At 36.3% G+C, this 205169-nt stretch overlaps 1 protein-coding gene across 1 annotated transcript; it reads right to left on the bottom strand.

Annotated features, from left to right (window-relative positions):
- Positions 1 to 3777: 3777 nt before the first annotated feature.
- On the bottom strand, positions 3778 to 153222 carry LOC100878354 (uncharacterized). Its single transcript, XM_076540015.1, has 4 exons — positions 151800 to 153222; positions 101795 to 101861; positions 32059 to 32137; positions 3778 to 10050 (listed from the first exon to the last, which is right to left on the bottom strand). The coding sequence occupies exon 4, from the start codon at positions 9902 to 9904 to the stop codon at positions 7832 to 7834; it is 2073 nt and encodes a 690-aa protein (XP_076396130.1). The 5' UTR covers positions 9905 to 10050; positions 32059 to 32137; positions 101795 to 101861; positions 151800 to 153222; the 3' UTR covers positions 3778 to 7831.
- Between the last annotated feature and the right edge of the window lie 51947 nt (positions 153223 to 205169).

Here is a 205169-nt window from a genome sequence, read left to right as displayed (position 1 = left end):
TACCCTATGAAGTTTGGAATCTAGGGATTTTTCACGATTATTATCACACAAAGTTTGGAAACTAGGGAATTTTTCACAATTATTATCTCTCGTAGTTTGGACTTTAGGAACTTTCACTATCATTACCCCATGAAGTTTGAAATCTAGGGATTTTTCACGATTATTGCTCCAAGAAGTTTGGAATCTAGGGATTTTTCACTGTTACTATCTCACAAAATTTTGAATCTAGGGATTTTCACTATCGTTACCCCATAAAGTTTGAAATCCAGGACTATTTCGCTGTTATTATCTCACGAAGTTTTGAATCTACAAATTCTTTATGAATCATCAACCCGGAAGCTTTAAAACCTATGAATCTTTTAAGAATTTCTTGTGATTTTGCATCTAGGGACATTGAAATTTAATGTGGTCCGAACTAAATGGCTTCGAAACCTAGGAATCTCGATGCATAACGAACGTCGCTATAAGAACACCGCTATGCAGAAAGAATCTTCAAATCAAATCTAATATCTAGTGATATTTTTCCAAAGATCGAGGTTCCATGCAACGATACATTTCATAAATTTCCATTACCACATTTTATGTTTGCGCAAGCTGCCGGGCGGAGCGCAGATAAGGTACCAGTTTTCGATATCGGAAAAATCGAGTATCGACACGATTATCACGTTCGGCCGTATAACGCGAGGCGTCGGGATTCACGAGGCGAGCAACGATAAACGTCGCGACTAAAGATCCGAGCTAGACTTTCGACTTTCGAGGCAGAATTTATCGTCCGCCGCGGGACGTATCGTTTTTCTCGCGAACCCGGTGCGTAATGCATGCACGTAACGCAATATCGCAACCTGTAATTACCTGGACGCTGCTCGTAACAACCCGAGGCTCTCTCCGAAGCTCTGACCTCCGCGATGCAACACGCTCGTTTCGCCTTTTCGCCTGTGTACTTTTTCCACGTCGTGTTACGCGCTACGTGTCGGATACCGCGAGCGACTATCATTCGCGAATAAGACCCCGCGGTACCGTTGCTTCCGACGATGCCTTTCCTTTATCGACTCGGTGTATAATTGTTGCGGATTCTTTTTGCGACTTTCTTCTCCCAAAATTAACCAGCACGCTATATTGCAATGTTTATGCTGCTACATTGGAATTTTTTGATGATTAAATTTCTCCCAAAGATACTTTAACTTTGACAATTTACTTTTTTTTTAAATTTACAAAACATTTCCAAATGTTCCCAATATATGAAGTGTATTTTCATCTAAAGTCAACCTGCAGAAATGATTTTTTATATCTTTTAAAAATGTGTCAATTATTGGTACATGGTCAAGAATCATCAAGATCAAGATATTTTTACTCCAATTTTTTTTTATTGTGAAAATAATCCTTTTTTTCTAAAGAAAATCTAGAATAAGTTATTTTCATAATAAACCTTGAAATCAAAATTTTGAACGAGATATTGTTTTACAAATTTTAAATCGATTACTTGAAAATCAAGGATAAGTAGCAGAATGGAAATTAATAAACCTTGAAACAAAAATTTCGGACGAGACCTCAAATTTCGTGTAGAACGAAAATATATGAGAACTAAAAATAGATTATTTCTAGAACGAAAAATCCGCAAACCTTGGACTCACCTTCTCACTCATATTTTGTGTCCAACAAAAATACTCAAAAATGAAAGATAAGTTATTTGTAGAATGGAAATTTATAAACCTTGAAACACAAATTTCGAACGAGATTTTCTCGAAAATACTGAAAACACGAAAATACTAAATCAAGGATGAGTTATTTCGAGGATGAAAAATCCGTGAAACCTTGGAACAAAAATTGGAGAAGAGATTAAAATATTTGGAGCTACCAAAGGCTTGAAATATTAATGACTTAAATTAATAATAGTATTATAATTATGCTATTGTTTACATTATGCAAAATTAAAGAGAATAATACTCGAGACGTAATTTTAATTTAAATAATATTACTTTTGCTCTAATTTTCTAAATTATAATTTTTCTAAATTTTTATTTAATTCTACTCTCACAATATTTATCAAAATTAATGGTCAGTCATTCTCCTAATTTTTTAAATTATTAATCAATTCTAAAATTATATTTTGCCTATTAAATTTTATTTTATCTGTCTATCCATTAATTTCGCTTCTAATAAAAAATACTAAATAGAACTTAAGCGTGTTACGTTAAAATTAAACCAACTTCATAAGTTAAAATTAAACCAGCTTCATAAATTAAAATTAAACCAACTTCATAAATTAAAGTTAAACCAATTTCATAAGTTAAAATTAAATTTCGTTTCTCATTAGAAATCGCAGCTCCAAAATGAATCACGAATATCTCGGTAACGATTGTACACGAAGAGTGCTGGTAAGATCAGTGATAAACAAATTGACGATAAATAAAAAAGCGTGAAAAATAATATCTTCCTGATCACGTCTCGTTTCCCGATGGACTCGATTTACCCTCGTTCCGCAGAAAAAAGATTCTCACGTATCGCCATCTTATTCAACGGCGCGACGCTAATTGGAAATCAAAGTTTACGAGCAGGGGATAAAACACGGCATCAATGAAACCAGCCTTGTTCCTCTGCCGCCGATCTCCGGCGAAAAAAGAAGATAAAATACAGAAAATAAGCGTTTGGAGAATCGATAAGGATTTACAGGAAACAAAGAGTGCGCTACAATCGCGAGATTCACGCTCGACAACGAACACAACATTCTCATCTCTGAACACCGCGATCGATTAACCGCTGCTGATTGTTTCGATTGTTCGATAGTTTAACGATTCGACGCTTAAACGTCGTGAGAAATCTGTTGTGAGGTCATGAAGGCAGTTTTACGCTGGCAGTTTGATACCGGTGTTTGGATTTATTTATTTGTTAAATTAAATGGAGATTTGAGGAAGTTAAGAATTGAAGTTGGTTTACTTTGATTCTTGTGAAGAATATTTTAAAATTGAAATGTTAGTTCAGATTTGGAAAGATTTGAATTAATTTGAGTAGTTGAATGAATTTATTAATTTGATCTGAATTCGAGTACTCAAATTAATTGATTAATTAATTGATCATACAAAAATTAATTAATTAATTAATTTGAGCACTAAGATTGTCGATTATTAATTGCATTCAGGTCTGAAATTCCTATAATTTATATACTTCAGTTTCAAATTTGAATTTTATTAATTTTTCAATCATTCAAGTTAAGATTTAAATTAATAATATTGGATATTTCATAGTTATTTCCAACCTGTTTTCAATTCTTAATTCCTCTATAAAATTTACCATTACTGTATCTTTTATACTTTCTTGTATATGAAACTCCTTGAAATTAACACTTAAACACAGTTCAAATAAATAATTAAGCAATAAAGCTTTTAAGCTTGTAAATAATAAATAAAACCTTGAATCATTTAATTTTACACGGGCAATTAAATATTCAATTACATATTGAATTAAATATTGAGTTGAACGACCAATTAAACATTTAATTATATATTCAATTAAACATTCGGTTAAATGTTCAGTGAAACATTCCATTAAATGTTTGGTTGAAAGTTTAATTGATAATTTAGATAAATATTCAAAAAAACTTTTAATTAAATGTTTAATTAAATGTTGCATTAAATATTTGATTAAACATTCAATTAAACATTCAAACATTTCATTAAATATTGAATTAAATATTAAATCGCATATTAATCAAACATTTAATTAAACCTTAAATCAAACCTTTAATCAAACTTCAAATCAAACTTTTAATCAAACCTCAAATCAAAAATTTAATCAAGTCTCAAATCAAAAATTTAATCAGACAAATCAAATCTTGAATTAAACATTGAATCGAACCTTGAATCAAAAATTTAATTAAACAATCAATTAAAAATAGTTCTACCGATTTTAATAAAAGAACCCTTCCACATTTGCGTCTCCAACAAATAAAATCCAACTAAACAACACAATTAAACTAAATGATTTCGTGAATCTCACGAGTAGCGAATATTTGTTAAACAAATCCGAACGTAACAGTGGAACTAACATGAAAAAATTCTAGTTACAGCGATAGCTCGTTATACGATCAATGAACCCGGTCTGATGCGGCCATATAACGAGAGTACGCTACGTCCCTAGAACTTTCGCACGCGTTTTCATAAAATGGACGAAGGATATCTGTGTTTGTGGGTTCGTAAAACGATCAGGCTCTAAAAATGTTCGAAAGTTGAAATCGTTGAAATCGATTGTTTCGCTTTCACTCTCCTACGAATAACAGACGGCGGGACACGCCATTTAAAAAAAAAACAAAAACCACCACAATTGACAAAGAACGTGTCCACGCTCGTTGAGTATGTATCTAAATCACAGCTCGTGCTACAAATTACTTAAAAAACTCTTATATATCTCTCTCTCGATACTCTGTTGCTTACCGGTTCCTACGTTATCTACGCTAAGCTAAGTGTCTCTGTTTTCCATGTGTGTGTGTGTACGTGTGTGTATATCATATAAAATGAAACGAAGAAGAGAAAATGTGGAAGAAAACAGTTAAAGAACAATACTTTCTAATAAGATATCTTCAACGTTAATATCTCGTAACGGTATTAAATATCGATCCATCGATCGTAACTCGATGTGGCCCTTTCTCGTCGAACGACTTATGGAGTCGTCCTAGGAACAACAATTTCATCGAGTCGCTTTATGGCCACCCTCGATCTACGATTCGATTACCTCGTTCGAAATCGATTGCTCGCTCAACATCGACGAACAGTTCATTTATTATCCCTTGATAACACCATTGGTAACACTGTGCATACACGATCCGAGGATCGTTCATCAACTTGTTCGTTCTTATTTTCGATAAACATAACCGATGCTCGAACAAATTCTCCTAGCTTGTCTTTTATGGAACATGAAAATTATAGAACAAAATTTTTATACTATCTTCATTAAGTCACTTTTTATTTATTCGGCAATATTGTTCATGTTTTTAAGTAATAACATCATTTCCCTATTTTGCAGATGATATAATGGAAATTTTATTATAATAAGAATTAAGAAATTTTTACTGATTCAATTCAATGATTTTATGCCAAACTATGTCTTTCATTTTAAGATCTCATTTGAGAAATTTTTATGCAAATATTTTTGAAATTTGAGTCTGAATTTTAATATATTCTTCAAACTGTCTTCACAGTATGTGACATATGTGAACACACTGACCGCCATATTGAAGTAACTGAAAATTGCAAGAGGAAGTATTTTATTTGTCCACTTACGAAAGTGAACTTTTTTCAAAAATTTTCAGTTTGTTTACAAATTTTTAAACAGAATTTTTTTTTTTAAATTTATCTTCACATATGAGTGGCAACTAATGTGTTAATTTAAAATTTTGTTCTATAATAGTCTTCAAGTTTCACCAGACCTCCAACATAAATTTTTCGTCACAACCTTGATAAAATAAACGAAACGTTTCATCAGAATCGAGTAAGTCGATCAACATTCCTCGTAAGTCTGAAACATGCGTCTAAGAAACTCCTAGAAGCACAATAGCCTTGAACGATCGATTGATTCCGAACGGAAGACAATTAATTACAGGAATAGAAAAATAAAGGGCGATCTGTGTTCGCCTATTTTCACTTAACTTATCATCGTAAACCTATCAACGAGCGTTCACGAGCGTGGCAATATTAGCTTGACCTCCTTTTCCCGACGAACGTCACCAATCTGACAATGAGCTAGACAGCTACGGAAGTCACCGGAAGCTCGCTTCTTCCCGTGGATAAATTCACAACACGATTCTAAGGACGGCTTTCTGCGATTCTTACAGAATACTGTGACGATAAAAGCGTCACGGAAAGCGTTGGACGGAACGTGTGTTCGGTGAGCGTTTCGCGACTTTTCACGTGTCTTAAGTCTCGACGATGGGTGATTAGGGTGCTCGGAATGTTTGCGGGCACTGGACGACTTATTTACGTTTCTGGGATTTTTATTGTTTGGGTTAGAAATTTGGTGAGGTGGAATTTGGTAGGGTGGAAATTTGGTGAGATGGAAATTTGAGAATTTAGAAATTTGGGGAGGTGGAGTTGGAAATTTGGGAATTTGGGAATTTGGGAATTTGGGCAGATAGAGATTTGGTAATTTGGGAATTTAGTGATTTGGAAATTTCAGAATTTGGTAAAATGGAGATTTGGACATTTAGGGATTTGGTGAGATGGAAATTTGAGAATTTAGAAATTTGGGGAGGTGGAGTTGGAAATTTGCGAATTTTGGGAGATAGGGATTTGGTAATTTGGGAATTTAGTGAGGGAGAGATTTGGAAATTTCAGAATTTGGTAAAATGGAGATTTGGACATTTAGGGATTTGGTGAGATGGAAATTTGAAAATTTAGAAATTTGGGGAGGTGGAGTTGGAAATTTGGGAATTTGGGGAGATGGAGGTTTGGTAATTTGGGAATTTGGGCAGATAGGGATTTGGTAATTTGGGAATTTAGTGAGGGAGAGATTTGGAAATTTCAGAATTTGGTAAAATGGAGATTTGGACATTTAGGGATTTGGTGAGATGGAAATTTGAAAATTTAGAAATTTGGGGAGGTGGAGTTGGAAATTTGGGAATTTGGGGAGATGGAGGTTTGGTAATTTGGGAATTTGGGCAGATAGGGATTTGGTAATTTGGGAATTTAGTGAGGGAGAGATTTGGAAATTTCAGAATTTGGTAAAATGGAGATTTGGACATTTAGGGATTTGGTGAGATGGAAATTTGAGAATTTAGAAATTTGGGGAGGTGGAGTTGGAAATTTGGGAATTTGGGGAGATGGAGGTTTGGTAATTTGGGAATTTGGTGAGAGAGAGATTTGGAAATTTCAGAATTTGGTAAAATGGAGATTTGGACACTTAGGGATTTGGTGAGATGGAAATTTGAAAATTTAGAAATTTGGGGAGGTGGAGTTGGAAATTTGGGAATTTGGGGAGATGGAGGTTTGGTAATTTGGGAATTTGGTGAGGGAGAGATTTGGAAATTTCAGAATTTGGTAAAATGGAGATTTGGACACTTAGGAATTTGGTGAGATGGAGATTTGGAAACTTAGGAATTTGGTAAAATAGAGATTTGGACATTTAGGAATTTGATGAAATAGAGATTTGGACATTTAGGAATTAGATAAAATAGAGATTTGGAAATTTAGGAATTTGCTAACATAGAAATTTGATAAATCAGAAACTTGAAAATTTAGAAATATAGAAATACACTACATTTCCACATTTTCCAACTTCCAAATTCCAAATTTCCAACTTTCACAACTTCCACACCCAAATTTTCCAACCCTCATTACCACATCTTCCACCACTTCCCAAGTTCCAAATTCAGAACCTCGGTAACTTAATCCAGAATCCCAGAAATAAAAAACTTCAAATACAAAAACTATGTAATCTTGATCAAAGAACTCCGTCTACCAGTGCCCGCATATCGACGCGCGTGGCGCTTCCGAGCACGTCGCGTGCGACTCGAATAAATATCAGCGAACTCGTCAAAAGAACGGTCCGCGTTTAATACTCTCTCTAAAAAAGCAACGGGGTCGCGAGACGTTAAAAACGTAGTCCATAGGTCTCGCGGTCCCCGATTGGTCATGGTTCGCTGCCAAGGTGCATCGACCTTGGTGATCAACTGGGCAGTGGACGAATTTCACCGGCCATGAAACGAGAAGACGAGAAACATAGTCGAAGCAGAGTAAAGTGTAAAACGGACGGTGCACCTGCTGTTGACCATCGCTTCGTCAAGAAAGACGACAACGATCGGTCAAACCCGACGCTGATCAGGGTTAGTATGCTCCCCGAGCGACTAACTGGGCGGATTGCACGCGTTCCCCGCGGGATCGACGGACACCTGATGAGTCTGACTCCTGTTCGTGACGCTGGTCGAGGTGGTGGTTCCCGTTTCCGGCGACGGGCTGGGGTTCCCGCTGTTTCCGCTGTTGCTGGCGCTGTTTCCGCTCGCCTGTTGCTGCACGCTGGGCTTCTGGGTGACGTGGGTCTGGTAGTGCTTGGCGAGGTGCGCCTTCTGCCGGAAGCTCTTGCCGCACAGAGAACAGGCGAACGGTTTCTCGCCGGTGTGAGTTCTGATGTGGACGTTGACGCTGTACTTGTCCTTGAAGCCTTTGCTGCAGATGCTGCAGTAGTGCAACGACCGTTCCTTGCGTTGCACGCTGCCCGGAGAGCCGCCGGAAGTGCCCTGTTGTTGACCGCCGGTGGTTCCCCCGGTTTCCGAGCCGCTGCTGCCGTTGCTGGCCGCGTTGGAGCTGTTGCTGTTCCTGTTGGCCCGTCTGCAGTACTTCTTCGGCGCCTTCGTGGTCACCACTCTGGACGGCGCTATCTGGATCTGGTTGGTCGACTGCTGTTGCTCCACCTCGGGTCGAGCTGCCGTTTGCTGCTGCAGAACGTCCTGCTGGGCAGCCGTGACCACCGTAACGGTGCTCACTTGACCTAGGTCAGCCGGGAGAGTGATGGTCCCTAGACTACCGCTTGTCGGGTCCAGAGTGTACATCACCGTGGTGGTTGCCGACACGTTGCACACTGGTTCTAGACTGCAGTACGACTCCACCACCTCGTTGGCTATGCTCTTCAGCTTCTCGTAGTCGCCTGGACGGTAGGTCGTTTGATCCAACTGGGAGAGCAGCAGATCCTCGTCGGTACACGCGTGCATGGATTCGTCCTGCTGCTGCTGTTGTTGCTGCTGCTGCTGTTGCTGTTGTTGTTGCTGCTGCTGCTGTTCAGAGACTATTTGCAGACCAGCGTTGCTCGTCACCGGCATCGATATACTGGAGCCTTGAGTAGATGGTGACGACGAAGAGACCACCTGAGTAGGACCCGTGTACAGTTTACCCTGAAGAGCGCTTCTCAACAGACTCTCCGCCGAGTCGCCAGCACCGACCGCGACCGCTGCGGCCGCTGCCGCGGCAGCTTCCTGCAGGTTTTGATCAGACAATTTCCAGTCGTTGTTGTTGTCCCCGCTTCCGCAATTGCCGCCTGCGGAAGATCCCCGACCGCACAGCTCCTTGCTCTCGACGAAGCCACTGTCGTCCGTGGCGTACTGCGAGGAGGCGACGGAGAAGCGGTCCGGGTGAAACCTGTCGTTGACCGTTCGCGACACCTCGGTCACGCTCGTGGTTTGATCGTGGTCCTGCTCCGTGGAGGCGGGCTCCATGCTCAGGATGGCGTCCAGGTCCAAATTAGGTCGCAAAGACCAGGAGTCGCTGGACGTCGGCGCAGGACTCTTGCAGCAGTCCAGAGCGTCCATCGAGTTGGCCTCGTTGTTCAACACGGTCAACGTGTAGATCGCTCCGTCCGTGTTCTGTCTGTCGTTGGTGGAGCAACCTCGACCCACCGCTTGGTGATGCTCGTTGGTCGCCTGGTGAACCGTAACACTGTCGTTCCCGTGGTTCTGTGCGTTGGCCGACCAGCAGTACTTGTTCAGATCTTCCAGGAGTATGTTGCAGGTCTGCTCCTTGGTCTCGTCCGTGGCCCAGTAATCGCAGTCCGACTGGTCCATGGGTGTCTGCTCGTTGCTCTGCTGCACGTTGCAGGCGCCGTGGTGCGTCCTAACGTGGTGATGATGGTGGTGGTGACTGAGGGAGCCGGTGATCGTCGACACCGGCGGCAGGGCCGTCAAAGTGTTATTGTTCGTTTCTTTGATGAAAGGAGAACCGTGCAGCTCGCGGCTGCTCTCGTGTTCTTCGTGACTTTGCTGAAGGTATCCGATTGTTCTGCAGGTCGAACGATGGAGGAAACTCTCCTCGTCGGACACGCCGTCCGCTGACGCGCAGTGCGGAGGCGGAGACACCACGAAGTCGAAGAAGTCCGTCTTTGGCAGATCCTCGCCACCCCCTCCTGGGGCAAATGCCTCCGTTAGATCCATCGAATCTGAGTGCTTCGTCCTCGTGGTTGCTTCCTCTTCTCGAGCTGATTATCGGCTGGCGCTGGGCTTCGACGATGAGCGATCGGTTCAATGGCGGTCTATGGAGTGCCTCCTCACCCACCGCATCCTTGAATCCGGGGAATTACCTGCGCACACAAATTTACATTTATGGTTAATAATAATTTTTTACATTTATTGTTAGTAGTTTTGATGTTATATTATTTTATAACATATTGATGTTATATTATTTTTAATATTATTTTATTAACGTTATGATTGATTTATTTTGTAGCATTGATGGTGTACTTGTGACGTTTTGTCGTTTTGTACTATTCGTTCACTTTACAGGGGAAATTTTTGTCCTATAATAATTTTATCAAAGTATATTTAAGATTCAAAACAATCAGTTATACTCCAATAACAAACTGTAGTAAATTACAGTTCGTTACATTTATCATTTCCAACAGTGAATTACTATTCATTAGGACACGTCGAATGTAACATGGACGCTCGGAGCGTTAAAGCGTAACTGATATTTTAGAGGTAATTAAAGTTCCTTTAAATTACAGTAGTTAAGCTACCCTCTAGTTACCTCTCGCTTGCGCTACATAAAGTACTATGAAATTCTTGCGTGTTTACTAATTGAACTCCCACAAATTCTGAACGAAAGAATTTGTGTTTAAATTTAGCATCAAGAGACATAGAAAATTGTGATATAAAGTGAGATACAAAATGGATGGATTTTAATTGGAAAATGAAACGAGCACGATTCCTGACGTGGTAATTAACGAAACAGAAATGTTAGACGTTCGGTTAAAAACATAAGGACTCGAGGCGTGTAAAAATACATTACCTACGATCTTTCACGAACGAGTATTATTTATTGCTGCAATAGCAAACGGAAGATTGGTCTGCCGGTAACTCAGCAACTCGGCTAAATGTCAAGGATAGTTTGAATTATTCTTTTGCTTTTTGCGTCGTAGCGTAGCGAACATTTCTATAATACAATACCCCGCTACGATCGATGAATAATATTTCACGATATTTTATTTATAAACGCATCCATATTTAACTAGTCGATCGATCATCCATTCGTTCATCTATCATCGCGTACATCGATTCGTTTCTTACATTCATCGCTGTAATAATTTTCTAATAAACACTTTTATAAATAAACATAGCATAAATCTCGTTGAAAATTAGCACTAGCTCAAATGTTTGTTTCACCTTGATTTGGAATATAATTGTAAATTGCCTTATCGTACTATCAGGGAAACTAGTTCTTCTCGAGACAAGGTCGTAAATTGTGAACGTTCATCAAATTCTTCGATAGGAACTATTATATCATCATTTCAAAAATAATTTCACAAGTGAACTCGATTGACCCAGGTTTCCAAACAATTCTACCCTGTCCCAATACCCTATCGATTAGATCGACGTCCTCAAGCGATGAAAGGGCAGAAAATGACCGGCCATACCACCGTATTTTCCTAACGAATTTGCGCAATTCGCGATCTAGTTTCGCTGAAACACGGGGGAGAAACGATCGACCAAAGTTTGAGCAACTGGGGCCTAAGGCCCTGGTCGAATCGTGAAGTTCGACGATCTCGCGACGAGGAACAAGAAAGCTGACCGATCTCAGACCTCGGGGAAACCGGAGCCACCGAATCAATTATTGAGAATCGAGCAATGACACCTTTTCCACGAATACGGGTTTTTGTGCATCGTCGATCGACACCTGCTGTCGCTTTCTTCAAACGGGATCGGGAACTTTCTGTTTCTTTTTTCGGTGCGTCGTTGAAATGTGATGGAGGAAGGATTTTGAAATGTTTATTTTTGATGGTTTTATGAGGTTGATGATTTATGATTTGGATGGGGAGTTGGGGAGTGGGAGATTTGGGGAGCTGGGAATTTGGGAGTTTGGGAGAGGGGATTTGAGAGATTTGGGGATGTAGGAGACTTGGAGATATAGGGATTTGGGGATATAGGAATTTGGGGACATAAGAGATTTGGAGGCAAAAGGAATTTGGAGGTTTAGGGATTTTGGGAATTTGGAGACTTGGATTGTGGGAAATTTAGGGATTCTGGAATTTAGGAATTTAGGAATTCTGGAATTTAGGAATTCTGGAATTTAGGAATTCTGGAATTTAGGAATTCTGGAATTTAGGAATTCTGGAATTTAGGAATTCTGGAATTTGTGGATTTGGAAATTTAGAGATTTGGAGGTGTAAGAAATTGGAGATTTGAGTTCAGGAATTTAAGATTTTGGGGACTTGAGAAATTAGTAACTTGACAATTTGGATATTTGAAGATTTGGGAATTTGATGCTTCGAGAATTTGGCAATTTGTAGTTTTGAGAATTTGAAGATATGGAATCTTATTTTTACTTTTTGTAAAAACAGACTTTATAAGTTTTATAACCAGACACTATAAGAACAGTAAATTAGCAAATTTAAAAACTTGGAAGTATTAAAACCAGGTCTATAAAATTCCACATCTCTGACATCTACAAATCCAAAATTACTGTGCATTGATCCCCAGGCATTTTCGAATGCCTCTTCCTTAATCTACAATCCATTACTTTGAAGAAAATCAGTTCCGTAGAAAATGTCGGAAATAAATCACCGCATTCATCTGCATATCTAATAACATCCACATAGCTAATTACATCGATCTATCTGCGTACGTTTCTCGGTTTCATAAATTCACCTGACCGTTCCCGGATGGATGGATACCTCTGAAATAAAAATGGCGCTAGTGTAGCATGTTTCTGCTTATTATTAGCACATCAAGAGGACATTTCGAAGGAGCAGTTCTAATTGCATCGAAGCAAAGCAGGAATCCGCAACGAGTCGTGTAAGTATCTTAGAATGATCGTGCAATGCGATGATCATTACGCTGACGTTTCTCTAGTTCAGATTAATGAGGTAGGGACAATTTGCGTGTGTGTTGCGTGTGATAAATTGCCAGGAATATTAAAGACGCAACGCATTGTGACTAGTTTGTAATGCACAGAAACAATTCAAAATACAATATGTTCTTCTTACGCGTGTGATTTAAACGTTGTAATTTGTTCCAGTTCCAATTAAGTCTCGGCTCCATAACGTTCGGTTAATTACCTTCGAGGAAGGAATTTTAATGATGGTAGCGAGTTTGTAGCTGCAGAATGATTGTTCTTTTGATATGCGAATATTTGAGTTTTTGGGGATTTTTTAATTTTGGGGATTTAAGAGGATTTTAGGGATTACAGCAATTTGGGGAATTTGAGGGACTTGCGAAATCTGGGGAGTTTTGGGGGGTTTTGGGGATTTGAGAAATTTGGGGAATTTTTGGAGATTTGGGGAACTTGGAGAATTTGGGGAATTTTGGGGATTTGGAGAATTTGGGAATTTGGAGAATTTAGGGAATTTGGGGATTGGGGAATTTGGGGGATTCAGGGAATTTGGGGAATTTTAAGGATTTTGAGGATTTGGGGAATTTGGAGAATTTGGGGATTTGGAGAATTTGGGGATTTGGAGAATTTGGGGATTTGGAGAATTTAGGGAATTTGGGGGATTTAGGGAATTTGGGGAATTTTTAGGATTTTGAGGATTTGGGGAATTTTGGGGATTTGGAGAATTTGGGGAATTTGGGGAATTTGGGGATTTGGAGAATTTAGGGAATTTGGGGATTGAGGGATTTGGGGGATTTGGGGGATTTGGGAAATTTGGGGAATTTTGAGGATTTGGGGAACTTTAGGGATTTGGGGAATTTAAGAAATTTTGGGGATTTGAAGAGTTTGGAGAATTTGGTGAATTTTGGTGATTTGGGGATTTGGGGATTTGGGGAATTTAGGAGTTTTGAATTTGTAGATTTGGAAAATGCGGTAATTGGGGATTTGGGATATGAGGACTTGTCAGTTTAGTGAATTTAGGAATTTTAAAAATTGCAATATATTGATTTGAAAATTTAGGAATTTGGAGATTTAGAAATTGAAAAATGTCCTAATCAGATCCCTTTCAAACAGCTACATTAAATTAATTAAAAAGTCACTTGAAAATTCTGCAACTTAAAAGTTATCATGTCACCTAATAGCACAGAAATTTGTCTCCTTTAAAAAAAGTACATACCCGAAAAATCCATAACTTAACAATCCCTAAATTAAACAATTCCTCAATATAAAAACAAGAAAATTTAGAAATGACTGTTCTAAAAACAGTGAAGTCTTCATCACAAAGAACATTCCACCATAACCTATAGCCAAGCACGTTACATCGATTCATCCTCCACGAACAAAAAACTAGATCAACTGTTTCTTCTTCCAAACCGTTACTCAATTCTCCAATTACGCAAACCTCCTGTCGTGCGCGAGACATTAATCAAAAGCCTCCTAGGATTGTTTAACGCTCCGTGCTGTCAACGGGCAACGAATGACAAAGAGCCACGAAAGAAAATGTTGCAAATTTCGACAGATTCGATTGTCAGAGATAGAGAAATGATCGATGATGTCGTGTAGTGTGGAGCAAGTTCAAATTCAGTAGGGCGATGACTGAGAGAAAAAGAAACGTTTGGAGAAAGTAATCTCTTTTCGATATCCGGTTATCGATCTACTTTGTAGCCGATCGATTGTCGATCGAGTCTAATGCTTTCGTACGTGATCGTGGATAAAGATCTACTTTCGCCATCTACGGTAACCGGCTAATATTTGTTGTTACGATTTCCATAAAAATTGCATTAGAAGGAAAGTATCGAACTGATGTATGTATCTAGTATCTAGTTTCTTAACACCTTAATCGCGTTTCTAATTATCGCTATCGGAGTTTCGCTTTCGGTCATTTATATCTTAGGCGTATATCTAACGAATGCGATTAACGTGTGATTAAGTAGGTGCTCGTTGATCGATTAGTAGAAAGATGATTTCTGGGGAAAGATGCTTTTTGGGGTTTAAGGAGCTGAGGATTTGAGGACTTGGGGAATTTGGAGAATTTTGGGGACTCAGGGAATTTCGGGGATTTGGGGAATTTGGAGAATTTAGGGAATGTGGGGGATTCAGGGAATTTGCAGAATTTAGTGAATTTTGGGAATTCAGGGAATTAGGAGGATTTGGAGAATTAGGGAAATTTAGGGAATTTAGGGGTTTTGAGGGATTTGGACAATTTTCTGAATTTTGGGAATTTGGGGAATTAGGAGGATTTGGAGAATTTAGTGAATTTTGGGGATTCAGGGAATCAGGAAGATTTGGAGAATTAGGGGAATTTAGGGAATTTGGGGGTTTTGAGGGATTTGGACAATTTTCTGAATTTTGGGAATTTGGGGAATTAGGAGGATTTGGAGAGTTAGGGGAATTTAGAGGATTTAGAGGATTTGAGGAATTTGGAGAATTTGGAGAATTTTCTGAATTTTGGGAATTTGGAATATTTTGGGACTTTTGGGAATTTGGGGAATTTGAAAATTTGGGGAATTTAAAATTAAGTAAATTTGGGAGTTTGGGGATTTGGGAATTGGAGAATTTAAGAATTTTGAGATATTGGGGAATTCGGGGAATTCGAAATTGGGGAAATTAGAATTTCAGGGAATTTAGGAATTTGTTGATTGTGGGGGGAAATTTTTTGGAAATCTTGATATTTGAGAATTTGAAAATTTTGGAAATTGATACTTTGAAAATTTAACTACTTGAACATTTCCCCACTTCGCAAATGTTAAATTCGAAAATCTGCAAACTCATTAATTTAAAAATCTGAAAATCTACTAAATCAATAATTTAAAAATTAAAAAATTGATTATGTCAATAATTTGAAAGTTAGGAATCCTTCGAATTAATTTAATAATTCAAGCCTGTGAGAGTTTATCAATCTAAAATTCGAAAAAAATAAAACAATTATAAAAACTTGATTTATGTAAGGATATTCCCATGTATATCCCATAAGCACTATCGGATAGCTAAGCATCGAATGTCGAAGGTACAAATTACTTTAAAGTACGTGTAAATGCAGAAATGTGGCATTACCTGACAACCTGGCTCCTCTATTATTATACTGCGTTATTATTCTTTGCATAGTGTTATTACACGTTATTATTATTCTTCGTATTATTTACGAAGCAAGTCATTTTGTGAAATTATTATTTTCATCATAAAAGGGTCACTTAAATGTGCTTCGACATCGTTCACGTAACGATCGATATATCAACAAAATAAAGTTCACTTTCCCATTCAATAAACACTGGCAAATTGCTTGAAAACCATTACGACGTCATTGAAACTTTCTCTAGTATTTATTACGCTATAATTACTGTTTTAATTAATCTATGGTCAGAAAGTTCAACAAATATATGCTCTATAATTTATAATTCTATTCTAGTATTATTCTACAATCATTATTTATTGTAAAATTCAATTAAATTTTTAATTTCGGACCTACGGTTTCAAGCTGTATACATTTATTGACTTATTTCATACTTAATCTTGGAAATGTATTTTTAACTTCTTTGATGTGAACCCCAGCTCATTATTTTAATAAGTTTCGTGAGTCAAACTTCCTGACCATTTTCTTTCGACTTTTTAATTTTAAGAACCCATACAATTTTGTCAGATCAATCAACGACCTACCTAAACCATTAAAGAATCACAAAAAATAAAAATTCCTGCATCCTTAAACTATCAGCAGATCGTAAATGCAGGTCTTCAAAGCGCATATTTTAAACGCAGCGATATATCACCTTCCCCATCTACAGAAAAGGCAGGAAAGTGCGAAAAGCGACGATGCACGAAGATAGAATCCCAGTATCGTGTATCCGCGGACAATGGCGCATACCGCGCCGACGTGTCCCAGATTTTCCAACGTTTTCAGTCGGCTGGGGCCAGTGGAATAGGATCGGTGCAGAGCCGGGCATTAGGCCGAAGAGCAGGCAGGGCTTTCTCGCATGCTCTAGGCGTGGGAACGCACTGTGGCCGTGTATAAATTCACTATAGCCAGCCATCTACTCAGCTAGCCGATCAGCCACAAGACGAAGGCTAAATCTAGAAAGAAACGCTCGGATGCTGCGAGTACGAGGGAGACAGACATGTGGAGCGGATTTAACACACGGACGTTCGCGTGTGTGGTCGTACACACGAACGATCTACACAAGGATAATGTGTAGACAAGGATAATGTGTACGTGCACACAAGGAAGGCTGGTATGAGGCATAGGCAACAGCAGCCTTCTTGCGCAACTTCTTTTCCGCGAGCTACAACGCACTGTAGCGAATTAATGCAGCTTATATAGAGTGCAAACACAAGCCACGCTTGGTGTACGACGGCTAAATGCCAACCACGGTGTATAACAATTGATCGAGGGACGGTTGCAGCTAGCAATGTTACAGCCACCCGGATGTCCGAGGACGGAACGATCCACGTTGCGAAACCGAGTCCTGGAATGGAACGGCTTCGTGTACCAGATCTGATCCTCGACGGACTATGCTTTGTCACCTCCGTGTGCTCTGAAAGTCGACAGTCATTTTGTGGACTTTTTTTGATTGATCGCGCTGGGATTGGGAGGTTGCTTTTAGGCAGATGTGGGAGAGCGATGATGTAATTGGGCAGTTTGGTGGTACTGATGTTTATAGGGGAATTTGGGTGAAGTTTCATGTGGTGAGATTAATGAGAATTGAGGAGTTTGTTGTTGACGGAGAGAGGTGTTTTATTTACTGTGAGAAGTGGGACATTGGGAAATTGGGGAACTTGGGGAGGAAAATGGGAACTTGGAGATGTAGAAATTTAGGGATAATCTTGGAGACTTAGAAGTTTGGAAAAGTATTATGAATTATGTTAAGTATTTCCCCTGTCATGAAATTCTGAATTTTAGAAATTTCCTATTCCTAAATGATTAATTCTTCAAACTTCATAATCCTTAAATTCTTGGATTGCTGGATTCCTTGATTCTTACATTCCCAGATTCCTACATTTCTAGTCTCCTGCATTACTACATTCTTAGATTCCTACATTTCTAGATTTTTAAGTGTTTACATTTCTGGGTTTCTAGGTTTCTAGATTTCTAGATTTCTGGATTTATCGACATCTAGGCTTCTGGATTCTAGATTTTTATATTCCTAAATGTCAAAATTTAAAAATTTGCAATTATCTACACCACCGCATTCCTAATTTCTTAATTCTCGAAATTTAGGAAGTCTTCAAAATCTCTTAAATGGCAAATCCCAAATTTTTACAATTCGAAATTCACCACATTTCCAAATCCCTAAGATTCCTCAAATTCCATAATTTTCAAATCCCTCAAATTCCCCAAATTTTCCAAATTTTCCAAATTCCTCAAATTCCCAATTTCTCGAATACCCCAAATTCTCTTGATTTCCCAAATTCTCTGAATTCCACAGATTCCTCAAATACCCTAGATTCTCCACATTTTCCAAATTTCCCAAATTTCCCAAATTCTCTAAAATCCCTTAATTCCACATGTTCCAAATTTTCAAATTCCCAAATTCCAGAACTCCCGAATTCTGAAATTCTCAAATTCTCAAATTCTCAAATTCCCTAAATTCCCTAAATTCCCTAAATTCCTCTAATTCTCCAAATTCTCCAAATTTCCCAAATTTCCCAAATTCTCCGAAATCCCCTAATTCCTCATATTCCAAATTTTCAAATTCCCAAATTCCAGAACTCCCGAATTCTGAAATTCTGCAATTCCCTAAATTCCTCTAATTCTCCAAATTCTCCAAATTTCCCAAATTCTCCGAAATCCCCTAATTCCACATATTCCAAATTTTCAAATTCCCAAATTCCAGAACTCCCGAATTCTAAAATCCCCATATTCTCAAATTCCCCAAATTCTTCTAATTTTCCAAATTCTCCAAATTCTCCAAGTTCCCCAAAATCCCCACATCCTCCAAAATCCCCAAATTTCTCAAATTTCCCAAATTCCCAGAATTCCCAAATTTCCCAAATTCCAAAATTCCAATTTCTAAAATTCCGTCCAAACAACGCTCACGAAAAATTGAAACAATCAAACACCCCATAATCACCTGAACCCCTCATGCTCCCCACACCATAAACAAGCATGCGTGACACGAAAATAAACCCAAAAACAAGGATAAACGAGATGTCACTCATCCTCGAAGAGCGTTGATCGTCGATCGCGAAAGAGGCACGCCGAAAGTGTCGAAAAAAAGGAGGATCGTAATGGGGTCAGAGGCTGTATACGAATATCAAACCGGATATCAAGAGTAATTGCAAGGCAACGTTTTCGACAGGGATCCAGCGTGAAGAGATAATTCAGCGTGTCACGTATGTGGCGTCGATTTCGTTTGAAACGCCACGAAATCGCATTCACCAGGTGGACACACTCTCGAAACCTGCAAATTAGCGGGTTTCATCGTCCACAATGACGTGATCTCAATTTCGCGATCGATTCCCAGCTGATCAGACGTATACGGAAATTTCTTGACCAACTTCATTCGCAAAGGATTATTCTTTTCTCTTTTTAGGCTGGGATTAACTGTTCGCTTAAAATCAGATCACTCAGACTGAAATTCTTGACGGATCTCGACAGTTTAGCTTAAGGACTTTCTTTTCACGGTTTTATTGGTTTTTGTTTGGGAACGAAAGTTTTGGGTTTTTTGGTCGATTTTTGTGAATGCCAGGTTTCGCGATGGGGGATTCTGTAGTTCTTCTTTTTAGGATTTTTAATATTTTTAATATTAATATAATATTTTTAATATTAGGATTTTTAATATAAAATGTTTTAATAAAACTTTTAAATATTTTTGTAGTGTTCAATTATTTTCTGTGAATTTTTCAAGTATTTTTAATTTTAAATTGTTTTCTTCAAACTTTTAAACAATATTTTGAGGTTCAATTATTTTCTGTGAAGTTTTCATGCATTTTAAGTTTTCAATTATTTTCATCAAACTTTTAAACAATTTTCCAAGGTTCAATTATTTTCTGTGATGTTTTCATGCATTTTTAATGTTCAATTATTTTCATCAAACTTTCAAACAGTTTTGCAGTGTTCAATTATTTTCTGTGAAGTCTTAATGCATTTTAGGTTTTCAATTGTTTTCATCAAACTTTCAAACAATTTTGCAGAGTTCAATTATTTTCTGTAAAGTTTTCATGCATTTTAAGTTCTCAATTATTTTTATCAAATTTTCAAACAATTTTGCAAGGTTTAATTATTTTCTGTGAAGTTTTCATGCATTTTAAGTTTTCAATTATTTTCATCAAACTTTCAAACAGTTTTGCAGTGTTCAATTATTTTCTGTGAAGTCTTAATGCATTTTAGGTTTTCAATTGTTTTCACCAAACTTTCAAACAATTTTGCAAGGTTCAATTATTTTCTGTGATGTTTTCATGCATTTTTAATGTTCAATTATTTTCATCAAACTTTCAAACATTTTTAAAATTCAATGTCGAGATGTTCAAGTACAGAAGTTGTACATGTTCTAATTTATTAATGTTTAAATATAAAAGTTTGTCCACATTCTAACCTAAAAATGTTCACATACAAAAGATTGCAAATTTTGTCTTAAAAATATATTTAAATAAATTTACAAATTTAAGACATTTCAGCACCTAAACAATGACAAAGTATATTTTATCAAACTCCACATACGCACACTTGCAGCCACACATTAGAAGTCGAGAAAAAAATAAATGTACCGTGCCATTGTTTCTCGGCAGAAACGTCTCGTTTGTGAAACAGCAGTTCACGTTTTACTTCGCGCATGCACGAATCAGAAATTCGACGACGAACGAAATAATTGAAAGACTCGATTCAATCAGTAAGACTATTCATAGTTGGCTATAATAGATTGGAAAGGTATGAAGGTTAAGAAAGTGGGTTCCGCATGAACTATCAGCAATAAAGTGTATTCAACGAACGAACGTCTGCTTCTTTTGCGGAATGGATGGAATAGCTGGCAGTTTCGCGATAGTATCGTTGCTGGAAGGTGAGAAATAGATCTTGTGTAATAACGTTCGGAGCAGAGATAATGGGCTGCTCGTCGAACAGCACAATTAACCACGTTCAAGATTACGTTTCGTGGAAAAAAATCGTTTTAAAAGGCGATAGTTTCGCAAAACCGTTGGTACATCTGGATCGAACGGAAAGATTCGAGTGGCTACGAAAGCTTTTTATGTTGATGATGAGATTCGATTGAAAATTATAGGTAATTACGTTTATTCTGATTGTAGATTTATATGCATACTAGGTAGAGATGAAGAAACATAAAAAGAGAGAGATATGTAAAATATTTTGAGAGGAAATGATTAATTTAGAAGTTTTATAGAATATTTGATATTTTACATTATATAGAATTATTTGCTGGTACTTATAGACTGGTTTAACAGCAAAAAATTAATGAGTAATTAGGATAATTTGGAGATTTCAAAATTTGAGAATTTTTCTTAAATTCTTTCAAACTTTTGAACTTTCAAATTTGAGAATTTCCAAATATTTCAATTTTAAAGTACTACAATCCCTAAATCCTTAACTCCCCAATTTCATAATTCCCTGGATTGCCAATTCCCTAAATCCCGAATTCCCCAGAATGCAAATTCCCTAGATTCCCAATTCATTAGATTGCAAATTCCCTAAATCCCCATTTCCCTAGAATCCCAATTCCCTAAAATCCCAATTCCGAAGATTCCCAATTCCCTAGATTCCCAATTCCCCAAATCCCCAATTCCTTAGATTGCAAATTCTCTAAATTCCCAATTCCCTAGATTCCCAATTCCCTAAATCTCCAATTCCCCAAATCCCCGATTCCCTAAATCCCCGATTCCCTAAATCCCCAATTCCCTAAAATCCCAATTCCAAAGATTCCCAATTCCCTAAATCCCCAATTCCCTAGATTGCAAATTCTCAAAATTGCCAATTCCCTAAATCTCCAATTCCCCAAATCCCCAATTCCCTAGATTGCAAATTCTCTAAATTCCCAATTCCCTAGATTCCCAATTCCCTAAATCTCCAATTCCCCAAATCCCCGATTCCCTAAATACCCGATTCCCAAGATTCCCAATTCCCTAAATCCCCAATTCCTTAAATCCCCAATTCCTTAAATCCCCAATTCCCTGAATCCCCAATTCCCTAAATCCTCAGTTCCCTAGATTCCCAATTCCCTAAATTCCCTATTCTCTAATTCCACCATTCCCTAAATTCCCAATTCCCTAAATTCCCTTTTCTCTAATTCCACCATTCCCTAAATTCCCAATTCCCTAAATTCCCTATTCTCTAATTCCACCATTCCCTAAATTCCCAATTCCCTAAATTCCCTATTCTCTAATTCCACCATTCCCTAAATTCCCTATTCTCTAATTCCACCATTCCCTAAATTCCCTATTCTCTAATTCCACCATTCCCTAAATTCCCTATTCTCTAATTCCACCATTTCCTAGATTCCCAATTTCCTAAATCCTTAATTCCCCAGATTTTTAACTTACGAAGTTAAAAATTTGAAAAACTTGGAAATCTAAAAATCTAAAAATCTAAGGAACTTGAAAAATCTAAAAATCTTAGAAACTTGAAAAATCTCTAACCACATAATACCCTAGAGAGCAAATAAAATCCCCAATATAAAATACGTACAGATTCTATATATCTAAAATCCATAGTTTAGCGTTTTCAAACACGTTCTTCAGTTCCAACCTATTAAACCCTGAAAGTACTATTAAACCCTCTGTGATACGTTTCATCTGTTCATGTTTTGGTAAACGGTGCAATTTACTTCTTCGGGGCTGGGAAATCATCGATTTTTTACGACCACCTTCATACTCGGTAATAATATACCAGCTACGTGTTTCGCTTCTATAGCTTCATTGCGATTCGACATGATTTCTTCAACAGTCGATCTGTTGCTCGTATTTTCGACGACTTTTTGCCGATCGAACTTTGCGCTGTTTCTTTACATTGTTAATTGATCGATTCGAATACCCAGCAGTCGAGGCCGATGCCGCTTTCAAGGTTGCCTTCGAGAATCCTTGAGTAGAAATTTAGAACGAACATTTTCTTTCAGCTTCTTTTTAAACGGAGCACTTTTTAGCGAGTAGAAACCTGCTTCCTAGGTGATTCGGTGTTGCATTTTAGTTAAATTATTAACCGAAGCATTTTGTATACTATGTATAAGTTTTAATTAACTTTTTCGTTCCCTTATTTAGATCGTGGAAGTTCAGCTAATAAAGACGTTTATTAAGTTTTTCGTTCAGGGAATTTTATTTTGAATCATCAAGGTTCTTTAACTAATAAAGATGATTTAGATTTGTTCATATATTAAGTGCTTGAGTTTGAGGAGTCTGATGCACTCGTACTTTAGCTGTGATCAATTTTATTTGAATTTTTGATACACTTCAATTTGGAGTTTAAGTCAAGTCTTTTTACAATTTTCAATTTTATTTACAATTTTTGTACGATTAATACCATATTAACATAACAGACAAGGTGTGTTTTAATACTGGCTGTGATTAGGTAGTTCTAATGCACCTGACAAATAATTGATAAGGCAAGGGGTTAAAAGTATGCTGAACGTCTGATGAGAAGTATAAAAAATATTTACTAGTTTAATAAATTTGAAAGATGTTATATCTGTAAGTTTGACAAAGTTGAGAAATGTTATATCTGGAAGTTTGACAAATTTCAGAAATGATATATATATATACAAGTCTGATAAATTTGAAAGATGTTATACTTGTAAGTTTGACAAATTTCAGAAATGATATATATACAAGTCTGATCAATTTGAAAGATGTTATATCTGTAAGTTTGACAAATTTCAGAAATGATATATATACAAGTCTGATCAATTTGAGAGATGTTATATCTGTAAGTTTGACAAATTTCAGAAATGATATATACAAGTCTGATAAATTTGAGAGATATTATATCTGTAAGTTTGGCAAATTTCAGAAATTATATATATACAAGTCTGATAAATTCGAAAAATGTTATATCTGCAAGTTTGATAAATTTGAGAAATGCTATATCCAAAAGTTGTAAACTCCAAATTTTCATAATTTATGATTTGTCACTATAGGGACTGCATACAATTTCAAATTCTCACGCAAAAAATGATAAAAATCACCAAATTTGAATATCTACTAATTCATAATAGTTAAATATCTACTAACTGATAATAGTTGATCTACTAATTAACAATAACTGAATATCTAATTAATTCCGAAAAATCTACCCAAGTTCAAGGACCCTAAGTCTCTTACAAATAACCTAAGAACTAAACTAAAGTCCTGAACTTTGAGGAGTTTGATGAACTCGTACTTTAGCTCGAACTTTACTCGAATTTCTAGTACACTTCAATTTGAATACCTACTATCTGACAATAGTTGAATATCTACTAATTGACAACAACTAAATCTCCTAATTAATTCCAAAAAAATATACCCAAGTTCAAAGACCCTAAATCGCATCAAAATAACCTAAGAACTGAACTAAACCCATCTAAAGCCTCTTACATAAACCCAACACAAAATCACCGAAAACGAGCCTCGCAGCAAAAAGTTGAAGTGGACGAAGTTAAATAAATGACCACAGAAGGCATTGCCTGAGAAGCACTTTCTACGACGATCATCGATCATACACTCCATCAAATAAGGCAATATCAAACGTTTACGTGTTTTTCTCTTCGAAATAGATTCTCCGTTAAGTACAACAATCCTGCTATTATCCTGAATTGCTGCTGCTTCTCGGAAAACCTCGGACCTTCTCGCCGGTCCACTTCGGCGATGTACATAGATGCAATACGTAACAGTCGATTATTCTTTGAAGTCGATTAAACAGCAACTTTCTAAGCGGGAACAAAAGCATCTCGGTCCGTTTGCTTCTTTTATCATCGCGTTCAATCTCAATAAATACCGTTACCTTATAGATCTCGAAGCTACCGGAATGAAAAGCTTTTTCCACTATGTGGCTGAGTGTAGCGCTGGTTTCTCTTTCCCCGGCTCTTTTTATTCCGACGTTTATGGTGTTTATCGCTTCATTCTTGCGAGGTGATTTTCTGAAGGAAATTGTGCATCCGATGCCGCGGTAAAGAAATAGCGATCGATACTTTGATTTTCAGTGACTTCAACTTTGATGGCTGGTGGAGGGGAGTTTGAAGGAGTATGGGGATTTTAGGGATTTGGGGGTTGGATAGTTGGGAATTTTGGGGAGGTAGAGGTTGAAGTTTGGGAGTTTGGGAAATTTGGGGAATTTATGGAATTTGGAGAATTTGGAAAATTTGGAGAATTTGGGGGATTAGACAACTTTGAGGAATTTGGGGAATTTTTCGGGCATATTTGGGGATTTAGGGGAATTTGGTATTTTGGGGAATTGAGGAATTTGGGAAATTTTGGGGTTTTGGGGAATTTGGCGTTATGGGAAATTTGGGGACTTTGGGGAATTTGGAGTATTTCGGGAATTTAGGGAATTTTGGGGTTTTGGGAAATGTAGGGAATTTGGTGTTTTGGGAAATTTAGGGAATTTGGGGACTTTGGGGAATTTGGAGTATTTGGGGAAATTGGGAAATTTTGAAATTTTTTGGGATTTGGGGAAATTGGGAAATTTGTAAAATTTCAGGAATATGGAAAATTAGGGGAATTTTAGGTTCTAGTGAATTTGAGAATTTTGGAATTCGAGAAACCAAGAATTGAGAGATTCAGGGATTCAGAAATTCAGAAGTTCAAAAATTCAGAAATTCAGAAATTCAGAAATTCAGAAATTCAGAAATTCAGAAATTCAGAAATTCAGAAATTCAGAAATTCAGAAATTCAGAAATTCAGAAATTCAGAAATTCAGAAATTCAGAAATTCAGAAATTCAGAAATTCAGAAATTCAGAAATTCAGAAATTCAGAAATTCAGAAATTCAGAAATTCAGAAATTCAGAATTTCAGAAATTCAGAAATTCAGAAATTCAAGAATTCAAGAATTTAAGAATTTAAGAATTTAAGAATTCAAAAATTCAAAAATTCAAAAATTCAAAAATTCAGGAATTTAGAAATTCAAGAATTCAAAAATTCAGTAAGTCAGAAAGTAAGGATATCAGAAATTTGAAGATTTCAGATATTCAGGAATTCAGGAATTCAGGAATTCAGGAATTCAGAAATTCAATATTTCATAAACTCAAGAATTCAGAAGTTCAGGAATTGAAGTATTAAAAACTGAAAAAATTCAAGAAAATAGTAATTTGAAATCTTGATAACTGAAAGAATTTAAAGACCCCGAACAACTTCAAAATCCATAAACCCCTAAATCGTGAAATCCACCCAACAATTAAGAAATAAAATACCTTCGAATTAGAACGAAATTCGAGTACCGAGTCAACGAGTCTCACGACACTGATTCCGAACAAGATAGAAAGTGTAAAATTGAAAATGTTCTCCCCTGATCCATCGCCTCGAGATATTTGCCTTCTGACGTGCTTCGCAACTGCTCCGATGACGAACAAAAAAAAAGATTGCAATATTTTTCTTTTCCCTCCGCCGTTTCAGTCCTGCTCGTTTCGCAGCTCTCTCCATTATTTTCTCGGGCTGTTGGTGATCGTTCAAGGTATTCGGATTGCGTGAAAAAAAGTCTCACGGTATGTCCCGAGCGATCCTGAGGACGGATCTGACTTTGAAATCGCGACGCGTGTCAATGTCAACTCCGTCTAGCCGACAGTCAGTGTCAGTGACGCAACGATGCCTCTAAAGGCCAACCTGCTAATTACGTGTAAACCTTCTCCGGGAATGGTCGACGATTGTTGATAAACAACGGATGCATAATGCATTGTGCGAGATTTCTCCTCGAATCCGCCTAGTCTCTTCAACTAGGATGCAGCTTTGTTCACGCAACGAGTCTGGATTACGTTTCAAGTTCATTCTTTTGTCTGGAAAGTGGCGAACACTGTTTTTCTTTTTTCCTAACGTCTATGTTAAAGGTTGTATCATTTTTTCATGAATTTTGAAGGAGAGTATATTTTAGCAAAGTACCAAGTTTCCCCAGCGAATTAGAGAATACCAATAGAATAATGGCAAAAGTAAAAAGAACGCAAAAAGAGTTACGGAAATGTCCTGAACGCGTCGTTCCAGCGATATCTATCGTCGCGGAAGAGAAACATAGTCCGTCGTTTACAATTAGCGTTGTCGCGAAGAAACAATCGCGAAGGAAGAAAGCCGAGATCACAGAGGACGGATGAAAAAAGACAGTACGAGGACGAAAGACCGGTACACAATTAGTAATTATGGTCCACGGCCTGGAATTATAGTCCGTGAGGTGAAAGAATCGAAATACTCGAAAGAATCGAGAACAGGGGGCCGGTACACGATGTTGAATCAAGAACAAGGAAACTTCAATTTCAACTGTTGAATTTCGGTCAAGGTGATCGTGATCGATCCAAATTTTATCGCTGCCCGTCGGGCATCGTTCCTTCGCATTTTTATTTCTTGTTCGACAGCCGACACGCCGAAAATGCGCGCTGCTCTAATGGAATTAAGATCTGAATTCGATATCGCTGGTGAAGTACAAGGTCAATAATATATTTTGCTAACGCGATTTTATCGGGGATTTAGATATTTTTTGAGGCAGTTTGGAAGACATGGAGGTATTGGGTGATGATAGGTTTTGGGGAACTAGGGATTTATGGGGTATTTGCGGATTGGGGAATTTAGGGAATTTGGCAATTTGTGGGATTTGGGGAATTTGCGGAATTTAGAGAATTTAGGGAATTTAGGGAATTTAGGGAATTTAGGGAATTTAGGGAAGTTGGGGAATTTGAGAATTCAGGGGGATTTGGAGAATTTGTAAATTTTGGGAATTTTGGGAAATTTGGGAAATTTAGGGAAGTTGGGGAATTTGGGAATTCAGGGGGATTTGGAGAATTTGAAAATTTTAGGGAATTTAGGAAATTTGAGAGATTTAGGGAGTTTGAGGTTTTTGGGGGATTGGGGGAATTTGGGGAAATATGGGAAATTTAGAGAATTTGGGGAGTTTAAGGTATTTGGGGGATTAGAGGAATTTAGGGAATGTGGAGAATTTAGAGAATTTGGGAAATTTGGGGAATTGAGGTATTTGGAAAATTTGAGAAATTTTGAGGACTCGGGGAATTTGGGCAATTTGGAAAAATTGGGAAATTTTAGGAATTTGGGGAACTTGGAGAATTAGGGAATCAGGGAATTAGGAAAATGAGAATCTAGGGAATTATGAAATTGGAGAGTGGGGGATTTAGGAATTTTGTTATTTCAAAAATGGAATATTTGAACATTTGAACATTTGAACATTAAAGAAATTACAAATTTCAAAACTGAAAATCTTATAAAGGTCATTGCAAATCTAACCTAAAAATCCTGTGAAAAAAATTGAATTCGTCGCACACATCTGTTCCAAAAAAATGGTTTTAAAGAGCACTCATAAAATTTGGGAGAAAAATTCTGCTATAAATGAGCGAAATTAGCGACTGCCATAAATCTCACGCTCCATACCAACCAGTTTCATGAGTCAGTCATGGAACCAAGGAATTACAGTTCAAGGACCAAGAATAATAATCGCAAGGCGAGAGAACCGCGATTATTAACAGGCGATAAGAAGGCGCAACTTTCTTCATCCGTAACGAAGAACGGAATTTACATTGTTATTTTGACTAAAAACGTCTATATGAAAGAGTCGTTATTAAAATGGCCGCAATTAGGTTAACGCGCGGAAGAAAAGGCATTTAGATTTCACTTTAGACTTGAAATCTTCAATTAAAAATTAAACTAGAAATCACTGAATGTATAATTATATTATAATTTAATTGTAGGAATATTTAATAGAAACTTCAAAAAATAGTTAAATATTAATTTTGCTATAAAATGGAAAGTTAGGTGTTTTTTATTGAAATTTTATTTTTAATTGTAAAATGACGTGATGGAATATTGTGAGTTTAATTTTGACTTCAGAGAATGTTTAGTTTAATATGAATTTAGTGGTAAAAGTAAAATATTAAATTTTTAATTGAATTATTATTTTTAATTATAAAATGGTCGAATTAAATATTGCAGTTTAATTGTAGCATTAAGGGACGTTTAGCTAAATGTCAATTTAGCACCAAAAGTAAGAGATTACATTTTTAATTGAATCATTATTTTTAATTATAAAATGTTCGAACTAAATATCGCAGTTTAATTGTAACATCAAAGCTGTTAATTAACCAGCAATTTAGCACCCGGAGAATTAACCCGAGTCTCAACGGTATTTATCGAGCATACAGTTATAAGACAGTTACAACTAGTATTTACTTTAAAGTAAATTACTATTTTTCTGCGCGATGTTAAAATTTCTCACAGCATTTCGCTACAATAAATTCCCGCGACGGCTAATTCATCTTCCAGCAAAAATTTCTAAGTAATCTCACAATTTCTTCTGAAGCCGATTCCTTCAGAGGCGGTGTAACGAAAAAGACGTAACGTTCTGGCTTTCTCTGTCGCTGCACGTGTGTAATTAAAGGAGCACCGGTTGGCACAATTAAAAAAATGATAAAAATCCAGGTAATTAAGCGGCAGACCCCATAACCTACTTGCCGCTTAACAATTGCGCGGTCTACAGGGGTGACTTGTTTCGAAAATATCAATCTTTCTTTCATTTGCAAGTAGTCGAGTTCCGACTTAAACGCCGTTTATATTTGCCGCCAAATTGGATCGGTTTTACGGACAGGAAGAGCACTAACGAGAATCCAATTACTTCTCGAACGTGTTTTCTTCTTTTACAGCTAATAGAATGCTTGTTTTTACGTTTTTTCTTATTCTGTCCTGTTATACGTATTTAAATGGTATTTTCGTTATTTCGAATGCCACTTAATTCCTGGTTCTTCTGATTGGCGCTGCCGGGACTTATTATCGAATAATTAATGCGCTAATTGACAAGGCGAAAATGGACTTGGCTGTAAAAAATTAATTCTTCAACGTTCAATTTGCTTGATTGCTTCATTATCATTTTTAAACATTACTTTAAATGGTCAGCTTTAAACCTCACTTTAAGTGATCATTTTTAAACCTAACTTTATATGATCATCTTTAAACCTTACTTTAAGTGATCAATTTTAAACCTAACTTTAAATGATCATTTTCAAACTTCACTTTAAGTGGTCATATTCAAACCTTACTTATAGTGCTCATTTTCTAACCTTACTTTAAGTCATCATTTTCAAACCTCACTTTAAATCATCATTTTTAAACCTAACTTTAAATGGTCATTTTCAAACTTCATTTTAAATGGTCATTTTCAAACTTCACTTTAAATGGTCATATTCAAACCTTACTTATAGTGCTCATTTTCTAACCTTACTTTAAGTCATCATTTTCAAACGTCACTTTAAGTCATCATTTTTAAACCTAACTTTAAATAGTCATTTTCTAACCTTACTTTTGATGGGCATTTTGAAACGTCACTTTAAATGATCATCTTCAAACCTTACTTTAAGTGTTCATTTTCTAATTTTACTTTAAATGGTCATTTTCTAACCTCACTTTATGTGGTCATTTTCTAACCTCACTTTATGTGGTCATTTTCTAACCTCACTTTATGTGGTCAATTTCTAACCTCACTTTAAGTGATCATTTTCTAACCTCACTTTAAGTGATCATTTTTTAACCTTACATTAAATGGTCATTTTCTAACCTCACTTTCAGTGTTCATTTTCAAACTTAACTTTAGATGTTCAGTTCAAAAATTTATTTTAGATTTTCATATAGAGACTTGACTTAAAGACCACACTTTAAATGTTCATTTTCAAATTTCATTTTAGATGTTCAGTTAAAAACTTCATTTTGAGATGTTTGTATAAAGACTTGACTTAAAGACCACACTTTAAATGTTCATTTTCAAATCTCATTTTAGGTGTTCAGTTAAAAACTTCATTTTAGATGTTCATACAGAAACTTGTCTTAAAGCTCACACTTTAAATGTTCATTTTCAAACTTCATTTTAGGTGTTCAGTTAAAAACTTCACTTTAGATGTTCATATAGAAACTTGACTTGAAGACCACATTTGAAATGTTCATTTTAAAACCTTCAATCACGAAAAGCTTTGTATAAAGTGTTATACAATGAGTCGAAGAATGATTTCCATGATAATGTAAAGAAGTTGGACAAGGGACAATCGAATCGATGAAAGAGACAGCGCAAGGGTAATTGGCCGAGATCGAGGCTGTTGAATTTAAAGGGAGCAATTCGAGTGATTCAGGAGACTCGTAAAACGGGAACGATGTCATAAGAAAAATTCACGACGCGAATAAAAACGCATTGCCGACACGACGAGTTTGCTCGTTATTGGCCGCGAATAATACGCTTTCCCGTTTTACGACGCCGAAAATGCAACAACGATTGCACGGTCTTGTACGTAGTGTTTCTAACCATTTTGTAGTTTTATTGTTGTGTTTTTATTTTTGCGATTTTGTGGGTAAAAGAGGGGATTTTTGGTTGAGGGGTTTGGTGGATATAGCGGGGTTGTAAATTAATGGGGATTTTTGAAGGAATTATATGTTTTGGAGATTTTTTGGGGTGGTGAAATTTTGGAATTTTGGGGTCTTGGAGATTTGGAATTTTGCGGGGTTCAGATTTTGAAATTTTGGGAATTTGGAGTTTTGGAACTTTGACAAATTTGGGAATTTTAGAATTTGGAAATTTGACAAATTTGGGATTTGTAGAATTTGGAAATTTGTCAAGTTTGGGAATTTTAGAATTTGGAAATTTGACAAATTTGGGATTTGTAGAATTTGGAAATTTTAGAAGTTGGAAATTTGACAAATTTGGGATTTGTAGAATTTGGAAATTTGACAAATTTGGGATTTGTAGAGTTTGGAAATTTGTCAAGTTTGGGAATTTTAGAATTTGGAAATTTGTCAAGTTTGGGAATTTTAGAATTTGGAAATTTGACAAATTTGGGAATTTTAGAATTTGGAAATTTGACAAATTTGGGAATTTTAGAATTTGGAAATATGACAAATTTGGGAATTGTAGAATTTGCAAATTTGACATATTTGAGAATTTTTGAATTTGGAAATTTCGGCTTTAGGATCTTGAAAATTTGAAATTTTGCGACTTAAAAGTGATAAAATCATAGTACTCAAATTATCAGAAATGAATTATGTAACATCCCAAATTATTAATGTACACTGAATAATGTGACAACGACGTTATTATTAAATCTGAAAAATTATGTGCATTTTGAGAAGTTTACATACCTTTTAGCATGGAAGTTTGTGGATGACAGCAACGGTTCTATGAAATTAACATATTAGCAGCTTCCTTGCCATATGGAATCTGAAAACACACAAGATAAAACTGTTTTATTACAACTATTTTTATCGTATCTTATTCTAATCGTTTTAATAGTAGTAAAAAAATGACAGCAGAAAATAATACACTCTTGTATACTAGTTATTTGTATAATCACTATATCTTTATAACCACCATATTCTTAGAGACCCACCATATCTTGCCATATTACATAAATATCGATTATATAACGTTTATGAACATAATAAGATTATTCTATCTAATAACCAACGCTTCCTCTTCCTGTAACCGAAATACGAATGAAATTCTCATTATAAATCTCCTCATTTCTCTCCGTTTTACGAGCACGGATTAAATCGAACGCAAAACGATAAAAACCAATCACGGATCATTTGATATCGATAGATCAGAATTTAGTTCATGTTTCGTTAGGACAGGAACCATTGCACCTTGCCTATAAAATTTGCGTAGGAAAAAACATTAACAAGCGTCAGTTGCACGGCGTCGTTCCGTTTTATGTAATCGAAAATCGGCAGCCGATCGGCAGGAAACTGGGGAAAAAACATCGGCGAGCCAGTTTCTTCGTCTGTTTTGTTGGTTAAAAATCGGTTTCCACGCCGTTCGGTTTTACGGTTCAGTCGTCCCGATCGTTTCGGCCTCGATTACGATCGACGATTTTCGTCGAGTAACAGAAGAAAATGAGACGAAAAAGGAGGAGAAAAAACGGGGGACAAGAATTTGCGATTGAGAAACGAGCAACGAGAGACCCTCTCCAAATGACTGGCAAAGCTTAGGTAAGAGATGATACTTTGGTACATTTGATGTTTGGACAAGCAGGAAATTTAAATCAAGGGAGAGCTAATTTAAACCTCTAATAATTACTAATCTATTTGTCGTATTTATCTATAAAACTAATAATTAGTTTTTGATGTATTTACATTAGTTTTACAATATTGAAAAGTTAGAAGACAAGCACTGAAATAATAACTCTACACAATATATTTTAAGTACATATATTATTTAAATATTGTACTAATACGTATTGATTATTGATGATACTTATTGATTACAAGTAACTTACAAAGAAGTGACAAACTACTATAAAAAAATATTGATGTGTTATATAATATTTATTATAAATAAATTATTAGTAACTGTGCAAGTGTAAGACCTTCTTTAGCCGCCATACTTGCGCAGTGTCCTCGTGCGCACCCTGCACATGCGTAGTATGCACATGCGTACTATACACATGCGCATGTGCTCTGACAACTGACAACAAATTTTTGTAATATAAAATGTGAAACCTCAAACTGGCTATTTTAACTAGTTAGTCATTCTGCTGTTAGTAGTTACAATTTAAAAGCAAATATTCTTTAAATGTCTACGTAAACAGTATATAAAGTATAAAATAAAATATTTTAATAAAATGATTCCAAAAATAAAAAATAAATAAAAATTAATTATTCGTGCACTGTGTATCTATCCGTTGAGTTATGTCTCCGGTTTAAACTTCGCGGTATTTCGCAAATAAATGGCCGATCTACCGAGAATTTCGGAAGTGTTAGGGTCCCTATGAAACAGATGTTCGCGACGCGGAATCGTTGGAGGGAAACGGATTCTCGTCCCAGTTCCTGGCAGAGCACGCACGTAAACGCACTGAAACACTTCGCGATCGCCACGCTACACTTACGAAATCGGCAGAACTGTAAAGAGCAAGAAAAAGAACCAGGCTTTGGCCTGATATGATAGGTATGCGGGATGCGACCGTGACGGACACGTTACCTGCTCGTATGCAAATTACATTTGCCTGGTTACCATTCTTATTTTATAATGTACCGACCAAAACAAACGTTCCTGAATAACATTTTAAGCTTCTCGGAATCTGAGTTAAGCAAAGATTAATATTTCATCATGCAACGATGATTCAGAACAATGTGCACTTGATGCTGAAACATTCATTGGTCGTTATCATTGTCAGATCTCTATTTGTTACGATTCTTGAATCACTGTATCATTGTACTGTATTCTTATGTTTTTATACCTAAAATATTACATGACTTCTAAATTCCAATATCCCTAGATTCTAATATAGTTAGGTCTAAACGTTACTTTTCTATATCTTTATATTCTTATACCTAAAATATCTCTGGATTCTAATATTGGTAGGTCCAAATGTCACTAGAACTCCAGATCTCTATACGTCAATATAGTTGGGTTGTAACATTTCTAGATTCGACGATCTGAATATCCCTAGATGTCAAGGTCTGAATGACACTAGATTACAAGATCTGAACATCCCTAGGTGTTAAGGTCTGAATGTTACTACATTACAGGATCTGAATATTTCTTGACCACATTTTTAGCTGACAAGGATTGAATATCCCTAGATTCCATTATACTAATAAGGTTTAATCCCTAGTTGACTAGACACTTATATACTGACGTCCTCAGATCTCTATTTCTCTAGGGCTCTATATCTCCAGGTCCAAGAAACTAATATCACTGGATCCAAGATCCCAAGAATTCTAATATCCCTGGGGCTAAGATTTCAAGATTTCTAAACCTCCAAATCCCAAAAATCCCCACACTCTCATATTTCCAAACCTCTAAATTCCTATATTCCTAAATCACCAAATCTCAGAAATCCCCAAATTCTCATATTCCCAAACCTCCGAATTCCCGAAATCCCCAAATCCCTATATTCCTAAATCTCCAAATCCCAAGAATCCCCACACTTCCATGTTACCAAACCTTCAAATTCCTATATTTCTAAGTCTCCAAATTGCAAAAATCCCCAAATTCCAAAATTCCTATATTCCTAAATCTTGAAATCCCAAAAATCCCCAAATTTCCATATTCCCAAACCTCCAAATTCCAGAAATTCCCAAATCCCTATATTCCTAAGTCTCCAAATCCCAAAGATCCCCACACTCCCATATTCCCAAACCTCGAAATTCCTATATTCCTAAATCTCCAAATCCCAAAAATCCCCATACTCTCATATTCCCAAACCTTCAAACTCCAGAAATTCCCAAATCCCTATATTCCTAAATCTCCAAATCCCAAAGATCCCCATACTTCCATATTACCAAACCTTCAAACTCTAGAAATTCCCAAATCCCTATATTCCTAAATCTCCAAATCCCAAAAATCCCCAAAATCCATGAAATCATCAAACTAAATCTGCAGGTGTCCCAAACACGTTCAAGTATCACAAACTTCGAGGTCCCGCGTAAATCAAGCTTGAAGAACACTATGAAAAGACATTTCCAAGCGGTCCGCTTTTCTGAAATGTGTTACACAGAGGAGAACAACGCCGCGCCTTGTTCCCTTGTTCCACCAAATCGTTCCATATCTGGCTCTCTGGTTTCCTAACGGGACCGACACGCGCCGAGCCTCTCGCCTATTTCCGATGAATTTCGCGATACCATCCTCTGGAACCGCGTGCGAATGCATAATGCACCGCGTCAAACCACTCGGACAGATCTCGCTCGACGATAAATCAACAGCACCCGGCACCCGGTGTTCCAGCGATCAACCGTTGAGAAGCCGATTTTATTCCGACCCCTAGATGGAATTTTATTACCTCCTCTTTCTCTTCGATCTGAAACTTTCTTGCGTTGAGATTGTTGTGTAGAATCAGGGCGTGCATTCTTGGTTTGGTTATTCTCATCTGAGATTTCCTAATTTTAATAGTAGTGGACTATTGTTTTAGATGCATATATTGAGATGCTTGGGTACTTTTCAGGTTGTGGGTTCTGGTTTTGGTGATTTGTGTCGGGTTTGCTATGGTAATGGGCTGGATTGTTATAGGCGGAAGAAGGTTAGGTTAAATGTACCATGATGATGGATCATGTGTCGTGATTGGGAGTTAGGTCTACCGTAGATTCCAGTTTTGGTGATTTGTGTTAGGCTTAGTAGGGTAATAGTCTGGATTGTTATGGGCGAAAGAAGGTTAGGTTAAGTGTACCATGATGATGGAGTTAATTCTGTCGTGATTAGGGATTAAGTACTTAATATGTTAAGGCACGATATGTTAAGGATGACATATTAAGACTGATATGTTAAGGATGATATGTTAATGTACTGAGCAAACTGTTAGGTGTACCACAGCTAGGTCTATTATAGATAGTTCTACTATAGCCAAGAATGAAATGAGTATCTCTAATGCAGTCAATATGTCATAACTACCCATCAGAAGTTTCTACAAGTAGTATCAGATCCTTATATCCCAAGATCCACATATCTCAATAGACATATAGTTCGATATCCTTCGACTTACACTTACATTCCCATATCTCTACATCCTTATATTGTTACACCTCTATCACTCTATATTCTTATATCTTTAAACCCCTATATCTCTACATCTCTATATTTCTACACTCCCATATACCCACATCCCCATATCCCTACACCTTATATCCCTGCACCTGTATATCCCTACGTCCCCATATTCCCACATCCCCATATCCCTACACCCCTATATCTCTACATGTCCATATCTCTACGCGCTTATATCTCTACACCCCTATATCCCTAGACCCCTATATCTCTACACATCCATATCTCTACATATCCATATCGCCACGCCCCTATATCTCTACATATCCATATCTCCACGCCCCTATATCTCTACATATCCATATCTCCACGCCCCTATATCTCTATATATCCATATCTCCGCGCTCCTATATCTCTACATATCCACATATCCACGCTCCTATATCTCTACATATCCATATCTCCACGTCCCCATATCTCTACATATCCATATCGCCACGCCCTTATATCTCTACATATCCATATCTCCACGCTCCTATATCTCTACATATCCACATATCCACGCTCCTATATCTCTACATATCCATATCTCCACGCCCCCATATCTCTACATATCCATATCTCCACGCCCTTATATCTCTACATATCCATATCTCCACGCTCCTATATCTCTACATATCCACATATCCACGCTCCTATATCTCTACATATTCATATCTCCACGTCCCTATATCTCTACATATCCATATCTCGACGCCCCTATATCTCTATATATCCATATCTCCACGCCCCCATATCTCAACGCTCCTATATCTCTATATATCCATATCTCCACGCCCCTATATCTCTACATATCCATATCTCCACGCCCCCATATCTCTACATATCCATATCTCCACGTCCCTATATCTCTACATATCCATATCTCCACACCCCTATATCTCTACATATCCATATCTCCACGCCTCTATATCCCTACTCCCCTATATCCCTACATTCTTCATATTTCTCTGTAACCTCACATCCCCATATCCCTAACTCCTCACACCCCCACCGTTTCCTACACTACTAGATCTTACGCCAACAACTACCTACATTCTCGAAATCAACATATTTCCAAATTCCCGTCTCTCCACCTCTCACCGTTCCCATATCACGGGATTACAAAATGCAGGACACGGTCGGGGCGATCAATAACCCTGTATCAAGATTGACGCGCCTTAAAAGAAATAAAATGAAGGAAATACGCGCACAGAATTTTTGTCCCAAAACGATAAATGTTACTTAGCTAATCACGTTGTCGTTGAAGGTATTACCACAGGCAAATTTACGCCACAGACAGCCGTGAAATCCGAGAGGAGAAACACGAAATTTATCAACGCACGTTTTACATAGATATATACGTGTTAGCGCCCTGACGTGCTGCTTTGCATTCGATCCCGTTAAAAGACAAGCCGAACAGATCCTTTCGCTTCTGGACAAATTTAAATTCGACTCGGTGCGTATAAAGCTGAATCTATGGCGGCCAGATAGAAATCCTCACGAAGGATTTCCAGTCTCTAGAAAGCGGACTGCGCGCCTCGCGGGACAGATTTGCGAGGAATTCGAACCTCCTATTCAACCACGCCGCTCCTTTTACAATATTGCCTCTTAACACGTTCACCATCGCCACTTAACCCTATTACCAATTTCACTATTCACTATTTTTATTCGTTGCCCTCTATTCGTTATCTACCATTTTCGTGTTAGTTTGGTAGTTTTTATTGGGTAGATAGTTCAATTTTTATGAATAGACGACAGGTGTGTTATTTGTTTAATTTTAGGAGAAAGTCGGAGTATCCTTAGATTTCTATGCTTTCATATCAGTAGATTCGTAGATTCTTGTATCAGCTGATTTCTGTATTGGTAGATCTCTATGTTCCTAAATACTATGTTCTCAAATTTATTTATCCTGATTCTTGGACTAAGAGATAAACTAACACTGTATCTTTACATCTTTATATTTCACATATATAGATATCTATATATGTAGATATCTACATATGCAAGTAAGTGGATATCTAGACAGACATCTAGATTTACTCTCTATACCCTGATATTCCCAGATTTCTATTTTCTCTCAAATATTCTGGTCCAAATATCTTCAAACTCCTATGATGCCACATCCACTTATTCCACATATGAGTGTCAATGTTAGATACTCATATGTGAGATCCATATGTCTCTAGATGCTCATTCACAAGATAAGCTCTGGCAAGAGTGCTATTACATTTGTTAAAACATAAAGTGTAACTTTCCTTTATAATACATTTTTACGACCACAAAAAGAAACAACTTTAACTACAGCCAAATGCAATTGTGAGGTCCACAAAGATTTTCTATATCTTCTAAATTCCTATGTGACTAGACCTCCATATCCTGAGATCAATATACATATTCTCAAATTCATATATTCCTAGACACCATCTGACCCCCACAAAATGAGCTCCAAAAGAGATACCCAAAAATTGATTGATTGATTAATTTTATAAGAACCTCGACTGCTATAATCATTGGCTCAAGATACCCAAAGAAGCACTGCTACAATTGTTAAAACATGAAGCGTATCTTTCCCTCCATAATGCACTTCAAACACAATAATCAAAAATAAATAAAAAGTTCCTCCTAATTTCTCTAACAAAGCCTCGTGGTACACAGTATATTTCTCGAGCTTATAACTGCACGTGCGGCCAGGCCCACACGCGCGCACCGGCTGGTTGCATTTCATCCGCAACTATTTCCATATTCGTACGCGAGACTATTTTTCCTCTGGCTCTCTCTTTCTTTTTCAGTTGAGCCGGTACACGTTCGCGGTACACGGGAGGGAAAGATTACCGTGTCTGGTTGTAGGCGTTTCACTATGTCGACGCATCTGGGATCGGGGTCCTCTAACGGGACGCGATGCAAATTCTGCCAAAGCTCGGGGATAAAGTCCTGCAGCCGTGTTGTTCTCGTGTTCTCTTACGATCTCGTCCGCCGCGAGGGAGTGTTCCGTGAAAATCACCGATATTAAGGTGATCCGGGTAATTGATCCAGAAATTTGTATCGTACACGATCGTTAAGTGGCGCGGATATCGATACTTTTGCGGAAGTCCGATGCAGAAGATATTACACCTTTCGAACGTGGTTGCTTTCGATCTTCTATTAACAAGCGGAACGTGTGTACTTGGGAGATCGAAAGAAATTCTGGGCAACGCGTTTATTATCGTTTAACTGTTATGGTGTTAGGTGTAGTCTTTTAGAAAGCAGTAATGTTATATGGTCTTTAGAATCAAACTTTGATGTTGGTAAAAGTTTGTACAAGTGTTTAACGTGACTGGGATGGAGGAACATAAGGGAGTGGTGAGATCTAAAGATATGGAAGTGTAAGAATTTTAAAGGATACAAAAGAAAATAGTTCTCAAATATCAAGGTTTAACAATGATTTTCTGGGTCTGGAAGCTCTGACATTTTAAAGTTCAAATATTTTGAAGATATAAGTTCTTGAAATTACTTAGTCTTGAAATTCCACGTCTCGAAATTCCACGTCCCGACATTCCACGTCCTAAAATTACTACGTCCCGAAATTCCACGTCCCGAAATTACTACGTCCCGAAAATACTACGTTCCGAAATTCCACGTTCAGAAATTACTACGTCCCGAAATTCCACGCCCCAAAATTACTACGTCCCAAAATTACTACGCCTCGAAATTACTACGTCCCGAAATTCCACGTCTCAAAATTACTACGTCCCGAAATTCCACGCCTCAAAATTACTACGTCCCGAAAATACTACGTCCCAAAATTACTACGTCCCGAAATTCCACGCCCCAAAATTACTACGTCCCGAAATTCCACGTTCCGAAATTACTACGTCCCGAAATTCCACGTCTTAAAATTACTACGTCCCGAAATTCCACGTCCCAAAATTACTACGCCTCGAAATTACTACGTCCCGAAATTCCACGTCTCAAAATTACTACGTCCCGAAAATCCACGTTCCGAAATTCCACGTTTCAAAATTACTACGTCCCGAAATTCCACGTCTCAAAATTACTACGTCCCGAAAATCCACGCCCCAAAATTACTACGTCCCGAAATTCCACGCCCCCAAATTACTACGTCCCGAAATTCCACGCCTCCAAATTACTACGTCCCGAAAATCCACGTTCCGAAATTCCACGTTTCAAAATTACTACGTCCCGAAATTCCACGCCCCAAAATTACTACGTCCCGAAAATCTACGCCCCAAAATTACTACGTCCCGAAATTCCACGTCCTGAAATTACTACGTCCCGAAATTGCTACGTCCCGAAATTCCACGCCCCAAAATTACTACGTCCCGAAATTCCACGCCCCAAAATTACTACATCCCGAAAATGCACATCCTAAAATTCTGAAACCTCATAATCCCAAAGTCCTCCGATCCGAATGTCGCCAGACTTCCAAACTCCATGAATTCAACACTCTCAAACTTCAAACCCTCCATAACTCAAATCTTCTACCCTTAGAATTCTCCAAAGTCCCCAAATACCTCCTCTTTCCCCCAAAAGCAAAAAGTTCTCAAATGACGAGGTTTCCAACGCGTTTCTAATGAAAATGGGTGCAGCTCCAACGTCCAGATCGACGCGCAGTTAAACGCGTGGTCCGATTAGCGGTGTCTGAGCACGCATTTAGTTGTAGGTACAAAGTTCCACGATCCGTAGCATGATCGAGGAATAAATCGTTCAGAGGCACGACCACCTGAGCGAACGGTTGTAATGCTCGTGGAATCGTGAGCGTGCAATGACGTAGGATCATTTATCTGGAGGACACGGTTTGCTGGCATGCGCGGCGAGGGGATGCTCGATAAACTGCGTTATTTATTGCGCTCCTAAAGCGCAAAACACGGTGTTACTTTTTCCCTTTTTTTCGCCCGGGGAAAAACCGTTTTGTTGAGCGGCGATGATTAATGGGAAGCGGTGCGCGCGCGGTCACCGATCCGCGATCGGTTTCGGGAAACATTGTAGGTACGCTCTGTTACGCTAGCTTTCCTGACTTGTCTCGTGGTCGGTGTTCTTCCGGTTTGCTGGTGATTTGATGGACTTCGCAGTTGGTAAATGATGGATAAGCTAGGTGATCGTAGCAATGGATGATTCAGGTTACAGTTCTTTGGTGAAATGAAATTCGAAATTGGCGCCAAAATCTTGTTCCACGATTTTTGTTGGTCAATGAAATTTTATTCTATATTCTCTTTTTAATGTACATCATGATCATTGTACATAATTTGCTTGGTTGATTTATTCCTTTTCTGTGCAACATTGCAAGTTTTCTTGATAAGAAGCTATTAATGTAATCTTGATATTTTATTCAGACAAGTAAATGCAAAGCAAGGAAGACACTTTGAGAGTGACTACTGTATGACTTAATTATTCTACTGCATGTTTAATGGTTCAACTATTTTTATAGTTTAACATACCATTTTATTACCTGATCATTATGTTAGTTTATTAGTTTGTACAGTGCAGTATAAACACAGTGAATCCATTGGCAACCATATCCAATCGCAAGATTCTAGTTGCAGGTTTAATTACTTCGTGTTCGATAATTCGAAGGCTCTCGATTAATTTCCCGACGTCATCGCATTCGTTACGTTTACACCTTTGGGAATCTGCCATTAGCCCACACTTTCAAGCGTCGTTTGAATCTTCGCGAATGATGAAGCGAGAAATTCGAGATAGCGATCTCGCCAACGTGAATAGCGCTGGAAAGGTGCGGGTTTGTCGCGAGGAAACGCGCGTTTAATCGATGAACAAACGGCAATTACCAGCCGGGGATGATAGACAGGGAGATAAAGTGTCAGTCAATGCTTGAAAGGATAAAAGGCACGGATCTAAGCCGAGCAGAAATAGGTTGGATCGAAATCTATGAAAGCTCCTGATTCAGAGTCCTTGAGGTATTTGTAACGAAACGATGTAGTTTTGATCCTGTCAGTGATAATATACTTGATCGCTTGATTCAGCGGAAAAAATTGGATACATGATGAAATATGTTGTGCGCAGTGCTACAAATGAATTACAAATTTTTACTTGTATCAATTTTCTTTGTGTTATAGAGTTAGAATTTAGGGGAGACTTTGAGAATTTTTATGGTTAGGAATTTTGGTAATTTTCGGAATCTCAGAATTTTTAAATTTTAGGAGCTTAACACTTTGAGAATTTGGGGATTTTTGAACTTTGTAGTTTTTCACAATTTTAGGAATTTAGGCTTTGAAATTTTAGGACTTCAAGATTTTGGAATTTTAGAGCTTTCGAAATTTGGGAATTTTTGAACTTTGGAAAAGCTTGAGAATTTTTGAGAACTTTTGGATTTTGAGAAGTTTTTGGGATTTAAGACCACCAGGAATTTTGGAGCTTAAGGACTTCAGAAGATTGGAATTGTGAAATTTAGGGACTTACTGAAATTTGAAAATCTAGGAATAATTCTGAAATTTGAAAATCTAGTAATTTTCGAGCATAGGAATTTTCCAATCTTGAAAGATAATGTATTCCAAACGAATAGATCAAATAAAAATGACTTTTCGAGAGGAAAATACCGCGTGTGCCCACCTGTCGGGATTTGAACCCGTGCCCATCAAGATTCGTAGACAGACGCGTTACTCACTACACCAACCTCGCCCTCCATATTTCTTTCTCAACTTCTTTTATTCCACCTAAACGTCTCAATACCGCAATATTAAAATGTTATCGTACTTAATTGCCCATAATTCATACTCGATCTTGTTAAGAATTTTAGAAATCCAGTATTAGCTTTCACGATATACCATGAAAGCGATTATACGAAAAATTAATTACACTTGTGTCTGCTATTTAAGTAGATTTCTAAATGAAAATAAGATTCATAACGATACTCAAGGTACAAGGTTGGTACAAATGTATTCATCTGATGTGTTCCCGAGGTACGCTAAGTGGACAGCCCCGAAGGATATCGCCTCAATCTCGAAGCTAAATGAAGACAGGGTGTTGAACCAGTTCGATCGGAGGAATCGAGCGGAATTGTGTAACACGGGTGTACCGTTCCACGAGGATCAGCACGCATCAAAATACCATCGCGAGACGTAGGTGTACGGTTGTTCGTCTTCGAGGTGGCCTACCGCAAACACATTCAGTAGCCGAAGTATCTGTTGCAAACTACCGGTGCAGCTGCGAGTGGAGGCCTAGCTAAAGGCCTCTAGGCTGTGCTGCTATCCGATGGTACCGATATTTATACGTGTATCTAGGTGCTCGTGTACTTGCCAGTTGCTTCACGCGATACCGTGCTAGATTTACCAGCGCGTACGTACCCGCCTGTTTCACTCAGCCAGCAATAAATACTGGTTTACCTGAGCGTGTTTCGCTATACGTACAGGCTCATTCCAAATTAGCGTCGCAAATTTAGAGAGACGTGTCTGATCTAGGGTACTTGTCCCTTTTCTTTACGATCACTCTCTTATGCTCCTAGCGTTAGAACAACCTGATCGGTGCTCTTACAGTTTTTATCTTTGGTCTGGTCGTCTGATCTTGCTTCAGAATCATAGTACGACTTGAGAATCTTAACTACTGAATTTTTGATAGCATTTTAGTTAGATTAGGTTGTCCACATGTGTCGACATGTGGACACATATTGATATGACACATGCTAAATTTGGACACATGTGGATGGATGTTTAGGACATAGGAATTGTCTGTATGATATTTGATACTTTGTTAAACATGCTATTTGATATTTGTAGTTAGGTTAGGTTGTCCACATGTGAACACATATTGATATGACACATGCTAAATTTGGACACATGTGGATGGATGTTTAGGACATCTATAGGAATTGTCTGTACGATGTTTGACACTTTGTCAAATATGCTATTTGATATTTGTGTCTGATAAGCGTTTTATATATGTTGTAATGTAGAAATAAATAACATATGGACATATGTCTCTAAGTTCGTAGATGTCTACTGATTTCAGATAACATTTTAGAAAAATGTTAACAGAATGACTACTCTTAAGAAGATGACATCCTCCTTTTGAAACTTCGTGTGAATAACTATAAGATTTCAGTGTCTGTTCATAAAACGTCCCACCTGTTTGTACACAGTGTTTACATGCAACGAAATCAGAGCGATTCGGTAGAAATAAGACCCTAATGCACCGGATGGGTGCACGAGTTTCTCTCATTCGCGCTTCTGATTACCTCTGATTAGCCCACTTCGACACCTGTGAATCTCTTTTCATCGCGGCGCAAAAAACACGCGAAGATTACGATTCGACGGAAATGGTTCGAAAGCGGAGAACAGTTTCCGTGGCGAGTCAGAAACGTGGGACGCATCGCGTTAATCGATGGTAAAGCTCTTTCGTCGTGCCACTTCTACCACTCGATTAATCGGTATTCCAGCAATTTCTATGGAACGAGCCTCTGGAAAAGCTGTTATTAATACGAGCGCCGGGAATTCGCGTATTTCTAACGGATAACACCGGAGAAATGCCTCGAAAGGAACGTATTGAGCAATCATCGTGATCTGTATATGCGGTGTTCATATGTGGAGGAACTTGTATGTGATTATGTGGATGTCGATGTTTATCGGTAAAATGGATGTGGATATAGATTATGTGAATGTGGACGTGGATGTATATAGGCAATGTGGATGTGAACGTATATGGACAATGTGGATGTACATGTATGTAACCAATGTGGATGTACATGTACATAACCAACGTGGATGTACAAGTATATAACTAATGTGGATGTACATGTACATAACCAATGTGGATGTGGACACATGTAGACAATGTAGTTGTGGATGCATATATAGACGATGTGGATGTGGATGTATATGGACAATGTGGATGTACATGTATGTAATCAATGTGGATGTACATGTGTATAACCAACGTGGATGTACAAGTATATAACTAATGTGGACGTACATGTACATAACCAATGTGGATGTGGACACATGTAGACAATGTAGTTGTGGATGCATATATAGACGATGTGGATGTGGATGTATATGGACAATTTGGCTGCACATGTATATAACCAATGTGGATGTACATGTGCATAACCAATATGGATGTACATGTACATAACCAATGTGGATGTGGACGTATGTGGACAATGTAGTTGTAGATGCATATATACACAATGTAGACATACATGTACATAGACAAGGTGGGTGTGGATGTCTTATTGACAACATAGACGTGGATGTTTACAGGCAATGTTGACGTGGATGTGGATGTATATTAGCAATGTAGATATGGACATATGTAGACGTATATAGACAAGGTGGATGTGTATGTATATGGTCAATCTGGGTGTATATTAACAATGGGGATGTATATGGACAATGTTGATGTAGATGTGGATGTAGATGTGGATGAATATAGGCAACGTGGATGTAGATGTGGATGAGTATAGACAACGTGGATGTAAATGTGGATGAATGCAGACAACGGGGATGTAGACATGGATGAATATAGACAACGTGGATGTAGATGTGCATGAATATAGACACTGTGGATGTAGATGTAGATGAATATAGACAACGTGGATGTGTATGTACACATAGAAAGACGTAACAAATTGTTAATCTTATTAACACCATTCTCCAATATTCCTTCATCAACAATCTGAAAAATATATTCATACAGAAACAAATATGTGCCTCCATATTCTTTACTATATCAATGTGCATATCTGAACATATTCTTATCGCACCACGTGGTAACTCTGCATATTACACCAAATCCAATAATAAAATATTACAGAAACAGTGAAAGCTAGATATCCTATAAAAAACACAGACATAACCAGAAATGGAAAATTGCATCGCCACAAAGTTTCTTTATCTTAATGAAGACATTAAATAGACCGCCGCCGTATTTTAACAACGAACAAATTAATTCACTTTCTCGTTCGGCGATACTCTCCGAATTTGCTTGTTTCGCCCAATTAATTCCTGAATTAATTCGAGTTCCGATAATTGGACGAGAAAATGTAACATTGTGGTTATATTTAATTAACCTAATTCGCTCGGTGACGCATCTCAGACCCGCGTATCTCGGTTCGAACCACGAAAATTCAGATAAACCAAACGAATCGCGTTACGAAAATGAAATCATTCCCGTTTAACGTAAGTCGGTTACGAAACGAGGAAGTTACATCGACAATTATGTATCAGGAATCGTGGATTATAAATTCATTTTCGGATAATAGGCGCGGAACGCAATAGTTTTCAAACAAGTAATACGTGGAAGTTAACGGAACGTTAACGAGACGTGACTTTTAAGGCATTCCTGCAATCATTTTTTCCCGATGGTGTACGTAGTGTATACAATTTTGTTTCGGCAAATGGCCGCTGCAATTGCTTAATAGTCGTTTCCACCGCATGGAGAATTCGGTATGGATAAAAATTGCTTATTAGAAATTCTAATGTATCAGGAATGCGGTGATTTTCATAGTTGCCTAGCAGAATTTGCATTTTGGAGAAAATGTTCCGATCGATGAATTCAAGGGAGGTTAGTTCCTTTAAACTTGTCTCGGGAAAACTGCCTATCTATATATAATTATTAGTGGAACAAATTGGTTAATTATTATAATTACAACAGAAATGATTACTGCTTAATCGTGTGGGATACACACGTGTTTTTAAATGTATAGATCAAAGGTGACGCACTGTGACGCATTGTGACGCATGGTGAAGTAACTGTGGCGCATGGCGACGCACTGAGAGACGCACTGTGACACATTGTGAAGCAACTGTGACGCACTGTAACGCATTGTGAAGCAACTGTGACGCACTGTGACGCACTGTGACGCACTGTGACGCATTGTGAAGCAACTATGACGCATTGTGAAGCAACTGTGACGCATTGTGACGCATTGTGACGCATTGTGAAGCAACTGTGACGCACTTTGACGCACTTTAACGCACTTTAACGCACTGTGACGCACTGTGGAGCAACTGTGACGCACGATGACGCACTGTGACACACTGTAACGCACTGCGACGCACTGTGACGCATTGTGAAGCAACTATGACGCATTGTGACGCATTGTAAAGTAACCGTGACGCACTGTGACGCATTGTGAAGCAACCGTGACGCACTGTGACGCATTGTGAAGCAACTATGACGCATTGTGAAGCAACTGTGACGCATTGTGACGCATTGTGACGCATTGTGAAGCAACTGTGACGCACTTTGACGCACTTTAACGCACTTTAACGCACTGTGGAGCAACTGTGACGCACGATGACGCACTGTGACACACTGTAACGCACTGCGACGCACTGTGATGTACTGTGACGCACTGTGACGCACTGTGACACATGTGAAAATTACCATTAAATTTTGGTAAGACTTATTTATATAGTTAACAGAGACATAAGAGAAGTAAAATATTCCATACAAAAAAATTAAATAATTTTTTACAATAAGCTTAAAAAGACCATCTTCGTTAATTTATTCCTCCATCGGTTCGAGATTAACTGTGCAATATTTTGCGAGTTTACGGGGCAAAAACTACGTGGAGCACGCGTTCAATTAATTAAACGAAACGGTCAAGTTTTGAGAATGTCGTCGAACGTGAAAGCTGACTAAACCGAATCATGAAGCGTGCGGCTGCTGCACCGGCACGGTGATACTCGCTTAATGCATCTATTCGCGCAACAACCAGCGGTTTTTGCCTGCATACTTGCCAGCTACAAGATACGTACGTGTTCGATCCGATCCTAAGTGCACTCGCGGCACAAACCTACAAACGTATAAATCGTGCCGGCGGTAATCGTCCGTTTCGCTCGGCATCGGGATCGTAAATCAGACGTTTGCAAAATCTACATGACAAAAGCGAACGGAAACGATTAGGTAGCCGTTGGTGGAACTTTGATGCTGTTTGAACGCATTTTTTGGATTCTTTGATGTTTCGACATTGTTTTTTTTTTAGAGGTGCGATCGATTAAATTTGTATAGATGTTTTGAATAGAGGGAGAATATGGGGAGAGTGTGGGGGAGTATAGGGAGGTTTGATGGAGATTTTGGGGATGATATAGGGAATTTAGGGATTTGGGGTTTGAGGACTTTTGAGATGTGAAAATATAGGAAATTTGGGAATTTAGGGGTTTGAGGACCTTTGAGATATGAGAATATAGGAAATTTGTGATTTGGAGACTTGAGGACTTTTGAGATGTGAAAATATAGGAAGATGGAGGATTTGAATAATGAAATTAGGGAAATTTGGATGATTTACAAAATCTGGGAGATTTGAGATGTGTGGGATATTGTGAAAATTGAGGAAACTGTGGAAATTTGAGATACCTGAGAAATTTGGGAAATTTGGGAAATTTGAAGATTTGGAGATTTGGGAATATAAGGAGTTTAATGTATGTGAACTGTAATGTGCATCACGAATGTGACACGATATTTTCACAAAAGGTTAAATACACATTATACTATTAGTCTAAACTTGCACTAATATTGGCACTAATGTTAATTTGGCAAAATTCTATAATCATTCTTCAAAAGAACGTACTTATTTCCAATTGTCAAGTTAAACTTTCCATTTTATATATTAACTTGACGAATGAACTTACCGTTAATTCGTGTTACTTATATTTCAACAGTAACGAGATTTGTACGAGCACAACGTAGGTAATTAAATATATCAACTTATTGCCCTGAATACGATAAGATTGCAGCACCTTTCTCGCTGAATTAACGAAATAATTACACGGTGTTACGCAAACATATATCCGGCCAAAAATGAAGCTTTCTCAATTTTCAACGGGGCCCACTGATTGCCTGCAGCACAGAGTTCCTGCCTACTAATTACTAATTATTAGCAGTTAGACCCGCGTGCACTCGGCCTGTTTTTCCGGGACAACCTCTTGGAAATCATATTTCTCTCTAATCGTAGTTCGTGTCGGAGGCTGGACATGCCCCCGTAAGTGTCGCTTCTTATTACGCGTCTAACTCTCGCGAACACGTTCCACGCTTAATTAATTATAATTATGGCTTTTGCGCGTCTGCTGACCTCTTTTCTTTATATTTGCCGCGGGCTTCTCGTGCCGGAGAGGCTATTAGCTTTCGCTATGCATATAGACTTATAATTTATTTACTTTTCTATCATTTTTTTTATATATTTATTTTACATGTTTTTGGTTCTTCAAATTTTTAATTTGTCATATTTGTTAAAATATCGAATTTCAAGATTTCTGGATTTTCAAATTTCTACATTTCCTTAATTTCCAAAATTTCCAAGGTTTCCAAGTTTTAAGTACTTTTCAAATTTCACGGTTTTCTCCAATTTTCCAAATTTCTCAGATTTCCCAAATTTTCCGAATTTCTCAAGTTTCTCAAATATTTCAAATTTCCCCAATTCCTCAAATCTTCACATTCTCAAATTCCCAAACTCTTAAATTTCCAAATCCCCAAATGCCCGTATCTCCAAATTCCCAAACTCCTAAATCTCCAAATTCCCAAGTCTCCATATCACCAAATTCCAAACTCCAAAACCCTGAAATCCTAAAATCCCCAATTTCCCACATCCTCAAATTCCTAAATCCTAAACCCCAAAATTCTCCAACTCCTAGTCCCCCAAATCAATGAACCTTGAAATTCCAAAATCCCCAAATCCTTACATTTCCACACCTCCAAACTCTAAAAATCTCAAAAAGCCCCCGAAGAAAATGGTTTCCTCCTTGCCTCCTTGTACCTGCTAACCTGGTACAGTGACTGACATAAAGTACATGTATCCTTACAAATACGTTCGGTCCAAAATATCGAATCGTTTCTATCGAATCACCGGAAGCAGAAAAAGAAGCGCACGCAAGAGTGTGGTGAACCCTTCATAATTTCCCTTCAACGGACAATTTGTTCGCAGTTACATTTTCATCGGCGTACACCTCCTGACCGTTGCTTAATTTCGAAACTCGATCGCCCCGTTGCCGCCTTATTACCGTGTTTTTTTGTGCGTACCAGGAGAAAGAGGCGTTTCACCGAATAACGACAGCAAAAAATTGGCCAAAAGGTACAGCAAGAGCGAGGTCCGGCCAACGGTAGAGGACAATAAGAGGAGGAACGAAAAAAAGAAAAAACAGAGGCGAAAGAGGAAAGAGAGAAGCAAAGACGGCACGCAGGATGCATTTTAAAGTTGTCTCAACATCCGTTCAGTATCTTTCTCTCTTTCTCTATCTTCCACGGCTTGATCCACGTGTCTTTTAAGAGGGCACAGGAATTTCTGTTCTCTCTTCGGCATACGAAATCTCGCGGGTTCTACGTGAAAGAACGCTCGCTCTCACCCTATCGTCCTTTTTCTTTATGATTATCTCGACGTTTTTCGACTGCAACGTGACCGTGGCCGACATCCGCCATTTCGTTCACATGTGTGCGCACGATTGACTTCTCTAGGGAAAGTAATATTTGGAAAGAAGCAGGAGCAAACGTTTGTTCAGGAAGATTTCGTTGTTTGTACAATATGAACGTTGGACAAACACGTGTCTGGCAACTTCTGATTATACGGAGATGCAGCTTTATTCTTTTGTATTCATCGATTTTACAGGGAAGTATGTTCATCTTGAGTAGACTTCTAGCTGAACGTATAGTCTTGCACCATTTGCTTTCGATTTCTAAAGGATTTACAGAAAATTGTTAAAATGTTTTGGTTTTTGAAGTATAATAAATAATTATGTCAACTTTTAGCTGAACGTATAGTCTTGCACCATTTGCTTTTGATTTCAAAAGGATTTACAGAAAATTATTTAAATGTTGTGGTTGCTGAAGTATAATAAATAATTATGTCCGTTTAGCCAAACAGAGAATCTTCCACCATTTGCTTTCGATTTCAAGAGCATCTATCGAAAATTATTAAAATATGGTTGCTGAATAAGAACAGTGAATAATTATGGGATTGAAACAAGTACATTTTATTTACTTTTAATGATAATATATTCAAAACACGATACAGCAATGTGAATTACAGTCAGAAAAGTAAGAAATATAATTATAAGTACGAAAGATGAAAAATACAATATGGCGTCGTGTGTCGATGAGCGGGAAATTCAAACGTGTCAATATATCAGCAACAAAGAGTATAAATATAAATGCCCCTAAAAAATCTAAATACTGTCCTGAATATATCTGATCATTATATGCAATTTAATTTGTAATTTAATAATAAATTTGATAACAAATAAATTTAATAATAAATTCGATAACAAATAAATTTAATAATAAATTCGATAACAAATAAATTTAATAATAAATTCGATAACAAATAAATTTAATAATAAATTTAATAATAAATTACAAATTTGCTTAATCATAATAGGAAGCTATAATTAATTTGTATGATTGCGAAGAATAAAAAGCTTGTCAAAACCTGAATTTGAAAGAAAATGCATCATGATGGTAACCTAACCGTTCGATCAGAAATATCATACAAGACTGTAAGGTCAACCAAATGATTGTACCAGCATCGAAGAAAACGGAACCCTCATCCAACAGGCACGGCTCCCGTCATCAGATTTCGAGAAACACATTCCTCCTGCATCTGCGCTTCTCCGAGCGGCGCAAAGATCGGCATCGTGGTTCCTCGAGCGTGGTGCAGGAAAAAGCAACGGGGTTAATGTCGTAAATTCGTTATCTCGTCGCGTGGACGTTGTATTGCCAAGGGTTAACGGTATAACGAACCTATAGGGCGTTAAAAAAGTACGCAGTCTTCAACTTTCTCATGTTGCAAGGCTGTAGTATCAAACCACCAATTTGTGAACATTCAAAGTTTCATGCAAAGGTGCATTCCTACAATAATTCGGAGATTTATATTTTAGAGAGCTTGTGATTTTTTAATTGTAGAGGTTTCAGATTTGGAGAGCAGGGGATGGAGAGTAGAGAGTAGGTAGGTTGGGATCTAAAGATTAGAAACGTTGGAATTTGGGGATTTAGGGATTGGAGGATGTAGTTAGGGATTTGGAGATTAGGGATGGATAGAATTTGGGGATATAAGGATTTAAGAATGTAAGGATTTGGGGATGTGAGGATTTGGGGACGTAGCGATTTGGAAAATTTGGAATTTGGGGACGTAGCGATTTGGAAAATTTGGAATTTGGGGACGTAGCGATTTGGAAAATTTGGGATTTGAGGAATTTGAAATTTGGGGACGGAGGGATTTGGGGACGTAGTGATTTGGATAATTTGGGATTTCAAGGCGTAGAGATTTGGGGGCGTAGTAATTTGGAAAATTTGGGATTTCAAACTATAGTGATTTGGGGGCGTAGTAATTTGGAAAATTTGGGATTTCAAGCTACAGAGATTTGAGAGCATAGTAATTTGGAAAATTTGGGATTTTAAGCTGTAGATATTTGGGGGCGTAGTGATTTGGAAAATTTGAGATTTCAAGCTCTAGAGATTTGGGGGCGTAGTAATTTGGAAAATTTGGGATTTCAAGCTATAGTGATTTGGGGGCGTAGTAATTTGAAAAATTTGAGATTCCAAGCTATAGTGATTTGGGGGCGTAGTAATTTGGAAAATTTGGAATTTCAAGCTCCAGAGATTTGGGAGCGTAGTAATTTTGAAAATTTGGGATTTCAAGCTCTAGAGATTTGGGGACGTAGTAATTTGAAAAATTTGGGATTTCAAGCTATAGTGATTTGGGGACGTAGTAATTTGGAAAATTTGGGATGCCAAGTTCTAGAGATTTGGGGGCGTAGTAATTTGGAAAATTTGGGATTTCAAGGCATAGAGATTTGGGGACGTAGGGATTCTGAAAATTTAAGGATAGAGGAATCTAGGGATCGGGGCGTCTAGAGATCAGAGGATGCTGAAATCGGGGGATGTAGGAATCGGGAGATGCAGGAATCGGGAGATGTTGGAATTGGGGGATGTAAGAATCAGAGGATGTAGGAATCGGGGACTCTAGGAGCTTGGAGATCTAGGGACCTGGAGATCTAAGAACTTGGGGAAGTAGGAACTTGGAAAACCTAGAAATTGTGGGACCTGACAATTGAAGGGACTTGGAGATCTAGGAACTTGAGGAAGTAGGGACTTGGAGAACCTAGAAATTATGTTACCTGACAATTGAAGGGATTCGGAGATCTAGGAACTTGAGGAAGTAGGGACTTTGAGAACCTAGAAATTGTGGGATCCATAAATTGAAGGTCTAAACTTTGCAATCTAACATTTGGTAATCTGGGAATTCAGAAATCTACAATTTTGAGGATCTAGGAATTTATAGATTCAGAAATTCTATAATCTAGAAATTCTACAATCTAAGAATTCTGCAATCTAAAAATTCATAAATCTTAAAATTCCAAAACTTGAAATTATGCAAAGCTTCAATTATGAACCTCCATTCTTAAAATTTAAAAATTCTCAAATAACCACCCACGCACATAATACCATACACATATCAGATTTCCTGATTTATCGATCTTCTAAAGTGAACCATTCGACATAAAACTCACATCACAAACTCCTCGATTAAAACTTGCTTCACTGTTGCGAATTTCTATGTATACCGACAGAGCAAGTATCGCTTATTATAATGCCTGTACACGTACACGGTATCGATAAACGTTTCCGAAGGCCTTCGAGAGTTTTATTACACTTTATCTGGAATTTTTCTGACTCGACTATCGTTCGGATCGAGACAACGATAAGGGAGCCAGGGTTGACAGATAATTATTAATAAAAGTACACGGTTGTCGTTTGAATGTGCGCCTAATGGACACCTTGCAAATTATTTATTCCCGTAGCAAGCCGACCTTCGGATTTATTCTCGGTATCGAAAACCAACGCGTTGAATTAAATTACTAAGGAGGAATCGATTGAAATCAAGAAACAAACTTATGTTTCGAGAGTTGGGAGATATCGTAGGTTCTTTTGACAATGTTCCAGGATTTAATCATTTAAATTCTTTAGGAGAATTCTTTAGGATTTGAGAAATATTTGTTACCTCAGGAGTTTTGTATTATTTAAACGTGTTTGGATAGAAACTTTATTTATTAAAAATTTATTGCTAATTTATTTATTATTATAAATTTATTTTAAATAAATTTTTAGATAAGAAAGGTTACATTTGATAAGAAGGATAAATTTAAAATAAGACAATTTAACTTAAATTATTTAAAATAAGAATTTTATTAAAATTTTTAATAAATGGTATTGTAAATTCTGATGGTAAATATTATAGCACATTTGATAAATGCAATAAAATTTGCAAATTTGCTAGAAAAAATTATATATTATTTTATTGTGGATATTCATAAATTGTAGAACAAATATTTTCTATATTTATAAGATGAGTATACTAAACAGTATAATAAATTTCTTTAAATAAATGATATTCTGAAAACACACTATTATATAAAAATAAAAAAATATTTAATACTAGTGTTACGCGCGATGGGTAAAATATAAACTGTTTACAGTTATTTACGAAGGTTGTAAATCTTCGTCGACCCATGGCGTTTCCAAAACCTGTTACAGTCGTGGAATATTTCTAAAGTTAATATTATGAAGTAGAATTTTGTTGTAAAGTAGAGTTTATATAGTGGCTCAGAGTCCTCCACACTGGTGTGTCCAGGTCAATGAAGGATGTAGATCATCATCCCACTAGTTATACTGGTTGTTGTGTGTTGATGTAGTTGATAGTTACAAAGTTAATGTAAGACCGACTAAAGTAAGTATATTTCAACGAAGCTAATCTAAGACTGACTAGTTGCCTCTAAACAGCCAGAAAAGAAAGCACAGGAAGAAGTTCAGGACGTGAAGGCGTTGCCAAAAGGGACCAATCCAGACAGATTGTTATTTGTAAAAAACAGTGATTGGTGAGATGGTTCGACGAATGGGATTGTAAGATTTTAGCCTTCGTTCCAGGGTTGTAAATAACGTTTCGTTAATAAGGTGACCCAAACAGTTAAGTGATTTGGGTCCTTCAAAAGAACTAAATAGTGGGACACATTGCGAGACTGCTGAATGACCGAGTCAGGGTGCCTGGTCCGCCGAGTACGCAAGGATTTTCGTAAACACTGCACACAGCAAGGGTGCACAGTTTAGGACTATGGACATAAACTTCTTTAAGGAAAGATATATTGGCGTTATAAAGATGTGCTTTTCTGGCCTGTTAAAAGGTTATTGTCAATAGTTACGAATGTCAAGCTGTAGAGACATCCATGTGGTCTTGAAGATCCGTTTGAAATTGCAAGAGTAAAGGTTTGACAAAACACCCATAAATATTACGCTAATTATATTTCGAGTGCTTCGGAACATCCTCCCCCCGTTGAGAGGGTACCGATCAATAAAATAAAGTCTGGGTACTTAGCTTTGAACTGTAGAGTTTCGTGTGGTATCACCTACGATTATCTTGATGTTACCGGGTGTACTTGTCCTATTTGATTGGTAGAAAGTGACACTCGCTGGATTTCGTAAAAAGAATTGTTGTGGCATCTTGAACGTTGAACTCCTGAATGGAGCTGTCTGATCTTGTGTATCATGGCACCAAGAGACCATTGCAGTGATGGTGTATTTAGTTTTCTTAATGATGCTTTCTTTCATTTGATCAATGAATCCTGATGATTCACTTGATGATTTAATGCCCGCTTGCGTAGAACTCGTTAACGAATCGCCAATAACAAATTGTTTGAAATCAAAGAATGGTACATCACTGCGTCTGATGTGATATGCATGAATGATCGTGATTTCACAATGACCTTGTTCAACTAATTAACATGTTGTAATTTGTAATGTAAATAGTTTAGTTCTTGCGACACATTCGAAGTAGAATTTGGATTGTGTTTGTCATTTCATTGTGAATTTGTGATGAAAACAGTTTGAAGGAGAATTGGTAATTGAATCAGTTACATGCATTCGACGTGACTGATAGATCCTCAAAGAATATTAAAGTTGTAAACTTATATGAAAGGCAGTTTGAGGCACTGTTGTACTGAGCTTGTGTGGTTTACAGATTGTTTGAAATTGATCCGATCAACGAAAGTTGGTTTTTCGTCTCACTTCGTGTTCTAGTGTATTCTCGTGTTTTGATTGCGCATGTTGTTGTTGCGTTGAGTTCGCAAAGGTGAGTGTGCGTCACCAAAAGATAATTTAGTTATTGGCCATCATGATGGTTAGCAAGGTGATCAAACAGTTGAATGATTTGGATTTTCAAAGGAAGGAAGGAACGGGCGCTATGCATAGCTGTTTATTGTCTAGACCCAAGTGTCTATCTTAGAATTGTGATTAGCGGCAGGGTGTTGGTCTAACGTGGGCGTCACCTAAGGTTCCCAAACCTGTGACTGAGAGCTAGCCTGGTCTAGCCCCTTTACCAACACGAAAGATACTACCCTACGCTATCTGATTTTGCAAAAAACCTCCCTTCTAACATCTTATATCAAATCAATTCTCTGCTCGTGTCTATCTTATAATTGTGATTAGCAGCAGGGAGTTGGTCTAACGTGGGCGTCACCGTGTGACTGAGAGTTAGCCTGGTCTAACTCCTTTACCCATGATAGATACTTCCCTACGCTATCTGTCTTTGCAAAAACCTTCCTTCTAACATCTTGCACCAAATCAACTCTCTGCTCGTGTCTATGCTAGGACCGTGATTAGCAGCAAGGAGTTGGTCTAACGTGGACGTCACCCCTAAGGTTCCCAAACCTGTGACTGAGAGCTAGCCTGGTCTAGCCCCTTTACCCACGAAAGATACTTCCTTACGCTATCGGGAAAAACCTGCGGCTGTGGTGCACGTGGGCAGCTGTTATTTTGCTAAGACCCGCTGACTTGGGACCCTGTCCTTGAAGTACGCATACTTCGCGGACCGTGACACCACAGGAGGTACGTTTAGGTGACCCCGAAACAGAGAGTGATAAATTAAGAAAAGTCAGTTCTATGTTGTCTGTTTGGGTTTTCTCAAGAGTTGTATGAGAGGACGAAAGTGTCCGGAAATCATAAACTGGCTTTCTTACAAAAGCTAAACAAGACGTGATGGAAATCAAGGAGTTGGAAGGTAATGCACACAACTGCAATGCACAATGGGTGTCATATGAACAGATCTGGTTGTTATAGAAAACCAAGACTAAACGAGTTGCCTCAACACTGTCAGAAAGAAATAGAGGATGAGCCTTAATGTTTGAAGTGTTTTAATAACACAAATCTCTGGTGTTTTGGTATCTCTAAATTGAATACCATGTATTTGTATATTGTTTTCGTGTTACACAGAGTCTCCAATTCAAGAAGGTCGTAAATCTTCTGAATTGAAATATTTCATGAAATTTTGATCATGAACAATGATCCAAACTTAATCTGTAATATGGATTTCAATAATAACATTTTAATGGTGTTTCTGATGTTTTGTTCCATGAAGTTAAAGAAAAGTAAATTTCATGATAGAATAATGTAAAATTGATAAAAAATAGGACTCTGTGACCATGAGGATAGCCAAGGTTTCATCAGGTAGTATTTTAAACGAGGGTCGAAACCTGATGACTATAGTATGTCATTCATGACCGTCTTCTACACTTGATTTCAGCTGACGAAAGGTCGGCATTGAATTTTTATTGAATAAAATTTGTTTATGACCGTATGTATGCATACCTAAAGTCAGCGTTCTTTTCTCGAACATGAACAATTGTTCCACGTTTTTGGAAAAACTTATTGGATTTTCTTAAAAGAAAATCATAAATGAGTTTACAATCGATCTCATATTACTGACAATCTCTAATAGTTTGAGAAATAATTCAATGAATAAGTTTCGTTTTGAATTGAATTACGAATTTTAAATTATAATTTAAATGCAGAATTCATGGAGTCTGAAATGTAGAGGAAAGACGTAAGCATTTTTGCAGATGCTGAACTTGTAGTTCATTCTGTCACTTTTCAAATCGAAGTGTCATTACATTACAAATTAAAGTGAATTGAATTACACACGGGACGACATATTTTGTATGAGTTGGGGAACTGTCGAGCTCCCCCCGATGAACCGATTCAAATTAAATGTTTAGAAGTACGAATCTAGATCGATGTAGGAAGAGATTTCAGATACTTAACAATAGTGAGGATTGAATGATTGATACACTAAATCTGAATGATTAGATAAAACCTTAAACTGGTTAAGAAAGTTAACATGTGCTGATTTTCACTCAAGTCTGTTTGATAGTACATAATGATTGAATATGTTAACGTGATATACAATAACTTCGAAAATTCCAGCAGAATCAAAATTCTATTAGACTGAAATTATATGGAATGTAATCGAAATAGAACATTTATTTATAAGATGCTGAGATCCAGGATTTGAGAATTTTATTGCAACATTTGTCAAAGTGTAATTAAGAGTCAATGTTTAAAAACGAAAGAGCTGTTGATTTTGCTGAATAGATATTTTGAACAATCACAATAGATTTATCTGTTATTGCATAGATGATGAACACATTAATTTCCTATTCTCTTGAATTGTCAACATATCCTAACTATGTGACAATTGACAGAAATGCCTTTGTAATAAAATAGAAAAGCTAACAATGAAATTAGATCTCGTGTGAATTTAAATTTAATCTTCTTAGGATGACAACTGTAATGTCAGTGGTAGTTGATATGACAGAAATTCAATTACACAAATATTAGAGAATAAATTTCCAAACAATTTAGATATAAGAAGCACCTTATAATATTCATTGTTTATTAAAGAAGTGGCCTGAGCAAAATCCTTTCAATCGTAAATAGGGCAACCTCTTGCAAGAAAAGAAATAATATCAATGAGGTAAATTTTGAGATAAAGTTTTTAGTTTTAACACTTTGACGAAATTGGTGATAGATCATATTTGTGATAGAAACCTGTAATTTCAACCAATGATATTAAGATCCGCAGGTTAATTGATGGTCATTTGTCTGTACAACCAGACGTAAGAATTGTTTTTGAAGATTTTATTATATGCATTTCGTACGATCTTGAATAAATGTAGGAAGATGAATGGATAATAAGCCTGTTTTATCAGAGAATATGTGCAAACGTGTTTGCAATGGTTTTATGACCATTAGGGTAGGTATGCGAGAGACAGGTACTGCGGTAAAACAGTGGGTCGAAGGACCTGTCGGACACTCTTCCAGAGTAATAATGTAACCTTGGCTATGACGGTATAATAATTATTTTGAATTCTGAAACTATATATTTACTTAGATTCATGGAACAATTAAAGTTGATTTTTGTCGAGAAGATTGAATATTTAAATCAAGTAATTGTATGTGCATGAGAAAACATGATACATCATAATGATGTGACTTTTCGTAATCGTGAAAACTGGTCATGTGTCAATAGACCTGGCTCATGTTATTACTTCATTTGTGTCGCAAGCTGTTAATGTTAAATCCTTGTACTAAGAATTGTGTTTTGTTTATACTTGACGGATTTGACATGACTATCTGACGTCATGAAATCGTGTAACAAGAATATCAAAGAATTGGCGAAACGATTAAACGAGCCTACTTTAGAGAAGCGGAATTGTATATGGTTTGTCGACTTATCTTGTTGAAGCTTCTGGAATATCCTCAGATTGTCCGTTGTTTGACATGTTTTAGAGTTGATTAAACTTAATAATCCGTTTGACACGTATGGGAACACACCAGTGTGGTCACTCACTGTGATTTTTCAAACACTTATGATACACCTTGTAACACATAATCCTGTTTATTGCACTTGTAACTGAGTTTATGCACTGAGCAAGTTCGTAGAATCCGGCTCGAAGGACCAAATGTTACGCGCGATGGGTAAAATATAAACTGTTTACAGTTATTTACGAAGGTTGTAAATCTTCGTCGACCCATGGCGTTTCCAAAACCTGTTACAGTCGTGGAATATTTCTAAAGTTAATATTATGAAGTAGAATTTTGTTGTAAAGTAGAGTTTATATAGTGGCTCAGAGTCCTCCACACTGGTGTGTCCAGGTCAATGAAGGATGTAGATCATCATCCCACTAGTTATACTGGTTGTTGTGTGTTGATGTAGTTGATAGTTACAAAGTTAATGTAAGACCGACTAAAGTAAGTATATTTCAACGAAGCTAATCTAAGACTGACTAGTTGCCTCTAAACAGCCAGAAAAGAAAGCACAGGAAGAAGTTCAGGACGTGAAGGCGTTGCCAAAAGGGACCAATCCAGACAGATTGTTATTTGTAAAAAACAGTGATTGGTGAGATGGTTCGACGAATGGGATTGTAAGATTTTAGCCTTCGTTCCAGGGTTGTAAATAACGTTTCGTTAATAAGGTGACCCAAACAGTTAAGTGATTTGGGTCCTTCAAAAGAACTAAATAGTGGGACACATTGCGAGACTGCTGAATGACCGAGTCAGGGTGCCTGGTCCGCCGAGTACGCAAGGATTTTCGTAAACACTGCACACAGCAAGGGTGCACAGTTTAGGACTATGGACATAAACTTCTTTAAGGAAAGATATATTGGCGTTATAAAGATGTGCTTTTCTGGCCTGTTAAAAGGTTATTGTCAATAGTTACGAATGTCAAGCTGTAGAGACATCCATGTGGTCTTGAAGATCCGTTTGAAATTGCAAGAGTAAAGGTTTGACAAAACACCCATAAATATTACGCTAATTATATTTCGAGTGCTTCGGAACAACTAGCCTTCTCAAAATTTATTCAAAATTTACAAGACAAGATTAATCAAATTATCTTCAATTATCATAAAATATTAGATTGTTATGAGACGTAATTACATGTAATATAACATTGCATTTCAATTATAAACATTTTTTTACAAATTCCTATATTTTAATCTTGAGAAACTCTAAAGTCACAGTACTTATTAATTATTAATATATTCAATATATTCATGTTATATGCAAGAATTTATTAAGTGCACTACGATTATCATAAACTTGTTTCGTTTATGAGTTATATGGAATATATTTCTACAGTGTATTATTATTAAACATTATACCTAAAAGATATTTCTGTGGTGCTCTCAAATAAAGATTTTATTTTTAAATAACCGGACAGACTGCATTAATTTATGATATAATGTATGCTGTCAACAGTATCGCATTACGTATTCAGATTGACAAACCGATATGCAAGGTACTTCCGGTTTTCAGGGACAACTTACGTCGAAAATAAAAAAATTTATGTTAATGCTGCAGTGTAAGTTTTTGATTTCTTGCAGTCTAATTTTTCTTTTTTGTAAAATGTAGAAGAGATGTAGAAATGATAGTAGCGTTTCAAGTTTTTTTATTGGGAAAGTTTTAGAGTTGATTTGTACATTTTCGAGGTTAGAATTTTTTTAGTTTTTAGCTTTGGAATTTTTTTAAATTTTTTGCTTTGAAATTTTTCGTAGGTTCAGCTTTGGAAATTTTTCAAATTTTTCATATTTTCAGCTTTGGAATTTTTTCAAATTTTTCATATTTTAAGCTTTGGAATTTTTTCAAATTTTTCATATTTTCAGTTTTGGAAGTTTTACAGATTTTTAGCTTTGAAATTTTACATATTTTCAGCTTTGGATTTTTTTCAAATTTTTCATATTTTTAGTTTTGGAATTTTTGCAAATTTTCAGCTTTACAAATTTCCATATTTTCACTTCTAGAATTTTTCAAATTTTCAACTTTAAAATTATGTATATTTTCATCTGTAGAATTTCTCAGATTTTCAGCTTTAAAATTTGCCAAATATACATATTCACAAATTTGCTAATTCATAAATTTGCTAATTTACAAATTTACAGATTCACAGATTCACAGATTCACAGATTCACAGATTCTAAGATTCACAGATTCACAGATTCACAGATTCACAGATTCCCAGATTCCAAGATTCACAAATTCCCAAATTTACAAATATACAAAAATTCAAATACGAAAATTGCTTAACACCTAAATCTCCAAAATCACAAATCTTATCATCATCACCAAACAACTAAACTCCCATCCTACATCCTCCATCTTCCAAAAACCAAAGCCATCAAACCTAACCTCAATCCACAACAAACCTCAAAAAAGGCACCTAGCCCCTAAAAGCACCTATCCACTAAAAAACCAGAAACCTGTCGTCGAACCACATATTTCAAAACAAACACATTAAAACCTATCAATGAACGAAGTGTTAATCGCGTTTCGCGATCTCGATAGAAACCATAATTGCCCGATCTAACCGGGACACGGTGAAATTCATATTTTATCCGGTGGCACGTTAATTCACCGCTCGATTTACAGTGACTTAAATTGAAACGAGAATTCGCGGAAACGGCGATAGCTGTTCTCGATCGTGGAGAAACATTGCCGATTTATAGAGGTGTATTTCCCGACGTATAGAGATTTTCAACAATTACGTAGCGCGTGATACAACTACCTTACTTGCTTGCGTATCACGGTTCTTACATGTCCTCGCATTAGCCGTGACTACAATTATGCCGCTTCGTAACGGTATCTTCATTTTCTCGGATGTCTTTCGCGGTACATCCACCGCCTACTTTACATTCTTCGTTGTTTACAAAGAACATCGATATGTACTGTGTTGTAAAAGGTATACTGATCAATTACTAGGAAGAGCTTGTCAAATTGTTAATATCTGTTTGCAGAGAACATCGATGTGAGCATTGAATGGTGGATTGATATGTGGCGTTGTGGAGAGTGTTTTATACCGATCAATTACTGGGGAGATCTTGTCAAATTATTTATATCATGATTTAGAATGAAGAGTCACATATACATTGAGCATAGGAAGACACATTGATATGTAGTATTATAGAAAGTGTTCGTATACTGATCAATTATTAGGAAAATCTTGTCAAATTATTTATATCATGATTTACAATGAACAGCCACATATACATTCAGCATATGAAGACACATCTATATGTAGTGTTATAGTAAGTGTTCGTATATTTATCAATGATTGGGAAGATCTTATCAAATTGTTTATATCATGTTTTACAATGAAGAGTCACATATACTCTGAGCATATGAAGACACATCTATATGTAGTGTTATAGAAAGTGTTCGTATACTGATCAATTATTGGGAAGATCTTGTCAAATTATTTATATCATTGTTTACAATTAACAGTCACATATACACTGAGCATATGAAGATATATCTATATGTAGTGTTATAGAAAGTGTTCGTATACTGATCAATTACTGGGAAGATCATGTCAAATTATTTATATCATGATTTACAATGAACAGCCACATATACATTCAGCATATGAAGACACATCTATATGTAGTATTATAGAAAGAGTTCGTATACTGATCAATTACTGGGAAGATCATGTCAAATTATTTATATCATGATTTACAATGAACAGCCACATATACATTCAGCATATGAAGACACATCTATATGTAGTATTATAGAAAGAGTTCGTATACTGATCAATTACTGGGAAGATCATGTCAAATTATTTATATCATGATTTACAATGATGAGTCACATATACACTGAACATATGAAGACACATCTATATGTAGTGTTATATAAAGTGTTCATATACTGATCAATTACTGGGAAGATCTTGTAAAATTATTAATATCGTTGTTTATAGAAAACATTGATATATACGAATGTAAGGAGACACATCAATATGTGGGGTGTTGTAGAAAATATTTGTACAGTGGTCAATTACTAACAAGATTTTGAAAAATTGTTTATTATTGTTTATAAAGAACATCAATATATTACAGCAAGTGTAAAGAGTATTACATCATTTAATTTAAACAATTAAATTTGTCTTCCATCCTTGCAGCATTGATATAAAATTACCACATAATTCTGCATAAAAAATTACGAGATATCAGAAATATTATCTATTTACAAAAAACGACCTAATTATGCTTTTCATTATTTTCAAAGCAAACGAAGTTGTACATTTTCACATAGAAACCGCGTTTTTCTTATTTAACCGATTACGTCTGACGATAGGATGCATAGGTTGAATAGCAAGCATACCGAGAGAAAATTCGTTTTCACAATTGGCATCTGATGGTTCGGGGAGTAAAGCGGATTAATTCACAGGAATGCTTTAATGAGATTCGGGAGCAGCTGTAACCAGCCGATCTGCGGTCAGGCGAAAATTTCGTCGAACGGGTTTCCAGTCTGATAATATTTCTCGCGACCTGTTTCGGCATGAAATACTTTCCATGCCGTTGTGAACACTAAATAGATAGCCGAGGAAAATGCGAGACGGCCTCGTACGAGTGAACGCCCGTGGCCACCTACTGGAAAAGAATATAACGACTCCTTGCTTAGGGAATAATGGACACCTTCGTTGACAATGTTGCTCCTAGGAAACTCTGATTGTCGAATGCAGATCGTGATGGAAATCGGTCGAACTATGAGGGTTATAGAGCGGTTATACAGGGGACTATGCAGGAGGAAACTTTTAATTAATGATTGAACTGTGATATATAAATTATATTCAAATATTGCACTGCTCAAGTTTCACTTCAAGTCCAAATGTGTGTGTATAAAAGATGTTATTGCTAATCAAATAATTTTGTAAATGGAAATTAAGTTTAATTTTTTAATTCAAACTTGTCAAGTTAAAGTATCAGTGATCGTGGCCCTTAACGTTTTATTTTGAATCTTTTAATATTTTACTAATAAAAATTTAATTTGACTTTTCATCACTATTCAATTAATTTTTCTTATCATTAATTTAATCTAATTTAACTTTCCATTACTATCAACGTAATTACCACTAACTTAATTTTTTGTTACTAATTTAATTTATAGTTCATTCAATTTTCAATTCGTGTATAATCAACAAATAAATTTACCTTAAATAAAAAATAATTCCAATTATATTATCTTTAATTAATATTACTCTAACTTGTTAATAGAAGATCATATTAATTTTTTATAATAACAGATATTTATTTTAAACTTCAAATATCGAAAATTAATTTATATTTTGACACATTATATACACAAAGTATATATTCATAACGGTTCACCCATAACTGAAATAAGAAAAATACCGATCGAATTGTCAAAATAAACGAAACAAGAGGCACATTTTTATTCGAATAATCATCCTCGAGTGAAATTCAATAGAGAGTTTAAGTGGCTATTTTTTTACATACACATCTTGTTAAATTGAATGATTCATCAGAAACAGAAGATCTACTTATCCTGTTTGCCGTTGAAAATGCAAAAAACGATGTTCGAATAGCGGGCTAAATGTTTTAGTGGAACGAATAATAGCTTTCCTCGCCAGTCTTTTATTATGTTAATTAGTTACGCTATTAGTTATGCTATTAGGTATGGCGCGTATTGTATCCTCAGAAAATGGAGAAATAATAAACGTAACCTCTCGATGTGAAAAAGGTAAATAATTTCTGCGTTAATAATCCTTGAATCTTTTCTTTTGTTATCTTTTTAGCTAATACAATTATTTGCTAGATTATACATAAATGAAGTTTGATTAATTGGTTATCGTTTACTGTACATCGATGAAATTGTTATAAGAGTAGATGCAGTTTGAAATTTTGAAAATTTTTTAATACATTTTTCAGATGTTAATTGTTTAGTTTTATGGGTTTATAAATTCTTCAAATGTTGAGATCTCTATATTTTCAAATTCGTAAATTCCTAAATTTCTAAATGTCCAAATGTCTACATCTTCAAATCCTCAAGTCCCAAAATCTTCAAATTTCCAAAATCTTAAATTTTGATATCTTCAAACTTTCAAATCTCCAAATCTCCAAATACCAGAATCCCCAAATCACCAAATCTCCAAATACCAGAATCCCGAAATCACCAAATCTCCAAATACCAGAATCTCCAAATCACCAAATCCCAAATCTCCCAAATCTCCAAATACCAGAATCCCCAAATCACCAAATCCCAAATCTCCCAAATCCCAAATCTCCCAAATCCCAAATCTCCCAAATCCCAAATCTCCCAAATCCCAAATCTCCCAAATCCCAAATCTCCCAAATCCCAAATCTCCCAAATCCCAAATCTCCCAAATCCCAAATCTCCCAAATCCCAAATCTCCCAAATCCCAAATCTCCCAAATCCCAAATCTCCCAAATCCCAAATCTCCCAAATCCCAAATCTCCCAAATCCCAAATCTCCCAAATCCCAAATCTCCCAAATCCCAAATCTCCCAAATCCCAAATCTCCCAAATCCCAAATCTCCCAAATCCCAAATCTCCCAAATCCCAAATCTCCCAAATCCCAAATCTCCCAAATCCCAAATCTCCCAAATCCCAAATCTCCCAAATCCCAAATCTCCCAAATCCCAAATCTCCCAAATCCCAAATCTCCCAAATCCCCAAATCTCCCAAATCCCAAATCTCCCAAATCCCAAATCTTCAAATTCCCAAACCCTCAATTTTCCAAATTTCCAAATTCCCAAACCCTCAATTTTCCAAATCTCTAAATTCCCAAACCCTTAATTCCCCAAATCTCCAAATCCCCAAATCCCTAAATTCGCCCCAAACAAATTTCTATAATTCCAAATTTCACCAAGAACACAACACCATACTCCACAAACAACTCCTCCTCATTCTTCCCTTCAACATCAAAAACATTCAACACCCAAAAATTCGAGCGTCAAAGAACGAAACCGGCTACAAATTTCACGGGTGTTTGTTGTATACGTGTGTTGCATAAGCGTCCGGAAAATTTATAAATGGCAGGCAAGTGTACACATCAGAAACGAAACGTTACGCAACGAACGGTACACGGAGCTGTATAATATCGGTACAAGTACCGGTTTCGCAGACGCAAACTTCCACCAAAGTTCGCGCGGACCGTTATTTGTTTTCGATAATTCTAGACCGCTCGACCTCCGCCGGAGAGGGAACAGAAAAAAAGAAGGCGGATGGGTTATTAACCATATTCATAATTACTTTTTCATTAACCAGAACCCACACGCAGCCGAACGCTGGGCCCCGACACGCGATCCCGTTGCAGAAAGCGTCCCGTGCTTAACGATGGGCGTACGATACTCTCACTCTGTTACAAATTCCTATATTAATTTAATTACTCGTCATTTTCACGTGTCATGTAACGATTTTTAGTCGTGTAGTGCAATTTGGAATTTTTGGTCCTTTTGGAATTTTTAGTGTTTCTGAAATTCTACTTGGTTTTTTGTGTATTTTTATTTGATGTTTCTTTGCTGTCGGTTTTTTAAATTTTTTGGTTATCAAGTTTTTGCGGTTTTGAATTTTTTAACTTGCAGTTTTGGAACTATCGAATGTTTCAAATTTGTAAAATTTTTAATTATTTTTACGTGATCAAATTAAAAATTTTTTAACCTTAAATTTACAGACCTTTCAAATGTTATTTTTGTTTATAATCGTCGATTTTGAAGTTTAACATAACTTAAGTTTTTTAAATTCATAAATTTAAAAATCTCTCAAATTAAAGATTTACTTAATTCCTTAGAATTCAATATCTCTCGAATTAAATTTTTTATAAATCCCTAGATTTCGAAATCTCTCAAATTGAAAATTGTCTTAATTCCCCAGACTTGCAAACCTCTCAAATTGAATATATCATAAATCCCTAGATTTCCCAAACTGGTTTGAAAATTATTAAACTCGAAAAGTTTATAAACCTGAAAATGAAAGAATTACTAAATCAAAAAATTAAAAATCTCTGAACAGTCTAATCTCTAAATAATTAATAAACCTAAGAACGTACGAAATTAGTAACTCCTGAATTTTATTAATTCAGCATAAGTACAACTTAGATATCCATGTTACTATAATAGTGTGCGTAAGGATTACGCAAGGATTTCGCCTTCGGTTCATTAAACGAAGACGATCTACACTTCTACGCGAGTGCATCGGTTGCGAAAAACGTGTACCAAGAAGGCACAGAACGAGCCTTGCTCAGAAAATAAATTGAAATTGTGAAATAAATTTTCTTCATAGGATGTGCTGTTTTCCCAAGAAATAATTCCAGGCTTTGTCAAGTATTTTACGCCTTCATTATTATTTTACGACGCTCTATTAAAACTGTTATTTATGCCTGTACACTGTTATGCCGGTATAGTTTCTCACTGTTATCGTCAACATCTTGCTACCTTGAAATTTTATTAATAAGCTGGAATAAAATGAAATTATTTATGCCCGCACGGGATAACTGTATCGATACGCTTTTATTTTCGATCGTGAAAAGTATGTTTTCTATTCATAAACGTTTTTAATGACCCACTGCTTCAAAGATCATATTCTTGAATATTTAGTATAGTTATTTAAACTTTTTCTACATTTTTTAATTTTTATTTTTAGTCTCAATAATTGTTTTATATACAAGTTTTATATAAACCTTCTGATGACAATTAAATATTATTTTTGATTAATTTATTTTAATTCCAAAGCGCTATTTTTACTCGAGGATACATGTCTGTTAATATTAAATTTCCGCAATATTATTTGTAAAATTTAATCGCAATGCAACATAGAACAGCAATTAATTCTCAGGTTACAGTAATTACGTAAATATGCAAATTACTAAGGAAGTAGAACCAAGAACTTCAATGAAATCCGGTGAATTTAAGTATTACACTAAACATAAATAGCGATGATTATGGTTATAGAAAATGAGCACCGTTGCACGACGGACCCCAATATTCGAGCGTTAAATGATCCGACCTACTCGTTAACACGTTCATTTAATTTGAAACTAATTATGCGGCTACATAAGTTACGCAAATACAAAATATCCGGTAGAATTTCAACGCAAAACCTATTCGAGAACAATGCAGCTTTAGAAACGTTTTCTGAGCCTCGCGTTAAACGTATACAATTAAGGAATTCTAGGAGATCATCTTTCACTGGAAATTTTTCAACTTCGTTTTAGAAAACAACGGTATCGTGCGTGTCTGATTAATCATTATATCGACAATTAATCGCACGAAGTTGCTAATTTGTGAAAACTTTGAAATTAAGATTCACAACATTTTTAGCATACGTTTTCTTCTTTGTCGAAGAGTTTTAACTTTAGAAATTGCAATTTTATAGTATAGATTCGAAATTTGGAGGTTTAATTTTTATTTACAGAATTTAATTTTAAAAGTTTGAAGAATTGTAATTTCAATATTTTCAAAAATTAATGAAAATCCACAAAACCTTATTATATATCGTACGACTGCGCAGTACCTACTGCGCACAGCTACTGCGCACGTCTACTGCGCACGCGTAATGGCGGAAGCAATACACACGATATCTAAAATGTTTCTACAAAAAGCTGTTAATTAAACGCTAGTTATATAAGCAAATTTCGAGATAAAAAACAAACCGATAGACATAAATCGAACCATAAAAAAGCGTTTCTCTCATCGAGAAGTTTAGTTTAATTTGCAGTTGCAGAATTTATGACGATCAGCTTAACGCAAAACAGCGAAGAACTTTCGAAACGTTGCCGATCTCATAAATGCATGAATTCTAACGAATCTAACGAGATGCTTGTTAAATTCACGGAGAAACTAAAATGTTGCGATGAATATAGAGATCAACACGGAGAAGTGACATTAATGACTACGGTCGTAATTAACGGAGCAACTTTCCACGATGCACTTAATATTTCTGTTTTAATGTATTAAATGCGTTTCTTACCTGTTGCGTTATCGGTCTCTTTAAAAAGCGGCTGGTAATTAATGTGTTCGAATACAATTTTGCCGTATCTCGTCTACCGATCGATACCGCGGACTATGAGTACAAGTGGAATACATTGAAGCTTCCAAGTTATTACACGCCTATAATTTACAAAATCGAATACAATATGCGATTTGGCGGGTTAATTGCTTGTCAACGTTAAATTGTGAAAGCTGTTTCAAACAGCTGCAATTTTTGGGGAAAAAACTCAATTACCATCCGAGCTCGATTACGTTAAGGAAATTTTAATTATTATCTTCGTGACGGGAAACGGAAAGAGTGACACTTGCGGTATCTTAATTAATGGTTAACCGGATGTTATCGAATTTTGTGGTATGGGAAGGGAGATTGAGAGATTATTTGGGAGATTGGGACTTTGAGGATTTGGAAATTTGGGGTTCTGGGAGTATAGAAATTTTTGTGTTTGTATATTTGGGACTTTGAGAGTTTGAAAATTTGGGGTTTTTGAAATTTAGAAATTTTTGTATTCATGTGTTTGGGACTTTGAGAGTTTGGAAATTTGAGGACCTTGAAATTTAGATATTTGTACATTTGAGATATGGAAATTTGTCTGAGTGGAAAGGTCATTTGGATAATTTAGGGATTGGGGTGTTAAGTATTTGGAAACTTAGAAATTTAGAATCTTAGGAATTTAGTTATTCCAAGAACTGGGTATTCCACCACGTGAGAACTTAGAGTCCCAGATTTTGGAACATTTGACAGTATGAGAATGCATGAATTTGAAAGCGTAAAATTTAGTAATTTGACAATTTAGATATTTGGGAACTCGTGAATGTGGGAATCTAAGAATGCAAAAAATTACAAAAAATTAGAAAATAAAAAAATCTGTGATTAGTTTCCAAATTTCACCTAATCTATCCTATCGAATTTTTTCCCCAGCAAGTATCACTGAAAAATCACCTCACTGATTAAGTCCACAAGCAACCCCCATGTCAGTTAAGTAACCGACTACCGCACAAAGGACAGACAAAACAGAAAGACCGATTAGTCGATCACAAGCCATTGATTTGCATGAAAACAAACTTCCTGCAGTTGGTGCCAAGCTCTCGATCATAGGCACCTTATCGTGAACACATTTTCATCGTGTAAGCTCGATGTAAATCGGATCTACCGGTGGGTGTACATCGAGCCCCGTGGAACTGGAGGATATTACTAGTGGCCCGAGTCGCAAGGACGTCGGGCATTGCAGATTTATGGGATCTATCGGATCTGCTTGTATCGACGCTGTAGATCGACAACCAGATTCGACGTATATCGTTCGCGTTGGATTATGAACACAACGGGTTACGCGTACGTACTTACGTATCACTTGCATGTACGTGTACACGCGTACGTACATGTACATGCATGTGTGCGTCGCGGGAACACGAAACTCTTACATCATCGACGATAGTTCTATTCGTAATTATCGATCTATCGATACGCCACAGACTTTGCAGCTAATCTTGCAGGCTCTTGTTCCTTCGTGCAACTCTTTTGTGCTTGAACGTTCTCGTTGTTAGTGTGGGAAAATGATTTTTTTAATTGTTCAGGTATTCGCGTTGGAGATTATGAGATAATGGGAAGTGTGGGTACTTTTAAGGGTACTTTGGATTTAGAGATGATGATGATGTGAAGATGAAGGTGTAGAGGTATTTTAGGTCTAACTTTTAGGATAAGGCTGTCTTACATCGAAAGTTCGTTTTTCGTTTAGAAATATTTTTGATTTAGAGACATTTGAGATCTGCACATCAGATGTTGTAGTATTTGAGGTATACTTGTAACCTGTAATGAACATACTTGTAAGGAAGTATGTCCTTCCTGAACTATTTCAATATAGTTATATGTAGATGATGTATATAGTTTAAGATTCATGAATATTTGAGTTGAAGAATATTTGCAATATTTACAAAGAGTCTAGGAATCTACATATCTAAGAAGACATAACAAAGTTTCTTAAAACCTGCAGCAACTGTACACATGTTAAGTACAACCTCATCTCAGAACAGATTAAAACCCCTTCTAATATTTAACCTTCATTGAAACTGACCAAAGCCAATAAAATTAGAAAGTGATCAAAAACAGTTGCTAATTCATCATGCCAGCAAATACCCTTTATCAAAATTACATAAGATTGCAACCTTGCCAGTTACACAAATAAAGAAAACAAAGTTTTCTGTAAACAAAGAAACAAAAAGGTACAGCTTCATCATTGTACCGATAGTCGAAGATAAAACGGTACGTCAGCGATAAGGTACAGAAGCGAACATACACCAGCGATATGTTAATCAGTTAAGTAGATTGCAACAGAAAGTAAAGAAATAGGAGTCGACGTAGAACCAGTCGATCCTTTTGTCGATCGCGGCTAGGTCGAATCGAAGTCCGTGTCCGAAGTTGTCGTTCGATCCAGGGACGGCTGAAGGATTATTTTTAGAAGGGGCAAAAACCGAAACCCGCGAAGGATAGTCGGTACCGCTATGTGATTACTCAATCGTAGCCGGTGGCTGTTGCTGAAACCGCGCTGGCAAACCCGTTTCAAGGGCAGGGTCGCCGGAATAATGGCGGCGAACTAAAACGAAATTAACACTAGGTTTACGGGTCATGACGCATTTTGGATTTTTTAGGAAAATCGCAAAAATTGTTTGTAATTTTATTTTACTCTACTGATTTTTATTCATTGAGGTAAATATGTATTGAAGTCTCTTTCTTCAAACGCTTTGAAATATTGAAATTTGTTATGTGGTCTAAATGTTTGAAATACTGGTAGAAATTGTGAGTAGTTTTCGCAAGTACTTCGAACACGTTCTGAACAATATATGTGGAGCATTAACCAGACTGATTGAAACTTAACGAACGGAAATCGATTTTACGACTTTCTCGATTGAGCAATGCTCTTATTACCAGTTAAGCTAATATCAAATTGTTTCTTCTTGATCTCGAGATAATATCTGATTCGTTAAATAATTCGAATAATCTCACGGTTGTGTAACAGAAAATTGAGGATAATTTAATTGTGATGCGTCGTCCAAAAGAGTGATCTGCAAATCTCAAGATCCAAAACTACAGGAATCTTTAAATATCCCTGACTTTTAAACCAAGAGTTTTCGACTATCTTAAAATTAAAAATTTTAATTAAAAATTTAAAGAAGTATAAACTTCTTGTACTTCTTACAAAAGTACAAGAAAATTAAAAATTTTGAAAAAGTACAAGAAAATTAAAAATTTCGAAGAAGTACAAGAAAATTAAAAATTTCGAAGAAGTACAAGAAAATTAAAAATTTCGAAGAAGTACAAGAAAATTAATAACTTCGAAAAAGTACAAGAAAATTAAAAATGTCGAAAAAGTACAAGAAAATTAAAAATGCCGAAGAAGTACAAACTTAAAACAATAAAAATTTGAAACTGAAAGCGAAGAAAATTTCGAGCGCAGTGCAGGAAAATAACGTTAGAATGTGGAGCAGATTGATACGTGTAATCCGCATACATAATACACCGGACTATAATAATACGTAACGACGTATACTTGGTAACAAGAACGAAAAAATTCATATTCTTTTAATTAAAGAAAAAGTAAGAAAACGAGTTCAATAAACGCAAGTCGCTATCGTGACGGATATATACATATGTATCCACACCGAACACAGCGACGTTGCGAAACAGTTTCCCTTGCATTTATAATTTCGACACATATTCCCGGCATTTTCTGTCAATCAGTCGGGTTCTCGTTTTTTTCGTCCTACATGACTAATTAAAGAGGCCGTCGAATAAAAATGTTGAAATGCTAATTGACGAACGGTGTCGTATTAACGATCCTGAATTTATGAATAAGTATTATCGAAGTCAGGGTAAACTTCGTATCGATTCGATTTCATGGATCGACTTAACGAAGATCGGAGCTCGAAAAATCATATCACGTTCGATATGTGTTGATGAACGTTACGGAAAAACTTAATTACAATTCTAATATAATTCTTCGATTACGTATTTTTTTTTAGTTTCATAGAAGTTACTGGATAGGAAGTTTGATGTTATTTATGCAATTGCATTGAATTGCTAGTGGAATTCTGGTACTAGTGATATTGTATACTAAGGATATTCAGGGAAGGAGTTCTTAACTATTACTAGGAAAATCCTGAAGAATTTTAAATAAAAATACGAACGGTTTTTGTAAAAAAAACCTTTTTGTTTTTTCTAAAAAATTCGAAATGCGTCAAAATGACACGTCTCGTAAACCTAGTGTCAATATTTACAGTACAAAGAATCTAGGAATCCAAACATTTATAACAAAGTCTAAAGTTTAATTGAAAATCGTTAACAATTCGAGCACGCGTGAAATAATCGATCGAATTGAAACAATGTTGGATACACAAAATGCACAGAAAAATGCGACGTTAACGGTGAGACTGCACAAATAAACAAAAAGATGTTAAACAACAAGAAAGCGTGACGAACGCCGCCAACAGAAGGAACCTTCACGCTCCGAGTCGCGATTTTAGACTGATTCATGCGCAATAAAACACGCGAAGATAAAGGGATGTTACTACACAAAACATTAATTGGAAGCAGCGATGGTATAAATACGTCAACGTATTCTTTTTGGTTGCATTCCACAATATATTTCGTTTGCAAAAACAAAAGAATCAGGACATAACGTTCGTTTTAATTTGCATGCATCTTATAAGCGTATCTAGGGATAATCGATTTTCTCTAATTCTTCTTCTTAATTTTGTTGATATTTTACATTTGTTAAATTATTGTGTGTAAGATTCCGAGCGACAAGTTATCAAATTTCAATGTTTTTTTAATTTTTAGTTTTTGAGTTTTCAAGTTTTCAAGTTTTCAAGTTTTCAAGCTTTCAAGTTTTCAAGTTTTCAAGTTTTCAAGCTTTCAAGCTTTCAAGTTTTCAAGCTTCCAAATTTCCAAATCTCCAAATTCCTAAATCACCAAATTCCCAAATCACCAAATTCCCAAATCACCAAATTCCCAAATCACCAAATTCCCAAATCACCAAATTCCCAAATCACCAAATTCCCAAATTACCAAATTCCCAAATCACCAAATTGTCAGATCATCAAATTCCCAAGCCTTCAAATTCCCAAGTCCCCAAATTTCCAAATCTCCAAAATTCCTAAATCACCAAATTCCCAAATGATTAAATTCTCAAATCATCAAATTCCCAAGTTCCCAAATTCCTAAATCACCAAATTCCCAAATCACCAAATTCTCAAATCATCAAATTCCCAAGCCTTCAAATTCCCAGGTCCCCAAATTCCTAAATCACCAAATTCTCAAATCATCAAATTCCCAAGCCTTCAAATTCCCAAGTCCCCAAATTTCCAAGTCTCCAAATTTCCAAATGATTAAATCTTCAAATTTGCAAGCTCCTCAATCCCCAAATTTCTAAATTTCTCCACCTCCAAACTCAAAAATATAGTATCCGGAAACCTTCTCCTACCGAATCCTTCCCCAACGTCGCCATTTTCTCTAAGAAATCCCACAATGCCCCGTACTGAATGCCCCTAAGATGCACCAAATCGCATCAAAACGCGCGATACCATGAAATTTGATTAATCCACCCCTTTCCCGGCTCCACAATTTTATTTTTCATCCACCTAACCTTACAGCGTGCAATATCGCCAAAAGGACGGACATTAAATCGGTAATTAACCAAAGTCGCGTTGTCTCGTAGGAGTAGTAACTTTGTGACCAGTTAATACGATATTTAATTAAGTGGGTGGAGTAGTTGGCCTCGTCGAAAGGAAAGAAAGAGTAGAAGAAGGGGAATATGTTCGACCACCGCGAACAGTCGGTATTATTTATTGTTCAATGATACGGCGACGACGTTTGAGAACGGGCAAATGTGTTCCGCGTGTATCGAAAAAGGAAGTGGCCGATGACTCGTTGACTCATTCCGTAAACTCGATTTATCGTACCGTTTCACCTTCGGTCATGAATATTTATTACCCCGCGCAAAACAATTTGTTTGACTCTTTTTTTCCCGCGCTACGGCCAGATGCCGCGTCGCGCATGCGTCTGCGCATGTGCGTGTACGTGCGCGCCAAACCGTGGCGCCTTTTCACGAAGCCGTGTATCGACGACATAAATCTCGTTCACGGGACGTTATCCGGTCGAAAAGTAATTTGCCCATTAACTTCGTTTCGCGTCTGTCTTTTCGTGTTTCGATATTAGCCGCAAGGGAGGAACATTAGCGTGAATTAACTCTCTTAAAGCGCACGTGTTCCTGCGAAATAGACGCGATCTGATTTAAACTGCGAGTTTAAGAAGGGAAAATGGCGACGGATACATTTCCTAACTCTCAGATTTGCATATTTGTAACTTAGCAAACTTTCAAATTTGTGAATTTTTAAATTAGTGAACTTTGAAATTGAATTGGAATTGAATTGAAGTTTGGAAGTTTCTTCAAATTTAAAATTAACGTGGTCAATTTTGTAACGCTTTTAACTAATAGTATCAGCTGCACGAACTTGAAAGTAGTTACGTACGTGGCTATTGATGCAGTTCACTGCGTGAGAAAGTGAACATCGATCGAGATACACAGTGTAAAACAACTTTCGTAAAATTTTGCGGTATCCGTTTTGCTTACAAGCTGATTCGTTATTATATTTTTTGCGGGTTATGTTTAGCGGGGTGGAATATCTAGATGGACTGGCGGTTTAGAAAAGCTAGACACGTGAATCATTTGCAATTAGAATTTTGAGCGGTACAATCGTTCCGTAATTCTGATTTATTTCCATATCGTGTCGATATATCGTTACTGTTGAGAGAAAGTTGAATCAATCGCTATTCGATTATTGTTCTGTTAAATTGTTATGAAGGTATATAAATCGTTGGTGTCATATTTGAAGCATAAAAAAAAGTAATTGACCATTGTAATATAGTTAAGTAACTCGTTGAATTATGTAATGAAAAATTGAATTTGTAAAATTATAGGTGTTTAATAAACTTCAGCCATGTGTACATGTTTATACTTTTCGCAAGTGTGGTTACGCATTAAATCATTTCATGTAACTTTTAGTTATATTTAGCTGAACGAACAATGTAATATTACTATACTGTCACAACTATATTATGCATCAAGTAAGGAACAATGTCTTACAATGAAGTCGAAGAAGTGCGAGAAAATGCTATTAAAAAATGTCCGACGTCCACTACGTGCCAAATATCTGATTGACATTTCACCCACGTATAGTCAGTTTTGGTCATATTTTATGCCTAATCGCGACTGTGTCCCGAGAATATCGATTTCTGCATGCATTACGTCTTCCGCGATTATAATACCAATTCGATTTAGTCTGAAAATCAAGGTGGATTGCCTTTTAAAATGCAATATTTTAATTTATACAATGTGATAACTTAATTTTAACAATGATTAGAATAGAACTTGTCTCAATAGAACCGAAATGGTCTCAATTGTGCCTAATTCAATCAGTTTGTATTTAATTGTTTCTTATAAATGTAAGAATACACATTAATGACTGAGAAGTCGTAGAATAGATGTGCGCGCATACATTATCTATCAATGTATGCGCGCGCATCGCGCATTGACAAAATGGCGTCTATTCAGACGTCTATTTCTCCGCTCAGTCGAATTGTTATTAATTATCTCTTTATCCCACTTTCGTATCATAATTAGTACGTTTATTTCACGCGAGATACGATAGCAAACAGTCTGACTACAGTGTAAACATAATAAAGAAGAAAGTAATATGAACGTCCCTCATAATGTCTAACCCGTAAATAGATATGTTTCACGTTAAGACGTTTCTGAAAGCGAACGTTTTATTTAAACGCACATACATATGTGCATACGTCTCGTTTAATTCTTCACGGCGACTTTGTAACCAAGAAGATTGACGCACGACAAGTGCATCGTGGCTAAAGAGTTACGGCCCGTCAGAACGCACGAAAGTAAGGCTTAATAAATATGCAGTAAGATGCTATCCCACCGAATGTACGACGGTCGATCAAATATAAACAAGACTGGAAAAATCTTGATTCGATCAGCAAATTCACGAAAGCATAACATACACGCAACACTATTTATGTAACACTCGATATTGTATAATTTGAGCTAAATGATATAAATTTGAAAACGTTCAACTAAAAATCGTTTCTCATAATTTTTTTTTAGATCAAAAATTTAATTAAATCGGACAGCGTTGAATCGAAGAGCAATTTTAAATGAATACTTTCTTCTCAGGTTATTTTAAAATGTAGCTTGTAGCCTTTACTTGTATCGCGTGGAGATATATTTCATGAGAGTATGTATAAATTTCGATGCTCACCCGGTATACGAGCGTGTACAGAGCAAACGTGTCCTCCGAGGATTTATGCTCCCGATGAGACACGATACTTTATCCGTGGTCCATGGAACCGGCAATTCGACGTTCCAATAAATTTTTATTCGTTACCAGCTCGATAAGCGCGCGAAAATATGGCGTTATCCTCCCATATTTTTCGGATATTTTGATATCGAAGTTACGCTAATATATGGCACGATTCATCGTGTTCTGGTGTTTACATAAACTTCTAACTTTTAGCTACCTAAACTTTCAGATCTTGAAATGACTGTTCAAAAAACAAATCAGCTACTGTTATTAAAGTTGTTTGGCAAAGGTTGACCCTGAAAGTGCAGTGTTTTTCTCGCCAGGTTTCTTCGTTAAGCAACATTTTGACTGCAGAGTTTGAGTATTCGTGAAAAATATGGTTTCGATCGTATCGTGGATCTTGCATAAAACTGAGCAGCTCGGTTGCACAACAACCAAATCGGTGAGAGTTGTCGGATGGAGAACCGAACGTCCGTTCGATTCTAGGCCAACGAGGCCTGCCTACGCCGAGAGGCGCGATCTCGTTTTTCGATTAAAATTCGATATTACCTGGTAACTGTAACTCGCCTCGCTTCTGCTCGCGACGAAACGTTTCACGCGTGCGTGGAACGCAAAAAGCGGCAGGAAGAACCGTAAGAAACGTCCGACAAACGGGAAGACGTATACCGACGTGTCCATCAATGTCGTCTCATCGAGGTGCTGTTTGCTTCAACAACTTCGACGGACGTTTAGCGTGGGATTTCTTTAACGAGGCGCTCGAATTATCGGTATTTAGGATACGCATGAAATTCCCATGAAGATAGCGTAAAGTTCGAATGGTGGTTGCAATTTGAAAGGCAATTCGAGAATTGGGTCATTGATACATGTGGTTTGTGAATTTGGGTCACGCTTTCGAGTGCACTTATACGTAGAGAGGTTTATCGTTTACTTTCGATTTTGGGGAGTTTCGGAAAACCGTAGGGAAATTTTATGCAAATTTTGACAGAAGTTATAGGGAACTTCTAGGGAAAATTTCTAGAATTTCTAGGGAAATTTTAGGGAAACTAAGAGAAGGAATCTCTAAGGAAATTCTAAGTTAATTTAGGGAATTGGAGAAAGTTCTGAACTAGGAAATACTAAATGAATTTTGACAAAAATTATAGGGAACTTCTAGGGGAATTTTAGGGAAACCAAGAGAAGGAATCTTTAAGGAAATTCTAAGTTAATTGTAGGAAGTTCTGTATTAGGAGATTCTAGGGAATTTTATCACGCTCCATAATCCTAGAGAATTGCAAGCAATTTTAGAGAATTGTGGGAGGTTTTGGGAAGTGCTAGTTAATTCTTGGAAGCTGTAGGAAAATTTTAATTAAACTCTAGGGAAATTCTAGAGGAATTTTGGAGAAGTTCTATGGAGATTATATGAAGGGCCTAGTGTCCTAAAAGTGATTCTAAGAAATTTCTTGAATTCCCTAGGGAAACCCTATGGAGATCACAAGAAGAACCTAGGGACCTAAAAGGGGACCTAAAGTAATTAATAAATTCCCTAGAAAAACTCTATGCAGATCATACGAAGAGTCTAATAACCTGAAAGAGGACTTAAGAAAATTGTTGAAGTCCCTAGGAAAATTCTATGAAGATCATAGGAAGAGCCCAGAAACCCAAAAGTGGTCCTAGAATAATTCTTGAATTCCCTAGGGAACTCTATAGTTATCATAGGAGGAACCTAGAGACCTAAAACTATTCCAAACCCAATTCTTGAATTCCCTAGGAAAATTCCATTAAAATCATATAAAAGACCCAAACCCCCAAAAGTGCCCCTAGTACAATTCTGAAATTCCCTAGAAGTAATACAATTTCCATAAACTACTCAAAAAATCCCAATATATTTTTACATTCCTCTAAACATATTTCCTGTTTGACTTTTACATTCGAAACAGCATAAAAATAAAGTAATATTTTACGACGACAGCCCAAAGATCTTAGTTTACTCATAAATTGAAAAGAAGCGTGACGTTTCGAAGCTTGCTAAATTCCGCGCGATACGTTTAACAAAAATGCAAAAAAACGACAAAGCAGGTACCGAAAGAAAACAGAAGCTGATCCCCCGTGGATATAGTAATAGCCGGTACGATATCCGTGGAAATTTCCAGTTTGCTCAGTGGTGCGGCACCGTAACAGGATTCAGAATGTTTGACGTGCTTCGAAAATTTGCCGGAGACAAGCAACCTGATCTGGACGCGTTAATTGAACGAGATTGCCAGCGGGACACGAGTTGATCCTTTTCTGGTTCAAAACGCATCTACAGTTGTCTTGGACGTTTTTAAGAGACTCTAGGAAGATGTTTCAAATACGAATTTATTCAAAAGATTAAAAAAGCAGGAGGCTCAGCTTTATTTTTGCTCGGACGCAACTCGACACCACTGCCTGTTTTTAATGAACGCTAATTCTGAGTCACCGCTTCTTTTGTCTGCAGGATTTCAGTCTGAACAGGATTGTGGACACATCGAAAATATGTTTTTGAAGAATTTCTGAAGTGCTTTTCAAGTTTTGTTAGGTTTGTGTGTGCGCATTCTTGTATACTCAATATGGATGGGAGGTGAACGTTTGGAAGTATGGAGATTTCAGGGTCATAGGTTTTGAGGGTCGGAGACTTAGAGATTTAGTAATTTCTAAGTTTCACATTTTGGAAAATTAGGAATTTTGAAATTTAGGAAATTGTGGAATACTGGAACTTTGGGAATTCAAGAATTTTAGGATTCCAGAATTTTTAAATTCTAGAGTTTTAGTATTCTAGAATTTTGCATTTTCAGAAATTTTTGAATTTTCATAATTTTTGGAATATTGCAACTTTGGTATTTTGGAATTTTGGAATTTTGCAGCCTTAGAATTGTAGAATCTTGAAATTTTTGAATTCTAGAATTCTGGAATCTTGGAATTCTAAAATCTCGGTATTCCGAAATCTTGGAATTCTGTAATGTTGGAATTCTGGAATCTTGGTATTCTGGAATCTTGGAATTTTGCAGTCTTGGATTTCTAGAATCTTGGAATTCTGGAATCTTGGAATTCTGGAATCTTGGAATTCTGGAATCTTGGAATTCTGGAATCTTGGAATTCTGGAATCTTGGAATTCTGGAATCTTGGAATTCTGGAATCTTGGTATTCTGGAATCTTGGAATTTTGCAGTCTTGGATTTCTAGAATCTTGGAATTCTGGAATCTTGGAATTCTGGAATCTTGGAATTCTGGAATCTTGGAATTCTGGAATCTTGGAATTCTGGAATCTTGGAATTCTGGACTCTTGGAATTCTGGAATCTTGGTATTCTGGAATCTTGGAATTTTGCAGTCTTGGATTTCTAGAATCTTGGAATTCTGGAATCTTGGAATTCCGAAATCTTGGAATTCCGAAATCTTGGAATTCCGAAATCTTGGAATTCTGGAATTCTGAAATTTTGTAATATCTGACAATCAAAAGACTTGAAAATTTAATAACACTAAACACGAAAGATTCAAAAATGCAATAACCCAAAAATCATAAGACCTGAAAATGTAGAATTTTAGAAATCTAGAAATCAGCAAATTGTAACCTCACAAATTTAGAAATCCGCAGAACCAAGAAACGACGTTTGAATGCAGAAACCCACCTTTCCATATATCGCCATTGTCCGCAAAATCGTAGCGTGTCCGATAGTGTACGTGCTAAAACCGTCACTTAACAGGGCTAGCGTTCTCATGCATTCTAAGAATTCTTATTTTCAACCGTAACAGTCACGCTTTATTCGTAAAAACTTTCACTCGTACATTATGTATTCTCTACATTGTAGAAGAAAAAAGGAAGAAGAACAACGAACGAACAGCAACACGTGAAAATGTGCGGTATGCGACACACTCCAGCCAGATTTGCGTATAATGGAATAATTTCCCCGCGAAGAATGCAACAGAAAGTGTTAGATAACATTATTTTCTTTTCGCTGGGACAAAGGGAATACAAATCGGAAACTGCGAAATATAAAGCAAACTTTCAATGAAACGCATAGAGGATTTACGAGAAGACTTTCGGTGGTCGAACTCCTTTCTCTACGAATAAAATTCGAAACCGTAAATACGCCTCCCAATTTGTCCCGCAAAAACCAGTTCGTTTTTTACCACCGATAAAACGTTAATCCGAGAAAGCGTTACATCTCCGAGCTTCTTCTCACGATCTCACGAAGCTTGCGAATAGTCGGAAGTTCCGGCAACTAGGATCGACAACTACGGATTTCACCGTTACACGACCCAATTTCCGCTACTCGGAATACTTCGCTGCCAAAAATTAATTTCCGGCACCTACCGACACACGAAATTTCACACCTGTTTGTGGAACGTTTTTATTACGCGGTAGATACAGATCGTTCGAATATACTTCTTGGCAGTTGAATGGGTTTTAGAGAATCTTTTTGACCGGCACTTTTAAATGCGGAGATTAGCGGGACTTGATGGGCGAAAGATTGAAAAGTCGAATGTGAAATTCTTTGTAATGCAATTTGGTAATTTTGGAAATTAGAGTCTGGTAAGCTGGAAATTTGGGAAAGTGGGATTTAGGAATTTGGAAATTCTGAAAATTGAAAATTGAAATTGAAATTGACATGTTCTCTAAATTTTTAAAATTAACAATTTTCCTAAATTTCAGATTTCAACTCATGTTACGAAGCTCTCCAAATTTGAGAAATTTACAGTTTCTAAATTTTCGACTTTCTTAATCTCTAAATTATGAAATTTCCAATTTTCCAAATTCTAATTTTTCAATTTTCTCGAAATTCCCCAAATTTTCCAAATTCCCATAAAATTCCAAAAATTCCGTAAATTCCCTAAATTCACTAAATTTCCCAAATTCCCCATATTCCCTAAATTTTCCAAATTCCAAAAATTCCCAGAATTCACTAAATTTCCCGAATTCCCCAAATTTCCCAAATCCCAAAAATTCCCAAAATTCCATGAATTCACTAAATTTCTCAAATTCCTCTAATTCCCTAAATTTCCCAAAGTTCCAAAATTCCTATAAAATTCCAAAAATTCCCTAAATTCCCAGAATTCACTAAATTTCCCTAATTTCCAGAATTCCCCAAATTCCATAAATTTCCCAACTCCCAAAAATTCCCAAAATTCCCTGAATTCACTAAATTTCTCAAATTCCCCGAATTTCCTAAATTTCCCAAATTTCCCAAATTCCCAAAATTCCCAAAATACCCTAAATTCCCCAAATTCTTCAAATTCCCCAAATTTCCCAAGTTTCCCAAATTCCCAAAATTTCCAATTCCACGCTCCTCGAATCCCAAATCCAAATCTTCAATTTCAAAATCCTCAAATTCCAAAAATTCCTTATCCCAAAATCCACAATTCCAAAAATTCCCAATCCCAAACTCCCTAACTAAAAAATATTCATTTCCTCCCAAAATTCTCAAACTCACTATCAGCATACTCCACAAAGCACAAAACAACCAAGATCACCATGTTACACTTTCGATCGCGTTCCCGTCGCGAGAACTCTCGCGCCCGTTTCAAGAAAATCGCGTTAATTATTCCGAACGCGCTCGTTTCCCGTCGCGGGGCCGCAAATATCATTAAAAGCAGTCCGGCGTGTGGAAAAATTAAAGTAAACGTAACACGTAAACAGCGTAGAACGCAATAATATTTATGGGCCGGCGATGGTATCGTCGATCTATTCTCACGTGGAAAGCTGACGGAAAGCGGGCTCGTTAAAATCGAACGGGACCGCAGAAAAGAAAGTAAAACCAGGCCTCGAAGTTGCTGTTTAATCGCGATTATTAAGCTCAACGGGCCATGGTTCAAACGCCAACTTTACGAAACCCGCCTGTTTGACCGCTAATATCTAATTGAGAACAAATTACTATGCCGCTAATGTTCTTTTTCTTCAGCTCGTTCGATTTATGCTCGCTCCTGGAACGAATGCATTCTTAATACGCTTCCATGTTATAGAACGCGCTCATTTTTCCCTTGCCTTTTTCTCCGATCCGACGATTTTTCATTACGTTTTTATATCTTTTTTTCATCAACTTCAAATTTTTAATTGACGACGACTACTCGTTAACGGTGCTGATCCTTATCTGAATTAAATGCTCGGAAAGATGTACTGAAGATTTCTGTTCACGTGCTTAGGTCCAATTAATCTTTTCGATTAAGTTGTACTACTTTTAGTTACGCGAAAAAATAAGAAGGTTCAAATGAATTTACAAAATGTATCAATATACATGAACATCTATCTAATAAAGAAAAATGTGTTTTATTGCTACATTTTTTCTTTGCATTATATCAGTGTTTGCTCTTAACATCCCTATTATCAAAACCTACAAAATTTCCTACAAAAGCTTGGAGAATAAAATGTGACATAATCCAAAGATCGCAAAATTGAGAAAAATATAAAAATTCACCGAAACTGAAGCACATCATAAAATGATTAATCGATCCGTAAACGCTAACAATTTTATTGGACGTTAATTACGCGCATTCAACATACAAGTTAAACGCATTAAAGTAAAATGAGGCTGATGTAACGTTTTTTCCACGTTCCGGAAAAAAAGGGACGCACAAAAAATGGAGGTAAATCGTTGTAAGTAGCGGCTCGATTATTTACAGCTGATTCATAAAACCGCTAATAACATTGACACGTCAGACCCGGTTAAAATGCATACACTTTGTATGCGATCGCGGATTTTCTCAGACGTATTTTCGTGTTATTTTTGTAGACTGACGTTTTTCGTGGTACCCGCAACCTTCGAATCGCTTGACAAGGAAACGAAGTTTTTCTCTTACATTTTTTCATAACTCTTTTTTTCTTCGCCACAACGAGGAAACGCTCATTATCGTATAATTTTCTGATGTGCAATTACTGTTTCACCTTCTATGTACAAATTTTTTCTTTGATAATTGTTTAATTGCATAAAAATGATGTTGTGAGCTGTGGTATGATAGATGTACTTATGGGTGATTTGAATTTAGTGGAGAAATAAGGTTGAAGATACAGGATGGTTCATAATTGGTGTAACTGCGAGAGAAGAGCTACAGCTGATTCTGAATGTGTGTTTTGAATTTATTGGAGAAATAAAGTTGAAGATGCAGGGTGGTTCATAATTGGTGTAACTGCAAGAAAAGAGTTATAACTGATTCTGAATGTGTGATTTGAATTTAGTGGAAAAATAAAGTTGAAGATACAGGGTGGTTCATAATTGGTGTAACTGCAAGAAAAGAGTTATAACTGATTCTGAATGTGTGATTTGAATTTACTGGAGAAATAAAGTTGTAGATACAGGGTGGTTCATAATTGGTGTAACTGCGAGAAAAGAGCTACAGCTGATTCTGAATGTGTGATTTGAATTTAGTGGAGAAATAAAGTTGAAGATACAGGGTGTTTCATAATTAGTGTAACTGCAAGGAAAGAGTTACAGCTGATTCTGAACTTCTTCCTTTACAAAAGTGGGATTTGAAGCTTCACTTTTTAATTTTTAATGAAAAACATCATAGAACACACTCTTGGTTTCTTGTTAATAATTCAAGAACGAAGATTCTAATCTTACTTTGGTAAAAGAAAAAATTGTTCAAAATCTTCTCCTCTGAGAATTACACTAATTGTGAGACACCCTGTATATGCAGATGTATGCAGGTACGCATATGTAGATATAGGTACATGTATAGTATAGATACATGTGTGAATCACAATAATGGTATACATCAGATAAACTGTTCAAATACATTATTAAAAAAAATCAAATAAAAATCTATCATACCGACATAAACATTTTTATTAAATTTCCCAGTACAATTTGATCAAAATCCACGTTATAAAAATTGTATCAACAAAAGTTGCAGTAAACTACCCCGCGTTCCATAATCGTACCGATTCCCCAACGGGCAAAAGTAAACAGTATTACGATACTTCTATGTCGAAATTAAGCAGCGTACAAGAAAGCGTCAGAATCTCGATGGTCCGTTTTTGCTCAATCTCGGAATTAGATTTGATTAAATTGAAAGAAGTCCGCAGAAGCGAAAAAACAGGAAGATTGATTTCGCGGAGCAAACGAATCGCCAGGCGATTGCCACAATTTCTTCCCTGGATACCGATTGTCCAGAGGCGAGCCAACAACGGCAACAACAACACGAAATGACGAAACAATACGAGTTTCATCAGTCGTCTCGCGATCGATCGGCTCGGCTCCGCTCGGCGGCGTTAGACAAAGAAAAATGCATTACTGTGGGAACAATTCACCAAACGAGCAATCGTTACCCTACATAGAACACTTGCATCGTGTATTCGTTTACGTGCTCGCTTCACAGACCCCATTTATTAACTCATTACGGTGTACGAGCTTCGTTAGCCGATTTCGCAAATGATTCTTCGACGAACATTGTACCGATTTCGCGATAATAGTTCCGAGACAATGTAACGAACGAAATGGACCCAACTGCATTTCTCGCGTCAAGCACTTTTATTTTTTACTTCTGATTAACTCGTGCCTTTTGATAAACTCTATTCATGGGAAAATTAAATTATTTCAGTAACGATCGAAGACAGACATTGTTGCGTTTTTTCGAGTGTGATTAGATTTCCCGTTCAATTCCCCCGTGACAAGTTGCCATTTGTAATCTTGACACCAATTATATACAGCACGATTCGGAGCCAATAAGTGCGATCTCGATCGCGAACGGTTTCAATTATTAAATCACCGGGGGAAATCATGTTATAGGGCAAACCGTGAGAGCGAGTGGGAAGTGAAATAGAATGTGGTCTCAGTGTCAGGTACATACTTCATAGCTTAACTAGCGGTTTTCGATTCTTTTATTGTGTCCACTTAACGAGATAACCTGGTTAAACTGCCTTAATCGCGGTCTCGATTACAAATTAAATGCGAATGTGGAGGAAGACGTTATCTAGAAATATTATAGGGTATAGAGATATGCAGATACAGGTATGTGAATGGTGATCTGGAAATCAAAGGATGTTAAGGTATAAATGTATGGAACTAAGGTGTGGTATATGTGGAGACACCTGTAGTTCTAAGGATACAAATGAGGAAGATCCTGAGATATAGTTGTTGTCCTGAGATAAAGAGATTCAAGGAGTTGAGAATGTAGATATTTGGAGCAGCAAGGTTTTGGAAATATTAGGACCTATATATGTATGTAGGGATAGGTGGATTTAGGAACCTATGGGCCTGAGATAAGAATCTTAGGGTGTGGAGATCTAGGGACCCGGCGATTTGGAAATATAGGTATCAAGAGAAATAAGGATCTGGCAATGTAGGAACTGAAGTACAATACAGGGACAGAAGGCTTTAGGAATCTGTGAATCTGGGAAGTGAGGACCTGGGGATGCAGGGATCTTGTTGTAGTAATTGTGATGATGTCGTAGGAGAAATATGGATCTATAGACCTAGAAATTTAGGAATAAAGATATCTTCAAAAATAAGAATTTGCAAATATAGATATCTGAGCACATAAGAATTTAGGAATGTATCTGGCGAAATAAGGACCTGTCACTTTCATAATATTCATATTCTATTAATTAATATGAATGATTTTAAACATAACCTCTTCTCCTGTCGATACCCAAAATTTCTCCATAAAATAAGAACAAATAGCCTTGATGCAGTAATCATTAAACGTCATATTTCTCCAAATAAACAATAACGAAAAGAACATCCAAAGGATCAGCCATTTAATCCTATCTTGATGACTCTATATGCTCTCACCCTTATCGGTGATATCAAGGATCGAACACCTGCGACGAAGAAAGTGGAACATCTCGATGGTCTTTCCGATGGAAGAAAAGCTATAAAGAATCGATCTCGTAACGTAAAACAATTAAATCAGCGAATCGAGTGGGAGGCAAAGAAAGGGAAAGAGCCGTTGAACGCGGCCTCGGTGTCAGGTACATGCCAGTCGGCTATGTTTTTAGCCTATTTATTGTGGACAACCGGTAGAACCTGGACGAAACATGGTAGGATGGAACGAACGGGTGATAAGGAACGATAGAAATTGATAGGAGGCGATAAGAGGCGAGATTGAACGAAGTAAAACTGAACTAGATGATAGGAGACGATGGGAGGCGATAGCGGAAGGGCAACAAGACGAATCGTATGGAGATTACGGAGGACGATAGAAGACGATTAATGACGATGGATGATGAAGTGAGAGGGAGGATGGGGAAACGAAGTGAGAACGAGATGAAACGAAACCGAAGGATACATGCTGATAGAAGGTGATACGGGATGAAACTAAATGTATGATAAAATGAAACCAAATTTAATTACAGATGACTTGTATGATATTACTAATTGATATTAACAGTATCGAAATGGTATCGGTAAATTGATATATTGATATTATTAATTTTAGGTTAGGTTTTGGTCAGAGTTAGGAGATTAAGATTTGGATTAGATTTGGTCAGAGTTGGAGGAGATTAAGATTTGGATTAGATTTGGTCAGAGTTCGGGGAGATTAAGATTTGGATTAGATTTGAAATTAAAATTAGATTGAGGTTAAGCTAAATTTAGATTAGCTTAGAATCATCTTTGATTAAGTTACGTTGAGTTGGAAATAAATTATGTTCAAGTTTGACTAACATTGGTCAAATGTTAAGTTACTGATAAATTACGTTTGACATAGTCCACCTTCATAAAAAATATCAAAGTTAGGTTAGCTCATGTATGGTTGAGAGTAAGATTTCTGTTAAATATGCTGTAGAGTATGTTGGATTTGTTTAAGTATGACATTTAAGTAGAAATATGTCTGAATGATAAGATTATGTGACCATTTAGCTTAGATTGGTCTTAACGTTTAAACAGGTATAACTTGATTCGAATGATAAAATCATTCCCATTGCGCTGAACGATATTATCGATATATCGTCAAGTATTAATAACGCGATATGACACGAAATATTTAATGTGAATCGAGTGAAATCAATTGGCGATAATGCAAGGCGGTAGGTGGGTACTGTAAGGAAAAATGGGACGAAACGATACAAAGCGGTACGAAACGGTACATAACTCATATGAAATGATGCAAAACGATACGAAAGGATACACAATCATATGAAATATAACCGTAGGGAACAATACAAGAAGATATGAAACGTAACGGTGCTAAACGAAATGATACGAAGGGAAACAATACCAAACAAAATGTAATGAAACGATGCAAAAGGGGACATAACTCATTCGAAACGATTTGAAACGACGCAAAGTGGTATGGAGAATACACGATCAAATGAAATGTAATTATATGAAACAGTGGAGAGATGTGTGATATGAGATTGTGTTGAAGAAAGTGGTACGAAGAGAAATAATACTGGAGACAATGTAGTGAAGTGGTATGAATGTGTAGGGTAATACGAAATGTAATTAATAATATTAATAATAATGTAATAATTAATAATGTTACATTAATAGTGTAATAATAATGTGAAACAATGTAATGAAACGATAGGAAGTAAAATGTAATGAAATAATACAAAAGAAATTATGAAGAAACAGTACGAAAGGGTACGGAAGGGTATGAAAGGATACGAAAGAGTACGAAGGGGTACGAAAGGGTACGAAGTGACACGAAACTATACGAAACGATACGAAGCGATACAAAGCAATAAAAAATGGTACGAAACAATACAAAATGGTACGAAACGTTACGAAACGATACGAAACTATACGGAACTATACGAAATGATACGAAACGATACGAAACTATACGGAACTATACGGAGCTATACGAAATGATACGAAACGATACGAAACTATACGAAACGATACGAAATGATACGAAACGATACAAAACGATACGAATCGATACGAAACGATACAAAACGATACGAATCGATACGAAATAATAAAAAATGGTACGAAACGATACAAAACTGTACAAAACGATATGAAATGACACGAAACGATACGAAATGATACGAAACGATACGAATCGATACGAAATAATAAAAAATACTACGAAACTATACAAAATAATACAAATACGATATGAAAAGAAATGTAACAAAATGATGCGAAATAAAATATAACGAAACAAAATATATTGAAATGATATAAAATACAAAAGAAACAGTATGTAGCAAGACCTAATAAAATAATGCGATACAAAGTACTAATTGACACAATACAAACTAAAATTCAAGAAAACCGTAATGAGACCAAAGAGCTTGCAACAAAATGATAGAAATTGTAATGAAACGCTACGTATAAGATAACACAGAACATTGTCAAGGAAAAGAGAAACGAAACGAAAAGGAAAAGGATAAGAAGGAAATCGAAACGTAACTAGCACATAGCGTCGACGGCGACGTCGTCGTCGTTGGTTGAGCCGACTTGCGCAAGCCGGTGGTCGTGCCGGTAGAAACGTGGGGAACAGAGACGAAAGCTATCCGTACGCCTACATCGCCCGAAGCTGTCATGAACCGACTTAAAGGAGGCCTGGCTGCAAGAACCATGGTCGGATTGCCTCAACCGGCTCGGTTCTATCGTCGTCGAGGGCTTGGCACATAGCCCAGCCACTCAACTACCGGCGTACTAGCTCGCAGTTAAGGATCTCCTCGTATATGCTTCCGCGAGAAATTCGTGATTTGTATTTAATATGACGCGGTACACGGTTGAATCGTGGTTGCCCGAGCTCGGATTAATTCCGCGAATGCATGTGTCGAGATTATCTTTCGGGGAACCCGCGAGCACGCTTTTGAACGGGACGCGTGTAGGTTATAGATCAGTTAAATGGAGATTAATGGTTTACACGAGCATCGATGTATCGTCGAAGCCCCGGGTCCTTGTAACGTCTGAATAGTCCGCTACTCTTTTCTTCAAATTACGTAGGTAGAAAGGATTTCGTTGATTGTTGGCTGTAATTGGTTAACGCGTGATGTCATCGACGATGAAAAATTAAATTGGATCTCGCTCGTGGGAAACCGATTTCCAGTATTTTTGCAATTCGATAGTTCAGATTTTTCTCGATATACAGATATAAATACACCGTCCTTTCATGAATATTTGCAGGATTTCCGTGAGACGAACAGAAGGACGCGTGAAATTCCTGTCGCTTGCGTAACGCAGACGTTAAAGGGATCCCCTTAATATTTAATATCCTCAGCGTGTTCGCAATCGGAGATCTCGCATTTTTCCGCAGACAAGCCAGCGACGGATATAAATGGTCTGTAAGCACGAGGAGATAAATTCGTGTCAGCGCAGAATTTCGCGTGCCGGCGATTGGGAAACGCTTCGGCCGAGCAATATCTGTAACGTTAAAAACCGCGATTTCATAAAACGGATATTTTTACGATACGGCTAATCGTCCGATTAAGACAATCTCGCGTGTTAATTTATTGTTATACAACGATTATTATACTATAAACCCAAGGACGAACGTGTTAACGATTTTACGAGCACAATGAAGTTTGCGCTAGCTAGTTGTCTCAGATTTCCTTATGGATATCGTAAAGATTTATCTTAACGCTCGATCATAACGAAACTAAAAGCGCGATTTATCAAAATCGAACGAACGAGCAATTTGAGCTGGATATCTTTTTAATATCTTGTTTAAGAGTCAAATTTCAAAAAATTTATTACGTCACTTTCTAGGATTTAGACCATTAGGCTTGAACGCGAGTTACAAATACGTCTGTAATTGTAGCGATATTTTAAGATTATGACTAATTCAAGAAATACTACAGTGTTCATTACTCATTTGACAAATCTCACGTATCATTGATTCAATTCAAATCTTATTCCAATCACATGTGTAAGAACCCAATACGATGTTCTATTAAACATCCTTCACTCTAATATAACCATAAACTTAGCTTCCTAATCGAATATCAATTTTAAAAATATCACCGAAGCAGTCGTTTCCATGAAACTTCAAGCTTCAAATCGGTATAAGCGCTATTTTATGATACTTTTATGTCATCAAATTGCAGCAGACATTTGATGTTTCGAAACCCGGCATTTCATATGCAGCAACCTAATAATGCAATCTGTGACGTAATTCTGTTAATTCGAAGTCCTGTCGCCGCTGTCGTTTATAAATTGTAACATCTCCAGGACATGTCTCCGGTTGGATTGACAATATATTCTCGAGGTAACGGCCGTGTATCTTGCACCATCTTTTTTCATTTGGGACTTTTATCCTCGTAAACAATTATTTCTTCGACGTTATTTCGGATGAGGGTGTAAGGTGACGCAATAACTTTTTTCACTTCGAATATCACCGTTACGAGTAACGGTGGGAACAAATTTCATATATGGTTTGATAGCGGCGAAATAGCGCGAGGCAAATATTTTTCGGGTGCTTTAGGGACATTTCAGTGAAGTTTTGTGATTTTTTTGTGAAGGATATAGTTAGGTTAGGGTTAGGGTTAGGGTTAGGGTTAGGGTTAGGGTCAGAGTTAGGGTTACGGTCAGGGTCAGGGTTGGGGTTAAGGTTAGGGTTAGAGTTAGAGTTAGAGTTAGAGTTAGAGTTAGAGTTAGAGTTAGAGTTAGAGTTAGGGTTAGAGTTAGAGTTAGAGTTAGGGTTAGAGTTAGGGTTAGAGTTAGGGTTAGAGTTAGGGTTAGAGTTAGGGTTAGAGTTAGGGTTAGAGTTAGGGTTAGAGTTAGGGTTAGAGTTAGGGTTAGAGTTAGGGTTAGAGTTAGGGTTAGAGTTAGGGTTAGAGTTAGGGTTAGAGTTGGGTTAGTGTTAGAGGTAGTTTTAAGGTTAGAGTTAGTATTAGGGTTAGGGTTAAGGGTTAGACTAGATTAAGGTTAAAGTTGGGGTTAGTATTAGGTTTAGGTTTAAGGGTTAGACCACATTAAGGTTAAAGTTAGGGTTAGTATTAGGTTTAGGGTTAAGGATTAGACCACATTAAGGTTAAAGTTAGGGTTAGTATTAGTGTTAAGGGTTAGACTAGGTTAAGGTTGAGGTTCATGTTGAAGTTAGGATTAGTGTTAGGGTTAGGTTAGGATTAGTGTTAGGCTATGCAGGTTAGATTAATTTAAGGTTACGTTTTTAATGATAAAATATTTGTTTGGATTCTGAAATGTTTTAGTTTCTCCATTTTCCAAATTTGTCTATTTGTAATGTCCACTTACATCCATTAAAATCCTAGAAATTTTTTATTTTGAATTCTGAAATCAATTTTTAAGCGATGTTCGAATAGTTCCAAGTAAGCAAGACGTTCAAGATGGAGGAGTGTGAACCTTGATATACAAATCGTGTAACAAGAAACGAAATATCATTGTACGCGAACACGAACGCAATTCACCGTAAGACCCGTTGATATTTCCACGATTTACAAGGTGTTTTAATTAATATCGCGTGGCGGGTGGTGATATTAATGAAGAAAATGGGCATTTCACGGATAACCTTTGTTCCGTGTACACGATCGAGATAGGATTGTTAAGCGAACACGGATTACGAAGGCTGCTGCGTGATCTTTCGACTCGAGCTGATTATTACACCGGTCGTGCACGTAACTGCTTACCACGCGGCTTTCTGTAACAATCGTTAAAGTACACGTGTATGGGTGCAGAAAAGACCCGGTTGCAAAGGATAGGCTGTCTGTCGCTGTGGCCGCTGACCGTTCCACGAAACTAGCGCGGCGATTTAATCATTATCGGCAATCTAGCCGAGCGGGCAAAAAGAAAAATCTAGGTCAGACGCGTTCGCGAGCACCGAGCCCGAACTCTCTTTTGATATTCTCGATGGAAACGTGACGAGAAACCGGGGAAATGTGAGAGATTTTTCATTCTGTACGTTTAACTATTGGATAGTTTATAACCTTTGTCACTTTTGTTACGTGTGGTCACTTTTGCTTGATATCATTATTTGACAATAGTGATTTCTATCTGTTTTGCTGGATATCATTATTTCACATAAGTGACTTCTGTCACTTTTGTTTGATATGATTATTTCACACTAGTGATTTCTATCACTTTTGCTTGATATGGTTGACACTAGTTATATCTGTCACTTTTACTTGATATTATTATTTAACACTGGTCACTTTTGTCATTCTTGTTTGATATGACCACTCAATATTACTGATTTCTATTATTTTTGTTCATATCTGATTTTCACTTTTGCAAAGAGCGCTGCAAATATTGCAAAATTATAATAAGACATGTGGGTTGACAATTTTATTTAAATTATTTAAAATATTATGTAGAGCATATTATCCCTTAATATTGTTCTCACAATGTAACATTCCCATTTTACGTCCTTGCAATAGATCTTCGTTATATTATCATTTCAGACTCAGATATCTTTCGATCATGGTCAACCATGATTTTCTGCATCTTTTATGTTAGACATGATCCACTGCTCTGACCTCACCCACCATCTGGTATGTACTCCTATAAACTACAAATCAGCTTCCTAGTTGCTTCTCTGTGGTATATTTACATAGATATGTGGTACATTTACATAGATTGTACTTGGAAGTCCCTCGTTATATTGCCAAGAATTGTATCGATGGACAAGATTGTTTTCAGATCTTTATCCAGTTAACTACGTTCGAGTGTGCCTTTATTTCGATGCAACTCGTTGCATAAAACAAAGCTTACTGTTAATAATTTTTTAGTGAAATTTGCAACGGGATATATCCTGTGTTCGATACTCATATAGAGTATCATATGATCCACTACATACTCTCGTATGAGAATATGTGTACACATGTGTACACATGTGTACATATGTGTATACTCATCGTTGATTAATTTTAATTATAAATCTTGTGAGAGATATCTGAATATGTACCTCATGTGTACACATGTGTATGTACATATGTGTATACTCGTCGATGCTTAATTTTAATTGTAAATCTTGTGAGAGATATCTGAACATGCACCGCTATATTTTATAAATTGTATATTATATTCCTCTCAATATCAAGAAACGTACAAATCTAAAATTTTAAATTGAACCTAAAATAGTTCGAATACCTAATTTCCTAAGCGACCAAATAAAGTTCTCAACTTTCTCGAAGCTGTTAGATTATTAGGTGGAAAATTAAATGATTATTTGCGAAACACCGGTGATCCTCGCGATGAGTATCCACTTCTGGGAGTCCTGTGCTCCGGTGATCATCGATGTGGAAACAGAACGATTTATGATGGCTCTACCGTTGAATTATTTGTTATTAAACTTAAATCACAGGCGATCCAACGTATCTGTCGTTTAAGCTCTCTGTCGTAATAACGTAGCAACTACATTACAAAGCAAAAGTAAATTTTATAAACTTCGTTGCAAAAAATCGCTCGATTAAAAATAAACCAACTCGATAAAAGCAGCTCGCAGTTTTAGAGCCAGTTAAGTCATTTAGAAGCAGATACCGACAAGAAAAGCAGGACAACTAAATCAGTATCTACTTTTTTTCACTTTCCAATCTTTCGAGCACAGTACATCGAAGAGGTTCGTTTTTTCTCCTTCCTTTTAACCTGGATACACCGGTGACCAACGAAGGCGAATGAAAAGATACTTGAATCACCTTTTTTCCTACCCGATCTAGAAACAATCACGACATTTATTGCCTCTTAAATGCGGCAGAACACTCGTGGCTGCATTAATCTCTGAATTTAAAGATAAAACCAATTAAATCCGAAAACGGGAGCAAAAAATAATGAATTCTAACGCGATCGACGTACGAAATACGTACGAGGCTCGTAAAGCGTGTTTACTGAATCGCGGAATACATATTAGCGCGCCGTTTTTATGGCTGTTTTAATAATCATTTACCTCCGGGAGCTAATGTAATTAACGTTCGATGAATAACAGCTGTTTTTTCTTGACGACAAATTTTTCACTGGTTCCGGGTAAAGCATTACTAGTTTGTAAACGGTGGTCTGATAAAAAAGAGGGCTTTAACTATTGTGGCGACTGTAGAGATTGTGTTACTGCAAGTTTAGTGTGGATGTAGGACGTTATTAATTTAGTATGTCATAGTAAACACTGTCATAGAACACTTTGTGTATTATAAACAAGATGTTTCAAAAAATTTGTTATTGCAATATTGAATGAATAAAATACAAAGATACACAACATATGAGTACACATATGATACACAACATATGAATACACATATGATACAAACATATGATACACAACATATGAATATACATATGATACAAACATATGATACATAACATATGAATACACATATGATACAAACATATGATACACAACATATGATACAAACATATGATACACAACATATGATACAAACATATGATACACAACATATGAATATACATATGATACAAACATATCATACACAACATATGAATACACATATGATACAAACATATGATACACAACATATGATACAAACATATGATACACAACATATGAATACACATATGATACAAACATATGATACACAACATATGAATACACATATGATACAAACATATGATACACAACATATGAATATACATATGATACAAACATATGATACATAACATATGAATACACATATGATACAAACATATGATACACAACATATGATACAAACATATGATACACAACATATGATACAAACATATGATACACAACATATGAATATACATATGATACAAACATATCATACACAACATATGAATACACATATGATACAAACATATGATACACAACATATGATACAAACATATGATACACAACATATGAATACACATATGATACAAACATATGATACACAACATATGAATACACATATGATACAAACATATGATACACAACATAGTGTACATTCACAACATACTTTATCTCAAATATACATCTGCTATTTTATCTCGAATAACAAATAATAATCTAAAGTAATAAAATTATGTATTATGCTTCCTATATAATTTCAAACTTCTTACAAGTTACTGTGCCTTCAAATAATTTATTATACTTCATTACTACTCTATTTAACACGTTGACTGCCACGTGATCCACATATGCAAGACACTTAAGTTGCTAAACAGATCTAACATGACTATTATTAAAAAGTTCACTTCCCTCATAAAAAATTCTTACATTAATTACATGAATCTATGGAAAATAAATGTAACAAAATATTGTGAAAATGTTTGGCAAAATTTGTTAAAAATTAAAACACTAATGGATGCAATTTTCAATTGTTTCAGTGTGGTAGTCAATGTGTTAATCAAGTCTGCCAAAGTTCAAATAACAAAATAAACTAAAAATAATTTACCTTGTTAGTTTGTCAAATAAACTAATATATGATCAATGTAAGGAACCTACACTAAAAAATTGTATTAAATTTAAAGATTTTTTTTGTATAATATGCAATGTATTGAAATAGAAGTTCAGAAGTACAAAAAAGTCGGAGACTTCAACGCGTGTAAAAGAGAGGAAGCAGATACCAAGGAATGCGTTCAAAGCCGCTTTGCTCGAGTCTCTCCCGCGTTTCCCTAAATATCGATTACGAAATATGTCCGCAATTATCCGAACGTTTCAAGAACGACGGTGTAATTTCGAGCGGACGAATGCAATCGTTGCTTTTGAGCAACAGTTTCCGCGCTAGTACACCGCCGCTATATTATATAGACCGTAGAAACGCCGGGTTGTACGTATATTTTTTCTCTGCGGTTTTGCTGTTAAAGGTTTGAAACGTTAATAAATATTTATTAGCGGTATTAAGTATTGACCGGAAGACGGGAAAATGGTACTGGTTGCGTCGATGATGTGCGCGTTAAGTGTCTGTTGAAGAAGTTTCGTGCTTTGATGTTTTTCGATTTGTGCATTTTCACACTTTCAGTTTTGTTGGTTGGTAGATTTGTGGGATCGAGAATTGGGATTATAGAGAATTGAAAAATTGGAAAATTGAAGAATGGAAAAATGGAAAAATGGAACAATTGAGAAATTGAGAAATTGAAAAATTGAGAAATTGAGAAATTGAGAAATTGAAAAATTGACAAATTGAGAAATTGAGAAATTGAAAAATTGAGAAATTGAAAAATTAAGAAATTGAGGAACTGAAAAATTGAAAAATTGAGAAATTGAAAAATTGAAAAATGGAAAAAATGAGAAATTGAAAAATTGAAAAATTGAAAAATTGAAGAATTGAAAAATTGAAAAATTGAAAAATTGAAAAATTGAGAACTTGAGAACTTGAAAAATTGAAAAATTGAAAAATTGAAAAATTGAGAAATTGAGAAATTGAGAAATTGAGAAACTGAGAAACTGAAAAATTGAAAAATTGAGAAACCAAAAAATTCAGAAATCGTAAATTTAAAAACTCAACACTTGAAAAATCTCCAAATTGCAAATTCAAAAGTTCAGCATCTCCCTCTACACGTAAAACCAAAAACACTCAGCAACACCCAGTAACATAAATGAAAATAGCACGCATACTAAAAAGACAGAATTTTTAACCCAGTATTTCTCTAGAACGTAAAATGTCCCTCAGCTGACGTGTTTAACACGTTGGAATTCCTAGAATTAATGAGTTTACTGGTAGTATGAATATAAAAGTGGTCAGTGCTGGTAATTAGGTGAAATGTGTCATAAACCCGAGTCGTTAACGAATTTTTCAGATCCGAACATCTGGATTCTGGCGGATTTTAACGAAGGCCGCTATTTATCGAATAAAAAGTTCGTTGTTAATGCTTTTATGACTTGCTTTTTGCTTTGATCCGCGGGGAAACGTTTTAATCTTCTTCGATTATGCGTTAAGTGGAAATTAATGGTTATTGCGCATCAACGGACTTCCAGTGTATTTATGAAATACGGTATTCTGAAAATTAAATTCTTCTTAATTTCATATTTAAGGATGCACGGAGAAAGTTTTCTTCGATTATAGTCGTTTGATGAATGAGAAACGAAATTGCGGGAAATATTTCAGTTTCATTATTTGCGAGTTGAGGTGTATGAGAATTTATAAATTTTGCGGTGTCAGAATTTGGAAATTTGGGAATTTGGGAATATGAGAATTTGGGAATTTGGGAATTTGGGAATTGGGGAATTTTGGAATTCGGGAATTGGGAATTTTGGAATTGGAAAATTTTGGAATTGGGGAATTTGGAATTCGGGAATTTTGGAATTGGGGAATTTTGGAATTGGGGAATTTTGGAATTGGAAAATTTTGGAATTCGGGAATTTTGGAATTGGGAAATTTTGGAATTGGGGAATTTTGGAATTGGGAAATTTTGAAATTGGGGAATTTTGGAATTCGGGAATTTTGGAATTGGGAAGTTTTGGAATTCGGGAATTTTGGAATTGGGAAATTTTGGAATTGGGGAATTTTGGAATTGGGAAATTTTGAAATTGGGGAATTTTGGAATTCGGGAATTTTGGAATTCGGGAATTTTGGAATTGGGAAATTTTGGAATTGGGGAATTTTAGAATTCGGGAATTTTGGAATTCGCAAAATTTGAACTTGAAAATTTGGAGATTTGGAAATTTAGAAATTTAGGAATTTGGAAAATTAAAAACTTGAATTGTCAAATTTGAAAGCTTGAGTATTGGAAGATTTTGGAAGAGTGAGAATTTCATACTAAAAAATAGTAAAATGCGTTCAAAGCTTCTAATTGTACGTAGCACAGCACAAAACTCGCATGACATGTTCTACCCAAGCGTTGAAGTCTCCAAGCATCGCTCATGCAGAGACTTCAACGCTCCAAACAATTCAGTGCTGAACTTACTTTAAATTCCCAAACCATCTCTCACAAACTTCTATAAACTTCCAATTCACTTACAACAAAAATTACCATAGTTAAAATTTCGAAAATTCTTGCAAGAATTCAAAACACGAATCTCATTAAAAATCTCTTCTTAAATTCTATCATCTCAAAATCAGATATCTCACAAATTTCTCTACAAAAATCTTAACAAACTTTCACCTCATTAACAAAAATCCTATATAGAGAATTCCTTGCTCGTTTCTCAATGAAACTGTATTCAGTGATCGACAACGAGTGAATATTCAATTTCGGTATTCGAGTTACGATAAATCTCAATGGGGCATGATTTGTCGCATTATTTCAACGAATGAACCAATAACAATCGTTCACGTAGGTTTCTCGAATGGATTACAGCAATGCAAGGTTGTCGAAACTTCAGTACCTACGTTTCTTTAATTGACTCTGCGTGGGATTAATCAAATAACGCCCAGGGGTAAAACATCGACCCACGTATTTCTTCTCTCATTACGCGGACCAGGCGTACCTATTACGAGCCACGATTGCGTGCCATTGATTACTTCCACATTTTATTACATTTTTTTTATGACAACTTATTCAACAATTACGCTTCGCGGAGATATGTGATGAAACTCGGTACACGTTTACGTGGAAACCTGACACATCGGAATTTTTCTTTAGTTAAGTACGCTTGCACATACTTCATTTTTGACGCAGGATAGTCTTTATGATTTACTCCTGTATTCTTTGGTTCTTCGTTATTATTTTGTTTATTATACGGATTTTTATACATATTTAAATTTTATGTTATTTAGGTTATTTATTTTAAATTTTATATTGCTTTTGGTTATTTTGTATATTCGTGTACTATACGATTATTATGTATTACGTATTCATGTACGATATGATATGGATACTCCATGTAATTTTTGTTATTTAGATACACAAGTATTGGTTATTGTATGTATTCATACATACAATGAGTATTTGATATAATATGTACACATACTGAGGTATTATATTATATGGATATTCATTATAGTGTATATCATGTGTTGTACTGTTTGTTATAATATGTAGACATATGTGGAGACATATGTAGAGGCATATACAATGCATGTAGGCATATGTGAAGTGTATAGAGGCATAGTATGTATGTAAGCATATGTGGAGGCATATGTAGAGGCACATATGTATGTAGGCATATGTGGAGACACATGTAGAGGCACATATGTATGTAGGCATGTGTGGAGGCATATATGAAGGCATATGTAGAGGTACATATGTATGTAGGCATATGTGGAGGCATATGTAGAGGCACATATGTATGTAGGCATATGTGGAGGCATATGTATATGTAGGCACATATGTATGTATGCATACGTGGAGGCATACATGTAGGCATATATGAATACTAACTATAGTTTATACGTATATTATTATTTAGATACACATGTATTGTATACATCATACATTATATGGTGATTCAATATAACATATGTTTTAAGTATTATACATATGTATAAATGTTCATTATAATGTATGTTTATGTAATATATAGTTATTCCATTATAATTGATAATGGTTAAACTCATCATTGACTAAATTCATCATTATTGACATATGATTAAATTCACCATTATTGATATATTGATTAAATTGCTCATTACTGATATATTGATTAAACTCATCAAAAATATAAACTTGAAGACTACTTCAACAAGACCAAAAATACTAAAACATTAATTATTCCTTAAAAGTGTAGACAAATACCTTGAAGCACCATAAATTACAAGTTCTTCATTTCATCTTGAGGGTCGAGAACCATTAATGCCTCCACCTAAAATCAAAAAAATTCATCTTGCAGTCCAATAAAGATTAAATAACACTAATACTAATAATAACACTAGTAATTATGAACGATATAAAAATAAAAATAAGTAAGAATAGAGTTCTAAAACCAAGACGAACACGATAAAGGAGACCTGGTCGAAGATCGACCCCACAGGTCAAATTTGGATTTACCGACAGTTTCACGCGCGTAATCGAACATCCGTATCTCTATCGTATATCATGATAAGGTTATTAAGGGGCAATGAAACGTGTCCCGTGCCATTTAACGATGACCAAGAAAGCCAAGCCGAGCGTATGTCGGACCCCGACGCGTATGAATTAGTGCATCGAACGAAAGCGTTGCGCAATTAACGGAGGTGGTGTATGAATTATATCGGGTCCCGTGCACGCCAGAAGGCGGTCAACCGATAAATTGATTGCGTCACTTTGGTAATCAAATTTGACAGTTATAACGGCAGGTTGTACGGCGTTGCTTAACGTCGAAGCTCGTTTCAATTTCACCGGGTTCGAGCCTAAGGGAATTATCCCCGTTATCTGGGTCGATAGTTATCGATTGAAACGTTAAGGATGATGGAAAATTTCCTTGTATCAGGCTGACGGATTTTCTTTTTTATGCAATTATCTTTTAATAAAATTTACTGTGACTTCAATATTTATTGATTCTTCAAAGAAGAAGATTATCGAATTCTAAATAAACTTTGTTTAGACACACTTGACTTTGCGTATAAATTTCAATGAGAAGTAATGACAGTGTCATTTGGTGTTTCCTTGTTATTACCAATAAAATTCCTATTTTATAAAAGAAACTTTGATTGATATAATGATCTTGCAATCAAATTAATGTCCTCTTATCCTCAAAATCAATAGATCGATAAAAATATTATTCACTATAGAAAAATATTGTCTTATTTTAAAAAATTTCAATCTGGTCCGTTTCCCAAAAAAATTTGCCTCCCTAAACAACGAATGAGATTTACTGAAATCATAATTTTCACTTAGGAATGTCATTGACACGTCGACGAAAGCACACCTCGAATAGCTCGCAATAATCGTTCGGTATAAACGCGGTCATAAATTTCTCTTTATCTGTGAAAAACGGAAAGAAATAAAAAAAGTGTAAAAGATCCCTGCGATATTTCGCCGTTAGAAACGTTCAATCCCGTTCGATATAAATTACGAAGGTATCCTTCGATCGATGTTTCACAATAGTCGTAGAAAATGGCAGGCAGTCAGGCTCGCGCGGCAACCTAATAATTTGCCGTCGTTGAAAAATCACGCGATTTCTGTCTAGAGGGCAAGTACAGAATTACTAATTAATAAGATGATTTTTATTTCTCGGCCGTCGCGGACAAACGCACACGATTCACCGTACGGTTAGTCTCGATAACTGAATTAATCGCTGTATCTTAATCGATTATTTGAGACCGGCTACAGCGTAGATCGCGCGATTAGCCGGTTTCTAACGATCGACGAGCATAAAGCGGTGTCACGATAGTTAGTTAATAGCGGCTCGACGTGTTTCGATTCCGCTCGGTTGGACAGCCATTAACGCTTTTTACCGGCGCTGTCGAAACGTCGCGTACCGTCGGGTCAAAAGGCGACGTATAAATAAAACGGGGTCGCCGGAGGCCCCGTGTTTCTACCGCGGATACCACGGACGAGCTGAAACTCGCGTTGCATCCACGGTTCTGTCCTTCTTCTTGCAGAATTGAAACGATTGGCATTCTGCGCAAAGGAACACCGACGCAATGAATATTTTTGCTAAGGGAAATATTGGTGGATGGGGAATGACGGTAATTGTCTTTGGGTTTGGGGATTTTTGGGATTTGGGAATTTGGGGATTTTGGGGATTTGGGAATTTGGAGATTTTGGGGATTTGGGAATTTGGGAGTTGGAGATTTGGGGGTTTGGAGATTTGGAGACATGAAAATTTTGAGATTTGAGAATTTAGGAATTTGAGAATTTGGAGATTTGAGGATTTGGAGATTTAGAAATTTGGAAATTTGAAGATTTGGGGATTTGGGGATTTGAGGATTTGAGGATTTGAGGATTTGAGGATTTGGGGATTTGGGGATTTGAGGATTTGGAGATTTGAGGATTTGGAGATTTAGAAATTTGGAAATTTGAGGATTTGGGGATTTGGGGATTTGGGGATTTGAGGATTTGGAGATTTGGAGATTTGGAGATTTGGAGATTTGGAGATTTGAGGATTTGGAGATTTGAGGATTTGGAGATTTAGAAATTTGGAAATTTGAGGATTTGGGGATTTGAGGATTTGGGGATTTGGGGATTAGGGGATTTGGGGATTTGGAGATTTGAGAATTTGGAAATTTGAGGATTTGGAAATTTGAGGATTTGGGGATTTGGGGATTTGGGAATTTGAGGATTTGGAAATTTGGGGATTTGAAGATTTGTGGATTTGGAAATTTGTGGATTTGGAAATTTGAGGATTTGAGAATTTGAAAATTTGAAAATTTGAGGATTTTGGAATTTGAGAATTGGAGGATTTCAGGATAGGGAACTAGAGAATTTAAGGATTTGGGAATTTTTAAATTTGAGAATTTTTGGATTTTGGCAATTTTGGAATTTATAAATGTGGAGATTTTATGACTTAATAATCTTGGAATTTGGAAATCTAGATATTTGTGGATCTAAACATTTAAGGGTCTAGGAATCTAGGAGTCTAGGGTTTTATTAGCCTAGGGAGTTGAGAGTCTAGAATTTTATTAGCCTAGGGAATTAGAAGTCTAGGATTTTATTAGCCTAAGGAGTTGAGACTCTAGGGTTTTATTAACCTAGATAGTTCAGAGTCTAGGGTTTTATTAGCATAGGAAGTTGAGAGTCTAGAGTTTTATTAGTCTAGGTAGTTGAGAGCCCATGGTTTTATTAGCCTAGGGATTTGATGATTTGGAAATTTGAATATTTATGAATTTAAGGATTTGACAATGTGTTGATTTTAAAATTTAAGAATCTGTAGATTCATGAATGTAGAAATTTGAATATTTTCACATTTTTCAACTTGAAGAATCAAAAATTTAAAAATATAAAATTTCACAAAATTACATAATTTATAAAATTCAACAAGAATTTAAAAATAGACAGTACAGCATCTACATATAAAAAATCTGACATTTGAAAATTTCCAAATTTCCAAATCAGAAAATCTATCAATCCTAAAAACTCCATGCACTTTAATTTTAATTACATAATTTTTTTGCATCTATCCATTAGATCTATTCATTCAATATTTTCCAATATCCATCCCATCAAGTATCTTCACAAATTCATAAACATCGTAAAACCCCGTTCCCCATAACTTCTACTCTCCCTGCGCTCTCTTGCTTAACTCGCCACCAAATTTATGGCCGTAACTTTCTTGCAAGAGTTACTCGCGCACGTGAACCATATTCCGCTCGCGGCTAAAATTGCAGCGGAGTTCAGTTGCAGTTTCCAAAGAGCGAAACAACCGATTAAGCCGTTACTTGCATATTTTCGCATCGTCGCGACTCATTCTTCTCGGTTGGGTTAAGTGCAGGATGGAGCAACGACGACGTCATTAAGGCGCATCCACGGCCGTGTGCTATATCCTAGACCGCGTTCATTGAATGCGAGATTTTATAGCAATGTAAAATCCATCATCTATCACGGCTGAGGATAGAAATTATCCTTGGGAAGTCATGCAGCAGCTCGTTCGTACCGAGCCGTGGCAATTTCGTTGCATTCAGGAAGGATGAAAACTCGATTCGAGCGAGTGCTCGCGTCCGGACGCATCTTAAAGGCGTCTTCTTTAAAACTTGATGATGATGATGATGATGATCACGACCGCCAAGATGATGATGACGACGATCACCCTTTACGGATTAGGCTTCGAATTTTATTCGAACACCTATTGTTCTATCGGCATTCGTTTTATGGACTCGTTGTTTTAGATATCTTGCAACCTTCAAACTTAATTTCTTTCTAAATTTCTTAATTGTTCATTAAAATTAGATGAACGAGTAAATTTCTAAATTGTTAATTTGAGGATCTAAGAATTTGTGGATTTAGGGATTTTGGAACTTAAGAATTTAGGGATCTAGGAACTTTGGATTTTAAAAATTGGGGAATCTAGGGATTTCTAATCTTGCGAATTTGGGAATCGAGGGATTTTGGAACTTTAGGATTTGGGGATCTAGGGATTTTGGAACTGAAGAATTTGGGGATCTAGGGATCTTTAAATTTAAGTATTTGTGGATCTAGGGATTTTCGAACTTAAGAATTTGGGGATTTAGGGATTTTGGAACTTAAGAACTTAGAGGTCTAGAGATTTTTCAATTTAACAATTTGGGTATCTAGGGATTTTTGAACCTAAGAATTCGGTGGTCTAGGGATTTTTAAATATAAGAACTTGGGAATCTAGGGATTTTTGAACTTACCAATTTGAGGGTTTACGGATTTTTGAATCTAAGAATTCGGTGGTCTAGGGATTTTGGAACTAAAGAATTTTGGATCTTAAAAATTGTGAAATCTATCAATTTTGAAATTTTAAATTTTGAGGATCTAGGAATTTTGAAATTTAAAAATTTGGGGATCTAGGGATTTTGAAATTTAAGAATTTGGGAATCTAGGGATTTTGGAACTAAAAAATTTGGGGATCTAGGGATTTGACGACATACGAATTTTGGATCCTAGAAACTTGGAGTGTAGAAATTTGAGAATGTGGAAATTTAAAAAGTTTAGAAAATTTGGAATATCTAGAAAATCTAGAAAATCTAGAAGATCTAGAAGATCTAGAAAATCTAGAAAATCTAGAAAATCGGAAAAATCGAAAGGGTCTTGGTAATCTAGAAAAACTTGAGAACCCCAAAAAGTACTAACTTGCACATACAAAAACTTGACGATTTTGCCAATTTTTGAATATACATCCGCAACTTACAATAAAGCAAGTGCATATACGACCCAAACGTAGTTACCGAAATGATAAATACCGACGAAAGAATTTCACATCGATAATCGCGAGGAATACGCACGAATTAACGTCGGTCGTAAAGGTCCTCGGGCAGAGAAACCGTACAGATGCAATAAATTCGAATCTTCGATCGGCTCTGGTTTGAAGTACGAGGCGATTAAAACGAACGCTTTAAATCCCTCGTTAGACGGGTTCGCCTCAATTATCAGCCACAACGGCCCCACTTTGGAGTTGTCTGCCCTGACTTTTTTCACTTTTCGCGCATAACTCGGCCACATGTTTTGCAAGTGACACCAGCCGGTCCCCGAACCGTTCAAACGGAAACGCGTCACCCTATATATAGCCAGGTCGGCTCGGTTCTGCATCGAGAGATATTGCAGGCGTGATCCTTAGAGTCGACATTGCATAGTCGAGGGCAGGTTTGCAAACGTCATGGAGAAATTTCTATGCATTGGCCGATCCTTTCTTTGTGCACGATTCTGTTATGTATGTGTATCTTTAATGTCGTTTTATATTATTCATTGTGGGAATTAGGATTATTTTATTTATGTGGTGGGAGTAGATTGAGTAATACTGATTTGAGTGATAGTGACTCAGGTAGTATTGACTCAAAAGTATTACTGACTTAAGTAATACTGACTCAAGTAATACTGATTCAGGTAATACTGACTCAAGTAATACTGACTCAGGTAATTACTGACTCAAGTAATACTGACTCAAGACTGACTCAGGTAATATTGACTCAAGTTTCATTTCCTATAAATATATTAAAAATAAAAATAAACTCTAAGTGATGACGTGGTAGATCAGTAACGTGTGTGACTCTCACGCTGTAGTGCAGGGTTCAATACCCAAACTTGCATCGAACAATTTTTTTTTAAATTTTTCTCATATATATTTTATATCATATAATATTTTATGCTTATATATACCAATAAAATTTCAATAAAACACTCTCAGAATTTTAAAATAGTTTAATAAAAAATAATTGATTTCAAAAACGTGCAATGAAATATTTACAGAAAATGAAGAAAATGAAATTATTATTCTGATAGAACACTTTATGTATTCCGCATATGCATTTCAGAGTCCCTCGCCTAAAACTAACACCATCCTAACCTAACCAACCTAATCTAAACAGACCTAACATAACTAACTAAACAGACCTAACCTAACCACCAAAAAAATGTACAAAGAACATAAGAAGGTAAAAGAAAGAGAAAGAAGATAAAGCGATAACGCGACTTCTGTCAGCAGCAAGAAGGAGGAATTGCATCGCGCTAGGATGCATCGAGTTGCATGTATCGTGGCCGTTGCACCGGACTTCCCTTCGCTCGAAATACTGGGTCAGTGTATCCAGTCTCCGCTTCATCTTCCATCGCTATAATAGTCGAGACTGGTCCAGTCTGGTCCGGTAGGTAGTTGGCCAGTGGAAACGCCGTAGGCTGGTGCATTGGTGCATTAGTGCAGTGGTGCACCGTGCACGGTCCGTTGTACCATTGCACCTCGACGTGTAGCAGCCTCGTGGAAAGTTTTTACGACCAACCAACGATCGCGTCGCATTAACAACTCCTTCTAGTGGGCTCCCCGTTGCTGCTCGTTACGTTTCTTCCTTTCTCGACCCCCTTTTCTGCTGTCTATTATGTAATTTCAGGTAATGATCCGAGAATTCTAGATGGAATTTCGTATACTGTCCTTTTTTCTTCGGGGTGCGGATTTTTTAATTGACGCGTTGGATCACTATTAAATTTGGGGGAAATTTAAGGCTGATATTTGGCTGATATTCAAGATATTGTCAAATGTAAGATGGAGAGGTTTTAGTGCATTAGGCAGAGCCAAATTTTAGTTGCATAGGTTTTGTTCTTGGGAGAACACAATCCTTGCAACACTGAATCGTTTCAAATTTGCTGTGTTTATTGGAAACTTGAAGTGTAATACTTCTGCAAAGTTATAACGCGCACTTCAAAGAAACAGGGAAGAAAATCCTATATAAAGTTTAGGCTATTAAGGTATTAGCTTCGCTGGTGAGAATTCGCTCTTATGAATCAGTAAATTTTTTGCAGTAAAAATATCAAATAATTGTGTCACTTTTAAACTTGTATTAACTCTAGTCTCGACTGTCGAAAGTATTCAAAGGCACTAATAAAATAATTTGCAATTATTGGGAGTTGAACAACCAGTTACTTCCTAACCTTTAAAATGCTTAAACCTCTCACTACTTAATCACTTAAAATAACAAAATATATAGTTAAACTAAGAAAACATATCGAGTCGTTAAACAGTAATATTAATAACAATACAGTAATTATTCTAGTAATACATAGTAGTAATAATATACCTGATTCCCTCGAAACAACTTCATACGCAACCGATTTACTTGACCAAAACAAGCAAAGGTCGCCGCAGTGTTTCGAGTAGATTTTAATCCGATGCAACCGAATGCATGTTTATGCAACGCAACCGCTTTTACGATCGACAACATACAACCTTATCGAGTTTCTCTTTCAACCGATTCCTACGTTTTTTAAATGCTCGAATGTTTATTTTTGGGATGCGACAGTTACGCAGGTTCCAGTATTTCAGGTACAAGCGAATACATGTCCGCGCAATTTAAATGCGTCGCATTTTTCTTGTCGACAGAAGATAACATTAAGGTGTCCCTCTTTTTTACACGTCGTGTGTTTGCAACAATTTTATAGCGACGCCAGAGATTTATCGGAGCGAGATACAGGTTGATCCAGTTTAAGGGTAATGCAAGTGGATGTGTGTTAACGTAATGCGAATAAATTGCTTCTTGCTATGTGTACAGTTATCTACTTTGTTTAAGTGATTGTTTTTTAGTGTGTTTCACAGGATATGTGTATTAAGATATTTATCGGAATGGAGAGATGAATGAACTTGTCATAACATTTTGCTTGACGTGAAGTGAGAGAACTGGTTTTTGAATGTTAGGGTCGGTTCATAATACAAGAAACTCAAAATTAGTCATTCATTTTGAGCGACTGATGCGAAATTTTGATTTTGAGCGAAATAATAATTCGATGACATAAAAGTAGAAGTTTTCAAAGTTCTATAAAATAACACTTATATGAATTTGAAGCTTCATATGTGAAAGAATAACCTACATGTGCGCATGATGTATATTCGTACGACAAAATGGCTGCTCGTCAATTACAGAAAAGAAATTGTTAGGTTAGGTTCGATTACGAACCAAATAATATCAAACTCAGTTAAATAATATAAAAATACATCAAAATAATACTAATAGTATGTCAGTACAAACGTTAAGGAGCTTATGAAATGCACACATAAATATTTTGGAGTAAATACACATTGCAAAATGGCTGCCTACCAATTACAGTAAACAATGGCCCATTTCTAATCAAATAAATCCTAACACAATTAAATAACATAAAAGTACATAAAAATAACACTTCTATTATACCAATATAAGTCCTGAAACCCACTCAAAACGTTTCAGAACATATTCATAACACAAAATGGCTGCCTATCAATATTACAACAAACAATGATCCATTTCTAATCAAATAAAGCCTAACACAATTAAATAACATAAAAGTACATAAAAATAACACTAATACTAATCAGTACACATCTCAAAGACCTCACAAAATACCTAAATAAATATTTCAGAATAAATTCATGACACAAAATGGCCGGCCATCAATTACCCCAAAAAAATAACCCAACACAAACTAAATAAAGTCAAACTCTCCAGCTCCAAATTTCCTAATTAAACACAAAAGTACATAAAAATAGCAGTCCCACATCAGAATAAATCTCGTAGTTCTCACTAAACGTCTAAATAAACATTTCCGAATAAATTCATGACACAAAATGGCCGGCCATCAATTACCCCAAAAAAATAACCCAACACAAACTAAATAAAGTCAAACTCTCCAGCTCCAAATTTCCTAATTAAACACAAAAGTACATAAAAATAGCAGTCCCACATCAGAATAAATCTCGTAGTTCTCACTAAACGTCTAAATAAACATTTCCGAATAAATTCATGACACAAAATGGCCGGCCATCAATTACAGCGAACAATGGAGCAGAAATTCGTGTGTAGTAGATTCCTCAAGACCCAGCTTCCACAGAGCGTACAAACGATCCAACGGATTCGCGTAGCTCATTATCATTGCGTTATTTATTCTCAATTGAGTTTCGATTCCACGAAACACGAGGCCCGTTATCTTTACGACCGTAGAAGGCACTGCAGCACACGGTGGTTGAAGCTCGTTGCAATCGTGGTTGATTGGAAACGTTGTGTTACTCTCGCTCGATCGGTCGGTCGCGTGATACTTTATACTCGCGGAGAAATTTACCACGTGACCGGATTAAACGCTTGTAAATTGAATTTTTCGTGCGAAGTTCAGTCGGATCGATTGAACGGACGATTATGGTCCACGTGTTGGGAAGAACGGAATTAGGTGATCGATAAATTTTATTGGACGAGTAAATTTCTCTATCTCCAAATTTCCAAAGACCCAAATTCTCCAATTCCCAAACTCTTAAGTCCTTACATTTCTAAATCTCCAAATTCCTATATCTCCAAACTTCCAAATCCTCAAATTCTCCATCTCCCAAACTCCTAACTCCTCAAATTTCTAAATCTCCAAATTCCCAAATTTCCAAATACCTACAGCTCCAAATTTCCAAATTCCCAAATCCCCAAATTCTCCAGACTTGGGAATTGGGAATCTGGAAATCGGGGATTTGGAAACTGCGGATTTAGAAATTGGGTAATTTGTCTATTCGATATTTTGTCGATTTGAAAATCAGAAAATATCACAATAGTCAAGTGAAAACTGAAAAATTGTAAAAGAGAAAATTTTGACCCCCTCCCTTCGAAAAATAAAAAGAAATCTGCAAATTTGAAAGCTCTAACCTTAAAAATGTATGAACTTTAACAACTAATGAGTCTATAATAGTATAGTTTATACAAGTAGCACTGTCTCCAAGTCCATAAGTATTGTACCCAAAGGTTAAGGTGAAGTTATACGCTATACAGCCGTGTGAAGGAAGCCAAACATAACGGATGCACCCACGCAACGAGTCAAGGTGCAGCAAGGATAATACGAAGGATGAACGGGACCACCGATATCGGACAGGATTCGACATAAAGTCGTCAATTATCGAGGACAAGCGGAACCAACGACCGAGATATTCATCCAATAACAAGCACCGCATCAACCTGACGACTAATGATGCAACCGGCATCGAAATTCATGTTTTATGTATACGAGATGCAATTTTGGGATCAAAGCGTACCAGGATCTTCGGGACGTTGAGAAACGTGTCAAGCTGGTAGAAATATCTTGAATGACCGTTTCTGAGGTTTTTTTAGGGTGGTGTAGGGGTTTTGGAATTTGGGGATTTTTTAATAGAGTGATTTGTCAATTTTGGAATTTGGGGATTGTGGGATTAGGAGTTTGAGACGTGGAGAATTTGGGGATTTGGAAATTTGGAGATATAGGAATTTGGGGACTTAAGAGTGTGGGAGTTGGAGAATTTGGGGATTTGGGATTTCTAAGTCCCCAATTTCCAAATTCCCAATTCCAAAGTCCCCAATTTGCAAATACCAATTCCCAAGTCTTCAATTTCCAAATCCCAAATCTCCCAAATCCCAAATCTCCCCAATCCCAAATCTCCCCAATCCCAAATCTCCCCAATCCCAAATCTCCCCAATCCCAAATCTCCCAAATCCCAAATCTCCCAAATCCCAAATCTCCCAAATCCCAAATCTCCCAAATCCCAAATCTCCCAAATCCCAAATCTCCCAAATCCCAAATCTCCCAAATCCCAAATCTCCCAAATTCCAAATCTCCCAAATCCCAAATCTCCCAAATCCCCAAATCTCCCAAATCCCAAATCTCCCAAATCCCCAAATCTCACAAATCCCAAATCCCCAAATCCCCAAATCCTCAATTCCCAAATTCCCAAATCCCCAAATCCCCAAATCCCAAATTCCTCGTCTCCCACTCCTCCAAATACAACCACCACATGTCCCAATTCTCAAACCATCATCTCCCCCATCATTACTCTCTAATTATTCAAAATACCGTTGCGTCATAAAATCCTGAGTTATGACTGACCTGTCACTATCTGAAATTAAAGCAGTAACTTTATGATGCTATGATTCTTAAACAACGCGCAACGAACCATAAATTTATCGAAGATTAACAGTAGAATCGGATCAAATAAATAAAGCAACGGTACTGAAAATCCAATAGATAGATAACTCTTTCCATCGCATGAAAATTCTGGATTTCTTGTATCGCATCGAAGGCGCCGTTTGTCAGAATTCTATCTGAAATTACACCTTTCGATTTCAACGTCCCGACGCGAAACGTCTATTACACCTTTGCACGCCGTATGATTTCATTCGATGCACGGCCATTGTCTTCTAATGCCTTTCTGTCCAATAAATCCTTCGCCGAGAGGAATATCTTAAAAATTGTGTACCAACGAGGTGTGTACACTCGGATGCAACGTAAGCCTCTTTCGGTCGACGTATGAACACTTCTACACTTTTAAATTAACAAATATTTGTATTTATATATTTATAAATATTTAGGTATTATAGTGGTTTGAAGTTTTGTGTTTAGGAATTTTTAAATATTCAAGGTTTGTAGTTTTTGATTTTTCAAATTTTTGTAGGGCTAATGATGAAAGCAGGGGAAGCTTTTATAAAATTAATCAATCCGATTTTGATAGTTTATACTTTTTGAACTTATTGGACTGTTAAAACATATTTCTATGTCCATGAATGAATATCAAAGTTAAATACTAAGATCATCAAATCCAGATGGTGGCAAATTTATATGGTTGCAAATTTCTACGTCCACAAGTATCTACATCTCCAAATCCACACGTCCCTAACTCACTACGTTCCTACGTCACAACGTCCCTAAAATCCATACAACCTCAAGTCCCAACGTTTCCAAATCTTAACGTTCCCAAATTCCAACGTCCCCGAATTCCAACGTCCCCAAATTCCAAGGTCCCCAAATTTCCACGTTCCCAAATTCACATATCCCCAAATTTCCATGTGTCCAAATTCTCATATCCCCAAATTTCCACGTCCCCAAATTCCCACATCCCCAAATTCCCACATCCCCAAATTTCCACGTCCCCAAATTCCCATATCCCCAAATTTCCACGTCCCCAAATTCCCACATCTCCAAATTCCCATATCCCTAAATTTCCACGTCCCCAAATTCCCACATCCCCAAATTTCCATGTGTCCAAATTCCCACATTCCCAAATTCCGATATCTCCAACTTCCCACGTCCCCAAATTGCTATGTCCCCAAATTCCAACGTCCCCGAATCTCTACGTCTCCTAATTCCTACTTCCCCAAATCCCAACGCCCCCAAATCTCTACGTCTCCTAATTCCCACTTCCCCAAATCCCTACGTCCCCAAATTCCTACGTCCCCAAATTTGTACCTTCCCAAATCACCTACGTCCCCAAATTTGTACCCTCCCAAATCACCTACGTCCCTAAATTTGTACCTTCCCAAATCACCTACGTCCCCAAATTACTACACCTTGAAATCCCAAATTCCCCAAATCTCCCAAATTCCAAACTTCTCAAATCCTAAATTCCTAAATTCCTCAAACTCCTACGACCCCAAACCTCAACATCTCCAAACCCCAAAATATCCAACCTAACTCCAAAATTGTTCATCTTCCCAAAAATTCCCTCAGCATCAAATCACACTAATTGTAAGACAATTTTTCCTGAATCGTCATATTTTTCATACGGCAATCAGCTTTGCCTCTGACTGTACTTCCACCATTACAGAGAAAACGTCGTTTCGAAATGCTCTTACATGTTGCGTGCTACGTTCGCGGGGATTAGAGGAATGTTTTTTCCTTTTTTATTCTGTTTTTTCTTTTTTTTTTTTTTTGTTGTGCCACCAGGTAAGCGTTCCCCTAATCCTTTCAAGGAGCAGGTCGTTACAAAGGAAGCTGCGGACTCGTGTTTCGGGCCAGTGAACCCTCTTGATATTAACGACCTCGATGATCCCTTCAGGAAACCGACTTCGGATCCTTTTGTTCGGGACAATAACATGCCTCACAAGTTTCTAATGTGTAACGGGAACTGTTTTTAATAGGACATCAGAGTCACGAACGTGTATTACGTTTGATAATTCTGGCGATTCGATGATACCTTTGCATCAGGTAGTTTGAGAAATTATGTACTTGATAAATTACTGTTATTGATAAATTATGACTTTCGATTGTGGCTGTCTATTATTTTCGTATGAACTAGATGTTTTAATTGTTAATTTTGTGGGGTATTTATTGATTTATAAATTATTTCAGTTCACATAAATTCATTACTTGTTCATTTGTTGATTACTTTTTATTTCATTAAGTGGTACATTTATTTTGTTGTTTATATATTTTACTATATTACTTACATGTTTTTGAAGTATTTATAACTTCATTAATCCATACATCATTTACTTATAAATATTTTGCAAGTGCATGATTTCATACTTATTTATAAATTACTTGTTTATAAGTAATTAGTAACGTCATTAATATAATATATTGATCGTTATTGTATTGGATCGTTTATTTTGAAAGTGATGTAAGTCTATTTTCATTTAATTTGAAAAAATTAAAGGTTAGCATGTACATTGAAAAAATATAGGTTAATTATATCAAGACTGGCAATTCAACAATTTTTTACTGATTGATCAATATGTAATTTGATTATACAAATTTATTTTAGGTGATTTAATTAAAGTAAAGTATATTCATGAAAATGAACTGACACCACTTTTAAAATAAACGATCAATATACCTCATTTATCCATAAGTTATCAATTTATATATTATCTCTATTCATTTTTAATGAATCATGGTTTTAATCATTTTTAGTGGATCATGGTTTTAATCATTTTTAAAAGATTAAATAATTAAATTATTTTTATAGGATTAAATAATTAAATCATTTTTAAATGATTAAAACCCGCCTGTTGTTCATCAGCACAAAAAATGCTCCTCCAAAACCGCTCAAACCCATCACTCAAACCCCGAAAAAACACTACAGGAAAAGATTGAATGTTTCTCCACGATCAGTTCAATTTTTTTCTCCACTTACAATGCAGCATACGTATTTTGTAGTAGCAGGAAATGTAACGTCGGTTGAAAACGAAGTACAAAAGAGGTTGCAAACCGGGTAGAAAAGAATTGGAAGATGGTAACATTGTAAAATTTGCGGTACCGTTTTTCGATTAAACCGGTGCAAAAGGGTTAATCGAAGGACGAGCAACAACCAAAGTCGGCCCAGCTAAAGGAACAACGTTCAGCGCCGAGAGAAAGGAAAGGGAAAACGGGTACAAGAGATCGCTTGTTGTTGGACGGTAATGACCGCCATTCGAGTTGCCGGTACCGGAGTTCCCCCTTTTTTTTTCTTAAGGGACTATTACGGAATCCTGTCCGTCGAATATCGCGCCTCGTATCCGGTAGGAGAGGCTCTACGTCATTGGTCGTTAGGGACACCTGGCTGGGTTCACTCGGCTTGATCTTCAACTTTTGAGTCGGTTAATAATGTTATATCATTTCTAGGTTAGGTTAAGGTAGATTGTATTTTGGTGAGATTTTAGTTTGGGCTTTTTTATGGTAAGGAAGTTTAGGTTCTTTTGGTGATGGTGGACTTTGAGTTATTTTTGTAGTAATGGATTTTGGGGTATTTTAGGGATAATAGATTTTAGGTTGTTTTGATAATAGTAGATTTTAGATTATCTTAAGAGTAATGGACTTAGGGTATTTTGTAGAGAATGGAGTTTAGGTTGATTTTGGTGATAATGGATTTTAGGTTATTTTGATGACAATGGATTTTGGGGTATTTTAGTGATAATGGATTTTAGGTTATTTTGATGACAATGAATTTTGGGGTATTTTAGTGATAATGGATTTTAGGTTATTTTGATGGCAATGGATTTTAGGGTATTTTAGTGATAATAAATTTTAGGTTATCTTAATAGTAATGGACTTTAGGGTGTTTTGTAGAGAATGGAGTTTAGGTTGATTTTAGTGATAATGCATTTTAGGTTATGTTAATAATATTGGATTTCAGGTCGTTTTGATAATAGTAGATTTTGGGTTATTTTGAGAATAATGAATTTTAGGTTATTTTGATGGCAATGGATTTTAAGGTAGTTTGTAGAGAATGGAGTTTAGCTTGATTTTGTTGATAATGGATTTTAAGTTATTGTATTTTAGGTTGTTTAAGATATTGTATTTTAGGTTGTTTTAATAACAGCAGATTTTAGGTTACTTTGAGAATAATGGATTTCAGGTTATGTTGATGATATTGTATTTTAGGTTGTTTTAATAATAGCAGATTTTAGGTTATTTTTAGAATAATGGATTTTAGTCTATGTTGATGATATTGGATTTCAGGTTGTTTCAATAATAACAGATTTTAGATTATTTTTAGAATAATGTCTTTTAGGTTAGTTTGATAACAATGCATTTTAAGTTATTTTGTACAAAATGGAGTTCATATTGACTTTAGTGAAAATGGATGCAAAGTTACGTTGATATTGCACTGTATTAAAAATACTCAACAATTGGAAACATCAATATATATTCAATCCCTTACCAAACCAGCTCGAATCGATAAAACCAATGTTTATATCCCACATCCCAAAAATGGCGTCCCCGATAGCAAAACGATCGACTCATTCTATGATGTACATCTTTCTCGCGTGTGCAGTGGTACTCGGTACAAAGCCTGTAGGTGTGCATAACGTTGCTTGTTAACCCACGCGTATCTGTCGTTCTATTCTTCGTCCGTTTTCTCTCGATAATGCATAGTTGCACGAGTGTACACGTGTTATCTAATCGGGCCATTACGCTCGAACGTAAACTCTTCCCGCGAAGCTGGTTCACGCATCTCTTTGCGCGGGTTGTCCACACGCGAAATGCCGGGAGACCACTTACCACGAGCAAATTATCATCTCGCTTCATTATAGATTCTAACGAGCCGGTTAATGGCGGTGCGATAGTATCGGACGGAACACGGTTAACCCCTTGCCGTACCATTTATTTGGAGAACGCGTATAAAATTAACTCTCAATGGTTGGATCGATGTTAACTCATTGTTCGATTATTTTAGTTTAGTACTAGTTTAGTTTATTGGTTGCTGATGGTCTTCAGATGGCGCTTTACCCAAATCACATTATGTTTTCATATCATTCTTCGCATTCTTCCGCGTACTTTTTTAAATATCTGTTGGATGACCCATGCATTATTCATAGATCCCACAGTACCCTAATCTCAGCTCTAGTCATTGCAAACTCCGTTCCACCCTCGATCATTCCTAACCACAGAATATGAAATCAAGATTTCGAGAACGTTTAGTTACTTGGAAGTCACGATGTAAGACACCATGGAGCCGATGGGTCTCCTGATTATTGGACGTACGGGATTGCATGATGATCACGTTGCAGTTTACAGGTGTTAGAATCCTTCTCTGTTCAGTTCTCAAAAAGTTATTATCATGGGTTGCTTAAATGTAGTGTCAGATAATTAAATGGAGGAACAGTTAGGACACTATGGACCAATGGGTCACTAAGTAGGGTCTAGATCTTACTCCTAACACACTGTAGTTTGGACTCCAGTCTATCTTCAAGTATTTAAACAATTTTTCGTTTAAAAGAAGTTTTTGATTTTTCAGTTTCTGAAGAGTGCAAAAGCTCCTCAAAAAAACTCCTCAAAAATAACATGCAGTGTTATTTTTCTATCTATGTACACTATTCGCCTTAAATTAGATGTGAACCCTTTGCACCGACATCTTCTTAGAATTACCCTTTTAGTATACAATAACATCAGTACTGCAATATCCAAATGTTAATGTGACCGTGTACGAATGCAGTGTGTGAATATTAATGTAACTGTAGCCGTATTCGGCGTCCCAGATATTTCCTGGTTAAAAGAGCCACGTCGAACGCTTCAACGGCCAACCGTACGATGCTGGTACGAGGCGGTCCCACGCTTCGAGATGCGTATCTACGTCTCGTTTGGTGGTTTCCCTTTGTTTTGGCTGGCATCGACCAACTTCCTGCCGTTTTCTATTCCCCCGGGCCAGCCGTGTTACGCAGTCTTCCTTCTTTCTTCTTTTCTTCTTTTTTTTTTCTCGCGTGCGTGAATCGGCGAGAACACGGCCGGGGACATTGTGTTTGCCGATCTTTCTCACATCGGGTATAGCTTCTTGCTTTTCTTCCGCCGAAATTTGACTTTGATTCGCAAATATTTGCTTCGGGTTAAAGAGTCTTGTTATTGGAGAACGTTTAACGCGGAATTTATGCACACATCATATGTATACATGATTGTATATATGACATGAATGTATTATATAAATGTATGCACACATGACTATCTATGTGACATATACACGACATTAATGTATGTATGTACAAGTGTATACATGACATGTGTGGACATACACGTATAAGTACATTCATGTATACACATATGAATGTATACACACATTCATACCATGCATATATGAATGTACTTATATGTGAACGTATCAACACATGACATGTGGGAACATACACATATAGGTACATTCATGTATGCACATATGAATGTATACACACGTTCATACCATGTATATATGAATGTACCTATATGTGAACGTATCTACACATGACATGTGAACATACACATATAGGTACATTCATGTATACACATATGAATATATACACACATTCATACCATGTATATATGAATGTACCTATATGTGAACGTATCTACATATAAATGTATCTACACATGTATGTATCCATACATGAACATATCCCTACATGAACACACCCATACATGAACACACCTATAAACGAACAAACCTAATACATGAACATACATGTACATAAACGTATGTACATCTTCTTAGAACTCCCACTACCTAAACAATGTTTATATCTAAAAATAAACATATGTGACTGAAAGCTACATATGACGTCCCATCACAAAAATATTGCAAATAATAAAAATTAACAAAATTAATAAGTAAATTAATCGGTCTTCCGAATGGAAATCGGTGGTTAACGTTATGCACGGAATTCAAAGACTTACATAACGCGCCGGTTGCGCGCGTAACACTCGCGACCGTAAGCAAAATTAGCGTAACTTATGGTCGTCACGCTTTATTCGGGTTTAGGACTCACCTAGCTACCGGTATGTCCGCTTTTACCTGTTTCAATTAACTTTTAAGCGATTGTACATTTAGTTTCTAATCATTACGACTCAACCCGTCAGAGAAGGAAGCTTTCGTTTAATTCTGCTGTTAAAATCAATCAATCAAATAATGGGATCTATTAAAAGTCTGAATTTTTAACCGCATTCCGAAACGTGTTTACAGGGTGTTTCTCTTGAGTTGGACATCTGAAGTTGCTATTAAAAATAGGAAAACTGTTTATGAATTCAGAATAAAAAGCATGAGTTTATGACTTTGGAATTCCATGACGATAAACAGGTTCCGAAATCGCACACAGTCATGTGTTTTTCATGCTTTCAATAGTGAAAATAATTTATATACTCAACTTGGATGAAACAATTTATATACATTACTGTATACATATTATCATACATGTATGTTACTAAATTTTACAGATAACATATATCATTATTTTTCATACGATATCTTAATGAAGATCGATTTGACGTTGAAACACCCTGTACAAGAACCCAGCTACCGTTTTACATTCATCACAAGTTTATCACAGCGCCTCGATCCACAAACGAATATACATATGTGTATCACCTGAAAATAAGTTTCTATCGGAGCATGCAGTCCGATCGAAGCCGACGAGTCGATTTTTTTCCGTAATCCTGCGCACGCATACCGTTAACATTCCGATAGAAAGCGGTGACTCACGCAGCTAAATGTATTTTGAGAAGCAGACTAGAAATTGATGAGAAGCCATTTTCTTCTCTCAATCATCTTATCGCGCATCATATTTTCTTTCCAATCACGTCGCGTTAATATTCCGGTCGCTGGAATAACATTTTCTTCGTGCAATATTTTTCCCAAGTATTTTTCTCAAGTCACTGCGTTTCAGAATTAATTTTGGAATATATAGATATAGCAATTTCTGGTATCGTGGTTTTGGATGTAGGGACTTTAGGATATCGGGATTTTTTAGTGCAAGGATTTTGAGATATAGGGATTTTTTGTGGTATAGGGATTTTGGGAAATAGAGATTTTGGAAATTAGGGATTTTGGGATCCAGAGACTTGGGATGTAGGGACTTGGGATCTAGGGACTTGGGATTTTGGGATTTAGAGATTTAGGGATTTAGGGATTTAGGGATTTAGGGATTTAGGGATTTAGGGATTTAGGGATTTAGGGATTTAGGGATTTAGGGATTTAGGGATTTAGGGATTTTGGGATCCAAGGATTTTGAGATTCAAGGTTTTTGAAATTCAAGGTTTTTGGAATTTAGGGATTTTAGGATCCAAGGATTTTGGGATTCAAGGTTTTTGGAATTTAGGGATTTTGGGATTCAAGGATTTTGGGATTCAAGGTTTTTGGGATCCAAGGATTTTGGGATTCAAGGTTTTTGGAATTTAGGGATTTTGGGATCCAAGGATTTTGGGATTCAAGGTTTTTGGGATCCAAGGATTTTGGGATTCAAGGATTTTGGGATTCAAGGTTTTTGGGATCCAAGGATTTTGGGATTCAAGGTTTTTGGAATTTAGGGATTTTGGGGTCCAAGGATTTTGGGATTCAAGGTTTTTGGAATTTAGGGATTTTGGGATCCAAGGATTTTGGGATTCAAGGTTTTTGGAATTTAGTGATTTTGGGATCCAAGGATTTTGGAATTCAAGATTTTTGGAATTTAGGGATTTTGGCATCCAACGATTTGGGATCTGGGGATTTAGGGATTTAGGGATTTTGGAATCTAGGGACTTAGGACTTAAGGACTTTGGAAACTAGGTATTTTAGGTTCTAGGGACTTTGGGGACTAGGGAATTTCGAATATAGGGATTTTGGGATCTAAGGATTTTCGAATTTTGAGATTTTGGGATCTAGATATTTCCGGATCTAGGAACCTTGGGGTCTCGGGAACTAGGAATTTTTGAATGACGTTATTTTCGAATGTACATATACCGAAACTCATATCCCGAAATCCGTATCTCCCAAAATTCCTATATCCCAAAATTGCCATCCTAAACTCGCTCTAACCTCTAAAATTTCAATGACCTCATCGACTAAAAGCTAACAATAACTAAAATATCAACTTCTGATCAAAATAAAAGCACGATCATATCTAATAAACATCGCCATCGTAAGAAACAGTCAAAATCTTCCACCAGTATTCATCGACAACGGTCGAAAATAAAAATCGAGTACGCGTAAGCGGTTTGGTCGTCGAATCGGTATAAAATCAAGTTTGAAACCGGTCAACGTTTCGAAAGATAATGGCCGGCACAGAGGCGGCAGAAAATTGAGGACCGAATTGTATTGGTAGGTTCCGTTCGTTCGTCGTTACTTCCTGAATCAGGCATTAAATTAAGTGACGCTTTTTTTTTATTTCTCTCGCACAATTCATCAAGGAGAGAAATTTCGTTAGTGGACGCGATCTTTTACGTCGATGACTTCACGCGTCCTTCCAACGGACTTCCTCCGGCTCCGGCATAATACAAGAAGAGGATAATCATTATTCTCTGCATCTTTGTCCCTCTTTGCTTCTTTTATTTTCGGTTATTTCGTTACACGTGGATCGGCCATGAATAGTTTCGTTCCTATTATGCGCGTGGACGCTTTCCTCCTCTGCATTTCGATTACTTTTTCATCGTTTTTTTTATGATATTTGATGACAGGCGATTAATCGTGAAGAATTAACGCGGTAGTGCATGGGATGATTAATGTAACAATTATTCAGTTAATTACGAAATAACAGTATACTTGTATGAATCAAACACGATTTTCTACGTTTTTAGATCTTTGTAATACTTAACATGTAAATTCACAGACTACTGTATCTTTAGGAACTCGTACTATGTTCAGATTTCGTAATTGTTATTCAACTAGATTGCTATATCTTCAGATCGCTATATCTATCGAATTACTGCACTCCAAAATTCTTATACATCAAGGTTTCCGTATCGCAAGATTTTTATACTATATTAACCCTTTGCACTCGAGTGGTGACTCTCAGTCACCATTCTATTTAATACAATAATTTGAAATAAGCATTTTTTAACTGATTCTATAATATGACGATTCTATAAGTGTGATGTACAAACATAATAAAATAAACATCAGTGCAAATTATTAGTAGAGAAAGAATAACCTCAAGGGAATTCATTTAACTTTTTAACTAAATATTAAAGTTACTGTTTGTAAACAGTCAAATTATCTTCGACTGCAAAGGGTTAAAATCCCTATGTTCCGAAATAAGTAGATCTTGAAGTTCCTATATTACAAAGTCTCTACAGGATGTCTCACAATTAATGTACATAGGTTCCTGAAATAGGGGGAGCTGACGTGATTCTGAACAAGATTTTCCTTTGCAAAAATAAGGTTTGAAGCTCCCTTTTTTGAATTATTAAACAAAAACGCGGACCAACATATATGTACATATGTGACGGTTTTGGCATATACAGATATTGCAACAAATATTGAAACATATCAATCTTGAAGTATATTAATCTTAAAAATTCTGTGATCTACTAACACAGAAATCTGTGTACACACAAGAATTTGTAATAAAGAGTTCTCAGGCACAGTAATCCATGCTTGCAGAAATCGAGGAATATAGATATCAAAGAGCACAGAAATCTAATAACGCAGCGACTTATACCTCATTATAACACACTCATATTTCATATTTACGGTGCACACTGCTTATACCTTACAGCAGTTAGTCAATCGACAATATGTAATCCCTATACCCCAAGTTTCATTCCTTGTATAATGTATCATACACTATGACTACATACACAATGAACATCTCTATTTCTTTGAATATCTACAATATCTACAATTTTATGACAATATAAATATTCAAGATCGTTAAAAAAAACCTCGGACATTCTTCTAGAATACCAAGAAAATAAACGCAGATGAGAAACATCGAAATTCGTAAAACCACGTCCGTTCAAAAACCGGCAGATTTGCCTAATAACTTTCCACGTAGAGGTTGAGAGTGTGCTAGTAACAAGACAGGTTCTACCACCCTAGGATACTCTGACATTTGCCAAGTTGATAGCCGTCGAGTGGTTCACCTATAAGCCGTGTGCCCGGCGTGTTATATTTACGGGCGTGCGCGCGAGCGCGTGCTTGCGTGCACCGGTGCAACAAACGGAGCTGGTACACCGAGATAAACTGCATTCAGAAATCCGAGGAGTGTTGCAGGGCTTTCTCTAGTTTTATTGCGAACCGTACAGGTTGCGATGCACTGCGCGATCCAACGATCCGTGTACGTTTTCGTTTCTTCCTTTTGATATGTGGACTCGAGTGAGGGTAGCTGTGATTGACATCGCGAACTCGGTGCTTTGACAGCGACATGCTTCGTTAAACTTCTGACCTCTGTTGGATGATTCTTGTTGGGGGATTCTTGTTAGGGGATTCTTGCGGCATGGGTGATTTTGGGTAGTTTTGAGGGGACGGGTTTTTGAAGATTGAAGTTTTGGGGAAGTGGGGTGTTGGGAGGTTGGGATAGGGATTTTGGTTAGGAAGTTGAGGTGTTTGGGATGTTGGGAGGATGAGGTGTTTGGTATGGTAGTATTTTGGGAGTTTGAGGTGATGGAAGTTGGAGTGGGATGTTTTGGGAATTTGGGAGGTTGGAGAATTTTGGTTATTGGAGTTTTGGGATATTAGAATTTTGGGGTATTGAGATATTGGGACTTGGGGACTTTGAGATATTGGAATATTGGGAATTTGGGATATTGGGAATTTGGGATATTGGGAATTTGGGATATTGGGAATTTGGGATATTGGGAATTTGGGATATTGGGAATTTGGGATATTGGGAATTTGGGATATTGGGAATTTGGGATATTGGGAATTTGGGATATTGGGAATTTGGGATATTGGGAATTTGGGATATTGGGAATTTGGGATATTGGGAATTTGGGATATTGGGAATTTGGGATATTGGGAATTTGGGATATTGGGGTATTGATGCCTTGGAATACTAGGATTTTGGGACTTTGGGATTTTGGGATCTAAGGATTTTAAGATTTAAAATTTTTGGGATCTAGGAATTTTGGGACATTAAGAATTTGGATTATCAGAATTTTTGGACGTGTGAGAATTTGAGATATTTGGAACTTTGGAATATTTGCACTTCAAGATTTGAAACTTTGGAATATTGTTATAAACGTCAACCTAAAGATGTCAACCTAAAGCCATAAAACTTTGATTACCAAAATTTAAGGAATAAAAACGAGGAGACTTAAAATTGATATTGAAATAAGTGAATTTAAAAATTAAAATTGAAAGGAAATTATAGTACATATATCTCATAGTCAGTGGTCGGCCATAAACTTATGAGAGTTAAAGCGTGATGTAGCCATTTGGCATTATAAAGTATGAAGAATATGGCGGCATATGATATTCAAACAAGAATCAATGGCTTCCAAAATTTTCTCAATACTCAATTCACAAATTATAGATATATTAAACATAGTATAGTAATTTAATAACAAACTTCTTTCACAAATAAAAAGCTTAAATTTTGAATCTTCCACTATTTCTAAAATTAGCATTCCTAATCCTAGAACTAATAATAATACTAACAATACTAACAGTTAATACAATTTGTACTAATAATAAAACTAGTAATACTAATAATTAACAACACAATTTGAACTGAACCTAATCCTAGTAGTAAACCTAATAATACTAACAATAAACATAATTTAAATTAATACTAAAACCAATAACTATTTCACTTCAATAATTTCAAAAAATTATTTAAATATTAAAACCTCATAACTTCGTTACAAATTTTACATTCGAACTTTTTACCACATTTCTAAACGCAAAAGCATATAATTACCACGAAACGAAAAATAAACGCATTTACAGAATAAGAATACACAAAGTTCGTTCTTAAGAAAACCATTTCATTCTTCGCTAATGATCGATGAAGTGGCACAAAAAATAGACGTATTTTTATTTTTATCTTCGCCACGGAAGATTAATTAGTCTGGTTTGGTTTATCCTGTTGATAAATTCGCGGAATGCGGAGCTGAGAAGATCGATTCCCTTCTTCTTTGACATGCATTCGTCTATCGACTGTTTTCTACATGTGCAGTGTGCTTTCACGGTTCATGGAAACTGCAACGTGTGGTTATTTTACAAATGTCCCCGTTCGATCGATGGATACGTATGATTGCCGATTAGAAATTCGATTTTTTCGAAGTTTTTCAAGAATCGTTATCTGCAACCCCGTTTCGATGATTATAGCAATCGGAGTTTATGTTTTATTTAGCGGGTTTTTGTGCAACCAGTAATGAACTCTGATCGATATTTATAAAATAGATAATGACGTTGCGATATTATTCGAAAGAGTGTTCGATCGATAAGAACTTTATCAGAGATTCGTTTTACTTGTTTTTTGACGATGTGGCTACAGCATGATTTTTAAAATATCCTTTTCCTAAAGAAATGAAATGTTCTTTTTAAAAATTCTAAAGTAATAAAGTAAGTTATAATAAATTTTGATTAGAAACTTGTTTTACTCATTTTTTGACAATGTAGCTACAGGAAAATATTTTTTAAAATATCCTTTTCTTAGAGAAATTAAATATTGTTCCTTTCAAAAATTCTAAAGCAATGATTATAATAAATTTTTATCTTAAATTTGTCTTACTTATTCTTTGATAATATAGCTACAAGAAAATATTTTTTAAAATATCCTTTTCTTAAAGAAATTAAATATTGTTCCTTTCAAAAATTCTAAAGTAATGATTATATTAAATTTTTATCATAGATTTGTATTACTTATTTTTTGACAATATAGCTACAGGAAAATATTTTTAAAAATATCCTTCTTTCAAAGAAACTAAATATTGTTCTTTTAAAAGATTCTAAAGTAACAATTTTAATAAATTTTTATCATAAACTTGTCTTACTTATTTTTTGACAATGTAGCTACAGGAAAATATTTTTAAAAACACCCTTCTCTTACACAAATGAAATATTCTTCCTAAAAATTATAAAGTAATGATTATAAATTTTTATTAAAAAATCTGAAATGTTATGAAAATGAATAAGAAATAGCTTTTTACTGCAATTATTAAGATTTGAATGTTAAGAGGCTGCCTCGTATAAGTTTCTTCCAGTCTAGGTCAGAGAAATTCTTAATCCTCTAAATTAACAAGAAAACTCAATTACGAATTATCTTGACACCGTACGTTGTTCGCGAGAACGCAACAACCGATAACGAATGCATTCAATGAATAAATTTGAATAATGAAACCGTGATTCGATTTCAAAGTTACCTTGCACGTTACTGAGATTGATTATTACTGTGAACACAATTTTGAGATCCAGATATAAATTCGATAAGTTTTCATATTTTCAAATATTCAACTATTCACATATTCTGATTTTGATAGGTTTTAGTACGTTGAATTTGCAAGTTTCCGAGTCATTGACTTTCTGGGTTACGGAGTTTCTATGTTTTTAAGTATTCTGGTTTCCAAGTTTGGAAATCACTACATTTGCAAAGTTGTACATTTTCAAACCGCAAGATGTCCAAAGTCCTACATTTCCAAATCCCAAGATGTCGAAATTCATCAAACCCTAAATCCCTTAAACCCTAGATCCATCAATTCCCAAATCCCTCAAATTCCCAAATCACCAAATCCTTAAATCCCCAAATCCCCAAATCCAGAAATCCTCAAACCTCAAAATGTCCAAACCCATCAAACCCCAAATCCCTCAAACCCCAGATCCATCAATTCCCAAATCCTTCAAATTCCCAAATCACCAAATCCTTAAATCCCCAAATCCCCAAATCCAGAAATCCTCAAACCTCAAGATGTCCAAATCCATCAAACCCCAGGTCTCTCAAATCCTAGATCCATCACTTCCCAAATCCCTAAATCCCCAAATCCCCAAATCTCCAAATCACCAAATTCCTAAATCCCCAAATCCAGAAATCGTCAAACCCCAAGATGTCCAAATCCATCAAACCCCAAATCCCTCAAACCCTAAATCCATCAATTCCTAAGTCAAATCTCTAAATCCCCAAATCCCCAAATTCCTAAACCCCTAAATCCCTAAATCCCCAAATCCCCAAATCCCCAAATTCCTAAACCCCCAAATCCCCAAATCCCTCAATCCCCAAATCTCTAAATCCTAAATCCCTCTACCCCGAAATTCCTAAATCTCCAAATTCATAAACCAAATCCCTAAATTGCAATATCCAGAAATCCTCAAATCCTTTGCCTACTTACATAATAGTTGCTCTTTGCGACCATCACAAATAATACAGCGATAATTGCAAATTTCACCAACAGTTTTAAAGATTAATGAGCATCACTTCTAACGAAACTATAACCAACGGTGTATACCGAATAAATCAATCACTCGACAACCACAACATAATTGATTATTTTCCGATAAACCTATCGAACATTACAGAGACGTTTGAAAACGAATCCAGCTAAATATGCGCTTTTCAACAAGATTACGGTTGAAAATCGACGTCGTAAATCATATATATAGAATCATCAACCTTTAATTAAAATTCCGACGATAATTTACAAAAGCGACGACTCGCAAACTTACGTAAGATATTTCTGAGTCAACGTTCAACCAGCAAATTGCTAATTTTAGCGTATGTGATTACTCAAAAAAGCAAGAGGAAAAAGAGACTCGCGAGGCGTGAGATTAATTTCGTGCGGTACTGTATTATTGATTCGTTCGAGGTGTCAAAAATAAATTGAATCTTCAGCCGGGTGAACGCGTGCAAATTGCCGTATTGTTTGGCCCCCCTGGAAGCATTGTCTTCCGTTCGTACAAATTGGAAGCTTTTATAGATTAAATCGAACAATGCGAAAGAAACCGAGCGTAATAACCACGCTTCGGTAGGTTGTGTTACACCGCGGGGTGCAACTGTTCTGATAATCCTTATCGTTCATCGATATCACCTGCCTTCGTCGAGTTTGCTCTTCGATGACGTCTTACAACAAAACTTCGTTTATTAACATATGTGTGAAAAAGTATGTCAGAAGGTACATTTATAACTGACCACACGGTTGATAAACAGCTCATACAATTACCATTGTACATGGCAAAAGTAGAATATTAAAAAGTAGGAATATAAGAGACGATGAAAACGAACGTGAAAAGTGAATTTAATTTCAACCTCTATACATTTAATACATTTTTACATTTCTAACAATTAAAAATGTATTTGTTGCCAATTTTCTCTGTATTACTAATATCAGTTTTCGAAATATTTATGTAGATTTTACAAGATTAAAAAGTTGGAGAAGAAAGACATGTACTAAAATGATTACTCTGCACAGTATATTTTAAGCATATTACTGTAATGATTATTACAAATAATTTATAAAAAAAATAAGAAACTATCACAAGAAAATATGATGTATTACAAAGAAATGACAAAATATTTATTATCAATAAATTACCTAATATGCAGGTTAAACCTGCCGCCATGTTCTTCGGCCGCCATGTTTGCGCACTGTGCGCGTGCGCGTACACATCGAAATCTTAACATCCCCGATTCATTTAGCTTTACTTTAATTAACATATTAATATAAAATTTAGTAAATAGCACTTTGAAAAATATAATCAGGGAGAAACGAAAATAAGACATTTCTCCTTTAGACAAATTCTATAAATAATTCTATACAAAAATGAAAATAAACTAATGAGCTCTCATTTAAACAGAGAAACCTGTACTTCTGCTCTCGATAATCTACAAGGAAAGGACATTATATATGTAACAAACTTCATCTATGTCCATTCCTAATTAACCCTTTCGGTATAATAAATTGTACCTGATAATGATTCGCTTCCTGTATCGCTGAAACGTGTTTCCGTTTTTGCGGCGCCATATTACTTAACCTCTTACTGTACTCCGACACGTGACTTCAAATCTAATTTTACTGGAATTTTTAATGTGTTTTAATTTGAAATATGAGTCTAATTATAATTTGAATAATTAGATTGCATTGGAGAAATAAGAATTATTTTCTTCGAATATAAAATTGACGTAACATTTAAATTTTTGTTATTTATTTTATGACTGGTTCTGACGCACCTGATAATTAATCTGGTAAAATAAAAATTATAAATCACAACATAAATTTTGCATCAACTTTTATTAAATACATTTAGCAATGAGTCATATATTTTTCTGAACTATAGTACTTAAAGAATTAAAAAACTACTGATCAAAATTATAAACTAGTTTCATTTTTAACTGTTCTGCTCTCACTTTCCGTGAGTAATATTACAACCTATTTCTTTTGCAGTGTCACGTAAGAAAGCCAGAAAAACAGAACCACTTCGCAATTTACACAATGAATTATTGGGTTTTATAAAACTCAGAACAAGACTGTTCGCCTACAAAGAACCATGTCGTTCAAATTACACTTATTATTTCTACAAGCATATTCGATGTACCGTTAAAGACATCTATCTTCTCGGAGAAGCGATCAGCTACCAAACATCCAACGCAACGTCTAGAAATGCAAAATAAAAAAGCTGTGGCGCCACACGACCACAATCAAAACAGGGATTCGATAGTTGACAGGGATATTTTCTATTTTGAAACTCTGGACAACAGTGTTCGGTAGATAAAGAAACGGGTAACGTCTCGTGTAACGCGAGAAAGAGAAAAAGGAACTAGCCGTTTTCTGACCGCGGTCTGAAAACTATAAAAATTCCTTCCAAGGTTTCCACGGGAAACGAAACTAAAATAACAGCTTCATCCGAATTCCACGGGCGACCCGGGGTCCCAAATTGATCCGACGAGTCTCGTGCAATAAAAGTCGTGAAACGACGTAAAAGCCATTTTTGGAATTCGGATTCGCCGTCACGGCCGGTTTATTAGACACCTCTCTCGCAGATAAAGCGCGACGGCGATTTTAGAAAATAACTTATTTTCGAAACGGCGACACCCCCGATCGAGTGTCGTTCACAAATCACCGTTTTATCGTGCTACCTACTTAACCCTTTAGATGTTTCCAGCGTTTTTACCGCTAAAATGGGAGGAAGATTCCTAATTCCCGGATTAGGAGATATTCTGGAATTTGATGGTTTATTTGTCTCTCGTAAAACGAAGTGCTTTTAAATTGGGTTCTTTTGGGCCAACCAACCGTGTCGATGTATATGGCCGTTCCACAAACGCTTCACGCAATATTGGAGTGACTAATCGATATCGGCGATATCGATCTTTCGTGTTTCGCTGTTACGCGTTATATGGCGTGATCGTTCGACGTTAAATGACTGTATTAGATCGTTACACGTTGTATCATCACGCGTTTTATTATTACACGTTGTACAACTCACAGGTGTATCACCATATACCGCTTTGTGTGGTATATAGTCCCGTTCTACCGCAATGCGTTATATCGCCACGCGTTATATAGCCACACGTTATATAGCAACGCTTTGTTTCACCACGTATTATATTTTCACGTGTAGAATTGCCAAGCGTTATATTTCTATGTATTGTGTCACCACGCGTTATATTGCCACGCGTTATATAGCCACGCGTTGTATCACCACGCATTCTACCGCCACGCGTAGAATTATCAAGCGTTAAATTTCTACGTGGTTGTATCACCACGCGTTATATTACCTCGCGTTATATAGCCACGCGTTGTATTACCATGCGTTCTATCGCCACGCGTAGAATTATCAAGCGTTAAATTTCTACGTGGTTGTATCACTACGCGTTATATTGCCTCGCGTTAGATAACCACGCATTGTATTACCACGCGTTCTATCGCCACGCATTGAATTATCAAGCGTTAAATTTTTACGTGGTTGTATCACCACGCATTATATAGCCACGCGTTATATAGCCACGCGTTGTATTACCACGCGTTCTATCGCCACGCGTAGAATTATCAAGCGTTAAATTTCTACGTGGTTGTATCACCACGCGTTATATTGCCACGCGTTATATTGCCTCGCGTTATATATCCACGCGTTGTATTACCACGCGTTATATCGCCACGCGTAGAATTGTGGAGCGTTAAATTCCTACATATTGTATCACCTCGCGTTATATTGCCATGCGTTGTATCACCACGTGTTATATCACCACACGTAGAATTGTCAAGCGTTATATCGCCACACGTAGAATTGTCAAGCGTTAAATTTCTACGTATGACGTCATCATGCGTTATATTCCCACGCATTATATTGCCTCGCATTATATCGCCATACGTTGTACCACCACACTTTATATCATCACACGTTGTATCACCACGCCTATAATCATCAAGCATTGCATTTCCACGTTTTGTATCTCCACGTGAAATTTTGCTTCTTGTATCGCCTCGCGTTATATTGCCATGTGTCGTACCGCCACCCGTTGCATCATTGCGTATTATATCGCCACCCGTAATATTTCCAAACGTCAAATTACCACGCATCCTATCACCAGCTATTGTACCGTCGCATCTTATATCACCGCTCATTGTATCACCACGAGTTACGCAGCATTTCCCTCCGTATTGCCACATTACACGTAACAATAAAACACGGCAAATAACGTAAAACATCTTAAGCGATAACGTATCTATACGTTTTGTCATTAATAATCGATTCTTAACGGCACGGCGCGTATATATGCGTCGCACGAAAGCAAAGTGTTAATTTATCGTCGCTCCTTGCTTCTTTGAGCAATGCTTTTTTTTCTCACATCGCGGCAGACCAGTATCGCGACTACCTCGAGCCTCGTAAACTCAAGCAGACTGGAGAAAGTAATGTTCGGGCATTTACCCAGCGATATCCCGGTCCTGGAGAGATCGTAATCGATAACGAAGTAAATTATCACTTCGAACGCGAACGTGATAGCCTGCTCTCCTCAAACGTTTCCGGAGTTTTCCTCTTACTGACGTGTTTCATGATTTAACCTTGTTTCGGAGTTTTTCGATGGACTTAGATATCTCTCTATTCCATCGCTTATGTGCAACGTTTTCATGTTACTACTTATCTTGATGTGTGCACTTAAGTACAATATAGGTATTATAGCTTTCAGAGGGACTTGATGTAGGGTAGAGGCACAACGTATTTTCACGTCGAAGTATGATGGTTTAAATAGAGTTTCAACTACAAGTGTCGGTAGATACCTGTATCTTAAAAATCCTACATCTTCAAATTTTTATTATATTGTTAAATTTATATACCTTCAAATCACTGCTCTCAAATTTGTATATCTTCAAATCTGTACATTCTCAAGTTTTTTATAATTCAAGTCCTTATACGTCCAAATCTCTATTGCACAAATCCCAATATTTTCAAATTTCTATATCATCATGTTTCCTATATTCTAATCCTTATCTCTGAGTCCCTATATCCCAAGTCCTTATATCTCCGAATCACTGTACCCCCAAATCCCTATATCCCAGAATTTCTGCATCCCCACATCCCTACATCTCCAAACTCCCAAATCTGGTAATTCCAAAATTCGAAAGTTCCCAATTCCCATAACTACCGATCGAGATCATTGATACCGCCAGGATAATTGCTTATAAATTTTTAAGGATCGTTTATAGGTAATTTATCGATTAATTTGTATCAAGAGGAGAACGTTCGTGTACTTGAAAAATCATAAAATATTATCAGATTAATCTGAATGTTTAACCGAGAAGATGGAGGGTCGGTTAATGAGGAATACCAACAGCTGAATAGCCGATTAACACGAAAGTAACGAGTCTGAAGTCAGCGAAGTGCGGTTTATCCGTGTTTATTGCATCGCTCGAGCTCGTCGTGTACCCGTTGTAATTCATGAAAACGAAGAAATCGTCGGTCGCACACGGTGTTGCTAATTTCTCGTGTAACGAGAACGGGTCCACGTGTTCGAACATCCAGAATTTGTGAATGAAATTCCATTTAAAGACAACGTTCGTATTAATTTCCGTACGAAAACGAATAATTCTCTCTAATTCGAACAAGAGCCATATACGTAGACACGTTTTTCTTATTTTTGTCTGGATAGAAACTTCAACCTGAATCGAGACCGACAAAAAGCCGACACAGTCGGTGTGTAAAAATCGTGTCCAGTTTCATTTATTTCCTTAACTTTCACGAAACGTACTCTTCCATGCAAGAACAAATTTGCGCGCGAAAGAAACTGCACGACAGGTTGGACATCGGAAACCTCGATACTCGGGGCAAAGAAAACGCGTTTGTCGGCGCTGAAGAACGCCACAGGAACGTCCTTAATTCGAGAAAAAGCCGCTCGTAGATCGACACGTTCGCCATCACGGTGTTTTATAGTTAATTAATAGCGCGACGGTCGCGGACGCTGGACAGCTGGAATTTTTCAACGATTATTTGTTTCGTTGGTAGCCTGACGCGTGTGGCCGCTTTACATTGTCTTTCGTTACTATTCGATTTTACATAAGACAATTTTCCTGCTAAAAGAGATACAGATCGAGTGTACTTTCAGTACATTTGGTTTCAGTTGCTTAAATTTCATTTTGCAACTGTTTTTCGTAAGTTGTAATCATATTTCGTAAATTAAGAGTTATTATAGATTTTTTGGGAAGGTTAAAAGGTTATTATAAGCTCGGTTCAGCTTCAAATATTGTTAAAATTAAAAATTTATCGAAATTGTAAGAGATATGGTTTTCGGACAAAATAGAACGCAATGCGCATGCGTAGTAGTCCGCGCATGCGCAGTAGTCCGCGCATGCGCATTGCTTCTGTTCAGACCAACATTTCTCGAAATAAAAGAGCAAAGATTTTCAACAAAAAACAAAATAACGATACAAAATGGTATGATAAGGTAATAAAAAGTATTTTATAGAAGCTTTAGACTGAACATAATTTTTAAAATTAAGAATTGATTCATAAAACTAAAATTCAATGACGCTTAATTTTCATCGACACAAACGCTGCAAAAATGTTTGGTTGATAAAAGAAGAATTTTATGAAGATATTTTTAGATGTACCAGAAAAATTTAAGTGTTAGGTGATAGATTTGAAACAGTGTTTAGGTAAATACATGACATTGAATGTTGCAAATGGGCCGATTCCTCTAATCGACGGTTGTTCGGTTTTTGAAAGCGCGAGGAAAGCACATTTCCGAGCACAGCGAGCGTAATTCACTTTCACCGATGCTCGTGTGTCGAACTTGTTTGCATCGAGCGTGTAACACCGTTTCTTCTCTGTGTTCGCCGTGAAATTCTCGAACTCTAAGCTGGTTCCGTGGAAAATCGACGACGCAGCGGCGCGTATGCTCGATTGGAAATTGTGTATCACGATCGTGAAATTACTGGAAATCAATATACGGTGTGATGAAACGATCGTGTTAAATTGATAACTGAACTTGAGAAAGCGAAGAAAAATACAGGCACAGAACGCGGAATTTAATTTAAGAATAAAACGGCGATTAAATTGCAGATAAAATACGGAGCCTTGGAATTTCCTTGGGAATAGAAACTGCGATGGAAGCGAAATATTATGGGGCTCAAGACTAGAAATTAATATATAAATGAAATATTACGTGTAAATAAAATTGAAGGTAAAATATTGAGAAATTTGTAGATTCTCTTAGAGACGAGATAAAAATTGAATAAAACATGAAATACGACGAGAGCAGAGGTGTAAAAATTTAATCGCTTGAAATGGTGTTACGGTTGAGGATGAAATACGATGAAATTTAGAAATAAAGCTTAGAAACTATCTGGGAAGTCAGAATTAAACCGCAAATAAAATATGGAATAGTAATAAAAACTGGCTAAAAATTAAAATAAGGAATTATAAAAATTATAATAAGGTTAAATATCCAGAAGTTATGGCAGTGTTTTTAATTCCCAAAACTCGAAAAGTATGATTTAAGTATTAAATGATCGAGCAAATAATTAATTCGATTTATCCGAAGCAAGAAAAGCGGTAATGCAATTACTAAGGAATATAAACTGCTTTAATGGCGTCGTTGTACTTATATTTGGAGAACACATAAGATTATCATGGATCTTATATACACGACAAATTAACTCTTCCTTCAGTACCTTTTTTACGACTTCCTTACTTCTTACTCTTTTCTGCTTGAATAATGACCCAGTTAAGGGGTTAACGAGAAAAACGCTGGAATTTTAATAATTAAGGTTGATGAAATTGTTTCGAAAGTTTATACGTTGCAAAACATACATGGTCGAATTAAATGAGATAATTTAACACGTACTCTTTAATGAATAATTGTTCTAAATTTATTGTGGAGTCTGTGGGAACTTTTGAAGATGCTTTGTGTGGGGATTTTGGAGGTGAGGATGTGGGAAGTTAGTTTAGATTAGGTTGGGTTTGGGATTTGTAGATGGGAGAAAGTAGAAGATTTGGGGATTTAGGGAATTGGGAAATTAGGGAGTGGGGGATTAGGGATTGGGGAATTAGGGATTGGGGGATTAGGGATTGGGGAATTAGGGATTGTGGAATTTGTAAGTTGGGGCATTAGGGAGTTGGGGAATTTGGAAGTTGAGGAATTAGGGAATTGAGGAATTAGGGGTTGGGAAGTTGGGGATTGGGGAATTAGGGAGTTGGGGAATTTGGAAGTTGGGGAATTGGGAAATTGGGGAATTAGGGAATTGGGGAATTAGGGAATTGGGGAATTAGAGAATTGGGGAATTAGGGAATTGGGGAATTAGGGAATTGGGGAATTAGAGAATTGGGGAATTAGGGAATGGGGGATTAGGGATTGGGAAATTAGGGATTGGGGAATTTGTAAGTTGGGGAATTAGGGAATTGGGGAATTTGGAAGTTGGGAATTAGGGAATTAGGGAATTAAGGAATTGGGGAATTAGGGAATTGGGGAGTTAGGGAGTTGGGGAGTTAGGAATTTGGAAATTTATGAATTTGGGGATTTAGGAATTGCAAAATTTAGAAATTTGGAATTTTAGGAATTCAACGATATAGAAATTAGAAAATCAAGAAATTTGTTACTTCAGAAATTAGAAAATTCCTAAATTTATAAATTTAAAAACTTGAAAACATAAGAATTAAAAAACTTGAAAATTTTGCTTATTAAAAAATCTGAAAGTTCAAGAATCCAAAAATTGGAACAAATGAAAATTTCCCAAATCTTCAAATCTACAAATCTAAATCCCTAAAAATAATCAAATCTCAGAACCTAACCTCCTAAATTCCTCCTAATAAAACATAGTTGCAACGGTATTTAACTAGAAAGCAACGTTGCATCTGACTATAGCTTACAAACGAGATTCGATCGAGTTTCACGGATAAATCAGGTGTTTTTGTTAATTAGCCGTGTGGCCCGGGAGAATTTTGCAGGCATTTTGTGCGTGAAATAGAGTGGAACCTCTGTTATCTGACAACCGTTATTTCAACACTTTACCGTTCAAATATTCCGTTCTTTCGACGCTTTTTTCCCTTCTGTTTTATAATGATGCTTCCTGTGTTCTTTTGAAACAAGAACATTCCACGTGGGATTCATTAGGATACGATTTATACGATGTTGCCCGCGCACGGCCACGATTTATTTGCACGATTAATTTATGGTGGTTGAACGTGAGATAATTGAAGAGTTCGAATTGTGATGGAGATACGGTTGGGTCAGCGAACAAACATAATTTATGTATATTGATCGTTATGGGCAGAGGTGATCGAAGACCTCTACGAAAAGCGATCTGCAACACTTTTTTTCTTTTTTAAAAATTTTTTTGAGATAACATAATATTGTATTTATTATCTAAATCATTTAAAACAATATTTAACATACAATGAAGACATTATAAATATTATTAAAATAGATTTATCAGGAAATTTTCATCAAACTAATAAAAATATATTTTTTTAGTAAAGTAGATATTTTTAGAAAATTTTTGAATTGTTAAATTTTAATGAAAATTTTTTAATGACTAGAATAGTGGAGACTTTATTAAAATAACAATAGATTTATGAGGTAACACAATTTTCATGAAACTTGAACTCTTAAAAATATTTATTTTTTTTTATTTATAAAATAAGTCAATATTTTAATTGTCTAAAATTTCTGTATCCTTATTGGAGTTATTATTAAAGCAACAGTAGATCATAATTTTCTCAAGCTCTCAAAAATATGTATTTTTTTCTGTTCACAAAATAAGTCAATATTTTAATTGACTAAAATTTCTGTACCTTATTAGAGATATTATTAAAACAACAGTAGATCACAATTTTCTCAAGCTCTCAAAAATATGTATTTTTTTCTGTTCACAAAATAAGTCAAAATTTTAATTGACTAAAATTTCTGTACCTTATTAGAGATATTATTAAAGCAACAGTAGATCACAATTTTCTCAAGCTCTCAAAAATATGTATTTTTTCTGTTCACAAAATAAGTCATTTAAGATAAATAAAATTTCTGAACCCTTAAATTTTAATTAAAACTTGCCTCCATTAATAACCGCCGCTAATTGAAAATCGCGCAGAAGTTACTTCATTAAGAATATTCGATTTTGGAAGAAGCATCGTTTATTAGCAATGATCTTTTTGCCGTACGACACGGTCTTGTAACGAACGGTTAAAATCCGAGCGTTGATGCATCTTTTTCGACGGAACTGAAAAAAGAAACAAAGGATCCCGACGAAAGGCAACGGCGGTTAATTACATGTTCAGGAAAGCGGGTCCTTCGCCGTATTTTCGCGAATCGATTCAAGATTTACGAGCTGTTAAGTGAGAGTACACGAAACTCATTTAAATACTTCGGTCGGGAGATAAACGGTACTCTTTTAGGCAGCGGTTCTTCGTACTTAATGCTTTAAAGTGTTCTATTTTGCTTTGTAATTATTATCGTTAGTTCCCTCTTTCTGACCAATTAAAAATAATGATTTAATCGACGGTACATTTCTGGGGTATTCTTTGCTCTGTTTCATTCTGTCAGTATGTTCTTTAGTCGATAATGTCGATTTTCTGCGATTATTATTAATTGTTTAATGTGTAATAAATGATTCTCACTAATATTCATCTATAATATTTCTGTAATTTGTAATAAATAATTCCTAGTAAGATATAATAAATAATTAGTAAAGATATAAACATTTAGATATTTGAATCTAAGGATATTTGGATTTATGACTATTTGGATATTGAGAGATTTGAATCTAGGGATATTTGGATATTGAGAGATTTGGATCTAGGGATATTTGGATATTGAGAGATTTGGATCTATGACTATTTGCATATTGAGAGATTTGAATCTAGGGATATTTGGATATTGAGAGATTTGGATCTAGGGATATTTGGATATTGAGAGATTTGAATCTAGGGATATTTGGATATTGAGAGATTTGGATCTATGACTATTTGGATATTGAGAGATTTGAATCTAGGGATATTTGGATATTGAGAGATTTGGATCTAGGAATATTTGGATGTTGAGAGATTTGGATCTATGACTATTTGGATATTGAGAGATTTGGATCTAGGGATATTTGGATACTGAGAGATTTGGATCTAGGGATATTTGGATATTGAGAGATTTGGATCTATGACTATTTGCATATCGAGAGATTTGGATCTATGACTATTTGCACATTGAGAGATTTGAATCTAGGGATATTTGGATATTGAGAGATTTGGATCTATGACTATTTGCATATTGAGAGATTTGAATCTAGGAATATTTGCATCTATGACTATTTGGATATTGAGACATGTGAGACTAGGGATATTTGTATCTATAACTATTTGCATATTGTGAGATGTGAATCTAGGGATATTTAGATCCAAGTCCATTTAGATCTTGAATATTTGAACCTAGGAATATTTGAATCCATGACTATTTGGCTCTAGGGATATTAAACTTGAAAGTTGTAAGGCCCAACAAATTTTTAACTATAATATGAATCTAGTAATTTTTGAATCTATGGAGTGTCGAATTTATACATGTATAAAGTGTAGTGATATAAATATGAAGAGATCTTGTGATATAGATGTCTACAAATTTAAAAATTTATGAGTATAAGTATACATACAATAATATAAGAATTTAGGGGAGTGGAATATGGGGATCTCTGACTTCCATATAACACGCATGCACGCGTGTTTCGATTTTACAGCGCAGATGTTCAACCATTGGAAAGCGAACGTTCTGGATTATGATGATTTTAACCCATAATTAGAACATCATTTTATGCAAACTCAGTCTTTGTCTTGTATATAGAATTAAAAGTGTAGTTCCATGTACCGATGCTAACCCACAAGCTGGCGTGTATATACCTACATTCCTAAATCTCTATATTTCAGAGTCACTATATTCCCGAATCCCTATATTCCCAAATTTCTATATTTCCAAATTTCTATATTACCAAATTCCTATATTTCCAAATTTCTGTATATCCAAATTTCTATATTTCCAAATTCCTATATTTCCAAATTCCTATATTCCCAAATTCCTATAATCCCGAATACCTACATTTCCAAATCCCTACACCCCCAAATTCCTCCATTCCCAAATTCTTACTTACCCGAATAGCTACGTCCCAAAATCGCCACGTCCCCAAATTCCTGCATCCCCAAATCGCTACGTCCCCAAATCGCTACTTCCCCAATTCGCGACACCTCTAATTTCCTACGACCCCAAATCGCTAGATCCCCAAATAACTACATTCCAAAATCGCCACATTCTTAAATTGCTACGTCTCCAAATTCCTACATCCCCAAATCGCTACGTCCCCAAATTGTCACATCCCTAAATCGCTACGTCCCCAAATCGCTACTTCCCCAATTCGCGACATCCCTAATTTCCTACGTCCCCAAATCGCTAGATCCCCAAATAACTACATTCCAAAATCGCCACATCCCTAAATTGCTACGTCCCCAAATTGCTACATCCCCAAATCGCTACGTCCCCAAATTGTCACATCCCCAAATTGTCACGTCCCCAAATTGTCACGTCCCCAAATTGTCACGTCCCCAAATCGCTACGTCCCCAAATCGCTACGTCCCCAAATTGTCACGTCCCCAAATTGCCACGTCCCCAAATAGCTACGTCCCCAAATCGCCACGCCTCCCTAATAGCTAGGACTCCAATTGGCCAAAATAGAAAAACGGACACCTCACACGTATTTTCAACAGTACTATTAACTCTCTTACTGTTAATCACTCCAATTAGTCCAAACACGATGCCAGTCAACAAACATCTCTCAAATAAGCCAGATAGCGCTATTATTACTGCGTTCATCAGTTGTTATTGTCATCATTATTCTTATTTGCCCAAATCTACCTGCAAAAGTCCCTATATCTCTTGAAACAAGCTTCTTTCACTTTGAGTCTCACACGTCAACTCATAAGTTGACATCAGTACCCTCAAATCTATCACAAATATACTAAATATTACATGAACATTAAAAACCCACTGAAATCTATCAGAAACTAATAGCAAACTCCGTAACACAGAATACGAAGATTGCTACTACTAGGATTGGTATCTACGCGTTTTTCTGTCATAATTAGGTGTAAAAAAAACTGGAAGCATTTTCGTTCGATGCATATGTATTATACGCCTTCCTTATTCAACAGGGTGTATTAAAATGTTCCGATTATCATGTAAAACGCATTAATTAACGGCGCAGACACGCCTAGGAGGTTCTAAAGCACACCGTGATCCGCTAATCGAATCGATCTGTTGCATAAAAAGGAAAAAAACGCAATCGGGTTAGCCGTTCCTTAACAACTGCACAGATTGAATATAACGTTGGACAATTTCCACGTTTTCCACGCTTAATGGATTGGAATTTTCATGAAAATTTATGGACGAGATTATCGGTGTTGACGTTGGTTTCGCTGATGGATTGCGTGAAATTATCGAGTGTTGAGTAGGTGAAATTAAATGGCGGGATATTTGAGGGTTTTGGAATTTTGGGGTTTGGAAGGTTTAGGCTTTTACGGTTTGGGAATTTTGGGGGCAGAATTTTGAAATTTTTTAGATTATTGCAATTTGAGAATTTTTTAGATTGTTGCAATTTGAGAATTTTTGAATTTTTTAGATTTTCAAAATTTGGGAATTTGGGAACTTTAAGGATCTTGGAATTTTTTGGACTTTTGAAATTTTAGAAATTTGGAATTTTTAGTCTTTTGCAATTTGGACAATTTGGAAACACTGAGACCTTTGGAACTTTGGGAACTTGTGTAACTTTTAGAATTTGGAATTTTTATATTTTTGTAATTTGGAAATTCAGGAACTTTTTTTAAGCAATTTTAGGACACTTGGTATTTTTGAATTTTTAGTCATTTTAATTATAACCTTGTAACCTAAAAACATTCCTAACTTTAACATTCAAACAACCTTTGAAACTATAACCTTGAACTATTTCCAAAAATAAAAACCTTCGTTACATCCCTGTAAATACCAATTATTGCCAAAAACCATGAAATCCTCTAATTTCTGCCCTAAATACGCTAAAATAAGTTTGGTCAAAATGAACGAATACACTTTCGTGTCATATTTTCGTACTAAGTCACCGTTTCGCACGAGTAAGCACATTTTTTTGAGTTATACCGGTGGCCGATCTCCGGCATGGGATTTCGATGGTCGTAGCTCAACGGTGAAAGTACTTAGCGACGTTGAATGCGAGCTTTAATGCAAATCGAAGGGAGAATCTTGCTGACGTACCCTCATTTGCATAACGTATTGTCGCTTTTGAAGCCGGCCGGCGACTTACGACGGGCGCGGGCAGAGAAATCCGGCCCCGTAAAAGTGGACGATGCTCGCGGTAAATAACTCGAACCGATCGGCTGAGTCCACTTCCGACTCGTGAAATCGATGCGTCCTTTCACAATTTTTCAAGTTGAATTTTAACAGTAATTCACCGTCGAAATTCCTCTTCAAAGTGTTCTCTTGTTACTTTCGTGATCTTTGATCGGAGTGTAATGTGAAATCGGGGAAGTCTTTTAGGACTTCTCAAGGTAAATTTGAACAGAACTTCGCGATTAAAATTTCTCTTCGAATCGGAGTGTTCTCTTGTTATTTCGCCGATTACCTCTCGATCTTTGCACTGACAATGAGTGTAACATGAAATCGGTGAATTATTTCAGGATTTTTCAAGTTAAATTTTAACAGAACTTTACGATTTAAATTCCTCTTCGAAACGGAGCATACTCTTGTTATTTCGCCGATCACCTCTCGATCTTTACACTGACAATGAGTGTAACACGAAATCGGTAAATTATTTCAGGATTTTTCAAGTTAAATTTTAACAAAACTTGGCGATTAAAATTCTTCTTCGAAACGAAGCGTTCTCTTGTTATTTCGCCGACTACTTCTCAATCTTTACATTGCGTACGACATGAAATCGGTGAATTATTTCAAGATATTTTAAGTTTAATTTTACCAGAACTTCACGATTGAAATTCTTCTTCGAAACGGAGTATTCTCTTGTTATTTCGCCGATCACCTCTCGATCTTTACACTGACAATGAGTATAACACGAAATCGGTAAATTATTTCAGGATTTTTCAAGTTAAATTTTAACAAAACTTAGCGATTAAAATTCTTCTTCGAAACGGAGCGTTCTCTTGTTATTTCGCCGACTGCTTCTCAATTTTTGCACTGAATGTAACGTGAAATAGGTACATTTTTTCAAGATTTTTCAAGTTAAATTTTAACAGCACTTCACGATTGAAATTCTTCTTCAAAACGTAATGTCCTCCAGTTATTTTACTGATCGTCACACAGAGTGCAATGTGAAATCGGTACATTTTTTCAGGACTTTTATGTGAACGACTCGCTGATAACTTTGAAAGGGGTTTATCGTCAGACTTCGCTTTTAATGTTTCAACTTGTAATTATGCTGTAATTATCGTGTTACAAAGTGCAATCTCATACCGATGTAGTCTTTAAGAATTTTTGGAGAGACAGGTGGCGACTTTGTTTGAAGTTTATTGGTGAATTTTTATTTTTATAGAGATCCTTTAAAATACATTAAAATATTAAAGTGACACAAAGTACAATATGAGATTGAGAAACTGTTTTTTGTCAATTTTTAAATAATCGAATCGGTGATAATTTTGATGGAACTTTATTCTTAAATTTATATTTTAGTTTTGATGCTTTAACTCATGATAATTATACTGTAATTATTGTGCTACAAAATGGAATCTATAATCGATGCATTATTTGAGAATTTTTATATAAATGATTCAGTCATGATTTTGATCGAAGTTCATCCTTGATTTTTAATTTTGATGTTTCAAGACGTAGTAATTACACTGTAATTATAGTGACACACAGTGCAATCAGAGATTGATGCGTTTTTTAAGAAGTTTTAAATAATCGAATCAATGATGATCTTCATTGAACTTCATCCTTGAATTTCAATTTTAATTTTCATATTTCAACTCACAGTAATTATACTGTAATTATAGTGACACAAAGTGCAATCAGAGATTGATGCGTTTTTTAAGAAGTTTTAAATAATCGAATCAATGATGATCTTCATTGAACATCATTTTTGAATTTCGATTTTAATATTCATATTTCAACTCACAGTAATTATACTGTAATTATAGTGACACAAAATGCAATCAGAGATTGATGCATTTTTTGAGAATTTTTAAATAGTCGAATCGATGATAATTTTTATTGAAATTCATCTTTGAATTTCGATTTTAATTTTCATATTTCAAGTCAGAATAATTATACTGTAATTATAGTGACACAAAGTGCAATCAGAGATTGATGCATTTTTTAAGAATTTTTAAATAGTCGAATCGATGATAATCTTTATTGAAATTCATCTTTGAATTTCGATTTTAATTTTCATATTTCAAGTCAGAATAATTATAGTGTAATTATAGTGACACAAAGTGCAATCAGAGATTGATGCGTTTTTTAAGAAGTTTTAAATAATCGAATCGATGATAATCTTTATTGAAATTCATCTTTGAATTTCGATTTTAATTTTCATATTTCAAGTCAGAATAATTATAGTGTAATTATAGTGACACAAAGTGCAATCAGAGATTGATGCGTTTTTTAAGAAGTTTTAAATAATCGAATCAATGATGATCTTCATTGAAATTCATCTTTGAATTTCGATTTTAATTTTCATATTTCAAGTCAGAATAATTATACTGTAATTATAGTGACACATAGAGCAATCTCAGATTAATGCATTCTTTAACAACTTTTAAATAGTCGAATTAACAATAATCTCAACATAAATCCATCGTTTTCCCTTTTACTGTAAATATTTCAACCCGCAGTAATTACCTCGCATCAAAGCAAGCTCCAAGAGAGATGCCTCCTCCAAGTAATCATATGCGATGTTCAAGTGATGAAATCGACGATAATTTTGATGGCCATTAATAATTTCGCCGTTAATATTAATGTTTTAACCTGTAATAATTACCTCGTAATTATCATGACACAAAATCTGAGACGGACGCGTTCTCCGCGAATTTTTAAGTAGTCGATAATGTAGAAAGGTGTTCCTCATTGAATTTCAATGTTTTAACCCGCAGTAATTATGTTGCAATTATTATGACAAAAAATGGAACGTGAAATCTGTGTATTCTTTCCGAATTTTTATGCGACAGTATCACAGATAATTTTGAAAGGAGCTTATCTTACGATTCTCCATTTAATGTTTCAACTTATCGTAGCGGCAATTTGTTGCAATTATCGTAGCATGAAGTGTAACGGTGAAATTGATGAGTTCTTTCAGAATTTTTATGTGGCCAGATCTGCGATAATTTTGAAAGAAGTTTATCGCTGGATTTCTTTTTTATTGGCACTGTTTTAACTTGTCGTTTTAGCAATTGCGTTTATGGTTACTCGAATTGATGTATTCTTCGATAATTTTTATGTGAGCAGCACGATTATTCTGATAGAATTTTATGGCCGAAATCTCTTCACAAAATTAATGTTTTATTTTAATCGCTGTTAAATTATTCAGCTAGCTTTACCGTTACTACCGCCACTATTTTTAGGTTAGGTTGACCGACATCGATGCTGCGTTTTGAGTTTGATGATGAATTATGAGAAATATGTCGAAGTTCTTTGTCAAAATGTAAGTATATTTATAGATATATTTAAATTTACACATAAGTGATATATCTACAGTATCCATAAATAAGTATAGACAACTTATATGTGCATGTAAAATAACTCTTATAATACTACATTTACTAATGTGTACACTGTAGGTGTACCTACAATAGTTATTAATATATGAACAATAAATATACAGTATCTATAAATGTACACATACTAGTATGCAGAAATATACAGGAGTATTTACATACATTGTATACGTACATGCACATGTATGTCCATATGTTTATCCATATGTATCTTCATATGTACCTTCATATGTGTATCCATATGTATGTATATCCATATGTACCTTCATATGTACCTTCATATGTATATCCATATGTATGTCCTTATGTTTATCCATATGTACCTTCATATGTACCTTCATATGTGTATCCATATGTACCTTCATATGTACCTTCATATGTGTATCCATATGTACCTTCATATATGTATATATCCATATGTATGTTCATATGTTTATCCATATGTATCTTCATATATACCTTCATATGTATATCCACGTGTATATCCATATGTATATCCATACGTATATCCACATGTATGTCCATATACGTCCATATCTACACATATCCATATGTATATCCAGAAATGCACAGTATACAAACAATACACATAAACACACTAAATATACACACAACTAAAGAAATTCAGCAAAAGTGCTAATTGTAGAACATAACCTTAATTCGTGCAATATCAACCATCTAAAAGGACTAATAAATCAGGGAAATCAACTGAACTTTGTAACACACTTGCAGCTTGTCAATGAACACGTTATTTATTGCATCGGATAAAGCCACAACGGGTCTAACTTGTTTTCATAGCTAAGTATAATTTTTAGTACCCGATTATAATATTTCATAACTAACAATGTTGAGAGTTAAGTATTTTTCATGCCTGTTGCAAACTCTAGTAAGTAGTTTCGAAGTGTTCGTACGATCGAGTATTATGTAATCTGATCGCGTATAATCAGTTGATAGAACTTTCCATGAATAAAGCGATATTCTGAGTGAAATATTGAGAAAGATACTGTCTTGGAAGTAGATAAATGTTGAAAAGTATAATTGAGAAATGTGAAATTGGGGTTTAACCCTTAAATGATAGAATGAGAAGCAATCACAAGTTACTTTTATAGAATTAATGACAATTATTATGTGGTTAATAACACTTACAACACAGTAATATATAATGAGTTGTACAATGAAGAGAAATTATTATACGTTAATGTAGATTGACCTCTTCCACCATGACTTGTCAGGTGCGTCAGAACTAATCTTAGGTACAAGAAACATTCAAAGAAAGTTAAAATATTATGTCACTTTGGTACCAATCGACTATGCAAATTATTGGGCTAAAACTAAAAATCAGCATATTAAAAATTGAAATAAAATCATCAAAATCAGTGATCATCGCGAGTGTCACGAGACACAAAATAATGCAAGAGTATAACAAGATCAATAAAAACAGTTTCAATTTGATTGAAATTAATGATATGATCTAAAAGTTATTGATAGCATTAAATGATGCTTATTAATAAATTATTATACGACCATAATATGAATTTCTAATAACTCGCTGCAGAGATTAAAACGACATGAAGTTGTGCAATTTGAACTGTAACTTGAGTCCCTAATAGCCTCCCATAAAACTTGACGCTGCATTAAATAGATAGAAAAATACGGTTCTAATTAGACGACGGAGCATCCGAGGATAAATAAAACAATCGTTTATCCTTGAACTCTCGAAACATCCTGTACATATAACTAGCCGGTGGCTTCTTATCGCTCTGCAAGAAACGGTGTGGAAGAAACACGAAAAGGAAACCGGCAGAAAAATCAAAGAATTTCCTAGCTGGTACTCTGACAAAAGAGAAATTGAGAATCGGAAAAAAGAGAAAGATCGCAGGATTTTCTTGCGATGCGTCCAAGCATTTATCCGCGATCCAAGTGTCGCGGAGAGAAGCGGCCACGAAACGCCGGCAAAAAGCGTAAAAATTCGATCGACCGCTCGTTACTAGCATTTTTCAAAGCTGCGGGAATTCCTCGTTTCACGAGCCGAAGCGGAATATCACCGTTGCTCTTTGAAATCGTCGGTAAATCAATCACAAGAAGAACTGTGATACAACCTCGAAGAAATCCTGTAAAACCTATCCCCCTTTTTTTCTACCGTTTTCGATTGATCAAATTATGTAGTTAATTCGCGAATTAATTGAGTCAATACGCTTTTTGTGGTGCGGTAGTTTTAGTAGGATTCAAATTTCTTTTTGTATTTATGGTGGAGGTTGTTAGGTGTGGGTGTCTTGATATATGGCCGTCGGTGGTCTTGTATTATATGGAATTATGTTATATGGGCTGCAATAGCCATGCTTTGTGTCTTCGACGCATTGTAATTGCAACGCAATGTTATTTGCACGCTCTGTATTGTCACGCGTTATATTTGCACGCGCTGTATTTTCACGCGTTGCATTTACCACGCGCTGTATTTGCTACGCGTTGCATTTACTACGCATTGTAATTGCAACGCGCTCTATTTCCACGCGTTATAATTGCACGCGCTGTATTTTCACGCGTTGCATTTACCACGCGCTGTATTTGCTACGCGTTGCATTTACTACGCATTGTAATTGCAACGCGCTCTATTTCCACGCGTTATAATTGCACGCGCTGTATTTTCACGCGTTGCATTTACCACGCGCTGTATTTGCTACGCATTGCATTTACTACGCATTGTAATTGCAACGCGCTCTATTTCCACGCGTTATAATTGCACGCGCTGTATTTTCACGCGTTGCATTTACCACGCGCTGTATTTGCTACGCGTTGCATTTACTACGCATTGTAATTGCAACGCGCTCTATTTCCATGCGTTATAATTGCACGCGCTGTATTTTCACGCGTCGCATTTACCACGCGCTGTATTTGCTACGCGTTGCATTTACTTACGCATTGTAATTGCAACGCGCTGTATTTCCACGCGTTATAATTGCATGCGCTGTACTTTCACGCGTTGCATTTACCACGCGTTGTATTTGCTACGCGTTGCATTTACTACGCATTGTAATTGCAACGCGCTGTATTTCCACGCGTTATAATTGCACGCGCTGTATTTTCACGCGTTGCATTTACCACGCGCTGTATTTGCTACGCGTTGCATTTACTACGCATTGTAATTGCAACGCGCTCTATTTCCACGCGTTATAATTGCACGCGCTGTATTTTCACGCGTTGCATTTACCACGCGCTGTATTTGCTACGCGTTGCATTTACTACGCATTGTAATTGCAACGCGCTGTATTTCCACGCGTTATAATTGCACGCGCTCTATTTTCACGCGTCGCATTTACCACGCGCTGTATTTGCTACGCATTGCATTTACTACGCATTGTAATTGCAACGCACTCTATTTCCACGCGTTATAATTGCACGCGCTCTATTTTCACGTGTTGCATTTACCACGCGCTGTATTTGCTACGCGTTGCATTCACCATGCATTGTACTTCAACGCGTTGCATTTACCACGCATTGTATATGATCTGCGTTATAATTGCTACGCTTTGTATTTGCCATGCGTTTTAATTGCACGCGTCGTATTCACACGCGCTGTATTGTCACGCGTTATATTTGCACGCGCTGTATTTTCACGCGTTGCATTTACCACTCGTTGTATTTGCTACGCGTTGCATTTACCACGCGCTCTATTTGCTACGCGTTGCATATACCATGCACTCTATTTCAACGCGTTGCATTTACCACGCATTGTATATGCTCTGCGTTATAATTGCTACGCTTTGTATTTGCCATGCGTTGTAATTGCATGCGTCATATTGACACGCGCTGTATTGTCACGCGTTATATTTCCACGCGCTGTATTTGCAACGCGTTGCATTTACCACACGCTGTATTTGCTACGTGTTGCATTTACCATGCACTCTATTTCAACACGCTGAAACTCATATACAATATACCTAATAACCTTCCAACGAATTATTATTTAAAAATCTAGAATATTTTGAACATCTATCAATTTTGAGTCATTGCAATATGACACAAAACACAATTTTACGCGTTACAAAGATTTATAATCGCGATGGAATACCAAAGATAAGATCTTTACCTTAACCGTCTGTGTGTGAGGTAAATCGAGCAGTTACAACCGGAAATGCACCTGTCAGTGACTCTGTGTGAGGTGAATCAGCAGCAGTTTGCTCTAGCAATTAGAAAAGACTAATAAGGAAAGATCGTGAATGAATTTTGATGCAATTTCACTTTCTACTTTTGAGTTCAACGGATGATAAAAGTATGAGCCTTTAAGACGTTAAAATGTACTCTTCTTTTTCCGGAAACTAAATGTTCTCATTTCATATGAGGCAATTTAAATTCAAGTGACGCAAATGTACTGAGTCACCCAAAGAAAATCCACATTTTTACTGAATATTTACTCGAAACATGTGTTTAAAAAATGCCTTGTATCTTGTGTGTTTTACGAGATAATTCTCTGAGAATAAAATTGGTTATCGGTTTCATCAAGATAAAAGATTCGGTTTATCAGGGTTATTTTATAGGGAATTTAACGAGCTATTCATTAGTTTGGGTGAATTTATTCTAGCATTAACCGCCCGGGAGATAGCTATGCCCAAGCATTTTTATGATGGTTATCTATACTGCGGATGTTTATGCATTTATGATATACCGAAGCCTGCAACGTACACACAAATCACGTAATCTATGACATTCGTGAGATTACATGATTTTTTTATCTGCAGAACTTTGATGTACCATAAATGCATAAACAGCGGTTCGGTCAAAGCTAAATACAAGAAGTAGAATCGGTACATGTTTTCCTTAAATGCAAAATAATCTAAGGTGGTTAAGAATTAGATTTCTATCAACAAATCTCATACAGACCTAACATCTCATCATACATAGAACTAACTTTCTGAAGGTTCTGATTCTGCTGAACATGTATTCTCGCATTGATTCTGACCATGTATTCTTGTATTGATTCTGACCATGTATTCTTGCATTGATTCTGACCATATATTCTTGCATTGATTCTGACCATGTATTCTTGCATTGATTCTGACCATGTATTCTTGTATTTATTCTAACCAAGTATTCTTGCACTGATTCTGACCAAGTATTCTCGCCTGCTCCAAACATAACAGCTATCCACAAACACCAAAGACCAAAAAACTACTCGACACTGTAACCATCACGAAAAGACGTCCTCGAAGAGAGCTGAGCAGAACAGCTGACGGAACCAAACCAAACCCGTTTCACATATTTCAATCGACGAAAGGTATCCTGAAAGATCTCGATCCGCTGAAAATCACGCTCGAGTCTCTATCCGCGAATAGAGCACGGTGCGCCGCTTTCGCAACGCGGATAAACGCACACGCCGATACATCGAAGCAGCCTCGCACACGTGTAAACGGCATCGATCGTTGCACCGCGAGCATCCACGCGGCGATACACACCGTGTGGCTCCCACACAGTCAACCCGCGGATCGTCAACCCACACAGTGTCTTAGTCCGCGCGTGCGCGTGTGCCCGCGCGCTTGCGCTCGCGCTCGCCGAGCGAGGGACACGATCGTTCACAGGCACGCAGCTCGCGGGTGCAGCCAGACACGCACACACGCGTGCGACGCACGTACGCGCGTGTACTATACCGGAACGGAGCGGAGAGTGACTAACCTCTGGGAATAGAAGATGGACGTCGACGGGGAACGAGCTGGCAGGAATAATCCTCGGTCAACAGCTGACTGCTCGGCTACAAGCACCGAAGCGACGCACGAAGGAGAACGGGTCACTTTGAAACGGTCCACGAGGGCACCGGTATCCGCGGCATACCGACCACGCGGATCTCGAACACGCGCGCTCGACACCTCGATGACACGCGTACGGATCCACAGACGACACCGGCGGCGATGTAACTGGAGGTGAACGGGAGGCGCACGCGGGCGGAAACACGCTACCAGATGTTGACGTCTCGCGAGGAGGGCGGACGCGAGCGCGGACGCTGGTACACGCGGAAAACACTCTCACTCGCGAGCGAACACGGACACGTATGTTCCGGTAGGTTGTTACGGGTGTTAGCACCTTCGCGGTTCCTTTTTTCGTCGCGGTGAGAAGCGTCCGGCCGTGGTAGCCGCGAGCGGCGTTCCAACGAATAACCACCGATATGCCGTTGATCGTCGAGTACAGTTACGGGCGTAAGGACGACGGGTCTCGCTCGGTCACGGAGCGGAAACTGGTCGGTAACCGGGTTCGGCTGGAAACGGAGATTCGTCCGGGTTCACCGCGACGAGTGCGATCGCATCCCGGCGACGGGCACCAGGAACGCAACGATCAAACCGCGATCCAACGTGGATCCAGCTGTTCGTGGACGGCGATGTTGTCCGGTACAGTGTCACGCGGCCGTAAACCGTATTGCTCGCCGGCGACTGTACGACTGTACGCGTGGTGGAGGTGGAGGAAGGAGGAGATGGAGGTAGCGGTAGGTAGTGGCGGAGCCGAAGGTGGGGAAGGAGGAGAACCTTCTTCGTGTTCCTCTTCGAGAGGCTACCTCGGTGCACCTTGGGCCGCTCTTCTCTTCGAATTCTCGGCTCTCCGAGCACATCGACGGACGCTCCGGACACCGATTTCTTTTTCTCTCCTGGAGAAGCCGGATGTCGCGAGGTCCGCTCGAATTTCTTCGATCCTCCGTTTTTAGACAGCGGGATCTCTATTGGGACCGGTTGAATCGGTCGAGCTGCCGACGTGTCCGGCCAAGTACGTCGCTCCGCGGATACGGAGGAACAGGAAGGAAACCGAGAAGGCGGCTCGACGTGACGCGACGCGACGCGATGCGACGACGGACGTCGGCGAGTCAAGGCAACAAGGCACTGCTGCCGCAATGTCTTACGGTGGCCCCGGCCGCGGTGCGCTCTATGGCGTGCATCATGGTGGACTTACAGCGGTATACCTCCGCTGGCTTCGCCGTGCCGACGAAAGGGGGTAGAGAGCCGCGAGGGACAGAGACGACGACGAGCTGGACAGAGAGGATCGTAGCGGGTACAACGAGCCGAGAGAATATATACTAGGTAGGTAGGTAGGTATGTATTTCGCCTCGGGCGACTCCAGGTATAGCGGTACTTGGACCCCTCTCCCCGTGCCCTCTTTGACCCCCTACTCCGACCAAGTTGCCACCACCAGCCGATCCGCTCCTCTCGACCCCGCTTTGCTCCTTGTCGCCACCACTACCTTCTCCTCCTCCTCCTCCTGCCTCTTCCTTCTTCTCCTTCTCGGCTGTCCTGCGGTACCCCTCGGTTCTACCTCGCGCACCGGTGCTCGTCTACGTGTACATGCGTTCCCGATGCTGCTGCACGTGTCGTTCGACACACCGACTCCACGGATCCTACGAAATCGTCCGCGTACCGTGGCGAACAGCCTGGATGTGGTGGTCGACGCGCTCGTGTGCGATACGGAGTCGACACCGGCTCAGAGACGTACGGTCTGCGGTCTACCACCGACCGACAACACCGTGCACGGCCTGCAGGATCTCTCAAGGACGTAGGCCGTAAGAGCTTTTCGGGCCTGATTCGACCTACTGCTGGACGACGACGCGCCGAGCCGCACCGCTGCCATACTCTCGTGCCGCTCATGCGCCCCGGGCTCCGGAGACTTCGACGACCGCATAGCACGGGTCTCTGCCCTCCAGCCAGATCACCGCCTGCTCGAACCTTTACGCTTCGCGTACTTCTCGTCCTTTTCTTGCCATCAGTCTGCGCTACAGTTAATCACTCTTCTTTCTTTTCTATAGTAAACATTTCTCGAATTTGACTTGTTTTACTTTGGTTCGTTGTGTTCTCGAAAGTCACTGGCGCTAGACCGTAGTTAACTTGTTACATATTGCTGGTAACTCGTAGTACCCGTTTCGATCAAGTGACGTTAGTTTCATTCTATGACGCAACTCTTTCTTATCTTTATTAGTTCTGAAGAAAAATATTTAAAAGGTAGACATTGTCAAATCATGAAATATATTGCAAAAAGTATTATATTATGAACTCGAGACACAAAAGAGTAGATACGATTTTTACATTTTTCCTTGTGTTTTAAATAAAATTTAGTTGAAATTTAATTGATAATAAATAGTAATGTTAATATCAGGTTCGTTGTCCGATCTTGAATTTTATTGTATTCGCGCAATAACTGTAACCAAGTATTTCATTGTTACCTTATACTGAACAAACATAATTCATTCTTAACACGCATGATTTCATTCATTCAAAAGCAAGCCATCTCTGAATCACCTTGCAGACGATTGATTTGCAAATGATCGTTTAACCTTCGATCCGAATTACATAAACTGTTTCAATAAAAATCATCATTCGGTAAAAACTTTTCAATTTCATTCGAATTCTATAATTTTATACCGATATTCATTTCATAATGTAACGTGTAACATGAACATAAATTATATACATATCTTAACATCAATTGTATAGCTTAATATAAATTGCTGTACAGCTTAACATAAATTAGTGTGCAGCTTAATACAAATTACGAACGCACTATAAATTATTGTGTGGCTTATAAATTATTACACGTAATACTAGTAAACTGTAATGAAGCAATAATTCAAGACTTAATATAAACTTATATTTGAGTTTATCTGTTAACCTACCGGCATATAATGTGTACTTAACTTGAAATTAAAAATGAAGTTCAAAAATAAATAAACAAATAACGAAACGTAAACTAGTGCACACATTTATTTTTTATCTTGATGAAAATCAATGCTGATTTGAAGGAATGAATTTTAATAAAATGTGTACCTTATAATAAGAAACTTGTGGAGCGGTCATTTGACCGGTTTGGTAGATTTAGTGTTAAATAATGAGGAGTAAATAAGCAATATACTCTGGGGAAAATATGCCGAAATTTCCTGGGTCTCGAATGTAAATAAGCAACATAGCTGCTGTAAGAAAAATATGACGAATTAAATTTCTTTGGCGTTAAATGTAAATAAGTAACATGGCTGCTGTAAGAAAAATATGATGAATTAAATTTCCTAGGTGTTATATGTAAATAAGCAGCATAACTGCTGTAGGAAAAATATGACGAATAAAATTTCCTAGGTTTTACATGTAAATAAGCAACATGGCTGCTCTAGGAAAAATATCACGAATTTAATTTCCTAGGTGTTAAATGTAAATAAGTAACATGGCTGCTGTAGGATAAATATCACAAATTAAATTTCCTAAGTCTTAAATGTAAATAAGTAATATAACCGCTGTAGGAAAAATATCATGAATAAAATTTCCTAGGTGTTAAATGTAAATAAGTAATATAACCGCTATAGGAAAAATATCACGAATAAAATTTCCTAGGTGTTAAATGTAAATAAGCAACGTAGCTGCTCTAGAAAAAATATTAAATTTCCTAGGTGTTAAATGTAACGAATTTTTCCTAGGTCCCGAAAGTTATCTAGCGTTATAGAAATGGAATTTCTAAATGTTGGAGGTCTTAGCTTAATATATCGGTAAATCGAGTCAAAAGAGCGAGGACAGTTAGTTTTCCGTGCGTCGCCATTTTCCCTAGGGGATCGTACGGTGTCCGGCGCGCGTACACGCGCTAAACTGGTATTTAAAGCGGTTATCATTTATCGCGAAACCGTTCCGAGACGGCGATCACCTTTACACGCTCGATCCTCTTCTTTTTCCCTGTTTTTTTCGTGTTCTTGTTCGCGCTCACACGCGTGTACCGGCTCCGCGTCCTGCACGTGCTAGCAGGATCATCGGAAGGCAGGGACCCTGGAGAAAAACGGAGATCGAAGACGGAGACTTAATTGCGGAATACCAGCGCACGTGCAGACGTCGATAACGCGCGGCCTTTCCGCTTCTCTGACATCATCGATCAGCCACCCGTGCGTTCATTCTCCTTTTTGCCAATCTTTCTTTCGTACTCTGTTTCTCTCTTTCTTCATATCACCGTTTCTCTATCTCTCTGTTGCTACCGCATCACCGGTTTGTCGGCTATTTTTCGCGACCACGGTTATTAGTCAAGATCGCTCCAGGATTTTTAAGGTGGAAAACATTCTTGACTACCTTGCGATTTTGCCTTTTTGGAAACTCGTAGTGGCTCAATCCTTTAATTAACACTGAGACTTTGCGGACGCCATTTTCCTTTGTACTCGAATGTAGGGATTTTAGGATTAATTTGAACATCTGCTGTTTTTAGTTTTAGTTTTTTGATCAAAATTCATTTATTTGTAAAATTCCTTTAGCTGCTAAAGTTTAAAAATTCGCAAATTGTGCTCTTTTTAATTTCATATTTAAAAAATTGGGTAACTCAAGAATGTGTCAATCTGAGAATATAAAAATAGAAGAATTTAAATTTTGAAAGTCTCTGAAAATTTGAGAAATCACATGTGAGAATGTGCATAACGTGAATGGTTAGAGTCTATTGAACGTTTCTAGGATTGAAACGCAGCGTGTCTGAAAGCACTGGTTCCTTTTTCCTTTTCATAGTTATTGATTATTAGCCTATGCAATGTTGGTTCGTGTTTGCGGACGATAGTTGTAAGGACTACTGGTATAAATACCGGTGTCTGAAAACGCTATTGAAAAACGCAACTATCTATTAGCCGACAAACGATGAAAAGGAAAAAGCCTGTTATTGCGAAACTGCGAAGAGAAGTTCCGTGACTGCTTGCAATTTCGAAGAGAGTCAATAATGATCAGTTATTTTGTACGATTTCATGACCGAGAGTGGCTGAATAACGTGTTAATAACGAGAAAAATGTTACAATGTTTGGTATTCTGTAATTATGGAAATTATTACCGGTCGCAGCTTGTATCTCTTTACCGTCTAATCTTTGTATTGATACGAATATCCTTTGTTCGTGCGTAACTGATATTTCTTAAAGTACCGAAGAATTAATGATACGTTAAATAAATTCCGTGTTCTACGTTCATACCTTGTGTCACATTCATATCTTATTTAATTACACAGTGATACAAAGTGGAACTCTGCAGAGTCATTTGTATGAATACGATAATAAGAGTGTACTAAATAAAAAGTGTGTACAAAAGGTTAAACTTGTTCATAAAATGTTTAATTAATTTTTTATCAAAACGAGCTGCAATTTTTTAGAATATGTAATACGAGCGTGACTGTAAGGAAACAGTTGCAAGGAAAAGCTGCGATTTCGCAAAAAGTGGTCATACAATGTTTGTGCAACAAGACATCGACATCTCAGCTGCTTTTTACCATTCGTATCCTGGCAAAACACGATATATCGGTGGCGATTAACGGCACAGTCACGAGGAATCTTCAGTCAGCGTCGGCAGCGCGCTAACCGACATGGTTGCTCAATAATCGATGGGACAATAAACGACGATTCATTGGCTCTGGCTATTGGGAATAATAATCTGTAACGGGGAAAAGCTAATCGAAAGGAGGAACTGCAAATTCGAAAGACCGTGACTGGCCTGAAACACCGGACTCTAGACGTCGATTATTCATCTTGAAACCGTGACGACGCTCCCAAGTTCGCGTATCCATCTTACGTTTTATCTTTCCTGGACGAGCTACTTTTAATGTGTTCGCTTCTTCGTTTTACGATGACAGTTAGGTGTCTAAACACCTTGAACGCTGACGCACGATAGATTTCCCTGTGAGAAAATAAAATACTACGGTTATGGTGCGGGCAATTTCCCGCCATTTTTGTTTGCGACGCCATTTTGTTTTGATTGGGTCCGCCATTTTGGGTGGGGTAGTTCACGGTGGTGGGGCTTTCTGGGAAATGAGACGGAAGGGTAGAAATGTAACAACTTATAATACTGAAGAGGTATCAAATGCTTTGTACTAGTGGATGGAACTAGGGCCCTACGTTCTGGGGTTTTAGGGTCCCTAGGGTCTTCTAGGGTTCCTACCCTAGTTCTCCTGTTCCCTGGATCGAGTATTTTATAGATTCTAAGATTTCAAAATTTCAGGATTTCAAGATTTCAAGATTTCAGGATTTCAAGGTTTCAAGATTTCAAGATTCCAAAATTCCAGGATTCTAAATGCTCTAGGCTCGAAATCCCCAGATTCCCAAGAGGCAAGCTTTCCATATCCCTGGATCACCAAATCTGCAGATCCCTTAATTGTGAACTCTCCAATTTTGAAAACTAAGATACCAAAATCCCAAAATTCAAAATCTTTAGAAACTTAAAGAGTGCAGTGACTGTAGTGACCTTGAATAATTTGGGGACTTTGGGGAATTGTAGAATTCTGGAAAACCCAGTGTTCCTTTCATAAGTTTGAAAATTTGTATATTTCCAAATAGTTAACTTAGATATACTATGAACCTTGAGAACTCCATAAATTAGGTACCCTATGAATTCTAGGGACCCTATGAATTATTGGTACCGTCTGAACTTTAGTAACCCATAAAGTAGAGAATCTGTATGAACTCTGAGGACTCTATGATCCCTACAGACCCAATGTACTCTTAGAATACTATGCTGCTGGATCTAATGAAGGTTAATGTCCACATCTAATGAATCCTAGTGACTCTATGAACCCTTGGAACTCTATGAACCTTATAAACCCAATGAGCCCTGAGAACCTATGCACTCAATGAATCTTAAGAACCTATACAGCCAATGAACCTATATGTACATATACTCTAAGAGCAATATGTTGCTAGACCTAATGGAGGCTAATGTCCACATCTAATGAACTCTATTGATTCTATGAACCCTATACACTCAATGAACCTTAATAACCCTCAGAAAACTATGATTTCAATTCACCCAAAAGACCATACGATTCCAATTAACCCCAAGAACCCTATACACCTCAAACACCCAACAAACCAAGAATTCCATGGAACCCGAATATCCCATGAACTCAACCTATTAGCGACCGTATTCGTTAGAAAAATACAAGCGTATACACAAGGGACGAAAGCACCGATCATAATAATTTAATCACCCATTGTAATTTTAATAGAACGATTATCGTTATGCTCTTCTTCGAACAAACAATGCTTCCAACCCATCGTATGTTTCCCATCATCCGTTCACGTACGTGCGCTTTTAGCACGCTCGAATTTGTTGTGGTTAGATTAATAATTACCGCCAGCAGACGGAGGTATGCAGTCTAGATAAATAACGCAGGCAGAAAAAGATGATATCGTTGGGGCAATTAGCTGGAAGGACTATTAATCGTTGCTATTAGACTGGCCTTAGAGAGTCGAAAGTAAATCTCTTGTACATAGTAGCCGATCGAAGACATCCGTGGTATCGATACGCTTCACCGAGAAGCCGATCTTCGGTTGTAGATAATTTTTGCACCAGATCGCCAGATCAGGTGCCGTGATTTTGCTACATTTTCTTTGTACGACGCAAAATAGATGATTTGCGACACTTTGTTGCGGACTCTATTTACGGATCGGTTCTTTAGAAAGTTTACTATGTTTGTACTTTCGAATGGGAATTTTCGAAGTTAGGGAATTTCTGAATTTTCGAGTCGGAGAAGTTTGGAATTGTAGGGAGAGGGTATAGGAATTTTCGAGTGGGAGAATTTTGGAAATTTTTAATGGGAGAATTTTGGAAGCTTTGAGTAGGGAAAGTTTGGAATTTTCAAATGGGAGAATTTTTTAATTTTTAAATAGGAAAGCTTGGAATTTTCAAATGGGAGAATTTTTTAATTTTTAAATAGGAAAGCTTGGAATTTTCAAATGGGAGAATTTTTTAATTTTTAAATAGGAAAGCTTGGAATTTTCAAATGGGGGAATTTTTTAATTTTTAAATAGGAAAGCTTGGAATTTTCAAATGGGAAGAATTTTTCAATTTTTGAATGGCAAAGCTTTTGAACTTTCGAGTGAGAAAATATTGAAGATAGTAATTTTAGTTTGGCAAGTTCAACGCTCCAGTGAGCAGAAGAACGACAGGTGCGCATGCGCAGTTCAAGCACGTGACATACAATACATTATACACACAACACTCCTAACATTTATTAATTGAAACGTAATAAATTGATACTCAATCACTCGAACAAATAATTTCACAACCTCTGAATGTTATAATACCAGAATAATGTAATCTTACGTTTGGTCCCTGCAGCGATCAAAAATTCGATAGCCGCGCATGCGCGAGTGAGCGATGGCCGTCCCTAACGCGCATTAAACGAGCGTACATTAACCGCGCGCATATCAACAAAACAAATCCCCCGATTCATTCGTGTTTCATTAAAGGCGCGAGAGGGAAATGATTGATTGGCGCGTGAAAAATGAGCAAGTAAACAGGTTGAGAGAGCTTTAGCTTCGATCCGAAAAAGCGTAAGCATCTTCCGGTGGACGTCATCTCGAAGATCGTTCCGCTTTACGAGGCCAATTACGAATGGCCGCGGGATGCAACTGGTCGTTCATAGTTTCCCTAACGAGCCACGGGGAACCAGGCCCAGCCGATATTAGCAAAAGCAACTAGACTAATGACCATAAAGGGATACCGAACGAACCGTTAACGTTATTAAGAATATCCACATCCTGTTTCTGTCCGTGCCGCTGAAGAGATCGAGCTGGACGAGATATTAGGTTATTGCTGACTGATTTCGAAACGTAAAAACCGCTGCAACCATTTGATAACATAAAAGTACCGTAAAACCACTTGTTACGTATCAATTTGAAGTTTAAAGTTGGAGGTAAATTAATTACGTAAACGTTTCTTGGATTATTTAAATAGGAAATGAGCGCCATTTGCAATGTGTAGGATACTTTGAACGCTGTGGAATGACATGTTTTCTGACACCATGTAGGTTACTTTTAGTTGATGATGTGGAAGCATTTGGGGGTTACTGTTTATTGTATTGATTTGAAATTTGAAGTTTAAAGAAAGTGATTATGTAAGCTTGTTGATAATGTAAGCTTCATTTTGAATTATCATCCTGCAGACACATTTAATCCTACCAAGGTTAAACTGTACTGGAAACTAGATGATATATGTTACTCAAATATTGTTTATTGTCATCTAGAATGTAGAGTAACTGTGTGAAAATATCATTGATGCAATAATATAAAATTTGATCTTGTCAAAGTCAAACTCTACTAAAAACAAGATGACATATGCTATTCAAAGATTATTTATTGTCATCTAGAATGTAGAGTAACTGTGTGAAAATATTATTGATGGAATAATATAAAATTTGATCTTGTCAAAGTCAAACTCTACTAGAAACTAAATGACATTCAAAGATTGTTTATTGTCATCTAGAATGTAGAATAACTGTATGAAAATATCATAGAAAAATATAAAATTTGATCTTGTAAAAATTAAACTCTACCAAAATCTAAATAATACACATCCTTCAGAAATTCCTTACCATCATCCAAAATGAGAATTAATCACATAAAAATATCACTAAAAAAATAATATAAAATTGATACAACATAGTATATATTTTTACCATTAAAATTAATCCGATATCTACCTGTTCCATCATTTCCAACCGATTAAGCATCAGACAGCGGGGTCTTTAAAGATTTATTTTGTCCCACTGAAATGCTCATCGTACCCATGGAGAACACGGTCGAATAAAATGTTTTTATTCGTCGTCATTAACCTGATTTACGGAAACGAATGCACATTATTCACTGTACCGTGTGCCGCAGAATCAAGCGGTCATGTTACTTATCGTGAAAACATGCTACCTATCGATGACTCATTAACAGAATCTACCGCGGTGAAACTTTGCTGGTGTATGGTAATTTACGACCTCTGCCAAGTGGACAATAAAACTTGTGTTCCGGTCAAGTACTTTTTATAAATATGTGAGATAATCTTGTATGCTTGGTATGTTCAATAGGATCAATATTTTCAACATGATCCATATGTTCCATATGTGCAGTATGTGTAATATGTACATTTGGTTCAATAGGTTCAATGGGTTCAATAGGTTCAATAGGTTCAATAGGTTCAATAGGTTCAATAGGTTCAATATGTATGTTCAATATGTTCAATATGTTCAATAGGTTCAATAGGTTCAATATGTATGTTCAATATGTTCAATATGTTCAACATGTTCAATATAGCAAATATAGTCAATATGTATAGTCAATATAGTCAATATAGTCAATATAGTCAATATAGTCAATATAGTCAATATAGTCAATATAGTCAATATAGTCAATATAGTCAATATAGTCAATATAGTCAATATAGTCAATATAGTCAATATAGTCAATATAGTCAATATAGTCAATATAGTCAATATAGTCAATATAGTCAATATAGTCAATATAGTCAATATGGTCAATATGTTTAATATGTCTGATATGGTCAATATGTCGAATATGTCTGATATGTTTAATATGTCTAATATGTCTAATATATTCAATATATTCAATACGTCCAGTATATTCAATATTTTCAACGCCTTCAATATATTCAATATCCTCAGCATTTTTAAAATATTTTTGAGTAGTTCATAAAATGGTTCATTTTTCAAAAAACAAGAAAATAGTGATCTTACAAATTCGAACTAACAAATTCATCGTTCGAAATTCCTGAAACCTGATACAAAATTTGAAAGTTTGTAAAATTGTAAAATGAAGAAAGTTAAGAATTGATAAATTTGCAAAAGTGAAAAGACCCGGATGCCTTTTGACTCGAAATTTGTCCAAGCGTTAAGAAGAGTGTTCTCGACACCCACAGTCGACATTTTCGTGGAATACTCGAAGAATATAACGGCAAAATTAGTGGCTAGAGGCAAAAGGAGCAGCATTCATCGCGTAGGTGTTCTACATCTAATCGTGAATCGTTAAAAGGCTAGAGATTGGCTCGAGGCTGTATTGCGTGCTGCTCTCAAAATCGTTGGTGTTTCCGGTGGATGAGCGGGTTCATTGTTGTTCGACCGGATCTTTCAACCTCGCGTTTCACCGCAACTTTGTTTCGCTCGAATGATCGATAACGATGAATATTCAATACCCTTTATTCTACATTCTTCGGCAAATCAATTACCTTAAAGCATTGAATTATTTACGATCTATTTATATTTAGAACGGGTTCGTGTAGAAATATGGCGACTTCGGTTAGGTTATAACTATAACCATATAATAAATAGTTTATAATATTATTTTTATAATAAAAACTATAAAATTGTAGATGTGGTACAATTTTATACATGTATGTTAAAGTACAAAATATATAAATGATGTGCAATGACGTATAATTTTGTTAGTAGTTAAATAGCAACGTGGTGAAATGTTAAAGCACTATAATTGGGAGAAGTAGTTCAGTATTATAATTGCAAAATAATATGATAGTGAAGAAAAATGGTACAAATAGTAAAATGATAAGATGGTAAAATGATGAAGTTATAAAATGGTAAAATAAGATGTTAAAATATTCAAATGATTTAATAATAAAATAGTACAAGACTAACATGTTATAATGCTAAGATGATGAATATGATAAAATGATTAAATGGTTGCAATAATAATATAGTAAAATAATAACAAATGTGAGGTTACATTGATGCAAATGATAAAATATTATACTACTGAAATGGTGAAATAATAAAATAGCGGTATAGTGAAGTAACAAAATAACCGAACAGTGAAGTAGCAAAGTAGAGAATCAAGCAAGTATTGAAGTAGTGATGTATTTAAGCAGCGATTCATGGAAATAGTGAAGTAGTGAAATATTGAAACAGTGAAGCATTGAAATAGTGAAATACTGAAATAGGAAAATAATGAAATACTAAAGTAACAAAATAGTAAATCAACATAGCAGTGAAGTAGTGAAATAGCAAACTAGCAAAGTAATGTAGGAACGAAATGTCCCAACAGTGAAGTAGCGAAGTAGAGAATCAAGCAAGTATTGAAGTAGTGATGTATTTAAGCAGCGACTCATTGAAACAGTGAAACATTGAAATAGTAAAATATTGAAACAGTGAAACATGGAAATAGTGAAATATTGAAATAGTAAAATAGTAAAGTAACAAAATATCGAAATAGTGAAACCAAGTAGTGAAACGAGTAATTTTCAAGTAGTGAAACACTGAAATATTGAAATAGTAAAACACCAAAATACTAAAATACTAAAATAATAAAAATAGTGAGGCAGTAAAATAACACATCCTCACATAAGACTACCATCTGTCCCCTCTAAAATATTAAAATATTTCAACAAAAATATCTTCATAAAGAAGTCCAAATAGCAGTGCATCATCCTAACATATCTATACCAGTAACAAAACCAGCACGTGCCTCAATTGCCTATCCGTTATAAATCCACGAGCGAACCGAGTTCCATTAGTTTTGGACTAAAGCACGTTCGCGAGTTGTTTCGCGGGAGAACCAGTTTCCTTCAGTCAGGTGCAACAGGTGAATCGTTAATTGATCACGAGCTTTTTCTGCGAACGTGCCAGTCCCACCGAATCGACCGCCAACGAACGATTTACTACTATTCCCGGCAAACCTCGCGATTTTCCCCTCGTCTTCAACGTCCATCCTGATTTTCTAACGATGAATGGAACAACCTCGGATGTGGTACGCGAAAGTACCATGCTTCTACGGTGATTGAGAGTAATTTAGCCTCGTCTTCTCCTCTTATTTCATGCTTTTTCCACACTACTTTACCCGCTCGTCTAATGATTAATCATAATTTACCTTTGTCTCTCGGTTTGCTCGTCTTCCAGTCGTTTCGTTCAGCTTGTTTGCTCCTTCGGCTTCTTCCTATCTTGGTATCGTGCACTAATGCTTAACCATCATTTTAATCTTGTCGTATGTAGGTCCTCCTTTTTTCTCCCTCGTTGTTCTCCACGTTGTAACGATCCTGGATAATGTCCCATCCTGCGTAAATTAGTTTTTCTCCTTCGTCGTGTTTGTCCCGAAACGACTTTCGTTCTTTCCATACGTTTCTTGCGTGCTTGATTGTTTTACCATTAACAAGCGTGTGGTTTGTGTTTTATTCAACGATTTTTTGATAGTGATTTATGCGCTGCTAATCTGTCGCTAAGTCTGAGAAAGTAGGGTACTTATTGCGGGAGAGTGACGACAAATTTAAAATTAATTCGAAGGTACAAGGTTCTCTTTGAAATACAACAACAATTATATTATGTAGTTTACAAATATTATGTGAAAATATTTTTTAGTAGAAATGAGTTATGAGTTTGTATTATAAAGGAAGACAAAAATTTTGTATAAAGGTAAAAAACAGTAAGTACAGATACTGAACTACATAATAAGAAACTATTGGAAATTAGACTACAAAAACTGTAAGAATAAAAAAATATTTGGCTGCATCGATTTCTTTCCACATCCTGATGTCAGAATGTAGGTCACCGGCAACATAATAACAGCTTCCCAAATCATAGAGGGTTTCGGTTTAATGTTACCTGGTCAGCACCGAACTCCTATCACGTTTCAAGCGCGTTTTTCCGCCGCTTGAGCAGAAATTCTCGCCAAATATAGATCAAGAGGGGTATAATCACATCCTGTTTACCAGATTCACCCTCTGTCGAAAAGCGACGAAAAAGCCGAGCTCGATAATTTTCATCGATAACATCGATTTCTAACAGCCGTAAGTGGTAGGAAACAGATCCAAAAAAAAATAAGGCATAGAAGGAGAAACGATATCTGCCACAAGAGCGGCAGGAGTAACCAGGTACAATCTGCTCGCGAATAGTTCGTTGCGACCGTGAACCATGTGGTTTGTTAACGGTATTGCGAGTTAGGTGGAAGAGAGCGTAGCTGTTGGACGTTCGTCGAGGAACGAAGAGATGGAAACACGTATGTAGGTCTCGTATAGCGATTGGTCGAGACAACGTGGTGGCGGGCAAGACAGCAACGGCACGGACTTACCTGCTGCACCTGGCTCGGCGTGGTCACACACCGGAACCCCCCCATGATTTTGGAAACTGGTCTCGACTATACGCTTCTCGTGACCCATATCTCTCTTGCTCTACGAGACGCTTAGAACCATGGGATTCGATCGGAGAAATCATCCTGCAAATTCACCTTCTTTTCATACTTTTCGATTTTAAGTCATGAAGGACTCTGGTGTTGATCTGGATTTAGAGATGTGGATTTTCAGAAATATTGGGGTATGAATGTTTAGATGTGTGGAGATTAAAGGGTGGAGAAATTTGGAGATGTGGATGCTTAGGTATACATGGTATTAGGTACGTATGGAGATTTGGAGGTATGGGTATTTAGACGTGTGGACATTGAGTGTGGAGATTTGCAAGTATGGACATATGGGAATGTTGAAGTTTGAGGGTGCAGAGATGTGGAGATATGGACATTTAAGAATGTAGAAATTGAGAAATATGGAATTAGAGATATAGATACTTAGGAATATAGAGATTTAGAGGTATAGGCATTTAGACATGTGGACATTGAGGAGTATGGAGATTGGGAAGTATGGACATATGAGAATGTTGAAGTTTGAGGGTGCAGAGATGTGGAGATATGGACATTCAAGAATATAGAAATTGAGAAATATGGATTTGGAGACATAGATACTTAGGAATATAGGGATTTAGAGGTATAGGCATTTAGACATGTGGACATTGAGGAGTATGGAGATTGGGAAGTATGAACATGTGTGAATATGGAAATTTGAGGGTGTAGAGATGTGGAGATATGGATATTTAAGAATGTGGAAATTGAGAAATATGGAATTAGAGACATCGATACTTAGGAATATAGAGATTTAGAGGTATAGGCACTTAGACATGTGGACATTGAGGAGTATGGAGATTTGGAAGTATGGACATGTGTGAATGTGGAAATTTGAGGGTGTAGAGATGTGGAGATATGGATATTTAAGAATGTGGAAATTGAGAAATATGGAATTAGAGACATCGATACTTAGGAATATAGAGATTTAGAGGTATAGGCACTTAGACATGTGGACATTGAGGAGTATGGAGATTTGGAAGTATGGACATGTGTGAATGTGGAAATTTGAGGGTGTTGAGATGTGGAGATATGGACATTCATGAATATAGAAATTGAGGAATATGGATTTGGAGACATAGGTACTTAGGAATATAGGGATTTAGAGGTATAGGTATTTAGACATGTGGACATTGAGGAGTATGGAGATTGGGAAGTATGGACATGTGTGAATGTGGAAATTTGAGGGTGTAGAGATGTGGAGATATGGACATTCAAGAATATAGAAATTGAGAAATATGTATTTAGGTGCATAGGCACTTAGAAATATAGAAACCTTGATATGTGAACATTTAGAAATGTGGAAACTGAAAACTATAGAAATTTGGATATCGAACATAAAAATATAAAAATTGAGAACCTGAGTATCTACATCCCCTACATCCCTAAATCTAAACTTAAATATTTCCAAATCTAAAAATACAGAAAATTTGTAAAATAGACTCCTCAATAGTCATCGAAAGGCAATGTAAATCACAAGTGAGATAAATTCAGTAGCTATCGAGGTCTCATCGAGATAAACAATATTTTCCTTTCAACATTCCACTCCTTCATAAAACGCAGCGTACCATCTACGAACAGAATTTATTAACAAACGGATCAAGTAATTATTATTAATCGAAAACATCTCTGAAACTGGTTCTGATTACATACTTTATGGTCTATGAGCCAGCTATTTAAGCGTGAACGCCAACAAATGGCGTAGTCTCGAAACGAGCGTGTAATAAAATCAAAACTATCCATAATAACCGAGTTGCATTTTCGTTGTCCAACAGTTTATAATTCTGTATAGTAACAAAAGGAAGATATCTGAAATAATTAACAATTCCAAAGTTTCGAATGAAAAAGAAAGAAGGAAATCCTGTCTGGCATCGTCTCAGAATCGATGAGATACTCGTGCATTATTAAAAGTTAATGGAAGAAGAAACCTGAGATATTCGAGTGGAATGCAACGCTGCACTCGTGGCTGCCTTATAATTTTGAAAACTGGTTCCGAGAGACTAGAAACTTCATAACGTCCACTGGCTATGAACTTTACGAGGAAATCGGAATATTCGTTGCATTTAACAGCGAAAGACACTCGTGCTATCGCTGCGATATAAGTCATCGTCTAATGGTGAATTAGAGCTGTTTACGATTTTGAAAGCTACTTTCGATTCTATTGCGATGAACACGCAATATTTAAAATTCATATTTTTCTCTGTGCTTATAAGTGTTCGAAAACCACTTCTACTTGGAAGATTTGTGTATTTTAACAAATAAATCTTAGTAAACTCGTTTAAGATTTAATGAATTCAGAGATGTCATTTTATATTCACCTGTTGATTTACTAGCTTTATGTAATGTTTATCAAGTGTTTATATTCTGTAGGTCGTTTAAATTTTGTATGTATTTTATTATGTGAGTGATGTTGGTTCAAGTAAGACCAATAGTCTTCATATTCAATTTAAATGTAACTACACATCAGACCTAGTTTTAACAAATCTACAAAAGATCAGGCAAAAGTGACCAATAGACTTCATATTCAATCTAAATGTATCTACACATCAGACTGATCAAAAATTGACAGACTGAGAAATTTAGAAGTGAAGTATTTAATGTCTATTGTGAACGATGTTGGTTCAAATAGGAAAAGGTAGAAGAGCAGTCTTTATGTTCAATCTAAAAACAACCACACGTCAGACCTAGTTTTAACAAATCCACAAACTAGGAAAAGGTGACTAATAGCCATTATATTCAATCTAAATGTATCTTCATATCAGACTAATCAAAAATCGACAAACTAAGAAATTTAGAAGTGAAGTATTTAATTTCAATTGCGAACGTTGGTCGAAGTCTACTAAAGGGAAGGTGAGAAATCGAGATTAGGTAACGTCAAGAGCATGAAATCCGTGAAGCTTAATCCATGGAATCCATAACTCTTGGAAAACGTAGAACTCGGCCGAAGTTGTTGGTGCCCTGTTACCGTAACACGATTCCATGAACAAGCTTGAAACTCGCACGATACATAGACGCAGCTGGCCGAGACTCTTCTAATTAGCTGCAATCCGTCTTCGTAAAGCAGAACGGGAAAAATGACGGTACAAGGCCCGCGTTAACGCAGGCTCGATCGGTTTTCACAGCTTCTCTAACCCATATTCGAAACGATTCGATCGAACTACGCGAGAAATCGCACGATTCTGCATATACACGATCGTCTATTTTGAATCGTTTCGATCGAACCGAAACCCACGCAATCACATTGAAGCTTGTTCTCTCTAGATCGGACACCGGTTGTCGATGAAAAGACGAAGCTCTTGCTTAACACCTCGAGTGTTCGTTAAAATCGTTGTACAGCAGACTTGATTTCCATGGAGGAAATGTGGCAATTGCGGATGTTGAGGAAAAACTGGTGGTTTAGTGGTGGATTTTTTCGAGTTTTTAGGTGTTTGGAGATTTTTGGGGGGTTTTGGAAGGTGGAGATGTGAGTTAGGGATAGGGGAATTTGGAAAATTGGAAATTATGGGATTTGGAGTTGAGATGGAGGGATAGGGGATTTTAGGAACTTTTGATGTGGGTGGACAAGGATTAGGGAATTGTGGATTTGAGAATTTTGGGATAGAAATGTTGAAATTTGGGAATTTTGGGATTTTGGGAATTTTGGGAATTTTGGGAATTTTAGGAATTTTGGGGATTTTAGGAATTTTGGGGATTTTGAGATTTGGGAATTTTGGGAATTTTGAGATTTAGGAATTTCGGGATTTGAAAAGTTTGGGGATTTTGGGAATTTTGGGGATTTTGGAGATTTTGGGATTTGGGAATTTTAGGATTTGGGAATTTTGGGATTTGGAAATTTTGGGATTTGGGAATTTTGGGATTTGGGAATCTTGAGATTTGGAAATTTTGAGAATTGGGGAATTTTGAGATTTGGAAATTTTGGAATTTGATTGCTTTGAGATATGGGACTTGATTATTTTGGAATTTGGGAGTTTTGGGAATTTTGAGAATTTTGGGATTTGGGGATTTTGGAATTTGGAAGTATTAGAGATTGGGAAATTTGTCAATTGAAAGATTGAAAAATTGGAAAATTGAAAAATTGAAGAATTGAAGAATTGAAGAATTGAAGAATTGAAGAATTGAAAAGTTGAAAAATTGAAAAATTGAAAAATTGAAAAATTGAGAAATTGAGAAATTGAGAAATTGAGAAATTGAGAAATTGAGAAATTGAGAAATTGAGAAATTGAGAAATTGAGAAATTGAGAAATTGAGAAATTGAAAAATTGAAAAATTGATGAACTGAAAAACTGAAAAATCGAAAAATCGAAAAATCGATAAATTGAAAAATTGAAAAACTTGTAAAAGTACTTGCCAATTTGAAAAGTGACTATTCCTTCGTCGGTAGAAGAATAAAAAAATATTGAAATACGTCATGATCGAAAGGAGCACAGCGTTGCACCCGAGTGTACAAACACTTCGGACATGCGGTCTGGCGTCCGTCGGTTAAAATGCAATTCGCATAGCAGCAACGTGGTTGTACCTGTTCTCACCAGATCCCGAAGCAGTCGTCTAAACACGCACCAGGTATTATTCAACCGGACGGACTTTATTTCAACTTCAATTTCGTAGCGCGTGTTTCGTGTACGCTCGCGATCCACGTGAAAGCGTTGCAGGACAGCTGAATGAATCCGCTTGTCATTCGGTGTCTTTGTAATAAATCTTGCTTTCATAATTGCCACGCTTTGACACGTTCCGTGGTTCTACCAGGGATATTTATTGCTGCGTACCCGAGGGATTTCTTTTATTTCGTTCTTTTTTTTTTTCTTTATCTCGAAGGATAACAGCGATCCTCCGGGATAACCGATCGTTTCTAAATTGCCTCGAAGTAGCCGGAAAGAAAAATGATATTAACGGTCGATTACCAAAAATGGCGGCGAAACGCCTCGATCAATGACTTTGATTCGAAGACGTTTCAATGGAATTAAATTAAAGGGTTCTTTGATTAATTCGAAATAATTTTGTAAGTGTGTAATTTTTATTGAAGACAGGTTTGTAAGATTCTTAATTGTTTTCGTTATGGTTTCATTGTGTTCTTTTGGGAGATGTATTGCGTTGGTTTTTGTTTTATTTGTGGTATGTGTACTATGATTTTATTTTTACTTTGATATCTTTATTTTTTTATTTTTTAAGTTTGAATTTTTCTTGCGTGCTGCGCCATCTTGGAAGTCTGCAGATGTAATGGTATTATTAATGATCGCAGTGGGGTATGAAACGACCTCAAGCAATTTTGCTTCAATTTTAATTCAATTTTTAAGTACATTGTTTCTCAAATTAATTTTTGTTAAAGGAGTTAATGTATTAGCTTGAAATGAACCAGCAATTACTTTATTTGAAAGTGTTCAATATTAGTACTATTTAAACACATAGGAATGAATAATTTAATTAATAATTTCAATCATAATCTAATTTACAATTTAACTTACAGTTTAATTTCCAACTTAATTTGGAATTTTACTTATAATTTAATTTATAATTTAATTTATAATTTAATTTATAATTTAATTTATAATGCAATTTATAATTTAATTTATAATTTAATTTATAATTTAATTTATAATTTAATTTATAATTTAATTTATAATTTAATGTATAATTGAACTCACAATTTAATTTATACCTTAATTAAAAATTAATGATATATGAGAAGTTTTGATTTCGTATGCTTTCCGGGGTACGAATATTGTTATCGAAAATGATAATGAACAAAATGTAATCTCGATGGATTAATTAGCGTCCAGATAGGTTCACGATAAATCAATCGTAGCTGAGAGTAACAGGTAACCGAGTTCTCTAAGTTTCAATTAAATATCGCTTCGTTACGGAAAGCAGTGAGATTATAACGCGATTTAGGTCATTCGTGTCGTTATGTCGAACAAATTTTCTACGTGATGTATGAAAAAGAAAAATAGTTATGGGATCAAGTTCAATTTTGCGTTAATTAAATTGTTTCATTAAATTCAGTGAAGAAAGATAATACTCCATGAAATTCCCCAAATTCAAACGTTTATGGACTACGAAAGTCCTTAGAAATTTAGAAGTTGGAATATCTTTGTGTGGAAAAATCCTTAGATGTCAAGGTTCTTCATTTTTAGAATTCCAAGAACCAAAATTTTAAGAATTCAAGGATTTATGGATTTAAAAATTCAAAGATTCAAAGTTTCGAGGATTCAATAATTCAAGGATTCAATAATTCAAGTATTCAATAATTCAAGGATTCAATAATTCAATAATTCAATAATTCAATAATTCGATAATTCGATAATTCGATAATTCGATAATTCGATAATTCGATAATTCGATAATTCGATAATTCGATAATTCGATAATTCGATAATTCGATAATTCGATAATTCGATAATTCGATAATTCGATAATTCGATAATTCCATAATTCAATAATTCAATAATTCAATAATTCAATAATTCAGTAATTCAGTAATTCAATAATTCAGTAATTCAGTAATTCAGTAATTCAATAATTCAATAATTCGACAATTCAACAATTCAATAATTCAATAATTCAATAATTCAATAATTCAACAATGCGATAATTCAACAATTCAATAATTCAATAATACAAATAATATAAAAATTCAAGAATTGAAAAATGAAAATTATTCATAAAATTCAAGTGTCCACAATCCATTTCAAAACTATAGGGTTTGCTTATTTATTTTTCAGCTTGTTTAATAATATAAAATAACATATATTCATGTTTTTCAAGATGATTCTGAATATCAAAGGTACCTTCATTATTAAATCCTTCAGATATATATTTACATATTTATTTTTTACCACCATCTCAATTTCAAAATACCATAGTTTAATATTCAATCCTCAACAGAAACATATGTTCTCTCCCATATCTCCCAACTTCATCTTTAATTCCAGAATAAAGTACATTCCACGCTAAACCCTTTACACCTCTCCGCATATTCATTCTTCATCTTCATCCTCAATTTCAAACTAAGATATATCCTTAGATCCCCAACACAGATACGTTCACATATTCATTTTCCAGCGCCATTCTTAATTCGAAAATAAAGTAGGTCCAGCTAGGAGAAATAAATATGTAGAGCGAAGGCTACGCTTATCGATCGATCGGCTCCGATTATCGACGGCGCTATATCGAATTTTCTGGATACACCGTGTACGTTGAATCGCGAGGTTCGCTCTAAGCGAGGACAGGTAAGATGGTTCGTCGCGATAATTCTGTCCCCGCTGAGACTCGATGCTCCGACTCGGTCCATAAATCGAGCGACACGTGCGTTGCGCAAACCCTTTCTGCCTGTAATGAATGTTAGCTGCACGTCGACCTACTGCGTAATTGATAGGACAGAGAATCCGCGAGATCCTGTCCCCGGGTACCGACTGAATTAGAGGATCCCCGGGCCTCTGGATCTCGGCGACGCGATCAAAACCAGCCTTTCTGACTGCCCTTTCGTGACTGCGCCAACAATTCATCTCGCGATCGCTGCACGATCGTGTCAGCTCACTTATTGCACGACTACGTCACTGCAACTGGAACGAACAATTCGTTTTTCTATTATTAACACCTCCGTTTTGTATCTAACGTTGCTCTCGTTTCTTGTTTTATCTTTGTGATCTCTGACAACTGGGAGGAGGTGTTTGTTATTAATACTTTCATTTTGTATCGCGATATTCTGAGATTTCAATTTTTAGGTTATCTATACTTTTTTGCAATAGTAAGACTTTTAGATTTTTTGTTTTTTAATTTTATAATTTCCTGGTTTTCTAATTTTCTAGTTTTCTAGTTTTCCAGTTTTGCAGGTTTCTAGTCTTATAGTCTTCTAGTCTTATAGTCTTCTAGTCTTCTAGTCTTCTAGTCTTCTAGTCTTCTAGTCTTCTAGTCTTCTAGTCTTCTAGTCTTATAGTCTTATAGTCTTATAGTCTTATAGTTTTATAGTCTTATAGTCTTCTAGTCTTCTAGTCTTCTAGTCTTCTAGTCTTCTAGTCTTCTAGTCTTCTAGTCTTCTAGTCTTCTAGTCTTCTAGTCTTCTAGTCTTCTAGTCTTCTAGTCTTCTAGTCTTCTAGTCTTCTAGTCTTCTAGTCTTATAGTCTTATAGTCTTATAGTCTTCTAGTCTCCTAGTCTTCTAGTCTTCTAGTCTCCTAGTCTTCTAGTCTTCTAGTCTTCTAGTCTTCTAGTCTTCTAATCTTCTAGTCTTCTAATCCTCTAGTCCTCTAGACTTCTAGTCCTCTAGTCTTCTAGTCTTCCAATCTTCTAGGCTTCCAGTCTTCCAATCTTCTAGTCTTCTAATCTTCTAGTCTTCCAATCTTCTAGTCATCCAATCTTCTAGTCTTCCAATCTTCTAGTCTTCTAATATTCTAGTCTTCCAATCTTCTAGTCTTACAGCCTTCTAGTCTCACATCCTTCTAGTCTTACAGTCTTATTAGTCTCATAGCCTTCTAGTCTTATAGTCTTATTAATCTTACAGTCTTATTAGTCTTACAGTCTAATTAGTCCTATTAGTCTTGAAGTCTTGCAGTCCTACAGTCTTACAGTCTTATTAGTTTTATTAGTCTTACAGTCTTACAGTCTTACAGCCTTACAATCTTATTAGTCTTACAGTCTTATTAGTCTTACAGTCTTATTAGTCTTACAGTCTTATTAGTCTTACAGTCTTATTAGTCTTACAGTCTTATTAGTCTTACAGTCTTATTAGTCTTACAGTCTTATTAGTCTTACAGTCTTATTAGTCTTACAGTCTTATTAGTCTTACAGTCTTATTAGTCTTACAGTCTTATTAGTTTTATTAGTCTTACAGTCTTACAGTCTTACAGTCTTACAATCTTATTAGTCTTACAGTCTTATTAGTCTTACAGTCTTATTAGTCTTACAGTCTTATTAGTTTTATTAGTCTTACAGTCTTACAGTCTTACAGTCTTACAATCTTATTAGTCTTACAGTCTTATTAGTCTTACAGTCTTATTAGTCTTACAGTCTTATTAGTCTGACAGTCTTATTAGTCTTACAGTTTTATTAGTCTTATAGTCTTATTAGTCTTACAGTCTTACAGTCTTACAGTCTTACAGTCTTATTAGTTTTATTAGTCTTACAGTCCTACAGTCTTACAGTCTTACAGTCTTATTATTCTTACAGTCTTATTAGTCTTACAGTCTTATTAGTCTTACAGTCTTACAGTCTTACAGTCTTATAGTCTTACAGTTTCACAGTCTTACAGCCTTACAGTCTTATTATCTTTCTGACAATAATTGAAAGGAACAAGAAGAATATTAATCTTTGTTAGAATTAACTCTTTTATAATCATCAATCATTTTGTAACCCAACCTCCTACAAAATGCACAATCAGTTTATTAATTACAATCAGCCCAATTAAATATCCGTTAACATGTAACACACATAAAATTGAAAAAATCAAGCTGCAAAAAAATGTGCAATAATCAAGTTGTAAATTATAACGAATTTAATTACCAGCGTGTCAACATCATATATTAGAGACATCCAAAAGACGTTGCTAATTATGTACTCATAGTAACCAGTATCCTCAACATCGATCTAAGCAAATATTTTGCCTAGTACAAATGAATTAGCTGCTTTTCAGCATTCATCGAATTTAATCGTTAATCGATTTAAGCGTTTCATACTCGAAACAAGACAGCTGTTTCACCGACGTCTATCAAATCGCTCCTTGAAGAGTGCTCGATCTTCGAATGGTTTCTCAATCCACGATAGACAAGTTTCACTTCGATGTTTCTAAGAAAATTCTCCTATTAGTCAATCAACGATTTTAATTATATTTGTTCAAGTGAATCTATAGATCAGGTGCTGACGTATGCGATTGCGCTTCAAACTCTTTAGTTAAAGGGCAGTTGTACGGTGGAAGTATTCAATTTGTTTTGATGTTCTTACTGTGTGGTGCGAAGAGGTACAGATTTCGAAATTTTTTAGGTCCTAAGTTTATCAAATTCCAAAGTTTCCGTATTCCAAAATTCCCAAATTCCCAAATTCCAAGTTCTTCAAATTCCAAATTTCCCAAATTTCACTTTTCCCAAATATCAAGTTTCCCAATTTCCACATTTCCCAATTTCCATTTTTCCCAGATCCCAATTTTCCCAAATTCCACTTTTCCCAAATCCCACTTTTCCCAAATATTAAGTTTCCCAATTTCCACATTTCCCAAATTCCATTTTTCCCAGATCCCAATTTTCCCAAATTCAACTTTTCCCAAATCCCACTTTTCCCAAATACCAAATTTCCCAATTTCTACATTTCCCAAATCCCAAATTTCCCAATTTCCACATTTTCCAAATTCCACTTCTCCCAAATCCCAAATTTCCCAATTTCCACTTTCCCCAAATTCCACTTTTCCCAAGTCCCACATTTCCTAAATCCCAAATTTCTCAATTTCCACATTTCCCAAATCCCAATCTTCCCAAATTTCCATTTTCCCAAATCCCAATCTTCCCAAATCCCAAACTTCCCAAATTCCAAAATTCCCAAATCCCAAAGTCCTCAAACTCAAAAATATCCAAATCTCAAAATTTCCCAAATCCCAAAGTCCCCAAATTCCAATAGTCCCCAAACTTCAAATCTCCCAAATCCTATAATCCTAAAATCTCCAAATCCCCAAATAATTTCTAAAGTGCCCAAATCTCAAATACCTAAATTCCCAAATTTTTATTACTCCAACTACAACTCTACATTCCTAGGTTCCCAAATTCCTAAACCATCAAATCCCTAGATTTCCACTCATACATCTCTAAATCCCCATACAGCAAAGTCCCAATACTGCAATTTTACCCCGTTCGATGACCTGTAATAGAAACTGCACGTAACACAGAAAAATACTATATAGAAATGATCGATTGCAAAGGTCAATCGAAATTGCAGCAACAAAACAGCATCAAATGAACGAATAGGAAACTGAGGTTGCAACAATGTGCAGTCTATTATCAAAGACTGGCACAATTAAGGTAAGTGCGGAACTAGAAAATTGAGGAAGTTCGAAGAAAAAAATGAAAAAAGAAGATAAAAGAGAAAAGAAGGAAAATTGCAAAGCGATGGAAGTGAACAGAGGTAGTTTGTAGAGCGAGCAGAGATTATGATACCCTGTGGCGATCGCATGATCGCGCTAGTGAGACGTTAACCACGAACGTATCTATAGCAAATCGGTATCTACAGGGTATCTCTGAAGTCCGACTCCACCCTTATGTTTATGCAAAGAGATAAGAGTAAATATGGAAAAATTATTCTAACATAAGTTGTACATCAAGGATAAATATCAAGGGTATATTCAAGGTTATAGCGTGGTGGCAAGGGTTTGATTTTGGATTTAGGCAAACAGCTTTGCATATGGAGAAATTATTTTAACATAAGTTGTACATCAAGGATAAATATCAAGAGTATATTCAAGGTTATAGTGTGGTGGTAAGGATTTGATTTTGGATTTAAGCAAACATCTTTGCATATGGAGAAATTATTTTAACATAAGTTGTACATCAAGGATAAATATCAAGAGTATATCAAGGGTTATACAATGGTGGCAAGGGTTTGAACTTGGATGGTTGTTTCAATGTCACATGAACGTCAGTCAGTTGTAGAATATCAAGGGTATATCAAGAGTTATATAGTGGTGGCAACGATTTAAAGTTGGATGGTTGTTGGAATGTCACATGAACATCTACAGTTTCTTAAATAGATGAAATATCATCTACAATTTTTTAAAAAGAACTTAACTGATGATAACACAAAAATTTGACAGAGGAATTAAAACAGCTACATACTGATGACAACTGACGAGTTGGTGCATGGAGAGGCTGACCCAGCTATTTATAAGTGTATATATGGGAAGCTTTCTTATATTCTTTCTAAATTCATACATATATAGGAATTCCTATATAACAGAGTTTTCACATTCTTGAATTTTGTTATCTTCACATTTCTATATCCTGAAACATCTACATTCTCAAATTCCTACCTTTCTGAATTCCTACTCTTCTAGAACCCTGCATTCCCGAATCTCTACACTTAAGAGTACTTACATTCCCGAATTTCTGCAATCCCGAATTTCTACTGTTCCAAATTCCCGCAATCCCGAATCCCTACACTCCCAAATCCCACCATTCCTAAGTTCCTACATTCCCAAATCAGTACATCCCCAAATCGCTATATTCCCAAATGCCTACGTCCCCAACTCGCTACGCCCCTAAATCGCCACGTCCCCAAATCGCCACGTCCCCAAATCGCCACGTCCCCAAATCGCCACGTCCCCAAATCGCCACGTCCCCAAATTGCTATATCCCCAAATCGCTATGTCCCCGAATCGCTACGCCTCCAAATCCATACGTCCTAAAATTGCTATATCCCCAAATTCCTACGTCCCCAACTTGCTACGCTCCCAAATTCCTACGTCCCCAACTCGCTACGCTCCCAAAATCTCCACATCCCCAACTCGCTACGCCCCCGAATCTCCACATCGCTAACTCGCTACGCCCCCAAATTGCTATATTTCCAAATCGCTATGTCCCCAAATCCCTGCGTCCCCAAATCGCTCTATCCCCAAACTCCTACGTCCCCAAATCACTACACCCCTGAATTGCTATATCCCCAAATCGCTACGTCCTCAAATCGCTACATCCCTAAATTGCTATATCCCCAAATCGCTATATCCTTAAACTCCTACGTCCCCAATTCGCAACGTCCCCAATTTCCTCCATCCCCAAATTGACATACCCCAAACCGCCACATCCCAAAATAACTCAACCATAAAAATAGTCCATAATATAACATAAAACTAGCCCATATACAAAATCAAAATTCCAAAATACAAGAGTGTCATCGGACTTCAGAGATACCCAGTATAGAACGATCCCATACGTTGATCGAATCCGAGAGCATCGATGCATCTCTGCGTCGTACAACTTTCTTCTGTCATCCATCTTCGGTGACCCCGTGCAGTCGACGAGTTTTCCTGGAACGGGTAATTAACCATTAATCGCTGGAAAACTAATTTTCACGGCGTAAACGGGCTTCATAGAACATGGAAGTTAATTAGAGGATCCGAACCGTAGAAACCGATCAAGTTTTAGCGCGATGCAGTCGGCGCGAGATTAAGTAGCCGGGGTTTAGGGTGATGCCCGAGAACCTTGCGTGAGGTATACACAGATTTATCAATGGTAAATTATCCGTTGGTTTTAAATTAATACGATTGATGGCGGACGATTTCTCTGTAAGTGTTATTTAGAGAAGATGTAACGAAAGTATGGGCGAACGTGATAGATGAAAGGAAGTGATTTTATGCTTCTTAGGGGATTTGGAAGTTTCACTTACGGGAATGGTTGGAGTTATGGGGATTTGTGGGATTTTGAATGTTGTGAGGGGGTGAAGAGATATTTGGAGGTTTGGGGATTTGGAGGTAGAGGGTTAGGAAGTAATTATGATAATTGGAATTATGGGAATTGGAGACTTTAGGGTTTGAGAATTTGGGGTTTGATGAGGAGGAGGTTTGAGAGTTTGGGAACTTTGTGATTTGGTTATTTGACGATTTGGGGTTTCGAGATTTAATAATTAGTGATTTAGGGATTTGAGAATTTAGGAGTTTGTGGATTTTGAGAGTTGGAGGTTCAAGGATTTGCGAATTTGGAGATTTGAGAATTTGGAGTTTGATGAGTTGAAAGTTTGGGAATTTGAGAATTTTGTGATTTGGTTATTTGGCGATTTGGGGTTTGGAAATTTGCTAGTTGGTGCTTTGGAGAGTTGAAAATTTAGGAATTTATGGATTTTAAGAGTTGGAGATTCAAGGATTTGTCGATTTGAAAATTTGAGAATTTGGGGTTTGATGAGTTTGACGTTTGAGAATTTGGAAACTTTATAATTTGGTTATTCGACAAATTGGAGTTCGAAAATTTGCGAATTGGTGATTTATCGATTTGAGAATTTGGAGTTTAATAAATTGGAAGTTTGGCAATTTGACAACTTTGAAATTTGACTATTTAACAATTTAGACTTTGAATTCCTTGACTCAGAAATTAAAAATTTCAAAAATAAAAAACTACAAGGTTCATTAATTAAACAATTTGACAATCTAGTCATTTACAAATTCCATAATTTAGAGCTTGAAAGTTTAGAATTTATTTGAAAAATCCAGTCTCGAAAATACTAAAATTTCTCCAAAAATTAAAAATTAGCGCACATACTACGAACTAGTCAAAGTAACTTCATACATTCGTTAAAAAATCTATCAAATTTTGTTAAAACAGAGAATAGTTCTATCAGTTATTGCTTCACTATTTATTTTATTTTTGAATATCTACAGTTCTCCCTAACCTTAACTTCAAAATCCAGAAACTTTGTGCCAACGTGTTCAAATAAAAATTAAATCGAAGCACTTCGTCCGATTATCACAAAAATTGATGAACATATTAAGAAAAAAAGCTGCAAGTTTTTTAACATCGCCAGCACACTGTTGAGTTTAGATTTATAAGAAGACAAATCTATTCGCTCGGGATGACCTCCATTTTAATGACGGAGAAGCACTAAATGGTGTCCGATGAACACACCGATAATCCACTTGATTGACAGTGAAATTGCTTGTGTTTTACACGGAAATGTCTGGCTACCTCTGTGCGTTAAATGGAAACTGATAACGTCATTTAACATGGTTCTTTATAAAAGCTGACAAACTATATGTTTCGATTTTATCGGGAATCGTGCATTATAAACGATGAATAAACATAGAGGAACATCAGTGTGCTTGATTTAACGCATTACTTATCACTTGACACACTGTTATTAGTGTTTACACTGTGTTGCAAAAACTTTCAAGGTTTACTTAAATGTTAATACTTTGAAATTAGTATATTTATATATTTTTTCATTTTTGGTGGTGTAATTTCCTGGAGTTGTCATTTATAGAGTTTTGAATTAGGGTATTAGATTATTTTATTTTTAGTAAATTTTTAAAAACATAAATGTTCTGTAACCTCAAATGTATGAATTTTCAAATATGAAAATTTTGCAATTTAAAAATTCTCAGATTCTCAAAATTTCAAATTCTCAAATTCTCAAATTCCTATATTCTCAAATTTACATATTCTCAAATTTACATATTCTCAAATTCCCATGTTCTCAAACACCCATATTTCCAAATTCCCATATTCTAAAATTCCCATGTTCTCAAATTCCCATATTCCCAAATTCCTATATTCTCAAATTCCCATATTCTCAAATTCCCATATTCCCTAATTCCCATATTCTCAAATTCCCATATTCTCAAATTCCCATATTCCCGAATTCCCATATTCTCAAATTTCCATACTCTCAAATTCCCATATTCTCAAATTCCCATATTCCCAAATTCCCATATTCTCAAATTCCCATATTCTCAAATTCCTATATTCTCAAATTTCCATATTCCCGAATTCCCATATTCTCAAATTCCCATATTCCCAAATACCCATATTCCCAAATTCCCATATTCTCAAATTCCCATATTCCCAAATTCCCATATTCTCAAATTTCCATATTCTCAAATTCCAATACTCTCAAATTCCCATATTCCCAAATTCCCATATTCTAAAATTCCCATATTCTCAAATTCCCATATTCCCAAATTCCCATATTCCCAAATTCCCATATTCTAAAATTCCCATATTCCCAAATTCCCATATTCTCAAATTCCCAAATTCTCAAATCCATAAATCCCCCAAACACTCCCAAAATTCCAAATTCCCCAACGGCTAAATCTCCAAATTCCCACATCCCCAAATGCCTATATCTCCAACTGTTGACTCTCCCTAATTCCCCAAAAACTCTCCAAATCTTGACTCCCCTTAATTCCCAAAAATCCCCAAATCCTCACTCTCCCTAATTCCCCTAAATCTTCAAATCCCCAATAAAGTCCTCAATCTCCCCCTTTCCTAAACCTCAAACTCCAGAATCTCCAAACACTCCAATTCTTTCTCTCAACTCCCCCAATCAAAAACTTTCTCCCATTTCCCTTCACCTTCCACTCCAAAACGCCAAACAAGAAAACTCCGAACGCAATTACGGAGATGGTGTTAAAGGATAAATTTAATCTGGAAACTTGTCCACGATAGAATATCATTCACCGTTAGACATGGCGATGCGCTTCATAACTCATGGTGCCGGTTTACAGTAGCTGAGATTGCAAAATGGCCAGAAAAAAATAAGATCAGCAACAAGTAGCAAACAGAAACCGTTCCATGCAGATACCATCTGCTCATCTTCCGTGTTACCGTTTCGACTTCAATTTCGTTTCAACATCCATCACGGATCTCATCGAAAAGCCAATTTTCCGAAGCTGTCGGAATGCAACGGTTCGCAGCTTTTCCCGCGGATATCAAGAAACCGTTTGCGGCGGATATCGAACGGATTTTTCCAATTTCTAACGCCCACTTCTGCCAAGGCGAGTCTTGATCGAGCAACTTTGTAGAACAACGAAGATCGATTAATGTCGCGACCACCGGCGAAACGGAGACGGAGAGTGAACAGAAAAACGACGAATGGGAAAACAGACAGAGAAAGCGTGCTGGAAATGAAAATTAAAAAAGGAACATTGATTGCAGAACTATCGGTGTTCGATGTTACCTACTTTTGTAGCGATGCGTGTAGAAATAAGTATTAGGTGTGTTTGTTTCGTTGGAACAATGAATTTCATAGCGGAAGTGGAGTGTTGAGATGGATTGTTGGTACAGTGATGCGGAGAGTAGGGTTGATGAGAAGATGTGTAGTTTGGAGATTTTTAGGTTAGGTGTGGACAGTTTTGAATGTTTGAAGATTTGGAAATTTAGAGATTTTGGGATTTGAAGATTTGGATATTTTGGGGGATTTTGGGGATTTAATGGTTCGGAAATCTTGAGGATTTGGGGATTTTAGGGATTTTTGGATTTAGAAATTTTAGGGGTCTGAAGATTTTGTGATTTGGATATTTTAAGAGATTTTGGGAATTTAACGATTTGGAAATTTTGGGGATTTGAGGATTTGAAAATTTTAGAATTTTAAGATTTATTAAAATAAGGATTTTAAGGATTTGATGATTTGGAAATTTTAGGGGATTTTGAGGATTTAAGGATTTGTAAATAAAAAATTTCAAGATTTATAAATTTGGAGGTTAGGAAATTTAGAATAATATTAGGATTATAATATTAGGATTTGAGAATTCGATGACCCATCTTGAAAATTAGATAATTCAGAAATTTGAGAATTTGCAAATCAACACACTTGAAATTTGCTAACCTTTAAATTGAGAGTTAAAAAATTTTAAATTGTATGAATTTACAATCTTGAAAATCTCAATTCAATTAACCTAAGACAAAATTCGAAAAATCATCCATGGCACTGAAATATGTTAACATATTATTTATAACATGTGCTATAGCGATTATTTATTGTACATAAACATAGCAATATAACGAAAAACTACTATTATTCCCACTCTTCCAAAATGAAGATCAGTATCTTCTAACCTAAGAATTTCAAACACCCTACATAACCTACCACACCAAAAAACACCAGATATTATAAATATCCCCCAAAACTCTTCCTCCTCCAATAAAAACAACATACATAATCCCAACTACTCTGCTCATTCTAATCAATTATATACGTAAACGATTCTAAACATTCTACCCTTTCTAAAAGAGCAGTAAACGCTCGATCGAAAATCCTAGAAAATCAGTAGGAAATAATCCGTACGAAGAGGCACTATCTCGAAGTACATATTTCGAATAATTTGCATGCGTAGAGTAATCTTCCCGATCTTGAATAAGTTCCATCGCGGAACGGTAGCATAAATTAACGTCGAACCGCGAAAATTTTTCAGCGTCTCCGAGGTTATGTCTGATTTTTGCGGGCGTCGCAGATTTCTCCTTGAACTTTTTCGAAGCCGATGCTATCCAGTTAGATTCAGATGGTACACTTTCTAAGGCGGCAATTAACGATAAGATGTTCGACCTGGAATTTTTCGACCCCCATGAAGAAACTCATAGTCGCTGATCGATATGGTATCCTTCGACGTGCATGCTCACCGAGTTTATTACTGGCATTGCATTAACCTTTCGTATACGTCCAATCGTTCGCCGGCTATATACTGAAGCGTAAAACGACTGATTACTTTTCGATTCTGTTGAGAGGGGATGATAGAATATGGGCCTTTCGATTTGCCTTAATTTACTCCTACGATATTGCCTCTTTGCTTAACCAATATTTATCCAAATTGTGCAAATAAAGTGTTATAATAGGAAATTGCAAGTGCAGATATTTATTTTTTAAATTTTGTACTGATTTGTTTAGCATGTTTATATTATGAAGACATACGTGTAATATTATAATATTATTATAATGATATAATGTGATATTATAATATTTTTGACACAAGTTAAACATACGTGTAGATAAAAAAATTAATTCATAATATTATAACAGTTTTAATACTAGTTTAATGTCATAGAACACATTGTGTATTATAAAGCAACAAGATCTATCGAAAAATTCATAATTAGAATATTGAGATTGAATAGAATACGAAGATACACAATGTATGTACAGGGTGTCCCACAATTAATGCAGGTCCTTGAAATGGGGCGGAGCTGACTAATCAGAGCGCGAGGCTTGCGCATGCGCAGACGCGAGAGCGCCAGCTTCGAGTCTAATGGCTGCGTGGGCGTAATCTTGCGCTCTGATTGGTGCGCGTTTTTCCTTAACAATTCATACATATAATAACAAATTATATATGTATACAATTTTACAAACTTGCAATTTTGGAAATTAATAGATTTGCAAATATAGTACTTCGAGAATTATAGAATTTATCTAAGTATTTAAACATTTTTAGTATGAATATCTTTTGTAAAAAGAACATAAATATAAAAATACAAAAGTCTCATGCAATTAGAAATTGTACAAGTCTAAAAATATACAATCCTACTCAAACAATTTGCAAATATTTTAACACTTGCAACAATTTATTCAAGAAAAAACTAGTTCACTTAAAACACGATTTTGTTTTAACTGGAAAGTGGTTCCATTAAGATCTCGTGGCAGATCAATTATCAGCAAAGTCTCGATCTGCAAATTTAATTCGGTCATGAAAGGATTAAGGTTTACAAGCTGCCACGCGAATAGTTGACGACCGAATACTACTTAGTCACTGTAATTAGTGCGAGCATGAATCGGAAACACGAAGATCACTGATAATCCTGGCACTTCGCCTGAAGGAAACATACATTTGTGTCGCAGATTAGGTTTCCTGGTAACAGGTGGATCGGTAAGTGATAGCCAGCTCCTGAACTGAATAATGCTAATTGAAATTGACGAGTCAATTCACTGTCTGATTTACTTAAACGAGAACATCGTGATTAACGACCGTTATTATCTTCGTTTAATGCGTTTACTCGCAGGAGGGTCAATTCATAACTGATATTCGACAATGATTTATTCTCGATATACGTCTTTCGTATCAATTGTTTTTAATAAGGTGGTTGGAGATTTTCGAAAGTGTTCGAAGTGATAGTTATATTAATTTCGTTTAATAATTAGTACATATATTATTTTTGTATATCATTTGTTATAATCTGAAATTTACAAATTTTCAAATTCTTAATTCCTCAGAAGTTCATTTGGAATTTGTATCATTTTCAACATTCTTAATTTCCTAATTTTCTGATCCCTAAATTCTTATATTTGAAAATTGTCAAACTCTCAAAATACACAAATCTTCAAATCTCCAAATTTTTATAACCTCAAGGTACCAAAGACCCAAATACCATGATGTCCAAAGTTCCATGTTCCCAAATTTTTAAGTCCTCAAAATTGCAACTTTGCAAATTCCCATATTCCCAAATTCCAACTTCTCAACCCCACTTATTACCATATTTCCCAATCTCCAAAATTCCAACTCTCAAATTCCTATATTCCCAAATTTCCCATTTCCCCAAATTCCATCTCTCAAATCCCCATATTAGCGAATTCCTAAATTTCCAAAATTCCAACTCCCAAATCCCCATATTCCCAAATTTCCCAATCCCCAAAATTCCATCTCTCAAATCCCCATTTTCCCAAATTTCCCAATCCCCAAAATTCCATCTCTCAAATTCCCATATTCCCAAATTTCCCAACCCTCAAAATTCCAACTCTCAAATTCTCATTTTCCCAAATTTCCCAATCCCAAAAATTTCATCTCTCAAATCCCCATTTTCCCAAATTTCCCAACCCCCAAAATTCCATCTCTCAAATCCCCATTTTCCCAAATTTCCCAACCCCCAAAATTCCATCTCTCAAATCCCCATTTTCCCAAATTTCCCAACCCTCAAAATTCCATCTCTCAAATCCCCATATTCCCAAATTTCTCAACCCCCAAAATTCCATCTCTCAAATCCCCATTTTCCTAAATTTCTCAACCCTCAAAATTCCATCTCTCAAATCCCCATTTTCCCAAATTTCCCAATCCCAAGAGTTCCAACTCTCAAATCCCCATATTCCCAAACTCCCCAATCCCCAAAATCCCATCTTCTCAACTCCCCAACCCCAAACTTCCCACTCCCCAAAATCCTCAAACACACTTTCCAAATTCTCCAATTCCCAAAATATGCAGCCATCAACTCCTTCCTGTCACCGTTATGCAAATGATCTTTAAACTCTTGACCCACCTAATTTCCCCTAATAAACCCCAATAAATAACTGGAACATCGAATAATCAACGTAACCTAAAAGTCGATGAAAATACGGAGGGTATAATAAACCGATCGTGTATGTGCGTTGAAATAATGCCCGGGGCAATCGGTGACCCAGGTGTCACGAAATCTGCCAATAACTTTCTCCGGCTCGTTCCCCGTAACGCGTCAATTTAAGCATCGTAATAAGACAAGGGTAATCATAATTATTAGGAAGCATCGGGAACAAAATTAGCAACTACGCGTCTGAAATATCCATCGGCCCCGCGACCGACAGAGCAACCATTTCATGCTAATTCGTTCGGACAGCTATCGAGAGCGCAGAAATTGCCGACTATTAAGTCTTTTGTTTAGCAGATACAAGAGTACGAGATATTCCGGAATAGAGGATCGTTGTTCAGAGCAGATTCGCAAGGGAACGTAATTGCAGTGTGCCTGTTTCGCGGTGGACGTACGAATTGACATGGCAAATGGAATCTCTCTTTCTCACCGACCTTTCTGTCCTTCTCCGCTTTATGCAAACACGTTTTGAGAATGTGGAGATTGATGATTACTGCACTCGACAGAGTCGTGCTTGTGCCACTTATGACGGACCAATGTGGCAGAGCGTTAAATTTACGATAATGCAGGTTACACTCGTGAAACCTTAGCTGACCGTGCTAGTGAAAATCGATGAATGATTTACTAGAACTCCGGGCGATAAATAAAAGGTTGATAATCGTGGAAAACGTGTTTGGATTCTGCTTCTGCCTAGGAATGTACTATGTGGACATCTCGCCGCTGTCCGAGAAATATGAAATATGTTATAACGGTCTTCATTGTAACCCAACATTGTTTCGCATCGGGGATTCACGTTGGGCTAATGGTAATCGAGGGTGGTAATGTTTAACGTTACATGGTTTCAGTAATTTACTAGCTAGGTTGCAGATTAACCTTAAAGGTTAGACGCATGAAGTAGCGAAGATTTGTTTGTTAAAAATATGAAACATGTAAGTTATACCACGTACGTACTCTAGTTATATTTATTTATACTTGTGACACGCCTTCGTTATGATAACATGCATGGGTCTATGACCACTGTGATATTTATGGTTTAAATAATTTAATAACTAAGATAATTTAATATGCAGATTAGCCTTAAAGGTCAGATGTGGCGAAGATGGATTTGCTTGTTAAAAATATTAAATATCTAAGTTATACGACATATGGACACATACTCTCGTTATATTGCCTCTCCTTATATTTGTTCATTTATACTTGTGGCACATCTTTGTTATAATAAGATACAAAGATCTATGAAAATTACTGTAATATTTGCAGTTTAAATAATTTAGTAACTAAGGTAACTTAATATGTAGTTATACACATACTCTCGTTATATTGCCATTTATTCATTTATACTTGTAACGCATCATTGTTATAATAAGATACATGGATGTATGAAAACACCAATAATATTCAAGGTTTAAATGATTTAGCTACTAAGGTAATTTAATATACAGTTATACACATACTCTCGTTATATTGCCATTTATTCATTTATACTTGTAACACATCACTGTTATAATAAGATACATGGATGTATGAAAACACCAATAATATTCAAGGTTTAAATAATTTAACTGCTAAGGTAACTTAATATGCAGTTATACATATACTCTTGTTATATTGCCATTTATTCATTTATACTTGTCACACACCTTTGTTATAATAACACATGGATCTATGAAAACCACTGTAATATTCAAGATTTAAATAATTTAACTACTAAGATAATTTAATATGCAGTTATACACATACTCTCGTTATATTGCCATTTATTCATTTATACTTGTAACGCATCATTGTTATAATAAGATACATGGATGTATGAAAACACCAATAATATTCACGATTTAAATAATTTAGCTGCTAAGGTAATTTAATATACAGTTATACACATGCTCTCGTTATATTGCCATTTATCCATTCATACTCATGACGACCTTTATTATAATACCATACATGCACAATGCACATACATACATGTAAAATACGTCTTCGAAGACCATTGTAATATTCAGAAAGACATCTCTATTAAATATTTGCTACATAACTTTGCAGCCCCACTACCCCACAGTTTATTATATCCAAACCGTCAGTATATCATGCAATAAAATTAACTTATCACATAATTAACAAAAAAGAACAAAAAACCTCTTACTTCCTACATAGATGAACTAAATTTCGTTCCTACTAGAATAAATAAAATCGATATAAATCAATTTGCTATCTCAAGTAAAATAAATCAAATTATGTTCTAAAATGATTAAGAATAAAATGCAAGGTATAAAACGCAATCTCCTCGATTCGTATCGGGAGTGATAAAATAGCGAGGATGGTTAATGCGCTTTCTTTTAATCTCGCCACGAAATCATGAAGTTGCCACTAGCGGGAAAAAGACGTCAGTTACAAAATGAGAATGTCCGATATGATTTACTCGTTCGGTTACATTTACATCCGCAATGATCTCAGCAGAATGATATCACGTGCTATTCGCATCGATTACCTTGGCAAACTGGGTCTACTTAAACATCGAATAAATTGAAGACACGCGATGCAACCGAAGATGAATGTTCTAAGACACGTGATACTTACCAATAAACCTACGAAATTATTTATATCGTATCAAATCGGACACCGGAGAATTTACGAACGGGAATAAAACAGAATTCGAGAGATATACAACGATCGATTTTTATACGAATCTACGAGTTTATTAGCCGCTCGATTTCAACACTCGATAATGTTTTATAGGGTGTTAAGATTATCTTTCGCCAACATCGAAGGACTCGATCGTAAATTTTAAAGAAAATTATGGTGCTAAGAGTTTGACGAAGAAATATGGAGTCGATGTCATAGTTTATATTCTGATAATATAATAAATTTTAAATGCTATCTGAGGATATTGAAAATTGTGGCTTAAAATTTGAAAAGTCCAAAGCAATTAAATTCATTCAAAATGTAATTTAAATTAATTCAATTTAAATTAATTCAAAATGTAAATATAAATGTTAAAAAATTTTGTAAGTCTGATAAGTTTCGATCACAAAAGTTCTGAACTTCATATTTGTCTTAAAAGAAAATAGAAAATTTGTAAAGTTGGGAATTGACGTTACCGACCAAAGAAAAGCAACCGAGCCGAGTTGCAGCCGAGTGTACGATATGCCGCTCGATCAGAAATCGACGAGAGGTCGATTCTCGAAGGGAGAGGAAAAATCGTTCCGGGTAGCGTGCGTTGTCCTAGAATCGGGTTTATTGGAAATGTTGGAAAACACGCGATTAGTCCTTGCTCGGCTCGACGAGGAACTTAATCACCGAGCTGTTGACTGGGTGCGCCATTGGCTACTTAAAATCGGATGGAAATGCCGTGGGAAGGTTGAGGGAATGTGTTGAATACTGCGATTAGGAGACAATTAATAAGGTATTTAGCGGGTGGTTTTCCATATCGCACCTTGGATCAATTGTAACTCTAAATTTAAAAAAACATGGACTTAAGAGAAACACTTAGTTTAAATATATCAAGAATGTGAACTTAAATGATAATATTTATAGAGACACTTTATAAAAACACTTAGTTTGAATATATCAAGTATGTGAACTTGAATGATAATATTTATAGAGACACTTTATAGAAACGCTTAGTTTGAATATATCAAGTATGTGAACTTGAATGATATTATTTATAGAGACACTTTATAGAAAGACTTTGTTTGAATATATTAAGTATGTGAACTTGAATGATAATATTTATAGAGACACTTTGTAGAAACACTTACTTTGAATATATCAAGTATGTGAACTTGAATGATAATATTTATAGAGACACTTTATAGAAAGACTTTGTTTGAATATATCAAGTATGTGAACTTGAATGATAATATTTATAGAGACACTGCAATGTTTGAAGTACATGTACCATACATGATAACGTGTATAAAAACGTTGGGATATATGATATAGGTGAACCTGTACGATAACATGTATGGAAGCTCTGTAACATATGAAATGTATGTACAAACTTGATTGGTAACATGTATAAAAACACTGCAATGTGTGAAGTACATCAACTTCAGTGATAACATATATAAAAACACTGTAATGTGTAAAGTACATAAAGCTGAACGATAACATATATAAAAGCACTGCTATACATGAGTTACATGATCCTAAACGATAACATGTATAAAATCACTGTAATGTATGAAGTACATGAGCTTCATTGATAACATATATAAAAACACTGTAATGTGTAAAGTACATGAACCTGAACGATAACATATATAAAAGTACTGCAATACATGAGTTACATGATCCTAAACGATAACATATATAAAATCACTGCAATGTGTGAAGTACATGAACCTGAACGATTCCATATATAAAAACACTGTAATGTATAAAGTACACGAGCCTGAACGATAACATATATAAAAACACAGCAATATATGAATCACACAAGTCTACCTGATAATTCCTATAAAAACACTGCAATATATTTAAAGTACACAAACCTGCATAAGAAAACATTGCAATAAGGTCGATAATTATCAAACAACCGAAAGATAAAAAATGTTAAATAACACATACACCGAATGTTATATCACCAACCTTAAATTTCGAGTAAATTTAAACAGTGAGAAACTCAACACGTTTAATTGACATTTTACATCGAAAAAGATTGTTGAATGAACTCAACATTATATCTTTTAAAAGAACAGGAAAGACGATGAGCCAGGATCAAAAGGACTCAGTCAAAGCCGAAAACAAGGCACAGTTAAAATTCCCGCCAATCGAACCAATTACATGTGCGTATACGTTGGGCTCGGTCCGACGAGATTTCTCCAGATAATCGCATTCGACGAGATCCCTCGTTGATCTCGGCCGCAGATTTAATCAAGTGCGGACGTCTCCGACGGGACTGCGTCGCTGAAAAATAACAAAACTGCGAACTTTCTTACGGGCTCATTACACACGTCAATTTAAACCTGGACGCTGACCCCGTGATCGCAACTTTCGTTTCACCGCACGGCAAAACGTACCAACTATTCCAGTTTCTCGAACGAGATTCTGCGTGCGCTCGCGATCTTTTATTCGGCGTACGCGTGCGTTCAAAACTTGGGCCTTTGATCGAGTTATGAAATTACCGACCTTTGTTGAGAGTATCAAGGTTATTCACTTGGGCAAGGTCGCTTTGGTAGGAGTTTTTGTTGTGAAGAGAAATATTTGGGAAGGTTTTAACAAGTTTGTTTAATTTGGAGATTTACGAGTTTTGATGTAACTATATTACTACTTGTTTAAGGTTAGTAGTCTTAATGTCTCCAAATTTCAAGTTCTTGTGCTTCTACAATCCCAAATTTCCAAATTTCCAAACTTCCAAATTTCCAAATTTCCAAATTTCCAAATTTCTAAATTCCCGAATTCTCAAATCTCCGAATTCCCAAATCTTCAAATTCCCAAATCTACGAATTCTCAAATCTTCAAATTCCCAAATCTCCAAATTCCCTAAATTCCTAAATTCTCAAATTCCCCTATCCTCCAACCCTCAAATTCCCCAATTCCGTCTCTAAATTTCCACCTCCCCAAAATTCATTTTCAATTCACTAAATCCCACATCTCTAAAATCACAAAATCCCAAAACCCCAAAACTTGATCCTAAACCGAATACATCTTCCACATTTGAAATTCCAAACAACAAACATAAACATTAAAGTTTCCAAAAAAGGAAGATGAACAATTAATGAGTAGCTATAACAATATCTTACTTTTGATCGTAAAACACACTGTTAGTGTACGAAGCAAAGAATGTCGGAATAGCTAGTGTAATGGCAAAAAATGATCGAATACCATAATCATAAATTAAAGTTAATACCGTTTACGCTAATTCGTGGAAAAATATCTTAAATCACTTAAGATAAGAGGAGGTAAAGGCGTCTCAACGTGGAGCTTCATCTACAGTGGCTTTCATACTTGATGTCACTTGAAAGGAATTTTTATGTACTTTGAATATTCTAAATAAATAAATAAATTAGGTGATATTGAAGGCTGATATGATGAGTCTACTGTTAGTATAGTATAGGTTGGTATACTGGTAGTAAGACCTATTAATGGCATAGTAGGCTGACTTGCTGGTCATAGCAAGTAGTGATAGCAACTGATCAAGAATGTAGTGATGGCAACAAGGGATATGTGGAACAAGTACACTCTATACTGAAGTTTTGTTTTGGGTGGTTGGTCTAAATAAACGGTAATCAATGTTAGAGTTTACTGTTAATATGTTAGCAAGTAGTGATAGCAACTTGTCAACGATGTAGTGATGGCAATAAGGGAGATATGTGGAACAAGTACACTCTATACTGAAGTTTTGTTTTGGATAGTTGGTCTAAATAAACGGTAATCAATGTTACAGTTTACTGTTAATATGTTAGTAAGTAGTGATAGCAACTGGTCAAGAATGTAGTGATGGCAACAAGGGAAATATGTGAAGCAAATATACTCTATACTAAAGTATCGTCTTAGATGATTGTTCTATACAAACGATAATCAATGTTAGAGCCTACTGTTAATATAGTATATGTTAGTATAGTATGTTGTTAGTAAGATCTCTTAATAGCATAGTAAGCTGACTTACTAATCAAAGCAAGTAGCGATGGCAATTGATCAAGGATCTCGTGATAGCAACAAGGGAGATGTGGAGCAAGCATACTCAGTGCTGAAGTATCGTCTTGGGTGGTTGTTCTAAATAAACGGTAATCAATTCTGTCATCATAAATCGTATGAAACTATCAGCTAACTATCAGTTAGCTTTTAATAGCATAGTCTATGGATAGCAGCAACGGTGATGATATGTAGAGCTAGCAAGGAGAGCTCTATACTAAAGTACATATCTTCAGCGCCATAAAAGTGGTTGTCTAAAATAAACGTTAGACAATTCTATGAAAATAAATCGTGTAAAGCTATCAATTAACTATCAGTTAATTGCTAGTAGTATAGTCTATTGATAGCATAGTAGGCTGACTTGCTGGTCAGTTTCAATAGTGATGATGGAGCTAGCAAGGAGGTGTCGCCTTAAGTGACATCAAGGTTATTCTGAATGAATGATACACAATCCCATCACCTTACAATAATATTATATTAATTATCAGTTAACTATCAGGTAGCTGTAGTTAACATTAACGGCGGTATGTAACATTAAGAAGTACTGATAGCAGTTGAATATAAAGCTAAATATATGTATATATGTACTGATAACATAAATCCTACAACTTCACATTTTCTTACATTTCACCCTCACACTATATGAGTAACAAATACAAATTGAGTAAAAAGACAAAAGACCATCTAATGTTCATTAAAACATGAATTGTCCTAAACATTATTGTTCACCATGAATTCTCCTCACTATGTAATATTCCTACAATTACGTTAACTATCAGTTAGCTATCAGAAGTACAGTCTACCTCCATCCACAATAGAGATATGTGAAGCCAGAGAGCTATATGCCAAAGTGTCGTCTCGTATGACATCAAGTGTGAAAGACACGGTAGATCTCTGTGACGATTTTACGGTGAGGCGAGCCGCATCGAACGCAGAATTTCCAGCAACATCATCTTCTTCAGCATACAAACAGAGTGTGGAAGTTGTTCGCCAACGTTCTCTTCCGTGTCGTCGTGGGACAGCGTTATTTACGAGGATCCACACGTGGACGGACCACGCTTTGAAATCAGCGGATAAGCGGCCGTCGTCTTCACGCAACACCACCACCGTTTTTGCAATGTCTTTTGAAAACCCCGATGAAAGCACCGATCTGTCCGCTTCGAGGGGCCGCAAACCGTTACACGGCACGATTGCAAGCGTGTCTCTGAACCGGACAACCGCGTTGCGACATCGTGCAGCGGATTTTCTTTCTTTCGGAGAACATCCAACGGAAGCACGGAGACACGCTCCTTTTATCGAAATCGTTTCATACCGGTGTGAATCAGGACAAATACGCGGTTTAATTTTGCAACTTTCAAATGGGTGCTTAAATCTTCCCTATACCGGAGATTTACAAATATAAATTTAGAATTTTGATTTTTCACAAAATTTAAGATCTCAGAAGAAGATCTGAAAATTCCTCAAAGTCCTAAACTTCTTAAATTCCCAAAAATCCAAAATTAAAAAGTTTCCAAAATATCAAAGTCCCAAAATCCTGAATCCCAATAACAAAGTCTCAAAATTAAAAAATCTTATCATCTCGAAATTCTAAAATCCCGAATTGTAATTTTTCCATTCTCCCAATATTTCAAACCAGCCACCTAAAAAATGCATCCCAAAAAATATCGATCATAATAAATGGTAAATACGAAAGTTAAATCTGACAAGTTTCGATAATCCGCCAGAGTCGGAACCGGCTATTGCAACAATGTATACCTTTAACCCACCGTTCAATTACGCGAACACGCCTGAAACATCTAGCATTCAGCGTAATCGATAGGAAAGGCTCATAAATCAGGTAACGACGTTAAAACCCGAAGCTGAAAGTCACCCCGCGTTCGACCACCCTGTTCAAAGCGTGGGCGCGCGAAACCTCTTCGCACAATAACGTGGCCGATGGTTGTTGATCGCACACCGATATCACGCACGAGCCAACCGGGTTTTCTCTCCTCTTCTTTCCGCTCGAGCGTGTGGGCTCCGTTTTGCCCGGAGGCGCGAGATAAAGCGGCACCGTAGCCACACCACGCGGCGAAAAATCGCGGATTCTCTCGCCAACCGGGGAGTGACCGTCTCTAACAGCCGCGAATGAATATATTACGTCGACCAGGTGTGTATTAGCCGCGTTGCTTGACGCGAAGAAGGCTATTTACGCCGATAAATAATCGCGCTGTTCGACGAGGGAGTCACGAGGCCGTTTTAATGGCCGGGCATTAAAAGCTTGGCACAGTTAAGCCGGGGATCGACGTCAGAGGAAATTCTCTCGTTAAAACTCGATGTAGACAAATATTTGTATCGGCTGAGTTATTGGCTGGGAGATGGAGGAATGAACGGATATGGAATACCGTGTTTGAGAGCTTTTCTGATGGATTAGGATAGTTTGCGTTTGCTGGAAAACTGATTTTTGAGATGTTAGGGGTCTGAGCTTGCGGATTGGTACGTTTTGTAATTATTAAATTTCTCAATTTTGGAGATTGTTAGATTTTTAGATTGTTGGATTTTTAGATTGTTAGATTTTTACATTTTTACATTTTTATATTTACAGATTTCCAAATTTTCAAGTTTCAGATTTCAGGTTTTAGGTTGCAGATTTCTGGTTTCAAGTTTCAAGTTTCAAGTATTAGGTTTTATGTTGCAGGTTCAGGTTTCAAGTTTCAAGTTTCATGTTTCAGGTTTTAGGTGGCAGGTTTCAGGTTTCGGGTTTCAGGTTTCAAGTTTCAAGTTTCAAGTATCAAATATCAGGTTTCAGATTGCAGATTTCAGGTTTCAGGTTGCAGGTTTCAGGTTTCAGGTTTCAGGTTTCAGGTTTCAAATTTCAAGTTTCAAGTATCAGGTTTCAAGTTGCAGGTTTCAGGTTTCAAGTTTCAAGTATTAAATTTCAAGTATCAAGTTTCAAGTTGTAAATTTCAAGTTTCAAGTTTCAGGTTGCAGGTTCAGGATTCAAGTTTTAATAAGCTAACCAAATGTCCATATAAATGTCCATATAGAAATGTCCACCTAAATGTCCATATTCCCAAATATATAAATATTTAAATATATAATACATAATTCTAGTTACAGTATATTTAGTTTGTTTCTCAAATAATAATATACCTAACATCTCCAACAACAATATCAATGCATTTACCTCATTCCAAAATCAAATTATCTTCTACAAACCAACAAAAATTGTAATGTTAAATAACATTATGTAGATTAGATAAGGAACAGTTCTGTTACTTGGGATATCGTAGCAAATTCTCGCGAAGCATCTGTTCGTGCGAGAAAACGGGGCTGAAAATGGCGAGTGCGATTCCTCGCGAGGGAAACGTGCATTCGCGCTATTAGATATCCACTCGGTTTTGATCGATACCCCGCAATTTCGAGACGGCCACGCGAAGATACAGCCGTAATTCCAGGAATACCAGTGTATCGTTGTATAACGGAACACGCGGTCGAGAACGAAATATCGTCGAACAGTAAAGGATCCATGGATCGATATCGAACCGCCAGGATAATCGAAAGAGTCGACTATGACCGCATATCGCACCTGGAATTCGCAACTTCCTGAATCCTTGCTGAAGTGCGGCTGATATCAAGCACGTACTGATCGTTCTTCTTCATCAACGAACTATATTTTATCACGTTTCACCGCTGTGTAGTAAATACGCAAGTCAATGCGCAAGTTTGTTACGCAAAAGGATACATATTTTAATAATAAATTAATTTGAAAATGTTTTTAAAAGTTTTCAATAATTTGTACATATTTGTGGAGAAATATTTTATGGAATAACTGGATGAGATTTTCATAACTACGAAATAAAGCAGATATTATTTAATTCTAAGTTAAATGAATGAAGGGTGAGGATTTCGACGGGGTACTTCGAAGTACGCATGCGCGCAGTGCGCAAATATGGCGGTCGAAGTACGATTTCAACCTACACATTCCCCAGTAATTTATTTACAATATTCTGTCATTTCCCTGTAACACATCTGTAATTTCTGTTCGTAATTTCTTTATAACTTATTTATAATCAATAAGTATCATTTCAGTATAATATTTCAGTAATAAATATGTTCAAAACATATTGTGTAAAGTTTCGAAGCATCAAAGATGCCACCTGAGCGTCCCCTCTTATATCCCCACTCTTTCACACATTTAATAAATAAATTACAATCTGCATATAAGTATTTTCTAATAAAAGTCCACGTTGACGTAAAGTCTCCTACAATTTGTACGACTGAATTTTACGACCCAAGTTTATGTCTATAATTAAGTATTAAACATATACATCAATATAACATAAACATCACTGCACATATGAAAATAATTTATATCACTTCTCACGTGCTACACACCATACTTAACAAATAAAAAACTCACTAAACATTCAATAAATTGTTTTTACATCATTAAATTAGATACATGTGTGTCTCAGACGAGGTATACAATTTAAAAGTAAAGGTTGCATGCTCAGTCGACGTTGTATCGGTAGCTGAGTGAAAACGAAGTCTCTAACGGTTACACGAGGACCAAGAAGAATGTTCAAAATTGGTTTGCAAGACTGCAGCCAGTGCATCGAGGCATTGCAGCGTGTGCATGTGCATGTGCACCGGCAGACGGCGAGGATCTCGCTAGCACGAAACTTTCTAATGCCTGCATTAATATTTTTGTGCCTTCGAGCTAGAGCTGTTGCGTCAAAAGGTCGGACTCACAGTGTTGCTAGTATACGAGCCTTGGAACGGATACAGAGGGCGGGGCGTAACTTGAAACTAGCTAAAAGCAAAACCAAAAGATGATTTCTGATTGATTCGATTTTGCATTTGTTTCTATTAGTCAGTTGCTAGATTGTGAGTTGGGGAATTTGCAGAGTTGGAAATTTGGGGTGTTGGACGTTTGCAGTTTTGGTATTTGGTGATTTGGGAATTTGGGGTATTGGGGCATTTGGGGGATTTGGAAGATTTGGAAGATTTGGGAGATTTGGGGGATTTAGGGGATTTAGGGATTTGGAAGATTTGGGAGATTTGGGGGATTTAGGGGATTTAGGGATTTGGAAGATTTGGGGATTTGGGAATTTGGAGAATAGGGGAATTGGTAATTGCAAGCTTGGTAATTGGGAAATAAAGAAATTGACAATTTAGGTGTTTGAGAATTTGGGAATTTGGGAATTTGGAAATTTGGGAATTTGGAAACTTGGGAACTTGGGAATTTGGGAACTTTGGAATTTGAGAATTTGGGAATTTGGGAATTTGAGAATTTGGGAATTTGAGAGTTTGGGAATTTGGGAATTTGGGAATTTGGGAATTTGGGAATTTGGGAACTGGGGAATTTGGGAACTTTGGAATTTGAGAATTTGGGAATTTGGGAATTTGAGAATTTGGGAATTTGAGAGTTTGGGAATTTGGGAATTTGGGAATTTGGGAACTGGGGAACTTGGGAACTTGGGATCTTGGGAACTTTGGAATTTGGGAATTTGGGAATTTGGGAGTTTGGAAATTTGGGAACTTGGAAACTTGGGAATTTAGGAACTTGGAAACTTGGGAACTTGGGAACTTGGGAACTTGGGAACTTGGGAACTTGGGAATTTGGGAATTTGGGAATTTGGGAATTTGGGAATTTGGGAGTTTGGAAATTTGGGAACTTGGAAACTTGGGAATTTAGGAACTTGGAAACTTGGGAACTTGGGAACTTGGGAACTTGGGAACTTGGGAACTTGGGAATTTGGGAATTTGGGAATTTGGGAATTTGGGAATTTGGGAGTTTGGAAATTTGGGAACTTGGAAACTTGGGAATTTAGGAACTTGGAAACTTGGGAACTTGGGAACTTGGGAACTTGGGAGTTTGGGGAATAGAGGAATTGGTAATTGCAAATTTAATAACTGAGAAATAAGAAAATGTAAAAACTTAAGAAACAAATAATTTAACAAATAATAACTTCCATATACCAAACAGAAAAATATGAATTTAAAAGAAAAATTCAGTACGATATTTAAAAGTAACTAAGAAGCGTAGAAGATGAAATTTGTGACAGGTGTGACAGGTTATGTTTGTGGCAGTCAAGATGGTTCGGCCACGCTTCGGTACCGTTCTAATGTCTCTTTGATTGAACATACTTATTTACGCTCTGAAAACTTATTTCTGCGTTCATAATGAACGCGCATTTTTCGTCTCGGCCTGATTTAATGGCTTTTTAAGCCACGATAACGAGGATGCTGGGAAGAAGACTGTCGGATAAATGAGAACGTTAATTATCCGGTTATCCGGAAGGAACGGAACTCGTGCGTGCTCTCGTTGATATCGAAACCGGTAAAAACGCCTCGTTATCGTCTTTTTCCTTCGTTTTATTTTATCTTCTTCTCTTACGAGTGTCTTATGAATCTCCTTGTGATATTCGACTTTCCTGGATTTCACAATTTAGTGATTCCTATTTAAATTGCGCAACTGAAATATATTTACAACGAAATGACGTTCAGATAACGAAATGGACGCCGTTTAGATATTTTCTAATTAAATGGAATGTTTTAATCGAATTTACAGTATAATTAGTTGCAGCGTTAGATGAGATCAGTTGATTTGGTACGATCGTTTTAAAAGTGAAATTTCTAGGTTATATTTTTGAAAAAATTTTACTTAAAAGTATACTCCCACAATTTTCACTTATTTTGATGTAATAAAAAATCATGTATATAAAAGACAATGATGTAATTCTAAATAAATCAAATTGTCTTAAAAGTGAAATTTCTAGGTTATGTTTTCAACAAAATTCTACCTAAAAGTACACTTCCACAATTTTTACTCATTTTGATACAATTAAAAATCATATAAATAAAAGACATTAATATAATTCTAACTAAATTAAATCGTCTTCAAAATAAAACTTCTAGGTTATGTTTTTAAACAAATTTAACTTGAAAGTACACTTCCACAATGTTCATCGAATCTGATTTAATTAAAAATGATATAAATAAAAGACGATGATGTAATTGAAATTTCTATTCAATAAATGAGAGATTTAAGTACTTGAATTGTTCATACTTGTGAATTTGAAAGATGGATGACGCAGTTGTTGACATTTTGATACGTAATGAACAGGATTCAATGAAAATTTGCATCATTGTTAGGAGAAGAGATGCAACCTATAGAGTTCCGTCAATGTGTTATAAGTTTTACGTAATTTGCAGAAATCTATCATTCGAACGAAATTACGACGACATCAGACTTTCATCTTATGGATTATTAGCTCAGGGAAAGTTGATATTAATCATGTAATAGTATTCGCGATACGAACGCGTATTCAAAACAACCTGTTGATTCTACTGTAAGCAAGTTGAGTTTTCTTAAGAATATAGGAAATTTCTAAATTTTAGTTCTCCATGTCCAAATTCCAGAATTTTCAATTTGATGAGCTTCAGCTCTGCAAATTTTGATTTCGTAGGTTCCAAATCCCCAAATTCCAAGTTCCCAAATTTCAATTTTCCAATTTCTAAATCACCAAATTCTAATTCTTTAAGTTCCAAATCCCTCAAACTCCAATTCTCCAATTTCCAAATCTCCAAATTCCAATTTCTTCAGTTCCAAACCCCTAAATTCCAATTTTCCAAGATCCAAATCCCCAAATTCCAATTTCTCCAGTTCTCAAACCCCCCAAATTCCAACTCTCCAATTTCCAAATCCCCAAATTCCAACTCCCCAATTTCCAAATCCCCCAATTCCAATTCCCCAATTTCCAAATTCCCATATTCCAATCCCCCAAATTCCAACTCTCCAATTTTCAAATCCCTAAAATCCAATCCCCCGACTTCCAAATGCCCAAATTCCAATTCTCCATCTTCCAAATCCCCAAATCCCAATCCCCCAAATTCCAAACCCCCAAATTCTGACTCTCCAATTTCCAAACCTGCAAATCCCAATCCCCCAATTCCCAATTCCCCAAATTCCACTCCCCCATTTCCCAAACCCCCAAACTCCCCTTCTCCACCTTCAACTCCTCAACTTTCCACCGTTCCAAACATCCACCTCAAAAAATCCCAAACCAGCCTGCATGATAAATTATATTAGCATATTAATCGAATAACGCCCATCCGCGGAACAGCGATAAAATCGGATATTTCCTAATGCAATGATAAACAGTTTATTGATTCGATACGACACGATTTCGCCTTTGGCTAGGAAAAATAATGTTCCTGGCAATTAAATCGCACCGGTTGTACGGTGAAAAATCGTATTGCGCTACCATGACTGGAGAGATCTCGTCCTATGTGGTTCTTTCGCGTGTAACAGCCAGGATCGCCGACTAATCTCGAGCCGGTAACCGTTGAATTAGCAACAAAACGAGCCCGCGAGAAAATTACATGGCTGTTGTGCAGAACGCGCGCATCGAAAGGTCACCGGGACCGAGATCTTCCCTCGAAAGCGATCGTTTCCTTTCAGATATGCATGTATACAGGGTGAGTTATCGGGAACAGGACACCTACATGCTGTTATTAACTTTTAAGATCGATAATAAGCGTCGAGCAAATAAATTTTACTCCGTGAAGATACCTTGTATTATAAATTATTTACGCCATTGTTGCTACTATGAGTTTCTAACTGATATGGTAATTTTGATGTTGTGGTTATCGATCTTTTGAGGTGATGGTTTAATTGAGAATTGTATATAATAGTGACATGTGTTATTTAGGTGATGTAGTATTTTATTGTGATATTGTAAGACTGCTTTGTGATTGATTCGATTTTGCGTTTGTTTTTATTACTCTTTTGTTAGATTGTGAGTTGGAGAATTTGGGGTAGTGGGAATTTGGGGGATTGGACGTTTGGAATTTTGGTATTTGGTGAGTTGGGAAATTGGAGTATTGAGAATGTGGAGATTTTGGGAATTTAAGGGATTTGGGGGATTTGGGGGATTTGGGGCATTTGAAAGATTTGGAGGACTTGGGAAATGGGGGAATTTGGAAATTTGGAAATTTGGAAATTTGGAAATTTTGGAAATTTGGGGAATTGGGAAATTAGTAATTGGGAAATAAGGGAATTGACAACTTAGGTATTTGAGAATTTAAGAATTTGGGTATTTGGAAACTGGGGATTGGAATTTGGGTATTTGGAAATTGAGTGATTGGAATTTGGAAATTGGGAAACTGGAAATGAGGGGTCTGGAAGATGGGGAATTGGAATGTGGGAATTTGGAAATTGGAGAGTTAGAATTTTGGAGATTTGCAAATTGGGGAATTAGAATTTGAATATTTGGAAATTGGGGAATTGGAATTTGGGGGTTTCGAATTTGGGGATTTGGGAATTTGGGGTATGGAGAATGTGGGGATTTTGGGAATTTAAGGGATTTGGGGGATATGAGGAATTTGGGGTATTTGAAAGATTTGGAGGATTTGGAAAATTTGAAAATTTAGAAATTTGGAAATTTGAAAATTTGAAAATTTGGAAATTTGAGTAATTTGGAAATTAGTAATTGGGAAGTAAGGTAATTGACAAGTTAGGTATTTGAGAATTTAAAAATTTGGGTATTTGGTAATTGGAGAATTGGAATTTGAGGAATTGGAAATTGGGGAATTGGAATTGGGGGGTTTGGAATATGGGAAATTGGAATTTGAGAATTTGAAAATTGTAGGATTAGAGTTTGAGAAATTTGGAACTTGAGAAATTGGAATATGTTATTATGGATACTTCAAGTTAATGATTTAATTGAAGATAGTATGAAGTAATAATGGGACATGTGAGCTTCAGTCAATATGGTACTTTTTTATTTTTCTTATGGATACTTCAAGTTTAATAAATATATTATTTTTATTACAGGCATTTCGAATTAATGATTCAGTTGATGGTACAAAATAATTGTCCAGCAAGTTTTATTTAGTATATATGTTACTTTTCCTCGACGCCATTGTCATGATTGAGGTTAGGTTTAACTCGAGGACATTAAATACAAAGATTTGAGTATTGTTAGTCAAAAATATCTGAATACAGTTTAACTGATGATAATACAAAGTAACTGTAACACAACAAAAATTGTTTATTAATTATATTATATGTTTTTGAACATTTTGTAAGTCTTTTGAACATTATTGTTATGGTTGAGATTAAGATGGATTCAGAGACATCTAGTATAATAATTAACGTACTTTTGGCAATGATCTTTTAAATGATCAAATTCAAAATCTTTTCCAATGAATAATTAATGAAAAATCAATAAACATTTTCCATCGCAAATATTTGCAATTAAGTTTATCAACTAATATGGGCTATTGACATTACGATAAGAATTCCCATAATAATTAATGATCCTCTCTTAATATTATTATTGTAATTAATATCCAGACGAGTTTAAGGTCATGTACGATAACTGAAGCATTCATCAACCACATTTAAAATAGACTATTCAATCCACAATAATAAAAACAGAACGCTATATAAACTTGCTGGAACATATAATTGCACTATTGAATATAATCTATTTTGTAATTCAGCAACCGGTTTAAAATCGTCAGTACTTCGTTCTTTGCGTACGTACATGAAGTATATTTCTTACGCTTCGTCTTATTTATAATTATACTACAGAGCATCAGAGGGTAATTATTACCTGGATATGTAATGAATAATAAATAAATAAATAAATAAAGTTTTTCATCGAGCATCTCAAATATGAATGTAGCTGAAGTAATTCAACAAGGTATAATTTAAGTCAGTGGTTCTCAAATTGCGAATAGGTTGGACATAAAATAAATATATGATTCATACAAAAAATTTTACATTTTTATTTTTAATGTATTTTTAGGGAGAAAGGAGAATATTGTTGAGGAGAAGAGAAGGTTGTTTGTAATGGTTATTTTAATTTGTGTGAGAAGAAATGTATGTAAAAGACAAATTAGAAGATTTAGATAAATTAGAAAAATAAGGAGTATCAAATTTCTAAATGTCTAAAATTACAAGCGTCAAAAATTCCAATTGTTCCAAATTCCAAGCATCCAAAATTCCAAATGTTCCAAATTCCAAGTGTCCCAAATTCCAAGTGTCCCGAATTCCAAGTGTCCCAAATTCCAAATCTCCCAAATTCCAAATCTCCCAAATCCCAAATCTCCCAAATTCCAAATCTCCCAAATTCCAAGTATCCCAAATTCCAAGTGTCCCAAATTCCAAATCTCCCAAATTTCAAATCTCCCAAATTCCAAATCACCCAAATTCCAAATCTCCCAAATTCCAAGTGTCCCAAATTCCAAGTGTCCCAAATTCCAAGTGTTCCAAATTCCAAGTGTCCCAAATTCCAAATGTCCCAAATTCCAAGTGTCCCAAATTCCAATTATCCCAAATTCCAAATCTCCCAAATTCCAAATCTCCCAAATCCCAAATCCCCCAAATTCCAAATCCCCCAAATCCCAAATCCCCCAAATCTCAAATCCCCCATATCCCAAATCCCCCAAATTCCAAATCTCCCAAATTTCAAATCCCTCAAATTCCAAGTCTCCAAAACTCAAAATCTCCCAAATTCCAAATCTCCAAAACCACAAAACCCCAATATCTCAAATTTCAAAATTTCACAATTAATAATCACTCTATTACACCAACTCCCTCTTCACTTCCCCAAAACTACACCCCAACAACCTCACCAATACCAAAATCTTCTAAAAACCAAAAATCGTACACAAAACTTGGTGCAGCAATTCGCACCTCGTCAAAATGTCCTCCGTCAGTCGCGCAATGGTAA

The sequence above is a fragment of the Megachile rotundata genome, chromosome 2 (genome assembly GCF_050947335.1).
Source record: "Megachile rotundata isolate GNS110a chromosome 2, iyMegRotu1, whole genome shotgun sequence".
NCBI classification, from domain to species: Eukaryota; Metazoa; Arthropoda; class Insecta; order Hymenoptera; family Megachilidae; genus Megachile; species Megachile rotundata.
This window is presented reverse-complemented; position numbering and strand designations above follow the sequence as displayed.

What these genes read in the sequence shown, in the direction of transcription:
- LOC100878354 (XM_076540015.1), bottom strand. Translation starts at nt 9,904, where the DNA reads ATGGATCTAACGGAGGCATTTGCCCCAGGAGGGGGTGGCGAGGATCTG.